Genomic DNA, 288,358 nt, shown 5'->3' with positions numbered 1-288,358 from the left:
TGCCAGCTACATCTTGATCCTGGTATTCAAGAAATGTTAAGGATGTTGATTTTAGTCTTTCTTTCGGGTCTATAATGTTAGCGACCCCAGGAGAGGAAATGTTTTTTTTTATATTGTTTTTTTATATAGAATAAAATGTACAATTTCAGCATTAATATAGGAACAGATGAGAATGAATGTACTCATTAAGACCATATTTTCCATGGGTTTATCTGTATTTTATAAAGGCCATGTGCAGAGACCCCCTGAGAAGCTGGTGTAGAGGATGGGAGTGGTAGTGGCCCTGATGAGGTGTAGTGTCACAGTGTACCCTCTCAGGCCTTTCTCCCTGGGGATTGGTGCAGTGGAAATTTAGTAATGGAGAATAAGGCCAGTGTTAACTGTAACAAAGTATTTTTACTAAGTGCAACGTAGAAATACATACAGTAGCAGCAGGCTTTAGTGCAATTCTTCTCTGGCACCAGTAAGGATATGGAGGCAGGTTGGTTGGTGGCAATTCCACATTAGTGGTAGTTTGGTGATGGGTGGCTTGGCTTTAATCCCTCACCTAGGGAGAGCCACTGTGATAGCCAGAGCCACTACCACTCCCATCCTCTTCTCTAGCTCCTCAGGGGCTTGCTGCACCAGCATAGTCTATATGTGACGTGTGTCCATTGGGAATTTGGCTGCTCTTTCGAGAACCCTTCTACGATGATAAGTTGGGCAACACATGACTGCGACTTACCCCACGCTCATGCAACAACATACCTATACATAAAATACACACATACATAAAACTGTAAATGCACATCAAGGACTTAATGCAGTTACTTACGAGATGAGGAGCACTGAACCTCCGGTTGAAGTAGAGGACTGAGTCTTTTCTGTGCCTGTGGGGTCACGCCTTTTCTTCTTCTCTGGTTATTTGCTAGTTACACAAACAGCTTCTGTTCAGGTAAATTTAGTTTATCCCAGTGCTGCTATCACTACACAATGGGACCCTCATTTCCTGTTAATTGTGAGATGACAGCTCCATAATAGATGCATCCGGAGCGCCGTCTTAACTTAGATTGGGTTGAAAAAAACCACAAGAGTAATTTGAGATAGTAGGTAATGGACCATAAATGAGATACACATGGAAGCCCGAGACAAAGACAATTCAATTACTAGCAGTACTTATACATGATAAAGTTACGCAGATAAGAAGTTATTTCAGGAGCACGCCAACTTCCCACCAACTATTCAGCAAATGTGCCCATTCACTGACAGCAAGGACATAAATTATTGTGGAATATTTCTAGATCATCCTATAGATTGTATTTTTTATGTTACTGTTTTACCCCAGTGAATCGTAATGACCTGAATGTCCTGAAAACTTCACTTGTCAAACACATGACTAACCATCTGGTAGTGTGGTACATGGATAATGGGATTTCACAGCAAAGGTAAAAATTAGGCCCTAACCACCCATGTCAGGAGATATTAGTGCCCTGTTCTCATCAAGACTAAAAACCTGTTCCAAAGGCATAATTGTTAGCATATACTTCGGGAAAAGCTTTTGGCGAATATGCCAAATTTATCCATAGTGCTCCATTTCCCGGATGAAAGCTAAAAGAGTGCCCTTTGACCTCTGTCAGGCCTTTTAGAAGCTGGGGAACCCCCATATTCTAGGTAAGGACCCCCTTAAACTTATTTTGGGGAAGGACCCTATAATCCAGTCAGGAGTACAGATCTTTCATCTTCCAGCTATATGTTTTTGAGAGATCATGCCAGATCATGCCTGACTTTTTATTGCCTTCCTGGCCTCTAGCAGTGAGATATTCTACTTTCCTTCACTAATGGGTCTAGGATTGAGGTCTGTATTCGAGATTTATACAAATGCTCATTCCCAATAATTACCCCTCTGTATGATGCTCATTCTTCGGGTGATCACCAGACACACGCCCCCTGGCTCTTTCTGCCACGGTCTCTTGTTCTTCTCCTCCTTAGCGCTGCCATTTTCCTCTCATTCTATGTTGTGATCTACCATCACTCCTCCACCTCCACTGTCACTGTGTCCGCAGGGTATGGCATGCAACATACTAGTTGGCCCCACTGCTCCTCTAATGTCTAAGTGGTCTGTTCACACATTGGGAGATGCCTCTATTTACTCCAGTGCCCTGCTCCTCTTCCCCATATGCCCAGTCAGCCATTCCACCCCCTTCCCAGTAGCATGAATGCCTGATGAAGGCTACAGAGACTGGGGACCCACAGTAGATCCATAATTTAATGCTGACCTGTACAGTAAGTAGCATACATCAGATCCTTCTGCTGGAGGTAAACATTGGGCAATGTTTCAGATGTAACATGGTGTGGACAGTTCCTAACCTGGATTGGGACAAGACCAACAAGGGAGCCTGTAGAAGATGCATAGGTTGCCTCAAAGTCATAATATGAAGCTCTTCCTCAGGAGGCATTCAAGCCTTCGGGGCCCCTAAGGCATCAGGGCTTGGCTATGACTGCTACTTCTGCATCTCCCTGGACTTTCTCAATGGATATACCCTTACCATCTGGCCTCTATGATAAAATTTTGCAACAACTACCATAACACAACCCCTGTGGGACCTGTAATGGTGTCACCATCCAGTAGTAGTAGTGTGTGTTTTTTTTTTAAAGCCTATGCCCATAGATACTCCAGAGGTCTGCAGTTTCTGTACAATACATCAATCAACCATGACTTTAATTAACAGAACCGTGTGAAGGACAATGTTTATTTTTGGAGGTTTTAGCTTTCAAACAGCAAAGTCACCTCTCAGATCCATCGGAGAAAAAACAGATCAGGTAGCCCGCCTCTGCCCTTTAGGTCATTCATTAACTTTTACATTTACTTTTTCTCTCCACTGTATTTATTTGAAAGTAGGGGGTCATTAGAACTTCTTGACGTTTTACGGGGTGTACAGGTCAAGAGTGCATTGTGTGTAAAAAAAACTTACAGACTGATATCAGATGGTCAGTGTGTTAGAAGTGTCATCACCTCCACCACCAAACACATGCAGAGGGATTAATGCATGGTATTATCAGAGGCGATGGTACTATATAGATAATCTAGGCCATTAACCTGCTGGGAGCATCAAACACTTTTCCCCGAATAATTGTTCTCCATGGAAAAGTAAACTAAAGCCCCAGTGTTTGTTCAACCTGTTGTGTAAATCGAGATTGCGGGACTAGGGTCTGTCTATCATGACCTCAATCTGCTACAGGTCTACATGTAAAGTCCCAGAAGAAGTGGAATCAGCCAATTTAGCCATTATTGACCATGCCATGATGAACGTTCCTAAAGAAGTCAATCTGGCCATAGACCTGTAATAGCTGAATGGTAAACTGGAGGTCCTGGGCCCCAATACACAATCTGTTGCAGACATTCTCCATCTATCATGTGTCATTTATAATAATATACTATATGTAATAATACTACTGTCTTGTTTTTTTTTGTTGAAGAGTTGCCTTCAGACTCCAAGACCAAGATGTGACTGGTACTGTCCTTCTGCACTCCCATTAAGAAAAATGTTGGACATATGTGACTATACTTATCTCACATAAAAAGAAAGGATCAGGGCGGTTGAAATCCAGCTGCTGGGATCCTTTTGCCTCTATTTCATAGACTTTAGATGGTTGGATGATTGAAGTATGTTCTTCTTGACATACAAATGTATCCACCCTTACCTTATCTCGAATTCGGTTAAGGACTCCGATTTCTAATGGAACAAAAAATTCAATACTAGAAAAATGATTGACAGGTTGCAATACACATCACAACCTCTAGGTGGTCACACATAGACACCTAGAGGATAGACATCTCGTCACAGAGTATCACAAAATCATATTTTTTCTCAAAGCTGCTCAAAATCTTTGGATATGTTGAGCCAAATAGAAAGTTAAGGAAGGACATATTATATGGTTGTTGCTTCTGCCAAAATTGTTGGGTTAAGCTGATATTCTTCTAATATTTGTGACCACCTTTAGTGCTGTAAAGGTGTTATAAATCCCTATGTGGGGGAGATCCAAGGGTATTTGCTCCCTTTACCTATGCTATGATCTGATTCATGACAAACATCATCATCTCTATGCATGCGTTGCCCTGGTTAGATTTTTCCCATGACCATAGTGATGCATGGAAAATGTTCATACTACTGATGATGATGGGAGTTGGAGTGAGAATATGACTGCCTAGTACTGTATAGAGACTTCTCATAGACAAGAGGGGCTCCAAGCTTATTAGACCGTGGTTATGATTCCAGATGTGAATATCCAGAGTTAAACTATAGATGTCATTGTTCCAGGCTCCCCATCACCTAACGTCTGCTGGCTTCATGAAGTTCTACTTGTCACAGAGAAACCAATATTTTTTTCTTCCACAAAAAGGATTTTCCAAAAAAGTGTTTTATGACTCGTCAACAGGATGTCATAAACAATGATCACTCGGGATTTATTAAAATGGTAGCACTGACTTATCTGCCCCCATGGTTAGCTGTTTTCTCTTACATGGCTGGACCTGTAGCTTTGTTAAACATAGTCTTTCTGGTTCATGAATAGAATACCAGGGCTACAGTGAAGACTGACACACAATTATACGAAAGATAATTCAGAGAAGTGAGTGTTACTGGGGATAAAATATAGGGTTATTTGTTGTATTTCTAAAGATTTTTACTGGAAATTGCCCCAGGCCAAATGTATACTATATATTTTGAAACCCCCCATTAAATTCTGGTTGTATGCAGCCACCACTAGGTGGAGCTCACTGCATACGGATTTATACAGTTAGTATCTAACTCAGTGTGTTTATCAGTATGCACTGAGCCCACTACTGGATGCAGGCTCCCATCACAGGCCCCATAAAAGTCACATAGTCTGTCTCTATGGAAAGTGCTCCACTTGATTAAGGGTATGGCTGCTATACTTATACAACTAAGCGCCATCTGCTGGTATAAATAAAAATCTATAAATATTTCCGATTTATTTGCTACTAATATTTAAAACCCCTTTTTGTTTTTTGTTTTTTTTTACTCCCTGCCTTCCTTTGTTTTTTGTGGGCAAGTTGTTCTTTCTAATGGCATCATTTATGATTGCATACAATGTAGTGAGAAGGTGGAAAAAATTCCGAATAGGGTGGAACTGGAAAAAAACACAATTCTGCCACAGTTTTAAGGGTTTTGTTTTTATGGCATTCCCTATGCGGTAACACTGACCTGTTACCTTCATTCTCCAGGTCTGTACGATAACAGTTATACCACATTTATATAGTTTTCTTCTGTTTAATACTGAAAAAAAAAAAAACGTTGAACAAAAATAAAAAAAAATTCCTTTCATCGCCATATTCTGACTCCCATAACTTTTTATAGTTATGTATACGGAGCTGTGAGAGAGATCATTTTTTGCGGGATGATCTGTTGTTTTTATTAATACTATTTTGGAGTGTGTGTGTCTTTTTGATCACTTTTTATTCTTTTTTTTGGGATGGGGAAGGTGAAGTGATGAAAAAATGGCGAATCAGCCATTTCGATTTATTTTTTCTTCTATTTATCCCATGTGGAGAATATTCTCCTCATGGGATAAATATTATTATTTGCTAATAGTGCGGGCATTTTTGGAAGTGCCGATGCCCATGATGTTTACTTTTTTTTTTATTATTATCTTTTTTTTTATTCTAGAGAAAGGGTGATGATTTGAATTTTTATATTTTTTTACTTTTATTTTTAAAAACTTTTTTTTACTTAAGCTTTTGCTTTACCTTTAAAGGGGTTTTCTCATCTCAGACAATGGGGGCATATTGCTAGGATATGCCCCCATTGTCTTATAGGTGCGGGTCCCACCGCTGGGACCGGCACCTATATCAAGAACGGAGCCCCGAAAGTGAAGGAGAGCACACTGCGCATGCGCAGCCACCCTCCATTCATTTCTATGGAGCTGCCGAAAAGAGCCAAGCGCTGGCTCTGCTATTGCCGTCTGCCCCATAGAAATGAATGGGAGCATGGGCCGCGCAAGCACGGCGCGCTCCCATTCACTTCTATGGGAGAGGCGGGGATTAGCGCTTGGTGGTGGACGGACCCCAGGAAATCTGGGGTCCTCCAGCCACAGCGCTCCCCGCTCCGTTCTTAATATAGGTGCGGGTCCCAGCGGTGGGACCCGCACCTATCAGAAAATGGGGGCATATCACACTTGTGTTAAACTTTTCCGGTATTGAGTTCCATCCTAGGGGCTCAATACCGGAAAAAAAAAGATCAGTTTTATCCTAATGCATTCTGAATGGAGAGTAATCCGTTCAGGATGCATCAGTTCAGTCCCTCTTACGTTTTTTGGCCGGAGAAAATACTGCAGCATGCTACAGTTTTCTCTCATGCCAAAAACCCTGAACACTTGCCGGAATGCCGGATCCGGCATTAATTTCCATTGAAATGTATTAATGCCCAAGTGTTCCGGCAAAACGGATCCGGTTTTGCGGTCACCTTTAAAAATGTGAAAAAAATAAATACCGGATCCGTTTTTCCAGATGACAACCGGAAAGATAGATCCGGTATTGCAATGCATTTGCAGAAACCCAGCGGTTATGGTGCCTGCTGTGCTTGTGAGCTTGGAATTCCGGATAGGTCCAGAAAGGGTTAAAAATCTGTTTAATAAAAAAAAATAATAATAAAATTCCAGAAGGTAAGAGCTATGTTACTGGTAATGTGGATTCGTCCAGACAGAAAAGTGAAGTAGCGAGTGCTAAATGTAAAAAGGGATTAGTGGGATGTAAACATGGATGGGTGGGGGGTGACACCAGGAATGTACATATGTTATCTGTAGCATTTTGTCTTATGCCTCACGCCTCCCACTGTGAGGCGGCAGATAAAAACAACCTCTCTTCACCATCAGCGGTGAGACCTGACACTTCCCACCAAGGACACAGAGACCTCTGACTCCTCCATTAAACCCCCATTAATTGCTAAATGAATCATAGCTTAACCCCTTGCTGACCAAAGCCTTCAACTATATAGAAACCGATGGGGTCATTTATCAAACTGGTGTAAAGTAGAACTGGCTTAGTTGCCCATAGCAGCCAATCAGATTCCACCTTTCATTTTTCACAGCTCCTTTGGAAAACGAAAGGTGGAATCTGATTGGTTGCTATGGGCAACTAAGCCGGTTCTACTTTACACCAGTTTGATAAATGACCCCACGAGTCCTTCTCTTATGTGATACCCTATACTAAGTTATATCTATTTCTGGGAAAGCTGGGTGACAAGGATGGGAGGAGTGGTAGTGGCCAGGGTCGGACTCTTCCACCAGAGGGCCCAAACTCTGACAATAATGGACTCCTAGTAAAACAGGACCCTTAAGGTCCTATATACACAGAGGGTGGATCCTCAACATTAGGGACTTCAGTCCGATGCTTGTAATGGCTATGATGATGGTAGTAGTACTCACAGTTCACGGTGGCAATCTTCACCTTGGCTCTCCCCGGGCAGTGCACAGTGAATGGAGGACACGTCCCTTTCTTCCCTCAGGGGACTCCATGACTTTTTGGGGCTTCTGCCGGCAGACGGATGATGGGGTCAACGACCAGGCCTGTTGGTTGTAATAAATAAAGTCTTGCTTTACTTGATCGATGATGGGGGTAGTAGTACACATAGCAGCAGAAGGAACAGTTCCAAAGTATATAATAGTATGGTCTCCTCTCATAGGCAGCAACAATGATGGTAGTAGTAGTAGTAGTAGTCCCTGAGTCTTTCTAAGATAACCACAGGCGTGCTATACTGTTCTTGTTAACCCTTTCTGCAGTTCCTAATGCGGGGTGCAGAATTAAGATGCGGATGGCCAGTCCGTGTCAAAGCGCGGTGGCCGCCATGTTGTCACAGTATGTTTTGCTATGTATCATGTAGTATACCATAAATTGTGCTGGGCAGGGGAAGCCTAACGTACATTATGGCAGAGACTATAGCGTAGTAGGCCTCAACCTGAAACTCTGGCGGGAGCGCCCACAGAATGTGACTCCGCCACCCCGCTGTGCCCTGCAACCACCTTCTGATGAGAGGACTGTGAGACGCTCCGTGACAAGCACTTCTGGAGTATAGACTGCTCTGTTACCATTGGCAACCACCAGTGGGGTTATTTAGCAAACTGCGCCGTTGCTATTAGTAACTGCCAATCCAAGCGTCTCACAGTTCTGTGTGTAACCGCCAGGCTCTGTGCCACAATTTAGGGTGTAACCAATAAGATTCTGTTCCCTATGAGAGAACGGAAACGGTATTGTCGTTGCCTCAGTTTGAGTAACCCTCTATTTAAGGGCTCATGCACATGGCCGTAAGTGTTTTGCTGTCCGCAAATTGTGGCTCCACAAAACACGGCATGCCGCCATTTTTTTTTCTAGTCCAACAGAAATTTCCTCTCCTTGTCCGCAAAACGGACAAGAATAGGACATGTTCTATTTTTCCAGCGGGGCCGCGGAACTGACTTTGAGGCACCGTTGAGATGAACGAGTCTGCCTCCGATCCGCAAGAAACGCGGATCCGATGCGGAACGAAACCACGGCTGTGTACATGAGCCCTTAGAGAAACATTGCTCTGCGCCATCCTCGAGCGGGGTACCACGTGACGGTCAGAGGACACAACCATACATTTCTGACCCTTTTACAAGGGCCTAATAGGCATACACAGGGGCCTTCTTTAGGCATCCCCCCCCAGCTGCCATGGAAACTGCGTTGCGAGGGTGCTGATTGGGTGACAGAGGAAGCCCCATCCCTCTACCGCTGGGGGTTAAATGATCACAATCGCCTGTAATATGTGTTGGGTCTTGGAAGAGTTAAGAATCATTTTTTTTCCTGAGCGTCCCTTTAAAAGATGTCATGATGCCATGAAAGGCAGGCATTCCCTTTAAGGCAAATTCATAATATGATATTGTTTCTGCATGTCACCTTCGTTTTCTTCATATCCGTTCCCTTTTTTTCCAGCTTTCTTTCTGGAAGGCTTTTCCTGTGAGACGTACGTAATCCGAAGACAGGTCCAGCGCAGATTCTCCGCTTCCTCCCGGCCTTGGCTTGGGTTTCGGCTCTGCAGAATCGCGCTCAGGAACACATGTAACATAAACAAGGGTGAGACTTTATAGCCGGCCATATAATATCTAATTGAGAAATGTTCCAACATCTGTTATTGTTTGCTGCCTTCCCCGTGTCGGTGGGATACACTTGTTCTCAATCATCGCTACTCTTAGGCTGGATAGGAACTCCGCTGGATGGATCGGGCCTCCGCTCCATAAGTATTTCCAGCAAGTAGACTTTAGGAAATCTGCCTGCTTTTCTAAAAGCTTCTATTATTCTCTCCTGCTATCAGCGTTCCTCTGCGTTGAGATTTGGATTTCCGCAAACAAAAGGGTACTGTTTAAAGGGAACTCTCCCTTCAAACTGGGTTCCATACCCATTGTAGGCTGTGGATAAGCAGGGGTGGGACTTAGGTACAGGGGTGGGGTTTAAACCCTTAAGGATGCAGCTCTTTTGGGACTTAAAAGGCACCTGTCTGTAGGATCAACCCTAATAAACCATCAATACTGCCTGATCAGGATGATCCTGCTGATTATGATACTTGTCTTGTTAAAAATGCATGTCAACTCTTAGCTTAGCGGAGCGGGCAGAAGCAGGAGCCCGCTCCACTCAGCTAATCCTGGCATAGTACATGGGTACAGGGTATCCATGTGCTATGCCAGGAGTTAGTAATCCTCCGGGGGGCAAACGCAGGAGCAGCAATATGCTCCACGCACTGCGGCCCCATTGATAAAAATACTCAGTACACTGCCGAGCAGTCGGCGGTGTACAAAGAAGTAGATTTTAAAGCACTTTAGGTAGGGAAAAGTGTAATAAAAATACAAAAAACATTAATAAACTATATTGCAAAAGGTGTTATTAGGGCATTAGGGACAGGTTAACAAAAATGTATATCAAAGTTTAGTTACTCTTTAAATCCCACTAGAGAACTTCACCCTGCAATGTATTATTCCTTCCAGTAAACGATAAGGACTCGTTCACATCTGGGTGGGAGGCTCTGTTGCAGATTCTGTCAAAAAACACCAGACTCCCATTCCTTAAAGGAGTTGTCCTTTCATTTAAACAAGGGTCCGCTTTCTTGCACAAACAGCGCCTCTCTTATCCATGGGCTTTGTCCGGTACTGCACCTCAGCCTCTTTCAAGTGAATATTGCAATACCAGACGTGGCCAACAGCAAGTGTGGCGCTGTTTCGGGAAGATAGCCATGTTTTTAATGCATCTGTGACGCGTAGCCAGCCTTCTCGTTGTCTCTTCCTCTAAGTAATTTGGGGATTTATACAAGAATTCATCTTTTATGAATCACGTAGATTGGCCGGCTTTACGGGCGGCGATGTTATCAATGATTTATCAGAGGAGTCTTCGCAATTACAGTAAATGTGGACGCCCGGTCTGGTTCATTTCACTAACAATCTGACACTGAGTGGGTTCAGTATTATCTTTCGTGCTAGTGGTAACACAGGAAAATTCATAGAAAAACACTAAATCACTGCAAGAAAAGACTTTGTGGCCCCTGAGACGGCAAAAAAACAACTCAGGAGCCTAGGTCTAGGTCATTAATATCAGGTCAGTGGGGGTCCAACTCTAGGCACCCCTGTCGGTCAGCTGGCACGGTGCTGTTACGAGTGCTGCAGCCACTTATTATTCCTACTAGAAGATCTGAATGAATTGCTAGCAGTTTACAGCGAAGGTCCAGCTGGGTGTTAGCAGTTGGGGAGGTCTCCCTGCACAGTCTGACCCTGGCAGCACTGATTGGATAGTATCAGACAAGCCCCCAGCTGGTAACAGACAGTTGCACCTTCATTGCAAACTGCTTGAAATTCATTCATAACTTCTAGCAGGAATAACAGAGGAATGGCACAACATAGAGTCATAGCAATAGATCCTCCAGAATTGATATTACATGGGGAATGTGACTATACACCACAACTGACATGTCAGGAGAGCCGGCGGGTCCCCTTTAAAGGGCTTGTCCAGGACTTAAAAACACATGGCATCTTTCTTCCAAAAACAGCTCCACTCTTGTCCGTGGTTTGCCATGGAATTACAGCTCAGCTCGACTGAAGTGCACAAGCTGCAATACCGCACTCAACCTCTAGTCACATGACCAGGTCATTTTTGTCATTTTCTTGGACATAAAAATATTTTTGACATACGCAGCTGCCTGTATTTTTTTCTTATTTTTTGATAATTAAAGTGATTTTTTTTGTGACAAATAGGGGTTAACTTTTCTTAACAGTTTTCTGCTAAAAACATGTTTCTTATTTTAGCAACGCTGGGCATTTCATGTCTAAAAACAAAAAAAAATATATATGTTGCAATTCCGTATCCGGGCCGCACATCGTGCGACCCTATAGAAATGAATGGGTCCGCAATTTTTTGCGGAACAAAATTGTGGACGTGTGAATGGGGCCTTAAAGGGGTTGACCCATCTGGTACATTGATAGCATATTCCTAGGATAGGCCATCAATATCAATTACATCTTTAGAGCACAGGGCCCCCGAAGTGAAGGACAGCGCACGGCCCACGCACGGCCACCTCTCCATTCATTGCTATGGGAGTCCCGAAAATGAGCATGCTCGGCTCTTTTTGGAAATCCCCTAGCGGTGAATGTAGAGCCTAGTGCACATGCATGCCCACCTCTCCATTAATTGCTATGCAAGCTGGCAATTGGCTACTTTTGGAACTCCCGTAGCGGAGGGTGGTGGTGCATAAGCAGCTGCTCTACCTTTATTTTGGGGGCCCCTTTTTGGAGGTAGGAGCAGATTCCTGAGACTCCTTTATGTACTAGTTGAGTTGTCTTAGAAATTCCATTTTCATCGTTCCTCTGTTCCGACATCATGATCTTCATCTCTTGGCCAGAGTGGAGAGTGGTATTAAAGAGCGTCTCTTGCTCGTGAGGACCTGTCCTGTCCCGCATTACACCGACATCCCACTGATGTGAATGAGAATTGTGTAATACTCATTTTCCCCTGTGGTGGCGCTGCAGGGATGTTGAACACTTAGCGATCGCTGGGGATCCCAGCAGGTGGATGCTTTATGATCAACTTCTTGTCAAGATACCTTCTAACAAGTAGGGATTGTTCAAAGTTTAGATCGATCCCCTTTAAGAACAAAAATCAAAGGGTGTTCTCCTCCAGGATTGAGGTACAAGAGAATACAGAGAACATGTAAGATCCGAAATAATATAAATCAATGTCCATGTTTCCATTTAAGATTCCAATATGGACCTGTCAAAAAATCTCCTTCCATCCATCATTACTTCATTCCAGCAAACGTGTTTTCTTAATTTTTGTAAAAAAAAAAAACCTTAAGAAATGTAACATGAATAATCCGCCCTCAATGTCGTCTTTATGTTCTTCATCCGCCTGGACAGTTTTAAAGGAAATCTTTGTTTTCTTTGGCAGAAGCCATCATTGCCAATTACTACTCTGCAATGACTTCTTGATTTGTGCCCCACATCACACAATAGTATCTTTTTCCTACGCCATAAATGACATCCGGTAAGTCGGCCACCGGCCAGAAATCTATTTTATTGCACTGAAATTTCCCAAATAAGTCGGCTCCTGGCTACAAGAATTACGAAGTCAGCACTCTCTTTCCATGAGCCGCGCTATTCCACATTTTACACCTCAGTTTCTCACGATTGGAAATATGAAAGAAAAATATTTATGATGAGGAACCTCAACCTCCCGTTAACCTCTCCGCCACTCAGACATGGTCTTCATCCAGGGCCGTTTGAAGGAATTTGGGGGCCCCAAGCAAAATAGACATGGAGGCCCCCACAGTATAGCCATACAGTTTAAGTTCACCCACACTTTTTGCCGCCCTAGGCAAGATAAAAATTGACGCCCACGCCACCCCTTTCTCAGCTTTTAAATTAAAAGAACTGCTATGTTTCCCTTAGGGTTAATCCAGCTTCTTGTAGCTGTCTCTTTTTGTGGAACGGAATTGCGGACCCATACATTTCTATGGGGCCGCACATCCGCAATTCCGATCCTGAAAAAAATATAACATGTCCTATTCTTGTCCGCAATAGCGGACAAGAATAGGCATATTCTTAGTGCTGGCAATGTGCGGTCCGCAAAATGCGGAACGCACATTGCCGCTGTCCGTGTTTTGTAGATCCGCAAAACACACACGGATGTGTGAATGGACCCTAAATGTGAGGCAAATTAGTTTCCAATGTAGTATTAATAACTAAACAATTACATAATAAACATATTGCATTGTCTACTTACCACCAGGACAATAAGATGATCTGGTCTCTGGCTGCAGTCTGGCTCTTGGTCTGGCTCTGCGGACTCCCTTGTCACTCTCATTCCCCCCCCCTCGCTTGTCACTCTCATTATCCCCCCCCCTCCCTTGTCACTCTCATTCCCCCCCTCCCTTGTCACTCTCATATCCCCCCCTCCCTTGTCACTCTCATTCCCCCCCTCCCTTGTCACTCTCATATCCCCCCCCTCCCTTGTCACTCTCATTATCCCCCCTCCCTTGTCCCCCTCATTATTCCCCCCTCCCTTGTCACTCTCATTATCCCCCCCCTTGTCACTTTCATTACCCCCCTCCCTTGTCACTCTCATTATCCCCCCCTCTCCCTTGTCACTCTCATTATCCCCCCTTGTCACTCTCATTCCCCCCTCCCTTGTCACTCTCATTATCCCCCCCTCTCCCTTGTCACTCTCATTATCCCCCCCTCCCTTGTCACTCTCATTATCCCCCCCTCCCTTGTCACTATCATCCCCCCCCCTCCCTTGTCACTCTCATTCCCCCCCCCTTGTCACTCTCATTTCCCCTCCTCCCTTGTCCCCCTCATTATTCCCCCCTTCCTTGTCACTCTCATTATCCCCCCCCTTGTCACTCTCATTACCCCCCTCCCTTGTCACTCTCATTATCCCCCCCCCTCTCCCTTGTCACTCTCATTACCCCCCTCCCTTGTCACTCTCATTATCCCCCTCCCTTGTCACTCTCATTATCTCATTATCCCCCCTCTCCCTTGTCACTCTCATTATCCCCCTCCCTTGTCACTCTCATTATCTCATTATCCCCCCTCTCCCTTGTCACTCTCATTATCCCCCCCCCCTCTCCCTTGTCACTCTCATTATCCCCCCCTCTCCCTTGTCACTCTCATTATCCCCCCCTCCCTTGTCACTCTCATTATCCCCCCCTCCCTTGTCACTCTCATTATCCCCCTCCCTTGTCACTCTCATTATCCCCCTCCCTTGTCACTCTCATTATTCCCCCCCCCCCTTGTCACTCTCATTATTCCCCCCCTTGTCACTCTCATTACCCCCCCTTGTCACTCTCATTACCCCCCCTTGTCACTCTCATTATTCCCCCCCCCCTTGTCACTCTCATTATCCCCCCCCCTCTCCCTTGTCACTCATTATTCCCCTCTCCCTTGTCACTCTCATTATTCCCCCCTCCCTTGTCACTCTCATTATCCCCCCCCTTGTCACTCTCATTATTCCTCCCTCCCTTGTCACTCTCATTATCCCCCCTCCCTTATCACTCTCATTATCCCCCCCTCCCTTGTCACTCTCATTTCCCCCCAATCTTGTCACTCTCATTATTCCCCCCCTCCCTTGTCACTCTCTTCTCCCCCTACTTTGTCACTATCTCCCCCCCTCCCTCCTTTGTCACTGTGTCCCCCCCCTCCTTTGTCACTGTCTCCCCCCCCCTCCTTTGTCACTCTCTCTCATTTCCTCCCCCCCTCCCTTGTCACCTCTAGTGTAGCGTGGCCAAGCTCTGTTCGATCCGCGGTACAGGAGCATTTGTTTCCTGTACCCGGCCGGACTGAAAGGAAGTGCACACTAAGTGAGCACTTCCTGTCAGTCCGGCCGGGTACAGGAAACAAAAGCTCCTGTACCGCGGACCGAACAGAGCTCGGCCACGCTACATTAACAACACCATAGAGGCAGAGCAGACACAGCAGGCAGGATTCTTTAGAGCGGCGCCGGCAAGCGCTCAGCCTCAGCCGCTCAGGCAAAACAAGCACCGGCTCTGTTTGGGGCCCCGGGCCAGCTCGGGGCCCCAAGCAATTGCTTGTTTTGCCTGTGTGTTAGCGACGGGCCTGTCTTCATCACCTACCGACATCAGCGTATGACCGCACCAGGACTGGGTAAATGTAGTAGGGTTAGGGCCTCCTGGTAACCTTCTTAACCTATAGTAAAAGTAACAAGGGTAATTAGATAGATAGATTGAATCTGGGCGTCACCGACAGAGGTCCATGCCCAGGGAGAGCAGACTGTGCCCGCAGTGCCACCAGGAGGCCATGGAGGATGAGGCTCATTTCCTGCTGCGGTGCCCCAAATACTCAGCAGTGAGGGAGACTCACTTCAGGAGACTGTCTGATCTCTGCCGAGACTTCACCTCCATGGAGGAGGAAGAGAGACTCCCCATACTGCTGGGGGAAGAGGAGAACACAGCGGCCATAGCAGCACAATATATTACTGCCTCCATAGACTGAGAGGAGCCTGATATACCATGGACTCCTATATCCCCACCCTGTATATTTCCCCATCCCCAACCCTACCCAATTATTTCCCACTTGCTTTGGCAATGCTAAAATGTATTTAGTCCTGCCAATAAAGCTGATTTGATTTGATTTGATTTGATAGATAGATGTATAGATGATAGATAGATAGATAGATAGATAGATAGATAGGAGATAGATAGATAGGAGATAGATAGATAGATAGGAGATAGATAGATAGATAGGATAGATAGATAGATAGATAGATAGATAGATAGATAATGAGATAGATAATAGATAGATAGATATGAGATAGATAGATAATAGATATGAGATAGATAGATATGAGTGAGATAGATAGATAGATAGATAATAGATAGATAGATAGATAGATATTAGATAGATCGATAATGAGATACACAGATAGATATTAAATAGATATAAAATAGATAAAGATAGAAATAATAGATAGATATGAAATAGATAGATAGATGATAAATAGATATGAGATAGATAGATATATAATAGATAGATAGATTAATAGATAGATGGATTAATAGATAGATGGATTAATAGATAAATAGATGATAGATCATAAATAAATAGATAGATAATAAATAGATAGATAATAGATAGATAGATAATAGATGTATAGATAGATAGTAAGGTTGAGCGAAGTGATCCGGACGACGTGGAATTCGATAGACTGTCTATCATATCTATTATTCTAGATGGGATGCACTTCTTTACTAGGTGTATGGACTGCGGTGCTTAGGCTCAGTGCTCATCTGCGGCAGAGGTTCTGGCAAAAAGAAGACGAAATACCACTGCATATGGCGGTATGTTGTTTAGCGTAATCTGGTATTCACACCGGAAACCCGATGGACGACATTACAATGAATGGGATCCGCTGGGTGGCGGCATATGCCAGAACAGAACACCAGAATCATACCGCTAATGGGCACCTAGTACATTGAACCCACGGCGTACCGGTGGCACAGATAGGAGTAGTAGTGGTTCATGGTAGCTGTCCTCAATCTGGGGCTCCCTGGGGCCCTGTAGTGAATAAAGGGCGCACCCTTTCTTCCCTCAGGGAACACCCTGGGACTTTTAGGGACTTCCGCCTGGTGGTAGTTGGGATGCCCTCGATGATGGAACGATTGGCAGGGTGCAAGTCAGGAGTGCAGGTGCAGGGCCAGGAAATGGAGGCAGTGCAACGGAGGTGCAAAGCAGTAATCAGGCCAGTGTAGGGGTAACAAATCCTGTGTTCTTCCCCGAGGTAGGTTAGGCAGTTCATATCTGTGCGGAAAAACCACCCGTAATCCACAGCGTGGGCAGGAAGCCATGATGGATGTGAAAAGTAAAAAATCATACACCATATAGTACATGACAACCTATTCCTAGCAAAGCTAGAACCAGCCCTGTACCTCACATGGGGGGTGTCCTTTCTGCTGCAGCTCTCTCCCTGTAACTGCCACAGAACATATGGCCGGTGGCCGTTGAAGATTTAAACTTGAGCGCATTTCACCAGCTCAATGAGATGGACAAAAAGTAAGGAAGAGAACAAACAGCAGGTTGCGCTGTACAGATACATTTTATTGAATAACTCAGTGGCTGTAATACATTTTTAATTACATGCAATTACAAAAGTATTCAGATCCAGGGGCTGGTTTAAAAAATGTAGACTATGTTTTGTGACACAACCCCTTTTAAAATAAATAAATAAATAACTAAATAACTAAATAAAAATAATAATATATATATATAGAGGTTTTTTTTGTTTTGTTTTAAGTTACATTACTTTTATGCTGCCACTTTCTTGACATCTTATTTAAGTGCCCTGCGTAACCTGAGCAAAATGCAGTTCCCTGCCGGGTGTGTACTTTCAGCGGTCCCGCTGTTTAATATTGTAGTCATGCACCTCGGCATGCATTTATTTTACTACTAAACATGTCCTCAATCATGAAAGGTCTGTAACTAAGTCCCGGACTACAGGAAATGATATAAATCACGGCACCAGCAGCCTCACTTAGCAGTAGCGCTAGTACAATACACAAGTCTATAGCGCCAGTGACCCATATCACCACCACTGGGAAACCACTAAGAGCTTTCCGGGGCTGTACAGTCCGGGCAAAGCAGAAACAGACCCACATGTGTTTTTGTAACAAGAAACCAATTCACAACATTTTGCTACATTAAAGAAACGTTTAAGAAATTTATTGTCCTTCGTCAGGCCTCACGGAAAGAGACGAGGACCTGCAACTGGTCTAAAGAGCGGGGGAATTATAGTTTACTTAGTATGTGCGCACCTGGGTGACTGTAAATCGGAACATTTTCAATATACTTTGCATTCAAATGATGAACACAGAATCCTCATTATTGTGATCAGTGGGGGTCTCCCAGTGGTTGGACCACCACCGATCCATCTAGTATCCCTATCCTGTAGATAGGGACAACTTGTTATTACCGGTATACCGCTTGAAATACTGTACAAATCTGATCTTACAACTGAGGGTTTGCTACAATTGAATCCAGTCTAGTTTGCTACAATGTATCAGTGCAGGTAAATGTTAATCTGCCTCATCAATCCACCTGTGTGTACTGGGGCTAGTATTCAGTGAAACTTCTCGGTAGTACTGCGAAGGCTAACCGTCCCTCTTGTTGTCTGTTCAGCTGCTGACTAAGGTGCGATCAACCCCTTTTTATTCTGGGGTGTTTGTTTTACCCTTCAAGGTATTCCAGTGTTTGCTAGTCCTAGTGAAAGCGTGCTTATTCTGTCTGTCTGCCTGTGTACCAACTCTACCTGTTTACTGACTCCGCTCCTATTTCACGGATATGCACGAACTCTGCCTTTCCTGGCCTGTTTCCTGACTATGAGCTGCCATCTACACCGGGACTATTCCAAGAGGTAGCGGCCTGGTGGGTCCTCTGCAGCGAAGACCAGATCCCTGTATAGGGGTTAAAGGGTGAAAACCAGGGGATCGCCATGACAACACCCTTAGGACCAGCCTAAGGTCAAACTGGTTAGTTGGTACAGTGGGTTCACACCCTCAGACCGGAATCAATGCAGATGAATTCACAAGAAGGATTCTGATGGGACAACAAAAGGTTAATACAAATAAAAAAAAGAGTAAGTTGTAAATGTACGTACCTACATGTAATTCACTTTACACCATTTCTGAGCAATGATCCCTGCTGTATGTAATGAGGCTACATCTCTGTGACATCATGAAAAGTGACTGCAACCACCAACCATGATGTCATCATGGACAAGACATCTCCGCAGTGGTTCTAATGTAAAATTGACTTAACCACTTCCCATCTGGGCCATTTGCCCCCTTCCTGACCAGGCCTAATTTTGCAAAACTGACATATCTCACTTTATGTGGTAATAACTTTGGAACGCCTTTATTTATCCAAGTCATTCAGAGATTGTTTTCTCGTGACACATTGTACTTCATGATAGTCATAAATTTGAGTCAAAATATTTCACCTTTATTTATGAAAAAATCCCAAATTTACCCAAAAATTTGAAAAATTTGCAATTTTCAAAATATAAATTTCTCTGCTTTTAAAACAGAAAGTGATACCTCATAAAATATTTATTACTTAACATTCCCCATATGTCTACTTTATGTTGGCATAATTTTGGAAATGTCATTTTATTTTTTTAGGACGTTAGAAGGCTTAGAAGTTTAGAAGCAATTCTTAAAATTTTTAAGAAAATTGCCAAAACCCACTTTTTAAGGACCAGTTCAGGTCTAAAGTCACTTTGTGGGGCGTACATAGTGGATACCCCCATAAATGACCCCATTGTAGAAACTACACCCCTCAAGGTATTCAAAACCGATTTTACAAACTTTGTTAACCCTTTAGGCGTTCCACAAGAATTAAAGGAAAATGGAGATCAAATTTTTAAATTTCACTTTTTTGGCAGATTTTCCATTTTAATCAAATTTTTTCTTTAACACATCGATGGTTAACAGCCAAACAAAACTCAATATTTATTACCCAGATTCTGCGGTTTACAGAAACACCCCACATGTGGTCATAAACTGCTGTATGGGCACACGGCAGGGCGCAGAAGAAAAGGAGCGCCACATGGTTTTTAGATGCCATGTCCCATTTGAAGCCCCCTGATGCACCCTTACAGTAGAAACTCCCAAGAAGTGACCCCATTTTGGAAACTAGGGGATAAGGTGCCAGTTTTATTAGTACTATTTTTGGGTATATATGATTTTTTGATCATTCATTATAACACTTTATGGGGCAAGGTGACCAAAAAATTGGTTGTTTTAGCACAGTTTCTATTTATTTATTTTTACAGCGTTCACCTGAGGGGTTCAGTCAAGTGACATTTTTATAGAGCAGATTGTTACGGACGTGGCGATACCTAATATGTATACTTTTTCTCATTTATTAAAGTTTTACACAATAATAGCATTTTTGAAACAAAAAAATTATGTTTTAATGTGTCCATGTTCTGAGAGCTATAGTTTTTTTTATTCTTTGAGAGATTTTCTTATGTAGGGGCTCATTTTTTGTGGGATGAGGTGACTGTTTTATTGGTACCATTTTGTGGGACATACGTGTTTTTGATCACTTGGTGTTTAACCTTTTGTGATGTAAGGTGACAAAAATAGCTTGTTTTGACACAGTCTTTTTTTTTTTTTTTTTACGGTGTTCACCTGAGGGGTTAGCTCATGTGATATTTTTATAGAGCTGGTTTTTACGGACGCGGAAATACCCAATATGTATACTTTTTTTTATTTGTTTCATTTTAACACAATAATAGCATTTTTGAAACCAAAAAAATGATGTTTTAGTGTCTCCATGTTCTAAGAGCTATAGTTTTTTTATTTTTTGAGAGATTTTCTTATGTAGGGGCTCATTTTTTGCGGGATGAGGTGACGGTTTTATTGGTACCATTTTGTGGGACATACGCGTTTTTGATCACTTGGTGTTGCACCTTTTGTGATGTAAGGTGACAAAAATTGCTTGTTTTGACACAGTGTTTTTTTTTGTTTTTTTTTTACGGTGTTCACATGACCGCCGGGCCGGAACAGGAAGCGCATAGTGCTTCCTGCTCTGCATACACAGCGCTCGGTGAGCGCTGTGTATGCAGCGATCCAGAAGGCAGGGACACCTGGGCACTGTCCCTGCCTTCTCTCTGGGTTGCCCTGCTGTCACTGACAGCGGGCAACCCGATCAGCAGCTGCACGATTAGCGTGCAGCTGCAGTTTCTGAACGGACGTTTTAAAACGTCCATTCAGAAATAGAGATCCACCCATAGGACGTTTATATCCTATGGGCGGACGGAAAGTGGTTAAAGCACATGTCAAAAAAGACTTTACTAGTATGCTGTAATTACATGATAACTGATGTGTCCAAGGGCAGACTGATCATCTGTGTATTATGGCAGTGCCGAAGGACCCATGGCAATATAGGAAATGTCATATTAAAACAAGACAAGTAGATGCTTTCCTATGTAATTCCTCTCTCTTCGTGATCCACTTAACCATAGGAAAACTATAGGCCCCACCCAGTGCACGTCAGTCAATCACTCCCAGGTAACAGAATGCAAATCACCTACACACAGATTTATAGTTTTTTTTGTAAGCGGAAGAAATTTCTATAAAAAAAATACTTGGAACAAATTAAAGTAGCCCTTGGCCTCACCCACTTTATCCGAATTCTGACCACCATATTTCCCAATGTATTAATATCAGACAACTGGTATAACTGGTAACTGGTATAACTATGTCTATAAATCTCTAAATCACTGCTTCACTTCCGATAATAAATTACTAAACTGATTGCAGGCAGGCACCACTAGGGGGAGTTCAGTGCATAGGAATTTATACAGTTACCACTGACTGCAATGGAAGCTTTAATAATCTATTTGAGCTAAGCACCACCTAGTGGCGGCTGTGTAGTGCCCTAGAGCAAGGGTACTTTGGACTATGGACATTTCTGGACATTTGCCCTTATTGCTACTATGCAAAAACGTCAACTCACTACTTTTTTGCACTTTGAAGGGTTATCTTGCGCGGTGATTTATGCTGTTTACTGTTTTATATTTTTTAACTGCATTTGTATGTTTATTGTAACATATCCTGTTCATTTGCGCTATTATTACACTATGGCTGCACTGCACTGTGGAAAGGGTTAATGCACAGCCAACGAATATAAAAAAAAACAGACACACTGACCTTTTGACTGTCTGGTTTAGCTTTGTTGTTTATGTCTGAAGACTTGTTTATGCTTTATTCAATCCCACAGACTTGCATTGAAACTCTATACAAGTCTATGACAGACTAAAATTGTAACATTGTTTCGGTTTAGGCTGTGATTCTACACTTCACCCCTCCCACTAGAAGGTTGTAGTTCAGCTAAAGACTGTATATAAGGAGAGCAGTCAGAGCCTCTAATTGTCTGCAGATAGGGACCAGTGCTTAGTAGAAGAGACTCTGCTAGACTGCCAGAAGAAGACACTGAGATGGGAAGGATAGTCTGCCACAAACCACGTTTTACCAGCCCATTGACTAGGGGCCCAGCCGGACAGCTGAGCCACAAACCCTTGGCCACCACCCTTTGGCCTTCTGAGAGAGAGAGAGAGGGATAGCTAGCTCCTTACCATGAACCCTTCTTCTGCCCAGGAGGAAGCTAGAGAAGCCAGCTCAGTGCATTGCTTGTATTACTTTTCACTGGAGTTCCTCCAGTAAAGAAGCACACTGGTTTACTGCAGACCCTGACTCTCTGAACATATTTCCCATTGGGGTGCACCATGCATTACCAACAAGTGGTGGCACCTCTATGGTGCAACTGCATGAAAAAGCAGTAATTTTGTGTAGGCAAGAGAAGACGGAGTTCATCGCCAGCACCTCTCCCCCCCCCCTGGGCCCAGTGGCAGCCGCATGGCCGGCCAACGTTAACTGTGTTGACTGCTGATGTGTTTCGCTTGAAGTGTTGTTTAGAAGGGACGCATTTCTTCTAGGGTTTGGTACAATTCCATGCCCTGTGTTTGCTATGAACAGAATGAAGGAGCCAAAGAAAAATTCAGCTCCTTCATTTGTGATAAATATCCTCTGAATGATGAGGTAGAAGGCAGCAGAGGCAGCCAGCAAGAGCTGTTTGCTTACATCTGGGAATGCCGGCCAGTCTGTCAATTTGCAGATGGGGCTGATCTAAGGATCAAAGAGGCCTTAGGATGTGTAGAATGATTGCTTGGCTTAATCAGCTCTTTTCGGCAAAATTCTGTACAAAAGCCTGTTCCCTCGCATGGGGTGGTCCGTCGTGGTGACTGCATTTCATGAAGCTATTTTGATTTAACATGTCTATGTGTTGGCGTGATGCAGTAGACATCATGCTGTCTCAAAGGGCACTGTTACCTTAAAGGGGTTGTCTCACTTCAGCAAATGGCATTTATCATGTAGAGGAAGTTAATACAAGGCACTTACTAATGTATTGTGATTGTCCATGTTGCTTCCTTTGCTGGCTGGATTGATTTTTCCATCACATTATATACCACTTATTGTCAGGAGTTACGACCACCCTTCAATCCTGCAGCGGTGGTCATGCTACAGGAAAAAGCACCGGCCTATGGGGATCCTGTGCTTTTAACAACTATTTTGCATTTAGCAAGAATTTCGTGATAGATGAGAAACATCCACTCAAAGGAGTGTGAATGGGACACAGGTAACCAAACATGAGCAGGAGATGCTCGTGGTCACCACATGAACTTCTCCCAACCTTCTGATTACCACTGCTGGACAAGATTGTGGAAGGAAAAGTTAAAAGTTCTACAACTTTGTGATATATGTTTTGTTCCAACACTTCAATATTTTCAAGAGCTCTGCTTGCTGTCAGTGGATGATAGACTGCTTGTTTACATGCAAACACAAGAAATCAGTACAGACCTAATGCTTCTCTTAGCTGAGGGCTTGCTACAATTTTGTACAGTGTAGACAATCCTCTTGTCAGTCTGATACATTGGAGCAAACGATCAGGGCAGGAGAGAGGATTGTGCTGCTGATGTATATAGGTCACAGCATTGTCTAGACTGAATCCAGTTGTAGCAAAGTCTCTGCGCCAAGAGGGTCTACCAGCTGCACCTTTGTATAGGTGGGGCACTTCTTTAAATGATATCGGTTCTAATTCATAACTCTGTGGTGCACAGGGAGATGGGCCATTGACTCTACAGGGAGAAATCCCACTGGGGCCGCTCAGTAGTGTTGATCAAGCATGCTCAGCCAAACACCAGTTCGGCTCGATCATCTCGATGCTCAGCACATGGCAGTATTTGGGCGAATACTGCATGTGCTCAAGTCTTCTCCCCGCTAGTTTCTTGGCTGCCAATAAACATGCGGGTAAGTACTGCCCTCACTGTAATGCAGTAGCCATGTTGGTTACTGGCATTACAGTGATTGGCTGGCCGGAACGCGTCATCGGGTGATATATAGCACCCAATGACGCGTGTTCGCCTCAGTCTTAGTCAAGGAGAGCTGTGCTGAGGAAGGGACAGACAGTGTACGGAGTGATATAGGAATAATTTTATTAGAAAAACTTTTCAGAGACCCAAAAGTCTTGTGGCAGCAGCAATATATATTTTTAGTGAACCTGCACTAAATAGCTAAAACTTTACAGACTCAAAAGTCCTTTTGAGGACTGTTGTGTGTGGCAGCAATATCTATTTTTAGCGAATCCGGCACTAAATAGCGTACAATAGTTAGGCCGTGTGCTCATCCCAAAAATATCTGTGACATCCAGTGTACTTTTTCCGTAGACGGTGTCCGCTGCGGACAGTGACATTAGCTGCGCCACATCTGCAGTGTAACGTGTGCGCTGAAAAAATGTATCTGTGACATACAGTGCACTTTTTTCGTAGAGGCTGCGGACAGTGACATTACCGGTGGTACCTCTCTTGTATAACGTTTCCTTATCCCAAATACCTGTGACATTCCCTGTAATTTTTTTATTAGCCGCTGGTGACAGCATTGACATTATCTGCCGTATTTCTCCTGTGTGACGTTTCCACATCCCAAATACCTTTTTAAATTTGTTTGCGCATACACACCCAAATCCTGCACTACTGTACGTGTGACAGACGTTTTTAAGCATATATGACGATTAATATGAAGAAGGCGAGCAGTAAGGGACGGGGCAGTGGCCGTGATGCTGATGGTGCACGCAGAGGCCTTGGCCCTGGGCGCGTTGAATCTGTGCCTGCTGCCAGAGCACAAGAAAAACAATCATCCACAATACCTAGCTTCATGTCCCAGTTTGCAGGGCGGCGCAGGACACCACTCTTGCAGTCAGACCAGTGCGACCAGGTGGTCGGTTTTATTGCAGCGGATAATGCTTCCAGTCGGTTAAGCACCACCCTGTCTTCCACCAAGTCCAGTCTCAGTAGCCAAGAGTCTGGTCAACACAATCCTCACATGATCCTCCTTCCTCCCACCATGGAGAGTCTGCGCGGGAGTGATCCCACACTCAGATATTCAGAGGAGCTCTTTTCAGCTCCATTCCTTGATTTGGCCCTCTTGCGAAGCACGCTTGAAGAGGTACAGATCTTGTGCCCTGATTGCCAAACTCTTGAGCCTTCACAGTCACAAGAAAATGATGGTGGGGAACAGCAATTACTGTTTAATGAGTTGGATGATGGTGATGAGACACAGTTGCCAATAACTCAACGGCAATTACTGTCTCAAGAGGTTGATGAAGAGGATGAGACACAGTTGTCAATCAATGAGGTTGTGGTTAGGTCAAAAAGTCAGGAGGATGAGTAGAGTGAGGAAGTGGAAGAGGAGGTGGTGGACGATGAAGTCACTGACCCAACCTGGGAAGGTGGAAAACTGAGCGAGGACAGCAGTACAGAGAGAGAGGGATCTGCTGTACCGCAACAGGCTGGAAGAGGCAGTGGGGTGGCAAAAGGGAGAAGGCGGGCCACACCAAACAGGCCCGCAAATCTCTCTTGCCCTGGGGTAGGTGTTCCGCAGTATGGCGCTTTTTGAGGAAAGTGTGGACGACAAAAAAATTGTAGTTTGCAACCTGTGCCCTACAAAAATGAGCCGAGTGTGAACACTAGCAACCTCACCACCACCAGCATGATCCGCCACATGGCATCCAAGCACCGTAATAAGTGGGCCGAATGCCTGGGTCCACAATCTGTGTCTGCAGGTCACTCCACTGCCTCCTCTTCCCCTGTGTTACATGCTGGCCAATCCCCTGTCGATGGCGCAGACCCGGATGCCTCCCGCCCTGCACCTGGACCTTCGCAAGCACCATCAGCGACCACATCCACTTCCGTGTCCCAGCGCAGCATACAAATGTCCTTACCCAGGAATTTGAACACAAGCGCAAATTCCCAGTCACCCGCCCACCCAGCACTAAATGCGCAACTTTCCAAATTGATGGCCCAGGAAATGTTGCAATTTAGGCTTGTAGACACTGAGGCCTTCCGCAGCCTGATGTCGGCGGCCGTCCCGCGTTACACAGTCCCAGCCGCCACTATTTTTCAAGGTGTGCCATGCCCACCTTACACCAACATGTGTCCCGGAACATTACACGTGCCCTGACCAACGCAGTTACTGGGAAGGTCCACTTAACCTCGGACACATGGACAAGTGCATTCGGCCAGGGATGCTACCTTTTCACTGACGGTACACTGTGTGAACGTTGTGGAGCCCGGGAGTGAGTCATACCCTGGGATGGCACAGGTGCTACCGATGCCAAGGATTGCTGGCCCTACGTCGATCAGAGTTTCCACCAGCACCTAAGTTAGTAGCTCTAACCCCCACTTCTCCTCCTCCTACTCCTCCTCCACTTCCACCTCCGAATTATCTGTGTCCAGCACCAGTCAGCCATCAGTCGGTAGCTGGAAGCAGTGCAGCACTACAGTGGGGAAAGGGCAACAGGCTGTGCTGAAGCTGATATGCTTAGCGGACAAACAGCACACCGCCGCAGAGCTGTGGCAGGGGATAAGAGACCAGACTGAGCTGTGGCTCTTGCCACTCAACCTAGAACCAGGCATGGTTGTGTCTGATAATGGCCGTAACTTGGTGGCGGAGTTGGAGCTCGGCAAGCTCACACACATCCCATGCCTAGCCCACGTCTTAAACCTAGTGGTTCAGCAGTTCTCTCAAAACCTACCCCAATTTGCCTGAGCTACTGGTGAAGGTTCGCGGTGTGTGTGCACATTTCTGCAAGTAATCGACAGCTTCAGCTGGTCTGTCCATGCTGCAACAGCGCTGGAAATTGCCAGCTCACCGGATGTTGTGCGACGTGAGCACATGCTGGAACTCGACGTTCCACATGTTGGCCAGGCTTTGTGAATGGCAAAGCCTGGGACAGTTTCATGACACCCTGCCATCACCCTCACCCTGATGCGCGGCCTACTGTCTTAAGGAGGTAAAAATTTGGGAAGATGGTGAAGGAGTACATAGCAGACTGTGTCAGCGTCCTCAATGATCCCTCAGTGCCTTCCAACTATTGGGTGTCCAAGCTGGACATGTGGCACAAACTGGCAGTCTACGCCTTGGAGGTGCTGGCCTGCCTTGCTGCCAGCATTTTATCTGAGCGGGTATTTAGGGCTGCTGGTGGCATTATAACAGATAAGCGTATCCGCCTGCCAACTGAAAATGCTGTCAGGTGGACTCTTATAAAAATGAACAAGGCCTGTATTGACCAGAGGAAAGCTGATGAACATGAAGACACTTTAAATGTGTTGTTTATAATGTACTGAATACACTGTATTCCCATGCACCCCTTCCATCACAAACAAGGGCATATGGTTGAATCTTCCTTTTCTCATCCTCCTCTTCCATCATATCAACATGCTTATTCGTCGCATATAATGCCCTTGCATATATGCCCTCGCATATAATGTTTTATAGGGTCAGCTCACCTGCAGGCCCTCGCTTATAATGTTTTACAGGGTCAGCTCACCTGCAGGATAACAATAACTTTTACAAAGACAGGTGCACTCTGCGGTCTTATTAAACCCTCATACTGATGTAAAATTGAGAGATTAGTCAACACATCCTACTGTAGAGGACATGTCTGAGCCCGAGCACCGTGCCAAGGTTTCTCAAGTAGCTCAGGACCTAATGCTAAACCTACCTGTGCCGTATGGGCAATACCAGGAGCCAGTGGGCAAATTACAGGCCTGCAAGGTTCGACTCCCAGCAAACTCCCAGTTACCTTCAGCATGCACCCATGCTTACAATGGGAGGAGGGAGAGAGCTCTGAGCCCCACCCAAGACTGGCTGATATAGCCCAGGCCTCACATGTGCACCAGAATGCTGCCTGCAGATGGAAATAAAGGCACATTCAGACTAGGAGTTTTTTCACCTCCAAACAATTCTATATATAAACTACAAATTAGCGTGGTAATGAAAAGCAGGAAGTGCTCAACCTCATAAGCAGTGGTGAATCTATACCGGGGGGGCAGATCCTGCACTTGTGGTCTGCTGCTAATGGCAATCCCCAGCAAAAATGCATACAATGGAGGATGCCCGCAGCAGGGTCAGCTCACCTGCAGGCCCTCGCATATAATTATTTAGAGGGTCAGCTCACCTGCAGGCCCTCGCATATAATGTTTTACAGGGTCAGCTCACCTGCAGGCCCTCGCATATAATTTTTTAGAGGGTCAGATCACCAGCAGGCCTTCACCTACAATCTTTTACAGGGTCAGCTCAACTGCAGGCCCTCGCATATAATTTTTTAGAGGGTCAGCTCACCTGCAGGCCCTCACCTACAATCTTTTACAGGGTCAGCTCACCTGCAGGACCTCGCATATAATTTTTTAGAGGGTCAGCTCACCAGCAGGCCATCAATCATACTATTTTAAGGGTGTATGATGTCCTCCTTTATGTGTAATAAAGGGTGTATTGGAGTGCCGGTTCCTTGTAATTTTGGCAGCCCTTTCACTTTATATACAAGTAAATATACAGGAAAGAATGTTTCCTAACAATTTTTCTTCTAAAATCGATTTTATCTTTGGTTTTGTGCATATTATTGTCAGTCTGTAAAAGTGGCGCACTACTCGGACAACATCATTTCCAGCAGCGACCTGGGAGTCCAAAATGCATCCAGACATCCTCCCCATGCTGTTCCGGAACCATTTCGGTGGTGTTTCCATCAATTTCTGACCTTTTCATGTGAACCAGACACCCTACCTCTTCAGAGCGGGGGGTGCCTGGTTTAATGCTCGGGTTCTCCTATTGACTTCCATTGTGCTCGGGTGCTCGATAGAGCACCCGAGCATCCCGAGGTGTTCGGCCCGAGCACCCAAGCACTTTGGTGCTCAATCAACACTACTGCTCAGGTTATGATGTCATATAGGGTGCTAATGACTACTATAGGGCTGTATGTGTAATAATAGTGTTCCATATATCACTATAGGGCAGTATATATATTTCTGGTGCTCCATAAATCACTATAGGGCTGTATATATATTTCTGAAGCTTCATATATCACCATAGGGTTGTATATATAATTCTGTTGTCCATATATCACTATAGTGCTGTATATATACTTCTGGTGCTCCAGATATTACTATAGGGCTGTATATATACTTCTGGTGTCCATATATCACTGTAGGGCTGTATATATATTTCTGGTGTCCATATATCACTATAGGGTGGTATATACACTTCTGGTGCTCCATATATCACTATATGGCTGTATATATACTTTCCGTGCTCCATATATCACTATAGGGCTGTATATATAATTCTGGTGCTCGATATATCACTATAGAGCTGTATATATACTTCTGGTGCTCCATATATCACTATAGGGCTGTATATAGATATCTGGTGCTCCAGATATCACCACAATGCTGTATATATAATTCTGGTTCTCCATTTATCACTGTAGGGCTGTATACATATTTCTGGTGCTCCATAACACTATAGGGCTGTGTATATACTTCTATATATCACTATAGGGCTGTAAATATAATTATGATGCCCCATATATCACTATAGGGTTGTATATAACCTTCTAGTGCTCCATATATCACTATAGGGCTGTACATATACACGTACCTTTGATGCTCCATATATCACTATAGGGTCCTGTCTTAAAGGTGTATTCCATTGTATTTTAACATTGGCCCCACTTCCCACCAATGTGACCACAACTGATGGTATGCTGACCCCATCTACTTGTGTTACCTCTGCCTTCCGACAATTTAGACCCACCTACAATATATGAGGCCACTTTTAGATTTTTTCCACTTTAAGTTCCCGATCGGCCCAAGGTGTGGTACATCTATTAAATCCTGTCCCCATTCACAGCATAAGATCCAGTTCCTATAAACTACATGAAGCATAAATCTGGTTCATAGGATGATTAGAAGGTTCTCCTACAGAAAGTCTACATGTACTGTGTGGGGGTAATAGGATCATCTAGATGCCCCAACATGCAACCAATGTAATGTTCTCATGATGAATGGACAATATGGATAGAAGAGTATGAGTTGATGCTATAGATCAAGGGTTTGCACAGCAATAGGTGCTCCCATGTCTCTGATAGCTTTCATGTAGTGGAGCATGTGGGACGACCATTACCACTCCGCACAAAGCCACATTCCCTGTCGATGGGGCAGAACGCTCTTGAAGTCACGCTTCTCCTACTACTTCCTTTGATACATGGTTTCTCCATGGAATACAAAGCATAAAAGCCTTCCTGTAATAACCTGGGAGGTATTGTGTCTGTATAGTATGTCATCCATGCAGGCACACATCTGGGGAAGAGGAGCTTGTTATGAGCAATATGGAAGCTTAACCCTTTTCCGTTCAACCTTCTGCATGGAAATGGAAAAAGGACTACTTCTTTTAAAGACATTGCAACACTTAACATCAACAAATACATTTAAGAATGGATACATTGTAGCAAACTCTCAGCTGTGAGAAGCAGGGTTGGATGAGAATATCCTCCAGAAGACCCAGACTGGCACCTTAATGGGTCCCAAAGGTCCAACAGAAGACCCCATTTGTAGGTGATGTTGGAGCCAATCACTGGTCACTAGACCTATTAGAGCTTATTGATGATCTGTCCTGTATGTACAATGGTAACAGCATAGGTTACGACTCTGGGCCGAAGTATTAATATCGGTCGACCATCTAATGTGTATGGCAACTTCCCCACCCTCCCCCAACTCTTCATGTCAGGGGAGAGAAGGATCGGGCTGTTGGTTTCCAACCTATCTGATTCTTTTGCTCTCAGGGGAGGGAAGAAGTGTCTGGCAGTTGCTAACTCATGCTATCCCCATTGAGAACACATTCACGCTCAGATAAACTAGTGAAGCATGCCTGGGAGAGAGGATAGGAGTGGTTTTAGCAACAATGGGGGTAGGAGTTGCTCACAGTAGCAGTCCTCTCACTATGTCATTCTGAACTTTTCAGTCCCACCCTTACGCATCCGTAAAAATGGTGTGCAACACTACTCATTTTCTCTATGCAATGCAACCATGGGGTGCCCCCTCTATATGATAGACTAAGTTCTGTTCCTTTTCCAGGTTGTTGTACTCACAGTAAACAACTCCACAATGTCCTCAGCAGGATGTAGGCCTTAGTGACTTCCACAGTCTTCCCGTCCTTAAGACAGAATATCTCCGCAGAGCTTCTGCACGCACCTCCTCTAAACACTGCTATGCTCCACAAGTATATCTTTTTTGCTCTCTCTTTGCTTCTCTCTGGCTGTTTCTGTCCCAGGGTTGTTCCCAGTTTTTGTCTGCTCTCCTCAATGTCTAGACACTGTTTGCTAACACTGAGTTCTAACCGCTCTCTATGGGGAGGGTGACAACAGCTCCATCTAGTTATGCTTCCTAAGGCCTATTAACCCCTTATGCAGGTTACTTATGGCAAATGCACATATCACATATAAAATCACATTTTTAACTCTTTTTGCAATTAAGCACTGGCTTGCAGTGGGACACTGCACTAGCATGTGTATGGAGGAGGAAGATAACTATCTAATGTGAATGGTCAGCCTTAAGTCTGCCCAGAGTTTCTGCTTCTGGATGTAAACCAAGAGTGTTTCTAGCCTCTGATGGCAAACAGAGGATTTGAAAATTGTGTGGAACTGAATCTCAAAATATGTTAGAAGGACAAAAGTATTGGGACAACTTCACATTACACCTACAGGAGCTTTTATGACTTCCCATTCTAAATTGATAGGCATGAATATAGAGTTGGTCCCCTTTGCTCTTCTGGTAAGGCTTCCTACAAGATTTTGGAGCCTGTCTTGGTGAATTTTTGCCCATTCATCCAAAAGATAATGTGTGAGGTCAGACCCGGATGTTGGAATAGTGGACCTTGCAGTCTTCGTTCTAATTCATTGCAAAGGTGTTAGATGGGGTTGAGGTTCTTCCACACCTAACTTACCCAACCACCATGCTTTAATGGACCTTGCTTTGTGCACTGGGGCACATTCATGCTGGAACAGAAAAGGGCCTTTTCCGAATTGTTGCCACAAGGTTGGAAGTATACAGTTCTCCAAAATGTCTTAGTATGCTGAAGGATTAAGATTCCCTTTCACTGGAATCAAGGGTCCTAGTCCAATCCCTGAAAAACACTCCTATAGCATTATCACTCCCACACCAAACTTTACAGGTGCCACAATGCCGTCCAGCAGATAATGTTCTCCTGGCACTCACCAAACCCAGACTCGTCCATTAGACTGCCAGATGGAGAAGTGTGATTCCTTCCTCCACAGAAGATGTTTCCTTTGCTCCAGAGTCTAGTGGGGTCATGCTTTACACCACTCCATCCCACGCTTGGCATTCTACTTGGTGATGTAAGGTTTGTTTGCAGCTGCTCGGCCATGGAAACCCATGTCATGAAGGTCCCAATGCGCAGTTTTTGTGCTGGTGTTAATACCAGAGAAGGTTTGGACTCTGCAGCTATGGAGTCAGCAGAGCGTTGGTGACTTTTAACTTTACGTGGTCTCCACTTGGCTGTTTCATTTTCTTTTGCCCTATAAAATGCACTTTTTCCCCCTAAAAGTGGGGGGGGGGGGAAATTTCAGTGTGTCTTAAGCTACTTTCACACTAGCGTTTTTGCTGGATCCGTCATGGTTCAGCAAAAACACTTCCGTTACTGATAATACAACCATCTGCATCCGTTATGAATGGATCCGGTTGTATTATCTTTAACAGGACGGATCCGTCATGAACTCCATTGAAAGTCAATGGGGGATGGATCTGTTTTCTATTGTGGCAGATTGTGGCAGAGAAAACGGATCCATCCCCATTGACTTTCATTGTGGGTCATGACAGATCGGTCTTGCTGCGCATCCCAGGACAGAAAGCAAACCGTAGCATGCTGCAGTTTGCTTTCCGGTATGAGAACGGAATGGAATGCATTTTGGAGCATTCCGTTCTGTTCAGTTGCGTTTTGTCCCCATTGACAACAAAAGCTTTTTTTTCCATTTTTTTTCCGGAATTGAAACCCTATGATGGAAAGTATTAACGCTAGTGAGAAAGTAGCCTTATAGAATGAATACTAATAGTGCTTCCATTATGGAAGATCTGAGATCTGATTAACATTGGGGGTCTGATCTGAGGTCTGATTGGGGCTCTGAGCGGAGGTCAAATTAACATTGGGGGTTTGAGCTGGAATCTAATTAAAATTGGGGGTTTGATCTGAGGTCTGATTGGGGCTCTGAGCGGAGATCTAATTAACATTGGGGGTCTGAGCTGGGATCTAATTAAAATTGGGGGTCTAATCTGAGGTCTGATTGGGGGTCTGAGATGAGGTCTGATGAAGATTTGGAGTCTGAGCTGAGGTCTGATGAAGAATATCTTTTATCTTATTTTCCTCCACTAAAACCTAACGGCGTCTTATGGGCAGGTGCTTACTATAGGGCAAAAAATACAGTACTTGCAGTATGCTTATTGTCAGTAAAAAAAAATATATAAAATGTTATTGGGGCAAGAAATAAAAAAATAAGGATAAATAAATGCAAAAAATACACATAAAACACACCATTTTATTTTAGTAAAATAAGTTTTATTTTATAAAATACATATAAAAGACAACATATTTGATATCCCCATAAGTTAGACAACATGGAGGAAGTGTTTTTTTTTTAACTTGTACTAAATTAATGAAAATAAAACAGTAACAAATGCATACAATGAAATAGCAAGAACATCGTGGGAGATTTATCAAAACTGGTGCAAAGGTGGAATCTGATTGGTTGTTATTAGAGATGAGCGAATCGAAGTTGACAAAGTGGAATTTGATCCGAATTTCAGGAAAAATTTGATTTGCACCAAATCCAATTTCCTCACGCTTCGCGGTAACGAATTGCATTTTTTCCTAAAATGGCTGCTGCACGTGTTAGGACATGAAGAAAGGAACTCTGGGAATGAGGGATCACCCACAATGCCATGCATGCAGCCAATCAGCACTGGGATGTCACAGCCCTATAAATAGCCTCAGCCATCTTGGATTCTACCATTTTCCAGTGTACTTAGTGCAGGGAGAGACGTCAGCAGGCGCTAGGGACAGTGCTAGGAAAGACTTGAAAACTTATATTTTGCTCAATAGAAGTTCAGGGAAAGAGCATTAGAAGTGATTAGGGAAAGGATAGGGAAAGGATAGGAAGGAATTATTCCACAGTATTGAAGCGGAACAAGGTTCAGTAGGGGAGGTTACAGCCTGTGTAATAGGAACAATCCTGACTGCGGATCCAAATTGCCATTATACAGCTCTGTAATTCCAGCAAACCATTCTTGTTACTGGGGTGCAAGTGCTGTTTGATACAGCCATTAACAGGGTTTATTACAAGGAAATATTTATATGTCTTATTTGCCCTTGTGCGGTGCAGTTATATGTTCTAAAGCATTTTTTGGCTTGTATTGGTAAAAAAAGGGCTTATTAGCCGTTGTGTGGTGAAGTCAGAAAATTACAGCCCTTTTTGGCATGTATTAGTGGGAAAAAATATATACGGTATTTTTCGCCCTATAAGACGCACCGGCCCATAAGACGCACCTAGGTTTTTAAGGAGGAAAATACAATTTTAAAAAAATTGAACCAAAAGGTGTGCTTTTGGTGGGTTTTGAACTAATGGTGGTCTGCGGATGACACTATTATGGGGCATCTGTGGATGGCACTGTTATGGGGGCATCTGTGGATGGCACTGTTATGGGGGCATCTGTGGATGGCACTGTTATGGGGGCATATGTGGATGGCACTGTTATGGGGGCATATGTGGATGACACATATATAGCATCTTATCTTATGTGTCATCCACAGATCCTCCATAACAGTGTCCCTGTGTAGTGAATGGGGGCCGGAATCTGTTTCTGTAATGGCAGTGGGGCCTGGTGCAGTCACTGTATTCTACTACACCGGACCCCGCTCACTGTAGTATACGGTAATCATATCTAACTTGTGGGTATTGTTAAAGTATTCCAATCATCTTAAATCTATTGCTGTACTACTTACTACTAACTTCTTGGCAGTCAGGAGTCAGTCATTCATAAAGTGGGCGGAGCAGGCGCGTGACGTAGTGAGAGGTATGAGCTCCTGCACGGCCTCCTGACTGCCAAGAAGTTAGTAGTAAGTAGTACAGCGCTAGATTTAAGATGATTGGAATACTTTTCATAAGACGCACTGCTATTTTCCCCCCAATTTTGGGGGGGGGGGGGGTGGGGAATTGCATCTTATAGGGCGAAAAATACGGTATATTATTTGCTGTTCAGCGGTGCAGTTATATGTTCTAAAGCCTTTGTGGAGTGTCTAAATGGAAAAAAGCAAGGGCCTATTTGCCATTCAGCAGTGCAGTTATATGTTCTAAAGCCCTTTTTGGCGTGTATTAGTGGAAAAAAATATCTATTATTTGCCATTCAGCGGTGCAGTTATATGTTCTAAATCCCTTTTTGCTGTGTATTAGTGGCACAAAAAAAGTATTTACAGCCATTTTTGACGTGTATTAGTGGCAAAAAAATATATATTTGCCGTTCAGCGGTGCAGTTATATGTTCTAAAGCCCTTTTTCGCGTGTATTAGTGGCAAAAAAAATTATATTATTTGCCGTTCAGTTGGTCCTGCAACAATGTCCGTCTCTGCCTCCTTATCCTCCACCGTGTCCTCAGCCTCCACTGCAGGGACAATTCACAGTGCCCCTCCAGCATACCACATGTGCACGACACGGCGGTGTCGCGCTGTTCTGCACCTCGTTCACCAGGGCGAACGGAGTCACACAGGGGAGGAACTGCTCTTTGTCCTTCATCATGAAATCGAATCCTGGCTTTCTCCGCGACTAGTGTTGAGCGAGCATGCTCAGCCGAAAACCAGTTCGGGTCAAGCATCGCGATGCTCGGCACATCTCAGTGTTTGCCCGAATACCTCGTGTGCTCGAGCGAGATGCTCGAGTCAGTGTATTTAAATCCAATTTAGCCTCTATTTCTAAAAAGTTTCTGCTGGGATTTGAACTTACAACATTTTACATTAGAAGCAAGGGCTTTAACCACTCAGCTATAAAGCTGAATGGAAAACCTCACAGTAGTTTGTCATGTAGTAAGTATTCCTATACAGCAGAAGTATCATTTCATATTTCACTGCAGGGTAACATGTAGTTGTATAGTATACATATATTATTACATATTTAGAATATATTATATATTATAATATTTGTTAATATATTATGGCTATAAATATCAGTAGTAGTTTCCCACATATGCATTCATGTATATCAGAAGTATGATTTTATATATATATATATATATATATATATATTTATTTTTATTCATTTTAGTAATTACACATTTATTTTGTGCCATACATTTTTTACAATTACAAAAAAAATTATAAAATAGACATATTTAATTTAGCCTCTATTTCTGAAACATTTGAACTCACAACCTTCTACATTAGAGCTAAGAACTTTAACCACTACGCTATACAGCTACATGTTAAACTGCACTGAAATATGAAATGATACCTCTGCTGTATAGGAATACTTACTACATGACAAACTACTATGAGGTTTTTCTAACATAGTTTATAATTCAGCTTTATAGCTGTGTGGTTAAAGTCCTTGTCTCTAATGTAGAAGGTTGTGAGTTCAAATCCCAGCAGAAATTGTTCACAAATAGAGGCTAAATTAGATTTAAATACACTAGGTGTCCCCAAGCACTGGAGTCAGAACAGGGACTCCTAAGCCGAAGACTCACACTGGGGGATTCCCTCACTGTACAGCGATCTTCTGCATAGACCTCAGTGGGACCCATCACCCTCCACTCTTCAGAGCAGGCGGTGCCTGGTTTAATGCTCGGTTTCTCCCATTGACTTCTATTGTGCTCGGGTGCTCTGTAGAACGCCCAAGCATTGCAAAGTGTTCTACCCAAGCACTTTGGTGCTAGATCAACACTATCTGTGACAACTCAAAATTGGAACCATGACCGTCAACGGGAAGAACATGATGTCGGCACTGCATCAAGGAGGGCTGAGCCATGCGCCCTGCATGGCACAAGTGTTCAATCTGGTTGTCAAGTGGATCCTGAAGTCTTCCACCGATCTGCAAGACATCCTAAAAATGGCCAGGAAACTTTGCATGTACTTCAGCCACTCGTACACTGCAAAGCACACCCTCCTTGAGCTGCAGCAGCAGAACGGCATCCCCCAACATAGGCTGATATGAGACGTTTCCACCCGTTGGAATGCCACCCTCCATATGTTGGACCGACTATATGAACAGAGAAAGACCATAAACGATTTCTTGATGATCCAAGAGGACAGGAGTACTCCCCTGTGTAACTTCGATGTCAGCCACTGGCAACTCATGCTTGACACATGCCCTTTCAGGAGGTCCACGTTATTTCTCAGTCGCCAGGACTACGGGATGAACGATGTCATTCCACTGCTTCATGTCCTGGAACAGATGCTGGTAAATCTGGCTGGTGAGGGGACTGGAGACGTGGCGCCTAGATCTCACGGCCACATGAGACTTGTGGAGGCTGAACTGGAGGAGGAGGAGGACATTGGAGCACAAGCAATGTGTAGCAAAATGGGAGGTTTTTCTACTCAGGTGACAGGAGAGGAGGAGCATGAGCAGCCAAAGGAGCTACAGGGCGATGAGGAAGACAAGACAGAGGACCCAGACACACCATGGCAGTATGCAGTGGAGATGGAGGCAGGGAGTCCCTCCGAGTCACTTGCACAAATAACCCGATGCAGGCTTACTTACTTGTGTAGTGACAGCCGAATTGTCACCATTCAGCAGAAGGGACGACTTTTGGCTCTCCACCTTGTTGGACCCTCCTTACTGGTCCAAATTTTTACACCCGTTGACAGGGAGGACAAACTGAACTACTATAGAGACATCCTCTCGCAGGTCTGACCAGGGGCCCTCTGCGCTCATGTTCCTCTGCAATGGCTGCTGTGGCAGGGTGGGGGGGGGTAGGAGCAGTTCCAGCACCATCAGCAGCAACTTGAGTCTAGAGTCACTGATGGGTAGCTTTCTTCACCTGCCTAGTGAAGAAACTACTCACCAGCAGCAGCAGCAGCAAGACCTGGACCAGCAGGTGGTGGCATACTTGGACAGCACCCTGCTACCCCACATTGAAGATCCACTAGACTACTGAGCAGCCAAACTTGATTTGTGGCCGCAACTGGCAGAGTTTGCCCTGGAAAAACTGTCCTGCCCGGGCAGTAGTGTGGCATCAGATCAGGTGTTTAGTGCGGCTGGGGCCATAGTTACCCCTAGAAGAACTTACCTGTCCACCAAAATTGTGGAGAGACTGACCTTTGTCAAGATGAATCAGGAGTGGATCAGTCGGGATTTCCACCCACCAATGCCTGATGCATCAGACTAGATCATCCATGGTGCCACACCAACACTTTGACAAGAGACCAGTTTCCTCTGGCTACCTTCCGTAGCTACTATTCTGATGCTGCCACCCGCCTGATACCACACATCTGATGCCAAGTGCTCCTTCTTTCACCCACCATCTTCAGCTGGTACTGCCACCCACTCTGTGGTCTCCTGATGCTGATGCCACCTCCACACTATGTCACCTTGCCACTCTGTGGTCTCCTGATGCTACTGCCACCTCCACATAATGTCACCTTGCCACTCTGTGGTCTTCTGATGCTGCTGCCACCTCCACACAATGTCACTTTGTCGCTCTGTGGTCTCCTGATGCTGCTGCCACCTTCACACTATGTCACCTTGCCACTCTGTGGTCTCCTGATGCTGCTGCCACCTCCACACTATGTCACCTTGCCACTCTGTGGCCTCCTGATGCTGCTGCCACCTCCACACTGTCATTGTGCCACCCTGTGGCCTCCTCTTGCTGCTGCTGATGCCAACTCCCCACTCTGTCATGGTGCCACTCTGTGGCCTTCTTATTCTGCTACTGCCACCTCCACACTGTCATTGTGCCACTCTGTGGTCTCCTCATGCTGCTGCTGCCACCTCCACACTGTCATTGTGCCACCCTGTGGCCTCCTACTGATGCTGCTGCTACGGCCACCTCCACACTGTCATTGTGCCACTCTGTGGCCTACTGATGCCGCCGCCACCTCCACACTGTCATTGTGCCACCCTGTGGCCTCCTCCTAATGCTGCTGCTGCCACCACCTTCACAGTCTGTCATTCTGCCACTCTGTGGCCTCATGATGCTGCTGCTGCCACCTCCACACTGTCATTGTGCCACTCTGTGGCCTCCTCCTGATGCTGCTGTCACCTCCAGACTCTGTCATTGGGCCACTCTGTGGTCTCCTCATGCTTCTTCCACCTCACCACTATGTCATAAGGCCACTCTGTGGACATCTCATGATGTTCCCACCCTCCCCATTTCATGACTGGGCCACTATTTTGCCTTTCGGCCTGGCTGACATCATCATTTATTTGACCCTTCTTCTGACCTGTCAGAAGGAAGGAAAAATGAGACGCACAACGGATCCTGTCTATGTAGAATCAGAATTGGCTTATGATAGCCAAAAGCAGGAGTGGGTACAAAACACAGAAGACATGCAAATATTCCATTCACGTGTCATCTTTGTTTTGGATCCACTCCTGCTTTTTTTGGCTTTAGCAATACTGATGGATTACTGACCAAATACTGACTGAGCGAAGGTGGATTCTCCACAGACAGGATCCGTTTTTTGGAGGCTATTGTTCTGACGGATCAGAGGAAGGGCAAAATAATCAGTGACGTCAACACAAACTTATTGCTGACACCCTCTCCACTCTGTCAGGGGGCTCTACTTGTATAAGCGTTTAATAGAACAGGTTCTGTAGATATCTATGTGGAATCAGCTGACGACGGTGTATAAGAAGTGCACTTCTTCTTGACGCTAACATTGACCTGTAAGGCTGAGTTCACACTTGAGTTATTTGGTCAGTTTTGGCCCCGTAACTTGCCAAATAAGTGAAGTGTGCAGTGTTTCTAAGAGCGACGCCTGTCATCTGCATGTCTTTCTGACTCACAGTATTGTTTTACTACCACAGCAGACTCCCCATGCGTGTTACTGGAAGGCAATTTTCTACACCACTTTAAAGGCTCTCTACAGCCAGGAAATAGCTGTTTTTTAACGCTATTCACCGCAAATAAATTCAGATCGAAAACAATTTTTTTTAAAAAATTCGGTAAACCGTCCGAATCGAATTTTTTTGAAATTCGCTCATCTCTAGTTGTTATGTACAACTAAAGCAGTTTTCCTTTGCACCAGTTTTTATAAATCACCCCCATTATGTCTTGGAAAAAAACCAAGGCCCAAGTCAATAAAATTAAAAATTTTCTATTATCTGTGCCTGGTTCTTGGGCCCAAATATGACCTGATTTATGTGTTTTGAGTCATGTTACACTCTTCTACCAGAAATCACAAGTAGTCATGAAAACTTTACCTTTAAGAATGCAGACATTATTAGCCCTGAACAATCCCTTTTTAGTTCAACTGTTGACAATTGCTGAGATCCGAGTCAATCTGTGGGGAATCGGAGAGCAAGTGTTCACTTTTTCTACAGCACTGCCACAGAAATGGAGTATTACATGGTAATAATTGAAATCAGTGGACTTTGTATCTAATGCAGGTTCTCCAGAGAAAGATGCACTCTTTATTTCCACTCTCTGCTCTGGTTAGTTGATGGAGGTCCTAAACTAATAATTCCCTAGTAGGATATTTGGAAATAGATTTTTTGGACATTAAAAAAAAGAAAAGAAAAGAGAATAGTGCAGTGTTAGGCTGTTTTCTTTATACCTGCTGTATTAAATGTGACAAAGCGACTGTGACAGCAGCAGCAGTGATCCACCAAGGGACAGGATGTCTGCTGAGGACGCACAAGAACAATAGTACAAGGGCTGAAAATACCAACAGGGTTCCTGAAAAGACGCAGCAGACAATGAAAAGAGCCCATTGTATCAGGATGTAATGCCCGGCATTAGTATTCAAACATTCAGATGTATCGCATGGAGAGAACGGACGGTTCAATTGTGGCAGAAGAATGTATTTAACCTTGAATGAAAGATCCATCAATTCAAATAGGTCAACTTAAAACCAGCGCGGCGTATCGCATGATGGGGAATGTGCCGCGTCTGCTCGCCTCTGTCAGGTCTCTATTGTCCAGTGGAACAAAGTTAGTTTTGTCTCCTCTCTTTAGGACCTGACGGTCTGAGAAAGGGTCATGACACGGGGCTGTCACAAAGGCAATGCCGCGCTTTACCAGTCCCATTAAACCCTATTATCTTCCCCTGACCTATTTTATGGAAGGAGAAAAGTCGCTGGTGGCGAAACTCCAGGGAGATGAAATTTAGGATTAAAATATGTTGTTTTGTTCTTCCTAGGGATACTGCTAATGCTGGACCACGAGGAAGAAACTTAGACCTGAAAGGGGTTGTTTACCCCTGGGGACTTTTCCTATAGGCCCCACAGTCTTACCTGATCCCCGCTGCAGGGTTCCAGCTCCATCGCTACCCCACGGACACTGCAGGTCCTGGGTCTCCCTGCATCAGCATAGAAACATAGAATGTGTCGGCAGATAAGAACCATTTGGCCCATCTAGTCTGCCCAATATACTGAATACTATGGATAGTCCCTGGCCCTATCTTATATGAAGGATGGCCTTATGCCTATCCCATGCATGCTTAAACTCCTTCACTGTATTTGCAGCTACCACTTCTGCAGGAAGGCTATTCCATGCATCCACTACTCTCTCAGTAAAGTAATACTTCCTGATGTTACTTTTAAACCTTTGCCCCTCTAATTTAAAACTATGTCCTCTTGTAGCAGTTTTTCTTCTTTTAAATATTCTCTCCTCTTTTACCTTGTTGATTCCCTTTATGTATTTAGCAGTTTCTATCATATCCCCTCTGTCTCGTCTTTCTTCCAAGCTATACATGTTAAGGTCCTTCAGTCTTTCCTGGTAAGTTTTATCCTGCAATCCATATACTAGTTTAGTAGCTCTTCTCTGAACTCTCTCCAAAGTATCATTATCCTTCTGGAGATATGGTCTCCAGTACTGAGCATAATACTCCAAATGAGGTCTCACTAGTGCTCTGTAGAGCGGCATGAGCACCTCCCTCTTTCTACTGGTAATTCCTCTTGCTATACACCCAAGCATTCTGCTAGCATTTCCTGCTGCTCTGTGACATTGTCTGCCTACCTTTAAGTCTTCTGAAATAATGATCCCTAAATCCCTTTCCTCAGATACTGAGGTTAGGACTGTAGCACTGATTTTATATTCTGCTCTTGGGTTTTTACGCCCCAGGTGCATTATCTCTCACTTATCAACATAAAATTTTAGTTGCCAGATTTTTGACCATTTCTCTAGTTTTCCTAAATCCTTTTCCATTTGGTGCATCCCTCCAGGAACATCAACCCTGTTACAAATCTTTGTGTCATCAGCAAAAAGACACACCTTACCATCGAGGCCTTCTGCAATTTCGCTGATAAAGATATTAAACAATATGGGTCCCAGAACAGATCCCTGAGGTACCCCACTGGTAACAAGACCATGGTCTGAATATACTCCATTGACTATTGATAAGCCTTCTATGCGGGATAGTATCAAAAGCCTTACTAAAGTCCAGATAAGCGATGTCTACTGCACCTCCTCCATCTATTATTTTAGTCACCCAATCAAAAAAATCAATAAGATTAGTTTGACATGATCTCCCTGAAGTAAACCCATGCTGTTTTTCATCTTTCGTCCATGGGATTTTAGATGTTCCACAATTCTCTACTTAAGTATGGTTTCCATTAATTTCCCCACTATTGATGTCAGGCTTACTGGCCTATAGTTGCCAGATTCCTCCCTACTACCTTTCTTGTGAATGGGCACAACATTTGCCAATTTCCAATCTTCTGGGATGACTCCTGTTGCCAGTAATTGGTTAAATAAATCTGTTAATGGTTTTGCTAGTTCGCCGCTGAGCTCTTTTAATAGCTTAGGTGTATCCCATCAGGCCCCTGTGACTTATATGTATTAATTTTAGACAGTTGACTTAGAACCTCTTCCTCTGTAAAGACACATGCATCAAAAGATTCATTAGTCTTCTTTCCTAACTGAGGTCCTTTTCCTTCATTTTCCTTTGTAAAAACTGAACAGAAGTATTCATTGAGGTAGTCAGCTAGTTCTTTATCTTCTTCCATATACCTTCCTCCTTTTGTTTTTAATTTGGTAATTCCTTGTTTTAGTTTCCTTTTTTCATTAATTTATCTGAAGAATGTCTTATCGCCTTTTTTCCCTGACTGAGCTAATTTCTCTTCTGCCTGTGCTTTAGAAGCTCTTATAACTTGTTTGGCCTCTCTCTGCCTAATCTTAAAAATTTGCCTGTCATCCTCGTTTATTTTTATTTTTTTTATAATTACTAAATGCTATCTTTTAGTTTTTAATGATTTTGGCCACTTCTGCTGAGTACCACAGTGGTCTCTTCCTTTTTTTGCTTTTACTGACAAGCCTAATGCAATTTTCTGTTGCTTTCAATAGTGCCACTTTTAAGTAGTCCCATTTCTCCTGCACTCCATTGAAACTGTTCCAATCTGATAGGGACTCAGATACCACTAATCTAATTTTAGAAAAGACAGTTTTTCTAAAATCTAAAACTTTTGTTTTTGTGGGGTATGACTCAGTCACTGTACTTATAGTAAACCACACTGACTGGTGATCACTAGATCCCAAGCTTTCCCCTACAGTAATATCAAATACCAAATTTCTATTTGTGAATATTAAATCTAAAATGGCCTCCTTCCAGATTGGCTCCTCAACTACTTGCGGTAGAGATAATCCCAGTAGGGAATTTAGAATATCTGTACTCCTGGCAGAACTAGCTATTTTGTGTAATGACCAGCGTCACGCACAGGGAGGGAAAAGGGAAAGCCCTGCCCAAGGGAGAGGGAAAGGTGGTGACCCCTGACTCACCTTGCGGCTGGCACCTGACTGCCCTGACGTCCCTAGACGGGTTCCTCACCCGTGCGGCGATCACGTGCCTAAACCATGGCTTTCCCTAAAATGAGCCCTAGATAGTGAACGGGCCGGTGGGATCGCTAGTCCGCACCACTGACACTAAGAGGAAAAACACCAGGGAGAGGACAGACAATACAGACAAACACATAAACCCAGGTGGGCGACCACAGCAGACCACAAAGGTCCAACAGGGATCCGGAGGGAAACGTTCTGGACCAACAACCAGAGAACGCAGCAACACAGCTCCAGTGGGTCAGTATAGAAGTCCAGGCAGGAAGCTCTATATCTGGCAACCAGAGAAGTGCGAGAGGGGAATATAAGTAGGTTGGGAGTGCTGGACAAAGAACAGCTGAGGAGAAGGAGCTACGGATTCCTGAGTGAGCCAAAAAGGGCTGCAAAGCAAACCCAGAAAGCTACCATAAGGAAACAGCCCTATCTTACTACATAGAGCGCGCAGCCAACCGCTGCGACCTCCTGACCCCGGGTATAACGGAGTCAGGCGTGGTTCTTGACACCCTCGTGACATTTTGGTTTTCCAGTTTACATCAGGAAGATTAAAGTCTCCCATAATGATAACTTCCCCCTTCAATGTCATCTGGGTCATGTAAGGCATGGGTAATACTTGACCACTGCAGCCAATTATTGGCTGCAGTGATCACGTAACTCAGTGCCAAACCAGATGTTGACACAGGGAGAACCAGGACCTTTAGAGCCGACGGGGCATCGATGGAGATGGAATCCAGCAGTGGGGATCAGGTAAGTATGATTAACATCGCAGGTCAGCCACACTATGGGGTCTGTAGAAAAGGACTGCAGGGGTGAAAAACCCCTTGAGGCCGATCAACCTCTTGAGGACGGGCCAATTTATGTCATGGTTCCTCTTTGCATTCCGACTGTCATCATTTTTTCAGGAATTTTTTGTTTCACGTAGCTATTTGTGGCATTTGTTTGTGGGACAAGTTGTAATTTATGTAGGTGCCATTTTCAAGAATATATATATATATATATGTTAGCACTTAATCCATATTTATTTCTTTTTATTTTGGCAAAAAAAGCTATTCTGCTGCTTTATTTATTCACATGTATATTAAGTGCATGTATGGAACAGACTCACAAGCTGGTGGGTATTGGCTGTGTACAAGAGCTGACGAGAGCTGTCCTCCATTCAATTATACACCTTGTAAAGGCCACCAGACCTGCCCTAGCAATCTGCATGTTATGCCCTGCCTGTGTCAGGGCTTAATAAAAAGGCAAGAAAAAATCCCATAGACTGCAATAGTATACTAATTCAGTCTAAGCAATCAGAGGATTGAATGTTCAACTCCCCTAAGGGGCTAAAATTACAGTGGTAAAATAAGAAAAATATTTTAAAAATATAAAAAACAGAAACATACTAAAACTTCAAATCACCCCCTTTCTCAATATTACATATTAAAATAAGTAATAAAAAAATAAACATAATAGGTATCACCACATCCAAAAATATTTAAACTATTAAAATATAAAACATATGGTCAATATGCAGGGTCACTGCACAGTGAATGCCACAACAGAAAAATAATAAAAATGCTCAATTTGCAATTTTTCATTTTTGCTGCTGAATATATTGAGTAAAAAGTGATTAATAGTGATAGAAATGGTACCAAAAAAATAATAAAACTCACACCAAAAATAAGTTTTTCACAGCTCTGTAGATGAAAATACAAAACAATTTTGGTTGTCAGACTAGGGAGATTCAAAGAAAATTTATATTTTTTCAAAGGTTCTATTTGTTTACAAGTAATAAAACATAATAAAGACTATATAAATGTGGTATGGCTGGAATCGTACTGACCTGCAGAATAAGGTCACCATGCTATTTTTTGAGCACAGTTAACAATCTAAAAATAAAACCCCAAGACACCATGGTGGAACTTGTCCCGACAAAAATAAGAACTTATATGGCTGTGTGAATGGAAAATTAAAAAAGTCATGGCCATTGGAAGGCAAGGAGTAAAAAACGAAAACAAAACATTTTTTAATTGGCCCATCCTAAAATACCTATATGCCAGTCCTCTAACCTAAAGGAATTATAAAAAATTATTCATATTTTTAATTTAAAGGGGTTGTCTCATGACAAACGATGGGGGCATATAGCTAGGATACCTACACTCACCTAAAGAATTATTAGGAACACCTGTTCTATTTCTCATTAATGCTATTATCTAGTCAACCAATCACATGGCAGTTGCTTCAATGCATGTAGGATTATGGTCCTGGTCAAGACAATCTCCTGAACTCCAAACTGAATGTCAGAATGGGAAAGAAAGGGGATTTAAGCAATTTTGAGCGTGGCATGGTTGTTGGTGCCAGACGGGCCGGTCTGAGTATTTCACAATCTGCTCAGTTACTGGGATTTTCTAGCACAACAATTTCTAGGGTTTACAAAGAATGGTGTGAAAAGGGAAAAACATCCAGTATGCGGCAGTCCTGTGGGCGAAAATGCCTTGTTGATGCTAGAGGTCAGAGGAGAATGGGCCGACTGATTCAAGCTGATAGAAGAGCAACGTTGACTGAAATAACCACTCGTTACAACCGAGGTATGCAGCAAAGCATTTGTGAAGCCACAACACGCACAACCTTGAGGCGGATGGGCTACAACAGCAGAAGACCCCACCGGGTACCACTCATCTCCACTACAAATAAGAAAAAGAGGCTACAATTTGCACGAGCTCACCAAAATTGGACTGTTGAAGACTGAAAAAATGTTGCCTGGTCTGATGAGTCTCGATTTCTGTTGAGACATTCAAATGGTAGAGTCCGAATTTGGCGTAAACAGAATAAGAACATGTATCCATCATGCCTTGTTACCACTGTAATGGTGTGGGGGATGTTTTCTGGGCACACTTTAGGCCCCTTAGTGCCAATTGGCCATCGTTTAAATGCCACGGGCTACCTGAGCATTGTTTCTGACCATGTCCATCCCTTCATAACCACCATGTACCCATCCTCTGATGGCTACTTCCAGCAGGATAATGCACCATGTCACAAAGCTCGAATCATTTCAAATTGGTTTCTTGAACATGACAATGAGTTCACTGTACTAAAATGGCCCCCACAGTCACCAGATCTCAACCCAATAGAGCATCTTTGGGATGTGGTGAAACGGGAGCTTCGTGCCCTGGATGTGCATCCCTCAAATCTCCATCAACTGCAAGATGCTATCCTATCAATATGGGCCAACATTTCTAAAGAATGCTATCAGCACCTTGTTGAATCAATGCCACGAAGAATTTAGGCAGTTCTGAAGGCAAAAGCATTAGTATGGTGTTCCTAATAATTCTTTAGCCGTATTAGTATGGTGTTCCTAATAATTCTTTAGGTGAGTGTATATCGAGAATGGAGCCTCGAAAGTAAAGGAGGGGACACTGCGCATGCGAAGCCGCCCTCCATTCATTTTCTATATGGCCGCTGCAAATAGCCGAGCACTGGCTCGGCTATTTCTGTCAGGCCCATAGAAGTGGATGGGAGCGGTGGCCAGTCATACCCGATGCGCTCCCATTAGCTTCTATGGGGAGCCGGCTTTGTGGTGGCCAGACCAGAGTCCTCCAGCCACCACCTTGCGGGGCTCCTAGCGATATTCCCCCATTGTCTATGATGAGACAACCCCTTTAAAGCAGAATTTTCAAAAATGTGGCCGAGTAGGTAATGTGATAAAAAAACAAAACAAAACTAATAATCACCCATTCAAACCCCCACTGCTCCATTGTCTCCCCTCAGGTGGTGCACCATTCTGGAGGGATGGTTTAATCTATATTGTTCACATGATTAAAAATTGAATTTTAAAAAATCCCAGACAATCAAATAATAAAAAAAACTAAAATCTTAAGGTGTTTTTTTGATTGAGTTGATTTTTGATTAATTGGTTGTTATGGCAACAGGGAGTGTCATAGGGTGTCGGGAAAATTACCATACACTGCAATACTTCTGCACACGCTATCGCAGGTTCAAGTCTCCTGGGTTAACCAAAAAAACAAGTAAGAATGGTGTTCATAAAGTCTTTAAAATATAAAAAAGTGATTAAAAATGCATCTTACCTCCCAAAAAAAGTTATAAAAATTTTGCAAAAAGTCGTATGCACCCAAATTATACCAATAAAAACTACAGCGCACCTCACACAACTCCATCAACAGAAAAATGAAAAATTATGGTTGTCAAAATATGGCAACACAAAGCAATTTGGTTTTCTAATGATAATCTCTATTTATATAGTGCCAACATTTTCCGCAGTTGTTTACCATCAGGTTGTTCATGTACAGGGTCATAAATAACATAGCAACAGTCAAGTCAACAATTAAAACAAGAGAAGTGAAGGCCCTGCTCCCAAGAGCTTACAGTCTATAAGGCTACTTTCACACTAGTGTTTTTCTTTTCCGGCACTGAGTTCCGTCCTAGGGGCTCTATACTGGAAAAGAACTGATCAGGCATATCCCCATGCATTCTGAATGGAGAGAAGTCCGTTCAGGATGCATCAGGATGTCTTCAGTTCAGTCATTTTGACTGATCAGGCAAAAGATAAAACCGCAGCATGCTACGGGTTTATCTCCGGTGAAAAAAACGAAAGACTTGCCTGAATGCCGGATCCAGCATTTTCCCCATAGGAATGTATAAGTGCCGGAATGCACTAATACCGGAATGCCAGATCCGGTAAAAATGTGAAAAAAGATACAAGACAGATCCGTCTGCCCGCATGACAAGCGGAGAGACGGATCCATTCTTGCAATGCATTTGTGAGACGGATCTGCATCCGGATGCGTCTCACAAATGCTTTAAGTTACATCCAGATCGGCGGAACTGCTTGCCGGATAACACTGCCGCAAGTGTGAAAATAGCCTAAGGAGATAGGAGTAGCACAAAAAGTAACAAGTGCTAGATTGGACAGTGTTCCGGCCATCTTAACACAATGGGGCAGTAGATATAAAGCTGCATGAGCCGTCGCCAGCCGATATCTGTATAGTTTCTGAGTGCATGGAGTGTGGTGGATACCGATGTATGACGGAGCAGGAGGAGGTTAAGAATGGAGATGAGTTAGATTAGGGGATAGGCCAGCCTAAGAAGATGTGTTTTTAGGGAGCGCCTAAAACTGTGGATGCTATGAATTACCGTAACTTAATTACTTGGGGTAGAGCAATTAAAGAACTGGTGCAGCTTAGGAGAAGTCTTGAAGATGAGAGCACGGGTGCACCTAGCCTTTCTGCTGTCTGAGTCAAAAATTTAAATGCCTCCCTCCCCCGTGCCAAATTTTCAATCCAACCCCTCCCCCCAGGCCTACTGTAATAGTGTGGATGGACATTTCATACAGTGGTAAAAACATACAGGAGAATAAAGCTCCGCATACCTCTTACATCCAGTGGCATTTCCTCTGATGTAGACGTTCTCTTTCCTCATCTTCTTCATTCTGACCAGACCGCCATGACAACTTCTTTCCGCTGTGTCTTATCTCTGCAGCGTTTGACACACAGACATTTTAGGTTCCTTACTTTTTCTTCATTCACCTCTCCTGGTGCCCCAACAGTGTCATCGTGCTGTGCTCCCCAACCCCCAAACACTTTACTGCAAAAATAATATTGCCATACAGATAGTCCCTCTTAAGTACAGTAATAGTGCTCCCAGACTGCTCTCAATAGTATTCATGCCCTATACAGTACCACCACTAGCGATAATGCTCCCCAAGTATGCCTTCATTAGTATCAATATCCTCCTTATTGTGTCCAATAATAATACCCTCCAGTATCCCCAGTAGTAATAATGCCCCCATAGGGCACCTAACCGAAATAAAGCAGACCTATAGTTCCCCTAGCAATAATAAGGCCCCTCTATATGGCATCCCTATAGAACCCCTAGAAGTAATAAGGCCCCCTATAGTACCCCAGTAGTTATAATATCCCATATAATGGTCCCAGTATTTATAATGCCCCCTGTATTAGCCCCAGTAGGTTTAATGCCTAACTGTAGTGCCCCCAGTATTTATAATGCCTCTTGCAGTGCCCCCTGTATTTATAATGCCTCCTATAGCATCCTCAGTATTTATAATGGCCACTTGCAGTTATAACCCCTGTAGTAGTGCAAATAGTTAAAATGCCCCCTGTAGTAACCCCTGTATTTATAAAGCTTCCCTGTAGTGCCCCTAGTATTTATAATGCCTCTAGTAGCATCCTCAGTATTTATAATGGCCACTTGTAGTTATAACCCCCTTTTGTGCCCCGTGTATTATAATACCCCTTGTGGTGGATCCTGCAATGCCACCTTTAGTCCTCCAGCCTGTAATGCCCCCTGTAGTGCTTCAGCCTGTAATGTGCCACTTTAGTTCTCCAGCCTGTAATGCTCCCCTGTAGTTCTCCAGCCTGTAATGCTCCCCCTGTAGTTCTCCAGCCTGTAATGCTCCCCTGTAGTTCTCCAGCCTGCAATGCTCCCCTGTAGTTCTTCAGCCTGTAATGCTCCCCCTGTAGTTCTCCAGCCTGTAATGCTCCCCTGTAGTTCTCCAGCCTGCAATGCTCCCCTGTAGTTCTCCAGCCTGCAATGCTCCCCCTGTAGTTCTCCAGCCAGTAATGCTCCCCTGTAGTTCTCCAGCCTGTAATGCTCCCCCTGTAGTTCTCCAGCCTGTAATGCTCCCCTTGTAGTTCTCCAGCCTGTAATGCTCCCCCTGTAGTTCTCCAGCCAGTAATGCTCCCCTGTAGTTCTCCAGCCAGTAATGCTCCCCTTGTAGTTCTCCAGCCAGTAATGCTCCCCTGTAGTTCTCCAGCCAGTAATGCTCCCCTTGTAGTTCTCCAACCTGTAATGCTCCCCCTGTAGTTCTCCAGCCAGTAATGCTCCCCTGTAGTTCTCCAGCCAGTAATGCTCCCCCTGTAGTTCTCCAGCCTGTAATGCTCCCCTTGTAGTTCTCCAGCCAGTAATGCTCCCCCTGTAATTCTCCAGCCTGTAATGCTCCCCCTGTAGTTCTCCAGCCTGTAATGCTCCCCCTGTAGTTCTCCAGCCTGTAATGCTCCCCTTGTAGTTCTCCAGCCTGTAATGCTCCCCCTGTAGTTCTCCAGCCTGTAATGCTCCCCCTGTAGTTCTCCAGCCTGTAATGCTCCCCTTGTAGTTCTCCAGCCAGTAATGCTCCCCCTGTAGTTCTCCAGCCTGTAATGCTCCCCCTGTAGTTCTCCAGCCTGTAATGCTCCCCTTGTAGTTCTCCAGCCAGTAATGCTCCCCCTGTAGTTCTCCAGCCTGTAATGCTCCCCTTGTAGTTCTCCAGCCTGTAATGCTCCCCTTGTAGTTCTCCAGCCTGTAATGCTCCCCCTGTAGTTCTCCAGCCTGTAATGCTCCCCTTGCAGTTCTCCAGCCTGTAATGCTCCCCTGTAGTTCTCCAGCCAGTAATGCTCCCCTGTAGTTCTCCAGCCAGTAATGCTCCCCTGTAGTTCTCCAGCCAGTAATGCTCCCCTTGCAGTTCTCCAGCCTGTAATGCTCCCCCTGTAGTTCTCCAGCCAGTAATGCTCCCCTGTAGTTCTCCAGCCTGTAATGCTCCCCCTGTAGTTCTCCAGCCTGTAATGCTCCCCCTGTAGTTCTCCAGCCTGTAATGCTCCCCTTGTAGTTCTCCAGCCAGTAATGCTCCCCCTGTAGTTCTCCAGCCTGTAATGCTCCCCCTGTAGTTCTCCAGCCTGTAATGCTCCCCTTGTAGTTCTCCAGCCAGTAATGCTCCCCCTGTAGTTCTCCAGCCTGTAATGCTCCCCTTGTAGTTCTCCAGCCTGTAATGCTCCCCTTGTAGTTCTCCAGCCTGTAATGCTCCCCCTGTAGTTCTCCAGCCTGTAATGCTCCCCTTGCAGTTCTCCAGCCTGTAATGCTCCCCTGTAGTTCTCCAGCCAGTAATGCTCCCCTGTAGTTCTCCAGCCAGTAATGCTCCCCTGTAGTTCTCCAGCCAGTAATGCTCCCCTGTAGTTCTCCAGCCTGTAATGCTCCCCTTGTAGTTCTCCAGCCTGTAATCCTCCCCCTGTAGTTCTCCAGCCAATAATGCTCCCCTGTAGTTCTCCAGCCAGTAAGGCTCCCCTTGTAGTTCTCCAGCCTGTAATGCTCCCCCTGTAGTTCTCCAGCCAGTAATGCTCCCCCTGTAGTTCTCCAGCCAGTAATGCTCCCCCTGTAGTTCTCCAGCCAGTAATGCTCCCCTTGTAGTTCTCCAGCCTGTAATGCTCCCCTTGTAGTTCTCCAGCCAGTAATGCTCCCCCTGTAGTTCTCGAATCTCCAGCCTGTAATGCTCCCCCTGTAGTTCTCCAGCCTGTAATGCTCCCCTTGTAGTTCTCCAGCCTGTAATGCTCCCCCTGTAGTTCTCCAGCCTGTAATGCTCCCCCTGTAGTTCTCCAGCCTGTAATGCTCCCCTTGTAGTTCTCCAGCCAGTAATGCTCCCCCTGTAGTTCTCGAATCTCCAGCCTGTAATGCTCCCCCTGTAGTTCTCCAGCCTGTAATGCTCCCCTTGTAGTTCTCCAGCCAGTAATGCTCCCCCTGTAGTTCTCCAGCCTGTAATGCTCCCCCTGTAGTTCTCCAGCCAGTAATGCTCCCCCTGTAGTTCTCCAGCCAGTAATGCTCCCCTGTAGTTCTCCAGCCAGTAATGCACACCACGATGTAGCAATGTAACAAAATAATAGTAAAGACAGGTGCACTCTGTGGTCTTACTAAACCCTCAAACTGATTTTAAAATTGAGAGATTAGCCAACATGTCCTACGGTGTAGGACATGTCTGAGCCCGAGCACCGCGCCAAGGTTTCTCAAGTAGCTCGGGGACCTAACACTCACCTCCCTGTGCCATGTGGGCAATACCAGGAGCCAGTGGGCAAATTACAGGAGCGTGAGGCCGACTCACAAACAGCTCACCAGTTACCTCCAGCATGTAGCCATGCTTGCAATGGGAGATGGGAGGAGTCTGCAAGTCCCACTCAAGACTGGCTGATATGGCCCAGGCCTCGCAGGTGCACCTAAATGTGGCCTGTAGATGGAAAGCAGGCACATTTAAATTGGAGTTTATACACCTCCAGGCATCTCTATATATACAAACTGAAAAGAATGGCGTGGTATTAGCAGGAGGTGCTCAAACCCACATGCAGTTGTGCATATATATATAGGGGAGCAAATCCTGCACTTGTGGCCCGTTGCTAATGACAATCCCCAGCAAAAATGCATACAGTGGAGGATGCCCGCAGCGAACCACAACTACCACAATAGACATCCTACACAAGGTAGCAATTATGTGGATGTGATAATCAATATAGCAATATAACAAACTAATAGCAAAGACAGGTGCACTCTGCGGTCTTACTAAACCCTCAAACTGATTTTAAAATTGAGAGATTAGCCAACATGTCCCACGTCCACGATGTAGGCCACAAGCCTTTTCTGGCCTCCTCAGGTCATAGACGTTTGTAACCATGCAATTGCACCCCCTGAGACGCAAGAGGTCATGATTATTTACTTTAGTAAGGAAAGACTTTATCTATTGCAACCAAATGGACCTGGTCATTGACCCCCCACCATCATCCGCTAGCCCCTACCCTCCGGCCTTGCACTCTGCCAACTATCCACCATCAAGGACACCCCAAGTCCACCAGGCGGGAGTCCACAAATAGCCCAAGGAGTGAGCTGAGGAAAGAAAGAGTGTGTCCTCCATCCACTGCATGGCCCTAAGGAGTGCCGGACTGAGGACAGCCACTGTGAATCACTACAACCCCTCTCACTGCCACAGCTTCCACTCCCATCCTCCTCCCCTCTGGGTCGCTGCAGCTGCATAGTTCCCACCCAGATGAAGCTGAGCCAGGCCTTTGTTTTCCAGGTGGGGGATGATATGAACCATTAGTAGTAGGAAGAGGGGATACATTTTCTTTTATGTGATAGGGCCACCGTTCTAAAAAACATTGTGATAATCTTTAGCTTTTTTTTTTCTAAAAAGTATAGTGTATACTGAGAAAAAGGAATCTCAGCCTCGTACTGTCCAACAACAATGACACAAATGATATTTCATGCTTTGCATCCAGATCTGGAATTGTTACAAGTGGTCATGTCATGTGAATGCAGTTTGTGGTTTTTTTTCGGTGGCGGCAAGAGACTGTTGCGAGTGATGACACATTTAAGAGGATGACATAAGGAGTTCTGGAATTTCATGGATCATCTTCACTAGTCTGATGGCAAAAAAAGGCAAACATTATCCACAAGAGGGCGCCACTAACCATTTTTCATGGAATGCTATTTGCAGGAGCAGGAGTGGATGTTCCCTAGAAATATTTATTAAAAACCTAAAAGAAAAAAAAAATCAAAACTCGCGGATGCAGTGAAAAAGTATTCAAACCCACACCCAGTTCATGCAACTTCAACTTACAAATAGTAAGGTAGTTCATATGGTTGAGGTTGAGAAAAGGAAAAAAAAAATCCTTCAACCTATTGTCCTACGGTGTCAAAGAGTTCTGCAACCTTCTAATATACTTTGCATTTCTATTCTTCAATATTTTCAAGATCTGTGCTTGCTGCCAGTGAATAGGAATTATTTTACAATCATAGACTGAACATGGAGATCTGATACAGGCTTTGCTATAATTGTATTCAGTCTAGAGAGTCGTCTGTGAGATAAACACATGAGCAGGAGCTGATGGTTTGTTACAGCGTCTCAGCGCAGTATAGGAGCGGTTCACATTTGATTACTTGAATACATCCGGTAAGAAATGAATGAATATATTCTCGATCCATTGGGAGTGTCCTTTTGGCATATTCCACTTGTTTGTCACCTTATGGGAGAGTGTAGTCTGCTGTACAGAGAGATTCAGCAAAAAATGGACATGGACTTTGAAGAGATTTAGAATATTAGCGGTTGATGAAAATGGAACAAATTTTTCCAATTTATTGTGGCGCAATGGGAGAGATCTACTAAGCAATTGCACACTACAGCAAGAGAAGTAAAAAAGAAGAGCACCATCACTGGGTCTAAAGTCTGGAGCCTGAATTATTACTGTCATCTGAGGGTCTGAATTGATTTTGGGGTCTGAAGTCAGAGGGCTGAATTAATTCTGGGGCCTAAATTATTTTTGTGGTCTGAATTTTGGAGTATAAATCAATTTTGAGGTTTGAAGTCAGGGATTTCAATGGGATCTGAATTATGGTAATTGCAGGCACTATGCATATGTATCGGTAATTACGGTATACGTTACCTCTTTATCCCCAACCTACTGCTCTCTAATCATTCATAGTGTATATGATTCCTTCATCAATTCACCAAGACTTCAGACCTAGACCCCCAAAGTAATTCAGATCTGACTTTAAACCCCAAGAATTAATTCAGATTGCTGACATCAAACCCTCCAAAGTAACCCAGATCCCAGACTTCAAACCCACTAAGATAATTCACACCCCTGACTTTAAATCGGCCCAATTAATTTAGGTCCCCGTCTTCAAATCCGCCAAAGTAATTCAGATCCCTGATTACAAACCCTCCAAAGTAACTCAGATCCCTGTCTTCAAACACCCCAAAGTAATTCAGATCCCTGACTTCAAATCCTCCTAAGTTATTCTTCTAACCTACCAAAATAATTCAGACCCCTGACTTCATATCCATCAACGTAATTCAGATCCCTGTCTTCAAAGCCTCCAAAGTAATTCAGATCCCTGACTTTAAACCCACCAAAATAATTCAGATCCCTATCTTCAAACACTCCAAAATAATTCAGATCCCTGACTTTAAACCCACCAAAATAATTCAGATCCCTGTCTTCAAACACTCCAAAACAATTCAGATCCCTGTCTTTAAATCCACCAAAGTTATTCTTCAAACTTGCCAAAATAATTCAGACCCCTGACTTCAAATTCATCAATGTAATTCAGATCCCTGTCTTGAAAGCCTCCAAAGTAATTCAGATACCTGACTTCGAACCCTCCAAAGTAATTCAGATCTCTGACTTCAAACCCTAACTCTTCAAACCCGACAAAATAATTCAGACCTCTGACTTCAAACCAGGGACGGACTGGGAACTTAAAGTGGCCCTGGAAAAAATACTAAAAGTGGCCCGTTTTGTAGTCGGATCCAAATCGATGAAAGCCAGGGCCAGCAATACCATATTGTGGCACATTATACCACCCCAACAGTGCCAAATACCATAGTCCATCACAAAATACTGCTGCCAACAGCACAAAATACATCACCAAAAACTTCCACTGGCCGGCCTTGAGGAGGGCATCGGCCCGCCGGGAAATTTCCCTGTAATGTCTATGGCCCCTGCTTCAAACCCGTCATAGTAATTCAGATCCCTGACTTTAAACCCTCCAAAGTAATTCAGATCCCCAACTTCAAATGCGCCAAAGTAATTCAGACTTTAAGCTTGCTTAAATATTTCAGATCCATGACTTCAAACTCGCCAAATTCAGATCCCTGACTTCAAACTCACCAAAGTAATATAGATCCCAGACTTCAAACGTGTAAATGGAGTCAGACCCTGGACTTCAAATTCAGATCCCTGACTTCAATCCCGCCAAAGTTACTCAGATCCCTGTCTTCGAACCCTCCAAAGTAATCTAGATCCCCAACTTCAAATCCGCCAAAGTATCTTAACTGGGACCTGTCAACCGATGCCTGTAGAGACAGCAGCCATGACTTGCTGCAATGTAGAAACCATACTGTAACAGGAGGCACAAAGCCTTTACAAAGTCAGCTGACCCCATGTAAACACACCAGTCATCATCCAACCATGCTGCTAGTGCATATGACGTGAGATTACTTCTATTTAATGGCTGTCCACCTGCTAATTAGATTTTGCTTTCCATTAACCGCCCCTGGTGATAATTTTGCCGTACCATTTACTAAGCTACACCCACGTGGAACCACTGAGGCTATCTATGGAACACAAGTATTATTTAGATCTAATGGAGCTTCTGTCAAATAAAGGATTCCCCCGGAGTCTTATATTAAGACCAGATATGTGTTCAGAGCACACGACTTCGTATTAAAGGGACCTCTAAAGACTGATAGAATTACCATGAGTCACTTTATATTTATTTTATGTTCCTGCTCGCGCTGTTTAGGATATCTGGACAGCTCCATCTGTTCCGCTCTGACTCACTTATCATAATTGGTCCCCCAGAATGAAGAGTTCTCTTTACGTCGCTGGATGAGCAGTATGTGACACTGAACACATTACATCAAGTGGAAAACTGGGGTTGGGTCCCACCATGGAATATGTAAGCCTCGTGCTGAGCGCTGGAATGGCACAGCCTCTATTTTATCCTTGGAATAAACTGTGAGAAGTGATCTCACTCCATGGGTTCTCCCAGCTGCTAAGAGGACACTGATCGTCAGCTCCTAATGGGCAATGACATAATGTTATCATCTACTCTAATCTATAAGGCCTAGTAGATAACACATAATAAATAAATCTGAAAAAATTCCTCCACCAATTATCTGCTTGTAGCTCTGCTCCGTTAGGACAAAGTTATGATCAGTGACTCCAGCTTAGCTGCATTGTCCTACGGGAACCTACGGTAGTCAGAAATCCACCTCTTGTCTCGTCAGAGGCTTAGGCTGATTTTTCTTTCTTTATGCTTTACCATGATGTCCTGGTCACTGCTGTTTACCTCCCTATCCAAGGAGGTCTGCAGCCCTCTCTGATGAGCCTTGTCCACGGCTCTTCTTCTTTGGCTTGTGGTGCTCACACTTTCTGACACTACTTGAGTCAACTTCAATGTTCATATTGTGGGTAGGCTGCTCCCTCAGACATGAAGCAGCCTCCTAGCATACCATGCGGTATATGCCTCTCTAACTGTCCAAGTTGTCGGGTGGTTATAACTGGGCCTCTCTTCCTCATCTTCTGAGCATTGATGCACTAGGATCTCCACTAACAACATGGTCTGACACCATTCCTACACATATTCCCATCAACGTTAGCCATGTCCCTGGTTGGTCATTGGGGGTCAACATAATCACTCTGCAGTGGCACATGGCTTGTTAAAGTGGCTGTGCTGCCCACCTGCATGAGAACCAGGGGCAGATTAAGTGTATCATAGGCCTGGGGCTGTTTACCCATCTTGGGCCCCCTCCCTCTATTTGCCCCTTTTGCTCCATAGTTATTTTTATCTGGTAAACATTAAAGAAAACTACACCACATATATAGTATAACACCCCAACCCTACACAGTATATAGTATAATACCCCAGCCCTACACAGTATATAGTATAATACCCCAGCCCTACACAGTATATAGTATAACACCCCAACCCTACACAGTATATAGTATAATACCCCAGCCCTACACAGTATATAGTATAATACCCCAGCCCTACACAGTATATAGTATAATACCCCAGCCCTACACAGTATATAGTATAATACCCCCAGCCCACACAGTATATAGTATAGCACCTCAGCCCCACACAGTATATAGTATAACACCTCAGCCCCGCACAGTATATAGTATAATACCCCAACCCTACACAGTATATAGTATAACACCCCCAGCCCACACAGTATATAGTATAGCACCTCAGCCCCACACAGTATATACAGGGAGTGCAGAATTATTAGGCAAGTTGTATTTTTGAGGATTAATTTTATTATTGAACAACAACCATGTTCTCAATGAACCCAAAAAACTCATTAATATCAAAGCTGAATATTTTTGGAAGTCGTTTTTAGTTTGTTTTTAGTTTTAGCTATTTTAGGGGGATATCTGTGTGTGCAGGTGACTATTACTGTGCATAATTATTAGGCAACTTAACAAAAAACAAATATATACCCATTTCAATTATTTATTTTTACCAGTGAAACCAATATAACATCTCAACATTCACAAATATAAATTTCTGACATTCAAAAACAAAACAAAAACAAATCAGTGACCAATATAGCCACCTTTCTTTGCAAGGACACTCAAAAGCCTGCCATCCATGGATTCTGTCAGTGTTTTGATCTGTTCACCATCAACATTGCGTGCAGCAGCAACCACAGCCTCCCAGACACTGTTCAGAGAGGTGTACTGTTTTCCCTCCTTGTAAATCTCACATTTGATGATGGACCACAGGTTCTCAATGGGGTTCAGATCAGGTGAACAAGGAGGCCATGTCATTAGATTTTCTTCTTTTATACCCTTTCTTGCCAGCCACGCTGTAGAGTACTTGGACGCGTGTGATGGAGCATTGTCCTGCATGAAAATCATGTTTTTCTTGAAGGATGCAGACTTCTTCCTGTACCACTGCTCGAAGAAGGTGTCTTCCAGAAACTGGCAGTAGGACTGGGAGTTGAGCTTGACTCCATCCTCAACCCGAAAAGGCCCCACAAGCTCATCTTTGATGATACCAGCCCAAACCAGTACTCCACCTCCACCTTGCTGGCGTCTGAGTCGGACTGGAGCTCTCTGCCCTTTACCAATCCAGCCACGGGCCCATCCATCTGGCCCATCAAGACTCACTCTCATTTTATCAGTCCATAAAACCTTAGAAAAATCAGTCTTGAGATATTTCTTGGCCCAGTCTTGACGTTTCAGCTTGTGTGTCTTGTTCAGTGGTGGTCATCTTTCAGCCTTTCTTACCTTGGCCATGTCTCTGAGTATTGCACACCTTGTGCTTTTGGGCACTCCACTGATGTTGCAGCTCTGAAATATGGCCAAACTGGTGGCAAGTGGCATCTTGGCAACTGCACGCTTGACTTTTCTCAGTTCATGGGCAGTTATTTTGCGCCTTGGTTTTTCCACACGCTTCTTGCGACCCTGTTGACTATTTTGAATGAAACGCTTGATTGTTCGATGATCACGCTTCAGAAGCTTTGCAATTTTAGCACAGAGCCTCACACAGTATATAGTATAATGCCCCAGCCCCACACAGTATATAGTATAATACCACCATCCCACACAGTATATAGTAAAAAGCACAGAGCCTCACACAGTATATAGTATAACGCCCCAGCTCCTCAAAGTATATAGTATAATACCCCCAGCCCACACAGTATATAGTATAAAGCACAGAGCCTCACACAGTATATAGTATAACGCCCCAGCCCCACACAGTATATAGTATAATACCCCCAGCCCACACAGTATATAGTATAACACCCCCAGCGCCTCATAATATATAGTACACAACACCCCACAGTATACAGTATGACCCTGAGGTGGGCTCTGCTCCCATAATACAGGTTCCTCACACTGGAGATCTGTATTTGCTGTTCCTATATCTGCCGCTGACACAGAGAGAACACTGTGACTAGTAATTCTCCTTCCCAAACTAACAAAAATATCATCTCTCGGGGTCGATAAAGTCTCTTTTGACTCTTGATCCTGTCGAGCTGACCACAGTGTGCCTTTGGGTGGGCACAGGAGACAGCTAAAGGATCTGTCTGGTTGAAGCCCCGCAAACAGAAGCTCATATCTCAGCTTCTGGAACTGGGACAACTTCAAACATTGGCTTGTTGCTGTAATGCAGGTAAAAATGAACAATGTTAACTTGTAATCTATAAACGTGAGAAGGAACTTTCAGTCTTGATATCACAGTTTACTTTGGCTCACGCTCTTCTATATAAATCAGGGTCTACTACTACTGTTGAACTACTCCGCTGTTCTCTGCTGGATCATGTTGCCCTTTTACCTTACAGTATATGCGGCTAGTAAATTTCACTACCAGCCTTTATACTGCGGATATGAAGCTCTACCCTCCTTATTGTTCTAGAGTAGAGGTGCACACTAAATTAAAAGTCATATAAGTAATATACACCTTAGCAAACACATTTTTGCAATAGGTCTTCACTAGAACTTTGCTAGGATTTTGTTTCTACAGCTCCGATGTAGACTATGTGTCTCCAGGGTAAATGGCAATTTGAAATTTATTACTGAGGAACAACAGAGAATCAACTCAAGCAAGACAACTACATTTTTGATTCCCCAAAAATTTGATGGACCATTTTTTGGGCAGGAAATTTGAATATTTCTGCCATCAAAAAAAATTCTGGTTGGAGGGAGGTTTTAGCATATAAGAGAATTATGTAACTTTTTCCCCCAATTCCTTGATATGAAGAATTAAACAATGGTTGGCCCCAAAAAAATCGATGCAGAAAATTCCAGGAGTGTGTTCGCCTTTTGTCCCGTGGCTTTAGAGTAGATGTCAATCTGTTTCCAGCCTATTTTTCAAAGGGAGATTTCAATGGATCCTTGAAATGTTTGCGTTGACCTCTGAGGTTTGTCTGGTAGAGGAACAGCTGTTTTAGGTCTTAGGGCTTCTGACAAACCTTTGTTGAGGGCCATGCCAGAGCCGCCTGATCCCAGAACAAGATTAGTACAAATAGGAAATCTATGAATGTCTCTGTGTCACTGACATTGATTAAGAAGTTGCATTCAATATGGTGCAGTGCGAATTACACAGACAAATATTTGCCTTGGCCCATCCTGGAGGTATTTGCTCCATGATCGGCAAATAGCATCTTCCTCCATTTTATCTAAATGAGAACAAAGCTGTGACAACAGAGGAGGAGGTAAGGTAATACACTTGTATATATTTACCTCCTTATGTACTAAGTAATTGACTAAAGCATTTATCTAGAGACTTCCACATTAAGGGGGATGTTTAACCTCTTTTCAAATGCCCTTTTTGGGCATTTGGAGTTAATAGAAGATACATTTTAGACCCATCTTTCATTTCATATGACCGATCTAAGGAGTATGCGACCAGTGTGGTCTAACAGGGTGGATCGATGGCATTTCATTGCCGCATGTTAGTATCATTTGAGCGCTTGTTACGGACAATGGTTGTAGAACCACTGTGCCGTTGGGGTTGGGCTAGTTCTGAGAGCATTGTCCTGGCGGTCACCTAGTTTTCACCCTTTAGCCCCTATACAGGGCCCTGGTCTTCACTGCAGGGAAACCACCTGGCTGCTACCTCTTGGAATAGTACTGGTGTAGTTGGCAGCTAATCCATGGAGGTAAGAGGCACCAGTGCAAACACCAGAGAAACAGGTAATGCACACAGAAAGAACAAGACAGAGGTCAGACAGGCAGAGTACATGCAATTCCAAGACAAACACAGAATACAGGCATAAAGCAGAACTAGGAGCACAGGCAGACAGACAGATTTCAGGAACCAAGGCAGACAGACATCAGAAACCCAGGCACATAGACTTCAGGATCCCAGGCAGACAGATTTCAGGAACCCAGCCATACAGATAGTAGCCGGCACACAGGCAAACAAAACCCGGGAAACAGAACAGAAGCTGTGACGCAGACAAATAGAACCCGGGAAACAGAGCAGAAGACGGCACGCAGACAAACAGAAACCAGGAAACAGAGGAAGAAGCCAGCACATAGACAGACATACAGAACCCGGACAATAGAGCAGAAGCCGGCACACACACACAGCCTAAAGCTCTTTACTGACTCTAGCAAGCTATAGGACCTGGCATGCTCTGTGGAGACAGAGCAAGATCTTAATTGCACAGGTAGAAAGGAGGAACAGGAACATAAAATATATCACAGGCGGATAACTAATTAGTCAACCAGACACATTGCAGATTAACCCATTCAGTACTGCAGTTGAGGAGAGATACAAGCACAACAGCCCAAATCACACACAGGCATCCAACACTGTATCAGCACTGCATGGTGGTATTATTTATAGATGTAAAAGATTATTGTTAACAAAAAATAATAAATTCAGACAAATGAAAATCTGCCCCACTGGTTGGACCACTTGCCTATCATGATTTAACATTGTCCTTGGAGTTTTAAAAGTACACGTAGAATCCACATTTTAGTTTTGTGTCAATCGGGGCTTGTTGTAAGTTGCTTTATAAAGGATGTAGAATCCCTTTAAACATGTACGACGCTAGTGGACGTAACTTAAGGACCAGCGCCGTACATGTATGGCAGGCTGATAGGGCGAGTGCAGGAGCTACAACGGCACGGACCCGGCAGTCACTGACAGCCCCCCCCCCATATTAACCCCTTGTATGCCACGATCAAAGCAGAGGGTTCGCGGAGGGTACAGGTGCCCTCCGCTTCCCCGCGCTGCAGTGACGGGGACCAAATGGCAGAGAAGGCAGCCTGATGCCTTGCATAGGCATCGGGGCTTGACTTCTACGGATGCCTGTGAGATCCAGCCCTTAGGCTGGGTCTCACAGGCAGGTTGTCAGCCTAAAAGCTGACAGCCAATGCATTACAATACAAGTTTTATTGTAATGCATTGCAGAGGGGATCAGACCCCAGAAGTTGAAGTCCCAGAGTGGGACAAAAAGAAAAAGTAAAAAAAAAAGAAAAAAATATTAAATTTCAAGTAAAAAAATAAAGAAAAAAATTTCCCAAAATAAAACACATAAAATTGTAAAAAAAAAGAAAGAAAGAAAACCAGACATATTGGGTATTTGCCACGTCAGTAATGACAGGCTCTGGCTCAAATATCACATGATCAACCACCTCACCTGAACGCCGTAGAAAAAAATAAAATAAAAACTGTGCTAAAACAACCATTTTTTTGTCACCTTATATCACAAAAAGTGCAACACCAAGCGTTTAAAAAGGTCTATGCCCCCCAAAATAGTACCAATCAAACAGTCACCTCATCCTGCAGAAATTGAGCCTCTACATAAAACAATCGGGCAAAAAACAAAACAAAAAACTATGGCTCTCAGAATATGGAGACACTAAAACATGATTTTTTTTGTTTCAAAAATGCTTTTATTGTATAAAACTTAAATAAATAAAAAAAAGTATACATACTAGGTATTTCCACATCCGTAACAACCTGCTGTATAAAAATATCACATGACCTAACCCCTCAGATAAACACCGTAAAAAAAATAAAAATAAAAAACTGTGTCAAAAAAGCCATTTTTTGTCACCTTACATCACAAAAAGTGTAATACCAAGCGATCAAAAAGTCATATGTACCCTAAAATAGTACCAATCAAACTCATCTCATGACAAAAAAAATTAGCCCCTACATAAGACAGTCGGACAAAAAAAAAAACTATGGCTTTCAGAATATGGAGACACTAAAATATCATTTTTTTCAAAAATGCTTTATTAAGTAAAACTGAAACAAACAACCAAATAAGTTGTCATATTTGGTATTGTCGCCTCCATAACAACCTGCTCTATAAAAATAGCACATGATCTAACCTGTCAGATGAACATTGTAAAAAACTAAAAATAGTGCCAAAACGGCTATTTTTTTTTACCTTGCCTCACAAAAAGTGTAATATAGAGCAACCAAAAATCATATGTACCCTAAAATAGTACCAACAAAACTGCCACCTTATCCCGTAGTTTCCAAAATGGGGTCACTTTTTTGGAGTTTCTATGCATCTTCAAATGTTACATGGCAACTTAAAATTATCCCAGTGAAATCTGCCTTCCAAAAACCATATGGCGTTCCTTTCCTTCTGCGCCCTGCCGTGTGCCCGTACAGCATTTTTCAACCACATATGAGGTGTTTCTGTAAATTACAGAATCAGGGTAATAAAAATTGAGTTTTGTTCGGCTGTTAACCCTTGATGTGTTACAGGAAAAATTTATTAAAATTGAAAATCTGCCAAAAAAGTAAAATTCTTAAATTTTATCTACATTTTCCTTTAATTCTTGTGGAACATGTAAAGGGTTAATAAAGTTTGTAAAATCACTTTTGAATACCTTGAGGGGTTTAGTTTTTTGGAATATCTTTCCTGACAGCAGTGCAACTTCCATTATGGTCCAACAGCCCTGCAATTGTCATTATGGTCTGACAGCCCTGCAAATTCCATTCTGGTCTGACAGCCCTGTAATTTCCATTCTGGTCTGACAGCCCTGAAACTATCATTATGGTCAAAACTATCATTATGGTCAAACAGCTATGCAACTGACAGTTTGATTCTGTGGTTAATGTCCAGCATAAATAGAACCAGTATATAATAGTGAAGGTAATTCTACGAGCTGGTGATATGGGGTAAGTCCATGTAGTCTGCTGTGGTCGATAACAGAGGTCAGACATAAAAGACGATACTGTGGAAAAGAAAGGAATGTAGTCTTGTCCGGTATAAAGATAGCATGGAGTAGACAGAGACTTAGTCAAACAAGCTAGGGATCAGACTATAGGAAACCACATTCTGACACTGATGTCCTCTTAAAAAGCTTAGGGACCTTTGGGCCTCAACTGCCAAGAGGGCTTAGATGGGACTTCAACTATCGGAAGGTATATTTCGTTTGGTACTACTAAGTTAGGTTAACCTGCTAAGAACCTGAGAGATGGTTAGGAAGAACTTAGATCAGTATTAGGGTCTAATAATTAACAATTACTCTGGAGTTTCCACGATGAGACGCAGCCACCAATATAGTGTATAGAGAAAACAAAGAATAAGGAAGACCTCAATTGATGGGGAAAGAGATGCTATCTTGAGATTTCACACTACTGAGGAACATTTGTGAGGGACCATAAACACCTCAGACGTAATTAGGGCCATTTACTAAGTATAGTTTAAGTCGATTGGAGTTCAATTAATGTAATTGCTTGCAAACTAGCAATTATGGTCACTTACTAAGAGTGGATTGCAGCTGATATGATTGTGTCTGGGTTATGTCATTACAGCTATATTGCTAAATTAGTGTTGCACTAGCAGACAGGACAATATTTCCAATACAGATTTTGAGATATTATAGGCCAAGGCATAAAAAATTGACAAACTAGGCCATTGTCCAACATATACTCCATTATACAATAAAATTAAAGGAACACATATATCACATATCGGATCTTGATGAACAAAAGACACAAATTGAAAATCTTTTCTGATATAAATTGTGTACTTCGTTGAGAACAAAATGATGTTCAATAGAAACCAAAACTATCAACCAATTGGGGTCTGGATTCCAAATCACCCTGAAAATGAAATAACAATCAAGCTGCATGGTGTTGGACCTACAGGGCGTTGGACACTCATGCCATGCTCATGGAGTCTCTTTCTTACAATTTAGTCAGAAACATGCTGACTAGTAATGGACTAACATCGGCCAGGACGTTTCGCGAACGCGCGTTCGCGATCAAATGTTCACGAACAAATGTTTGCGAACCGCGCGTTCGTGGCGGGCCCCATTCACTATAATGGCAGGCGAACCTCAAAAACCTTCAGGTCATATTTGCAGCCACAAAATACTTACTAAAAGTGCACAAATAGTCCCACAACATTGGCAGTGACATACCAGAGGGGGATCAATGGCAAAAATTCCCATAAAAAATATGTATTTCAAGCAGGGGCCATTTTTATGCTTCTTAAAAGGAAACTCTCAAAAATGTGCCCTGCTGGAGCCTAGGATTTTTTTTATTTTAGGCCACGGGTGTACAGGTCCCATAAATTAGGCATTCACCGGACAGAAAACATCAAGTGATTATGTGGCTGGAGGTATATTAGGCGGTCAGTGGATAACAATTTTACTGCAGGCCAGTGGAGTACAGGCCCAAACATTAGGCATTCACCTGACAGAAAAGGACTTTTATGCCTCTGTATATACATAAGACCATTCTTTGTTCTGGGTGGTGGCAGATATGTGTTGAATTCCTCCAAGATCCAGTGCCTCATTCATTTTTAGAAATGTGAGGTAGTCCACACTGTCGTGAGCTAGGCGAGTGCGCTTATCGGTCACGATTCCCCCTGCTGCGCTGAGCGTCCTTTCGGACAGGACACTCGACGAGGTGCAAGCCAAGAGTTCCATAGAAAATTGTGCCAGCTCTGGCCACAGGTCAAGCCTGCACACCCAGTAGTTCCAGGGGTTCCTCACTTCTCAGAGCGTCCACATCGGCTGTTAACCCGATGTAGTCGGATACCTGTCGGTCTAGGCGTTCCCCGAGGCTGGATCCGAAGTTCTGACAGACGTTCTTCAGTACCTCCTGCATGATGTTCTTTTGTTTTGGTTTCGCTTTGACATCTCTTCTCCCTCTCCCAGCTGTCATCTATTAGCAGTGATTGCCTCCCTTTATATCTCCTCCCATACTGCCTCACTTTGCGGTTTATACTACTTCCTGGATTGTGTTCACTGCTTGAAGTTGCTATTGCTGGTTCCTCAGATAAGTCTCTTTCTGTATTTGTGTTTTCCTGTTGGCTTGATTCTAGGTGACCCTGACTCCCTCCGTGTTAAGTGCAGGGAGCCGGTGGTCGTGTCCCTTCACTATTATAGGGTTTGCAGGTGTCACTCAGTCTAGGTACGTGGACATGCAACTTTCTATCATTGAGATCTTTGCATGGGCTGAGCAGTAAGGGAGAGCTCTAGGGCTTTAATAGGGCTCACCCTTTTGTTCCTTAGTTTGGGATCAAGTCAGTCGGATCTTTATTTGTTACTTCTTGTTTTCTGCAACACCATCCGTGACAACCCCTCAATCAGTATTTTGTAGAAACAGGTATATAGCACCCCTCAATCAGTATTTGCCGGTGTATTACAGGCCTCAATCAATATTTGGTGGAAGCAGGTATATCAAACCCCTCAATCAGTATTTTGTAGAAGCAGGTATATTACACCCCTCAATCAGTATTTTGTGGAAACTGGTATATACAAGCCCTGAATCAATATTTGGTGGAAGCAGGCATATCGCACCCCTCAATTAATATTTTGTGGAATCAGGTATATTAAACCCCCTTAATCAGTATTTTGTGGAAGTAGGTATATCGCACCCCTCAATCGGTATTTTTTGGAAGCAGGTATATCAAACCCCTTAATCAGTATTTTTTGGAAGGAGGTACAGGGAGTGCAGAATTATTAGGCAAGTTGTATTTTTGAGGATTAATTTTATTATTGAACAACAACCATGTTCTCAATGAACCCAAAAAACTCATTAATATCAAAGCTGAATATTTTTGGAAGTAGTTTTTAGTTTGTTTTTAGTTTTAGCTATTTTAGGGGGATATCTGTGTGTGCAGGTGACTATTACTGTGCATAATTATTAGGCAACTTAACAAAAAACAAATATATACCCATTTCAATTATTTATTTTTACCAGTGAAACCAATATAACATCTCAACATTCACAAATATACATTTCTGACATTCAAAAACAAAACAAAAACAAATCAGTGACCAATATAGCCACCTTTCTTTGCAAAGACACTCAAAAGCCTGCCATCCATGGATTCTGTCAGTGTTTTGATCTGTTCACCATCAACATTGCGTGCAGCAGCAACCACAGCCTCCCAGACACTGTTCAGAGAGGTGTACTGTTTTCCCTCCTTGTAAATCTCACATTTGATGATGGACCACAGGTTCTCAATGGGGTTCAGATCAGGTGAACAAGGAGGCCATGTCATTAGATTTTCTTCTTTTATACCCTTTCTTGCCAGCCACGCTGTGGAGTACTTGGACGCGTGTGATGGAGCATTGTCCTGCATGAAAATCATGTTTTTCTTGAAGGATGCAGACTTCTTCCTGTACCACTGCTTGAAGAAGGTGTCTTCCAGAAACTGGCAGTAGGACTGGGAGTTGAGCTTGACTCCATCCTCAACCCGAAAAGGCCCCACAAGCTCATCTTTGATGATACCAGCCCAAACCAGTACTCCACCTCCACCTTGCTGGCGTCTGAGTCGGACTGGAGCTCTCTGCCCTTTACCAATCCAGCCACGGGCCCATCCATCTGGCCCATCAAGACTCACTCTCATTTCATCAGTCCATAAAACCTTAGAAAAATCAGTCTTGAGATATTTCTTGGCCCAGTCTTGACGTTTCAGCTTGTGTGTCTTGTTCAGTGGTGGTCGTCTTTCAGCCTTTCTTACCTTGGCCATGTCTCTGAGTATTGCACACCTTGTGCTTTTGGGCACTCCAGTGATGTTGCAGCTCTGAAATATGGCCAAACTGGTGGCAAGTGGCATCTTGGCAGCTGCACGCTTGACTTTTCTCAGTTCATGGGCAGTTATTTTGTGCCTTGGTTTTTCCACACGCTTCTTGCGACCCTGTTGACTATTTTGAATGAAACGCTTGATTGTTCGATGATCACGCTTCAGAAGCTTTGCAATTTTAAGAGTGCTGCATCCCTCTGCAAGATATCTCACTATTTTTGACTTTTCTGAGCCTGTCAAGTCCTTCTTTTGACCCATTTTGCCAAAGGAAAGGAAGTTGCCTAATAATTATGCACACCTGATATAGGGTGTTGATGTCATTAGACCACACCCCTTCTCATTACAGAGATGCACATCACCTAATATGCTTAATTGGTAGTAGGCTTTCGAGCCTATACAGCTTGGAGTAAGACAACATGCATAAAGAGGATGATGTGGTCAAAATACTAATTTGCCTAATAATTCTGCACTCCCTGTATATCGCACCCCTCAATCAGTATTTTGTGGAAACAGGTATATAGAACCCTTTAATCAATATTTGGTGGAAGCAGGTATATCGCACCCCTGAATCAGTATTTTGTGGAAGCAGGTAAGTAGAACCCCTTAATTAGTATTTTGTAGAAGCAGGTATATCCCACCCCTCAATCAGTATTTTGTGGAAACAGGTATATAGAACACCTGAATCAATATTTGGTGGAAGCAGGTATATCGCACCCCTCAATCAGTATTTTGTAGAAGCAGGTATATCAAACTTCTTAATCAGTATTTTGTGGAAGCAGATATATCGTACCGCTCAATCAGCATCTTGTGGAAGCAGGTATAACAAACCCCTTAATCAGTATTTTGTAGAAGCAGTTATATCGCACCCCTCAATCAGTATTTTGTGGAAGCAGGTATATCGAACCCCCTTAATCAGTATTTTGTGGAAATAATTATATCGCACCCCTCAATCTGTATTTTGTGGAAGCAGGTATATCAAACCCTTTAAACAGTATTTTGTGGAAACAGGTATATAGAACCCGTCAATCAATATTTTGTGGAAGCAGGTATATCGCACCACTCAATCTGTATTTTGTGGAAGCCGGTGTATCGCAGGTCTCAATCAATATTTGGTGGAAGCAGGTATATCACACCCCTCAATCAATATTTGGTGGAAGCAGATATATAGAACTCATTAATCAGTATTTTGTAGAAGCAGGTATATCGCACCACTCAATCAGTATTTTGTGGAAACAGGTATATAGAACCCCTGAATCAATATTTGGTGGAAGCAGGTATATCACACCTCTCAATCAGTATTTTGTGGAAGCAGAAAGGAAATTAGAAGGTCCAGAATCTGCAAGTCCGCATATTGGAGTCAGACAGCAAGGTTTTGTGCACATTTGCTGCTGTGAGTGGGAACATTGTTAACTTACCCTTCCACCCTTTTTCTGCAATTGCCAGACCAGCGTATACCTTGATCCTATGCAAAGCCATAGAAAAATGGGGTGCTGTAGGTGAAATATGTTGTCTGGTAACTTGTTGCGCCAGGTATCATATGCACCAAACCAAAGTGAAAATCCTGAATGAGCATGGTCTTGCTGGCCTAACAGTGAATATCCTGCTGGGGCCAGCTTTGATAGCAGTGCCTCTGAGGTCCAACTAATGATATATAGAGGTTCACCTACTCAAGGAACGTTATGGGAGGGTTGGCCATCATAAACATTTTCAGCAATAGACTTTGGGTAACCCCATCCACCATTAAGCTAAGCATTTTCATTTCTGCTATAGGATTCCCCAACAATACATGCCTCTGGTTCTTGGCTTTCATATTGACCTCAATAGACTGTGAAAGTTGCTTCTTGCACAAGTGCTCTAAAAATGTTGGCACGTTAACCCAAGGAAGTCTTCACGCTGTATGGATGCATTGCCCTATTTGTAGTTGAGGGTCAAGCTGGGTAAACAACTGTCCTGACAAAGGAATCATTCCCTGTGTAGTACTGCTGCCTGCCGACCCTTTCTTGGTCGCCACGACAGGCGGCACGACCATCGAATGCCATCTTCTCCATGTAACATTATATCACTGAACCAATAAGAAACGGTGGAATTTTATAAGTGCTTTCAGAAAAAAAAATCTCCATGAAACCATGTTCTTTTTTTAAGTGGGAAATAATTAGCAGGACACAAGTGACAGTCTATCCCAGTGTAAAGCCCACTGCCAGCTGCTGTGAGAAGGGGCTTCAAAGCTTCCCCCGGAATGTATGGCGCAGATACAGAGCGCTGGTGGCAGCTGTACTGTGCGGAGTTGGTTTTCAGTCCACCACCATGTAATGGTAAACAGCAGTTCAATTTGTTTCATATCACTCAGGACAAGACACTGCTGATAAAAGGGGAACTGAAGAGGGGCTGGGACATCTCAGATATTATCATGTGAGGGACCCAAACGTAGACCTGTAAGACCAAGGAAAGGTCTCAATAGGAAAAATGTTCTACGCTATGAGGAGGCTTCAAAACAGGAATTTACTACTATGAGGCACACCCCTGGGGGCCTTTTGGGCAGACCCCTCCAGTGTGGCCAGACCTGTGGAGGGAATCATGCTTACCTGATCCCTGCTGGTAGGTTCCAGCTCCTTCACAGCTCTCAAGTCTCCCCTTGTCAACATCCAGTTTGAGGCAGGTTACATGACAATAACTGGCTGCAGCGGTCATGTGTCTCCTATGTGACACGTGACCCAATGATGCATGGGGGACAAGCCACCGCTGCAGACAGTCATTTGCTGGACAGCCCGCAGATGTTGACATGGGAAGACCTGAGAGCTGCAGAGGAGCGGAGTGTGTGTCAGGAGCCAGAAAACTGCAGTGGGGATCGGGTAGGTATGATTACCTCTACAGGTCTGCCCTAGAGGCCCCCAGGGTGAACAACCCATTTAAAGCTTGGAGGTTCACATCAGAAGTACAAAAAGCACAGCAGTCTGTTTCACCACTGTCTTTGGCAGCATAATATCAAAGTCCAATGCAACTGAATGAGGTTCTCCCAAGGAACAGTTGATCCACTGTCACACCCTCTGGCCCAGTATATGCCTTGGCCCATGGTGTTTTTAATCGGCGCTCTAAAAATCAGCAGAAACTTTCAAGCTCCCATTAGGGAAGGAAATTGCACTATGTACAAGAATATAACTACTATAATACTGCTCATATGTACAATAATATAACTACTATAATACTGCTCCTACGTACAAGAATATAACTACTTATAAAACTGCCTCCTATGAACAAGTATATAACTACTATAATACTGCCTCCTATGTACAAGAATATAACTACTATAATACTGCTCCTATGTACAAGAATATAACTACTATAATACTGCTTCCTATGTACAAGAATATATCTACTATAATACTGCTCCTATGTACAAGAATATAACTACTTATAAAACTGCCTCCTATGAACAAGTATATAACTACTATAATACTGCTCCTTTGTACAAGAATATAACTACTATAATACTGCTCCTATTTACAAGAATATAACTACTATAATACTACCCCCTATGTACAAGAATAAAACTACTATAATAGTTCCCTCTATGTACAAGAATATACATACTATAATATTGCTCCTATGTACAAGAATATAACTTCTATAATATTCCCCCTATGTAAAAGAATATAACTACTATAATACTGCCTCCTATGTTCAAGAATATAACTACTATAATACTGCTCCTATGTACAAGAAGATAACTACTATAATACTTCTCCTATGTAAAAGAATATAACTACTATAATACTGCCTCCTATGTTCAAGAATATAACTACTATAATACTGCTCCTATGTACAAGAATATAACTACTATAACACTGCCTCCTATGTACAAGAATATAACTACTATAATACTGCCTCCTATGTACAAGAATATAACTACTATAATACTGCTCCTTTGTACAAGAATATAACTACTATAATACTGCCTCCTATGTACAAGAATATAACTACTATAATACTGCCTCCTATGTACAAGAATATAACTACTATAATACTGCTCCTATGTACAAGAAAATAACTTCTATAATGCTTCTCCTATATACAAGAATATAACTACTATAATACTGCCTCCTATGTACAGGAATATGTACTCCCCTGTCCTGGGAGCCTCGGCGCCGCTCTCTCACATACCCGCATGTCGCATCCTGGCCCCGCCTCCCGCACTGGTCGCCAGGCAGCACCGAAGCCGAGTCCCCAGCGCTCCCCCCTACTTCGCATATTCGCAACCTGGCCCCACCTCCCGGCTGGTCTCCAGGCAGCACTGACGCAAATATATATTGGTTTGCTCAGCTTGCTAACCCGACAGCTGAGGCCTCCCGACAGCTGGGGCCTCAGCAAAATAGTACATGCCGGGGCGATGAGCTGGCTTGGGGCACCAGCAACACCAAAACAGGTTTCCAAACAGTGGAAGCCCATGCACGCCGCCCATAGTCAGGCATTAGATACTTCACCAAAGTCCCACACATGCCGGAGCCAGGCCCCAACCAAAAAAAATAAAAAATAAAAAATAAACTCTCATTTTCCGGGTACACACATAAGTTGTAAATTTCATTCCACGCCATTGTCTGCCACAGCAGAGAATTGTCAAATGTTTTCCTTCTTTAAGTTTCATCCACGTTATTGTCTGCCACGCAGCAGAGTCATGTCAATTTCCTCAGGTTCGCTCACGCTATTGTCTGCCACGCAGCAGATTCATGTCAATTTCATCAGGTTCGCTCACGCTATTGTCTGCCACGCAGCAGATTCATGTCAATTTTCTCAGGTTCGCTCACGCTATTGTCTGCCACGCAGCAGATTCATGTCAATTTCATCAGGTTCGCTCACGCTATTGTCTGCCACGCAGCAGATTCATGTCAATTTTCTCAGGTTCGCTCACGCTATTGTCTGCCACGCAGCAGATTCATGTCAATTTTCTCAGGTTCACTCACGCTATTGTCTGCCACGCAGCAGATTCATGTCAATTCCACGCTATTGTCTGCCACGCAGCAGATTCATGTCAATTTCCTCAGGTTCGCTCACGCTATTGTCTGCCACGCAGCAGATTCATGTCAATTTTCCTCAGGTTCGCTCACGCTATTGTCTGCCACGCAGCAGATTCATGTCAAATTTCTTCCTTAAGTTTCATCCACGCTATTGTCTACCACGCAGCCGAACACGTCAGTTTTTTCGGATATGCTTCAGGTTTCATCCACCGCCCTGACACGTATCAGGCACAGGTTCTCACGCCTCATGCGCTACTCACTCGCCCCGTCCTAACCCAGGTGCTTCAACGCGCCTCACGAGCTTCACTTCTAGCCGCACAGCTAGCTCACGGGTTCGGCCGCCTGCAAGGCATCAGACCATTCAGGGGCACCTCACAGGTGCCAGGCACGGTCAAGCTCGACCCAGCCTTCGCTCCCTGATTCACGCCAGGTCTTACCTTCTCCCGCTTATCTCAAACCTCACCCCATGTTTCTAGGGTCACTCCGGAGGCCTGCTCGTTTCAAAATTCGCTAGGCGAATTCCCCAAGGTACCAGTCCTAGGTCACCTTTTCATCCAGGTCGTTTTTCGTTTACAATTTCATCAGCCGAGTCCAGGTAAGTTGGTTTCACTACTTCATTCCTTAGGGTCAGGCCACCATCCGCATGTCCTTCTTTCGGTGAGCTGAGGCCAGCGCATCAGCATAATGTCCCACGCATCGGATATCGCCGAGACTCGCTCCATTCCAGAATCACCCGGCTCAGCCCACGGAAGCAACTTTTCAGGCAGGCAATGGACCATCCCTAAACTCATGGCCGAATTAACCAGGAGAGGCATCCGCTATCCTGCCACAGCCCGCAAAGCTGACTTGTACAGGCTGCTGACGGCAAGGCCTATCCCAGCGGCTGCAGAGCAGGTGTCTCTGTCCACGGTCCAGACAGCGCTGACCCAGCTTCATTCGGCGATCAACACTCTCACCAGCTCAGTGTCCGACATGCAGACCAGGTTGCTAGCGGTGGAAACCAGGCCATCAAGTCCAGGCACTCCCATCTCTCCGGCTCCAGGCCCGTCTGCCATCCATGCCCCAACTCCGAGCCAAGCCCCCAGCTCCTTCACCATTTCCCCATCACATTTTGTTCCCGACAATGTCCGAAAGGATATTTTGGCAGGTGATGCCAGACGCCGATCCATCAGGGGTTCCTCCACCCGCCATCGAGACACTGATGATGGATTGAGCAAGCACGTCAGAACTGCCAAGTCACTCATCCATAACTCCCTATCCCTCAATACAGCCAGGAACTACAAGACCGGATGGGAAACCTTCTCTCGATTCTCCATCAAACACCCACAAGGACATCTGGATCAAATAACTCATCTCATGGCATTCCTGGCTTATTGTCACACAGACCTTCACCTATCTTTAAGCACCATCAAATTGTACCTGGCAGGGGTACAGCATTTCCTCACTTTAGATTTTCCAGGCAGCCAGTCCCTATTTTCTTCCCAGGCCATCAAATCCACGAGCCGAGATCGCCAAGGCTTTCACCAACTTAGCCCTATGAGTTCTACCCTCACATTTCCTACCCGTTGACTTTTGCCCCTCATTTAGCTCGCACCCGGCCATGGCTTCCCGCACACCCCAGCCATCTGTAGCAGACAGCCTGTCATCCCCCCCCCCCCCTGTCCTCAGCCACGGTCTCTCACCGTAGCCAGGACCACAAGTAGTAAGGCTGAAGCTCAGCCTGCGTTTGTGGGACGGGCGGAGGAGGCCTATTTAGCGCCACCTCACGCTCCCATCATGGACGCCGCGCTCTCACCCCTCCCACCCTTCCCCTTTCTTCACCTTTCTCACCATCAGGCATGCCCCTCATTTAGCTCGCACCCGGCCATGGCTTCCCGCACACCCCAGCCATCTGACGCAGACAGCCTGTCATCCCCCCCCCCCCCCCCCCCTGTCCTCAGCCACGGTCTCTCACCGTAGCCAGGACCACAACTACTATAATACTTCTCCTATGTACAAGAATATAACTACTATAATACTGCCTCCTATGTACAAGAATATAACTACTATAATACTGCTCATATGTACAAGAATATAACTACTATAACACTGCTCCTATGTACAGGAATATAACTACTATAATACTGCCTCCTATGTACAAGAATATAACTACTATAATACTGCTCCTATGTATAAGAATATAAATACTATAATACTGCTCCTATGTATAAGACTATAACTACTATAATACTGCTCCTATGTACAAGACTATAACTACTATAATACTGCTCCTATGTGCAAGAATATAACTACTATAATACTGCTCCTATATACAAGAATATAACTACTATAATACTGCTCCTATGTACAAGAATATAACTACTATAACACTGCTCCTATGTATAAGAATATAAATACTATAATACTGCTCCTATGTATAAGAATATAAATACTATAATACTGCTCCTATGTACAAGAATATAACTACTATAATACTGCTCCTATGTACAAGAATATAACTACTATAATACTGCTCCTATGTATAAGAATATAAATACTATAATACTGCTCCTATGTACAAGAATATAACTACTATAATACTGCTCCTATGTACAAGAATATAAATACTATAATACTGCTCCTATCTACAAGGTAGAGTTACCACTGATAATTACATCCAAGTCAATACATTCAGTTCTACAAAGAGAAATGATGTACAGAGGAAATAAAATGTATATCGAATGCTCTGAACTGATAGACGAGTAAACCAGAACTCCCAAGAATAAGTGAGTTTTAGAAAAACGTCAAAACAACAAATATATGCTAAAAGCAGCCACAGAAGGTGAAATTTTCTGTGGGAACAGAGTGACAGAAAACATCAAAATCGGCGGAGAGATCAAGGGGGATTAGAGAGGAAAGTGACCTTTTCTGTCAGCCATGTAAAGGTTATTTGCAGTATGAAAAAGTCCCATTATAACGAACACAGAAAGCAGTAGAAATCACCGCAGTCACATGTAGCCGTAGTACTATAACTATATTCACACCTGAGCACTTCATACATTTAAAGGAGAACTCCCAAGATGTCCCTATGTAATGTGTATGGAGATGTTCTGACTCTTCCCCTTTGGAAAGGATAGCACATGTGCCCCTGGTCCCCATAGGAGATAGGCCGGTGTCAGAGAATTCTGGCACCAGCTTATTACCCTCATCTAATTGTAAACATGCATCCTTGGTCGAGCCCAGTGTGCATGTGTAGAAGGAAGGATGGGGGGTGCAGGAAGAATATCTACCAAGCAAGTTAGCTATTTATACTACTGCTATTAAAGGGTTTTTCTGAGACTTTTACACCATCTTTATATCCTCTGGATAGGTCATCTGAGTGGTGGGGGTCACTAATCAGCTGTTTGATTAGGCACCGGTACGCACAGTAGCGCCAAGGTCTTCTCTCGGCTCACCAAGCACAGCGCCGTACATTGTATAGCAGCTGTGCTTGATATTGCGCTCAGCCCCATTCACTTCGAGTGTCTTTTTAAACGTTTGATCGTCGGTGGTCCGAGGTTTTAGGCCCTCACCAATCATATACTGATGAGCTGTCTAGAGGACAGGGCCAAATTATTTTAACCAGGCAGCTCAGGCATGTCCTTTCTCAGGGTCGTGTCCCTTTTCCTGCAGCTGTCTCCCTATCAAAGCTCAAAAGGTGTGTCCTTTCTAGTGCAGCTCTCTCCCTATCACAGCTCAGGGGACATGTCCTTTCCGCTGCAACGCTCTCCCTATCACAACTCAGGGTGTATGTCCTTTCTGCTGAAGCTCTCTCCCTGTAACAGTCACAGCGTCTAACAGTAGGAAGGATGGAACTCGTTGATATGGACGGAGAAATAAGGAAAAGATCAAGCAGTAGGTGGCGCTATACAGGTGCATTTTATTAAATAATTTGGCGGCTATACTAAATTTTCAATCACATGCAACTGCAAATCCAGCAGATCCTTCAGATCCAGGAGATGGTTTGAAAAATGTTGAATATTTTTCATGGAACAAACCTTTTATCATTATATTTTTTTATCCCACTAGGGGACTTAAAGCTATAGTATAATGGTTTGGAATACTCCATTCAAGAGCATTGCTGTCACCATTATTGACCGGTAATCTAGATGCGACCAGAAAACATTGGATTGTTCCTCATTTGAAGGTACAATGTGGAGTTGTTTTAACAGTGACCAAAGTACGCGACCACATTCCTATGTCTTCCTGATGTCTCAAAAGGAGTTTCTTGGAGTAGCATAACACGGCTCCTTTCTTCCTGAAACAGCGTCACACCTGTCCACAGGTTTTATGTACTTTTGTAGCTCAACCCCATTTACTTGAGTAGAACTGAACATCATCTCAGTATATGAAATCATCTAGCAGGCTAGTCCTAAAGCCAGAGTGATAGGAAACTGCTAGTCGGTCTTGTAGTTTTAGGGTCTGATGTGAAAAAATGTGTGAAACTAGGTGTTTATTGCGGTAGGATACCTCCTGGAGAAGACCTGTGACTTGGTCAGGGTTTTCTAGATCTTGGAGCTTTTGGAAACCAGACCAATAAGATACCTGTTAAAGGGGTTTTCTGAGATTTTCATATTGATGGCCAATCTTCAGAATAGTTCATCAACTCCGCAACCCCCACTGATCGCCTGTTTGAAGAGGCTGTGGTGCTCGGATGAGCGTTACGGCCTCTTCCCAGGCAAGTGACACCACATTTATCAGTCACATGACCTAGACACAGCTCAGTCTGCTTCAAGTAAAGCTGCAATACCAAATATATCTGCTATCTAATGGACGAAGCTGTGCTTGATAAACTGCAAGGAGGCTGCCGTGCTCATCGGATCGCCCTCCTCAAACAGCTGATTGGGTGTCAGATACCCGCCGATCTGATATTGATGACCTATTCTGAGGATAGGTCTTCAATATTAAACACCCATGAAACCATTTTAAGGAAAGATGGTCTAGTCTGTGTAGACCATGGTTCGTGGTACCATCTCAAAACCTTGTTCGAACCTGTCCCAACCAAAGACTGTGAACTATCCACCCTCAAAGTACCCAACTCTGCCCACAGAGGACTATTCTTTAACATAGGTGTGTCTTCACATAAGTGATCTCTTCCTTGATGAGACATCAAGACCACGACTAGGCCACTCCCGACCAAGCACAGTATCAACCATTGCTGTACATTCCGATACAGCATTGAAATGGGAGCGGTCCTGTCTGCAGACCCTTCATTCCAGCAGTTAGAAGTTAGACCCCCACAGATCAAACATTATATCTAACATGATATCAGTTCATTTTTTGGACGATAATGCCCCAGCCATGTGTCCATGAATGGGGAAATAGTGAACCCACCAGGATAGGGAGAGGTGTGATGCTGTGCTAACCCCACTGCCACATCTTTAAGGAGCATAAGATTTTTTTCTTTACTTTTATATCAATGTAGCTGGATAAGCGTCCTCTTAGCGTCGATAGATAATGTACAAGTAGATCAGCACTCGTTTGTAGAGCCTCTCACACAGCCCAATGCAAAGTGAAAGAGGAACGAATGATCATTACTGTGATCATTCATCCCCCGTTAAGTTTGCATATTGTTAGTTGGACATCTCCTGCTTACACCGGGTGATGTGTTGGCGATAAGTAATGTTTTTAGGTGGCGCAGGTAAGATATGATCACTCAACAAACTTGTGTGTTGCTTGTTTGTTGGGTGATCGGTGGCACTTTTACATGGGCCAATTGGCCCTATCCTTGGCCCATGTAAAGCAGCCCTAAGGCCTATTTTTTTTTTATTGTACTGTTACCTGTGTAGGTTTTATCACGTGAGGTTTTATTTTAATGACTTTTTTAAACCTTTTCTGTTTTTATCATTATTTTAACCCTATTAATGGAATTTGAAATGTTTATTTTTACGCTACAAAGCACTGACATATGGTTAACTCTACATAAACAAAAAGGCAAAGTGGGCTGAGAGTCCGAGGGACAAACTTTTCCCATACACTTGAGTTTGTCATCACAAATTGCCAGGACCTGCCCAGAAATATCTAATGTCTATGGCCAAGCTAAGGTCACTGTGCCCCGAGTGGGTAATGATCACCTGGGGAGTGTAAAATAAATTCTGCTTCGTCCTGTGTTGCATCTAACAATACCCAGTAGTATTGTATTCCAGATTCCTCCATCCTGAAGAAATGTGTGAGCTCAGCTGAGCCCCTGACACGGCCAGTGGTGGGATTCACACCTTCTCCTCCTCCACGAGACACCAGCATGCCGTTCTCATCAAACAATGACATATGCAGATGTTTATCTGACCCCCAGCATTAGACATGGTGGGAATCTGGTGGGCTTTATCTATTTACGTATACTTAGTAGTGACACACAGCAGGGTATAGAGGAAAAAGTTCTCCAGAAATGTAAGAGAAGCATGAACATTACATCATTATGTTGTAGCTTAGGTCTCAATATTGTGGAAGCAGTGAGAAGATTAACATTAGGATAGTCATCATTATAACCAGGATATCTTTATGTAGCTGCATCAACTCTTGGCCAAAGTAAACTACTGCTGTGCTTCTCAGCTTGCCCAGGGCCATCAAGTTAGGCTTGAAGAGGACAATGCCCAAGGAAAGGCCAACATGATAGGACTTGGAGGGGTTGTATTAGGAGTGAGGGAATACTGGGCTAAAGCGGCTGTCTCACTGCATGAACCCCTAAATATATCCTCTGTTATGGGTCCCCTCTATGTACAAGTATTGAAAGCCACTTTCTAAGGCATCATGCACATGACCGTATGTGTTTTGAGGTCCACAAACCGTGGATCCACAAAATATTCATACCAGCCGCGCGCATCCGGAATTTTCCGCAGGTCCCATTGTCAAAATGCCTTTTCTTGTCCGCCAAACAGACAAGAATTGGACATGTTCTATTTTTGGGCAGGACAGATGTGCGGACATACTGACAATACTTGGTGTGCTGTCCACATTTTTGCAGCCCCCCTGAAAAAATGTGGATCGGATGAGGATAAAAATACAGTCCTGTGCATGAGTCCTAAATCCTGTCAGATTCAGCAGCACAACTAGCTATGTGAAGGAGTTACTCAGACTCTACGGCAGCAAAATAGTATGAAATTTAGAAAGTTACTTAAAGGGTTTGTTTTGAGCTTTTTTAACTGATCGGAGGGGGTCCAACACCCAGGACTCCCGCTGATCAGCTATTTGAGAAGGCAGTAGCGACACAGCCTTGTTGCAGCTTTTCTTTGGCCATGTGACATCACATTCATTGGTCACAGGGCCTAGGCGCAGCTCTGCCCCATTGAAGTGAAGGGGGCTGAGCGCGATACCAAGCACATCCGCTATACAATGTACGGCGCTGTTCTTGTTAAGCCCAGAGAAGGCCAAGGTGCTACTGTGAATGTCAGTGTCTTCTCAAACATCTGATCAGCGGGTGTCCTGGGTGTTAGACCCCCACCATCAGATGCTGGTCATCAGTATAGTCGGAAAACCCCTTTAAAGGAACAGCGATACACTGTGTTATGCCAAGTGCATGGACTGAGAGGGCAGAGCATGACACAAGAAGAGAGTATTCCTGTGTCATCCAGCTTCTCAGATACAACGTCCATCAGCTTTGCCTGAAGTTTGCCTGCAACTACTTATTGCATCTTGGCCTAAATGTTCATCGAGATCTTGATCAGCGATTATAGGTACCTTTACATGAGGCGATTATAGTGTAAATTATCATTAAATTGACCGAATCTGCAACATTATCGAGCAGTGGAAAAGCAATGAACGATAGAGCGACGACCGACAATTGGTAGATTTTTAGTTGGTTCGATCGTTTGGGCACAAAAATCATGGTTGGACGCTAACGATTTTTATACGTGTAAACAGAAATCGTTCACTGCTCGTACAATTACAATTACATTTTTTGCAACAGTCTGCTTTACAGATGATGGAATATGCAATCGAAATGATGATTTTGTGAATGATAATTGGCGCCGATCATTGCCTCTCATGAAGGTGTCAGGTGGACACCATTGTGATAAGGCAACTACCGGTATCGAAGAAAACTCCAAATCCTGGCCGCTAACCTGTGCAACGCCACCAGGAAACTTGATACTTCCCTTATCATCCGGGGGAACACTATGGAGAAATACTGTAAGTATGCTGATATATGGTAATTTAAAAAAATGAAGTCTTCTTTGGACAAAAAAAATTCATATAACATGTCTGTTTTAATAAAATAAATTGTATTCCGCATGAACTGACATTACTGGATCATCTATTCTTATAAATGTATGTTGTGCCGTTCCTATATTAGCCCTACTGGAAGTTTATGAACAAATTGACAACTGGTTGTTACCAGTTACACGGTCTGACATTCTCCACTCAGGGCTGCCAATGTCAGACTGTGAAAGGACACACTCCCTTTAACAAGAGGAACAGTAACACCCAGTTGGCAATTTACTCCCAGTTGGAATAACAGAGGAACAGCGCAACATTGAGTTATATGAAAAGATGCTCCAGGTTTGTTAGCACATGGGGAATGCAAGTAGTTACTGAACCAGACATTTCCAGAGAGGTGAAAGGTCCTTTTTAAAGAGCACCTTTCATTAGTACCTACCCTCTTTAACCAGCCATACTGCCTGGTAGAGTTGATTCTACTGATTAAAATGATACCTATCTCGTGAAAATCGGTTGCGGCATTCCCGAGAAAAAATATTTTTTCTTTATACAAATGAGGGCTTCGGTGCACCGAGGGGCGTGGCCAGCTCTGGAAAGCTGATGAATTAGACCCCGCCTCTTGGTTTACTAAAGCTCTCATTTGAGTAAAGAATGAAAGTTTTTTTTCTCAGGAACGCTACAATCGGTTTTTCACAAGAGCGGTATCATTTTAATCAGCAAGATAAGCCCTACTATGCTTTATACCTGGTTTAATAAGTTTTATCCTGGTGACAGAGTTCCTTTAAATATATGCTCTTATTTTAAAGAGTTTCTGTCACCAGAATTAACCCTCTTTAGACATTAGCGCTAATGTCATCAGAATCTAACTCTGCACAATTCTTAATTTTTTTATATGCAAATTAGCCTCTAGGAGCAGGGGTGTCGCTGCTCCTGCTCCTAGAGGCTCCGTTCTTCCACCTCATTCCGCACCCTGGCGTCCTTGATTGACAGGCCAGCGTTCATCTTCTCCTGCCGGCCCTGTGTGCTGGGTAAATCTCGCGCCTGCGCCGTGCCGTTTACCCAGCACTAATTTGCATATTACAAAAGTAAGAATTGTGCAGTAAGGGGGGCATCAATAAGCGTAGGAGTAGCTTCTGCTGACATTAGCACATCGCTAATGTCAGCCAGTTTAAGAGGGTTCATTCTGGTGACAGAAACTCTTTAAGTTAGCGGTGAACACTGTATAAAAAAAAATATTTAAATAGGGCAATGGTGTCTGCATCAAAAATATCTCATAACGCGCATAATATAACTGTGAGCTGTCCCCATCCGTGCGTCCGTTCCACAGCCCTGCAAAAAAATAGATCATGTCCTATTCTTGTCCGGTTTACGGCCAAGGATGGGACAGTTCTATAGTGGGCAGGGTGTTCCATTCCCCAGAATGCGGAACACACATGGCCGGTATCCGTGTTTTGCGGATCCGCAATTTGCTGACAGCAAAAACAGCAACGGTCGTGTGCATGAGCCATAAGGGTCAATGGAAGAGTACTCTTACTCATGCAACATTCACACGAATGGCGCCACTTATCATTAACCACTACAGAGGGCGACAATGAATTGTAGGTAACTCAATGCATTCTTGTGAAATACCGTAGCACTAACCATAAACCGCTATTGCAGAGCTTCCCATGCCCATGACTACGAGCAGCTTCATTCATGCAGTAAACACTCCGCATGGTGCAATGAGGAGTTTGGATTCAGAATCATATGATCTTTAGTGAAGGTCAGATCAAGAAAATGTGCCTGCCAGGTAAACAGTGCGCAAGAAAGTCAAACACTAAAGTCCAACAGGCAGAAAGATAAGAAGACAGGAGGTTATTACCCTTGTGTGCTGTTCCACGGTTACTTGTTCTATAGGGCTGAAAGTCAGAAGGACATTTCTAGCAGTGCTAAAATGGTACATAACTACATAAAAGGGTTCCTCTTGCCTTTAAATGAAGCCCTCCTCCTGTTAGAACCTGGAGATGAAGAGTGGAATGTATGACTACCAAACCCATGGATGGTGCACCCCATATGTATTCTTTTAACTGACCGGGATTATCCTTGGCATCGAGGACAGTAGACCATGGCTCCTCTCAGAGGCTTACAATGTGGAGGGAGAGAACATAGCAAATTCAAAAGTGGACCCTCCGTTCCTTGTGTAGGCTTCAAACTCCCCACACCAATACAATGCCTCTCTTGGATCACCCAAGCACTACTGATTATATTCCTTCTGACCACGTCTCCCTTTTCTTCATGGGATTATCCCTCAGAGCGAACCTCAGAGGAGGTACGGTTTATGCAAATGTACATAAAGTGGGCATTTCTGGGGTGTTTTGTGGGCGTTCCTATATGAATCAGGGGTGTACATTAAATGTCCCGTGAATAGGGTCCAAATGTTGGGCGGTACAATTTGAAGTCAGTTGATGAAAATCAGATCCACCAGAAACAAGTGTATCCCTTTAATTAAGTACATCTTAATAGCCAAGGAGTTGTGTAACCTTATGCAGTGCCCTGGAGCAAGGGTACTTTAAAGCATGGACATTTGTGGACCCTATTTCAGCCATGCAAAGCCATCAAGTCCCTACTTTATGGCACTTTGAATGGTTAACTTGCTCTATGATATATGCCGTTGTTTCACATTGTTGAACTGCATGGTATTTTTTTTTTGTAATATAGCCAGTTTATTTGCACTGTTATTGCACTGTATTTGCACTGCACTGTGGAAAGGGTTAATGCACAGTCAACTAATATTGATAGAGTTTAGGACTTTCCATACTTTGCACCCAGAAGCTAATAATTTAACACACTTACCAAAAGGGACTATGAAGAGCTAAGTTTTGTAGGGAAAAAAACCAGACTGTAAACTTTTGACTGTCTAGTTTAGCTCTGTCGGATGGTTGTTTATGTTTGACAGAGCAAAACCATGGGAATGACTGCTTAGTCATTCCCATTGACTTGTATTGCGACACAATACAAGTCTATGGCAGCTGTGATCTACAATGTTGTTTCTGTTACGCTGTGCTTCTCCAGCTTCCCCTCTCCTACTAGAAGGTTCTGGATCAGTTAGAATCTGTAGAGCAGTCAAAGCCCCTAGAGTTCTTCAGATAGGGACTAGTGATTAGTAGGAGAGACTCTGTCAGACTGTACGAGTGACCAGAAGAAGACGTTGAGACTGTCAACCAGCCCTTTGGCCAGGGTATCAGCCTTCTGAGAGAAGAGAGGGACAGCTAGCTAACGCCTTTCTTCAGAACCATCTTCTGCCCAGGAGAAGACTGGAGAACCTGTCCCTGTCAATCAAGAAGGAGAGGGAGGGGCTGGCAGAGGAAGCAGGAGGAGCAGTGGGTGCACAGGGTGGCTTGGTCCTGCCCTCAGGGCACTTAACTGCTCATTTGCATATGGATTAAAGGTACTTTTTCTCTAGAATAAAACAATGGATCGCTAAGTAAAAGCTATCATTACATTCAGCTGAGCTACACCTACAAGACATTGTGCCAGGTTTAACAGGGAAATTCCTGGTGGCACACTCCCATCAATCAGTGAGTAAATACAAAATTCAGCAACTTTCTAATATACTTTATGTCTCAGTTGCGCACCATTTCCAAGATATATGTTTGCTTTCTACGAATGTGAACACTCTTTCTTCAGGTGTCCGTGTGACCGGCGCAACACATGTACAATTTTGAATACAGGGAAGTCCGTATGTCCATGTCAGACATGGACCTGGCGACAGTTGTCTCCAATGGTCTCCAGGTCTGTAGGACATGGATCAGAATAGTGTCTGCTATGAGTTTCTCGATGGTCCATGTAGGGGTGTGCGATATGGCCTAAAATCTATATTGCGATATAATTTTAAGCATGTGTGATATCGCTTTCTATATTGGGGGGGGGTTAAACTTTTTTTTTTTTTTACTTTTTATTCAGAGCTCTATTAGGGTGAATAGGACTTTACACTCTCCCTGCTGCCCTGTGCTTTGTGCACACAACAGCAGGGAGCTGACCATGGCAGCCAGCCTCTGATCAGCCCCCCAGCCTCATGTGCCCCCCAGCCTTGCTCCGCCCCCCAGCCTCTGATGTAGGCCCCCAGCCTCTGATGTAGGCCCCCCCAGCCTCTGATGTAGGCCCCCCCAGCCTCTGATGTAGCCCCCCCAGCCTCTGATGTGCCCCCCAGCCTCTCCCTCTTATCAGCCCCCTCTGCTAACTCAAACCCTCCCCCCCTCCCCAGTATTGATCATTGGTGGCAGGGGCCCCCTTCCCCCCCCCCCCACATCATTGGTGGCAGCAGCAGTTCTGATCGGAGTCCCAGCAGTGTAATGCTGGGGCTCCGATCGGGTACCATGGCAGCCAGGGCGCTACTGAAGTCCTAGCTGCCATGGTATGTCAGTGAGCAGCATTATACTCACGTGTGCGGTGGCCGCCGGGCGCTCCTTCTTCTGTCTGTGCGGCGCTATAGCATTAGCAATGCGCCGCACAGACCTATGAAAAGAAGGAGCGCCCGGCAGCCACGGCGCACGTGAGCTATAAGCATTAGCAATGCGCCGCACAGACAGAAGAAGGAGCGCCCGGCGGCCACCGCGCACGTGAGTATAATGCTGCTCACTGACATACCGTGGTCGCTCCGTGGTCATATCGCAGTCCTGCGATATAGGCGATATGCACAAAATCCATATCGTGGCACAAATTTATATTGCATATCGCCTATACCGCCCACCCCTAGGTCCATGTGGAATAATGGAGGTTTGGAGCAATGATAGCAGTCATATAGGCTTCCAGCCAGTACCAAATCCAGATATGTGTGGACCCTTAGGGTGCCTTCCAACGTACCGCAATTTTTCATCACGGGCAAATCTGCTGCAAAATTGATGTCTTGTTACATGGGGACTTCAGTGTGGATGGGCTGCGGAAATGCTGCAGATTTCACAGTTAGGGCTCATGCACATCACCGTATGTATTTTGCAGTCTGCAAAACACGGATCCGCAAAAAAAAAGAATGACATCTGTGTGACATCCGTGTTGCATCCCAAAACGGACAAGAATATAACATGTTCTATTTTTTGAGGAACGGACATGCAGACATAAGGAAACGGAATGCACACGGAGCCATTTCAGTTATTTTTGGGGACCCATTGAAATGAATGGTTCCGGATACGGACCTGTAAAAAATGAAACGGAAACGGGAAAAAAATACGTTTGTGTGCATGAGCCCTTATATTGCATTGCACAGCCGTTCCAGGGCCAATCCATATTAATATTTTCTGGCGGATTTGTCCACAATGCATGTGAAGACTAGTGAATCATATTGGGTCTCCGTGTCTACCTTACCCTTAGGGCTCATTCAGACGGCCGTATGCTGTCCGCAAAAATGCGGATCTGTTTTTTTGCGGATTAGATGCTGTCCCATTCACTTCTATGGGGCCCTTTTCTTCCATTGCACGGCTCAGCAAAAAAATGAAACATGTCCTATACTTGTCAGTGAAAATCAGGTCATGGCCCTATTGAAGTCTATGGATCAGCAATAAAACAGAATGCAATCCATTTTTTTGCGGACATGCTGAACTGTCCACAAAAAAACGGATCCGCATTTTTGCGGACAGCATACGGCCGTCTGAATGAGCCCTTAGGGCTCATGCACACAACCGTTGGCTGTCTTGCAAAATACAGATACCGAGTGCATTCCGCATTTTGAGAGACAGAACAGCTGGCCCATATAGAACTGTCCTATCCTTTTCCGTAATACGGACAATAATAAGACATTGTCTATTTTTTTGCAGAACGGCCATGTGGACAAATGGACACAGAATGCACACGGAGTAATTTACATTTTTTTGTTGTGGCCCTATTGAAGTGAACAGTTCCGCATACGCACCACAAAAAAAAAAAAAATGGAACGAACACAGGAAAAAAAATACGCTCGTGCGCATGAGCCCTTAGCTTGATAGCATAGAGCAGGTATGGCCAACCTGAGGCTCTCCAGCTGTTGTAAAACTACAACTCCCACCATGCCCTGCTGTAGGCTGATAGCTGTAGACTGTCCGGGCATGATGGGAATTGTAGTTTTGCAACAGCTGGAGAGCCTCAGGTTGGCCATCCCTGGCATAGAGCATGTTAACCTAGCTTGCCATGGGCTCCCCAAGTCTAAGGGCCCTAGCGCTTGCTCAGGTTTGCCTGACCAACTCTCCTGCCACCCATATCTCCTAGATGCATACAGTTGCAAGAAAAAGTTTGTGAACCCTTTGCAATGATATAGATTTTTCTACAAATTGGTCATAAAATGTGATCTGATCTTCATCTAAGTCACAACAATAGACAATCACAGTCGGCTTAAACTAATAACACACCAAAAATTTAATGTTACCATGTTTTTATTGAACACACCATGTAAACATTCACAGTGTAGGTGGAATAAGTATGTGAACCCCTAGACTAATGACATCTCCAAAAGCTAATTGGAGTGAGGTGTCAGCCAACTGGAGTCCAATCAATGAGATGAGATTGGAGGTGTTGGTTACAGCTGCCCTGCCCTATAAAAAACACACACCAGTTCTGGGTTTGCTTTTCACAAGAAGCATTGCCTGATGTGAATGATGCCTCGCACAAAAGAGCTCTCAGAAGACCTACGATTAAGAATTGTTGACTTGCATAAAGCTGGAAAGGGTTATAAAAGTATCTCCAAAAGCCTTGCTGTTCATCAGTTCACGGTAAGACAAATTGTCTATAAATGGAGAAAGTTCAGCACTGCTGCTACTCTCCCTAGGAGTGGCCGTCCTGTAAAGATGACTGCAAGAGCACAGCGCAGACTGCTCAATGAGGTGGAGAAGAATCCTAGAGTGTCAGCTAAAGACTTACAAAAGTCTCTGGCATATGCTAACATCCCTGTTAGCGGATCTACGATACGTAAAACACTAAACAAGAATGGATTTCATGGGAGGATACCACAGAGGAAGCCACTGTTGTCCAAAAAAAAAAACATTGCTGCACGTTTACAGTTTGCACAAGAGCACCTGGATGTTCCACAGCAGTACTGGCAAAATATTCTGTAGACAGATGAAACCAAAGTTGAGTTGTTTGGAAGAAACACACAACACTATATGTGGCGCAAAAGAGGCACAGCACACCAACATCAAAACCTCATCCCAACTGTGAAGTATGGTGGTGGGGGCATCATGGTTTGGTTCTGCTTTGCTGCGTCAGGGGCTGGACGGATTGCTATCATCGAAGGAAAAATGAATTCCCAAGTTTATCAAGACATTTTGCAGGAGAACTTAGGCCATCTGTCCACCAGGACAACGACTCAAAGCATAGAAGTAAATAAACAACAGAATGGCTTAAACAGAAGAAAAGACGCCTTCTGGAGTGGTCCAGTCAGAGTCCTGACCTCCACCCGATTGAGATGCTGTGGCATGACCTCAAGAAAGCGATTCACACCAGACATCCCAAGAATATTGCTGAACTGAAACAGTTCTGTAAAGAAGAATGGTCAAGAATTACTCCTGACCGTTGTGCACGTCTGATCTGCAACTACAGGAAACGTTTGGTTGAAGTTATTGCTGCAAAAGGAGGTTCAACCAGTTTTTAAATCCAAGGGTTCACATACTTTTTCCACCTGCACTGTGAATGTTTACATGGGGTGTTCAATAAAAACATGGTAACATTTAATTCTTTGTGTGTTATTAGTTTAAGCCGACTGTGATTGTCTATTGTTGTGACTTAGATGAAGATCAGATCACATTTTATGACCAATTTCTAACGAAATCCATATCATTCCAACGGGTTCACATACTTTTTATTGCAACTGTATATGACTAAGCAATGGCTAAAAAAGGATTTTCTTAAGAAAACTTTTGATATGTCATAGATACTGGTCAAACATTTTGATGGGTGGAGGTCTGAGCTCTGAGACTCCCCTCCACCACTACCACGATTGCTAGAACAAGGAGAGAGAAGTCCATATTGCACTCTCATTCCTCACTGCAGTAGAAAGTCTATGGGCCCGTCTCAATTCTCTCGTCTACAGCGAGGAGAGATTGCATGAAATGTAGGGGCTTCTCTCTCCTCCTTCTCTTCGCTCGAACCCCCACCGATCAAAACATTTTTTTGAAAACTCACTGACCCTTTATTTTTATGTTTTATATATATTTTTTATATTTTATATTTTTTTCTCAGGTGCATAAGGACCGCTATCGCCATAAGAACTCCGCCCATCCAGGGGTGCACCAAGCCTTTCTGCTGCCTGAGGCGAAAACTGAAACTCTCCCCCCCCCCAATGCTAATTTCTTAACCTAACCGCTTTACCACTGCCCATGTCCCTTCCACTGCCCTCCTCTTGCCCCTACCTGGTGTTGCCTGAGGCGATCGCCTCACCCGACCTCATTGGTGGTGCACACCTGTGCCCATCTTCCAGCTGGTCCCATCACCCATGCCATTCCTTCTATATCCCCACCCATCCTGAAAATAGCCTTATTTTTGGGAACAAAAGCAAAAAGAGGCAAAGACCTTGGACCAAGTCTGTTTGCTGTTCTGTAATATTTGGCTGCTACATCCAGAGCTGAACAGCTGTGTACATGAAACGACCCAACGAAATGTTTTTTTTTCGAGCGTTTAACCCTTCCATGACCCTTTCACTGGCTGCATTGCTCCAGACTAGACGCATATGAACCACCTGTGCGCACAACCGTGATGAATGAAACTTCAATACGGCGTGAGACGTTGAGAGGGGCTTCACCCTCGAGTCCCTCTCCGTCAGTCAAGAAGCATATTCCATGTGGCGAGTCTGTCTGTGCTTGTCTCCCGGGCCATTGTGTTATTGACTAAGGGGTTGAAAGATTTAACGACTGCAGTCTAAGTTGAGACATGCTTTAATGCAGTGAGTATGCAGCCTCTTGTTTTATTGTGTCCCGGCCTCCCCGCCCCATGCGCTATAAAAGTTTTTATCCCTTGGCTCTACGACTGATTAAAATCCTCCCGGCTTCTGGATACGACGACCCAATTAAGAGACGATACTTTAAAAATGATTGCAAGTCGAGCAGGAATCCTGGTGGCATCGAGTTACCATTGTGAACTCTGGCAGCCCATGACTTCATTATAGAATTGGCAAAGTTCTGCAAGAGTTCTAGGAATAGACTGGAAGTCGATGTGGGCCTGGCCTGTCCAACATTACACACCCTTAATAAAATTTGTCACACTGCACCTAATTTACCAGTGTCGGGAAATAAATAATATATACGAACCAGTTACGAAAATAGAAAAGGCGTTCTGGAAAGCTAAACTCAGTTTTTTTTTTGTGATAGACCACGATGCAGAGCCTAAAACCATCAAATCTGACAACACATCGCAACGCACTCATTTATAGATGAAATGTCACACACTCTATGCGTTGCAAGATGTGACTATTTAAAGGGTTGTATTATAAGGAGGACACACATGGTCTCCAACTCCTTAGGGACCTAGAAGGCCTCTAAAAACTCTTGCTTCTGCCCAGGTTGGCTCCTCCATCCACGTTGGAGAGATTTTGATGTCTAGCAGATGCGAGGCTCTCTTTCCCACTATTTACTTTGTAGGTGGAAACTAAACTTATCACCCCTTTCTATACATACCTGGAAGTTACTATTTGTCAGGATAATGTTTGCACTGCTTATCTCTGGGACCCCCAACTCTCAGGAAAAGGAAGGTATCTTGATGGCCATTAAGTTATCTTATCTGGCCCAGAAGAGGTGGTCAGCATGTGGCTCTCTCCATTGAAATACAGTTGTCTGGATTAACTCTCATGGACAGCAGTAGAAAGGACCACACTTCTGCAGCCAGATAGTGGGTCTGGTAGGCAGGGGCAGACTCGCCATAGACTCTACAGGGAAACATCCCAGTGGGCTGATGTCCAGGGGTCGCCTGGGTCCTCCTCATGGCTGCCAGGCAGGTATATAGCAACCTGACACTCCTAGCATTAATTACAGCTGGGAAAGTCCAGTAGTTATATACCTGGTTGGCAGCCGCAAGTGTTCTTAGATAGCTTCCTGCCCCACCACAAAGGGGTAGCTTTTGAGGGTTATTTGGTTATGCTTGGGCGGTATTGTGTGCTGCTCTATGGTATTGTTGACCCCACCTGCTCAAGTTGTCCCAGATGCAATCTATCTATAGCCATTGGCAAGACACACATGTCCTAAGGTTTCTTCTTGATCCAAGCATGGGCAGATGACACATGTTCAAAACACAATATTCTACCATTTTGTAATATTAAAAATGTTCTTGGTCACTACAGGTTAAAGGGGTTCTCTGGGATTTACATATTGATGACGTAGAAGTCACCAGAAATCCAGCAAGTATGTGTAGTTCCAGCCTAAAAGAGGCCATGCACATTAGACAGACGGATGGTAATGGTTCAAAAACTGTTGGAGGAGCATTACTCGGATGCAGCCATACACAATTTAGGCCGTATTGGCCATGCACCAGATGATGGAAGAACAATCTTTTTGGAAATGTTCTTTTATCGAAAGATTGTTCATGAACTAGCGACTATCGGACTGTCGGCTTCTTTCCAGACGACGATGGTCTGTCATCTCGCAGCTTAGACAATCTTTAATTCTGAAAAATAATAATTTAGTTTGAAATTGTCTCCTTTTATATACTTTAGACTTATGTGTATGGGTTACCTTAACAGGGTTTTACAAGATTCCCAAAAAGTTTATGTAATACCAAGGAATGCTATAAAATATGACCATTGGTGCCAATGATTAAGTTTTTTTTTTGTATAGTACCTCCTGCCCAATGTTTGAGGGTCTCGGTAAAGCCCACTAAAAGTGCATTCAGTTTATAACTTCATAACAGAACTGACAAAGTTCCAAAATTCAAGATTTCTAGGAAAAAACTGTGTCACTGTGGACCAGCCTGCTGAACGTGGCGCCCTTAAATACATTACAAAAATAGCAAAAGTGTTCTAGAAAACAAAACCAGAGGGGTCATCTTATGAACGCCTGTTCAAAGGTTTTAGGCAGGGGCTATATTTTAATGTTAACTGCCGTGGCCCAGACCACACCATTGAATGCCAAAGCAGAGAAGTTTTTGATTTGGTGCAGGACTGTGTTGGTCATCGGAAGGGTTTGGAGTGTGGTTTTGGTTGCCTACCATGGAGGACGGAGTGGAGGCAGCACTGCTCCTGAGGTCTGTATTAGAGTATAGACCTCCTTGATTGTGGCTGACGTGTAATTTTTGGTTGAGAAGCCTGAAAATTATTGCACCCCTAAAAGTACTAGATGTTTTTGACCCACTATCTTCTTTTACTGCATCCCATTATGTGGTCCTTTTGAATTAACTATGGTAGATTCCTCACATGATGTGAAAAGACAGAAAGTTCAAACTATTTTAAGGAACAGCTTGACATTACATGGTCATCGACATAGATATGTCACCGCCTCTCCAAGATTACAAGTCGCCGCCTGCACAACTCTGGACTCTAACAGGGACCAAGTTACATCTAATTTTGAACCCTACAAATACCTACTGGAGCTCTCTGATCAGAGTATTTGAATTACTGATCTTGAGCCTGTATTATAGTCCAGAACTGCCTTCACAATTCTGCTGGCTTCAGAGCTGAAATCTCCCAGCTTTTCTTATAATGCTAGATACTTGCTCCTCTGCTTCCATAATTCCTATGGAGCACCTTTAAAGCTCATGAGCCCCTTTCAGATAAGACAGGGAAAAGATATGACTTTTACCCTTAAAGTCACATTGCTCCTAATGTCCACTTCCAGCAGTGGCAAAATGATCACAGACACCGGGGGACGGGGCGTAAACCACTTTTAACTGCTAAGCACCCAGTTTTACTTTCATTGCTGCATAGGGGGCATTATTAATAGTAGGCATTATTACCATCTAGGGCACTATATCACCTTACAGTTGGGAAAAAGGTAGGGAGGGTGCTGGTAAAGAAAGGTGCCAAAAAATGTCCTCATGTTAAAGGGGACTTCTAGGACTCACTTGATGACATTAAAATTTTAACATAGCATGGGGCACATATAATTTCAGCACTTGGTGCCCCCCAAGCCATGGATCTTCCTGCTTCACTGCCCGCTCTGCTTTCATCTACAATGGCCGCCAGATTCTCAGACTACCCTAAACACACTGTGCATCAGTAGTCTGAGACACTCCCCCCACTCTCGGATTGGCCAGAGCTGTTGGCGTCAGCAGCCAATCTAAAAGCAAGGGGGAGTGGCTCAAACTACTGAAGCACAGTGTGTTTAGGGTAGTCTGGTGTCCACTGTAGAAGAATGCAGAGGGAATCGATGGAGGGAGCCAGGTGCTTTAGCTATAGGTTCCTCGTAACATTTTATGGAGAAGCGGATGGTCACTTTAAAGGGGATTTCCAGGATTTCTTTGGTTTTTAACAGATATACAATTGTAGTTGCTTACCTCATGTACATCTTCCCTGTGATTTTTTTTCAATTTGGATCCTTTTTTACATGTAAACCAATCCCTCTGGTTTGTGTCCATCCTGTATGTAGCACTTCCTGTTCCTGTATCCAACCAAACCCATGATGCACTTCTGTTTCCTCTACCATAGCTTCAGCCCCACCCCTAACAACACCCAGTTTATAGCCCCACCAACCAAGCTACTTACATAGACACTCCCCTATCACCACCCCTAACAACACCCAGCTAGTTTATAGCTCCTCCCCCAGCTACTTACATAGACACTCCCCTATCGCTGCCCCACCCATGGATATAACATCACAGAAAATAAGAAGGAGATACATGGACATGGTCATGTGATCACAGCCCAGAATGGAAGATAGGAGCAATAAAGAAGCACAATACAAAATTACAGTGACCTTCATAAATGACTATTTTAAAGGGTGTTGGAAAAAACTGGAAAATCCCTTTAAGCATCTAATCCATATTGGGCTTCCAGAGCACCTCTCTGGAAGACCATCTCTGTAAATTTGGGTGGTCTGCTCATAGAGTTTTACTGCCCTAGAGGTATAGGCTTTGGTGTTTGAGGATTAACACGAGGCTTTTAATCAAGAAATAATCTGTTTATATACATAAGGCGGAACAAATCGAGTCTCATGTAACAATTCACATCCCCGTCTTCTCCCACACCAAAAAAAACGCAATTATCCCGAAAACGGGAAACGGAGATCTAAAACCGAAATCACATTGTTCTTGTGGCAATTAAAATCTCACAGTGAAGAGTGAGGAGAACAAAGCCGGTGGTTACGTGTGATGTCAGCCAATAAACAAGTCATTTTCTACATTTCCATAAACTCGTCTCAATGTTTAATGCTGCGCACGAATCACCGCGCCAAACAGGACTGCGCCGATTCGATTTTCATCCCTCAGACTGGAGCAGCCGCCAAATGAAACGGCGAGAGATTGAGATCGTCACTGTCACCCAACATGTCCTGGGTGCCCAAAAAATTCTTAAAGGGAATGTCCAGTTTAGAAAATGTTGATCTTATTTCTTTTGAGGGAGTTGACAAAGGAGAGGTTCTCAGCTCAGGGTCCTCATCTCTTAGCCAGAGTGGAGAACGGTCACAAAGAGAGTCTCATTCTGAAAGGACACTGTGTAATACTTCATTTTGCCTGTGGTGGCGCTGCAGGAAAAGCCAACATTTACTGACAGCAGAAGTGCATGCATGTCAATTTATGCTGCAGATTTATTTCCAGCCTGGATTTCAGCCTTTGCAATGTAGATGGTGAAATCTGCAGCAACTCCGCAGCTGAATCTGCAAATTCTATATAACTTAGAGAGTTGTTTCACATTTTCCAGCAGATCCGTAGAAAAATCTTTGGTGGAATTTCAGCACCAAAATACGTCTCATTTGCATGAACCCTTAAAGAAATAAGAAAATCAAATGCAAAAGTACGATGTGGGGCTTAGTCTGTGGTGTCCATAGTGGTCAACATAGTGCCCACGCCGTAGGGGCCACATATCCCTATAGAACCCACCTAGCTCACTATACCAATGTGTGGTGACACTATACCACGAGGTCCTGTCCCAGGCACCTAGGACACCAGTGCCCACGTAGTGATGGATAACCAGGTGACAAATTCTAGAGACATAAGGTGACATTTATCAAATCAGATACGTCTGTTTTTTTGGTGCAAAAATGGTGCATGACATGGAGATTGCTGCATTTTCTGCGACATTTAGGAGATGGCGGTTTTAAAAGTGGTCTATGTTTAAGACTGAAAAGTGAGATTACATCTACTGACTATGACACTTGGAAATGTCACAAAAATGTATGTATTTTATAAGACTAAGGCCTCATGCACAAGACTGTATGTATTTTGTGGTCAGCAAAAAAACGGATGACGTCCGTGTGCATTATGTATTTTGCGGAACAGAACAGCCGGCCCTTCATAGAACAGTACTGTCCTTGTCTGTAATGCGGACAATAATAGGACGTGTGCTATTTATTTTTTTGCGGAACGGAAATATAGACATACGGAAACGGAATGCACACGGAGTAACTTCCGTTTTATTTGCGGACCCATTGAAGTGAAGGTTGAAGGTTAACGGACACGGAAAGAAAATACGTTTATGTGCATGAGCCCTTAGTCATACAACACAATGCAGTTGCACCCAATACGCGAAAACTGTGCACCTTTTCATAAAGGTGGTGCAACCAAACAATGCAAAACCTAAATAGATATGAGATAGATAGACAGATAGATAGATAGATAGATAGATAGATAATAGATAGATAGATAGGAGATAAATGGATAGATAGATAGATAGATAGATAGATAGATAGGAGATAGACAGGAGATAGATAGATAGATAAATAGATAGATAGATAGATAGATAGATAGATAATAGATAGATAGATAGATATGAGATAGATAGATAGATAGATAGATAAATGGATAGATAGATGGATAGATAGATAGATAATAGATAGATAGATAGATAGATAGATAGATAGATAATAGATAGATATGAGATAGATAGATAGATAGATAGATAGATAGATAGATAGATAGATAGATAATAGATAGATATGAGATAGATAGATAGATAGATAGATAGATAGATAGATATGAGATAAATGGATAGATAGATAGATAGATAGATAGACTGATAGATAATAGATAGATATAAGATAGATAGATAGATAATAGATAATAGATAGATAGATAATGGATAGATAAATAGATGATAAATAGATAGATAAATAGATAGATAGATAATAGATAGATAGATAGATAGATAGATAGATAGATACATAGATCGATAGATAGATAATAGATAATAGATAGATAGATAATAGATAGATAGATAGATGATAAATGGATAGATAAATAGATAGATAAATAGATAGATAAATAGATAGATAGATAATAGATAGATAAATAGATAGATAGATAGATACATAGATCGATAGATAGATAGATAGATAGATCGATAGATAGATAGATATTAGAATCTGGTGGTTTCGCTCCTCACTGCACTCTTTCCTCAGTACACTACATAATACACACTCCATATACTGTACTGCGCGCTGACTCATTGGGACGTTCATAGAACATAAAAAGGCAAGGATTGGAGATAAAGATATTGTTCAAAGAATTACAGTTTACTATAGATATGTGCAGGATATGAGCTATAACTATATCACACCTGTGTTTGGAGTGTCATAATCCAGTGCAGAGGTCATCCGCACCTGCGGTTTTATTACATATCTACAAAATACACAGCTCTGTTTACTGCGTGTAATGGGTGGTATTTTATCCAGTATTAGGTATGAGAGAAATACTGTAGATATGAGATAGATTAGATAGACAGATAGTTTTTGGTGTGGAGTAACCCTTTACATCAGGAATATATGGTGGTCCTCCACTTGGTTTCTTCTCCCCCCTGGGCTGACATCCGTGGAGAAGGTGTGACACGCTGTGTCCGGGGGCAGATGATAATCACCGAGCGGGGATTAAATTGTTCTGCTAATCGCATGTCGTCTTAAATCGCCTGGTAACTTGTTCCAATAGATTTTCCACTTGAGATGTTTACATTTAGTGATTTATAAGAAAGCAATAAGACACGACAGGCGACGCATTAAGGGTTTATGATGCACACCCTGGGTGTGGTCCCTCGCCCTCAGCGATCGGGGCGTGCGTCTGAATCCTTGAGCACGCCCCCCACAATGTCATGGCTCCTCACCAGACCTGAAAGTAAGAACATTGTTACATGAAGGAAATGGGGAATTAGAGGGGAAGCAATTAGGAAAGTGGAATCCCTGACATGTAAACAGATACCACTAGACGGCTTCTGACTGTATCAGGTACAACCGCGGCCGCGTGTACTGTCACCCTGTGTGACCAGAATAAGGCCCCTTTCACACGAGCGAGTTTTCCGTACGGGCGCAATGCGGTCTGTGCACATGAGCATTGTTTTTCACGCATAATTTCTGCGTTGCGTGAGAATCGCAGCATGTTCTATATTCTGCGTTTTTCACGCAGCCCTGGTCCCATAGGAATGAATGGGGCTTCAGTGAAAAACGGAAGGCACCCGGATATAATGTGTTTTTCACTGATGGTTGCTAAGAGATGTCATTTGTAAATCTTCATTTTTTTTCACACACGTAAAAAACACATTAAAACGCATTGCACCCGCGCAGAAAACACTGAACGCAAATGCTGACAAAACTGAAGGAACTTGCATGCGGAGGATGCACATGCTCAGTTCCATCCTTCAACAGACTCCATCTGCAGCAGAAAGGACTCGCCCCCTGAGAAAGGACATGCCCCCTGAGAAAGGACGCGCCCCCTGAGAAAGGACACGCCCCCTGAGAAAGGACACGCCCCCTGAGCTGTCAGCTGGATATAAATCTAGCAGAGCAATGTATGGGGAGACCTCTGGATCCATGTGAGGTACAGGGCTGGTTCTAGCTTTGTTAGAAAGAGATTGTCATGTACTATATCAGGGGTGCTCAACCTGCGGCCCTCCAGCTGTTGCAAAACTGCCAGCATGCCCGAACTGCCTACTGCAGAGCATTGTGGGAGTTGTAGTTCTACAACAGCTGGAGGGCTGCAGGTTGAGCATGCCTGTACTATATGATTTTCATCATGGGAGAACCCTATTAAGGTATGCGGATTGTTCACATAGATTTTTGTGCGATTTTCATAGCGTTTTCGCGCCCAAATCCAATGACTTGAGGATTTTCTCGCAGATTTTGAGGTGGATACTTCTCATATCTCATCACTTACTGTGGATTTACAAATGCAGATTTCCATACAGGAAGTTTTTGCACCATGTAGATGACATTTCGAATATATCATCTACTTTTTAGTCGAAAATATGTAAATCTAATTTGTGCATAATAGGCAGCGAGTCCATACAGTACCATAGAAAATCCTAGCATATCTGTCCTGTGTGAACAACCCCTTTAGGAGGACCTACTGATTGCATCTGCACCCACTGCACAAGACCTCCCTCGCCAATTAGGACGCCTTCACATGAGGCAGATTTTGTTGCAGAAATTTATGACTGAGAAGGAGTTCCATTTACCTGAATAGAGCTTGCAGAAACCCATCGTCTTTACCCCTCCATACAAAGCAAAGTCTCTTCACAACACATCATGGAGTTTGTATGTTCTCCCCGTGTTTGTGTGGGGTTTCCTCCGGGTTCTCGGGTTTCCTCCCACACTCCAAAGACAGACTGATAGGGAACGCAGATTGTGAGCCCCATTGGGGACAGCGAGTGTGATAATGTCTGTAAAGCGCTGCGGAATATAGTAGCGCTATATAAGTGCATAAAATAAATAAACATCAAGCACAGCGCCGTCCATTGTATAGTGGCCGTGCTTAGTATTGCAGCACAGGCACATTCACTTGAACAGGACTGAGCTGCACATAGGCCACGTGATCGGCGAACGTGACATCACATGACCTAGGAAGAGGCTGCAGCGCTCACTGTATGTAATAACTAACATCTGCCTACTGTCTATCTAAGATCTATATATTATCTATCTATCTATCTATCTATATCTTCTATCTATCTATCTATCTAATATCTAGCTATTATCCATCTATCTCATATCTATATATATATCTTTTATCTATCTATCTATCTATCTATCTATCTGTCTATCTATCTATCTATCTACCTATCTGTCTATCTATCTTATTATCTATCAATCATCTATCTATCTATCTATCTATCTATCTATCTATCTATCTATCTATCTCATATCTATCTATCTATCTATCTATCTATTATCTATCTATCTATCTATCTCGTATCTATCTATCTATCTATCTATCTATCTATCTATCTCATATCTATCTATCTATCTATCTATCTATTATCTATCTATCTATCTATCTCGTATCTATCTATCTATCTATCTATCTATCTATCTATCTTATTATCTATCAATCATCTATCTATCTATCTATCTATCTCCTATCTATCTATCTATTATCTATCTATCTATCTATCTATCTCCTATCTATCATCTATCTATCTATCTCATATCTATCTATCTATTATCTATCTATCTATCTATTATCTATCTATCTATCTATTATCTATCTATCTATCTATTATCTATCTATCTATCTATCTATCTATCTATCTATCTCCTATCTATCTATACATCCATCCTTCTATCTTATATTTATCATCAGGGGTAAATAAGATTATGTCATGATCACAGCCCCTTTCCATACCCCCTGAGCAGGGAGCCCTCTGTCCGGTGGACCATGGATTATATGTCATCCCTGTGAATGGACGCCATGTAATAGCACGTTTTTATTTTCTTCTTCATTGTCTTTGATGATGTCATCTTACTTTTCTGACTCTTCCCCGGTTGTACATCGCTGCGGTATATGACAGCGATAGATTTAAAAAAAAAAAGACATTCTTATTAGTTGCTGTCATAAAACGATTCTATTCTGTTTTGTCACTTTAGGGGGTCATTCACACGACCATATCAGTTTTGTGGTATGCGAATAGCGGTACTGCAAAACACGGACACCGGCCGTGTGCGTTATGCTTTTTGCAGATCAACATATCCTGTCCTTTCATAGAAATGCCTAATCGGTAATGTGAATGACCCCCTAAGACAAGCCCAGTACGCAGGGACGACCTACCTGTATACTGTATGTACTGGGGGAGCTGGTCTATTACTTTATATGTACAGGGTTGTAGGTAGCAGTCCTGGTCCTGGAGCGCCATTCTACCACCTGATATAGGCCACAAGGTAGGTAAGTGGCCCTAATGCAGATTCTGCATCTATGTACAAAGCTCAGTGCAAATATTAGGCAGGTAAGTGTGACTCCAACCCCCTGTGTTCTCAGACCCTGCACCTGTGCTGTCCCTATTATATGGAAACGAGATCGTCTTCCTGAGCAAACCGCTGTGTTAATAGTTAACCCGGGCGATCATCTGCGGCCCACCACCATCTTATAGGCAGCCTCTGAACGTGAGGGAGAGTCCTGATAAAGGGGAACTGAAGCAGTCTGTGATCTTAGGCCACCTCCAGGACGGATGTTCTCTGTAGAGACCCTTTGACATGGCTCAGAGATTCCTCTTACTAGAAACCTTAAAGGGGTTCTCCCATGATTAATGTAAATAATGAATATCATACATCATATAGTACATGACAGTCTCTCTTTCTAGCAAAGCTAGAACCAGTCCTGTACCTCACATGGATCCAGAGATCTCCCCATTCATTGCTCTGCTAGATTTATATCAAGCTGGCAGCTCAGGGGGCGTGTCCTTTCTGCTGCAGCTCAGGGGGCGTGTCCATGCTCTCCCTATCACAGCTCAGGAGGTGTGCCCATGCTCTCCCTATCACAGCTCAGGGGCGTGTCTTTTCTGCTGCAGCTAAGGAGGGCGTGTCCATGCTCTCCCTATCACAGCTCAGGAGGTGGGCCCATGCTCTCCCTATCACAGCTCAGGGGCGTGTCCTTTCTGCTGCAGTTCTCTCTCTGTTACAGCTCAGGAGGCAGCTGGAGGATGGAACTGAGCCATGAAATCAGATAAAAAACAAACAGCAGGTGGCGCTATAAAGATGCATTTTATTGAGCAATTCAGTGGCTATACTACATTTTTAATTATATGCAATTACAAAAGTATTCAGATCCGGGTGATGGTTTGAAAAATTGAGAATATTTTTGTGGGACAACCCTGTTTTAAGGGGTCTTCCCATGAACATTACTCATCCATTTGGCATAGGAGGAGTCCTACCACTGGGACCTTCAGCAATCACAAAATCAAAGGTCCCTATGAGAATGGATTCGTGTTAGGGCTCATGCACACAAACGTATTTTTTGTCCGTGTCCCATATGAAGAACCATTCACTTCAATGGGTCCGCAAAAAAAAAACGGAAATGGCTCAGTTCCGCAAAAAATAGAACACGTCCTATTCTTGTCCGTTTTTTCGGATATGGACAGGCATTGTTACAATGGATTTGCAAAAAAATAAATGGATGCAACATGGATGTCACACGGACGTATTTTTTGCAGATCCGTGCTTTATGGACCGCAAAATGCATACGGTTGTGTGAATGAGCCCCTTCCCCCAATTTCATTTCTATGGGACTGACAAGGACAATGCTCTATACGGTTTCAGGAGTCCCAAAGACGTGAATGCGGACCGTGACTCCATTCTCATGGGCAAACCCGGGACCTCCAGTTTCGTAGAGGTAAGACCCCCATCAATCAGACACATGTCCCCTATTGGATGGATACGGGATAAATAGTGTTAGTGGTAAAACCCCTTTTAAACTTTTTGGGTGAAATCAGTTATTTCGTAGACGCATGTGATGCCACTCGGAAACCATCATCAAGCTGCTGTTGACAGACTCTGTTATTCAAACTCTGGTTTGCATGAATAATAAGGAAAGCGCAACTCAATGATACTTGTGTCCCTGTAGCAGCGGCAGTCACGGTGCCCCCATGAAGTGCACAAACGCTTGTCGCCACTCTGAAACTATCATCAAGCTGCTGTTGACAGATCCCGTTATTGTTTTGCTTTCTTATTATGGGTTGTATGTGGCCGGACTCAATGCCTCTTTATGTATGCGATCAGTTAGGCCGCTTCCAGACAGGTGTAATGCGGCCACATATTAGGGAGCGCTTTATAATGGCAGCCCTCGGAACCTAAACCAAACTTCCATGGCATGAAAGTAGTGCTGGGACCCCATCAATCCTACCACAGTGGGATCCGATTATTAACTCATTCACAGCAGGGCATGCACTTAAATAAATATTAAATATAGACACAGGAAAAGATGATCGGATCCATCAACAGCAGCTTGCTGACAGTTTCCTTCATTCTTTTTTCCTATTTCTGCACTGCACGGTGTAGGGAAGTCATCCTGAGAACCACACATCATAGATATGTCCAAGAGTAAAGCCGGTTAATCCCAAACACGTCTTGAAAATGAAAAGGGGGCGGTGGGGGGCACTGCGGCCCCCCGTCATCGTTCAGGCTTCTATTTCACTCATTTTCATCGCAGGATCATATGATGAAAGGGGAGGCCCGCCGTGTGCCGCTCTCCGCACCCTAGCATAAACAGTATAGACATCAAAGCCTGGAAAATAATCCCGGGCAATACATATTTGTGTCTAGCATGGCATGTCCGATGTACGTGTGCTATGCCGCACTGCGGAGGGGGTCCGCACAGGGGGCGGCAGGGGGCTGTGTGCACCTGCACATTCTACGGAGGGACACACCATCAATTCCATTAATTTATTTCCAAGTATTGTAGAAGGGATAAGAAAAACATGGCTGCCTTCTTCCCAACACAGCACCACACCCGCCCACAGGTTGTGCGTGGTATTGCAGCTCATCGCCTTTTACTTTAATGGCTGCAATACCAGACACAACCTGTGGACAGGGGGGTGCTGTTTTAGTAGTAGGACAGCAGCCATGTTTTTTTGTTTTTTTTCCCTGGATCCATCAGCTCAGTTCCGTTGCAATTTTAAAGGGCTGGTTTAGAATGAGAAAAACTCGTAATAGCGCCACACCTGCGCATGGGGGTTGCAGCCCCGTTCTATTAAAGCGAATGGGTTCAAGCTGCAATACCACACACAACCTGTGGACAGCAGAGGTGCTGTTTTGGGGAGAAATCAGGCAGCTCTCACTCTGGTGGACCGAGTCTCAGTGATGTCAAAAATATATATGCCAAATTTCAAGAAGATTGGATAATATTTAGAGGTTGCCCACTTTGATCAGTTTCGTAAAAGTAGGCAAAAAAATAAGATTTTTCAATGTTAATTACTTTTATTCGGAAAACTAGAAATCACTAACTTAAAATAATAATAAAACTAGACACTAAGATTAATAGGTCGTATGATAGGCAAAACATGTGTTATATTAATCAAGTTTGAACGATGCAATCCCTTCTTTTGTTAGCTCGGTGACGACTTTTCTGTGACGCTCGACTACCCTCAACAAGAATTGTTTTTGTTGTCCGTCCCTGACCAAAAGGGTTTTCTGTCACTAGATTTAACCCTACTAAGCTAGCTGACATTAGCGATGTGCTAGTGTCAGCTAAACCTAACTAGCCTATTCCTACTTTTATCCATGCCCCCGTTACACCAGAAATCTAACTTTTAGAATAAAAGCGGGGGGGGGGGGGGGGGGACGACGACGACGACGACGACGTTGTTCCTGCTCCTAGAGGCTCCGTTCTCCCACCTTTGTCGCCTCCCTCCAAGTCCTGATTGACAGGGCCAGGCAGCGCTCACATCTGTCTGCCAGCCCTGTGCGCTGGTGAAATATCGCGCTGTTCAGTATTCGGCACAGACGCGGTGAGGAAGCTGGCAGCCTGCAAGCGTCTTTCCTTCACCGCGCCTACGCCGAATGGCACGAGATTTCACCAGCGCACAGGGCTGGCAGACGGATGCGAGCGCTGCCTGACCCTGTCAATCAGGACTTGGAGGGAGGCGACAAAGGTGGGAGAACGGAGCCTCTAGGAGCAGGAACAACGCTCCCCCCCCCCCGCTCCTAGAGGCTAATTAGCATATTATAAAAGTTAGATTTCTGGCCTAACCGGGGCATAGATAAAACTAGGAATAGGCTAGTTAGGTTTAGCTGACATTAGCACATCGCTAATGTCAGCTAGCTTAATAGGGTTAAATCTGGTGACAGAATCCCTTTAAACTTTTTTTATCAGAGCAATTCCTCTTTCTGCGGTATCATTGACCACCTTAACACTGGGTTCACACCTGAGCGTTCCGAAAGGAGCGCTCTGTATGCGCGATTGTACCGGCGTTTACAATCGCGCATACAGAGACAAGCGAACGCTCATTGTCGCGCGTTCCCGAATGTCTATGTACGGGAACGCGTGACAAAACGCCCCAAAGAAGCTCATGTACTTTTTTGAGCGTAGGGCGTTTGACAGCGCGATCGTACGCGCTGTAAAACGCCCAGGTGTGAACCATTCCCATAGGGAATCATTGGTTTCTCCTTGTTGAGCGTTTTACAGCGCGTAGGAACGCGCTGTAAAACGCTCAGGTGTGAACCCAGCCTAAGAGCGTTCACATGGCTTCTTAGGCCCCTTTCAGACGGGCGTTGCAGGAAAATGTGGGGGTGTGTTGCGGGAACACCCGCGATTTTTCCGCACGAGTGCAAAACATTCTAATGCGTTTTGCACTCGCGTGAGAAAAATCGCGCGTGTTTGGGATCGGTGTTCTGTAGATTGTATTATTTTCCCTATAACATGGTATAAGGGGAATAATAGCATTCTGAATACAGAATGCATAGTAAAATAGTGCTGGAAGGGTTAAAAAAAATAAAAATTAAATTTAACTCACCTTAGTTCACTTGCTCGCGTAGCCGGCATCTCCTTCTGTCTTCATCTTAGCTTTTTGTAGCAACAAGGACCTGTGGTGGCGTCACTCCGGTCATCACATGATCCATCACCATGGTAAAAGATCATGTGATGGATCATGTGATGACTGTGACGTCACCAAAGGTCCTTGTTGCTACACAAAGCTAAGATGAAGACAGAAGGAGATGCCGGGCAGCGCGAGCAAGTGGACTAAGGTGAGTTAAATTATTATTATTTTTTTTAACCCTTCCAGCCCTATTGTACTATGCATTCTGTATTCACAATGCTATTATTTCCCCTTATAACCATGTTATAAGGGAAAATAATAATGATCGGGTCTCCATCCCGATCGTCTCCTAGCAACCGTGCGTGAAAATTGCACCGCATCCGCACTTGCTTGCGGATGCTTGCGATTTTCACACAACCCCATTCACTTCTATGGGGCCTGCGTTGCGAGGATTATCGCACCGCAACGCACAAAGAGGAGCATGCTGCGATTTTCACGCAACGCATAAGTGATGCGTGAAAATTACCGCTCATGTGAACAGCCCCATAGAAATGAATGGGTCGGTATTCAGTGCGGGTGCAATGCGTTCAACTCGCGCATCGCATCCGCGCGGAATACTCGCCCGTGTGAAAGGGGCCTTATAGATGAGCTGCAGTATTCTGTCACGTCGCGGATCCCAAACAATTCACAGAACGTCTTTGTTTGATTAGTAACAGAATGGCTCAGGTCTTTTTCTTCAAAAACTAGGTTTTTACCCTCTAATCGTTTCATTTCCTTTTTCTTTGCAGGTTTCATTTCTACATTTTTTGTCTTATTTTGAGTTATACGTTCGTCCAAAAAAGCCCATCCTACGTTGTTTCTGACAGATACCAAAGGTCTCTCTTAGAAACTGTGAGAGCACTTTTTTTACGTCTGCATCTGGGTAAGTGCTCAGAGGCTGGAGCATATCCAAATCATTCTTTGGAGCCCATCGACTTACAATTGCCTCGTGCCAAAAGCGAACATATATGAGGCTGACAAAATGTGCAACCCGTTTCATTCCATTCAATTCTCGTTGAGGAATATTCAACTGTTTAGTGAAGAGGACAATTGTAAGTGCATATCTTGCCTTTGCCATCCACCTTGCTTGATGCAGAGCCCCCGGGATCCTGAAACTGAAGTCGTTTTTAGACCAACCTCCTAGGTACAGAGTAATAATAAAAGTGATCAATGTGTGCAACCCCCAAATATTATCCAATCTTCTCGAAATTTGGCATATATATCTGTTACATCACTGAGACTCGGGGCGTAAGCAAAGTCATAAGAAAATCACATCTTTGGAAAAATGAATTCATCATCTAATATTTCCCTGTATGGTCAATGTGGCCCCCCATAGGGACAGCAGTCGATCACCGGAGGTTAGAGAAGCCTGAACTGCGGCAACAGCTGAATGTCTCTTCATAAAGGGGATGTTGTCATAAGACCGTCCCTTTAACACTCATATAAGTCATTGTGCTACATTTAGGGCACAGCCATGATCAGTGACTACAGCTTAGATGCCCTGTCTAAGGCCTCCTGCCCACGAACGTGTGCGCCCCGTGGCCGGTGCTGCGGGCCGCAATGCACGAACACCCACCGTGGGGCAGCCGCAGCGGATCGCGGACCCATTCACTTTTAATGGGTCGGCGATCAGGCCGTTCCACAAAAAGATAGGACATGTTCTATCTTTTTGCGGAACGGAAGTACAGGACGGAAGCACTCCGTTGTGCTTCCGTTGCGCACCATTCCGCATCTCCAGATTTGCGGACCCATTGAAGTGAATGGGTCCGCATCCGTGATGCGGAATGCACACCAAACTGCGCCCGTGTATTGCCACGGAGCACTACAGAGTGCTTTCTGGGGTTCCGTTCCGTGCCTCCGCACCGCAAAAAGATAGAACATGCGCTATCTTTTTGCGGAACGGACGGATCGCGTGAATGGTTCCGCGATCCACATGCGGCTGGCCCACGGTCGGTGCACGTGCATTGCGGACCGCAATTTGCGGTCCACAGTAAGGGCTGCACATGGTCGTGTGAACGAGCCCTAAAACATATAGTAGCAGCTTGAACCCTCAGTGCTGGTTGCATTGGCTAAGGGTCCATTCACACGTCCGTGGTGTATTGCGGATCCGCAATACACCCGGCCGGCACCCCACAGAACTGCCTATTCTTGTCGGCAATAGCGGACAAGAATAGGACATGTTCTATTTTTTTCCGGAGCTGCGCTATTGAGAATGAATGGGTCCTGCACCCGTTCCGGATATTGCGGACCCATTCCACGGACGTGTGAATGGATCCTAAATGATTAGGTGATGGTTAATGCAGATGTAGCAGAGCCGAGGTCTTAGTCCTATCATGTGATCCTACACAGGATTGCAGGCACATTGACTGCCTTCTTCACAGACAGTTGAATGACACACTTAACTCTGCTACATCTGAAACCAAAACCTTTCTCCCCGCTCAATGAAAAAATTGGGCTCTGCTATGTTGGCATAGAGACTTTCTAAATCGAGCCTTTTTTCGTCCCATTTCAGCTTCTCTTCTATAAGGGGTAAGTGTCTGACCTGCTGGGGCCCCACCGATCATGAGAAGGGGGGTGGGCGGCGTTCCCCTTTTGAATGGAGCTCCTGCGCCTCCACTCCATTCAACTCTATGGGGCTGCCAGAGATAGGTGAGTGCAAGCGCTCAGCCCCACGGAGCAGTGACATTTCTGCAATGACTGCTGTTTGTTAAAATCGCCGTCTGCACGCTCTCTGCTTCCGTCCGCGCTCGGCTTTGTGTGCGCTGCAGTGAGTCTCCCTCGCACAAGCCCCATCTTGTGTGCATCCCGGTGTTAGCGTAGTGTTATACAGATGTAGCAGAGCTGAACGGCAGGCTGTTAACCCTTCAGGGCTCTCTGTCCCCAGTGAGACTCCCACTACAGTCTCTGTATCTCTATCTGTATTCAACTTTCTACAGTATTGTCCATCTCATTCACTGACAGCAAGCACATCTGAGGCGATCTACGTGGAGTCTTCATCAAATCTGACCGCTGTGGAGCTTTCGCCATCCTGTTCACGTACATGGCAGATTTTTGGTGTCGCCATGGAAATAAGGACACATGCACACTAACGTATTTTCTTTCCGTGTCCGTTCTGTTTTTTTTTTTGCAGACCGTATGCGGAACCATTCACTTCAATATGTATGTCCGTATTTCCGTTCCGCAAAAGAATAGAACATGTCCTATTATTGTCCCCTTTACGGACAAGGATATAGTACTGTTCTACTAGGGGTCAGCTGCACACGGACGTCATCCGTATTTTTAACGGATCCGTTAAACCATATTTTCTTTCCATTTCCGTTCAGTTTTTTATAGGTCCGTATGCGAAACCATTCACTTTAATGTGTCAGGAAAAAAAAACGGAAATGACTCAGTTTGCATTCCAATCCGCAAAAAATATAGAGCATGTCCTATTCTTGTCCGTTTTGCGGACAAGGACAGGCATTGTTTCAATGAATCCACAAAAAAAAATACAGATGTCACACGGACGTCATCCGTATTTTTTGTGGATCTGTGTTTTGCGGACCGCGTGCACGAGGCCTTAGTGTTCTAAAAAAAAAATCGGATGACATGTGACGTCCGTGTTCCATAGTTTTTTTTTTTGCGGGTCCATTGTAACAATGCCTGTCCTTGTCTGCAAAACGGACAAGAACGGGACATGTCCTATCTTATTTGCGGACACAGAATGCATACGGAGTCATTTCCGTTTTTTTTCAAGCCCCATTGAAATGAACGGACTTTTAAAAAACCCGGAACGGAAACGGAAGAAAAATACGTTCATGTGCACGAGCCCTCAGTTGCTTCACACATTGCTTTTTTAAGCTTTTAAAAACTGCGCCGTGGAAAAGGGAGGCGTTCTGCCCCACTAAAAATGGTCAGGGATAAAATTTCCGCCAAATCTGCGCCAAAAGCTGTCAAAAACGCATGTGGATTCCGCATCAGGTTTTTTTCAGCACTAAAAATACTCAGTGTGAACAGGTCCTAATTTTACGCGTGATCATACGGTAATATTTCGCACAGCTGAGGGTTTGTAACAATTGGATAAAGGATTGTCAGCAAACCCTCAGCTGTTACAAGCTCTGCCCAAATTGTTCCCATTCAAAAACAGCAAGCAGAGATCTTGAAAACGCTGAAGAATAGAATCACTGCTTTTTCTCTACGTGACATCACAGAAGTCATACCGCACGCTACACATGTTCACGGTGACTTAGCCCTTAGTCTCCCCCGCTCCTCGGTGTCCGCCGCGGTCGCTCTTCCCCCGGGGTCGTTATACCTGGCGCTCACACACACACACACACACACACACAGCTAGAATCCCAGGGTAACCGCTGCAGCGCGCTAAGGGTTAAGATTCCGGGCGCCACTATTGGCTGAGGATGAGAGTCTCGCCCGCTGATTGGATGAAAGTTTTGAAGTGGGAGGGGCTTGTGTTCTTGCTCTGCGGTCCCTGGAATCACAAAGCCTGCGGGGAGCGCATAGCACGGAGACTGGCAGAGCGGGGATCCCGGGGCTCTCCGTGTCCCGGGGCAGCAGCACAGCGCAGCGGGGGAGCCGAGGAGGAGCCGGGCGGCATCTCAGCGCCGCGGGATATAGGAGCTGTATTGTATGCGGGAGACACCGGAGAGGAGCCGCACGGACTGCCCGGAGGTGGGTGATCGGCGGAGCGCACTGCATCCCTCATACACCTCACCATGTGCTCCCGGCATCACTGATGGACGCTGCACAAAGCCCGGACTGCGGCACTGCCCTATAGTGTCCCGTACACTGCCCTATAGTGTGCCGTACACTGTCCTATAGTGTCCCGTACACTGCCCTATAGTGTGCCCTACACTGCCCTATAGTGTGCCCTACGCTGCCCTATAGTGTGCCCTACGCTGCCCTATAGTGTGCCCTACGCTGCCCTATAGTGTGCCGTACGCTGCCCTATAGTGTGCCGTACGCTGCCCTATGGTGTCCCGTACGCTGCCCTATAGTGTGCCCTACGCTGCCCTATAGTGTGCCCTACGCTGCCCTATAGTGTGCCCTACGCTGCCCTATAGTGTGCCCTACGCTGCCCTATAGTGTGCCCTACGCTGCCCTATAGTGTCCCGTACGCTGCCCTATAGTGTGCCCTACGCTGCCCTATAGTGTGCCGTACGCTGCCCTATGGTGTCCCGTACGCTGCCCTATGGTGTGCCGTACGCTGCCCTATGGTGTGCCGTACGCTGCCCTATGGTGTGCCGTACGCTGCCCTATAACCGCAGACTGCGCCATACTGTCCCTATGCAAAACAAAATAACACATAAGAATAACCACAAACCTATAAAATGCCATATACCCCATAAGAACCTATACAGTGCCAGGTAACCTATATATTATCCTATATAGTGCCCCATATCCCATAAAATACCCACATATTGCCATGTAAATCATATAATATCCCATAAACACAGCAACTCACCCATATATTGCCATATCACCTATAACATACCCTACACGAAGAGCATATAATGCCATATACTGTACATCGTATAATATGCAATAAGAACTATTAACCCCTACAGTGCCATATAACTCATATATCATCTCACAAAAGTAACCGCTAACTATGCATTGCTATATAACCTATAGATCATCCGTCCAGTCCCATAAATCATATAGTATTCCATAATCATGTACAGCGCCATATGGATATAACCTACCATAACACCCCACAAGTCGCCCATACACTGCCATATGCTGCAAATGACTACTAACCTGCACCTTTCTGTGCAAGAACAGCTACTAATCCACAAAATGCCTTGTATGAACTGCGTCCAACCTATCCAGATAGAGCGGCAGCTATAACAGCTGCTAACCCACACAATGCCATACAAGAACGGCTGATGCCAGAGCATACAGGGCACTGTCACCAACCTATAGGACAGCAATTAACCATACGCTGCCCCCAGAAAATCCTAAATCCTAAAATACAGAAAGCGTTCAATATCCTATCGGAAACTCTTGTAACTATAGAGTACCCTATGGGAATCGACTATAACCCACGAATGGCGCGCAGGAACAGCACCTGAGCCATCGGCTCCTAGTCATCGGACATCATGGTACACGTGAGCGTTTCTTCTACAGACGCCACATGGTTACAATGTGCTGGCTTTATATATCCGACTATATACAAGTAAGGCCTCTTGCACACGAACATATTTTCTGTCCGTGTCCGTTCCGTTTTATTTGCGGACCGTATGCGGAAGCATTCATTTCAATGGGTCTGCAAAAAAAAAAAAAAAAACGAAGTTACTCTGCGTGCATTCCGTTTCCGTATGTCCGTATTTCCTTTCCGCAAAAAAATAGAACATGTCCTACTATTGTCCGCATTACGGACAAGGATAGGACTGTTCTATTAGGGGCCAGCTGTTCCGTTCCGCAAAATACGGAATGCACATGGACGTCATCCGTATTTTTTGCGGGTCCGTTTTTGCGGACCGCAAAATACATATGGTCGTGTACATGAGCCCTAAGGCTGAGTTCACACTTCAGTTATTTAGTCAGTTATTTCCATCAGTTTTCTCCCTGTCGGATCCGTCCTTCTGCTGTTTCGCCGAGCCGCCGGACCGCTGCTCCGTCCCCATTGACTATAATGGGGACGGTGGCTGAGCTCCGGCGCAGCACGGCGAAAGCCGCCGGACTAAAAAGTCGAACATGCAGGACTTTTTAGTCCGGCGGCTTTCGCCGTGCTGCGCCGGAGCTCAGCCACCGTCCCCATTATAGTCAATGGAGACGGAGCGGCGGCTCGGCGAAACAGCGGAAGGACGGAAGTGTGAAAGAGCCCTTAGAGATAAGGTATAATGGAAAGAGCTGCACCTGTTCTGTGGTTTTGACCCGTACCTATATACAGTGCCCTATACAGACAGTCCATAATAGTCACAGTGCCCTATACAGACAGCCCATAATAGTCACAGTGCCCTATACAGACAGTCCATAATAGTCACAGGGCCCCATACAGACAGTCCATAATAGTCACAGTGCCCTATACAGACAGTCCATAATAGTCACAGTGCCCTATACAGACAGCCCATAATAGTCACAGTGCCCTATACAGACAGCCCATAATAGTCACAGTGCCCCATACAGACAGTCCATAATAGTCACAGTGCCCTATACAGACAGTCCTTAATAGTCACAGTGCCCTATACAGACAGCCCATAATAGTCACAGTGCCCTATACAGACAGTCCATAATAGTCACAGTGCCCTATACAGACAGCCCATAATAGTCACAGTGCCCCATACAGACAGTCCATAATAGTCACAGTGCCCTATACAGACAGTCCTTAATAGTCACAGTGCCCTATACAGACAGTCCTTAATAGTCACAGTGCCCTATACAGACAGCCCATAATAGTCACAGTGCCCTATACAGACAGTCCATAATAGTCACAGTGCCCTATACAGACAGCCCATAATAGTCACAGTGCCCCATACAGACAGTCCATAATAGTCACAGTGCCCTATACAGACAGCCCATAATAGTCACAGTGCCCCATACAGACAGTCCATAATAGACACAGGGCCCTATACAGACAGTCCATAATAGTCACAGTGCCCTATACAGACAGTCCATAATAGACACAGTGCCCTATACAGACAGTCCATAATAGTCACAGTGCCCTATACAGACAGTCCTTAATAGTCACCGTGCCCTATACAGACAGCCCATAATAGTCACAGTGCCCTATACAGACAGTCCATAATAGTCACAGGGCCCCATACAGACAGTCCATAATAGTCACAGTGCCCTATACAGACAGCCCATAATAGTCACAGTGCCCTATACAGACAGTCCATAATAGTCACCGTGCCCTATACAGACAGCCCATAATAGTCACAGTGCCCTATACAGACAGTCCATAATAGTCACAGGGCCCCATACAGACAGTCCATAATAGTCACAGTGCCCTATACAGACAGCCCATAATAGTCACAGTGCCCTATACAGACAGTCCATAATAGTCACCGTGCCCTATACAGACAGCCCATAATAGTCACCGTGCCCTATACAGACAGTCCATAATAGTCACAGGGCCCCATACAGACAGTCCATAATAGTCACAGGGCCCCATACAGACAGTCCATAATAGTCACCGTGCCCTATACAGACAGTCCATAATAGTCACAGTGCCCTATACAGACAGTCCATAATAGTCACAGTGCCCTATACAGACAGCCCATAATAGTCACAGTGCCCTATACAGACAGCCCATAATAGTCACAGTGCCCTATACAGACAGTCCATAATAGTCACAGTGCCCTATACAGACAGTCCATAATAGTCACAGTGCCCTATACAGACAGTCCATAATAGTCACAGTGCCCTATACAGACAGCCCATAATAGTCACAGTGCCCTATACAGACAGTCCATAATAGTCACAGTGCCCTATACAGACAGTCCATAATAGTCACAGTGCCCTATACAGACAGCCCATAATAGTCACAGTGCCCGATACAGACAGTCCATAATAGTCACAGTGCCCTATACAGACAGTCCATAATAGTCACAGTGCCCTATACAGACAGTCCATAATAGTCACAGTGCCCTATACAGACAGTCCATAATAGTCACAGTGCCCTATACAGACAGTCCATAATAGTCACAGTGCCCTATACAGACAGCCCATAATAGTCACAGTGCCCGATACAGACAGCCCATAATAGTCACAGTGCCCTATACAGACTGCCCATAATAGTCACAGTGCCCTATACAGACAGCCCATAATAGTCACAGTGCCCTATACAGACAGCCCATAATAGTCACAGTGCCCTATACAGACAGTCCATAATAGTCACAGTGCCCTATACAGACAGCCCATAATAGTCACAGTGCCCTATACAGACAGTCCATAATAGTCACAGTGCCCTATACAGACAGTCCATAATAGTCACAGTGCCCTATACAGACAGTCCATAATAGACACAGTGCCCTATACAGACAGTCCATAATAGTCACAGTGCCCTATACAGACAGTCCATAATAGTCACAGTGCCCTATACAGACTGTCCATAATAGACACAGTGCCCCATACAGACAGTCCATAATAGTCACAGTGCCCTATACAGACAGCCCATAATAGTCACAGTGCCCGATACAGACAGTCCATAATAGTCACAGTGCCCGATACAGACAGTCCATAATAGACACAGTGCCCTATACAGACTGTCCATAATAGACACAGTGCCCCATACAGACAGTCCATAATAGTCACAGTGCCCGATACAGACAGTCCATAATAGACACAGTGCCCCATACAGACAGTCCATAATAGTCACAGTGCCCTATACAGACAGTCCATAATAGTCACCGTGCCCCATACAGACAGTCCATAATAGACACAGTGCCCTATACAGACAGTCCATAATAGACACAGTGCCCCATACAGACAGTCCATAATAGACACAGTGCCCTATACAGACTGTCCATAATAGACACAGTGCCCTATACAGACAGCCCATAATAGTCACAGTGCCCTATACAGACAGTCCATAATAGACACAGTGCCCCATACAGACAGTCCATAATAGTCACAGTGCCCCATACAGACAGTCCATAATAGTCACAGGGCCCCATACAGACAGTCCATAATAGTCACAGTGCCCCATACAGACAGTCCATAATAGTCACAGTGCCCTATACAGACAGCCCATAATAGTCACAGTGCCCCATACAGACAGTCCATAATAGTCACAGGGCCCCATACAGACAGTCCATAATAGTCACAGGGCCCCATACAGACAGTCCATAATAGTCACAGTGCCCTATACAGACAGTCCATAATAGTCACAGTGCCCTATACAGACAGTCCATAATAGTCACCGTGCCCTATACAGACAGCCCATAATAGTCACAGTGCCCGATACAGACAGTCCATAATAGTCACAGTGCCCGATACAGACAGTCCATAATAGTCACAGTGCCCTATACAGACAGTCCATAATAGTCACCGTGCCCTATACAGACAGCCCATAATAGTCACAGTGCCCTATACAGACAGTCCATAATAGTCACAGGGCCCCATACAGACAGTCCATAATAGTCACCGTGCCCTATACAGACAGTCCATAATAGTCACAGGGCCCCATACAGACAGTCCATAATAGTCACAGTGCCCTATACAGACTGTCCATAATAGTCACCGTGCCCTATACAGACAGTCCATAATAGTCACAGGGCCCCATACAGACAGTCCATAATAGTCACAGGGCCCCATACAGACAGTCCATAATAGTCACAGTGCCCTATACAGACAGCCCATAATAGTCACAGTGCCCTATACAGACAGCCCATAATAGTCACAGTGCCCTATACAGACAGCCCATAATAGTCACAGTGCCCCATACAGACAGCCCATAATAGTCACAGTGCCCCATACAGACAGCCCATAATAGTCACAGTGCCCTATACAGACAGTCCATAATAGTCACAGTGCCCTATACAGACAGTCCATAATAGTCACAGTGCCCCATACAGACAGCCCATAATAGTCACCGTGCCCTATACAGACAGTCCATAATAGTCACAGTGCCCGATACAGACAGTCCATAATAGTCACAGTGCCCGATACAGACAGCCCATAATAGTCACAGTGCCCTATACAGACAGCCCATAATAGTCACAGTGCCCTATACAGACAGTCCATAATAGTCACAGTGCCCTATACAGACAGCCCATAATAGTCACAGTGCCCTATACAGACAGTCCATAATAGTCACAGTGCCCTATACAGACAGTCCATAATAGTCACAGTGCCCTATACAGACAGTCCATAATAGTCACAGTGCCCTATACAGACAGTCCATAATAGTCACCGTGCCCTATACAGACAGCCCATAATAGTCACAGTGCCCCATACAGACAGTCCATAATAGTCACAGTGCCCTATACAGACTGTCCATAATAGTCACAGTGCCCTATACAGACAGTCCATAATAGTCACAGTGCCCGATACAGACAGCCCATAATAGTCACAGTGCCCTATACAGACAGTCCATAATAGTCACAGTGCCCTATACAGACAGCCCATAATAGTCACCGTGCCCCATACAGACAGTCCATAATAGACACAGTGCCCTATACAGACAGTCCATAATAGACACAGTGCCCCATACAGACAGTCCATAATAGTCACAGTGCCCTATACAGACAGTCCATAATAGTCACAGTGCCCTATACAGACAGCCCATAATAGTCACAGTGCCCGATACAGACAGTCCATAATAGTCACAGTGCCCTATACAGACAGTCCATAATAGTCACAGTGCCCTATACAGACAGTCCATAATAGTCACAGTGCCCGATACAGACAGTCCATAATAGTCACAGTGCCCGATACAGACAGTCCATAATAGTCACAGTGCCCTATACAGACAGCCCATAATAGTCACCGTGCCCTATACAGACAGTCCATAATAGTCACAGTGCCCGATACAGACAGTCCATAATAGTCACAGTGCCCGATACAGACAGTCCTAGTCTAGGATGTCCCCCCCGTGGCCCCGACCACTGTACATCGGCTGCTCCTTCTAGCATCATGCATGTTACAGGGATGGATTGATGTATTTAAAGGGACACGTGTTACGTTCCCTGAACCTCGCTCGCTTTCCTAAAATAGGTCCTTCTTGGCCTATAAATTGCTTTTATTTACTTTAGCCCTCCCCGAATTTGATATTTTGACAGAGGAACGCTTCGGGCGCAGTATACAAGTGCCCTGTGTGTCCGCTGAATGCAGCTCTTCATGATGGTCTGTCAATGGGACTGTATAGGAAGCGGAGACGTATAGAGCACGTGGATATGGCCCGGGGCCGATATAGACCACAGGATTAACCCCTTATGTACCATTTCGTTTTTCGTGGCTGACAAGGGGTTAAGGTCCCCCCTTGCTAAATTTGTCTTCCAGATTGTAGGTGTAATTATGGAGCGTGTTGGAATCAATACGAGGATTGTTGTGTGTCCCCGGGGTGGGAAGCGCTTACACCGGCCAGGAATGCTGACACTGGAGAGTGAGAGTGGAGCCCCGGGCGTCTGCAGGTCGTGACGCCCTCTGACACCCGCGTCGGGCCATTAATTGGGAGCGATGTCGCGTTGTCACACCGCTGTCATATACACATGGTTGGGGGGGGGGGGGGGGTAGGGAACGCATACTGTAACATATCTGACCAATATCTGTCCAATCAGACCAATAGTCGGTGCATATGACAAAAGATCTTTGTAACAGGCCATCTGACCAATGATAATCTGCTGGGGACTGGAAGTGAGCGGCAGACGTTATCTTCAGGCATTTAGATTGTAAGCTTTTGTGGCCAGGACTGTGTCATTACCAACAGCGATCAGAGTCATAGTGAAGACACTAATAAGGTGGGAGGCCCCTGAAGTTATGTCATGTAGAGTGCAAGCTCTTGTGTTCACCGATATCTATCTAGTAATTAATAAACTATGATCTTCTATCTATTTCATATCTATCTGTCTATCTATCTATCTATTGTATTCTATCCATCCTATCTATCTAATATCTATCTATCTATTATCTATCTATTATCTATCTATTATCTATCTATCTATCTATCTATCTATCTATCTATCTATCTCATATCTATCTGTCTATCTATCTATCTATCTATCTATCTATCTATCTATCTATCTCCTATCTATCTATCTATCTATCTATCTATCTATCTATCTATCTATCTATCTCCTATCTATCTATCTATCTATCTATCTATCTATCTATCTATCTATCTATCTATCTCCTCTATCTATCTATCTATCTCCTCTATCTATCTATCTCTATCTATCTATCTATCTATCTATCTATCTATCTATCTATCTATCTATCTATCTATCTATCTATCTATCTATCTATCTATCTATTATCTATCTATCTATCTATCTATCTATCTATCTATCTATTATCTATCTATCTATCTATCTATCTATCTATCTATCTATCTATCTATCTCATATCTATCCAGTAGAAGAAAAAAGGCAGCATTCCAAAGAGTTGTGATGAAAAAAATGCTGCCTTTTTTCTTCTATATATGCATTTGGGACCTTTGTCTCAGGCCCCTGAAAGGATTTGCACCCGCGTTTAATGTGTGCTGCTTTTTTCTCTATCTATCTATCTATCTATCTATCTATCTATCTATCTATCTATCTATCTATCTATCTATCTCATATCTATCTATCTATCTCATATCTATCTATCTATCTCATATCTATCTATCTATCTCATATCTATCTATCTCATATCTATCTATCTATCTCCTACCTACCACCTACCAGTCTGTCTTCCTGTTTCTATTCTATGTTTCAGGTCTTCTAAGGCCTCTTTCACACTTGCGTTGTCCGATCCGGCGTGTACTCCACTTGCCGGAATTACACGCCGGATCCGGAAAAACGCAAGTGTACTGAAAGCATTTGAAGACGGATCCGTCTTCAAAATGCTTTCAGTGTTACTATGGCAGCCAGGACGCTATTTGCCATAGTAGGAGCGGGGGAGCGGTATACTTACAGTCCGCGCGGCTCCCGGGGCGCTCTAGAGTGACGTCAGAGCGCCCCATGCGCATGGATGACGTGCCATGCGATCACGTCATCCATGCGCGTGGGGCGCCCTGACGTCACTCTGGAGCGCCCCGGGAGCCGCACGGACGGTAAGTATACCGCTCCCCGCTACACTTTACCATGGCTGCCAGGACTTTAGCGTCCCGGCAGCCATGGTAACCATTCAGAAAAAGCTAAACGTCGTATCCGGCAATGTGCTGAAACGACGTTTAGCTTAAGACCGGATCCGGATCAATGCCTTTCAATGGGCATTCATTCCGGATCCGGCCTTGCGGCAAGTCTTCAGGATTTTTGGCCGGAGCAAAAAGCGCAGCATGCTGCAGTATTTTCTCCGGCCAAAAAACGTTCCGGTCCGGAACTGAAGACATCCTGATGCATCCTGAACGGATTTCTCTCCATTCAGAATGCATTAGGATAAAACTGATCAGGATTCTTCCGGCATAGAGCCCCGACGACGGAACTCTATGCCGGAAGAAAAGAACGCAGGTGTGAAAGAGCCCTTAGGGTATTATGTTGTATAATAATCCTTCATGCCCGGACACTTTCTGCACGGCTCAGGTTGTGATCAGATGTTTATTGTACTTTTTATCTTGTATTTTAGGTATTTGTTAGGCTCTGAGGAGCGCCCACCATGGAATTCCAGTTTGCCTTCCTTCTCGTTGGACTTATTGCATTTTGCGACTCTGCACGAGGTAAGACTGATCGCTATAAGTAGGCGGGGCCTAATGTATAAAAACGGGAGGTGTTATCCATAGCAGCCAATCAGATTCCAGCTTTTCTTTTATTTTTTTCCAGTTTCTGGTTAAGAATATAAAAGCTGTATGACGAGCTCCAGCGGCGCAGTCTGTCAGCGGGTTATAAAAGCTGTGATCTGATTGGTTGCTGTAGGCAGTCACCTACATCATTGTCTGCCAGAGCAACCAATGAGTTTCCAGATTCTAGACAGGTGTGGACTGTCACCGGTTGCTATAGTAACAAGCCATGGACGCTTTCATATGGTTTCCTTGTGAGACTTTTCTTTGCTTTTGTGACTTGGCAGACGAGTCTTGTTTTTTGCTGCCAGTTTAAGCTCTGGTGGGGTTACTTTTGGCGTGTGCGGCATTTGGAATGGGGATGAGTTGTCTTCATGGAACACTCCTTTAAGGGTCCATTCACACATCCGTGTGTGTTTTGCGGATCCACAAAACACGGACAGCGGCATTGTGCGTTCCGTGGACCGCACATTGCCAGCACTAATAGAATGTCTATTCTTGTCCGCAATTGTGGACAAGAATAGGACATGTTCTATTTTTTTCGGGAACGGAATTGCGGACCCAGAAGTGCGGGTCCGCAATTCCGTATCTGGGCAGCACATCATGCTGCCCCATAAAAATGAGAGGGTCCGCAATTCCGCGGAACGAAATTGCGGACGTGTGAATGGACCCTAAAGGGTACCCCTTGGGATGCATTCTTGCCAACTGTCCCGAATTTGAAGGGATTGTGCCTTATTTTCAGAGACAGTCCCGGCAAATTTGCGCTATTCTGGGCAGGAAATTTGCGGGGTTTGTGGTAGCTTGGTGTTCCCAGGGGCTGCACTTATGTGCCCCAATTTTATCAACTGAAACGTTATTGTATGGGGACAAACGTCTCTCCCGATTCCCCCCCACCCCCACCAACCTCAATGCACATGCATGCTTGGCCGAGCATGCATTTATACTATCTTCCTAAGAACAAAATAACCAGGGAGTTGAAATCCAAGTGCCCGGTTCTTCTCTCCCTCGACATCACCCGTCGGTGGTACAGTCATGAGGCCGCCTATTATGGCGGCAACCATTTCTGAGGGTACCCTTTAAAGGAATGTAGAATTTAAAGTGTTGTGTGGCCTCGTTGATGATTGGTTTTGTTTCTGGTCATGTCGTTACCAGTTCTCATTTTGTGTCCGTCCCTTTAAAAGGGTCTGTAAGCCGTGAAGGGCGGCAGAGACAACGAGGCCGCCCCGCTAATGGAGGTATCAGAAGAAGCTTCAGTCCCCTTGTTGTTTTTCCTGTCATTCCTTCAAGTGTCACTTATGACGGGCCCTTGAGGTGTGGCCCCTCTGTTATCTCCATTAGAGGGTAATGGCAGCTGCTTAAGTCATCACTGGGTTATCTGGGAGGAAGCTGACCCTAAATGCTTTACGACCCTTGGGTGCAGATTGTAGTTTCAGTCATGTGTAATGGTCGCTCCTGTGTAATGGTCGCTCCTGTGTGGACATTTCATCAATTCTGTGGTTTTATGAGGGACATTTACCTCAGAGATTGTCTCAGCCGTGCGATAAAATGTCTCACAATCTGAGGGCCCTTAATTCATAAATCGGGCCTAGTTGCCCATAGCTCGGTTTTCGATTCGGCTGTGGTTGCTATGGGCAACAAGGCCCGTTCTACTGTGAAATAAAATGGCAGGGAATTCTGGGAGATAAGTGTTGCGTTGGCGCCTCCAACCAAGTGAATTTTTTAGAAAATCAGATACAAAGGTCATCTACCAATGAAAATTCTGCAGTTGCTCCTTAGCCCCCACCACATGTGCTCCTCAGTTCTATTGGAAAGTTGTGTTTTTACGCAGCGAGATTCCTTTTATGCGCCATGCACACGACCGTATCCGGTTTACGGACTGCACATCGTGGATCCGCAAAATACAGATGCGGCGCGCCCATTTTTTGCAGACCCATTGACTTAATTTTGGCGACATATGAATGCTTTCCGCGTCCTGCATGTCTGTTCCGTAAATTGAAACCAATGGATCCAGAAAGCATCCGTATTTTGCGGACCTCAAAACTGATACGGTCGTGTGCATAGCGCCTTTTTCAGCTTGAGTTTATTTTTTTTTCTCTACTATTCTTTTGGAAGACAGTCTGGTTATCCAAAACGTCTGCTAATCCGGCATGGATGTGTTTATTGTATCTTGTTTTGTGGCGCAAAACCGTGTCCTAAACCTGCAAAACTGTGGTAAAATCCTTTACGCCGGCTACTCTGGATTATCGGACCGTCTGGAAAGTATATCCTGTCGATTATATAGGAGTAAATTTACAGTTTTTGTGAAATTAGACCGCAATTTTCTGAATTTCTGGATTATCGGTTGCCGGATTCAAGGATTTTCTTCTGCACCCCCTCGCCTTCCCCTCCCCCACCCCTCCGTTGGCCGCCTCACAACCTGTCCTTGTGTGCGGTTCACTTAGTGAAGCGTAAAAAAAGTGTGAAACTGCACAGACCGCTGCGAGAACAAAGCCGAGGAAGGAGGGGGGGGCCCAAAAAAACACGAGGCACATCTGGCCTAATTTTCGTGTTATGTCTTAGTGCTACAAATTTCTCCATAATTTGTAATTCATTTCCTGATCTGCGAGTTCTCACGGAGGGCGTCCGCGCCGGAATCCGCAGGAAACCGCCTTGTTTTAAGTTCGTCCTCGTCTGTGGACTTTTTATGTAACAGGTGCCGGTAGCCCCAGGCGCAGCCTCCGCTGGCGCACTACATCTCCCGTAGCGGTTCTCACCCCGCAGCCAGGGCGTCCTGCATCACGGTCGTGCTGGCGGTACCTGGTACGGTAGTAACGTGACTTCAGCTTAGGACGGCGCTCACAAAGGAGCTTTTGTTGGGTCGGTGTAACCTAGAATTTATTCCCAGAGCTCCTGTTTTCATTTTTTTTTTGAGTCGGAATATTTTTGAAGCCTGGGTGAGATGTTTGGCTGGCACCAGGTTTACTATATAAAGGGGGGCTCCGCAGCAGCTGTCGGTTTGCAGCAGATGGTATGCACTGCGTGTGTTCTGCAGCTTCCAGCATGGATCATATCACAGATGTAGCAGAGCTGGATTTGTTACTGAGAGTGATAGATTCTACTATAGCTGTAGCAGTGCCGAATTTGTCTTTGGAGCACAGCAGAGGTAGATTTGTAACGGAATTTTAATGCAGATGTAGCAGTGCTGAATTTGTCATTGAAGCATACGGATGGATACATTTGTAAATGTATTCTAACACAGATGTAGCAGCGCTGAATTTGTCATTGAAGCGTAGAGATAGGTTTGTAAAATCATTCTAGTACAGATGTAGTAGCGATGACTTTGTTATTGAATCATAGAAATACAATTTATAAAATCATTCTAGTACAGATGTAGTAGTGCTGAATTTGTCTTCTGGGCATAAAGATACATTTCTAAAGGGATTATACTACAGATGTAGCAGTGATGAATTTGTTACTGGCGCATAGGTAGATTTGCAAAGGGATTCTGATAGTGTTGAGTTTGCCATTGGAGCACAGAGATGCATTTTTAAAGGGATTCTACTATAGACGTAGCAGTGCTGAATTTGTCATTTGCGCATAGGGATAGATTTGTCTTTGCGGCAGTGCTAATTTAGTTTTTTGGGGCACAACAGAGAGAGATTTGTAAAGGAACGCCTAATACAGACGTAGCAGTGCTCCGTGCGTTATAAAATATCTCACGCGCACGTAGCTCATGCATTTGTAAAGGGATTCTATTTGTCATTTGAGCATAGAGATGGGTTTGCAAAGGAACTCTGGAACAGACGTAGCAGAGCTGACTTGGTCATTTGAGCATAGAGATGGGTTTGTAAAGGGATTCTGCAATACATGTAGCAGTGCTGAATTTATCATTGGGGCGTAGAGACACATTTGTAAAGGAATTCTAATACAGATGTAGTATAGCTGAATTTGTCATTGGAGCATGGAGACACACTTGCAAATGGATTCAGATACATGTGTAGCAGAGCTGGATTTGTTTTCATGCTGGATTTTTTGACACGTTTTTGATATGCGATTCTGGTGCGTTTCTGTAAGTCTGTGGTAAAAACTGAATGTTCAAATGTGTGAGCAAAAACACCATAAAATAAAATACATTTTTACTGGCAAACCCTCCCCCCCCCAAAAAAAAGGGGAGCCTTTTAAAGAGATCCTAGCAAGGATATAGCAGAGCTGTGTTTTAGAAAGTAAAATTATTTTGTGTGTAATATATTTGGTTCAGTTGTGCACCATGATATCTCCTATAGGAGCCCTGTGACCCTGAGTAATGGCAAAAGACAAACTCAGTTCTGCTGCTGTGTGTCTTCAGTATGTGTCCAAAATAGAGATCTAGAGGGACCAGAAAGCAGAGGTAGTAGAGCTGAGTGTGTCATTTAGCTCTTACCTTTGTGCATTGTGAGCTATAGTTTTACCTGTAGTCCTACTGAAAACCACACTGGAGGGCCATACTGAGGTCTACTGACTGATCCACCATAATACAGATGTAGCAGAGCTTAATGTGTCTTTCAGAATGAGCCAATATTTTACAGCAGAGCTGAGGGCGCCATTGTTTTTTTTCCTTTGGCAAAGTCGTATCGTAGGTTTACCGGTGGTAAAATCACCGCGGCTCTACTTCTCCCATCATTTTCACCAACTGTAAGGCCTCTTTCGCACGAGCGTGACGGATTAGGTCAGTTTTGTCTGCGATTGCGTTCAGTTGTTTTTTCCGCGCGGGTGCAATGCACTTTGATGCGTTTTTCACGCGCGTGATAAAAAACTGACGGTTTACAAACAACATCTAGCAACCATCAGTGGAAAAACGTATCACATCCGCACTTGCTTCCGGACGCAATGCGTTTTTCACTGAAGCCCCATTCACTTCTATGGGGCCAGGGCTGCGTGAAGAAGGCAGAATATAGAACATGCTGCGTTTTTCATGCAACGCAGAACTGATGCGTGAAAAAAACACCGCTCAGGTACACAGACCCATTGAAATGAATGGGTCCGGATTCAGTGCGGGTGCTGTGCGCTCACGTCACGCATTGCACCCGCGCGGAAAACTCGCTCGTGTGAAAGGGGCCTAACAGTCTCAGCTCTGCTACATCTGAATTTCTAACAACAATAAATATATCATTTAATTTCGAACATTGTTATTCTTCATTATGAGCATGTTATCATAATTAATATTTTTTTAATTAGTATGAGTATTATTTGTTATTAAATAAGTATTTATTAGTTTATTTCTTCCATTATTATTTTTAGAGATGAGCGAATTTCATGTTATGAAATTCGTTCACGCTTTGTTTGCTGGTATAAGCTGAATTGCGTTTTGTATTCCGTTTCCCCGGACCATAACGCAATTCCTTTAGAGGCATTCCGTTATTCATTTCGTCATAACAAAAGTCTATGGGCTGCAAAACGGATCCGTCCTGTTATGTAGGAGAGGACTCCCCTGCATAATGGAAACGGGACGGATCCGTTTTGCAGCCCATAGACTTCTATTTTGACGGAATGAAGAACGGAATGCCTCTAAAGGCATTCCGTTATAGAATTGCGTTATGGTCCGTAGTAAGGGAATCCATAACGCAATTCAGATTAGGCTACTTTCACACTAGCGGCAGCCTTCTCCATATCGTAGTCGTAGTTTTATTCCGGCCGCCTCTGTTTGCCATGCTGCCGCAGGAACTCGATGGAGCCAGAGCGGACCTCCGGCGGCACACGTGCACTAGCGGCAGCACGGATCCGGCAGGCTGTTCCGGCGGGTGAAGGCTGCCGCTAGTGTGAAAGTAGCCTTATACCAGTAAACGAAGCGTGAACGAATTTTAAAATATGAAATTCGCTCATTTCTAATTATTTTATTACTATTTATATTTTTAATAATACCGGTATTTAAATTTGTTTTATTTTGTATTGTTGCTGCCATTATTATATTATTCATTTTTATTGGTTTAATTTTTAATCTTTTGCAATTTTTATTTTTTTTTTACATTTTTTTATTATGATTAATATTTGTATTATTGTAATTATTTTTCTCCTTTTTATTGCTTTATTCACTTTTTATTTTTGTTCTTAAATTTTTTTTACATTTATTATTAAACATTTTATTATTATTAATAATAATTAATAATTTTTATTCACCTTAACTTTTTATTTACTTTTTTATTGTTTTTGTTAATTTTTTATTTTTGTCCTTTTGTCATTTTTAAGTTTTTACATTTTTTATTATTAAACACTTTATAATTAATTAATAGTATTATTATAATGTTTCTCATTGCTGGTATTATTTTATTTATTATTCACCTTTTTATTGCTTTATTCAGTTTTTATTTTTGTCATTTTTAATTTTGTTTTATTTTTTACGTTAAAAAAAACTACTTTTATTATAATTAATATTTGTGGTATTATAATTACAATATTTTTCTTATTGCTCGTATTATATATTTGTTGCTCTACCTATAGGCATAGAAGGTGACGTTTCCAGTCCGATCATATTGTAATGATCGTCCGGTAACCAGGTTTATGGAGATTATTATTTTTAGACTTTTCCAAAGTGAATTTATATTTTATTAATAGGAATCAGTTTGGTGTTTTCTGTCATTAATGTCTTTTGCTCTGGATTCGAAAATATAGATCCGGCGACCATAATTACAGGCGGCTGACACCTGTTGTTTTTGCTGTGCACTGTTTATTCTGGACCCAAACCTTGCGCCCATGATTTGCCCTGTACTTGAAACAAAGGGGATATTTTTTATTTTTATTTTTTTATTTTTGACATTACATTTCCTAAGTAAAAAAATAAATAAATAAAAAATATTCACTTTAACCATTTCTTTGCCAGTAGCCATGTTTGTCCTGCTCAATACCAATAGATTCATTCTGGATCTGGATGTTTTCTTTTATTTACTATAATGGACATATGGGGTCTGCTTCTGTCCGTGTGTCATCCGTGTTTCACTGACGCTGTGTTTCAGTTTCCATAGCATCTCCTCCTAATGATCCTTGAAACACAGATAGCATCCGTGTTACGGCTGTGTTTTTTCAGACCCATAGTCTATAATGGGCGTGATGGAGCTGTGAACACAGACAAAATAGAGCATGCTTCCGTGCTAAAACCACGGATCCACGGACCGTGCTAAAACACAGATGTGTGAATAGTCACATTAAAATGAATGGGTACGTGTGCTGTCCGTGGACAAATGAGCTGAGCATAGGGAGAGACGTGGCAAGCGCTTATGTGTTGAAAACGAATAATAGAAGAATATTGGAGAGGGAGAGGGCAGGGGCAGTGCGGGGAGACTGCAGGGAGAGGGCAGGGGCAGTGCGGGGAGACTGCAGGGAGACTTATACTGCATCAGTTTTATTTATTTATTCCTACATCAGCCGTAAGTTAAGATATGTAATTCAATACCAATAAGATGGAAGCCAGTGCCAGCGTTCCAACCAATACCATCCAGTCAGTCTGCACCCCTTAGGGAGGCCAGGTCTTAATGATGTATTGCTGGCTTTACTTCTTCCAAATCATCTTTCAAAGTGTCGTAGAAAAGTCAGCGAGATGCAGAGAGAGGAGGAGCTGGATGTTACTGATGACGTATTCTCATCGATATTAGATGATGTGGAAAAGGATGAAAAGCAGATGGCAGAAGAAGGGCTCCCACCTGTAGGGCAGGAGAGTGCTGGGGTTGGAGAAGTGGGTATGCCAGAGCTGATTGATAGGGATGAGCGAATCGACTTCGGATGAAACACAGGAGCTCCGTTCAGTATTAGAATGTATTGGCTCCGATGAGCCGAAGTTATTGCTTCACGCAATAACTTCATAAATTCATTTGTACTGTAAAAAAACATTTCCCGAACTCGGGTTCGGCTCATCGGAGCCAATACATTATAATACTGTACAGAGCTCCTGCTCCGTACACTATTAGAACCAAATTTTATGCGAATCAACTTCGGATGTTTCAAACGCCTGTTTGTGCTGTGTTTAATATTTTCCATACACTTCCCTGTAACATCTGGAGCTGGTGTTTTTTGTGTAAAAACAAGAATAGAAATTGGCAGTAAATATAAATGGCAAAAATCCAAAATGGCCAAAAAAAAAAAAGACCCTTAAAGGGTTTGTTTGCCCCTCAGGGACCTTTTTTGGGCAGACTTTTCAGTGTGGCCGGACCTGCGAAAGGAATCATTCTTACCTGTTCCTGTCTGCTCGGTCCCGGCTTCTATGCTCACCTGCCATCTCTGCAGATTGCCGGTCTTCCCATATCAACATCGGGGTGGTTGCTGCAGTCAATGACTGGCTGCAGCGGTGATGTGTCCGCCGTGGCTCACATGTCACCACTGTGGCCAGTTATTGGCTGCAGTGGCCATGTGACCTGCATAAAACCGGATGTGTATGCGAGTTGACCCGAGATCTGCATAGTTGGCAGCGGGGATCAGGTAAGTACGATTCCCTCTGCAGGTCCGGCCACTCGGGGGGGGTCTGCCCGAAATGCCTCTGGGGGTGAACGACCCCTTTAATATGTTAACATGAGAGTCTGCATGGTGATCGACTGATCTAGCTCTCGAGAAATTTTTCCAGGGTGGAGATGACTATTAATTTTCCCTGCAGAGGCCACTACAGGTGACCTAGAGTATTGCATGCGGACATTAAGATGAATAGCAGTTCTTGTAATATGGGGATAAATAGATCCTTAAAGGGATCATTGAGGGGGCACTGGAGAAGATAACTCTAATTCACTCAGAATCAGTACAAGAGAAGTACATCGAAGGGTTAATAGATGCGGTGTGGGCAGAACATTAATCGAGCTCTGTGCCATGGAGCTTGCGCTCTATAGTAGTACTACACATGTGAGAGATGTGTTGTGACACATCAGCCATAATTACAGCTTTCTCAGTGGGTGGCGTGAAATCACCCTCATTGTTGTATAAGTTGAGTTTCTCAGAACGGTGGCGTACCTTGTAAGCAGGGCTGATCTGTTAGATTAGCGGGGCTCTTGTTGGTACAGGTGGATCACGCGGTGGGGGTGCTGGTATCAGTTGTAGCCAGGGGTTCAGGTACAGGTTGTAGATTTGGGTCTGTTTATATCCATGTGTGCATAGGCGGCAGAGCCGGTGACATCGGATATATAACACGATCTGTTCCGAAGCCTCCATAATCTGTTATACCTGGCTTCCAACATTCATTTCAGCGGCCGCCCACTACCACGTGGTCACCCCGAGCTTCTCCAGTTCTGTAATTAGTGTCAACCAAGCGATAAGATGGAAAGCAGATATTTTACTCCGAGATTAGAAACTGGAAATGTTTTCATTTTTAGTGAGAAGGAAATGTTTAACTATCTATATGTCTGTCTATCTATCTATCTATCTATCTATCTATCTATCTATCTATCTATCTATCTCCTATCTATCTATCCCTCTCTCTCATATCTATCTACTATCTATCTATCTAATCCCTCTCTCTCATATCTATCTATTATCTATCTACTATCTATCTATTGTGGGGTTTGGCTCTGGTAGATAGGGTAAACGATCCCAAAAACAGAGACATCTCTGCTGAGCCCAGCTGCCTATTTAAGGACAGCCAGGTGCTGCCAAAACCCGGACCGACACTTAAACTCCGGTCCGGTATTTGACCTCACCTGGCTGGAAACCAGCCCAGCCGCACATGCTGGGAGGAAAATACCTGCCTTGCCAGACACAACCCCTCACTGTGTCACACTATTATCTATCTATCTATCTATCTATCTATCTATCTCATATATATAGTGTGAAACTCCAAAAATTAAAATATTGTGCAAAGTTCATTTATTTCAGTAATGCAACTTAAAGAGGACCTTTCACCAGGATGCATGTATTGAAATAGTTATATTACCTTACAGTGCAGCCCCCAGTGATGTCTTTCCGCATTTTTTTTTTCAAAGGACCCCTTTTTCAAAGGACCCCTTCTTTCGTCCGCTGTGGTCCCTGTTTGTTTTGGCGCCTCCTCATATGCTAATGAGGCGATTTGGTTCAACTCGGTGGGGACTTGAATTTGTCCTGGGCGCAGTTATCTTCTCCCTGACTGCGAGCGCATCCAATCATCGCCCCGCTCTTAGCCAGGGAGAAGGAGCTCAAGTTCTCACGAGAACTTGAGCTTTTACACATCCTGAGCCGTGCGCCATCTTGGAGTCCCCGTCGGAGAGCATCGTAGCGGCGGCGGCATCGGCGGCAGCAGCATCCTGTGGGTAAGTATGAAAAACAACCCTAGAAAACGAGCAACTTGTTCAAACTTTACTAATACTCCCCCTAGGCAAACGAGCATGATGTTAGTTTTGCAAATTTACCTCCCACCACCCCCTAAAGGGACTCCAAGATGACGCTCGGGATGTGTAAAAGCTCAAGTTCTTGCGAGAACTTGAGCTCCTTCGCCCTGGCTAAGAGCGGGGCACTCTGATTGGATGCGCTCACAGCCAGGGAGAAGATAACCGCGCCCAGGACAAATTCAAGTCACCGCCTAGTTGAACTGAATCGCCTCATTAGCATATGAGGCGCCAAAACAAACGGGGACCACAGCGGATGAAAGGGGGGGTCCTTTGAAAAAAACCAAAAAAAAACGGAAAGACATCACTGGGGGCCGCACTGTAAGGGAATATAACTATTTCAATACATGTATCCTGGTGAAAGGTCCTCTTTAAAAGGTAAAACTAACATATGAGATAGACTCGTTACAGGCAAAGCGAGATATTTCAAGCCTTTATTTGGTATAATTTGGATGATTATGGCTTACAGCTTATGAAACCCCAAAGTCACAATTTTGAGGTCCCCTTTGCTCAGGGGGTATGGATTAATTAGCTGACCAGAGTGTGACACTTTGAGCCAAGAATATTGAACCTTTTTTCACAATATTCTAATTTGAAGCTGCATTAATGCAATTCCTTTTCATTTGCATTACTGAAATAAATGGACTTTTGCAGGATATTATAATTTTTTAAGTTTTACCTCTAGCTATCTGTCCCATATCTATCAGTCTGTCTTTCTGTCTGTCCATCTATGTGCATCTGTCTGTCTGTCTGTCTATATATCTATCTATTTTTATATTTTTCATGTCTATCTATCTGTCACATATCTATCAGCCTATCTTTCTGTCTGTCCATCTGTCTGCCTCGGTCTATCTTTCTGTCTATTTTTCTCATATCTATCTATCTATCTATCTATCTATCTATCTATCTATCTCTTTCCCATGTCGGTCTGTCTATCATCTTTCAGTCTGATTTTCTGTCCATCCATCTATCTATCTGCAGCATACATGCCAACAGCCCCAAGTTTGCTGGGACAGTCCCATGAACTGGAGTTTATGCAAATTTTCTCCCAATGTGGTCATTTTGGGGGCATTCCCAGGGGCAGAACTTAGCATAGATGTTGATGTATCGCTTCGATATCTTAGCGGTAGCTCCACTAAGGTCATTGGAGATGTAAGGCTATCTTCTGATTTTCTCATTGATCTTGTGAAAGTGGAGGTATTCTTCAAACAATGTGTCTGGTGGTCGCATGTCTACGTCCACCTCACTAAATAAGCGTGAACTTCATCTAAGTATATATCTAAGGCTACCCTAATGCATGAGGGAGCCATGTTATCAAGTCAGCCAAGGTTCAGGAAGATACAGCCTTCAGTCTTCTAGATTAAAGTTGGACAAATCTCTGGAGCCAAGAAGCTGACGGGCCAAGAACTTTTTGGAATGTTTTGTATGTTCTTATTAGCAGATCGCTGAGAAGGACAAACTTGCTCTTGGAGAAGTCTAGTTGACTTCTTAAGCGTACTCTTATTTGTCTTCTTTGTGTCTACAAAGCGCGGCTGTACACACGACAAGAAGTTCTGAAAAAGTTCCTTCTTTCAAATCTTACAACAATGCGGTTATGTTTTATAAATCTATATTTCATTACATGGTGAGACGCCGGTTGTAACCACGTAGGCCTTCAGACCTGTCGAAAGGAATAAAAACACGTCTGGGTTTCTTAATTTGGAAAAGTCTGCCATCTTTCCCCCAGTGTTTATGAAGAGTGAATTTTAAAGGAGATGTTTAGTTTTCCAGAGAGAAGAAAAACCTGTGACCACATTATATGGAGGCTGTAAAGAGATTATAAATGGGGGGGGGGCGCAGCGGATAAATACAGACGTTAATTAGCCAGTAATTTGGGGCGAGACATTTCGTATGAGGCCGTTACTGAAAGCGCCATTTAAAATAATAATGTAATATTCATTATTATTTCTGGAAATACGTTCAGGAAAACTGTCAGATTATATTCTGTTCCACTAATGAATTTATAAAAATGCTGTAATTTTCTTAAATTTTGTAATTAATCTTTTTGGCTAATTTTTGTTTTTTAAATGAAAGATAGATTTTTTTGTCCATATTCTAGATATTCTACAGTGCCAGTTAGTGCCTATGCTGTAGGTAAAGCAACAGTTTTTTTAGTAAGTTGGGGGTTGGAGTGTTTGGTTGTTATAGTGTCAGTTTCTGTAGGGCACAGTCAGGTATTAAAAAGGACCAATCGCAAGCCTAGGTTTGGGGCTGTCATAATATATGTTGAAAAAGTGAGAGTGCGTGGTAAAATAAGTGGTAAAATAAAATTTGTTCCACCTACCTGGGTAGATTGTTACTACACTTGATGCAGTACCACTTTCTGCCACTATATGATGCGATGTAGAGGTCATTCATTCCATAAATGGACCTGCACTGTAAGTCTCTCCGTCAGTGAAGGAAAGAAGAGATGGCTGTTCTAGACTAGACTCTGGTGGCCAATCTCAAGGTCTTCAGGATTAGTTCCTAAGATCCTCGAACAGTGCAGATTTTCCGCATTTCCAAGATGGTTGAGAGTAAATTATGTAAAGCAACCGCTATGCTGATCTCCCTTGTGAATCTGTGAAGAAGAAAATGCACTGTTGACAGATCTAGAAGACCACATTAGCCCACCACTGGCAAATAAATCCTCTAGTCTAAAGCTGGCCATACATTTGAGATGTGGCCAGTCAGTTCATCAATGGGATCGTTCATATGAACGATCCCACCAACTAAACTGGTCGATTCACAGGTACTTGAGTACAGTGGCAAGTGATCGGCTGAATTCAGCCAATCTTGCCATCAATGTTACATTTTGGCTGATGAACGGCCAAATTGTTAGAGTATGGTGAATTACATTTTCGGCAGACAAGAGTCTGCCATCATGAACGATCGATCACGCTCAGTTTTTCAAATGACAGTCGGACAGAATGGCGAGACGTGAAGATCAAACATTGGATCTTTCCAAAAGTTATTTATCCACTAAGAACAAAAATGTCACCACTGCTTTGACATATGTATCGGAGGATTCGAAAATTGGCTCCACCACTGCTTTGACATATGTATCGGAGGATCAGAAAAGTTTCCCCCACCACTGCTTTCACATATTTATTGGAGGGTCAGAAAAGTGGCTCCAACAATGCTTTGACATATGTTTTCGAGAATCAGAAAAGTGGCTTCACGACTGCTTTGACATTTGTATCAGAGGATCAGAAAAGTGGCTCCACCACTGCTTTAACATATGTATCTGAGGATCAGATTTGCGGCTTCACCACTGCTTTGACATATGTATCGGAGGATCAGAAAAGTGGCTCCAACACTGCTTTGACATATTCATTGCAGGATCAGAAAGTGGCTTCACCGCTACTTTGACATATATATCAGAGGATCAGAAAAGTGGCTGTACCACTGCTTTGACATATGGATCAGAGAAGTGGCTCCACCACTGCTTTGACATATTCATCGGAGGATCAGAAAGTGGCTTCACCTCTGCTTTGACATATGGATCAGAGAAGTGGCTCCACCACTGTTTTGACATATTCATCGGAGGATCAGAAAGTGGCTTCACCACTGCTTTGACATATGGATCAGAGAAGTGGCTCCACCACTGCTTTGACATATTCATCGGAGGATCAGAAAGTGGCTTCACCACTGCTTTGACATATGTATCGGAGGATCAGATAAGTGGCTCTACCCTCTCCCGACCTCTACGTGGTTCTTATCAGAGGTTTTGAAATAAATGGTGAACTGAATGCTGGTATCCAAAAATATCTCCTCCATGACATCAGCTACATTTCCACCCAGTCAAAAAAAAACTGACTACATTACTTGTGACATCAAGTAACCTTAACACATGTTCTCCATCAAGTGAAAATCGACTACTGCCACTTTAAACGGTTCACTTCATCGGATGCTTGTGGATAACCTGATTTGGCTTACATCCTATGGCAGGAGTTGACTTTTTGGAATATATGTTGTGCCAGTTTAATATCGTGTTTCCAAGCCCCCCTAGTATCGAACCTCAGTCTTAAAAGTATGACCTGGAGCTTAGAGAGTGCGACTCACTGGAGCGGGATCAGACTTTAACAAGTTAATAGATGCCGCCTGACATTGTGTTCATTCACTTTTTTTTTTTTTTCTCGTTTAGTTTTCTTTCCCACTTTTCCTAGTCAAATAAACATAGTCTGTACGGTGCTGCCTGATTACACAGTCGTCTCATTGTATCCCAACAGAAACATATTATTCCTCCGTGCCGTCAATAACCTAGAATTTTCATTTCATCAAAGACTCTTCAATTATCGGGAGGAAATCTGGCCAAGCTAAGTCTTCCATCCAGTGCATGAACTTTTTTTTTTTCATCCCTTCATTTTTTATTTTATTTTTTCCAAAATTTGGAAAAAAGCCTTATTCTGTTTTCTGTTCCTGCAGAGATTTTTTCTTTCCTCTGCGTAACTCAAGAAGTCAAAGTGGTTTTCGTCTTGGCAGCCTTCTTAGTTATTTTCCCCCCTTTCTAGTCCTTCCCCTCCCCAACCTTTCTTTCGTCTCATCTGGTAAATTTACTTCACTAGTGTTTGATGGAATTTGAGGCGTCACATCACTAAAGGGTACACAGCAAAAAGTGCTGCCCCCCCCCCCCCCTTGTCTCAAACGGCAGTGACTTCTGGTGTTGGTTTTATGTCTTGGAGCCGATACTTGAGAATGAAAAGGCACTGTTTGTAGAATAGTTTCCCGTTACCCACAAAAATGACTCTACTCATATATTCTGGACATTCTTTATGATGCCAGTAAAATTGCAAAGGGAATTTTGGCAAGCGTCAAGTCCTTACATGCCGAATCTATTTTTACTATTTTTCTTTTTCCCCCCGGCTGGTCAGGTAATAATGTTGGTTTCTGCCGTCCATGAATTGTGGTTGGAGTGTATGGAGCAAAGGATGTCTACTGTACAGTACTTGTGTGTTGTGGATAGTAACATAGTAAAGGAGATCGCCAAGATTTTATAAATTACTTGAAATGAGCCTGACAGAGTCAGGGAGGATGGGGTTGTGTGTGATGATCATATCCAATGCCGTATAGCCATTAAGAGTATGGATTTGATGACCGCAGAAGGAGAGGAGTGTGTTGATCTTGTGGAGGTCAGTGGCCTGTCCTTTAGGTTGTTATGTTATTGAGTACAGGGCTGTCTATGATAAGGACTGGTCAGGAAAAAATGTTTTGCAACTAGGGAGAGTATTACATTAATGATTGCTGCAGGAGAGTAGTGTATTGATTTTGAAGGGGGAAGTGACCCGTCTGCCATAATGAATATTTTAATAAGCAAAGTGATGAATGGGGCAGGATTGTATGTCATTAACAGGTAGGTATTCATGGAAACGATAACAGCAGTCGAAGAGGTGTGTGATAATATTTTGGGAGGCAGTGACCTGTTCTCTCATGTGATTATGTTAGTGAAGACGGTTTAATAGGGAAATATCCTATTTTGTGAGTTGGTGCAGAACTAGAACCTTCTGTAGATAATCCGATTGTGGGAAAGACTGCAGCAGCAGAAGCGGAGTGTGATGGCCTTGTATGAGGCAGTCACCTGCCCTTGCACGTGTTTGTTAGTGAGTAAAATACTGTATATAATGGGCCAGTATCCTGAAATGGTATGGATAAATAATACCCCGTAAGCATAGGAAAATTAGAATTTGGACAGCAGCAGAAGAGGAGTGTGGTGACCTTGTAGGAGACAGTCACCTGCCCTTATATTTGATTATGTTATTGAGGAAAGTTACTGTATTATAGTGAGCCAATATCACGAAATGGTATGGACAAATAATACCCTGAAAGCATAGGAAAATGAGAATTTTGACAGCAGCAGAAGAGGAGTGTGGTGACCTTGTAGGAGACAGTCACCTGCCCTTATAATTGATTATGTTAGTGAGGAAAGTACTGTAATATAATGGGCCAATATCACGAAATGGTATGGACAAATTATACCCCGTAAGCATAGGAAAATGAGAATTTTGACAGCAGCAGAAGAGGAGTGTGGTGACCTTGTAGGAGACAGTCACCTGCCCTTATAATTGATTATGTTAGTGAGGAAAGTACTGTAATATAATGGGCCAGTATCACGAAATGGTGTGGACAAATTATACCCTGAAGGCATAGGAAATGAGAATTTTGAGAGCAGCGGAAGAGGAGTGTAGTGATCTTGTTGGGGTAAAGTGACCTGCAAGTCTGTGTGATTTTCTTAAAAAGCTCAGGGCTATAGCCTGCAGGAGAGGGTTTGCTGTCTAGCTATAACGACCACGCGGAACAGAGCAGCCGTACGACAAGCTATCACTACAGTCTAATAAAACACGACCGCGGCGTGTAATTAAACCCATATTATGCCCACGCTTCTATTTTGTACATTAATTAGTGTTGGTATTACGGCCCAGCGTGAGTTTTATAAGATGTTTGTTTTTCTAACCAGTTTTGATTGAAGGAGACACAGTAGCTATAAACCAGTTGTGAGTGAATGACCGGCTACTGTATGTGTGAATTACTGAACGCTATCTCAGGGGCCTAATGGCTGTATTCATCGCTTGCCAGCCCCTGTCATTTCACTGACTCTCTCCTTTCTGCAGTGTGAATGCCTGAATGGATTTTTCTTTGGCAATTAAGCAACCCCTATTGTCCTGCCAGTCTCTGCCCTTTCCAAGGCATGATGGATTTATATGTTTGCCACTTTATCATTCAAAACATGCGGCTCTCCTGCTTATTTTAGCTGTTTTTCATAAATCCAAGTCACACTTGATCTAATTTTGCCATTTTAAAAAAACAAAACAAATGTTTATACAGCAAGAAGACTGGAACCTGAACGTTTACCCTTACTATAGATTTTTAAGGGTTGTCACCCAGCTTTCCAAGATTCCTGGCGCACTAGTTGATGAGTCATATATCCTCTGCCACTTTCTATCTGTCTCTGTATTATACTTTATGTGTATGTTGTTCATGTCCTTACAGTTTGTCCGCTTCTAAGCAGTACAATTTACTCAAACAATGTATATTCTACGGAGCCTGAATTTCCTCCTGTATTACACTCCAGAGCTGCATTCACAGTTCTGCTGGTTGATAATGGAAACAGCCGACAAACTGATTGAGAGACCCATAATTAGCTGAGCTACTATAATGCAAGGCAGTTAGTTTTTCCTATGTCACATTACTGTATGGTGCCTGGTGTTAAAGGAACACTTCACCAGAAGAAGCAATGTGCAGACATTGAACCAGCAAGGAATAGTGATTGCAGCTCTGGAGTATTATACAGGATGTAACTCAGGATCAGTACAGGATAAGTAATGTAATGTATGTACACAGTGACTGCACCAGCAGAATAGTGAGTGCAGCTCTGGAGTATAATACAGGATGTAACTCAGCATCATATAGAATAATTAATATATGTACACAGTGACTCCACCAACAGAATAGTGAGTGCAGCTCTGAAGTATAATACAGGATGTAACTCAGCATCAGTATAGGAAAAGTAATGTATGTACACAGTGACTCCACCAGCAGAATAGTGAGTGCAGCTCTGGAGTATAATACAGGATGTAACTCAGGATCAGTACAGGATAAGTAGTGTATGTACACAGTGACTGTACCAGCAGAATAGTGAGTGCAGCTCTGGAGTATAACACAGGATGTAACTCAGGATCAGTACAGGATAAGTAATATATGTACACAGTGACTCCACCAGCAGAATAGTGAGTGCAGCTCTGAAGTATAATACAGGATGTAACTCAGCATCAGTATAGGAAAAGTAATGTATGTACACAGTGACTCCACCAGCAGAATAGTGAGTGCAGCTCTGGAGTATAATACAGGATGTAACTCAGGATCAGTAAAGGATAAGTAATGTATGTAAACAGTGACTCCACCAGCAGAATAGTGAGTGCAGCTCTAGAGTATCGTACAGGATGTAACTCAGAATCAATAGAGGGTATGTAACATAATATATTTACAAAATTACCGTACTGAATGACTTATGTGTCATGGCCTCATGGAATATGCAAGTGTTTATATTGCTCTATGGCCCTTGACTTCCTCATTGTGGCCCCTCTATTATGTGGTTAGGACCTGTCTGTTTAGTACACATCTAATTGATATTTCACTATAACCAAATAAAGTAGTCAGGCTGTGCCCTGTACACCAGTAAGAGACCTGCATGGGTCAGAATATAATGTAAAGGTCCTTTATAAAGAGGAGGGAAACAGAGGCATTTGTTAGGCTCTCCCAGTGGCCATGTAATTGAGTCTTGTTTATCCTGTCCGCCCTTGCTCTCCTTAGGTTTACTACCCCTGTTTGGCCAGAGGAAATGAATTAACATAATTTACTGTTTTTAAAACAAGACACATAGTGAGCCCCCCTCCCCCACCAGCTCCGAGCGTGTTTACAGAGTCTGGGTCCATTTACAGAGAACAATAACATGATTATGAGACATAGACTTTCTCCAAAAACTTGCCCAGGAATTTTGTGACCTCTGCCGCAATGGTAAAATCAGCCGCCGTCATCATCAGGTTGTTAAAATCTCTATTCAAACTATTTTTAGGGATATCTGTACCTGCAAAAAGATTTTTAAAAAATGTACTCCATATGCTCATCCTGCTCTCGCTGGTTTAAGAAGAAAAATGTCAAAACTGTGCAAGTCTCAGGACTAATCTGACACACAGGCTGAGCATGAGGACTTCATGGGGTCTCTATTGAGGGTGATACCCTGCAGTTATTTATAGGCCGAGTCAAAGAGAGTCCACGGGCCAAGTTCATAAGTCAACTGCTGTGTACCCTCCAGCTGGGTGTCTGGGATTTCTGGAGCTCCTGGATAAAGGAATAAATATTAGCGTAGGCCAGAAGATCTTTCCTGAGTCACCTCGGAGGATTTGTGAGCCTAGAGGGTAATTACATGGTGAACAGAAAGGGAGTGAGCGATTTAAGGTCAAGGGTAGATGACTTAACAACCTTCCTTAGAGCAAGTTTTGTAAAACAGGGCAGGTCTCCGGTGTGTGGTGGGGGTATGTATGATCTTTTAGTCTTCTATGAACATGGCTTTTGACGGAAACCACATCGCTGGCCCCCCAGCTGTTCCTCTTGTCATTTAACAAATGGAATGCTGAAAAGTAGTTGTTAGACCTCAAGAAGTCTCTGTCTTTAGGAAACAAAAACTTTGTGGCGCTTTTGTAATATTCTTCCAGATCCTGTATGGATTGTCCGTTTTTCTTGGTTTCCATGTCTTCGGAACTCAGTTTTAATGTAAAGCTCCAGAGCCATATATGGATCCAACACCTACTACATCCTCGTTGTTACTTTGTATATGGCAAGTAAACCATGGGTTCATGAAGAAAATTAGTGCCACTTGAAAGTCAAATCTTGCTAACATTTAGGAAAGTCACTTTCGAATGTTCTTGAGTTGTTGGCAAGATCCTAGAGTAGGAGTAAAAATACTCCTCTGACCATTTTTGAGGAGTATTTTTTACCCGAGGAGGAGTACGAAAGCTGCAGTAATACAAATACATAATACGCAGGCCTGCGCTTGTTCACATCTACGTTGGAGGCTGCGTTTGGAACCTCTGTTGCAGATTCTGTCAAAAGACCAGACAAAAAAGCCTTGTATGCAGCACTTTTTTGTCTGGTAAAGAGAGGCTGGTGAACGGAAACTGAACAGACTCCTTTATAGTCGGCGGAGTCTGTTCAGCTTCTTCCCTGTCAGTCAGGCTGGGATTGCATCATATTTCTGTCATAAATTTAATGTACACAAAAAACTTATATATGTTACCAGATGCCACATATGTTTTTCCTCCTCGGGTAAAAATACTCCTCAAAAAATGGTCAGAGGAGTATTTTTACTCTTCTGGAAAAAACGTAGTGTGACCTCTGGATCCATGTATGGCTCAAGAACTCCATGTTAAAAATGAGTTCTGAAGACATGGAAACCAAGGAGAACAGACAATCCATAAGGGGTAGGGAGGGATATTAGAACTAATGTTAAGAGCCAAAAAGTTTTAAAGTTTTGGTTTCTCAAGGACAATGAAACAAGCTTTAAAGCTACCCTAGGATCTTGTCTTAGACTTTTTCCAGGGAGTAAAATGGCCTGAACAGGCATCAATGACGCTTGTACAGGCGTTATTGCAACCTCTGCATGGATCCACCACCTACTACTTCATGTCGTGGTCGTGTTCACTCTCATTGTATATGGCAATGAAACTGTGGATTCATGAAGGAAGTTGGGCATTTGAAGGTCAAATCTTAATAGCATTCAAAAAATCAACTTTCTTTTTTGTGGAGTTATTGCCAAGATCCTAGGGTAGCTTTAAAGTTTGATTGTATGTACATGACAGTTCCACAGAAGCAAAATTGTATTGTAATGCAAAATTTTGAGACATTTCTAAGGAGTCACGCACATAAGAGACATAAACACTCAGTATACCGCCATATGGTGCCACATATATCATTATATGTCACAGTTTCTCTGTATCTGGAGTAATATGGAGATATTTTAGGGTCTCGTACACTTCTAAAAGAGTGGTATTACTGCCACATACATCTTGGAGGTTGTACAGAGCCATAATGGTCATGTGTGTGAACCTATAGGCCTGCTTAGTCTTCTAATGTCCTTGAGAAGTTCCACATTATTGTGCAGTTCTATGCTGGATTATAGCACCTTCTGGATTATCAAGTGCCAGGTTAAGGGAATTTAACTGTAATATTAAAAACATTTGTTTCCTCCTGGCGAAGTGTGAATCAGAAATGGGAAATCTGTTAAAGAAGGGAAAAAATCAATAGATATTTTTGTATTTCTTGTTCAAGGTTCTGCAATTTTTTTTTTTTTTATTGATCCTGGTAGATATTACCCAGGATAACATCAGGTTCGTGGTATGAAGTAAAATAAGTTTTCTTTTTAAAATAGGTGAACTTCAGAGTCCCACATTTATTGACAATTTAGGTGGAAACACAATCAGATCTTTGTCCAACTCCTTCTGAAGCTTCCTTGCAGGTCAACCCCGGAACTAGCTAACTATGTTTATAAAAGGGAAAGCGAGGGAAAGCTCAATGCTGACTGAGTTACTCAATATATTCCCCCTAACGTCATTTTATTACCCCTTTACAAATCTGGGATTAACTCAGTGGTCTCTCCACCACAAATGGTAATGAACGAACACCACCGCCAGGTTCAAGTTAATTGTTCACACCTGTAACTTGCGGCCTGGACGTGATGGGTAAGGTATGACAAGTAAATTAAGACCAGATATTACATAGGGGCGGCACACTTTCATGTTCCATTCGAGAACACTGGATGTACTGTTTGCCTTCTGTAATGGGAGTTGGCACAGAGACTTATTCAGGTAGTGACTGAACACTAATAGGATTTCCTGTTGTACCTCTCATTTGATTGAACCGGTAACATTGGGACCTCTGATGAGGCGCAGCATAGAGGTCTGTGGTGTACGGTTTCACATGGACTGGAAAGAGTGTGAAAATGTCATGAAAATAATATTCCCCCACCATTAAAATTGCTTCAGCTGCTCCACAATCTTCAAGCCATTGTGTATTTTTAATTTACATCCTAATTCGAACCAAACGGTGAAGTGGTTTTCAAAAATATTTGGATGGGAGATCCATGAAGACGATATGTGCTGGGTAATTGTAGGGCTTTTGTGAAATGACCTTGCCATAATTAGTATAAAATGCCTTTTTTGTTCCCTGAGAATTAATTTGGCTTTAGCAGTGAGGTTTATAATATGTATAAAATTTCTCATGGTATGGTCCAGATGCTGGTGGGATTGAAAAGTCCTTTGTTTGGTATAGGCCACGTCTAGAATCTAACGTTCGAATTTTGTTGGGTTATTAGCAGTATTATACAGTATCTTTAGAATTTGACTCCATGGACGACGGTCTCATGGTATCTGTATGTTCAACACATAGAGAATATAAAAAAATATTTTGTTTTTGTAGGTCCAGCATGAGGTCGGACTAGCAGATCTTTTGCAACTGTTTTCTTAACATTGCTTTTTGGTGTCACAACCTCTTAAAAAGTCCAAAGGCTTCTCCAAAAATAGTTCTTAAGGGCCATACACATGCAATAAAAGTTGTTCAAGCTGACCTATTTCTGCAGGATCTTAAGGGTATGGGGGTCTTCCAACTCTTGACTGCAGATGTTGTGAAATGAGGGATCCAATATGGCCAATTATTTGTTGTTCTGTCTGGCAATGGCTTATTCCCCTCTCAACAATAATCATGTTTGTGGAGTCAGGAGAACTGGTCAACTAAGAATTCATTGTTTCTGGTCATCCTTCTAAAACTTCACTACAGTGACCAAACCCAAGGATGGATGCGTGAGTGTTTTGCAGCTTTTTGAGGTGGAGGTTGACCTCACAACCTGTCCCCATTCGTAGCTCAAACTTGGACTTCCTCTTTACAGTGTCATCACACAAGGGTGGGTGGTCAAACGAACTTGAGGGTCACATCTACCTTAGGAGGTTGATGTTAGGTCATGAACCGCCAACTACCGTATATAGAAGTTTTTTTTTTTTCTATAAGGATGTTTTTTAGTTCTGTATAGGTCCAGACCATTGGCCAGTCTTGGATTAAAATGGTGTGGACCATTTTTGGACCATCATAGCTGGATGCTGGTATTGTATTATGTATCATAAATGTTTTTATGTTTCTTTATAATGTTACCATGATATTAACGTTTTATAAACACCAAATACAGTGCTTTTGGTGACTGTTCTTCAGCCTTAATTTTCTCAGTTTTTTTGTTGATTAGGTAGCACAAAGGAACAGTATATATGCGATTTTATTATCGGCCTGGCACAATGTTTAATTTTTAGCTAGTATTAACATAGGTAAAAATGGCAGCACCTGATCTTAATTACAAGCAGCCCTCCAATTAGAGCCATGGTAGTCGCACAAGTCTTCATTTATAAAGCTGTGTTTCTTTCCAATACAGGAAGGTGATTTTGGCAGTTTGCTGCGGACTGTACTTCACAATACAAAGCCTTACTGTGTCATTAACATTTGTAGTCAATTAAACGTACGGGTTAGAGGGTGTCAGCTATATGGGACGATGTGCAGAGCGGATTAGACTTGCAGTGGCTTCATTAGTGCTTAGCTAAGTAAATTTTGGGGTTATGTTTGACTGCGTATCCTAGAAAACCCTGAATCATACTAATCAAAAAGATAGGTGTGAAAGGGTAATTTCTATCTCAGACATTGATGACATGTCGCTAGGATATTCCATCAATGTTAGATAGGTGTGGACACCACCTCTGGGATCCGCTCCTATCTGTAGAACTTAAGTGAAAGAGAGCGCACCACGCAAGTGCAGCCACCCTCCATTCACCCCTATAGGAGATCCAAAAATAGTCAGGTTCTGGCAATGGAGAGGTGGCAGTGCATGCGTGATGTGCTCTCCATTCACCACTATGGATCTTTCAAAAATACCTGAGCACGCTTGCTCGGCTGTTTTTAGAACTTCCAAAGAAGGGAAAGGATAGCACACTGCGCATGCATACAGTTTCCTTCACTTCGGGGGGCTCGTTCTGGAGATAGGAGGTGGGACCTGCAGCTATCTGACATTGATGGCATATCCTAGCCATATATCACCAATGTCTGAGATGGGTATAACTTTTTAAGTATAGGTATACGGCACATGGTTTATGTGTTTGTCTTGTTCTGATTGGTACACTTTGATATTGAGATATTCTGACTTGATCAAAGTAAGTAGCCTATAAAGAATAAGAACCACACACAAACTGAAGTCAAGTGGGTACTGTTTTTAAAAGAAGTAAGTTCATCTAGTCCTGAAATGATAAATGGTCTGCTATGTTCATTGGCTTTTTCCATATTTTGTCTTTTTCTGCTGGGCTCTGGGAAAACCTAAAATTCTAAGGTGCTATTACTTGAGATGTCTATTTAGTAGCCAACGCCATGAGTTTTGATGGACACGGTCGGCAGTTTAGGTTACAAAATATTGGAGAATTTAGTCACTAGACAACATCAACAACCCCTTCGATAGACTGACCTTTATATAGTTTTTATGGCCATAGACATGAAAATGTCTCACTGATACCACAGATATCAAACCCCATGAGGGACGAACACTAGCCTTCAAAAGTAAAACTGTCTTCACCGGATGGAGGTTTCCTATGTGTGATTCTGATGTGGTCGGTTTGTCAACCCAGTTCTTGGCCAGATTATGAGGTTTTAGACTATCTATAAATCTGACTAGGGCCACATTACATGTACTGTAGCCAGTGAGAAGTCTCCACCAGAAGTGTCTGGCTGTGGCTTTCTGCCATTCACAGCACATAGAGCTTGACCAAGCTGAGCATGCATGTGTATGGAGGGATTGGGAGAGATATCTGTAAGTTGACAGTTATCAAATGTGTATAGCTGATTTAATAATTTTACCTTTTTCTTTACTTTAAGATGCCTCTAAAAACTTGGGATGGCTTTTTTCATGAAGTTAGGGTTTTGACTCTCTTGCCCTTTTTGAGAATTCTTTAAAGGAACTTTAGCATCTGATACTAGCCATAGTCCAGCTGCCACTTGTCATGTAGGGGTTGTTATGTTGTGTTTGTCCTGGGGAGTGTAGCCCTCTTTGTAGCACTTGATAACTTTTTAGTGCTCCAAACACAACCCCCACCAGCCTTTATTTTTTGAAGCTGCGGTTACATAAAACAACATTATGGAAGGGGCCGTTGTACATGTGAGATTTTAGAAAAACACTGGTCTCTGTCACGTGGGGCTACCCACAAATCTTTTCTTAATTAAAGTCTTAATTTTTTATTTATTTTTGCCAAATTAATTCTGTGGTTTACTATTACAATAATCACAGATATTCTGAGTTGGTAGAGTTATGTGAACTTCTCGGTTAAAAGTTCATTCTTCTGGTGGTCCTCCTGCTTATATCAGTAAGACAGAAGCATATTTTTTTGTTTGCAGATTTTTATTTTCTTCCTCCAACTTCTACCTGAGCACACCTTCTTATTCTTTAGGTGACAATGGCGTGCAACTAATCAAATTCTTATATTGGTTAACTTCAAATAGACACTAGCTTTTGACTTCAGGTCTCTCAAACGAATGCACTATGATATGGCTAGTGCATGGCTAAAGTGGGTCGAACATGACACACAAGTTCTGTTTTTGGGACTCTTTGAACCTCTGTTATTCTCCACCCCATATACTCTGCACGGTGTATGAATTTTAACAAAACTGTTAATTTAAGTGGCTTTTGTACATCACTTCCATAACTTATGAAAGATAATTTTTCCAATGTGTCAGACTTTTCTATTGAATGAAATTTAAACTATTTTTGACTACATATTATTAGCTGAGGAAAACGTGATGTCAATGTCCTTCAGGGAGATTAGTTGGTAAGAAGCTAATACGGGTCTAGAGATGAAATCTAGAGTCATTTGTGGTCCAGATCAACATTTTATGTCACTTTCCTTAGGTTTTGGTTGTTTTGATCTTCATGATTAATACTGGCAGGTGAAACTGGCGGGGTTCAGATATGCAGGTAAAATTATTTTTCCTGTGTGGGCACATTGTTGGTGTGATATGTTTGTCCCAAAAACAGGAGCTAATTTTATCAGAAGAAAGTGGTAAAGCTCCTAAAGATACAGCTGGTTTACCTGTTGTTCTTGAAAGGTTCCTCATCTGATATGTGCCTTGACCTCGTAAGGACTGTATGAGAAATGTGCAATATTTCATGGCCAAAAAGGACATTTGAAAGACTATATTTTTAGTGTCATTTTTTTTTTAGAACCCTTGGGGTTTTTGTTTTTCTTTTGGATAGGATTTTGTTTTTATATTTGACTAGGGCTGAAACGATTACTCGAATTAATTGATTAACTTGACACAAAAATCTCCTTGAATCGATGATTTGTTTGTGCCATGTGACCACAGAGTGTGAGTGAAGAGCTTGCTATTACTCATGATCGGTGGTCACCCGCCTGCTCGCACAACACTGCACTGGATCCTGATGTACACACATCGTCAGGACATTTTAGTTCACTGGCGCTGCGGCTAGGCACTGATGGCTAGTAGAGGGAGTGGGAGAACTGATGGCAGTGGGGGGGGAGTTGGTGGCATTGGGGGAGGAGCTGATGGCTCTGGGAGGGGGAGCAACTGATGACATGGGGAGCTGATGGCACTGGGTGGGGGAGAGCTGATGGCACTGGGGTGGAGGAGAGCTGATGGCACTGGGGTGGGGGAGAGCAGATGGCACTGGGGTGGTGGAGAGCTGATGGCACTGGGGTGGGGGAGAGCTGATGGCACTGGGGTGGGGGAGAGCTGATGGCACTGGGGTGGGGGAGAGCTGATGGCACTGGGGTGGGGGAGAGCTGATGGCACTGGGGGATAGTGGGGCTGATGGCACTGGGGGATAGTGGAGCTGATGGTACTGGGGGATAGTGGAGCTGATGGCACTGGGGGATAGTGGAGCTGATGGCACTGGGGAAACTGATGCACTTGGGTGGATCGCACAGGGGGGAACGAAGGGTGTTGGGGACTGATGGCAGGGGGTCTGATTAATTTTTATAAAAGAAAACAGTCTATTAATTCATTTTTTCTTATTAGATTACTCGATTGATCGTAAAAATAATCGGTAGAATACTCGATTACTAAAATAATCGTTAAATGCAGCCCTATATTTGACTCCTTAGCACAAACTTTTGGCTTCTTTCGCACATTTTTTAGAAGGTATTAGAATCTAAAAATGCGCTCGTTTTCCAACAGTGTAGCTTAGTAACCATGTGGGAGTTTGTCCAGGGGCTCCTAACTAGTTAATGAGATACGTGATGACAAGAAACTCCCGGCCATATCGTTTTTTGCAGACGCTGTGTTCTTTTATTTTAAAAGCGCTGATTGGGATGATCAGACACATTCTCATACTTCTTACATGACCTTCCTCCTTCTTTTTGAAGTTGGAGTTTAATAAGCTTGGGGTGTGAAGAGTCTAGAAGTAGCCAGTAAAAGGATCTGCCATTGTTTCATCCTTGCCATTCTAAGCCTCTCGGAATGACTTGGCTCTTAGAGGATAGACCCGACGTTATATTTAGAGAAATGAAACTCTTATGTCAGAAGTTCTCAAGTGGTGGTGAATCACTTATATCGTCTAGAGTTTAGGACTTTATTAGTAATGTACCTCCCATTTATATATTTACATGATTTTTATTCATTTATGTGGTGCCAACATTTCCCAAGAGCTGGACAGAGATTGTTCTCATTCACATTGGCCCCTATTCCCATTGTGGCTCACAATCTAATTTCCAAATAAACATCTCTTTATGTTTTGGAGTGTGGGAGGATGACCACACAAACACGGGAAGAATATACAAACTCCATGCAGATGCTGCTCTTAGTTGGATTGGCAAAGCAATGGTGGTAACCACTGAGCCACTATGCTTGTTTAATGGGATTTAGAATGCCTTGGATGTTCATGGTGAAGATCTAACCCCAGAGAAAAACTAAAATAGGTCCTTTTTGCTGGTGTTGGTTCAACCCCAACACCCTATTATTTCAGGACTCTCATCTCATTTCTTGTAAGACAGATCAGGGCCATGACCCTATGGTCATTTCACCGTTTTCTCCACACTGACTAGGATAAGATTAGCCTAACTAGTGGGTGACTATACTGGTCTACACAGGAGCATGGAGATCTTCCATAGTCAACCTTTCACTTCTGAAGTCATTGCTAGGTACCAGCTAAACACATTAAGATTCTTCCTAGGAAAGAAAGCTCAGGGTAGTATTCATTATACTTTACGAGTATTAGGGTACAACCACATAAAATACATTATTTTTGATTTATTATAAATATTTTTTTTATTTGAAGTTTATTTTAATTCTAAAAGTATTAAATATAACATAAACGTAATATAATTAAAATGAACAATGATTAAAGGGGTTTTCTGGGGTCTTCAGTGTTGGTGGCCTTTCCTCAGGATAAGTCATCAGTATCTGACCTCCCGGCGCCTCTGCCGATCAACTCTATGAAGAGGCCTGTGACTGCGGCCTTCTCACAGCATGCCGTACATTGTATAGTAGTGGCTATGCTTGGTATTGCAACCTAGTTTTATTCACTTTAATGGGATTGAGCTGTGTCTAGACCATGTGACTGATAAACATGACCTCACTGGCCTAGAAAGAGACCTGGGCAGTGCGGATTGCCAGGTGTCGGACCTATCGTGAGGTTAGGTCATCAGTGTGAGAAAACCAAGATGACCCTTTAATTATTAAACATTCAATATTATTGAATATTGATCTAAATATTTATATTCTTTATATATTTTTTGTAACTTTTTTTTAGTTTTTACTTTATCTTAATTTCTGTTCTTTATTTCCCCTCCTATTTTTTTTCCCACTCCCAGTGTATTTTCTTTATGCTTCTTGAGGATCCTCTGATCCATTATTCATTCCAGGATTCGCCGTGTTGGCTTTTGTCCTGTTTATTTGATATACCTGAACACCTGGTGCATGTAGGAGTCCTAGCAAGTTTGCACGCCTCCAGGTTCCTCTCTTCAGTGTCCCAGCGTCTTTCATCTTCCAGAGCTTTTGTTCCTTATTTCCTTTGCCCCTAAAAAGGGTATTTTCAACAAGGTGTATTAATCCCCTATGACTGGCCCCCATGAGTGGTAGTCTGGAAATGAAAACCCTACCTTGCTAAAATAACATGATTGCTGGGCTCTCCTATCCATCTGCATTCCCTGACTTAAGTATTCATTGCAAATCTCCCATGGTTTAAACTCCTTCCTTTGTTTTGTTCTGCTCTGAAGGCTTGATGGAAAGTGACTGTGGCAGCAGTAATGCCTGGCTGACTCTGCAGAAAACAAGTCCTGGCCTCATTTGCACACTGGAGATGAAAGAAGCTTCCATTATCTGTGCTCATGTCGGCCAATGAAATGAGCCATATTGCGCCTGTCGAGAGATTCCCATTTTAGGGATAACTCAGGTGAAATTCTTCCAGACTGTGAGAACGCTGACGTTACTGCCGCTACAAATAGGACCCATCATCTGGGGGAATGTGAGATCACAGATTCTTCAGTCTCAGGGGTTACAACCGGTTAACGAAGGAATTATCTTAGTAAAGAAAACAGGGGGAAACTGCTGAATTCCTGGCCAGCTGATGGCATGCTGATGTAATAATAATTAAAAAAATATATATGTAGCACCAACATATTCCGCAGCGCTTTACAATCAGGGGGTTCATGTACAAACAAAGTCCTAAATAACATAGCAACATATCTATCTTCAGGCATTTAGATTGTAAGCTTTTGTGGCCAGGACTGTGTCATTATCAACAGCTATCAGAGTCATATTGAAGACTCTAATAAGGGTGGAGGCCCCTGAAGTTATGTCACGTAGAGTGCAAGCTCTTGTGTTCACCGATATCTATCTAGTAATGATTAAACTATGATTATCTATCTATCTATCTATCTATCTATCTATCTATCTATCTATCTCTATCTATCTCATATCTATCTATCTATCTATCTATCTATCTATCTCTCTATCTATCTCATATCTATCTCATATCTATCTTTCTATCTAATATCTATCTATCTCATATCTATCTCATATCTATCTATCTATCTATCTATCTATCTCATATCTATTTTCTTTATGTCTCTCATTTTATTTTTTGTTTATCTTCGGCCTCATGCACACGCCCGTATGTATTCTCTGGTCCGCAAAAAATACGGATGACATCCGTGTGCATTCCGTATTTTACGGAACAGCTGGCCCTTCATAGAACAGTACTATACTTGTCCGTAATGCAGACAATAATAGGACATGTTCTATTTTTTTTGCGGAACGGAAATACGGACATATGGAAACGGAATGCACACGGAGTAACTTCCGGAAAGAAAATACGTTTGTGTGCATGAGCCCTTACTCTTATCTGTTCTTACTTCCTTCCATTCTTTTTTTTTTCCTTTTTCACTGTTTTCTTTTTTCTTTCTTTTCCACTTTTCCATCGTTCAGTCAGTGTACACCGACATACACCGATCTGCTTTGTTTTCTTTCCATGGAGAGGTCTAATTTATCATGCCCTATTTAATGGAGCCGTCTACAAGTACGTTGCGTGCATTTACATACAGTATAATTGGTTAATACTTTTTTCCTTTCCGCCTGCGTATATAACATGATATATAGTTGTTCTGAGTTTAAAGAGACACTTTGTGTCTGGATTAGGTCTTTTCAGGGCTGACATTAGCCCATTCATGAAATAATCCTCTGACCATGAAATTACTTTGTCTTGCATTAAATGTGTAAAACATTTTATTTCTGCATAATGCTCCACACGGCTGCATATTTCTAGAAGCATAGACTTGGCTAGTGTCATTCTCCAGCTGCAGGCTCAGTTCTGCCTTCCCCGGGCAGTGTGTTGTCCTGCTGAGAGACAGACAGGTTTAATCTCCCCGGTTGCACCAGCTGGAGAACTCCCTGTAGGTTCCTCTTCCAGCCAGAACCCATTGGGTCACCTGTGCCCTCTCGTCGATAGGACTTTGAAGCCAGACACATCACAGGACCCTGGCATGAGTTGCGTCAGCTATTGAAGACTGTCTCGTTTTGTGAACCTATGTCTGGAGAAGTCTATAGCATAGGGAGAATGAGCTGTCTCCTAAATGAATTATGCAGATTCATACATCTTGAAAGACTCTTATTATCGCAGCAGGGGTCACTTTCTAATAGACTGCTAAATCACGGTGTGAATTTATATTTAGAGCGCTGCATATTGTATGTGTTCCCTTCTAATTTCTTTGTTACTTTAAAAGGGTAAATTCAAAGGTGTTCTTTTATTTGGGCAACCTGTACTTTTAGACCATAAACCAATCACAAAGTCTTGGGATCACCGCCAGTTATTTTTATCTCCTGCCAGTAAGCGTTCAATTTTCCTGCAGCGCCACCACCGGGGAAATTCAGCATTACACAGTGTCCATTCAAATCAAAAGGTTGTAGGACAGGGCTGGTCCTCCAAAGTGAGGGACACTCTTTATAACCCCTCTTGCCCCAGGACCTCTATCTAGTGTTATAAAATTAAGTCATGAATGTCAGGGTTTCATTTGCCAAAAAAATTTCTGTCTTTATGTTAAATATGGACACGCCAATGTTCTTTACCAGACTGTAGACAGACAGTTTTGCTCTGCATCACTTCTTGTAGAAACTCCTTGAACTGTCTGGGAATAATTTATAAATTTGCAGCCTCAATTTGTCCTTGTGTCTTTAACCTCCCCTCCCCCTATCTCTGTGCTTTCCATTTATTGAGATAAGGAGCCTAGTGAAAGACAGTGCAAAGCACCATGTCCATTCACTAACTATATGGAGTGGGAAACTTGATACAGCGCAATGGGAGACTGGTTCCGCAGGCATGAATGTACAGGATGCAGGAGATAATCTGTATCGGCAGGATCAAGTGAATCATGGTGGTTGCGTAGGTTACGCTACTGCTTTCAGCTTCTGCAACGATATCATCTTGATGGAGGTTATGCAGGTTGTATCATTCCTTGTCTGCAGAAAAATGTCCACCTCCCATTTCCCATGGGAATGGAAAGGTTCCATGATATGTGATGCTTAGTCTGGCTGGTCTTGACTATTACAGTGACAAAACCCTACCAGATGTTGGGTCACTGAATAGATGGTCTTCTATGGAAATATAGGACAACAGTAATGCAGGAAACACTTTGCGCCGCCACCAATACTCCTCAAACTTCTGTGTTTTTTGTGTTTCAACCATTACATTTTCAGACCTTTGAGTCAAACTTGAAAGTAATCGAGTCTGGGACTATTTTTGAAGAGGTTCAGACCAGAAGAACTTCCAGTACATTGTGTTTGGGTTTAAAAGAAATTGGCAGTCTTTTTTTGTGCAGTTAACCACCAGAATTTCTGTAAGTTCGATTTGGGTCTGTTTCGACCAAGTCGACAACTTGATTCAGTTGGAACCTGAATCGAAAGTGCTTCAATTAATCTTAAAACCTGTGGATGACTCTCTCCTCTCTCCAAAAATCCTCCCAAATTGAATCGCCTAAAATTTTGATTCTGTAGATCTCGAATTATGATTCTATAGAATTGATTCGCTCATCTGTACACATCAGTTTTAAGTAATTACAAAAAGTTTAACAATAACATCATAAATACATTTCTTCCCATTCCTATCTACCCCAAGAAACCCGCCCTAGCTATGTGTCTCAATATTTCTAGAAAAAAAATAACCTTAAAAAAAAAACAACTAAGGATGGAAAGGAGAGGAGGGAAGAAAAATAAGGGGTTAGAATAAAAATTCCGACCATTTCCATTTTACCCATTTACTAAACCATTTTTCTGTGCATGTACACATCATGCTTAGACCTACACATCTTGCTCATCTGTGGAACCACTGGTACCATAAACCACACCACACAAGTTCTGACCTCCTGAAGAGGATCTGGGTCGTGGTGGTGGGTATAAGAAGATCCCAAATGGATCTAAAATAAGATGTCTGGTTCCAAACTTTTTTCTCACAAAAAAAAAATATACTTCAACTTTAAAGGGCATTGGATCTACGATAAGATATGTATGTATATTGTTTGCACCCTAGATCTACTAAAAAGTTGAAAGTGCTGCACCTGGCCCATGGACCACAGGTTGGGTTGATCTAGGCTTACATAGCAAGTCATTTCATAAGGAGAATTTTTCAGCTTGCTCCAGTCTCTCTGGCTTACTCCGTATCTAATTATTCAGCGCCCTGTGAAATTTTTCTGTGCTCCTGAGACACAAATGTCTCGTGCTTTTTGTCATTAGATAACAGTACTTTCCCCGACACAAGCAAGGTCACTAGACATGTCAGACACACAGACTACAAAAAAATCACTCTGTGCACAGATTACGGGTCCTCAGCTGACATCCTCTGACTCTCTCTCCAAATTATGTTCCAAAGTCAGAACATTTTAATGGTAGATTAGACAAATTACTTACATGACTTGGAATGTAGATCCACCACAAGTGACATGGTTATTTTTGTTAGGCTGTAGATAGTATAGTTGTATAGTATCTTCACATCTCACAAAGCTACTTTTAGTGTATGGGCCGTCCAAATCTGTAGCTTAAACCATATTGAAAAATCTTTTTTTCTCTATGGCCATGTTCCACGTAACATATCTCTCACTGCAGCTGTCCATGAGGTCAGCTCTTAAGGACTCAACGAAATCCCAACAGTCCCCTTTTACAATCTTATATTGGTCCCAAAGTAACAGTACTATTGTCCTCCGTGTACAGAGTAGTGTCTGAATCAGTAGGGTCTTTGATCCAAGAGGTTCGATTACTTTTGACTCCTTCAAAGCCTGATTTTGTGGACAGAAATGGGCCAAATATAATGGTCAGTGATAGTTGCAGTGGAATCTCATCCATTACTGATGTCCTTCTTGGCTTATTTGGTTTAGAAGGGAAGTTTATGATTGAGATACAGTAGGCAGTGATATGATTTCGAGTACCTGTGTCATGTGACCAGTGTTTGAGTGTGAACCTTTAATAATAGCGCTAGGTGATGGTATAGACAACATGGTTCTGGTTTGTGCTACATACAGATGTTGAAGGAGCATTGACCCTTCTCAGACATTTCCTGTGTGTCAAACCAGGACCAGGAAGTGGAGAGTAATGGGGTAAGTTTCCAAACGGCAGCTAAAGGGATTGGCGAGTTGAGTATTAATTATTATTATTATTTTTTACTTTTTCTGCTCCATATATAAAAAATTTCATCCTCCTGGTCAACCATTTTAAATCCAGATTGCCTGGTTGTTTGGTTTAACTATCGAAACTCTCGTAGCCGCACGATTAGCTTCGCTGTAAACAGAGCTTAATATCACATGCTATTTCAAAACACCCAAAAGCCGGGCAAGTGTTCCAACCTGAAATAAAGGAAAAGGGAGGGGGAGGTAAACTATCCAGACCTCAGGCTGCCATATCCTTTCCTTTTCTGCAAGAGCCAAGTTCTGGATGGTACCGTTTAGTGGCCTTCAGTTCACAATAGCCACATAAAAGACTGTAAAGGGGAAAAAAACCTTCTCTAGAGGTAATTCCGGTTCTTGAATAGAATTATACCTGAATTATTGGCTTTAAAAAGGGTTTTTTTTTCAATCAAGCAGATAAATGGATACTTAATGGATGCTAGGGGGGGAAGAAAATTGGCAGTCGAGACAGAGAAGGCCCTTGTTTGACTTTTAACTACCGAGCCAAAGCCCCTGACCTTGTGTGATTGTCGGTAAAAGAAGCTGCTTAGGAAGATTGAACTGGCTGCCTGCTTCTCTCGGAGGTGGGAACCAGTGTGTAATGACAGGTACAACAGGGGAGCAATGACAGATTCATTCAAACAATATTCGGAGACTGAATATGGCCTTTAGACCGTCAGCGAGCATTTGGCAGGCCCCGCTTGCTGCATAGACGAGGTTTAATGGGGAGGGGGGATAAGACATCAGTTTGGTCTGTGCCAACTCTGATGTAAGGCAGGTGACTTAGGGTGATTTATTGCCACAACTGAATGCAACACAAAGCATAATGCTGTGTATTCACTATTATTCCCTAAGTTGTGTCGCCAAGCTGCTGCCATACGTAATTGCCGTCCGTTCAGGGCCACTTACCAACTAGAGGGTGGCGTTGAAAATCTTAGAAGGAGCTAAAGTTATTTAAATCATTTTTTCTAACCAGATGTGTTTTGTCTGCATTGTATTCCACTGTAGAAAAAAAGTTCATATACAAGAAAAAAATAGTTCAGACACTATATAGTATATGTGAGAAAAAATAAATAAATTCAATGGCATCGTAAATTGAACTTTGGTATTGCAACTAAACCTCATAAAGGTGATGGCTGCAATATCAATCATGGCCTGCAGACAAGAGTGGCGTTGTTTTTTTAAGAAAGCCGACACCATGTAATCTCTTTCATATCTACGGCATCCATTAATATAAATTATATCAAAAAAGGCAAAAAAAAAAGTTTATCATGTACTATAATATTCAGGTATGTTAGATGACACATAATATGGCCCTAAAGGGATTGTCCAACCCCAAAAATGCCCGGGCCCGTCACACAGATTGTACTTACATCTCTCCCCGGCACCCGTGTCTCTTCGCTGCTGCATCTCCCTTTCACGCAGATCGAAACATACGGGGAAAGTTGGGGATGGTCAGCCAATAGCAAGTTGCGACAAGAACGAGCCTCCCTAGCATCACGGGTGACTCTAGGGAGGCTTGTTCCCGTCATGGCCTGCTATTGGCTGCCTCCCCGTCGCTGGCTCAAGTCCGCGACGGGGAGATGCAACAGCAGTTGTGCGGGGATCAGAAGCAATGTGGGTGCCGGGGAGTGAGGTAAGTCCAATCTGTGTGAGGGGCCCAGGCATTTGGGGGGTTGGATAACCCCTTTTAAAGGAGTTTTCCAGGAGTTAAATATTGATTACCTATCCTCAGGGTAAGTTATCAATATCAGATCAGAATTTTGACATCCCTGATGATTAGCTTATTTAAAGGGCCTGTGACATGGTGGCACAGGAGGCCACACTGATCGTATAAGCGGCACAACCCTTTCCAACAGCTAATTGGCGACGGCACCAGGAGGACCCCCAGAAGTTAGATATTAATAATTTATAGTCTATAATTTTTTTGGAGTGGTTGTCACCTCATACAATCAAGCTCCTCCCAGGATTGGGATGGATAAGAAAAATGGTTGGAAATGATGTATCATGGGAGCTGAAAATAAAGAGTTTATGGGAAGTACAGGTCATACAATCATTGTCTTTGTACAAGTATGTCGTCTGCATAAAGCTATTAGATGGTTGGAGTTGTCCAGGATCAGAAAAATATGGCTACTTTTTTTTTTCCAAAAAACAGCACCACACCTGTCCACAGGATGTGTGTGGTATTGCAGCTTAGACCCATTCTCTTAGGGTGAAGCTGAGCAGTAATACCAGACACAACCCATGGACAGGTGTGGTGTTTTTTCTGGAAAAAAGTTGCCATGTTTTTCTAATCCAGTACAACCCCTTTAAGTATTTGTAAGTAATGATAGGGAGAAATGGAGGACACTCAAATTCTAGTCCATACACATCTCCCATTCCTTCTTAGTGCCTTAATAGACAGTAGACTGTATACTCATGTGAAGATGTTGGGGCCTTCCTTCTCAGCTGTTTAGTTGCAGAATCCATTTTGTCTTTCATGAAATTGGTAGCGTGAGATTAAGTAAAATCACTTGTAGCCACCAGAGAAGGTCTCTAGTATAATGAGAGAATAATGTCAACATGTGGGATGCTATCTCCTTCACATTACTGCACAGTAATGAAGGGCCATGATTGAGCAGGACCTCCAGGGTCACAGCTCAGTTCTTAGGAGGTCTTCCTGTGGAGGAGTTGAGAGGAACCCAGCTGTTGAAACAGCGCAGACTGGGGGCTTTGTCTTTTACAACACATTCCATTAGTTCAGCTTTTCTCCTATATGTTTTTGTATGGTTGAAACCTGTACACAAAACGATGAATCACTGTATACTCCCAACACTCCTCCATCATGTGAAAAGAGTTCTGATTACTTAGTGGAACAAGAAAGCGTATATTTTATGCTTTACATTTATTTCCGTATCACTTAGCCTTGTCATAATCCACTTCTGTACCCAGGTGCCATCACCATCTAAAAGTCGCCTCCCTGACCATCTGTAGCCACAATCCTGTACAACTATGCCACCGCCATTTCAAAATGACCTCATTAACTATCTATTGCACAGTACTATACAACAGTGCCATCATAATCTCAAAGCAGTCTCCTTAGCCATCTATATCCACAGGCCTATACACAGGGGCCATCTACGTCTTAGATTGGTCACCTTAACCATCTTTTGCCACAGTCCTGTACACAGGTGCCACCATCTCAGTTTGGCCTCATCAACCTTCTGAAGCCACAGTGTTGTACACAGGTGCCACCATCAGCTCATGATAGCATTCCAACCGTCTCTAGGCGATAGATGTACATTAAGGAGCTTGTGAATTCTTCATGTTCCTTTCTGTTTATGTAATTCAAGATGATCTCCAAGCAGGTTCCTCTCTTCAAGACAGAAATGACTAAACAATTCAACTTGAGCAGCTAACTTTGTCTTTCGGGATGTGCCTGGTCTTGGTTATACTTGTACATGTGAGCTTTACATGTTCAGGAAGGAGGGGGAACCGCATGTCATTCAGCCAGGTCGCTGTAGTTGGACGGGTCTATTGCTTTGTACATAGGGTAGGATATACTACCCCTTTTTAACCTATAGGCGCTTTTCTCTTTCTGTGTTTTCACAGCTGAGGTATGACCACCCTCATACCAATGAAAGAGGGTCACAATTGCTGAATGTTTAGCTGTCTTTCACACCTGTTCACTACAAGTGCAGCTGGTCCTATCTCTCAACTCCAGGAACAAAATCTAAACAAAAAAGTCTCATGAAAGCAAATTCCAAAAATGCAGAGAAAAACAGGGAAAACCTCGAAAGCAAAAGTTTTTGAAGAAGGATTTGTAGAAAAACGGATAATATCAATGATTGTCATTTTAAATCTTTGATCCTATTAGATATACAAGATTTAAGGAGCACCTCTATGTAGATACTGAATGCATTCTACTTAGATTCCTAATGTGGTCTATATTGGGGCAAATTTACAACTTCTTGTAGGACAACAAGGTGAACTTGGGAAGTTATAACCAACTCCAGCTCCAAACTTATTAATATTGTATAATGAATTTAATAAATGTTTAGCTTGTTGCCTATAATATTCCATAGAACTTTAGAAATTTGAATAATATAAAAATATGTTATGTTCAATCACTCTTAAGCCTCTATTTATAAAAAAAAAACTGTGATAACTAGCATGGAGTTGTAGTCGTAGTCAGAGTATGGAAATATAAAGGGATTTTAAAATGCTCTACTCTATAGATTTTTCAATCATTAGTGACTGGAATTTTTCTTTAACGGTCATTCTTTGCGGTGTCTTAATTATTACTGAACAGTTATGGGTTGTGCCTGTTGAGGTGTTAGAATGCCATAGGATGTAGAGTGTAGTGTAGCTACCAAATTTTTGAGATTCCACTAGCCTTAGCTGTCCATGTGTAATCTCCAGCTCCTTTCGATATCGCTTCCCCTGCATGTGAACTGTGAGTTCCCAGTACTTCTGCCTCCTTGCTCATAATATCTTCTTGCTGCTGGAATGCATGCCCTGTCTGAGCTCATAGCACTCTTATCAGCTAAAATATAAAGATAAATCTGAGTACTGCAGAGCGCTTTCCTGGGTGACGTCCATATGTAAATATTATTCGCTTTCATTTTATCTTTAGAAACGCACAAATAATTGGCAAATTTGCATTACCATCACTAAAACGAGTTCAAAATAATCTAGTAATGTAAAAGGGAAAACAAAGCTAATAAGTCTCCCTTTTTTTTTTCAAAAAAATTTTCAAGAATTTTTTACTTTCTATATAATATTTTTTTTTATAAATTGAGTGTTTATATCCCAGGTAATGCAGTACATAAATTAAATATGTGAATAATAGATTAATAATAGATGCAAATTCTAAAATTAGATTAAAAAATATAAGATTATATATTAAATTATTATACATTTTATTAACTATATATTATAAATTAATCTTTTAAAATTTTTTGAAGGTTGACTCATTCCTGAGAATAGTCTTTGGAGTGAAAAAAAAAAAAACGTATTAGAAAATTTGATAAAGCAATTCTCAGAATTGTTTTCCACGCTTTGAGAACCCTTCCAAAAGATTAGTTTTGTGTTTTTGCCAGGCCTACATTTATTTTCGTGTAGTGCGCCTGAGAATCAAGCAACATGAGGGACAATAATGGCGTCTGCCATATTGTTCAACGCTCAAATGGAAGCTTCACAGGAATCTGAAACCTGACTCTATACTGCCGCCCTAGGGGTAGCATTGCTATATAAACCAGACTGGAAAATCTATAATAAGTAATAGGAAAAGAAAATTACTGAAAGGGATAATACAGAAAATGTTTTTGTATATAAAAAAAAAGGATTCTAAAGTACTTGTAGTGAACCTAATGTTTATTTTTTTTGTTGGAGCCCACAGATGCACATATAACCCTTCTTCAGGATTAAGGGCCCCCTCTAATCTTACAAGTGTTAACTTGTGAGTTCGGAGATTGGCGCCGCTTTTCGCTTAGTCTCTGCACGCAAACGTTGAGATTAACAGAATCTGCTCTGTTGTTTTATGGGTTTGATTGGGGAATTTTATAGACGAGCGAGGAAAAGTGCATGGAAAGCCGGAGAGATTAGAGAGACAGCGCTGCAGCTCATGTTTCCTGTTTGGGACGAGGATGCGTCTCTGTACAAGTAAGCTTGTGAAAATACCCACATGTACTCGACATATAGGAAGACTTTTTCTCCAGTCTCAGATGGCATGTTGATAGACTGTTATCATTAGTCTGTGGCTTTAGAGGGCATGACCCCATGGTCTCCTTCCGAACCATCATAACTACTGTTGATTTCACACTAATCCGTGGAATTCTCCAATGTGAAGTGGAGACAGAAAATGAAGTCCCACACAGCAGAAGAACTTGAAGATGTTGGGAACTTGGAGACTTGATTTCTGCCTTGAAGAGCTTAAAGAGTTTTTCCTGAGTAATCATGGATTAAAAATAATCATTACCCACCTCAAGTTAGAAACCTTGGATACCCAGCACTTTTACATTTGCTGAGTGCCATATATCAATCGCTGAGAGAGGTCAATGGTGTCTTCTTTGAGTGGAATCACATCCCTTGGCACCCATAGCCTCATCCAGTATTTGATGACTGTACTGAAATTGAGCCTCACACTATACCGATTCATTGTCTAACACCTTCAAACCCTTTCAGGAACCTTCTTTGCTCCTTACACTTTCATGAGTTCAGTAACATGTTTTGGTAGCAGATTCTGTTGTCCGTAAATTTTAACAGGATACATTTATCAGATGGCAAGTATTCATTTGTTTTGTGTCCTGGATCCAAGTTGCGGTCTGTTATCACCTCTAACATATTGTTAAAATGTACTCTGCTGAAATCTGGCGTTTACCTTCACCTCCGGCATCAGATGTCTTATTATAACATTGTCTATATAACAGTACTGGTGCCAGGTAATTTATCACAGAGTAAAGACACTATGTGTACCTGCCTACTTTTCTGGTGTTCATGTGTCTATGTATATATCTTATCTATATATGGGCAGAACGGTATTTAGTTCTGGTGCTTTGCAGCGCTGGGGGCCTAGGTTCAAATCTGACCAAGGACAACATCTGCATGGAGTTTGTATGTTCTCCCCGTGTTTGTGTGGGGTTTTCTCCGGGTTCTCTGGTTTCCTCCCACACTCCAAAGACATACTGATAGGGACCTTAGATTGTGAGCCCCATTGGGGACAGTTGGATGCTAATGTCTGTAAAGTGCTGCGGAATATAGTAGTGCTATATAAGTGCATAAAGTAAATAAAATCTATATATTCATTTATCTCCTTCTTGTCCATCTATCCATCTGTCAGTCATATCTCTCCCTTTCTCTCCCTCTTCCATTATCTCCTATCTATCTATCTATCTATTACAGCTGTAGGTGTGGACCCACTGTGCCATGTCACTGGTATGGATGGCTGCTGACCCACAGGGGTCAGAGGCACTGAGAGGACAAGGAATACTCATAATCAGGAAACAGGGAGAGGTCAGGGCAGGACAAGTTTTAGCAAATTCATAATATAGTCCACAGGTCAGGGCAGGCGACACAGGGACAGAACATTGAACAGGTAGAGGTGGGTACGCAGGCAGACAAATGGTTTATATGTATTTTGCACGGTTTAACAGAACCTGTTGATCAGGCAGGAGGTGGACACTCAGCAGAGAATATACAGCTGAGTAATCAGCACCAGTGATGGCCAGTTCGCATTGTTCGCCTGCGAACACATCCTGGCTGCCATCTTTTCTCACAAGTCTGGCGAGGCACAGGTAAGTCCTTTCCTGTGCTGCGAGCTGGTCTGAAACAAATGTGGTCAGCGGGAGCAGGCAGTTCCGAGAACAACCCGATGAAGGCCCCCGTCGGCTGTTCTCGGAATTGCCTGCTCCCGCTGACCGCATTTGATTTCAGACTGGCTCGCGCACAGGTAAGGGCTTACCTGTGCATCGCCGGACTTGTGAGAAAAGTTGGCAGCCCGCATGTGTTCGCGGGAGAACAGTGCAAACTGGCCATCACTGATCAGCACCACATTGCCAGTACCTGCACACAGCAAAGGAGTCTATCTATCTATCTGTAATACTATCATCCTCACATCTCTCCCTTTCTCTTTCTCTCCCATTTTCTCTCTCTCTCTTCCCACTTTGTTAGTTCGTTATTTTCTCTCTACTGACACCTAGTAGACCAGTCGATTGATGGTGTCAGGTCAGGCTTTTGTTTCTTTTCTTTAAACTAATGTTTAGCGTGACGGAGCACATGGATTTTCTACTGGAACAAATACATTAAACATTTTCAGCTCCCCATTGTTTGTACTTCTCTGTTTTTACAATTGTACTTCGCTAAAGAACCTCAACCACTGAAGCCTATTTTTATTAATGACCTGTTTATACATACTTCAACCCCATGGGAATTTCAGAATCCAAATATTTGTCTTCAGAGCCTTCTTCTTCGAGCACTTATTTGCCCCATTTCTTCTGTTGGCAAAGTTTAAATGATGGCTAGAGATTTTACTAGCTAATGAAACTGTATTGTCTAGATGAGACATGCCAACAGTAAAGCACTCGGCTTAGACGGCCGGAGGAAGGCGAAGGTGGCGCTAGCGTGTTCTGATAACAGTGGCTTCAACTTCCCCACTTATCGGTGTGATACAGCAACTCTGTATAAATTGCTCTTACCGAAGAAGGAGAGTTTCCTGTATTTGCTAAAAGGATTCTGATAAAATTATTTGCTCATTATAGTTCCAAGATAATGTTTGTCAGTTTTCTCCTCCATGTAAAGATTAGCGCTGTGCCAAATGTCCTGCGTATCAGCCTGTTACACTGTAAATTGTTTTGGGTGCAATGATCCATGATGGAGATTTTGGCCACTTCAAATTCCATGAGGGATAAGGAAGCCACAAGTCATAACAGAGTTGCAGTGGGTAAAGCTTTGAGGATTTGTTGAAGAAATTGTAAGTGGTGGATATTTTTGCCGTTTCTTGACGTAGTTGGGGCGGCCATGGAAGTGGTGGATGTATCACTAACACCTTTAATCATTGCGGTATCTACCTGGCATGCGATCTCTTAAAAGCAAAATACGTTTTCCGTCAGACATTTTTCCGCGCTCAATGTACAGTTCGTTAGCTCATTAGAGACGCTTATTTTCTACTCTATTTGACCGTTTTGCGACATAATTGTATCCCACACAAGACAAACTCACCGTTGAAGCCTACTCTGTCCTAAGTTTCATACTAACCTCCATGGATTTCTTTTCAATATATGGTGAAACTTCTGCAAACTCTTTTAGAAGAGCTCCCCATTTTGACCAGTCATAGAGCAGTCATCGTGTATAAAGTTTCAAGACTTTTTTTGCGCCATCATTCTGTCCAGGTGTGACTAGCTTTGGGCAGAATTCAGAAGGCCTATTTTGTCATAATGGTTCTAAAGTATTATCAAGTAGTAGCCCCAAGGTTTTGTTTCCGATGTTAAACCTCTGTAAATTACTACCTCTTTTAAGGTATCCAAAGACCATCCATTAGATTATTGTTGGCTGATCCACCCATTAAAGCAGGTCCACTATCTGATGTACAAGACCTTCCCATCTCTAAACTGATGGCAGATTATAGGGGAAGAAGGGTCATACATGTTTGAATTCAACATAACCAGTCCTTTTGTTCTCACGGAAGTCAGGCAGCGGCATGTTCTCCTCAAGCCAAGGATGCATGGTGCATTTTTAATACTTTTTGTCCACTGAGAGGTCTTACCAACCTCAACAATCAGTAAGGCATCTATCAACAGCGTCATTATTTTTTTATATATATATGCTCACTTTGCCCCCCTATGTGGGGACTCATCATTTTGGGCCATCAATTTTAAATACCTGGTATCACTAACACTACTCACAAATATCCGATACATAACTGGTAGTCTGTTCCGGCATAGGAACCGCTGCACACCGCCAGGCACTACCGGATCCCCATTGAATATAATGGGATCCAACTGGGATACAGCGGCTTTCTGACAAAAATGCCCACTTGTGGCCTGACAAATACAGCTGCAATGAGCAGTATTTGACCGGTCCAGTTGAAAGCCGACATTTGTGCTGGAAAGCTGCCAGATCCCTGTAGGATCCCATTATAGTCAATGGGGATCCTGTGGTGTGCAGCACTATCTGGCTATGCTGGATACTGTAACAGTGGTAGCCTGTTCCTCTGCCAGACAAATTACCAGAGCTATGTTCTGGAGATATGAACCTAGTAATAGTCCATCCTAACTGTGGGTCCAAAATGTTGGCATGTTTCAACTCTATGTTTTACTTTTTAAGGTACTAGGAACCTATTTAGAAGACCAGATCTAGACAATAATGTTCTGTGGATTATAACCTCTGTATTTTGGCTCTGTTCTTTGAGAGGACTACCCTTCTAAAAGACCATTGTCCTATGTGGTTTGTTTCAAAGAGGCAATCTGTTGAAAATGTGAATGCTCAGTTGAGTACATGGGAGAACATTTTACCATCCCGCTTTCTTCTGGGTAATTATTTTACATAATAGCTTAGGCGTCTTATATAGATGGCAGCAAATTAGGTTTTGGAGGACTATTATTTTTTTATTTTCCTTTCGCAATCAGTGATAATTTTATTTAATTGTGGGACTGCTCAGAGGAGGGAGCAGGGAAAACACCAAAGCTCAAAGATGCTACTGGCAAGAAGTTAAATAAATAGGGGCTTTTAAGAAGAAACCGGAGAAGTCGAGGATTACAATCACACAGGATGGTTATTTGTTTAAGGCTAGGCTATGTTATTCCGTCTCAGTGGTGCACTGAGGTGTTTATGAATCTCCTCTGTGATTGCAGCTAAAGTAAGCAAGGGTTTCAATTTTTACACTAAATCAATGAAGTCAGGATCCTGGAGTTAGTTTGAAGGCCTCCAGAATGGTCTGTCTATGGGTCTTTGTTCCATACCACAACATGATGAAGGCCATTTGAAGGACCATGGTTGTGTGGTGGCATTCATAACACTTTGAAGGTAAATGACCCTTACAAAACGCTCCAGCATATATACTCCTTAACGTAAGATTGATCGTTTTCAAGGAGAAATGTACCAAGCCAAGTCAGCTACTATTGTTGTGTTAATCTTGTGTGCTCCGTGATCCTTAGAGGCCTGGATAACAGTGTCTCCATGTGGTGTATGAGACCAGTCTGCTTCTGCGTTTGTGATATCGGACAGGCTGTTTGTGTTGTTTCCTTTTACAGTTTTTCTGATAAGTAGAGTATAGGTTTATCTACATAGCGCCGTAGCTCTTGAGGCTCATGCATCCTACTCTATTTAGCCGACGTTTTATGTCCACACGCAACGGATACATGTAGCATACAGAAATGCTCCACTTTCAACTCCGTTTCTAAACACAGCGAAGTTTTGCAAGCATTTAATTCCTCCAATACATTTAAAATAAAGCAACTTTGCAAATTGTCTTTGTTATAAGACAAATTGTCTTTTGTGTTCACAGTTCCTATGCAGACCTGTGTGTCTCCGTACTACAAATCCTGTTGGCTGCCCCATAGAAATAAATGGAGGGCTGCTGTGCATGCACAGTGCGCCCTCCGACCACCTTCCCCGCTCCATTCTCGGTGTAGGTGTGGGATGAACAGACTTGTATCTATAGGGTCAGGATAAAACGAAGAGTAGTGGTTCATTCATGTCTTTGCTGTATGGTATGGAGCTTCTCACCGCTGATCACCGCAGGTGGTGCTACTATGGTATACCTAAAAATATAAATAGTCCAGTGAAAACAAATAGGCCCTCTAAAGGCAAATAGGTCAGGAAAAAACTGTTCCTATACTAGGATGCTACCCCTACCTAAAAGAGCATCTGTGTCGAAATGAGCTACCCCCTTATCAGTGGCTGTCCCTGAGGTCTGTATTAGGCTAGGTCTACACGACGACATTTGTTGCGCGACAAAAAGTCGCAACATTTGTCGCGCAACATTTTGTTGCACTAATGTCGCGCGACAATTTTTATAATGGCAGTCTATGGTGAAATAAGGTTCTTCATTGGATACAAATACCAAAACTAAGTCTCAAGATGGCAGATATTAAAACCCCAAGAAATATATGGTAACACGCAGACAGCATGATGGCACTGGTGTATCTGGGTTTTCCATGATGAGCATAAAAAAAAATAAAAAAAATGAGAAAAGGCCACCAACACCAATCTCCTGACAGTTTCCGCTTCTTTGCTTGTCTCTGCCTCCTGATCCCTCTGGACAAGGCGGGTCACGATTGCAGCCAGTGGGGATCGGTGGAGGTGAATATGACTTCTTTAAGTAAACAAATCCAAATAATCAGCTTCGACTGTTCAGATTACCTTCGGGTGGATGAATCACGTGTCTTGGAAAAATGCTGGGACTTTACATAACAGCAGAAGAAGCTTAATTACCAGCACAGCGATAATCCTTTGAAAACCGTAGTCTTTATGCCATGTTAAAAATGCACATGGAACTTTGACACATTTCAAGCTTGCAGCGATATTTGCCCGGCTGAAATCAGACATTTATGCTGGAAAAGTGCTAGATCCCCATCAAATCCCATTATAGTCTGCTGGAACAGACTACTGGATTAAGGTCTCTGAGATGTGAACCTACCTACCCTAAGTCAACGAATGTGTTTTTCACACACTACATCTGAAATGACCACCCCTTTAAAAAGTAAAAGTCGCCTATTTTGGTGTGACTCTGTAAGTTATGAAAATAAATTTAAATTGTGTTCCCTCCCCCTGCACCCCTTTTAAAGCTAATGCTAGGAAATTATGTTTTTGAGCAGTACAGATCTTTTCTCTTTCTTTTGGATAAGTAAGTAAAGACAGAAATTGGAGCCTTTCTACGTTGTTGACCATTACCATTTGAATTGGTTTGAATCCTGATGGGTATCGTGATATAATCTCATGGACCATCCTAAAAAAGTCAATGAAGTGGTTCTTTTTACTTGCAGCCATTGTGACTGGCCAGGATCATGTTCTTCAAAGGATGCCTGTCTATTTCAAGACACAAAGTCCATATCACAGCTGAACATTAGAGTCACCTGATAGGCCTTGCGTCCAGCTCCATGCGCTCCTTTCCAGTTTTTTTTTTTTAGACTTGAAGCTGAGGGTAAGAAATAAGAAATAAAGACTCTTTGTACATTCTTGGAGTCCGTTCTCCCTAATCAATTATGAAGGCTGGATTGGTTACCTTTTCTTGATAACCTGTTTAGTTTGTCCTGGGACCTCTCAGAATGTTCAGTATCTTCTTGGTTCTTATTCCGAGAGAGTGATGGAATCTGCAGGACTCTGAAATACAACTCCTTTGGGAGAAGACGAATGACTCAAAAAATTGGAGCTATTAGGTTTCTCTTCTGTGCAGTGGACAATACTAATGGTTCATCATTGCATTATCTGGTTCATTTGAGAATGCACGTTAAATTATTTGATTCATGGATAGTGCAGTCTTCTCCTTCAATGCATCTCGAAAAATACATTCTTCATTGACATAATGTAGACAACATACAAGCAGTGTGTTACTGTTCACACCAGACAATTGGTCTCTAACTGAAGTTTGTTTGATGCTAGCTAAACGTAAGAGATTAGTCTAAAGAATCTACCCATTCTAAATACTACAACCCCTTTTCCCGTAAAATTCCTAGATAGTGGTCCTCAGAAGTCACCAGTGGCAGCTGTGCTGTAGGAATGTCTGGATTGGCGCAGAACCAAAACGAAGTCAAGGATGGTCACCAGGAGGTTAAACCAGTGGAGGAGAGGAAGATATAACCAGTACATGGGCCAGGGTTCAAAACTTAGAGGTTTGACAACAAGTCTCATGCGACAGATCCAAAGAAGCAAGATGTAGGCAAGGTCCAATGGCAAGTATGGTCAAGGTCAGAGTATGATTGAGGGCAAAATAGAAATAACTCGAAGGATGACCATGTTGCTTTGTTTTCTGTTTTAACACTTATGAAGAAACGTTTCAGCATCAATTACAGGTTCCACGTTGCTTTTTTTCCCCTCTGGCTCAGAAGGAAAGTCTTTTAATGGCTAAGTCTACTTTCACACTAGCGTTTTTGTTAGATCCGGCAGGGTTCAGCAAAAACGCTTCTGTTACTGATAATACAACAATCTGCAAACATTATGAACGGATACCGTTGTATTATCTTTAACATTGCCAAGACGGATCAGTCATGAACTCCATTGAAAGTCATTGGAGGACAGATCCGTTTTCTATTGTAGCAGAGAAAACGGATCCATCCCCATTGACTTACATTGGGGGTCATGCCGGATCCGTCTTGCTCCGCATCCCAGGACTGAAAATAAAACTACAACATGTTGCGGTTTGCCCTCCGGTATGGGAACGCAACTAAACGGAACGGAATACATTTTGGAGCATTTAGTTCAGTTTTGTCCCCATTGACAATGAATGGGGACAAAACTGAAGCGTTTTTTTCCCGGTATTGAGCACCTACGACGGAACTCAATACCGGAAAACTAAAACCCTAGTGTGAAAGTAGCCCAACTTGTACCCAACCTGACCTGCCATTAGATTATATCCTATATGAGGATAGAAATAATATAGACATTTTTACACAGTTGTATTTTGTAGTGAGCAGTCACTTGGCGTAAGGATTTGCTTTTAGTCTTAGTCCTCATGCACACGACAGTGAAAAAAAATGTCTGTTAAAAACGGACACACTGTCAGTTTCTAATGGCCATTTTGCATCAGTGTGTGCATCCCTTTTCTGGCCGTGTGTCCGTTTTTAATATCCGTTTTGCATCAGTTTTTCATGTCCATTAAAAACGGACATGAAAAATTGATGAATTTGCACCACCCTTCTGAGAACACCCACAGGATGGTAGGCCCCCAGCTAAAATAATGTCCCCCATACTGTAGGAATTATTATATTTTTTGCTGCCCCCAGCTTTAATAATGTCCCATGTAGGCCCTCAGCTAAATAAATGTCCCCCACAGTGTATATAATTTTTTTTAACCGCCCTAGCTTTAAAGGGGTATTCCCATGGTGCCTTTTCATACTTACCTGCTGCTAGTGCGCCGTTCACTTCTGGATTCTGGCTGAGGGCGGGCTTCATCTTGATTGACATCTTCTCCCGGCCGGGCCGCGCGCTGGACTGAATGTGCACGCCACCGCGCATGCGCCATAGTGACTTATCCCTGGCCAGTATAGTACAGAGCTGGCGTGTGCGTTCGCGACTCTGTACTATTTTGGCCAGGAAGAAGTCACCATGGTGCATGCGCGGCGGCGTGCACGTTCAGGACAGCGAGCGGCCCGGCTGGGAGAAAAGGAGTCTTCTGCGCAAGTGCGGCCACAGGGATTCTGAAGAAGAACAGTGGCCGTAACCAGGGGAGACCGTATGACAACAATAAGGTAAGCGGGGATGAATTTTCTCCTAAAGGGTGGGAATTGGTTAATCAAATATTTACAAAAATTATAACTGTCAAATGATTAACAGATTTAACAGTGATCATTATGATGGGAATACCCCTTTAATAATGCCCCCAATGTAGGGCCCCATCTTAAATAATGTCCCACCCATAGTGTCTTTCTTCTTTTTTTTTTTTTTAGGGCCCCCAAGTTTATAATATCCCCCATGGTTTATATAATGCCCCCATAGAGTCCCACAGCCCCAAAAAAACAACAACAAACAACCCTCACATTTTCCACTTGCTCGCGCTGCAGCAGTCTCTACTCTCTTCACAGAACGGGACCTGCCGAAGGTGCGCGAGGACGTCACTGCGCGCTTCCACGTGGTTACTTCACCACGCAGATCGCAGGTCCTGCTCAATGAAGAGAGAAGAGACTGCCTCTCCACGAGCAAGTGGATGAGGTGAGTTTATTTTTTTTAACCCCTTTAACCCCTAAATGGCCTGTTTATCCATTTTTAACGGCCGTTAGACGGGTGCACTCCTGTCAATTGGCCGTTAAAAACGGTCCCGTTGATTTCAATGGGGTCCGTCCGGCCGTGAAAATGGCCAAAAATGTCCTATTTTTGGACGGACGCTATTCACTGGCCATGTGAATAGCCCCATAGACTTTCACTGGTGCTAAAAATAGCCGCGTGACGGCCGTTACTTAGACGGCCGTCACACGGCCATTTTTCACTGTCGTGTGCATGTAGCCTTAGTAATGTAAAATTTATTTATTTTTTTATTTTTTTACACTTTTAGGATCTACTACTACTACCGAGAACCTAGTTTTAAGAGTTGCCTCATTCAAACTCATTACTGCTCATTCTAAGGAGACTATCTACCTTGGCGCCAACAGTTTTATAGCTGGCACCAAACATAGAACTAATGACTAATGAAAAAAAATTTTTTTTAGCACTTTATTACTCATCTGCATATCATGCAAACAGCTTTAACCACATTTATCTCATTGGGATTCGTGTCATCTCCAGACTGTATCTGCTTTCTTTTAGACTTAGTGAGAACATTGCAAAATGTCAAGGCAGTATAAGTTTAAGGGCAAACTGCATCATGTGAGGTGTTAGTTATGGGATACCTATTTAGGATAATGTACTCTCAAAGAGTGACTTCTGAAGCAGAAATCTTTGTTTTCAAGATGGGGCTGCCATTGTTGTCATTGACGGGCTATCCATTGGTCTTTGTGAATATGCTTATGTTTTTGGACATGTCATTTTGCAGAACTTCATAAAATTTTTGCTACAATGGAAGCAATACATGTTCTCAAGAATACAGTACATCAAGACGCAGATAACAAATACCATGAAAGACATCAAGAAGACCACATGATAGAGAAGGTTTTACTGTCTGAACTGAGCTAACATGGCATTCACAATACCCAAATCCCGCTCTTGTTTCATAGCTCTGTTCTAGTGCCAGACTTCGCCCTCCAGTTAAAACTATATTGGTTTTGTTCCTTGTGTTTCGAGTCTTTTCAGTGTCTTGCAGATGTGAATCTTGTTCTTTCTTGCCTCGAACATGTACCAATAGCTTAATCAATTCACATTTATGTTGAAACCTCTGCCATAAAAATACACATCTTATTTCAAGAAGGTAAGGAGCCACCAACAATGGCTACACCTAATCATTGTCGGCTTCTTATCGTTGTCCACTAATACTGGCCTAATCTTTAAAGTCCGGTTGTATTATCTGTGGTCACTGTGCAGTCAATCCGCAGTTAGCATTTATCTTCCATGGTGTAAAGATGGTAATAGAAGAAAATATTGCATTGGATTTTTTGTAGTTCGTACCCACTGTGTAAAAACATGTAGATGACCACTCAGAAATTTATGTCAAGTTATTTACCATGCAGTCTTCAGCCTCTGATATATTTGGGCAGATAACATGATAGATCATCGGTGGCCAAAATGTAGCTTGTGATCTTGTAGACTAGAGTTAGGGCTAGTAGATGTTGACTGAAACCAAAAATTTTAGCATGATCAGCCAAAAATCATGTGCTTGGGGGCCACTTCTCTTCCATGATGTTTCTGGAGAGAAGGATCAGGCATGTTAGTTTTCATCATACAGTATCGTTTGTTTCTGTTCACACTTGAAACATGTCTTGAAGAATTAACTAACTTTAGTTGCTATAATAATCATGGTGGCATCAGGACATCTGAAGAAGAGGGCCTATCCTTGGCAGAGTGGAGGCATACCTACCTTATTGAATATGTTTGGTTAATATTTTAGAAAATTAGGTTTGTTGGCGTATCCATAAGTGGAATCTACAATATACTTGTCAGAAGCCTACAGGCAAGGTCTTAGACTATGCTGCCCCAAATACTTATTGAAGAGCCATGTACCATATCGGAAAAAAAAGAAAGCATGGCCAATCAGTGGGTTGGCAGAGCATGACTTGTAATGACTAGGTTGTGGCTTGTGAGGCTTAACAGAGACATTGGGAAGCAGACGGGAGAACAATCTGTTTTGAAAGGTGTTGAATTTAGGAAAAGCCTGGCAGGCAGACAGATTGTCTCAATAGCTTACGTTGGCTGAGTACATTGATCCCTCTTCCTGGACTCCTAATGTAATTGTGATTTAGGTAGGCTTGTTAGTCATCTCTTGGCAGACGTATTCTCAGCGCAAGAGGGAAAGCAATGAAATTCTTTTGTCTTCTGCAATCTGCCGTGGAAAAAAAAATCAAACCTCGTCTATTATGTGTGTTACTTCTCAAAACTAAGGGACCATATCGGCTTTTGTTTCCTTGACTTTTGCGTCACATTTCCCTGTACAATTTTGAAACACCAAATTAGTCCAGACTTAACCGGGATGTGGGTATTTTTTACATTCTTTAGGGATTTAAGGGAAAGCGTGAGTCAGTTATGAGACCATGGTACAGGATCTGAAACGTACTTAGGTCACGTCGTTGAACTACGTCATCTTTATAACATGAAGAAGCTCGGGGTATGATAACCAATTATTGCTCACTTCTTCAGATTTTGCATTTTGTTAAAGGGGTCTCCAGGATTTTGATATTGATGACCTGTCCTAAGGATAGGTCATCAATATCTGAGTGCTGGAGTCTGCACGCCCACTGGTTACTGCAGCGCTGCTTCCGCTGATCGTCTGTCCAATGGATGGTGCTCTGCTTGCTAAGCTGCAAGGAGGCCACGGTGCTCACCAGAGTATCCACGAGTGCTGTGGCTTTTCTTTAAACAGCTGATCGGTGGTGATTGTTGGAGATGTCGGGAGTCGGACCTTGCCGATCTGATATTGATGACCTATCCTGAAGGCCTATGTGTCTCCATGGGTACAGACTACCAAACAAACCATGTGTGTAGTGTGACAATGTAGTCTTCTCCATCTGTCATCTACATCTTGCTATCCTACTACCAGGGAGGCAGGATCCGATTACACACAGGTTTTGTTAATAATCTGTAACCATGGAAGCACGTAGATCTAGATAGGAGTTGTATACTTAAAGGTTACCCAATTTTTTTTTTATCAAGGCTATTAAGTTTATCTTTAATTTCAGAGTCATTGGAAAGATAGAGAACATAAAGAGTCGTTTGCAGATGAAAGTGCTATTTTCTTTTCCATTGTGGTGTTTTTTGGTTTTATCTAGTTGGAGGTAGAGTTGTCAGTAAAGAGGTGCCGTTTTGTTGTGGGCATTGCGTTTCCTCTAGGTCATGTTAACATTGTTTGGTTTCATATCTTTTGCCTTGTTTAAAGATGGGGGTGCTTATTTAGTCCATGTGTTGCTAAAACAGAATGATAAAACCCTTTGGTGGTTATCACACATTTTAGTTTTTCATTCCTGTATTGTGCCAGGCAGTGTGCTAGCATGCTTCTTTTAAAAACAACTCGCAATGCAGCCTACAAGAGAATAGATAAAAGAAATTCTACTACCCATAGTGGTCTCCACCTTATATAAGCAGTATTATAGAAGTTCTATTCTTGTACATAGGAGGCAGTATTATAGTAGTTATATTCTTGTACATAAGGGGCAGTATTATAGTAGTTATATTCTTGTACATAGGAGGCAGTATTATAGTAGTTATATTCTTGGACATACAGTACAGACCAAAAGTTTGGACACACCTTCTCATTCAAAGAGTTTTCTTTATTTTCATGACTATGAAAATTGTAGAGTCACACTGAAGGCATCAAAACTATGAATTAACACATGTGGAATTATATACATAACAAAAAAGTGTGAAACAACTGCAAATATGTAATATTCTAGGTTCTTCAAAGTAGCCACCTTTTGCTTTGATTACTGCTTTGCACACTCTTGGCATTCTCTTGATGAGCTTCAAGAGGTAGTCACCTGAAATGGTCTTCCAACAGTCTTGAAGGAGTTCCCAGAGATGCTTAGCACTTGTTGGCCCTTTTGCCTTCACTCTGCGGTCCAGCTCACCCCAAACCATCTCGACTGGGTTCAGGTCCGGTGACTGTGGAGGCCAGGTCATCTGGCGCAGCACCCCATCACTCTCCTTCATGGTCACATAGCCCTTACACAACCTGGAGCTATGTTTGGGGTCATTGTCCTGTTGAAAAATAAATGATGGTCCAACTAAACGCAAACCGGATGGAATAGCATGCCGCTGCAAGATGCTGTGGTAGCCATGCTGGTTCAGTATGCCTTCAATTTTGAATAAATCCCCAACAGTGTCATCAGAAAAGCACCCCCACACCATCACACCTCCTCCTCCATGCTTCACGGTGGGAACCAGGCATGTAGAGTCCATCCGTTCACCTTTTCTGCGTCGCACAAAGACACGGTGGTTGGAACCAAAGATCTCAAATTTGGACTCATCAGACCAAAGTACAGATTTCCACTGGTCTAATGTCCATTCCTTGTGTTCTTTAGCCCAAACAAGTCTCTTCTGCTTGTTGCCTGTCCTTAGCAGTGGTTTCCTAGCAGATATTCTACCATGAAGGCCTGATTCACACAGTCTCCTCTTAACAGTTGTTCTAGAGATGTGTCTGCTGCTAGAACTCTGTGTGGCATTGACCTGGTCTCTAATCTGAGCTGCTGTTAACCTGCGATTTCTGAGGCTGGTGACTCGGATGAACTTATCCTCCGCAGCAGAGGTGACTCTTGGTCTTCCTTTCCTGGGGCGGTCCGCATGTGAGCCAGTTTCTTTGTAGCGCTTGATGGTTTTTGTGACTGCACTTGGGGACACTTTCAAAGTTTTCCCAATTTTTCGGACCGACTGACCTTCATTTCTTAAAGTAATGATGGCCACTCGTTTTTCTTTACTTAGCTGCTTTTTTCTTGCCATAATACAAATTCTAACAGTCTATTCAGTAGGACTATCAGCTGTGTATCCACTTTACTTCTCCACAACGCAACTGATGGTCCCAACCCCATTTATAAGGCAAGAAATCCCACTTATTAAACCTGACAGGGCACACCTGTGAAGTGAAGACCATTTCAGGTGACTACCTCTTGAAGCTCATCAAGAGAATGCCAAGAGTGTGCAAAGCAGTAATCAAAGCAAAAGGTGGCTACTTTGAAGAACCTAGAATATGACATATTTTCAGTTGTTTCACACTTTTTTGTTATGTATATAATTCCACATGTGTTAATTCATAGTTTTGATGCCTTCAGTGTGAATCTACAATTTTCATAGTCATGAAAATAAAGAAAACTCTTTGAATGAGAAGGTGTGTCCAAACTTTTGGTCTGTACTGTAGGAGCAGTATTATAGTAGTTATATTCTTGTACATAGGGGGCAATATTATAGTAGTTATATTCTTGTACATAGGAGCAGTATTATAGTAGTTTTCTTGTACATAGGAGGCAGTATTATAGTAGTTATATTATTGTACATAGGAGCAGTTTTATAGTAGTTATATTCTTGTACATAGGAAGCAGTATTATAGTAGTTATAGTCTTGTACATAGGAGCAGTATTATAGTAGTTATATTATTGTACATAGGAGCAGTTTTATAGTAGTTATATTATTGTACATAGGAGCAGTTTTATAGTAGTTATATTCTTGTACATAGGAAGCAGTATTATAGTAGTTATATTATTGTACATAGGAGCAGTTTTATAGTAGTTACATTGTTGTACATAGAGAACAGTGTTATAGTAGTTATATTCTTGTTCATAGGAGCAGTATTATAGTAGTTATGTTTTTGCATATATCAGAGGCAGTATTATAGTGGTTATATTCTTGTACATAGGAGGCAGTATTATAGTAGTTATATTCCTGTCCACACAAGACTATACTTACTACTATAGTGATAGTATTTACTTGTGTTCTTGATAGACTTTAAAGGTAACATTCTTTTCTTCTGAGCCAGAATTGTGCTTTCTGTAGTTATTTCCTTTGCCCCGCTCCCTTGACTGCTCATATAAAGTGCACATCTCAGCACTTGACATATAATTTCAAAGCAAAAAAAAAATGTGTTCAACTTTTATTTAATACTGTGCAGTTTTGATTTTAATATAATGTTTGCATCCTATGCTCTGCACATACAGTATTTCCACCTATGCTTGGAAAACATCATGCAGGGAAACGCCCAGATGAACAGCCAGGGCTTTGAGTAAACATAATGTAATTGTGACAAGAGATTTCATGCTCTGTCTCGTGTAATACAATAAGAGGTGTTTTCTTGTCTGTGCTTTGCAGGCCTGTTCTTTTGGCTCCGTGTGTGGCATCTCCTTGTAATTAACCTGAAGAGTGAATTTGCTTTACTAATTTGTAGGAAGCAGTTTGTGACATCTGCTGGCGCCCCGAGGCTCTTCTGGATGAAGTCTTGTTCTAGTTTTCTTTCACTCCTGAACAAATATGAGCAGTTTTAATTGTAATTTTCCTTGGGCCATTGTGAATGTTTTCAAAATGTTGGCAGCTGTTTTAGGGTACTTTCACACTTACGTTGTTGGATTCCTAAATCTACCTAAGATTTCTACATAAAAAGATGTCTGTCTCAGCCGTTTTGGCGGCTCGGATGCGGACCCATTCACTTTAAGATTCGGACAGCACTACGTGTGCTGTCCGCAACCGTGGCTCCATTCCGCGGCCCCGCTAAAAAAATATAACGTGTCCTATTCTTGTCCGCGCTTTGCGGACAAGAATAGGCATTTATATTGCCGGCGCCTGTTCCGTTCAGCAAATTGCGGAAGGCAACACGGGCGGCTTCCGTTTTGTGCAGATCCGCGGTTTGCAGACCGCAAAAAAAATGGACTTGGCTTCCTCTGGTATCTGTGATTGTAAATGTTGGCCAGGAGGGCGATTGCATAGATGACTATGGCTGTTCTCCATGTGAAGATGACCTCATGGTTGTCTATTTTTAGAACTCTTGCAACAGTAGCTACCTTTCCAACATCAGCAATGGTCAACCTACAATAGAGTTTCCTATTTAAAAAAAAAAAAAATCTGAAAGAACCCACTTCAAGTAAAAAAAAAAAAGTTTTTTATCAAATTGGAATAGTTTCCTAGAAAATGTTGGTCTTGATATATTTCTGGGATACCTCATAACTCACCAGTGGTGGTTGTTCAACTGTTGGGACTACAGTCGTCTACTAGGTTGAGGAGACTGATGGGCTTCGGAACTTTAACACGGCTTCTCTTCTGGCCTGGGACATTGCAGGTACTGCTGTTCAGCCCCATAATCCTACTCCCCAGGGATAAGTGAGGGGACGGACAACATCATTAACTTATGGCATATGCTATAACTTATTCATGTAGTCAAAAACAGAATTGGGTTGACAGCTCAAGCGATAAAACAAGACATAACTTTCTCTTCTTGCGTGAGAAATGCTTTATACTATAGGTTTTTACAGGTTTAGAAAGAAAATTCTGTCTCAAAAAATAAAAATAAAAGCTAAACTTTTGGCCGTACCATATGGAATAACTGTGACTGGTTGTCATTGGCTTTGCAAAACACCAGTGTCATCTCTTAACTTTCCTATGGCACCATTAACAGCTTGTAAGTGGGTGAGGTAATGTGTTAGACTTGTGTTATTCTTTTCAACACATGATTATGTATTGCCATCTCATTTACCATGTTTGCACGAGACATTACTGCTAGAGTTGTGCTCAGCCAACTTTTTAGTTTTTGGAATAGGACGTGTGCTGGTTGACACTGTTGCGGTGACATTGTCAAATCATTATGCCATTTGAAGTTGTTTCCTGTATTTGCAATGGGAGCGAGGACTGTGGACAAGGCCTACCACTTACTGCATCAATAATTCTAAAACCATGGTGGAACCTCTAAATGTTCTTGCATGTTGAATATCATTAAAATTAGTAATTTTCCAGTTAATCAACCAACGAACACCATTGGATCCTACCAAAACCCACCTACAAAGTAATCCATCCAGCTACATAAATCTCATTGCTCAAGTATTTATGCTTATTCACTCATCTTGGGTGGAGAACCTGTGCTAATAACTAGTTAGAATTTATTGAGGGATTTTAAAGCTTTTATCTTAGGGGCAGGTCAATGCAGAAGCTTCAAGTCAGTTAAGAGTTTGACTTTGTGTTGCTGAGGACCATCTAATAAAGTTTACTCAAAATGTTGTGTAGTAAATAACCTAACTGAGCACTTATCTGAAGTCTCTAGACTTGTAGATCTCCAAAATCTCACAAATGTCAAATATTCTTATCCAGGGTCCATTACAATATGAAGGAGTTGAGACTGTATACAAATAGAAATAGATGATATCATTATTTAGAATCTCTTCAAGGGTCTCCAGTTGCTATTTTGCTGGCTTCACAGGGTCCCACAATGACTACTGTGGTGAACAGTTCTACAATAACTTTGGTAGTAGTTCTAATTTTCTCTTTTTAGATGGAAAGTTGTGGAGATAACCTCTGTAAATTGAATCCAAAAATTGGACTAGTCTGCAGTCTGAGTGGTACACAGCACCCAGGTCTGAAGTTTGGCATCTATCATATAGATGAAGGAAGTGATCTTCGTCATAGAAATTTTAGTCACAGTTGCATTACTCTGATCTTTTACTCAACACTCTTCTCATAGAAAGCTGTATTTTGGCTGCAGCATTAGGAGTGATTCCCAGTCCCCACCCAATCCCCTTCCCCAAAATACATGCATATAACTTGCTCGGCCAAAGTACTGGTGTTGGAGTGATACTTGTACTCCTTTTCATTGGAAGGTCTACATATCGTACTCCAGGTGTTCCATGAGGGGAGGTCAAGTGTTCAAGAAGAGAACAGGAAAGGGAACCCTGGGGCCAAATACTAAAAATAAAGAGTAGTCTGTAGTTGACCTGAGACAGCTCAGCCAGTTAAAGCTGTGACCTGACCAAGTGCATCTATGTTCACGCTGGGCTGTTATTCTGTCACATCAGGCAAACTGTTGAGGTCTTCAGAGGAGAATAGACAGCCAGATATAGAGTCTGAATGTTTCTGTCTGCACTTCATTATATTTTATCTGGCAGGAACAAACAGATTGACAAAATTCTATCTGACATGATGTCACAGGTGCGGCTCAGCAAGCACTACCGTTCCTCGGTTCCGACAATTTCCCTGTTAATTGTTGGTACATATGGTTCCCTTTTTGGATCTTGGATTCAATAATTTTTTTTATACTTCTCTCTCTTCAGGACTAAATATACTAGTCATAAGTGATTCATATACCTGCAAACTTTTTTTTAAATGCAAAACTAATTTCTGACCATAACACATACTTTTATGCAACTTTTTGGTAAACTTCTAAAGTTCATTTCTGGTAAGTGTCCTTCTCTTTGTTTTTCCTAAATTGAAGCACCTTGTACACCAATGAATGTAATTTTAGTTCCAAATTTTTTGGGGTGTGCTTGGGAACATGTGTCCCTAATGTCTAATGTCTCGGCAAACCGAAGTGCTAACTCTATTGATGTCAGGAGGATGCTTAATAATAATAATAATAAAACTGTTCAAACAAGGGACAATGTTATATCTGTTCAGATGTTCCAATATAGTTCATTATTGTAAGCTTGAGTTTGAAAGGGTAATGATACGATTTCCCACAATTTAAAATTTTCAATATTTGCCTTGTATTGCAAATTTTTGGAAGATTGATGTATAAATGCTTTAATAGTAGCAGTCATCAGTGCGGTCCAACCATTGGGACCCCCTTTTCTTTTTTTTGCTTCACTCTGAAACACTTCTCAAAGTTTTTGTTCCACCACGTGAAGATTCCTTTTGAGCCGTTAGTGTCTTGCTGAGCTTTAATTGGCTTTTCTTGCATTCTTATTTTCATGTTTGATTTAATGATCTAATTTTTTGAAAAGTTGGTTTTATTCAATGACTCTCGAGAAGCATGTGGTTCTTATGAGCTATTAAAACTACGTTGGACAGGACAGTCTGCCAAGAAGCCGGGTCAATTCCTCTTGGAAAATAAAAAGAAAAGCAATCTTTATTTTAACAGTGTCTTAGGTTTCACTCTAGGTTCCATAAATATTTGTTGGTGTTCCTTCTCCTAAGACCCTAACGAGGCCCTTGGCAGTGGCGTATGCTATCTACTGAACAGTGAATGTAAATATATTCATTGGAGATAACCAGAAATTGCAAGGTGCCAAAGGGCTGCCGCCAAGGAAATGGATCCCAGTTAAGATTTGAAGAATGTTCTTTTTTTCATACAATGAGAGCTGCCAAGCAGTTATGGTCTAGGAGGTCTCCACATTAGAAACACAGGTCGTAAATTTTCTAAAATTTGTTATAAACCAAATAATAGAAATCTGTCTGTGTAGTGGGAAAGCAAATTCTCCACCATCAGCAGTGATGGCATCTAATATTAGAAAAACAAACGTTCAAGTGCCATCGTGGATGGATTCATAATGGTTGACTTTTTACCCATGTGGATTTTGGAGTCTACTTGAAAGCCTTGGATATATTAATAGATTAGGTTTCCTGAAACGTCTACCAGTGGTGTTGGCTTAAGTTTAGGCGTATAATATTATATCGCTGTAATTGGCAGGATATAGGTCCAATACTAAATACTAGGGCTGCAGTAAACGATTATTTTAGTAATTGAGTATTCTACCGATTAATTTTACGACTAATCGAGTAATCTAATAAGAAAAAAATTAATTAATAGACTGTTTTCCTTTATAAAAACACATCAGACCCCCTGCCATCAGTCCCCAACACCCTTCATTCCTCCCTGTGCGATCAGCCCAAGAGCATCAGTTTCCCCCCGTGCCATCAGCTCCGTTCCCCCAGTTCCTTCAGCTCTCCCCACCTCAGTGCCATCAGCTCTCCCCCACCCCAGTGCCATCAGCTCTCCCCCACCCCAGTGCCATCAGCTCTCCCCCACCCCAGTGCCATCAGCTCTCCCCCACCCCAGTGCCATCAGCTCTCCCCCACTCCAGTGCCATCATCTCTCCCCCCACCCCAGTGCCATCAGCTCTCCCCCCACCCCAGTGCCATCAGCTCTCCCCCCACCCCAGTGCCATTAGCTCTCCCCCTCCCCAGTCCCATCAGCTACACTCTCCCAGTGCCTTCAGCTCTCCCCCACCCAGTGCCATCAGCTCCCCCCCCCTAATGCCACCAGCTCCCCCATGTCATCAGTTGCTCCCCCTCTGACTGCCATCAGCTCCTCCCCTAATGCCACCAGCTTCTCCCACTCCCCCTCCTAGCCACCAGTGCCCAGCCGCAGCACCAGTGAACTAAAATGTCCTGACGATGTGTGTACGTCAGGATCCAAAGCAGCGTTGTGCGAGCAGGCGGGTGACCACGGAGCGTGAGTAATAGCAAGCTCTTCACTCACACTCTGTGGTCACATGGCACAAACGAATAATCGATTCAAGGATTTTGTTGTCGAGTTAATCGATTAATTCGAGTAATCATTCCAGCCCCACTATATACTGAAAAGGTCGTAAAAATTGTTGTCTGTGGCAACCAATCTGATTTATAAGAAGAATTATAACTGCATATGGACGATGGGTTTATTTTTTATTTCATAATTTTAAGTTCTTTTTTATCTGGCCGCTCTTTTAGACAAATAATCCTTCTCGACTCTCCATCCTTTAATACCAAAAGCTATTAAAAAATGTTCTGTATGTGATGGACACAAATATATTTTTATTAGAATTTTCGAATAGTAAGAAATACTCTCTAAATCTTAAAGGCATTCAGATAGGCAATATGAGATCGGCGTAAGGTCCAACACTTGGCACCCCCACCAATCAGCCAAACAGCTTACCAAGCACAGCGCCATCGAATTTATAGTGACTATTCTTGGTTTCATAGCTCAGCCCTGTTCACTTGAATGAGACTGAGCTGCTCCTAGGCCAGGTGACACTAGGAAGGCCTAAGCGCTTGCCACAACCTCTTCATACAGCTGATTAGCGGGGGTTTCGGGGAATCAGTAACCCCACCTCCTTGATCCTGAGAATATACTATCAATATAAATCTCAGAGAACCTCTTTAAAGGCTATGGACACCCTTGGAGCATTTTTTTTATTGAATTTGATGTATTTCAGGCTAGAAGTGTTGCAGCTTCTGTATCTCACAGTACATAGCAAACTGCTAAATGCAGTTGTGTGATAAATCCGTCAGGCTTGCTGTCTTCTCCTGAAGCATAGTCTGAGCCGATTCATGACCAAATCAAAGCTCATAAATCGCTAAGAAGATTGTTCAAGAGAGGTCAGAGAGGGAATAAATGATTGATGATTGTACCATCACCCAAACAGTCTGAAGGATTTCAGTGGGAACAGCTATCTGCAGCTGCTGTGTACTGTGAAACTTAGACGCTGCAGAAGCCAAATGGTATAACAGTTTTTAATATAAACCTATTACATATATGGCCTGCTTTTGTAGAATTCTTTCTACCTTTTGCCTGGGGATAAAAAAAATTATCCACACCCCCACCACATCTTTTCCAAAAAAAGCACACTAAGTGCTGCCAAGCAGAAGCTATTCACAACACCAGAATTCTACATAAACAGACCGCAAGTTATGTACTCATCTTAAATGAGACATACTGCTTTTATGTTGGATGTCTTTCTATCTGGCGGAAGGCCAGATTATCAAACGTACAATTTCGACACTGTTCTACGCGGGGGTCTTCTTTGACCTTGTTAACTGGACCCCATAAATAGTTAGTCTGAATGCCGATTGGCTGCATGGACTCCGTCCGCCTCTCTCAGCTGTTCTATAGCATTAACCATGCAGACCGGTTTCATCCTAGTAGACACCTTCCTAGCGTGCATAGACATTGAGACCCTGGTCTTCTCTGAATGTCTTTCCATCCTTGGACTTTGTTGTACGGTGATGACATTGTTATGATTATTGTATATGTGTCCGGCTTCTGCATATACTGCAAATATAGAACAAAGCTGATCTGTAGACGTTCCCTGGGGATGACGCGTATCAACCCTGCTGGACTGGAATGTTATATGATCCTAAATTTAGAAAACCTTACCACTGCCATTATTATCCTACCTTGCTTTAAAAGGGAAATTTAGTATCCCTACAGTTCCTAAATAGTCCTACATTGAGATGGAGGAACTGAGGACTTCATAAGAAGTTGTTGATGATGCCCAAGATTTAGTTCACTGCTTCATGCCCTCAGTAAATGCCCTGAGGTTTGTTAGCATAGTCCTTGTAACCAGCGCCCTGCCAACCCTTCAGCACAGGAATTTTCAGCCAGGTTGTCATGGGTGAATATAGTACAGAACGGTAATAACAGCAATGGGTCTCAGGAACGTACTGGTCCCTTCTTAAGAGAAGTGTTTTTGACTAATTAATATAAGTCCTTCAGTAGTCCTATGCATCTCCTATCTATCTATCTATCTATCTATCTAATATCTATCTATTTCATATCTATCTATTATTTCTATCTTTATCTATTTTATATCTATCATTTTCATATCTATCTATTTTCTATCTGTCTATCTCTCATTATCTATCTATCTATCTATCTATTATCTATCTATCTATCTATCTAATATCTATCTATTTATCTGTCTATCTCATTATCGATCTATCTAATATCTATCTATCTATCTATTTATCTATCGTTATCTATTTCATATCTATCTCTTTATCTGTCTATCTCGGTCTGCACACCCATTCATGGGATCTCCACTGTAATTATATTTAATGTGTTACTTACTACCCTTTGAACTGTATTACAGCTGAGTCTCCTAGGAGCCATTTATATGACATGTATGGAGGCCATATGTGAATTTTCCTTGCTAAACTCTCCTTCAAGTGCAGGAATGATCTCAGGACTGTTACTCCCTCCCCAGGAACCATTGAAAGTGGTTCACAGAAAGTTAGGAATGTGGAGAGGGATTTTTGTCAGTGCCTTGAGGTGCAAAACACTTCCCACAGAGCAGACGATGCTGCTGTTTCTATGCAGGGAGTACACACACGTCAGCCATGCCTATGGCATATGGTAAACTGAGGTTCTGGGTATATTTTAGCGACATCTCAAAATGTATTCAACTCCCAGAACAGCTGCCTCTTTAAAGGAATAGAAAAACCTGGCGTGTTCCAGAAACAGCGCCACACCTGTCCACAGCTCATGTACGGTATTGCAGCTCAGTCCCATTCACCTTAATGCAACTGAGCTGCAATACCAAATACAACCCGTGGACAGGTAAAGCAGCCATGTATTTTGCACCTGAACAACCCCTTTAAATAATATGAACACAATGTCGTCATTTGTAACTATCCAAAGCTGCTTGTTATAATCAGCACCTAAGTTATTTTATGCACTTATATAGCGCTTCTATAGTGGAAAGATATCATCAGACTTAAAACTAAGAAAAAAAAAGGTTCAAAAACTTAGCATGGTTCACACGACCGTATGAATGAGTCTGCATCCATTCCGCATTCCCATTCATTTCAATGGGAATTTCCGTGTGCTGTCTGCATCCGTAGTTCCGTTCCGCGGCTCTGCAAAAAAATAGAACATGATAGTGGTGGCATGTGCAGTCCGGAAATTGCGGAACACGGATGAACTGGTATCCGTGTTTTGCGTATCCGCAAAACACCACGGTCGTGTGAATGTAGCCCTAGAGAGATAGGCCGTCTCCCTGTCCAAAAGACGGTAAGAACTTTTTTTTTTTTTTTATATTATTATTATTATTATATAATCATTTTCTAATCAATTCATTTTTTATGCAACATTTTTGGGCAAGCAGTTAATTTTCCGAACGTGAAAAAAAATGCATTTTAAAGTGAAAGGAGAGCACAACTCGCAAGCACCGCCGCCGCCTCTCCATCCGCCTCCATGGATGTTCTATAGCTAGCAGAGCCGGCGCTCGGTTATTTTCGGCACTCCCATAGAAGTGAATGGAGGGTGGACGCTCTTGGGCCCCGTTATAGAGATAGAGATGGGAAAAAATAAATAAAAATCCTGTTGCTCATGACCGTGGCTGTGCTTTGATAAGAGGCTCGTCCTTCGTCTGCCAGTACGGCATCAGGCGGCCTTTTCTATGAGTTCAGGGTTTGTGTTTGTATTGGCCGGGATTCCAATTCTGGACGGGACCCTTTATAATCCGCAGTAGAATATACATTGAACGTTGCCCAGCTGTTCCCGAAGACAGGTGGACTACTCATCTCTTCTTCACAGAATTCACCCCGCAGTTGCTTATCCTTTATTGACACCAGGACATTGCCACTTTTGTCTCGGGAGGAGGAGAGCTGGAAGAAAAATGATATAGATTTTCGGAGCCTTGATATCGCATTGCCAGAAATCGGCTATGGGATGCACGTGTAGTAACAATGCTGCTAATTGTAGATTTCAAGGCCGTTGCGGGAGCCCAAAAATATGGTCAATTTCGAAAAAGTTTGCAAACAGTAATTCGAGATCATGCCAGGAAATAAAAGTTATAACAACTAAATATTACATCAAATTAGAAAAAGGTTTTTTTGACATTACTTTGCCTTTTCTTTTCATCAATTTTAATTGAAAAAATCCAAGAAATGCAAAAAAATATAAATTATTTCTAGTGATGAGCGAAGTATTAAAAAATTTGATTTGGCTAATTCACCAAAAAAATAAATAAATCGCTTTGTCACGAAGCGCATTTCTTTGTAAGTAGTGGGTGCGCCCCCTCAGATGCCGCGTTCATAGCCGAGCGCGGCATTTGACAGCAGTAATACAATGTAAAAAAATGTATAAAACCATACTTACCTACTCCATTTGAGCGCGAAGAGCCGGCCGCGGCCATCTGGAGTGAAGATCTAGCACGAAATCTTGCACGCCCTGTGGTGACGTCGTGGGTTTTGGTGATGTCATACGTCACCGCGCACAGGATTTCGTGCGAGATCTTCAATCAAGATGATGGCGGCCAGCTATTCGCACTCAAACGGATGAGGTAAGTCTGATTTAAAAAATAATAATAATTAACGCCATTCAAGGAAAAATGTATTCGCTACCACGAAGCACGAGGAGATCCAGCTTTGGGGCGAAACTAATTTTCCTTGAATTTCGTATCGAATTCCACTTTGTGGAGTTCGATTCGCTCAGCACTAATTATTTCAGTTCCCTTAAAGAACCAGCAGAAAAAAATGTTGTTAATAAAGTTTGCCCTCTGAATTGTAACGATTTTTTTTTACTTTTTTTTTGTTTTTCATTTTTGTGTTATTTATGAATTATTTGATTCTTTTTTTGCTTTCATTTTTATTTTTTTAAAGTCATTTAGCTGCTTCTCAACATTAAAACCACAATTAACGCGCCCTCGTCATATAGCCAAGTGTTATGCCCAGTGACAAGTCCACCTCTTCACTGTCTAATCAGCTGAGCTCTGCTACATCTGGTTAAATAAGAAAAATGGGTAGGACGAATTCTCGATATAGTCCACCGCATGAGTCAAATAAATTTTGTTCTTCTCCAGCCGTCTGTCATCAGACAGGGGCGAAAAATTCTGTGTGGCTACGGGTACATGTGGGTATATCATTAAACATACCAGAGCTCGGTGGAGGGTGCGTTACTGTGCGTGGGGCTAAGCAGCTGATGTATTAAATATATACTGTGATAAGCCTCCGCATTAAAAGGCAAATTTTACAGGGTAATTATGTTGACTTATCGGCGACCCAAATGTCCGATTTACTAATCTTCTTATCTCTTTAACACCATTAGTGTAAAATAATATTTTCAAAATTTTGATGTGCGCCTGGGCCTGTATGAATTTTTAGCACTTACACATGTACTGTACTATTACATCAATGGGTAGAATTTTTTTAGATTTACGCGGCTTGGTCGTAATTTTTTTATTTGTTTTATTTGCCAAAAAAATAACCTTTATCTTAGGCTACTTTCACACTGGCGTTTTGGCTTTCCGCTTGTGAGATCCGTTCAGAGCTCTCACAAGCAGTCCAAAACGGATCAGTTTTGCCCTAATGCATTCTGAATGGAAAAGGATCCGCTCAGAATGCGTCAGTTTGCCTCCGTTCTGTCTCCATTCCGCTCTGGAGGCGGACACCAAAACGCTGCCTGCAGGGTTTTACTGTCCGCTTGACGAAACTGAGCCAAGCGGATCCGTCCTGGCACACAATGTAAGTCAATAGGGAGGGATCCGTTTTATCTGACACAATCTGGCACAATAGAAAATGGATCCGTCTCCCAGCCAACTGCCATTTACCGCCAGACCCATTGACTATAATAGGATCCGGCCGCATTCCGGCAAAATGTTGACTTTTGACTGGACAAAAACTGTTGCACGCAAAGGTATTAATCTGTGAGAAAACCGGCAATTATATCCAGAGGCTGGATCCCATTATAGTCAATGTGGTCCAGCGGTGAATGGTAGTATCTGGCTAAGCCGGATCTGGTGAACTTCACAAGGCCTGCCTTATCCAGTGAACGGAGGTGTGAGCCTACCGTAAGGGCCACAGATCCAGCCAACAGTTCAGTTCTTTGAGGGATTCAGTGTCAAGCAGAGAGCAAGAGCCGGTAGATGAAGTAAAAAAGAAAGCTGTAGAAGCAAAACTATTGAAAAATATTAATAAAGACCAATTCAAAAATGTTTTAGCCCACAATTAATAACATTTAAATAATACAAAAATTTCCCCCAAAAGGTATCCATAGCTTTTAAATTTATAAACTTGGGGTGACTGTGAGCACCCTAGTCTATATCTGGTGGTGCCCACCTGTCTTACTATTGGACATAGCCTTTAAAGTTTTTAATTTTTTGGAATGTGACCTATCTCCTCTGTTGTTATGGTTATTTTGGGTATAATAATACATTTTAGACATATTGAATATAGAGCAAGCTGTTGGCTGAACCCCTGCAATGGCTGACGTCCAGTTTTCCCACTTGCTAAGGACTTAACGTAAACTTTTTTTTAAAGAAGTCTTGCAGAAAAGTAACCAGCCGCTGACCTTGTGTTTTTGAGACTGGCACTACTTTTGTATTAAGGCCGGGTCCACATCACGTTTTTCCCATCGTATACAAAAAACGTGTACATTAAATGGATGCCTCGGACTGATGCCATACAGCGGCATCTATCATCATAAAAAAAAAGTACAGTATTTTTCGTCCTATAAGATGCACCAGTCCATAAGACGCACCCAGGTTTAAGAGGAGGACAATAAGAAAACAAATATTTTTCATTAGACCTCAGATCAGATCACCAATCAGACTCCCGGTGTTAATCACACCTCAGCTCACAGCCCCAGTCAGACCACCAATGTTAATAAGACCCCCAATCAGACCTCAGATCAGACCGCTGATGTTAATAAGACCTCAGATCGGACCCACAATCAGACCTCAGCTCAGAACCCAATGTGTGTGACCCTCAATCAGACCTCAGATAAAATGAGACCCCCATGCCTCAGATCAGACCCCCATGCCTTAGATCAGCCCCCAGGCTCAGAGCAAATAAAAAAAAATATATATATCAACTTACCTCTCCTGCTCCAGATGCAGCGGGCTCCCAGGATCCAGCTCTCTTCTTCATGCTGTCGGCTGTGCTGTGAACCCCGCGCACACCGTGAGGTCACAGAGCGCCCTCACGCTGTGCACAGTCACAGCACAGCCGACAGCAGAGGACCAGGAAGTGGTGAGCTCTGCATTCACTGCTTCCCGGTCCTCCGGTACTAATTCGCCCCATGAAACGTAGTGACATTTTCCCCAAAGTTGGGGGGGGGGGGGGGGGGGGCTTAGTGCGTCTTATAAGCCCAAAAATACGGTATACTTTTTTTTTTTTTTCACAGGACTCTGCAGTATACAAAACTGCGCTTTTGTATCCTTTTTTTTTTCCAATGCATGTGTCAAAAGGGATGGGAAAAACATGATGTGAACCCAACCAAATTTATTTTATGTTTGCAGCTTTGGCTGGGGGAACTTGTGCCAGTGGGCATCTGAACGTGAAAAATAGTTAGCAGCGATTTAGCAAGCACACGTGGAATTGAAATGTATCACATTGCCATAAAGTGCAGCGTAGACGCATCGCAGTAGAAAACCACATGAAGATTCCATAATCGCCTTTATGCACTGTGCTGGCTCAGCGCTGACAAATGTAACTTTTTCTTTATAACAGAGAACCTGAAAAAATTGTCATTTAAAGATGTTTTAAAATTTTTGCTAAATTTTTGCCCAAATATTGCAATCCAAGATAAAAAAAACAACAACTTTTTTTCAACCGTGCTGGATCTGAAGAGACCCTGGAAGGACTCCAGTGTCTCCTTCTCTTGTCACAGGAGAACTGTCCAAAAGGACAAAAACTAAAGGTCAATGCCATGGAAGTGGTCCTAGGCCTGGCAGGAGCAAGCCTGAATGGTGGAGTCCAGCTCTCAAATTCTTGAGAATCCATTCTTGTTTAGTGTGTCTTCAACTATTCCATGTCACTGGAGGAAGACCAAGTAACTCTTGGACTCCCGTTCAATTTTTTTTGTAAATTTTGGGAATTTAAAAAAATTGTTGTACATTTTAAAATTTTTGTAAACTTGCGATCTCCTAGGTCCCAGCTGAAACCCAAATCACTTGCATACAATGTTATGGGATTTAAAAAAAATGTAAAATTTTAATCAAATGAATTTACCTTTTTATGTATTGTTTTCTCTATAGGTCCTCCACGCATTTCAGACAAAGTGATCCACCGGCAAACAGTGAGGTTAGGAAGAACCATCAAACTGCTGTGTCCAGTGGAAGGTGATCCTCCACCTCTTACAATGTGGATGAAAGATGGACGTTCAATCCATAGTGGTTGGACCAGGTTCAGGACTTATACTCAAGGACTGAAAATCAAAGACGTGGAAAGCGAGGACGCGGGAGGCTACCTTTGCAAGGCCACCAATGGATTTGGAAGCATCAATGTGAATTACACGCTCATCGTCATTGGTAGGTGCACCCCTTTTTTTTTTCATAACAGCATCATGTTTACAGTAGTAAAATTTCAGTAAGCTTGTATATGAATTGCAGTCCGTAGCTGCATTAACAATTTTTCAGGCTTCAGTGCTGAAATCTCCCAGCTTTCCTTTCTGCCTCAAAATCTGTTTAGAGCTTTCTCTGGGAAGTGTCGTGTGAAATGTAAGAAAAGAATGAGCATGCTTGTTGCTATAAGGAGAAGGGGATAAGCCGTTAGAGTGTGTTTATCAGCCAGCATGCTGACTGTTTCCAATTGATCTAATTGGCTCAACAGTTTGGCATTTGGTTCCAGCACAGATCTCCAGTATAATGTAACAAGACAGGGAAGCATAAAGTCTCATCAGACAGATTTATTGTACGCCTTAAAGGGGTATTCCCATCTGAGTCAGTGGGAGCTTATCGCTAGGATATGCCCTTATTGTCTGATAGGGGCGGGTCCCGAGAATGGAGGCAGGAAGGTGGTGGCGCTATCCCCGTAGTATTGATTGAGAGCGCACCGCTCTATGGGGCTGACGGAAATCCAGCGCTCGGATATTCTCGGCGGCCCCATAGAAATGAATGGAGGGCAGCTGCGCATGCACAGTGTGCCCTCCATAACTTTCCGGGCACCGTACTCTGTGTAGGTGCAGGTTCCAGAGGTGGGCCCCACACCTATCAGACAATAGGGGAACATCCTAGCGATATACCCCCATTGTCTGAGATGGGAAAACCCCTTTAACTTTTCACATTCCGGACCCGTAACCACTTTTGGCTCTTTACAGCACCGTAGGGACAAATATGGTTGGGCGCTACATCGCTGTCCGTTCACATTGAAGTGTTAGCAGCTTATTTTGTGTTAGCCCTTCGTGTTGCTCTTTCTTCTGCCTTGCAGTTAAGTTTCATGTCATTTCTATGAGTATCTAATAATCCAGAACGTTCCATACTCTAGCACTAGGTCCCGTTGATGACTGAGTACAGGAATTTGACTTTCTTATGCACCTGTGACAGTGACGGATGGTAGCTGTAGGTGCCTTGTCTTTTTCGGTGTTGGTGACTCAACCCTTAGCTCGGGCTTCTTATCTGCAGTGAATAATGCTGTAGGGTTAGTCGTTATGACGGTTTCCCTTAAATGAATAATATCTGGCTACTGTTTTGACCGGCTGCGTCATGGGATGAATCCGAGGTGAATCGGTTAAATCTAGGTCATCTTCTCGGTGTCTGCTCCGAGGAGAACCTTAGTAAAGAAGGCTATAACTTGTGGTGTCTGCACTTGGCAGAGTCCTCTATGACTCTGAGAAAATATTAAATTTTCACTGACACGTTCAGGGTGGGAGCAGCCATCTGGATTTTTTGTTTTTGTATTTTTTTTTAAATAAAATTTTGACCACAATGTCTATTTGCGGAAAATTTATAACTAGAGGTGAATTTATTAAAGGGGTTGTGCAGCCATATAAAAAACGACAGACATAATTAGGTTTCCCTAAAAGAATTCACTTACTAATAGTAAAGTAGTTCCAGTTTTGGCTCCAACTCCCATTTCTGACCCCAGTGATCCAGAATACACACATGTGGCGTGTTGTTGCATCTGCCGATCATGTGACTTCCTCCTTGGCCCCTTGTCAGCCAGTATGGTTCACTTTTTAGCCGAAAGAGTAATGTGGAGAGCAGAGCAATGTGGAGGTGTTTTCTGATTGATTTCTTATGTACATCTTCCGTTGCATCTCAGAGCTATTCTCACAAAATGGGGATTGTCCCGCCAGAAGAGGTATATGTACATGAGGCCTAATGGCCTGAATGAGCAGCAGAGATAGATTGACCAGTCAGTAATTCGGGAAGTGGCCAAAGGTGCCTACAGCCGCTTACCTCACCTCCTCTTTCCACAAGACATACTCAAAACGGTCTGTGTACAAAAGACCTAATAGTCTAAATGAAACAGCAGTATTAGTGGACTGATCAGTTGGGCATTAGGGCAGTGCCTGAGGGCCCATGGTCAAAAGCTGCCTACAGCCTCTTACCTAACCTCCTCTTTCCACAAGACATACTCAAAACGGTCTGTGTACAAAAGACCTTATAGTCTAAATGAGACAGCAGTATTAGTGGACTGGTAAGTTGGGCATTAGGGCAGTGCCTGAGGGCCCATGGTCAAAAGCTGCCTACAGCTTCTTACCTAACCTCCATTGCGATGTTTTATTAAGTGTTATTAGAAGGTTTCCTATTCAATTAGGTTTCTCTTTCTATTTTATCTTCTCATTTGTATGCTTTTTATTACACTGTGTTCACATTATGCGTTTTTTTTCTAGGCAAAACTGCACATGATCAAGGTTCCGATCTGGAATGTATGAAGTGATCTTATGATGTGACCTTGTCCTAGATAGGTGTTTTTGTATTTTGTACCTCATATTTCGCATTTTTGTGGGATTTATAGGTGTTGTTTTTTAATATGATGTCAAATGTAGATAATGGGTGTAGCACAGGACAGAGTAAGTGCTTTGCCTCGCCCTGGGGATGTGGTTCCCCTCCCCCTCCTTTTCAGGAGGAATGGATCTATTTAAACCTGAGGGTCAGACAGTGCACACAGTTACGACTAAGAACGGTGTAGTTCGAAACGCGTCCATGTGCGGGGGTGTGAGATGGTGTTCACATGATGTAATTTGTTATCGAAAATAAAGACAAAACAACAGAATCTTCAATAGTGCTGGAACTTTTTTCTGCTGTTTATATCTTGAGAACTTACCTGGTTTAGTTCCGTGCACGGAGGATAAAGGATACATGGTGGGCTGGACATTTTGTTATTACCTAACCTCCCCTTTCCATAAAAAATATTTGGGATGTCTATGTACAAAAGACCTAATAGTCTGAATGAGACAGCAGCAATGGTGGATTAGTTGGGCATTAGGACCTAAGGACTCATGATCAAGACGTTCCCACAAACTCTTACATAACAGTGGTGGGCTTACCAGGTGTACCTTAGGGAAGTACCTAAGGGTCCATGGACAAACAGTGCCTACAGCCTCTTGCCTATCCTCCCCTTTTCTTAAAAAAATACTTGAGGTCTATGTACAAAAGACATAATAGTCTGAATGAGCAGCAGTCATGGAGTAGTTGGCCATTAGGGCCAAAGGCCTCATGACCAAGAAGTTCCCACATCCTCTCACCTAGGGGTGGGCGATATAGACGATATGCGATATAAACGATATAAATTTTCCAATGATAGAGATTTTCTTTATATCGCCATATTGCGGTAAAACATGGCATGCGCCGCTCTCGCCACGCACCATATTCTCCTGAGCTGGCACAGTGGAAAAGGAGGGAGTCCCTCCCTCCCCTCTGTGTGCGGCTGCCGCTGACCACCAATGAGAACAGTGTAGGAGGAGGAGGGACTGTGGCCAGTGCGCCACCAATGAGAACAGAGAGTAGGAGGAGGAGGGGCTGTGGCCACTGCGCCACCAATTAATATAGTTAATATGCCTGAATACAAATGTAGCCTGCATATGCCGGCCATATCCCATACCTGGCCTCTATGACTGCACGCCGTGATCCACCGAAATTAACCCCTCAGGTCCTGAGGGGTTAATTATGGCGGATCACGGTGCGCAGTAATAGAGGCCAGGTATGGGATATGGACGGCACATGCAGGCTATGTTTGCATTCAGGCATGTTAACTATATTCATTAGTGGCGCAGTGGCCACAGCCCCTCCCTTCTACTCCCCCTCTTCTAAGTATTATATTAATTGCACCCCCCCTTCACACGATTAAATCATTGCTGGCAGTGGCCCCAGGGTGGCAGCTTCTGATCGGAGCCCCTCTTTTTTTTCTTTTCAAACCTGTCATCATCCAAGATGTGTTTTACGGAGTATCTTTTTTTTTTTTTTTTGCCCTCAGGGCCCTTGACTACAAATTATCTTGTCATTCTGACCTGAGATAATGATTGTTGTGCCTAGTGGTTCAGCCTTTGCTTGTCAGTCTTTATTAAGAGGTAAAATCGAGGATAATTCTAGAACATGCAGGCCGTACGACATCACACTGGGTAATTAGGAAATGCTTACAGAACTGACTAATGGAATTTATGGATGACATAATACCGCAGCCGATGTAGTAATTACCTTCTGGAAGCTTGTCTTCAATTGGCCGCCGTGGGTTTCCTTTGCATGTGTTCTCCTCGGGCTAGTAAATAAAATGTCTTCCAGATTAAATTAGACTCCAGGACACTATTTATAGTTTATCAGTATCAGAAACATATTCTCCTAATGCTGGAAATGACTTCCCCTTTAATGTTTTCAGATGTTTTTGAAAAGTCATAAAAATGAAAGTTCTTCTGTTCGCCCACATACGGCATCCATGCCGTCTCCAGATGCCGGGGCTTAATGCACAGTGGATATAGGATAAGCTGGAAGGATTATGTATATATGCATGGAAATGAATAAACATCCACTTTTTAGCTTCCAAAAATGTCCTTTGCAGAGATTTCTCAGCTAAGCTGCCTGTGTGTACTGCATTTTGTACAAATAAATGTCAGGGATGGGAATAATCCAGCCCTACAATGTCTGCAGATGTGCAACTTATCAGGCTTCAGTCATCAGTTCATAGCAGGGTGCAAAAAAGAAAAGTGCATAGTCTGGGGATTGAGGAGTATTTTCATTTTCCCCAAAAAAATTTAAAGGGGTTATCCGATTTCAGAAACAGCCCCCCCCCCCCATGTGCCGGGCCCCTCACAGGTAATATACACACGCCGCTCCTGCTGCTTTTCCCTGCACATAGATGAAAGGATCAGCACGGGGAGCGGGGTAAGTATATTACCTAAGGGGGGGCTGGCACATGGGGGTGATGTTTCTGAAGTTGGATAACCCCTTTAATATTTCTGCTAGAAGTTATGAATAAATTACTTGCAGTGAAGGTCGATGGACAGTCTGACACTATCCAATCAGTGCTGCCAGTTTCAGACTGTGCAAGGGAACACCTCCAACTGGTAACACCCATCTGGACCTTCATTGCAAACTGCTACTCAGTATATTCATAACTTCTAGAAGGAATAATAAAGGAATAGAACAAGAATAAGAATAGACGCTCCAGAATTGTTATAACATGGGGAATACAAGTAGTTACTAAAACAGACATATCAGGAGAGGGGACATCTTTAGAATGTGCACTTGTCCTCTCTTTTGTAAAACCGATCCTTTTCTTTATATAAGTAGACAATTCTGACAAATTAACCAATTGAACTAGTAATCTATGACAGCACTTCCCAATCTTTTTACCATGGACAAGGCCTACACATGTTTTCCTCATCCTTGGGAACACCTACAAATATTTCATGCCTTCTACACACGTGATGGCCTTGATTTTGCTGTCTCCTAGGGGGACCCTTAACCAGGTACCATGGAATCCTGGTTAGGAAACCCTTTATGATGACAACTTTTTGTGTTTGTGTGCAGCCAAGATTCTTCTGTTGGACTAGAGTTTCTTAACATTATGTATGGGTTTAAAATTATCCAATTACTTGAATTATTTCCTAAAAGAAAAAAATGTAAGTGAATTGTCTTAAATTTGACATCCAGCAATAGCAAAGGTTTTCCAATCTAGCATTTGTGGAATTCTAGAAAACTGGAAGCAAATAATCATTCAACCATCTTGGCGAAACCCAACATTTGGATTTTGAAGTCCTCTGTAACTTTCTACCACTGATCCAACATCCCTATTATCTTCCATAGAGCTTTTCTCCATGTCCCATCCATGTGTCGGGCCGCGTTTCATGTCTAAAAACTTCTATGTTGCATCATTTCGTTAACCTCCTCACTTTTATCTTGTTTCTTTGAAGTCAAGAGAATAGGAGAATTTGGACCATCTGATTTCACTAGAGGGATTTAAATTAGACACTTAATGACATGTTGAATTGATTCTGCTCCAAATTCCTCGGTGAACACACCTTTCAGCAATTAGCAAGTTTTTGATGAATCCATACCAAGTGATGCTAGGGGGGGCTTATTTTTTTGGGAAATTAGCTTATGGCTATTGCGATATAATACAGACTCTGCTGGCCATCCTACCCTACATCTGTAGGGTAGCATCTCCTTCAGTCATACCAGAGGCAGCTACATGCTCTGCCTTACCTTCATACCAGCCCTGGTCAGGGTGGTGGTCACCTATTCTGATAATCTGTAGAGTGCCACCAAGTGGAAGACATTGCTCCCACTAAATCATTGTTGATAATGACTCTTACAGATGCCCAAATGTCAAAGGATCCTGATAAGTTCTCTTTCAAACGTTCAAAAATTCTAATAAACATTTATGAAAAAGTTTATAAAAATATGTTAAATTCTCTTTGGGGATCGTCTCAATAAGCTAGGCCCTCGTTGTAAATTGTCTTGAGTATGTTTTTCTTTTTAATTTCGAGTCATTTGCAGAATATTATGGTTTGTAGAACTTTATGAATGGCATATTCTTCTCAGTTCCTTTTTATAGCCCCCGAGGAATCGTTGCGGAGGCTGCGGCACACACACAAAATGTCTTATGAAGTTGTCTAGTCAGACCTAAGTCTCCACGCTCTTATTTTCCTTGGTAGTGCTGCAAGCAATTTTTTTTGATGGTTTGATGCATCTGTAGGTTTCTTCCTAGACTAATAAGAGAAGCTTGAACTCCCTTTCATTGGGTATGTGTCAGATTTCTTCCTTGCTTATTGTATCCCAATATGTAGATGTTTGCTAATTTAATGAAGAAATGGGACAGCCGAGAACAGAGCGTATAAAGTCGAGTTAAATAGGCTTTGTGGCTTACCACAAGATTTGGAATGCCAATTACTGTACAAGAACAAAAATTACAAGTTCGGTGAGAGGAATCCATTTCTAAACTGATGCTATTGAGAGTAAAGAAAAAAGAAAAGAAAGCATCAAAAAGTTCAGCTTACGAAAGTACTAAAGATAAAAATATATGGAAAATCTGCCAAACAATAATAAGCAGCTAGGGTTGAATTGAAGAGTGAACCATGTAACACTGTCCGTCCTTTCCTTGAACGTCTGATAAATATGATTTCCCTTAGGGATTTAGAGGAAGCAAGTGTTGTTGTTTTTTTATTTTTTTATTAATTTGCGTGTTCCGGGTTAAACCAATTATGTAAACAGTAATAATTTATTGAAATAAATGTTCTTCACTTGATTTGGAAAAATAGACATAGTAAAAGGAATAACGTGCTGTGTCTTTAGTTTTGTTGGCGAGCACAATATACTTGATGAATGTGGTCTCATCCATGATATGACTAAGTGAACCTTGAAATATTGTTCCATATTGTTCTCGATAGGGAAGATAATTATAGGTAAGGCCCACCACAAGATTCAGTAGGTTATTGCCATTAGGCTCAGTCATGTAATATGGCCAGATAGTCTTGTTTGTTGAAATGAGCAAGGAACCAGGCAACATTAGATTGGGTTGTTTTGGTCAGTGGGTAGACACCAGAATTAGATTCTAGAGAGCACAATGTACTTGTGTATTTAGATGAGTTAAGTCTCATCCATAATTGACCTTTAGTTGTTGTTCCGGGTGCCATGATAGGGAATACAATTAAATGAGAAAAGTCTTTTAGTACTTTTTCCATTTTTTTTGTACTTTTCCCACCTAATATTGGTAAGGCCCATAAAACTGACACCACGAAAAGTGCCAGTGGCGTCGGTCAAGTAATATCGCCAGATAGTCTTGTTTGCTGAAATTAGCATGAAACTAGGCAACATTGGATTGGGTTGTTGTGGTCTGTGGATAGACACCTGAATTGGGTGGACAGCAACATAAATTCTAAATAGGAATTTAGGATTTTTCTTGATTATATTTTTTTGTGATGTCAGAATATTTAGAAGAGTATCACCGGTGGGGGAATAATGGCTTGATCTTTCACCTCTGTTAATGGTTTTTGTGCATAGCAGTCCGCTCGTGCCTGGCCGGTTTCTTAATCTTTGATTTTGAACATGGCTGATTGACATGTAACATAAGTCAGTGCCTAGAAACCCTTTTTATGACCTTTGAATAATTGAATTTGCCATGGAGTCTCCTGTGATGCTGCTATCTCTTGACCTTAAAGATTGGCCCTATCCTTCCAACTCTTTGTTCAAAACCATCAGAAGTCTAACATTGCCCATGTTTTCCAGGTGCTAACTATTTTGGATTTCATTGATGCCATGTGCTGTGACTGGTGCTTACATTTTGTTTTCCTCCTTCTGATGGCAACTTGCAGATCAAAGGCCATACAGATGTTTTACGTTGTCTTATCTTTACAGTCTTCAGTCTCTTGAGTTTTTGCTTGTAATCAAAGCCAAAGCGTATTCTCCATCACCTCTTGGCATCGTCGTTTGGATAACCCGGTTCATACTCTTTCAGTTCAGGGGCAATTGGGAACCATGACATTTTCTAAAGAGTAAGACTGTAGAAGAATAAAGATGGTGAGTAGAATCTGGCACCTGGAGAGTTGCTACTCCATCACAGGAATGGAGGCTTGTTTCTCCTCAAAGAAATTGAGTGAGAGAACTGTTGAGTTCTGTGACTAAGGTTCAGCAGGCTTTCAACAGAGTTGGATTGTGGAAAAAAAAAATCGAACTTACGTGGCTGATCTTGTAGAGTGCACCATTTTGTGATGGATCCTGCGCTACCCCTGTCTTAACGGGGTTGTCCAGCTTGTTGGTAATTTTTAACTATCGATAGTAGAGTGAACAATCAGTTTAAAAAATATTGACCTGCTCCCGGACGCTCCATTCCGTGTCCCTGGTTCTCTTCAGTGGTCTTCTGGTCTCCATCCTGTAAAGTTTCAGACAGACCTGGTCATGTGTGCCACTGCCGCCAATGATTGTCCGCAACGGTGATTTGTCTCCAAGTGGCACATCACTGCTGAGTCATATCCCACTTGGGGACAAGTCTCCTCTGAGGCCCATCATGGACAAAAGCGGCCCTTGTGACCCCGTCTGTCCAGAAGACCACTGAAGGAAGCCAGGCAGCTTATTTGGATTGGTGAGGAGAACGTCAGTGTGATTACATTATTTTTTCCAACAGGTAGAGCACTTTGCTTTTAATAGTATGTCCAAAAAGATGGGCAACCTTTTTAAGGGTGTGACCATCTGAAATCACATACAGGATGAGGACCATACTTCGAAATAGTCTGTCACACAGTTTTTGTCTTTGGGATACAAAATTTTGATGTTTGAACTCCTCTTCTCCTTTGGTTTAGTGTGCAGATGTCCTCCTCCACAAAATACAGCAGGTGCTCTTTAAAAAGGATATGGCTACTACATTTTTAACTAATGAGTTATATTTTTGCTGAATTTCCCATTATTGGACCTCTTCCACGAGATTTATGATATTTTACTACCTAAGAAAATGTTGGCAGATCGCTTGCTAATTTATTTCACTTCACGTTTCTCAATTATATAAAATGTCCCTTTGAATAAAATCTTTGTTCCCCCAAAGTGAATTCTGCATATGTACACTCGTCATCGAGAAGAGCCATTTCACAGTTGCAATGGGGGCCTGAAAGAATTTTTCTGGCAAAACGCTTGGAAAAGAAGACTCGAGACTTAAAGTCCCGAGAGCTCTGAAAAACTAGACTCTGCTTTCACTGAGGGCCTGCTAAAGACATTAAGTTCCCTGCAAACATCCATCTATCAGCAGTAAAGTATTTGTAAAAGGCCTACTTTGTTCTGAACTCACAGGCCCACTGATTATTCACAGTGCCTTTATTGTGGAAATTGGTTGATGACCCTTTACCCTCAGTAACGATGAGAGATTTATGTATTTTAACACCCAAGGATGATGTATTTGTTAACTGCGGGCCAGCCGGAGCCACCGCTGCCAATATCTATTTTTATGATCGGTCTTTTTTTAAGGTGCCCTGTGTGTATGAGGAACAAACATGGATTAGTTTAGCAAAAATAGCCATATATGCCTTCATGACCCACCGGATACACATCATTTTGCAGAGTGGTCCATTGCTGTAAGTTCAACAAGTAGCAGAAGCCAACATGTAGGTCTAAGTCTACAGCCAGGACTTTACATCATCGTAGTGAGATAGTGAGATGTTCTAATTTTAGTATAAATGACCATGTAAAGGGTCATCACGATGACTAGTCAATGCTGTACAACTTTATTCGATCTTAGCACCTTTAGATCTCAATGTCAATGTGTCGCTCTTGCCTAAAGTCATGGGCTCCAAAAATCACAGCCTGCCTTGTTCTCCAAGTTACCCCAGTCTTGATATCAGGGGCAAAAACGAATTCACAGACAATACCAATGCAAAGCCAAGGGTAGGAATAGTTTTAGGATCAAAGTCGTTGTGTGGTGACGAGGCATCTTGGATGGTGACTGTTGCCCAAACCTCCAATAGGTATGATAGAGAGGGTCTAATTTTTTAAGTGCATGTCTCTTGGGATCTTGGCATCTGTTTCCTACTTATAGGGGTTCTCCAACTTAGACAACCCCATCTCACATTGTAGATCTTCCTCTTTTAGGCTAATCCAAGAGTGACCGACTCTTTCCTTTTTGAGGCTTCCCTAGTTGAAGACACCCAAACTTCTCAAAACGTAACAGAAACTGCCCATCCCTTTAAAAAAGTGTGTTCTTATCGTTGTGATATATTTGATCCAACCCCGAGTTAAGCTTATGCTACTGCTGACTGGTGTATTTTTGTTATGAAGGGGTTAACTCCAGGATTATATAGGGCTGTGTAAGGAACGGAGAATGAAGCTTCATACCAGGTCCCTAGCACTTCATTTCTATTAGCCATATTTTTTCCATTTTCATTTGTCCAGAAAAACAAGGAAATGTAATTAAATAGACTGCATAACGATGCATCCAGAAACCTCAAAATATACGGACAAAAAGAAACTTGGCAGTGAAGGAACACAAAAGTCTCTCTCTACATTCCCATTACAGCTTATAAGCCGTGAGTTGTGTTTATCTAGATATTATATTTTAGGCTTTCTTCCTGAAGATGAGCTCCCCTTACAAGTAGTTTTGAAGTTCACAAGCATCCAATAATCCAATATATCTGACAATCAGGCACCTATCAGATCCTATCCAGGCTGGTTTGAGAGGATTATCTCCTGAAGACAACTCAACTCATTAAACCGGTTGTCCAAGATTTTGATGTTGATGGGAGCAGGCCTCAAGCCGTTTAGAAGGTCTCTGTCCATATCTTAGTGGCCACAAGGGGGCGCTTCAGACGTTACTACACATTATTTCCAACACGTGATTTGCGTTATTTACACTTTCGCCCTTGATAGGACACTACCAGCCTTGAGACGTGATCTGTAGATGGTGGGTTTCAAGTCTACACTGGATGAAGCATCTTCCTGCTCTCAAGGATGAATCATAATTGTGAAATTTTCTGCAATGGATTCTACAACACATTAAGAAAATGTGAATTAAAGGACCTGTACCTCTATCTCATATCTATCTATATATCGACCTATCTAATATCTATCTATATCTTATCTAGTTATGTATCCATCTATCTATCTATCTCTTCTTTTTGTGTGCATCTTCCTCCTGTCTGTTCTTTCTTTCTTTCATTTTCCTAGATATTCTGGATTATCAATCATATGTTTAATTAGAACAGTTTCCTAGATTTTTTTTTCTCTTCTCAGTCATCTGCTTCTATAAAATTTCACATTTCCTACAGTTCTGAACTGGAAATAATTGCCGGATTATCAGACTTTCTAGATTCTCAGTTGCTGCATTAAAGGAGTCTCCCTGTACATCCAAAGCTGAATATGGATGGAAACATAGCCCCTGACCAGGAAAGCTGGGTGACAACCAACATGGCCACCATTACAGCTCCCAAGTGAACTGTCCTCCAGCTTTACCATCAGTCTGGTTGCACAGCAGTATATGAGCAGGCTGTGTATAACCGGATAACCAGACCCATGGCTCCAGTTGACAGGCAGTATATAATTACTCCATCTGTCCACTGCACAGAAATCCGAGGAATCTCGCAGAAGAGTGAGATGGCGCCTCGTGACTGTGTAACATAATTCCAATATTTGTGCATCATGATCTGTGTTTTTAGGCTACTGTTTGCTATGAGTCTCCATTTTGTCCTTTTGTACTTTGTGCTGAGCAGGATCCAGAGATCCCCCCCCCTTTATTGCTAGAATTGTTCTGCTAGATATTTTTAAAGCTAGTAGGTATCTCAGGGGACGTGCCCTTTCTGCTGCAGCTAGTGGCAGTTGAAGGATGGAACTGAGCATGTGCTTCCATCTCATTACTCAGGACAGAAATTTTTTAAAAAGAGCAAACAGCAGGTGACGCTATACAGATAGATGTAGCGATCCCAAGTTACATCCTGTATTATACTCCAGAGCTGCACTCACTATTCTGCTGGTGGAGTCACTGTGTACATACATTACATTATTTATCCTGTACTAATCCTAAGTTACATCCTGTATTATACTCCAGAGCTTCACTCACTATTCTGCTGGTGCAGTTACTGTGTACATACATGACTTATCCTGTACTGATCCTGAGTAACATCCTGTATTATACTCCAGAGCTGCACTCGCTGTTCTGCTGGTGCAGTCACTGTGTACATACATTACATTACTTATCCTGTACTGATGCTGAGTTACATCCTGTATTATACTCCAGAGCTGCACTCGCTGTTCTGCTGGTGCAGTCACTGTGTACATACATTACATTACTTATCCTGTACTAATCCTGAGTTACATCCTGTATTATACTCCAGAGCTGCACTCATTTCTATACTGGGAAAAAATATATACGGTATTGGGTTTGGTGTAATAACTCTGAACAAACTCTGTTCAGACACTAAGCAAGCAGAACTGTGAATCGTTCCAGCAGAACTGTGAATCGTTCCAGCAGAACTGTGAGTGCAGCTCTAAAGGAGCAGTGCAAGATACTTATATTATAAGTAAAATAATGTGCTTACAGAGTGACTCAGATTTTTATGTACCGTAGATGAATTCTTTACCTCATATTATAATGCTCAAAAGTGGACCTGCCCTTTAACTTTATTCACCACCTTACAGTTTCTGGCCGGGCACGCTCCCAGCACCTGGCACTTCGGTGGTCTTTTCCTCCCTGTATATCCCAGTCCGTCTTATCTCGATCCTCATCAGGCAGGATGACACTAGTTAAGCATTGGTAGCTGAAGGAAATCCAGCGAGGAGGAAGTGGCCGGCCATTCAGTGTTTGCGTAGGATCACTTCCACCGATCACTTCCAGATGTTGGCTCTCATGGTCGCACTTTGCTGTGTCAGAGCAGTAATAGTTGGAGAGGCCGGTTAATAAATCAATCCTCCGGACTCATCTCTGGTCGAAGCTGCCAGAATTTTATTATTTTTTACTCCTGGTTTCCAAAGCGACTGTGAATCTCGGAGAAATTCTAGCAAACAATGGCGTGGACGTCCCTCCTGTTATTCCTCTTCATTAACATGTGATCGACAGCTGTAAAACAGGAGAACGGCACAACAAGGGGGGGGGGAGGGGGATTTATCAAAACTGGCGTCAAGGAAAACCCATAGCAACCAATCAGAATCTACCTTTCATTTCTGACAGCTCCTTTGGAAAGCGAAAGGTGGAATCTGATTGGTTGCTAGGGGCAACTAAGCCAGTTCTACTTTACACCAGTTTTGATAAGTCTCCCTCATGGAGGCACATCTCACCTTCCCCAAAAACATCAAAAACTTAATATATAATAAATAAGACACTACAATCTGGGTTGGATGAATAATGGCCGCAATGCTTTATTATGGGTTACCTTAAACAACACCAGAATCAATTATCATAAATAATTAAATAAATATAAATAATTCCACAACAAATAAATAAATAAATAAACAAACCCATAAGCATAATCTATTACTGAGAACTACATCCACTCGTTAAGGCGGGGCCCCCCGCCAGCATTGCAGCCATCTCTCGATTGCAGATTTAAAATTGTAAATATCTAGTCCAATCTCTGAAAGATGGACATTGTCAGACCTAAATAGACCAGGTAATGATCCCTCTAAGTCTGAGTGCCTGTATGAAAAACCACCTACTAAAGGAAGAAACTTTTCCATTGCCCTATTGATCCTTTTCCAAATCTTTTCAATAAATAACTGGTCCCTGGTTGACCAAACCAGGCGAGGCACAATTTCAGATATAATCAGATTAATCTTTGGCAACATACCTTTTATTAACGCCAAATCTCTCTTCATTTTCCAAAATAATTCACAGGTTTTTACCTTACCTAAATCATTACCACCTAAATGAATAATTAAAACATTAGGCAACGGCCACCTTGAACAAAGTTTATGAATTTCAATGACCAGCTTCTTCCAACACAGGCCTCTAACCCCTAACAAAAAAATATTAAACGCTGAAGAATCAAGACAAATTTTCAGAATAAACTCTCTTTTCTGCGCCCAAAAAACATAAGAATTGCCTACAATCCATATAATCACTTGGTTTCCTGCAAAAAGAAGATTAATTAGTCTGAAAAAAGTAGCTCAGGCCTGATATATAATCTAAATCTGCTAGAATACCAACGACCAATATTTTTAACTACCGACTCCGTAGCTGCCCCAATTCTAAAGGAATGAGAGGATATATTAAAGGAACTAAGCCCCAAAGCATTTTTTAAGGACCGAACAGAATTTAAACTTAGTCAAAGGTGAACCATCTTTATGGATCAAAAGTGGGCCAGGCCCAGCTAGCCGAACATCAAACCATAATCTAATAGTATTAACCGGGCATAATTTAGACCCTACCCAAGAATTTAGACGAATTACTCGGCCCCTACCAAACTGGTCAGTTTTGGAACGACCCAGGAAGATCTCAACAATTTTACCCCTCAAAGATACCTCAGAAAATTCCAACCCATTACTAGAAGTCCGACTATGAGCAACCAACTCACTAATACGCAATGCCGCAAAAAAAATGCTAAAATGAAGGCTGTACGAAACAATAAGACCTCAAAATTGTCAAAATAAACGCTAGGTAAGATCCCATGCAACTTCTCCAACAACCCAATAAAGATAGGTCTCCTATTATCCACTCTACTACCACTTTTCCGATATCCTTTCAATAACTGTTTAATAGGGAAATAAGCAGATAATGGTTTGTCTCCAAACAATTTTTGAAAAAAACAAAACTCCAGCTACTGACCTAGAAATAGAAGAATAAGGCAATTTTTTTTCCATTAAACTTGCAACAAATAATAAACCGCAACTCGCAACATCTAAACTACCATTACCAAAAAGTGAATTACAAAAAGGTATCCAATCACGCCATGCGGCTGAGTATGCAGCCCATGTTTTAGGAGCAACAGAGCGTATGATGCCTTAGGAAATTAATCCCATAACAGATCCCAAAGGTGAGGAGGACAAGATATCCCTTCCTCTTCTGCTTGTGGCGCTAACTCCCAAAACTTCAAAAACTGAAAACGAGATAGAGAATCAGCTATGATATTATTTTTACCTTGCTTTAATCCATATATTCAGCTTCATACAACATAGAACCAAGTGTCTTACCAGCTTAACTACCATCTCACATTTGGACGATAAGGTGTTAATTGCAAACAGAACCCCTTTATTGTCTGTCCTTAATAATATTCTCTTATTACTAAATTCAGCACCCCGAATCACTATAGATACTACAACCGGAAACAGTTCCAATAAAACAATATTTTTTGTCACACCAGTAGCTACCCAAGAACTTGGCCAAGCTTCAGCAGACCATTTCCCAGCCCAAAACGCACCGTAGCCACAACTTCCCGCAGCATCAGTAAATAAACCAAGAGAATCTGACTCTAAGAATTCCTCCTGCCAACAACTTGATCCATTAAAGTTTTCTAAAAATTCCAACCAGATTGCCATATGATCCTTCAAACCTTTTGTCAACCTAATATGTGAAGCAGGCGACTTAAGTCCCCTCATAGAAAAATATAGGCGCGTTGAAAAAATGTGGCCTACCGGAATAATTCTACAGGTAAAATTTAAAGAACCCAACAATGATTGCATTTTCCGCAACGTACATTTCTTCTTTCTCAACAAAGAAACTAATAGCCGTCTCATTTTGTTTAATTTCTCAACCGGTAAACGAGACTCCATACTAACTAGAAGCAAGATAACGAGAAACCCATTGGGAGGCATTTGTCAAAATAGAAACTGCCCTCAAACTGAAAGCCCAAAGAGTCAAAACCTGAAGGAGTGACTTAATGTCAGCCTTGGCAAGCAGAGCTCCTGTACCAAAACGCCTCAGTAAAGACAATGCGTTATCAAACAAAGAGTATTCTACTGAAGCATTAGACTTATCCACGACATCATTTAGCGAACTTTTCTCAGGGAATTACAAATGGTGAATAAGTCTAAATTCTCCTGGTTTCTTCTTTGGAACAATCCCCAATGGTGACAATCTAAAATTTAAAAATTTAAGAAAGGTGGGTTAGAAAATGGACCAAGTTGGCAATTCTACCAAGTTCCAATTCTTTCTGTAATTTAACTCTAACTACCTCCTTAAAACGACTTACAGATTTTAAATTATCCACCCAGCAACAACCTTCTCCCAGGAATTCCGGAACTTCAAATCCAATATGAAGACCATCAAATATTAATTTAGCTTTTGCCTGATCTGGGTACTGACTTAGCCAAGGAAGCATTTCTGAAAGCCTCACTGGCGTCCACGCTTTTAGAAAACTGATCCCTGGTACTTGGCTGTTGCTGGTTGACTTGAGAGTTCCTTTTAAAACAATGCACCCGATTGGATGCGTACCACCACAGAAAGAACATTCATGCTTATATCTACAATTAGATAACCATTTCCATGAAGACTCATTAAATGCAAAACATACACCTTTTCTGAAATTGGATTGTGGGTTACCCTGTGATTTCGCTGGCAACGATTTTTGTGGTAACATCAGATTAACCCACAATCCAATATCTTTCACTCCCCATTTCAGTTACGGATGTATCGCCAATTTTTTGGCAAAACATTTTGTGATATTGAAACCAAGCCGGTAGGCCTCCAAAATAATATCTAAATGTTGAAACAGACCACTACAATATTCTGGGTGCTTTTCACCAAGGACTGCTGCATAAATGCTTGAATCCAATTATTCATTGACCTAGGAGAGAAACGTCTCCTATCATCTTCACTTTTTTCATCTTTCTTTTCCATCCACATTACATTCCTTTGCTGAAGGCAGCAATGACAATACCTCAATAAATACCAAACGCTGTTTTTTTTCTTTTAATACTATTACTTAAATGAAAACCAAGTGGCGATATTTCACATACCATCACACAGATCTCATTAACACCAATACCTTTCTCCAACACTGGCACGTTTTTTTCCACTGCTGCACTATTAGTATTAACTTTCTCACCATTAGAAATCCAGACATCGGATGCTGGATGAACCAATCGCCTACCAGCCACCTCAGCCAGCAGCTTAACCAAACCTGACAGTAACAGGGACTCAGACGAAGACGACACATGAAGGTTCTCACCATCAGTAACTCCCTCATGGACCAGTCCAGAGGATGTTACTTGCCTAGCTCTCCTATGGGGGCCAGGAGGTGACTCAACCACAACCTGTGGGATCCCCTCAACTGGCTGCCCCATCGACTCTTCCGTTACTCCTCCCCCTGTAGTAAAATCCTGGATGTCCTCCTCCTCCACTGGTTGTGTGCGCCGGCGTTGTTCTCTGTAGAGGCCAGCGCTCTTCCTGCTGCCAGGCCGGCCGCTCTGTGTCCCCGGCTCGTTGATCCTGGAGGACCTGCTTCTTAGTCTTCCTCCAGCAGGTGGAGCTGCTTCATGACCAGATGTGTCGGCTCTGTTCCGCCAGCGCCCTGCCTCGGGAGGAGGAGTATAAGCGCTCATAGCTCTTTTGGCTCTTTTGCAACGGAGCGCATCCAACTCCTCCCGCCTCTGCTGACAGGCAGCCGGATCTTCACTGCCCGCCTCTGGTGCAGCGCTGCTTTCTTCTGGCTCCATCCTCGATGTCGGCTGCTGTTCAAGGCATCTCTGCAGCCAGTCTTCTCCACCGGCAGCTTCCGCCTTCTCAATCAGCTGGCGCTTCAGGACGTCCATAGCGTAGGTCCAGTGATGCTCCTCTTCTTCAAACTGGCCCCGAACCACTGGAACACCTGTAATATAAAGGGGACAAGCTTCCCGCCGTATGTATAATAACAAATCACAATGCTGGATTTCTCCCCCAGCAACTGCTAGCACCAATCAGCGTTGATTCTTCAGCCACCAACAACATCAAAAACCAGAAAAAAGAGGGGGGGGGGGATGAGAAGAAGGAGATTCTATAGAAATATATGAGGTGCCTGTGTCCCCCAAGCTAAACGCTCTGGTGGACTATTCATTATGTAAGTTCTGGGCCTTGCTACGTCTAGTATGACTCCACTCACTCAGCTTTTCTAGGCTCCTTCATGTGGCGGTTTGGCTGTCAGGTCAGGGAAATAAAGAGTTAAAATCATTTTCAGCCGTCCGGAAATATCATGTGCACGCTTATGCACATACACATATAATAGACAACGACATGCATACGTACAAGCGCGCACACCCTCATACACACAGAGACACGATACATGTGCATATACACACACTTTACAGACAGTAATGCACGTATACGTTCCCACAATGCACGCAGACCTATACCGTATAGACATACACACACATAATGCACATACACTATATATCCTAGATTGTATATGTATATACACACACACACGTCTATATACTGACTTGCATATGGACAGCTAAAAATACACACTCATACACACATCACACACTTTTCAAACATACATGCACATACACACGCACCTAACGCAAATATACTATATATTCAAGACTGTATATACAGTATAAACACCTAAGCCAGCAGATAAACAGCTTATACATACATGTAAACACTTATCGTGTGCATAGATGTACATACACATGTACAAGCACGCTCTTCGCATTAGCCTATATATAAAGCTTACAACATGGAGCCATACGTACTTCCATATGAACGGTATACAGATGTTCATACATATACAAAGCTGCGCACACGAACTTAAAGAACACTTAGGGCTCATACATACAAACTTTTATTTAATTTTTCCATTTTCCGTTCCGTTTTTTTTTTTTTACAGGTCTGTATGCAAAAAAAAAAAACGGAATTGACTCCGTGTGCATTCTGTATGTTCGCATATCCGTTCCGCAAAAAATTAGGACATGCAGACAAGGACAGGCATTGTTACAATGGATCCGCAAGAAAAACGGATGCAATAAGGATGTCACACGGATGTCATCCGTCTTTTATTAATTTTTTCGCAGATCCGTGTTTTGTGGACCGCAAAATACATACGGTATGTATAGGGTAAATGCACGCATTCAGGATATATATGCAGAGAATCAGTACTGAAATCTGCAGGTGTTCGCAGGGAAATCCGTGCGGACAATCCGCATCAGTTGGTGCGGATTTTCATTCCGTTTTGTATACGGGTTTGGTGCGGATGTTATTACGTGAATGTACATGAGAATTTCTAATTCTCATAGAATACAATGTGCATGCACAGTATAGGTACAAATACCTAGGCAAACATTATACATGCACATGTTCACACTGAAGTACGCACACAAACATACACGTCCACATTTATACATGTGTATGGTCATACTCCTACGTATGCAGCTGTGCTCATACGTGTGCCGTACAGTTGCAAGCATACACCCACAATTACCTATACAGACTTCATACACTCGCCCATCTGGACTGCTGCAGCTCCCGCTCGGACTATGGGGCCGCACTACATTTCAGAAGAAGCGCACCATTGTGCGAGGAAGTAACTGGCTAGAAAATGCCGAGAATTTTTAGGCCACAATGTGTTTGCACTAGGAAGCGAGGGACTTACTGGAATGCAGAGCACGCTTCCAAAAATATTCCCTGCAAATAGCCCTCACGGTCTATAACGGTTATTTTTATTGGACCACCGGTCCCATGAATCCCGGTGATGTCATACTCCCTCATGGCGGAGATGAAAGTACAAAGAATGTTCTGTGGTTTTTCACAGATTGAGCCAACAGCTGAAACCGCTCACGTGTTGTCTTTTTTTTTTTTTTTAACCCCTTTGCTGCCGGTGGGGCTTACTCATGGAGGATGGGCGGTGTCTACCCAGATCCGGCACACAAAGGGCTCAGCGAACATTGTTCTTCCTACTTTGCACTATAGCGGACATCAAGGAAATACCTGCGGTTTCTGCTGCAATCTGTCGGCTTTATTTATTTATTTTTTTATTTTATTTTTCTTATATTTATTTTTTTACCTAATCTTACATAGCTGCATAAAGTCGTAACGTAGGCCATACATGGTGTTTCGGCTGAACGCTGTCCCTCCGGACCCCCTCCTGTACACAGGAATAAGCCACAGCCAGGATTTGTTAGATGATTTCAGCTCTGAAGCTGGCAGAATTGTGAATGCAGCTCTAGATGTTGTATCGCTGACAACATTTAGTGTTGATTCCTTTCGTATGCATTACGGGATGTTCCTAGGTGGACATACCTAGAAAGGAACCTATATGCCCCCTACCCCTTGTACCCAGATCTGTCAAACTTAAAGGGAACCTGTCACCGGGATTTTGTGTATAGAGATGAGAACATGGGTTGCTAGATGGCTGCTAGCACATCCGCAATATCCAGTCCCCATAGCTCTGTGTGCTTTTATTGTGTCAAAAAACCCTATTTGATACATATGCAAATTAACCTGAGATGAGTCCTGTCCCTGACTCCTCTCACGCACAGGACTCATCTCAGGTTAATTTGCATATGTATCAAATCGTTTTTTTTTACACAATAAAAGCACACAGAGCTATGGGGACTGGGTATTGCGGATGTGCTAGCGGCCATCTAGCAACCCATGTCCTCAGGTCTATACCCAAAATCCAGGTGACAGGTTCCCTTTAATACTTTTTATGGAATTCTCCAATTTCCTGCAAGAGCGAAAATGTCAGCGTTAACAGTGTCTTGATTTATAGGCAGGGCAGTCAGGCTCATACGCTTTTAACGGGTCCCCCCAGGAATCCCACCGCCATAAGCGAAGTGCAGAGCTGTGTTCATACATGCAGCCTGATGAAGAGCCCGCTCCGCTGACAGATATACAGTGGCAGGAAGTTGTAAAGAGTGTCAGGGTTTCCATTGTAATTCGGCACCCCACAGTGAGGGGGGATGATTTATGGGATGGAGTCTGTTTGGGTTCTGGAGAGTCTGTCGTGGCTACATAAAATATATTATATTTTTCTTATAATGGTCGCCCCTGCAGGGAGCCGAGGCTTCCCCATGGTAGCCTCATGCCCGGTCATTTCATCAAAGCCCAGCCATCCCCCCACAGGGTTAAATGAGATCATAAAATGTCATGGCTGGATTGAATAACCGCCTGGTGCTATGGATTTTTCAAGAAGTTGGGTTGTTGCTTTTGACTTTTATGGTGTTTTTTTATTTATTTTCTTTTTAATTTTTTTTAGTCTAGATTTAGTTTGTCTGACCATATCTCTTCAGCCGTCAACCTATAAATACTTGTGTCCCCCATAAAATAACAATTCTTAGAATTGTGCATTGTGCTTTCCCTTTACTATTCCTCCTGGAAACTTAATCCTCCATAGCCTGGTGCTAGGATTTATCAAGAGGTTGGTCATTGCTTTTGCATTTTATGGTATTTTTTTAGGTTACGTTTGGTTAGTCTGTGCGTATCTTATCAGCTCGCCTGACAAATCTGTCTTAGTAAATACCTGTATGCCCTATAAAGGCACAATTCTTCGAACTGTGTATTGTGTTGTCCCTCTGTTATTCTTACAGGAAATATAAGAAGAAAATGTTCAACTTTTTTGTCGTTAGAGTGTGTCCCTACCCTGACAGATGTCCGATTGTGCAGGAAAACCCCCAATCAAGGCTACTTTTACACTTGCGTTGTTAATTCCGGTATTCAGATTTGCCAGAGGACCTCAATACGGATCCGTTTTGATTTTACACATCAGGATGCATCCGTCCCTTTAGGATGCGGCTGTGTCAAATCAAAATGGAAAAAAACGGATCCGTCACTAAATACATTGAAAGTCAATAGGTGATGGCTCTGGTTTTTTAGGCTTCATAAAAAACAGATTTGTCACCATTGACTTACTTACATTTTTCTTGTTTTTTTTCTCTGTTTTTTGACCGGTCACAAAACGGAATGTAAGACATCCTGATGCATCTTGAACGGATCTCTTTCCATTCAGAATGTATGAGGACCAAACGAAAATAAAAATTCAGGTATTGAGATCCTCTGCCGGATCTCGGGAAAACAACAACGCAAGTGTAAAAGTAGGAATAACAGAGGAACAACAAGGCTCCGTTCTAAGAAAAGATGATCCAGAAATGTTATTTCAATGGGAATACAAGTATTTACTAAAACTGGCATGTCAGGAGAGCAGACAGGTTCTTTGTAAAGGGGCTGTCTGGCCAAGCAAGCTGTGCGTCAGGCTCCTGAAAACCTCAAATATTAGATGTTGTCGCCAGGAAAAGTTTGGATGTCGGACCATGTGAGGACATACCCCACTGACAAGGGGAATGGTAACGCCCAGTTGTTAATTTCATTTCTAGATTTTCAGGAGGAATAACAGAGGAACTAAAAAGTTCTATAACTTTTTTTTATCATTATTTTGGCTTAGCGGCCCTTCCGATCAGGTAGGAAAATTAGATCCACCTGCTTGTCCATAGGGGGCGGTATGACAACATAAACGAAAACAACTTTTTAGAATCAGAAACGTGCTCCTAGCAATTGTCACTTCCCTTTCCCCACTCCTTATGTATCTCCACCAATGTCATACAGTGGGGGCAAGAAAACGCTCAGGGGTGCATTATGCCAGAAGTTGGATAGAACAAAACAAGTCGAAAGTTTTTATCAAAATTTTTGTTGTAAATCTTATTGGTAGCGGTTATGTTCCAGCCTATGAAACGAGCTGATGTGAAGATAACCAGCTCGCATCTGCAGACCAAGACCCCAGGTCTAGTCTTAATTTAACATATGGTTTTGGAAGTGATTCTTAACGCACCCTGTAAAATAAATCCTGAATTTCATCAAATCCTATAGTGTGAGCCCCCGTTTCTGGCAGGCGCTCCCTATTTCTGTTGGCTGGTATCTGTCTCTCCCCAGATAAATATCATTATTCACATACCATGCTTATTACAGACGGACGCTTTTTCTGGGAAAATCTTCCATCTGGGCATATTTCATCTCCTTTTTTTTTTTGTTCTCCGGAATAACAGGCTCTAGCGGACGGTCCAGCTACCGGTTTCTCTGGGAGATTGTTATTTTTGGCAGGAGCGGGGACGTTGCTGAGGAGCACGGCTAGATTGGTTACGTATCGATTAAACAGGCTCTCATGGGATAAAAGGCCGTGCACTCAATGACATATCTTAGGAGTCGGGGGCCCGACGGGTGTGAGGCTTCAGAGAGCGGAGAGTAATTCGATAGTTCTCTGGGGAGGGTCAACGAGAGTTGGGCGCGGAGATAAATGGTTGGGTGTGAAAAGAAGTAATTAATAAGAGTTCAAGAGTTTAAGTGAATGTATAGGGCTGATTATTTAATGGCACAGATTCACGAAAAGGACTGACATCGATACCGAATACGTCCACTAGTTGCCTATCTACTCCTCTAGAACCGTAGACAGCCAAGCTAGGCATTACAGTAGGTTACCTCAGTAGGTCTTCTTCTCAGATGGGCTCTGTCATGGTGGAACATGCAAAATATGTGACAGGGGCCCCCCACCTATCTGGGGTTCAAGAGTTTAAGTGAATGTGAATTGCTGATTATTTTATGGCACACATTTACGAAAAAGACTGACGCCGATACAGAAGACGTCCACTAGTCTCCTATCTACTTTCCTAGTGCCATAAACAGCCAAACTAGGCATTAGAATAGGTTACCCCAGTAAGTCTTCTTCTCAGATGGGATCTGTCATGGTGGGACGTGCAAAATATGTGACAGAGGCCCCCACCTATCTTGGGTTTAAGAGTTTAAGTGAATCTATAGGGCTGATTATGTAATGGCACAGACTCATGAAAAGGACTGAGGCCAATACCGAAGACATCCACTAGTTGCCTATCTACTCCCCTAGTACTGTAGACAGCCAAGCTAGGCATTACAGTAGGTTACCTCAGTAAGTCATCTTCTCAGATGGGATCTGCCATAGTGGAACATGCAAAATATGTGGCAGGGGCCCCCCACCTATCTGGTGTTCAAGAGTTTAAGTGAATGCATAAGTTTGATTATTCAGTGGCACAGACTAACAAAAATGCCTAAGGCCGATACTGGAGACGTCCACTAGTTACCTATCTACTCCCTTAGTACCATAGACAGTCAAGCTAGGCATTACAGTAGGTTACCCCAGTAGATCTTCTTCTCAGATAGTATCTGTCATGGTGGGAGCTGTAAAATATGTCACAGGGCTGTGGCACCTACCTGAGATTCAAGAGTTTAAATGAATGAATACTTTTATTTTTTTTATGGTACAGACTCCTGGAAATGACTCAGGCCGATACCGGAGAAGTCCACTAGTTGCCTACTTCCCTACTACTGTAGACAGTCGAGCTATGCATTAGACTGTGTTACCCCAGTAATTTTTCTTCTCAAATGGGATCTGTCATGGTGGCACATGCAAAATATGTGACAGAGGCCCCCCACCTATTTTGGGGTTCCTGAGGTTCAAGAGTTTAGTATATGTGCTGCCAAAGCAAGCACATGGGGTTCAAGAGTTTAAGTGAATGCATACGGCTGATTATTTAATGGCACAGATTCACAAAAATGCCTGAGGCCGATACCAGAGATGTCCACTAGTTGCCTATCTACTTCGCTAGTACTGTAGACAGCCAAGCTTGGCATTAGAGTAGGTTACCTCATTATGTCTTCTTCTCAAATGGGATCTATCATGGTGGGATATCAATTTGTTCATGATGTTTACCTCAGGAGTTCTTGGTTCCACAAAGTCCTGAGCTTTACATGCTCTATAAACCAACCTGTGGGCGCCCCTAACACTAGGTTCTAGGTAGGACTGCTGCCTCTAAATGTTTTATGGCTACTGCTCTGTTTAGAAAAACTGATGTGTGTCTGACGCCCCCCCCCCCCCCCCAAACTTCTAGACCTCTACCTACACCGCAGTACCAATAACCCAGCTTGGAGACCACCAGTATGACCTCCAATACAACTCTTATAGGGGTTTGTCACCCTTCTTCCCTGCATGACAACTTGCCTATGTATGCAGTGATAATCCCTTAATCCCATTGTACCATATCACGGGGCAATTTGTTCTTCAGGAAAATAATTTAATTATCTTTTTGGGTGGGTGTGTTTTATCTACATATATACTGCCCTCTAAATATTCCCAGCTAGTGTGGGCCCTTCCTATATGGCTGGTTGTCTTTATTTTCTGTTCACCTTAGAGGTGACCCCAGTTGTTTTTAAGTAAGAGGCCTAGACTTTCCCTGTAATCTCTTGTCTCGCTGGAGAAATTGCGTTTTTCCGCTTAATTGAAAAGGAAGATGATGCTGACGTCCGAGGGCAGAAGATTAAAGGCACAGACGTTTATTCTAATAAAGAAAAAGACCTTCATCATGAGGCATGTGCTTTTATATGATGGAAGCGCATTTCCTTTTGTGCGTGGACGATTCCTCTGTTATTTATCATGACGTCTCTTATTTTTAGACGAGTCTGTCTTTCATAGTGGTCAGCTATAGATATTTTATAGGTACTATGACTTGTAGAAGGGAACCTGGCCCATGCCTTGTAGAAGAACCCTTAATTGGTGGATTCTGTTGATCTCCTGACCATCTTATTTCTGTTGAGACAACCAGGGTATCTTTCACAGATAAGCGATTCAAGGTAGGCATGGGAGTTGCTTATCTGGTTTGCAGTCGCTAAACCTTAAAGGGGTTGTCATATCAGGGATCCGTGGTAGGGGGTCCCATCCCTCCTAACAAACAGCTGATTTTGGCAACCAAACATTTTCTCTACAGGAGAGATGTAGTATTGCATGGCAGCCACGTAGATGAAAAGCTGCCCATGTAATACAAGTATAGTATGAATCCACAGGGGAGAGACTCGTACGGAGCAGTTTTTTTGTTCTGGCTCATCGGTGTGGGTCCTGAATCGTAGACCCCCTCTGTGATGTGCATGGAAACATCCTAACGGTTTGTCCACGTAGTGGAAATACACGTTAACATCAGCACATTTGCAAGGTATGAAATGAGCCAATGATTCCCATTAAGTGTCCTATTTAAAAGGGTCATTAACTTTTCAACAAACTTTTGATTATTCATAGAGACATATCAAAAGTTTAGATCAGTGGTGTTATGAGCGCTGAGACCCCCACGATCCCTAGAACGAGGGGAGAGAAGAGCGTGCATTGCGCACTCTCTCTTCTCGCTGCTGAGAACAGACCCATGGACTTCTATGGAGACCATCTTGTTCAGCGTGGAGAGAGAGCGCTCAGACCAATCTAAACTTATGATATCTCTCTATGACTTATCAAAAAGTTGTTGACCCTTTAAGCGTTTATAACATGGTTTCCAGTGCAGAAAAACATCAAAATCTGTGTCAAAAACACAGTGTGAACATACCCAAAGACTGAAAACCCATCATGGAACTAACACTTAGCCCAGTTCTCCAAGGGGGCCACATCTTGACTTCCTCTATGGTACTTGCACCCTTCCACTGTTCCCTTGTTCTCCTTGGGTTTCACTATGTGTAGCAATGCACCTGATGAAATATTATTTACACACCTGTAAAAACTTACCACCTGATTCTCAAAATATACTCAAGCCCACCCCCACCCCATAAGCTGTCATAATTGTAAACAGTCTGTTTGGTTCCAAAGGTTGTTCTCCAGCAGATGTTTTCCATCCCAGGAAACATTCCCATCATGGAGGACCATTATCTGTAGTAGTTCCATGGCCCCATAATATGATGGTCTCCCCCCACAGCAGGGTCACCTGTAAGTCAATTTATAGCAGGGCCCTTCTCAGAAGGGGCGAGGGAGCGAGGACTTGCAGGAACAGCCTTATTTTTAGCAGCAGATGTGTTCACTTTTTTTTCTCACTTTTTCGAAGGAAGGCATTTTCTTAGGCTGCGATCTGGACACCACCTGCTTCCCAGGCTGAAAGCATGCCAGAATTGGATCTTTTGGACCCCAGAAAGCTTTTCATGTGCTAAATAAGACATTGTGCTTCTCAGCTTGGTAAATGTGTCTTTACTTGTCCTTCAGTGGCCCTCAATAGGCATGTGTCTGCAGACGGGCTGATGAGAGCACAAATGTTATGCATTAATTGGCCTACCCGGGGGAGGAGGAGGAGGGGTGCCATCGGGAAAGACTGGACAATATGATAGAGAATGGGGGGGGGGGGATCCTGGTTATTGTTGAGCAATGGTGAGGAGTGGGGAGAGCATGACTTGTGAAAATACCATGTGGGATCGGATTTCTTGCATGCAGAAAATCTGCATATTTCCTATAGGGAACTAGATGTAGCAGAGCTTTGCCTGTCAGGCGTAGTAGGTGACTTTGGTGTTGTTTTATATCATGTTGCATTTTGCTAAAGAAGAACTCAGATTACTTTAGAATTGCATCCTGTGACTTGTTATACAGGGTAGGGGTGTAGTTTAAAGAAGATTACTGGTGAGTCCGCCATCATATGACACATTATACTGGGTAGGGGTGTAGTTAAAGGGGATTACTGGTGGGGTACCGCCATCATACGACACGTTATACAGGTTAGCAGTGTAGGTAAATGGTGTGACTGGTGGGGTACCGCCATTATATGACACGTTATACAGGTTAGCGGTGTAGTTAAAGGGTTTACTGTGGGTTACCGCCATCATTGGACACGTTATACAGGTTAGCGGTGTAGTTAAAGGGGGTGACTGGTGGGGTACTGCAATCATGGGACACGTTATACAGGCTAGGGGTGTAGTTACAGGGGTTACTGGTGGGGGACTGCCATCATTTAATGAAGGGTAGGGGGGTAGTTAAAAGTCATTACTGGTGGGGTACCGCCATCATGTGACACATTATAAAATTGATTGACCTCCTTCCATCTGATACTTATGTGGATGGTAGATTTAAGTGACGACTTTTTCCCGTCCAGTTCCCAGCTTACATTCATTTGCCATAAGCACTTGTTCACACAGGCCTGGTTGTTAGCCCTGACATTTGCATTATGATGACTGCACAAACACTACCCTGGCCAGTTTTCCAGAAGTACAAGCTCCTGACTTCCATGTACAGTAAATAGATTAATCATGTAAGTCGACCATAATCCATCCTTTTAACCTCGTCTTCAGCTCATTTACATCTCTGAAACTTTCCTTAAAGGTCAGAAACAAAATATTCATCATTTTCCATAAAATTGTGCCAAGCGCTTGCGCTGACTGCATGAGGTGACTATTCCCAGAAGCGTAGGGGAAAGGAGTTCTTCATCCTCTCGCCTGTAAACCCTGGCACGCTGCGGGCAACATTGCCCAGGCCCATGGATTTATAGACTACTGTGCCACCGGCTTACACACAGCAAGTTATTCCATCAGACGCAGGAGACAAACAACAGGCCTCCTTCCAGGGCTGCGGGGCACAGATCTAGAACAGGGTAGAACGTATGCTGTGAAGATGGACAAGGGGTCCACTAGATAATCCCAAAAAATTACAAAAACTAGGCCACACTCCAAGGTCAGGCGAACAGGGTCGCGGCCTAGTTTTTGTTATTTTTTTATAGATAGATAGATAGAGAGATAAAGTAATAGATATGAGAGAGATAGATAGATAGATAGATAGGAGATATGGGATAGATATAGATAGATATTAGATAGATAGATAGATATTCCATATTAAATATGTGATGAAGATAGAAATCTGATTCAGCATATACAGTCACCACTTCCCATGTGGATACGGCCATACTACTTTAAAGTAATGCCTGCCTCTGTCTCGCTGACCCCTATCTCGGGGTCCTGTCCCCTACCACTCTCAGCTTGTCCTCCTCCCCATCATTAATCAGGATGCGTGTGGAATGTGCAGAAGTGACAAGTGTCAGCCGTCTTCGTAAATCACAGATATAAATAAGGTGACAGGGGCAGGGCGGCTGCTAATTAGAGCAACTGTGGCCCCTTGAAGATGAATGGCTCGGTATGTTTACCATCCACTTATCTGCACACAACTCTATTTCCTCCACATTACCAGATACTGGTGTCCCACTGCAGAGATGGATGATGGACGCCGCTCTGCTGTCTTTCTTTATACTTGTCTTTTAGCAATCTTGTCTCCATGCAGACTACTCAAGTGCTTCAATTAACTGACTGCATGGAGACAGCTGAGAAGAACCCGGAATCCGGCTTTGAGTCGTCCACCTCAAGTTTTTAAAAATTATATTGCAATGTTATCTTCTTCTGGGTAAGTTGGGTGTCAACCAGTATAGTGGTGGTATCACCATGTCTTCCCAGTAGGTCTAATTACATAATGACACATACCCTGCTGTCATATGTATGCTTAACTAGGGAAAATAAAGGACTACAGGAGGAATAATTTTTATGAAAAATGTGGTTGGTGTGGGTTAAAATAATGAACCATCATTACTCACCTCACTCATCTATATAAGAAGACCAGCCCACATAAATAGGGAAGAAGACTAACCTACATAAGTAGGTAGGAAGACTTGCCTCATATAAGTAGGATAGAAAAAACACCCAAATAAGTATGGATGAATACTGCCCACATAAATCAGGAAGAAGACTGCCCACATACTGTAGATGGAAAAGAAGACTTCCCAAATTAGTAGGAAAGAAGACCTGCCCAAATAAGTAGGGAAGAAGACCCACCTACGTAAGTAGGAAAGACCTGCCCAAATACTGTAAGTAGGGAAAACGTTCAAGGTACATAAGTAGGGAAGACCTGCACAAATAAGTAGGAAGAAGACCGCCTACATAAGTAGGGAAGACCCACCCACTTAGATATGGAACAAAACTCCCGAAATAAGTAGGGAAGAAGTGCTGTCCAAATAATTAGAGAAGAAGACTCGCCCACATAAGTATGGAAAAAATCTCCCCAAATAAGTAGGGAAGAAGACCCACCTACATAAGTAGGGAAGACCTGCCCAAACAAGTAGGGAAGAAGACCCGCCTACATAAGTAGGGAAGACCTGCCCCAACAAGTAGGGAAGAAGACCCACCTACATAAGTAGGGAAGACCTGCCCAAACAAATAGGGAAGAAGACCCGTCTACATAAGTAGGGAAGACCTGCCCAAACAAATAGGGAAGAAGACCCGCCTACATAAGTAGGGAAGACCTGCCCAAACAAGTAGGGAAGAAGACCCACCTACATAAGTAGGGAAGACCTGCCCAAACAAGTAGGGAAGAAGACCTAAAGTAGGGATGTAAAATAAAAGGCCCTTCTCACCTTTCATAAATACTTATTAATTACCTATTTATTAGAAGGCGGTATATGAAAGTAAAAAAAAAAACATAGCTGCTTTCTTCCAGAAACAGTGCCACCTTTGGTCAGTATTTGGTATTGCATAAAAGTGGACATGTTTTGTTTTTCTTTACTCTTGTCTTATTGGAATTTTTTGGGGATTTTTTTTGACTGGTTATAGGCCATTTGTTTGCATTCATTGCACAGAACCTACCTGCCAGTTGCTTCAAGGCTCCTTTGGGTTAAAAATTTATCAAGAGTCAATGAAACGATGTAAAGAAAACAAGACAAGTAGTGGGTGCTATCCAGGCGTCCGGGTGGGCATTGCCCTATTTGTCACTGATTACTAGAAATCACTGAGTACAGGCCCGTCGGCTGACAGCACATCAGACGCCATATGGGAGAGTAGAGACTTGCAAATACGAGATTGGATTTCACGCTTCGCTGTTTGTTAATATGAGTTTGGAGTATCAATTTCATAGGGACCGACGGGGCCGGACCCCGAAGCAGACGTTCCACATGGATTCAGATGTGAAAACACTCGTGTGACACATTTGTTGTTTCCACTTATGTGATAATGAAGTAACCCGATAGGCGGCCATTCATGGCTTGGTTTTTGATCGAGCTATTTTCCGTAGTCACCTTCCCAGTGGAAGACTGCTATCCCTACATGGATCAGACTGAGACGCCCGGGACTTTGAAAATTATACATCTGATTAGTTTACCGCTAAATGGTCGGCTCCTTGTCACATTCCAGACATTGTGATATATCCGTATTAATGACACCACACAACAACGTTAGTAAACCAGTAGGTGTATGTGTAAAGACCCCCATACACATTAGTGTGATGTCTGCCGAAACCGCCATGATATGTATGGGGAGCTCCCGGCTCATTATTTATCGGTGGGGTAGAAGGATCCGGCAAAGTGAATATTTTCACCCTATCCTTTTGTTCTTCCTGGTCATAATCCACCATCAAAAATGTTTGGCTGTGACTTTCTCCATTGAATGCACATCCTCAAGGCAGGTCATCAACAGGGGAGGATTGGCCAAAGACCTTACAGGGAAATTTCCCGGTGGGCCGCTGCCTAGGGGGCCATCTGAGCCCTCCACACGGTGAACGTTTTAGGGGATGTATTTTGTGCTGCTGGGGCAGTATTTTGTGATGGACTGTGGTTTTTGCCTATGTTGGGGTGGTATAATGTGCCTCAATATGGTAATGTTGGCCCTGCTATCCATCAATTTGGACCCAATTACAAAACGGGGCCACTTTTTGTATTTTTTTCCAGGGCTACTTTAAGTTCCCAGTCTGCCCCTGGTCATCAATATCAAATTGGTGGGGGGTTTGACTTCCAGCACCCCTACAATCAGCTGTTTGAAGAGGCCACGGCACTCTGGTGTGCACCATGGCCTTTTCCTAGGCAAGTGCTGTCACGTTAATTGATCACATGGACCTGGCCTGATGGCTGTGACGGCACTTCAGCTATGGTGAAACTACCACTCCCAACATGCTCCATTCATTTCTCTTGAGTTCTGAAATCAGCCAAGCAAGTGCACATCTTGGGAGTCGTAGTTTTAGCACAGCTGGAGTGCCGGTGGTTAGCCATCACTGGACTAGGTGCTGCTTAATCCCATTTAAATGACGGGCCTTGGCTGCAGTACCAGGTACAGCCACTATACAATGCACGGCGCTGTGATTGGTAAGCTGCAAGGAGGCTGCAGTGCTCACCAGAGTGCCGTGACCACCTTAAACAGATAATCGATGGGGTCCCTCGTGTTGGTCATCAATATCAGAATTTAGGAAAACCCCTTTAATATTTGTGTGTGTTATACTGTATGAGTTACTATATGTGTGTGCTCTCATTAACATTTGTGTGTTGTAGCTGTACAGGGTAATGTGTGTGTGTGTGTGTGTGTGTGTGTCAGATTGTATACAGTATGTGCACAGGTTTATAGAGACATAAATGTCAGCCATTTTGGTGTGTATATCAGATAGTGTAAAGTAGGTGTACGGGTTAATATGTATATGTCAGATTGTATAATTGTGCAGGTTTATGTATGTGTTTGCCAGCCTTTGTGGCATGTGTATATCAGTGTAGTTGTGTGGGTTACTGGGTTATTGTATGAGTGTATGTCAGATTGTGTAAGTGTATAGGTTTATGTATGTGTTTGCCAGCCTTTGTGGCGTGTGTATATCAGACAGTGTAGTTGTGTGGGTTATTGTATGAGTATATGTCAGATTGTGTAAGTGTATAGGTTTATGTATGTGTTTGCCAGCCTTTGTGGCGTGTGTATATCAGACAGTGTAGTTGTGTGGGTTATTGTATGAGTGTATGTCAGATTGTGTAAGTGTATAGGTTTAGGTATGCGTTTGTCAGCTTTGTGGTGTGTATGACACTGTAGGTGTATGGGTTCATGTGTTTATAAGTTTCAGTCCTTGTGTAGGCGTGCGGGTGAACGTGTATGTGTGTGGTACGACATCTTTGCTAGCACAAGCCCTGTTTACACAGTAATTTCCCAGCTTTTGCACACTTGTGCTTGACATGGAGAGGCCGAAACATGACGAATGTCTCTGGAAACAATGCAAAGTGATTTCACTCTGACACTTCTAATAAACGAGCGGCCACAAGTGTAGAGCGTACAATATTTACCTCCGATAACCTCCCTGTGATCAGACAGCTGGAGCTTTGTCCTGGGCCCAGGCCTTTTCTTTGCCGCCTTGTAGTTGAGATGTTGCGTAGAAAAGACAGATTTGCAGGTAAAAGTAAGGAGATCGGTCTTCTAAAGCCTGGCTGTCCACCGTGCATGTGGGAACAGTCATTAGGTTTTACCAGAGCTTTTGAAGGTGAAGAGAGCAAAGCATAAGGTAATGGGAACTTGACAGACACCTCGCCCCATTCTTTCTACACAATGGTCACATACAGTATGTAATTTGCTTTTTCTTTCAAGGGGATTTGTTTTTTTTTTATGTGAGAAATCTTTGATGTTGAAAACATATAATCTTATAGTCAAGCTCATGTTTTCTGCTTGCTGCAAAGTACAATTAAGCCTATCCCACAAGCGTTAGGGGAACAAAAAGTTAAAATAATTTCATTGTCCCTTGTCATCTCGATGGTGTACCTCACTGGACTCCACACCTATGGATCACCAACTATTGCGAAACAACAGCTCAACATACTGAGAGAGCCACAGGATGGAGACCACCGGTGTACCCATAGTTGCCAACCGTCCCAAATTCGATGAGACTGTCCCTTTTTTCAGAGACAAATTCAGGCTGTCCAAGGTCGAAAATTGTTTGTGTTTATGTAATTCCCACCCATATGTGGGTGTTCCTGGTAGTTTGGGATGTTTCCTGGGTGTGTCTTACATTTGCTGAATAACAGTATTGGCAAATAGGGGTCTACCTGTTGGGAAATTGTCAAACACGTTAGTAATAGCTGGTAATAATTGCTTCCCGGTCTTTTGGCTAAGATCAAGTGTAGTAATAGCTGGTGATGTCCTACACAGAATTAGAGTGTTTAGTAATTTATTATATTCCTAATTATAAATTAAAAGTATTCTCCATTTTAGTTTATTTTTCGAAAAAAATTGCTGTAAGAAACAGGAAAACCAAGAGTTGAAGACCTGGCTTGTCCTCTTGTCTCTTCTCTGCCCTCACTTCTCCAGCAATTCTGCCATGATCTACCTGAGTAATGTGAGTGACTAGGAAAATAGACTGGTGGGGTTGGCAACCAGCTCTTCCCTAGTTACCAGTCTATCTCAGGGCTGGATAATTGGGAGGATATGTACCCTGTGTTCTCCACAAACTGCAGGACCTAAGAGGCCACCACCATTCAGTTTTCCCTGGCTGGTTCCTAAAATTCAGCATGGATTGTCTATCCACTACTTTCCTCTGAAACCTGCAAGTTTTAGGGAAACAGGGTCCTTGTTGGTCCCTGCATGGATTGTCTATCCACTACTTTCCTCTAGGAACCAAAACATTTAGGGAAATAGGGTCCTTGTTGGCTTTTTAACAGTCCCGAATATTTGGTCACATCTGCTGTTGGCTCTATCATTTGAGTCTACTTCCATAGACTTAGAGGATAGGCCCATGCACATGCACAGCTACCTCTCCTTTTTCTGCAGTAACATGTCAAATGGGGTCTGGATTCCCAGATATAGGACCAAACTCTTAGCCAGTGGGCCTCCATCAACCTTAGTCCTTGCTGTATAGCTCAGGGCAGAATTACCAAAGAACTTGGGGTAGAGAATGAACAAGATGCTCAGAGTTCTGTCAGCTGCTTCTTAGCAACAGACTATAAACTGATGCCTACCTGTAAGTTTGTAGTCTGTTGCTAAGGAGCAGGTGATAGATTGTTGACTGGCAAGCAGTAAATTTCTGTGAGACTAACCCCACATGTTTTGTTTTTGAGGGAGAGGAGATTCTGATTAAATGGATGAACATTTTGACACGTGACAATATCTTAAAGTAAATATGGTAATTTATTGTGGTAAAAATTATAACAAAATAAGAAATCATCAAAAAGTTTATTGTAAACTAGACCACATCTGTCATTGTCTAGATCCTTCCACAATTCCTAAGTTTCGCCGTCCTGGGGTTAAATATGCTTGTACATTTTTCTTGGCTAATTGTCCCATTGTGGCCCGTGAAGCTGTATCTTTGTGCATCACAGCAGGTATCGGGAAGTCATGCAGGGCTCTTAGCTGAATCATATATGCCAGGTCTGAAAAGCCGCCCCTTTGTTTCCCAGCAGTGGACGGCCCTTGTAAGCTGATTAACAGTCATTTTGACACCTTTGTACTTCGTGCTCGGTTCTTAATAAACTGGTTCTCTTAAACACTAGGCCTCTGGGGAGAAGTGTGAGTGCTGCCGAATGGCTTCCTGTAGAAGAGGCCTAGTAAAAAGTGGTATTTTTTTTGTGGAGAGAACGTTACTCTGGCATCCCAGGGTCAAAGTCTTCATAACCAAGATAACAGAACAGCTTAAGCTTAATATAAAAAAAAAGTAACAAGTATGTGCAGTTTTTATAATATTTTGCAAAAAAAAGATATAACAATTTAGATTTAAACATCACTTAAATTGCCAAAATCAAGATATTTAGGACCCGTCCATGGGGACTCCCGGTAATGTCCCAAAAAGGGCTAATTTTAGGTAGGATTTGTGGTTCACAAGATTGTCCCTCCAAAATCAGAACTGTTAGCAAGTATGGCTCAAGAACAAGTTGAGTTTTTAATATTCACATTTGCCCAATAGATCATACATGTTATGAACTGTGATCTGTTGTCCATATTGCCCCAGGCTGAATTTGTAAAAACGCATTGCACCCGCACTGAATCCGGACCCATTCATTTCTATGGGGCTGTGCACATGAGCGGTGATTTTCACGCATCACTTGATGCGTTGCGTGAAAATTGCAGCATGCTCTATTTTGTGCATTTTTCACGCAACGCAGGCCCCATAGAAGCGGGGCTGTAGTGAAAATCGCAAGCATCCGCAAGCAAGTGCAGATGCGGTGCGAATTTTTACACATTGTTGCTAGGAGATGATCGGGATGGGGACCCGATCATTATTATTTTCCATTATAACATAGGTTATAAGGGAAAATAATAGCATTCTTAATACAGAATGCTAAGTAAAATAGGTATTGAGGGGTTACATTTTAAAAAAAAATAATTTAACTCACCTTAATCCACTTGTTCGCGCAGCCCGGCTTCTCTTCTTTCTTCTTTCTTCAGGACCTGGGTAAAGGACCTTTCATGACATCACTGCGCTCATCACATGGTCCATCACCATGGTGATGAATCAGTGTGACAGACCATGTGATGAGCGCAGTGACGTCACCACAGGTCCTTTTCCTCCTGCACAGCAAAGAAGAAGAAAGAAGAGAAGCCGGCCTGCGTGAACAAGTGGATTAAGGTGAGTTAAATTTATTTTATTTTTTTAACCCCTCCAGCCCTATTTTACTAAGCATTCTGTATTAAGAATGCTATTCGTTTCCCTTATAACCATGTTATAAGGGAAAATAATAAAATCTACACAACACCTAAAGGTTTGGGTACCAAACATGCTGATTTTTCTCACACGTGTGCAAAACGCATTAACATGTTTTGCACTCGCGCAGAAAAATCACGTATTTTCCGACGCACCTGCATCTTATCTGGCCCAAATCCATGACGCCTGTGTGAAAGAGGCCTTAAGAGGACCAAGGTCTTTTGGCTAGAGATGAGGATCCGCATAGTCCGAATCGACCTTGAGATTCGATTTGGGTGTGAATCCATTCTACCAGAATTGAAAGTATTCTCTCTCTCTCTCTCTCGTCTGTCTCTCGTCTGTCTCTCGTCTGTCTCTCGTCTGTCTCTGGTCTGTCTCGGAAAAACTCACCTGAATCGACTCTTAAGAAATTCTAAAGAATCTGAAAAAGTTGGGTTGAATTTTGATTCTAATCGATCTGCTCACCTCTACTTTTGGCCTTAATGGAAGGGACAGTGGCATAGATATGATGTCCCTGAAGAAGAGACCCAGACTAGGTTGGAGCCACATTTTATTTTAATGGGTGGTAAAAACTTATGCAAGGCTCTTCTCCCCACTGGCCCTACAGATAAGGATTTGGGGAATCAAAAAAGGATCATGAAAAAGATTTGAGTGGCATACAAGTACCATGCCCTCCTTCCCCAGGTGATTAATGGTTCTCCAGGTAACCTCTATAGGAGCTATGAATAAATGTGACCATATTATTGTCACCATGATTTCCCAGAAACAGTTTACTCCTTCTTTTGTTTTGTTTTTAATATATTTTTGAGGGGTAATGCTCATTAGGCAATTCCCCATTTCACATACCTGATCAGGCAACAACATAAAACCGTTTCACACATGCATAAAACATCACTGGGAGCACAAAACTGTTAAAAAAAACAGATGCCTTCAAGAATTTTTTTTCCTGTCCCACTTCTGTCTCATCAGAGCAAAAGATCTTATGTGAAGGGTTGCCTTTCTTGACGAAAACACTCCCAACACCCCCCCCCCCTCCTTCCCAAAGCTCCATGTATTAGAATGGGGAATGGGATTTTAACAGATACCATGGAGGGTACCATTTGTCCTTGATTAGACTCAAGAATGAAAAGAAAGCTTGTAGTTCATTAAGCGGCGGAGGGATTAGCGATGTCGGAAGGCTGCTTTGAAAAGGCACTTGGGATGGTACTCAAAGAGGCCTGGTACCTTCAAGAATCTTCGAGCCTGTGGATTCCTAATGGTCTCCCTTTTGTGTGACACGTTGTAGGAACAAGAATCCTTTCTCCTAATAGAACTTTCTTACAACCGGCTCCCTTTTGTCTTCCTCCTGGTTAATTATGGACTTGAATAAGGCTAACCAGGCAGGTCTGACCCATACATAGCCGTGGAAAGATGAAAAAGAGATGAACCAATTAATTGAAACATGCCCCTTCCCCCCCTTCCCCCATCTTTCTAGCCCTAACCCTTTCTGGGGCGATTCCAAGCACAAATAACGGAATTGTCTGCCCGAGCTAATGCGGGTGTGGGAGAATGTCTGTATACAGATAGACTTGTTGCATTATTACCTATTCCGATTCTTTATCATTTATTGGCAATATCTCTCATTATCTCGCTGTGAGAACTTTTCAGGGACTCTTCCTAGACATTGCATTCATTCTGCTTTATCCAGAGACGTCCTGTCCTTAGTAACTACCATAGCAGGTCATCAGTAATTCATAGCACTGTATGATTTACGTAGGCTAGTTTCACACTAGCGCTAAGCCATTCCAGTAGTGGAACAGCCTGCTGGAGTTCATCACATCCGGCACAGCTGGAAACTGCTGCTGCACCTCCAGACCGGCATTGACTATAGTGGGATTCCGGCCTGTTTCCGGCATTAGTGGCAAGATTCAGCTGGACAAATACCACTGCAAGCAGCAGTTTTTGTCTGGCCGAATCCCGTCACTAATGCCGGAAACAGGCAGATTCCCTGCCGGGTCCCATTATAGTCAGCGGGCTACAGCGGGGAAAGATAGTATCCAGCTGCGCCAGATTTGATGAACTCCGGTACAGTTTAGCGCTAGTGTGAAACTAGCCTTACAGTATGATGTAAGCATAAAGGCGTGGAAACTAAGCTCCTCCCACTCACCTTTTTAATTTTTTTACCTTATTTAAAGGGGTTATCCAACCCTTATAATAACCTCCCCAATGCCTGGGCACCTCATATACATTATACTTACCCCGCATTGCTCCTGATCCCTGCACGGCCACTGCTGCATCTCAAAACTTGCGGGGGGGGGGAAGGGGGCAGGCCATGCTGGGACAGGCCCCCCTTGCATCGCGGGTAATGCTGGGGAGGCTCATCCCAGTCGTGGCCTGCTATTGGCTGCTCCCCCCGTCGGATGTTTTGATCCACGCAACGTGGAGATGCAGCGGCGGCCGTGGGGGTGTCAGGAGCGATGCAGATGCCGGGGAGCTGGGCAAGTATAGCCTATATGAGGGGCCCCGACATTAGGGGGGTCATTACAGGGCTTGGATAACCCCTTTAAGATTTGTGCTTGCTATCAGTGAATGGAAATATTACTGTGACAGAGGTGCATTTATCATTATAACAGAGCCCTGATACACTGTAACAAGCTGTGCACCAGTGTGAACAGCACATCGGCCGGAGAGGTTTTCAACCTTTGCCCTTCACACTCCAACATCTACGAGCTTACTTTTGTATGAAACCCCTATTTGTGATGTATCGTATGCGCAACAGATGGGAAACCAATGGGGTGGAGGCACCTTATCTTCTGGAGAACATATAAGGATTGGACATGTTGAAATCCAGCTGCCTGATCACTATCTTCAACAACATCTGCCAGGATGATAGACCGTTAAGCAGACATTAATCTAATTTGCTTGGCCAGCTTAAGAACGAGGTCAGAAGTCAGGAACCACCATCTTTCAAGATGGAGCACGCATGGATTAAACTATTAAACAGTTGGGCACAACTGATTGGCTGACTGTCTTCCACTCAGTGCACCATAGCCTTGTATGGGGCACAGCGCCAATGCACTGTTTTTTGATCCAGGGCGGCCATGCTGGATAACTAGACATATGTGTATAAATAAAAAATCTATAAAAAAAAATACATCGATAGATACGTATAGTCTACATCAGTTATCAGGACACACAAGTACATACATCTGGCACTCTCTGGTATGCCTACAATGAAGAGCATTACAAATATGACAGCTGGTACAATATAAGTATACGGCTTAGACTATTCTCTACGGGTTGCAAGATGAATATAGACGCCTGTAACGTGAATATGTATGTATGGAACCACAAACTATTATTTGTGAAGAAACAACTCCCTACCATTATGCCTGAGTTGGTTTTTAAGTCATCTGTGATGGTGGAAAAGTCTCCTACCAAAACCACTTCTGCTGGTCCTCCTCAGGAGACCCTCCCCCCCCCCCCCCCCCCATGGGTTGATGTTATTATAAGGCACTAGTAAAGTTATTTTGTCGTTTGCACTTGCAAGTGAGAAGTTATTGGATATTACGATGCGGCTCTACTGTAAAACAATGTGTTTCCCTCTGAACTTTTTTGGGCTGTGGTATGGAAAGACTGCAGCGGTCTCCATGTAGTGAGATCCGAGGCCGGGTATTAGTTTCAAAGGGAACGATGAGCAGTCAGTATTTAAAAAATTTTAATTCGCTAAAGCCTCCTGTTCTCCTTGATGTTTGCTAGAGTTACGTTAAGCAGCTGTAGTGTAGTATGTGCACATGGAGAAGGAAGGGTCCGTTGTGTGTCCTTCCCTCGTGCTATCAATACATCTCGCCGCTCCGAAGGCCTTTTTACCCATTCACGAGCCATGCCCATGTTTGACAGGAACGTGCTTCGGGTGTTGAAAGCTTTGATGTCAGATGAGGGTTTAGCAGCTGGCAGAGGTGTCCTCTACAGAGAGAAATGTCACCCGAAAATCCCTGGCCATACTGGAAAATCCCACCCCCTTTGTAGATTAATCTTCACGGATTGACTTGTCCTGTTGATCAGGCGAGACCTGTGAGTGAACAGATTCCAGGAGAACGGGAAAAGACCTCTGGTGGAGGCACTGGAATGTCTCATGTCCCATGAGTGACCTTGAATATCTCTTGCTAGCTATTACGTAAAGTCTCCACAATCATTTACGAAGGTTCAAATTTGCTCCACTTATCTCACGTTGCCTGGTTAAAATCATTATGCCGAAATTAACCGCTTGTGATTGAAGTCAGGCTTCGGCCTACCACCACCTCTTAAAAACAATATCCTTCGAAGCCTGGGTACCTGGGTTCAAATCCATATGTTCTCTTTGAATTTATGGGTTTTTCTATGACTTTATTTGATTGGGGCTCTCTCCTAATTGTTCTGTCTTCATAGAAAATTGGCACCAAAATGGGTAATTTGTAGCAAATTTGTAAAAGAATAAATTCAGAATGCCACCAGCAGAGGCAGCGCCTAACTGTTGTCAACTTCATGTTCTCCTTGTATTGTTGATGGAAGCTGGAAAGGTCCCCAAACTATCAACCTTGTGGCCCTTTTCAAGAATGCCAAGTAAAGCAAAAAGTTAGCTAGTACTGCATGCTCCAGGCTGGAGACCAGACTCCATCTTCCTGTCTTGTGTTGTAGATGTGGGCCAGCAGTCCTTCACTAGTAGGGCCATTTCTCCACTGGAATGTAGAGGTCTGGCCATGTCATCCAGGAGCATTCGGTTCAGCAACATGCGAGGAACAAGAATGACAAAAAAACTATTCCTAACACTAGGTAGACAACCTTGAACAATAGGCAAGCACTCCATTAAATTATACTTTTAACTTTTAGCATGTGCAATAGACTATTGAATTTAACTTTTGGTAGCTCTCTACTCTGGTGAGTTCATGACCTAAACTAACTGACTCACCGAGGTTTTCACAGTCTGGTGGTCCTGGCTCTTCGACTCCATTGTATGCAACGCCTTTTTATCAGAACACATTTTCTTACAAAGTTTATACAGACGTGACTGATTTAGTCCGAAATTAGGTCAACACTATACATCACTTGATTCCAGGGTGTCATGAACCGTTCTGTCATGTCCTACACCCTACTTTCCTGGCAGGTTGATCTCTGGAGATTTTTTTTCTTCTTTGTGTTTTGGAAAGACGTAATCCCGAAGGTGTAGACTTCTGTAGAATTGTAATGCTAGAAATAGGACAGTAAAATATTACGGTTCAGAACGGCATAAGAAACATAAGTTATTGGCCACATTTCATAGTCGTGAAGAACCAGGAAGTAGAGATCGGTGGAGGCCCTGGGAGTGCTATGATGTGTATAAGTAAAAAATATATTAAACAATTATAAAAAAAGGGGGGGGGGGGGATTTGGATTCCCCAGTAGTTGCTACCTTTTAATGGCTAACTGAAAAGAAGATGACACAATTGCAAGCGTTCAAGGCTACTTGGGCCTCTTCGTCAAGCGTCTTTTGAGACAGTATCTGAAGATTCACATATTTATACACCAAAGTACATAGGAATAATGAGGTAGATGAGACAAGTCATGTTAGGCAGATCAATATGAGTGGAGGAGTAAGGCTGAGTTCACACTTCAGTTATTTGGTCAGTTATTTCCATCAGTAATTGTGAGCCAAAACCAGTAGTGAAGCCTTCTTAGAGATCAGGAGTAATAGAAACTATTAGAAAGATCTGTACCTGTTTTGTGTTTTTGACCCGCACCTGGTTTTGGCTCACAATTACTGAAGTGTGAACTCAGCCAAAACAAACAGTTGTAGCAGTAAATGTCTGGAGCACCTATAAGATGAGGATTATACATAGGCATTTTTTTTTAGTTTTTTTTTTATTATTATTATTATTATGTGTATAACTTTTTTTATGCCATTCTGACCTGACCTAACCTGACAAACCCTTTAAAAATTTTTATTTATTTATGAGTCCACTAGAAAGTTACTTTGGCTTGCCATATATTTAGGCTACATGCACACGTTCAGGATTCATGTGCGGAGAATCCGCACTGAAATCCGCAGGTGTTCACAGGCAAATCCGTGCGGTCAATTCGCATTAATTGGTGCGGATTTGCATGCGGATTTGCGTGCAGATTTGGTGCGGATTCGGTGCGGATTTTCTGCATGCGGATTTCACTAAGTGACTTAAGAAAATCCGGTCAGGAAAAAAAAAATTAATTGACATGTCGCGGATTTTAAAATCCGCACCGCAGGTCAAAATCCGCACGGAAAAAATCCGCATCGTGTGCATTGAGAATTTCAAATTCTCATAGAATACAATGTACATGACCTACGGTGCGGATTTTCCGCACGCAAATCCGCGCGGAAAATCCGCACGCAATCCTGATCGTGTGCAGGGGGCCTTAGACTTCACAGTTGCAGGAATGTTACACATTAGTCTTCTATCTCTCCCGACGACTCCATGCACATGCACGCTCGGCTCAGCTGAACATGCATGTGGCCTGAATGTGAAGACGGGAGAAAGCCGCCTTCTAATGTGAATGATCAGATTACTATTTGCTCTTATCTGTGCAATCCAATTTGTAAAAGCCTCAATTTTAAAGGTTTGTGGCAAACAAGAACATGTTTAGTAATATTTTAATTTTTTAAATATTTTAAAATTTCTTTAACATTTTGAGTGTTTTTTATTTGTCTTTTCTGGCATATAATTTTTTTTCTTGCAAACTGACCATTTACCTGTTATGCAAATCAGAAAATGTACTCCCAAAAGCCCCTTTGTCCCCATATATAGGAGTAAAGTTCCCTTGCAGATTTAGCCATTGACCAGAGATAAGCGGCCGCCCTCGTTACCCCCTTTTACATCGGCCCGCTGGTTTTCCATGGCTCCTGATTTTTTAGACCTGTCATTCAAATCCCACCTTTGACTTCCTAGTTCTTTATCCTTCTGGGAAAGCTGGGTGACAACTATTATGGCTGCCGTTCTAGCATCTACATAGGTTGTCACCCAGCTTTCCCAAATTTCTTGAATGATAATTTAGTTGAGTCTGCGATGGGAATTTTTTTATTTTTTTTATTTTAAGGAACCTTTTGACCCACCCACAGCAGCTTAAGGATACCAGTCCACAAGTGTTTGTCGTCTTTGTCCCACAGTGAAAAAGGTGGAGTGGTCTTAACGAGGCCCCGGCTTTTCTTCTGAAGAAGTTCCCTCATTCCGCTTCATCTAAGGCTGACGGGATTACATCACTTTCCCCTTCAATTCACTCCCCCCCCCCCTTTTCCTTGGCTTTTATTCCGTGTTCACCCCCTTGTCCTTCCCCAAGTGTGGAGCTGGGGGCAGCCTTAATGGTGCGTGCGTACTGACTGCCCCCCCCAGCCTCTTCTCTTTGATGTGGGCTCTGGTCGCAGGATTGAGTTCAGGGGTCGCCTACTTGTTTAATGCAAAGCTGGATCTCCTGTGAAATTGGACTTTTCGAGGTGACTGTCAGGTCGGAGCAGTAGCCAGCATCCACAAGGACATCAGTAGTCCCATGTACAGTCCATTAGGTGGTGGTAATTACTGGCTGGTGCAAATTCTCAAATTTAGAATTTATAGGCATAAACTTTATACAGATGTAGCAGAGCCGACATCGTTATTAAAGGGGTTTTCTTCTGTGTATGTCAATAAAGTATTATGATTATATCTATATCATATACTTTGTGGCTCAATCTCTCTACTATTTTCAAGATGGCTGTCAGTGAATGGAAACATTTCTGTTTACATAGGCTGAAAAGCTAATACGTCCTGGCACACTGTAACGAATTTTAAGCTATCAGTAATTAAAATTTCACTGCCATGGAACATGTACAGGGAGCAATTAATACTTTATTATGGGGTAGGAATTATTAATTTTTTGCAAAATTGTAAACCTAGAATAGATATGTTGCAGTCCTATGTAAATCTGCAGGTATCTACATTAGCAAACGTAGCCCTGCTATATCTGACAAACTGAACCCTGCTTCATCTGTCTCCGCGGTGTAGTGTGCATCTGCTAAACTGAACAAAGTCAGCTCTCCTACATCCAGCCAACTCTTCTTAGCAGGGATGCTCAATCTGCAGCCCTCCAGCTGTTGCAAAACTACAACTCCCATCATGCACTGCTGTAGGCTGTCCGGGCATGCTGGGATGTGTAGTTTTGCAACAGCTGGAGGGCCGCAGGTTGGGCATCCCTGCTTCATAGGATATAAACCCCTTTAAAGACTGTTGTTGTGCGTGCCCCTTTAAGGAGCGGTATACCTATAGCCCATGTTCGACACAATCCAGGTAAAAAGTGCTTCGACACAATCCAGGTAAAAAGTGCCTTTCTGAATATCAGAAATCTGCATCCAGAGCCCTCTGGTCAGCGGGCATGGTCATGTTGGTGAGTGGCGGTAGTACGCAGCTGGCACGGGCATCAGTCGAGCTGTTTGGAGAGTGGGCACAGCGTAGCTCCATGCCGCTGCTCGGTTAACGGCGTGGTGGTGGGGGGGGAGGGGGCAACGTCTTCAAAGGATGAAATAGATTTCAAGCCTTACGGCTCACATCAAAGGCTTGGCGGGAGCTCAAGTGGCAGCGGGGAATGCCAGTCACATGCTGTAAGTGTATGTCAATGGTGGGTACTCTTGTAACACAAGTGAGAGGGGGGCGGTAAACTACAAGTGACCCCCTCTTCTCCACATCCCCCCTTCACCTGGTATAATGAGGACACGGGCCTCGAAGGGCTTCATCAGCTTCGCTCTTACATTACAAGCGGTTATCATTCCTTTCAGTTTCAAATTCATTGCCCCAAGAACGATCCATAAACTGCTGCTACGTTTTTCAAGAAAACTAATGCCTTAGATTCCTTTCGTGACACCTTGTGAGACGCCTTCCATTCCGTCTGAACACAAAAAATGCGTTTTAAGAGTCTTTCTGATTCATGAATTGAATGCGAGAACGTCAGTGAAGACTGACACCGATAAAAGGGAATAGTGGGCAGTGTGACTGTGCATAAACGTGGAAATGGGTGATTAGTGCGTGAAGAGTACCTACATTCCTGAGAAGTATAAAACATATACAGAAAAATAAATCTGATTTAAAGGGAAACTCCGCTTTTGAACAGCAAGTTGACGTTACAATCTACCGAAAAATTGAGAATTTTGTAAATCTATTGCCATACTTGTCTATATGATGCCATCTGCTCTGTTCAGGTCTAAAGCTAGCTAATTCTGCTGGTTTGCAGTGCGTTGTGGATGCTGAAGTAACAGGTCACATGACAGACAGGGGCGGAGCTAAGCCCAGTCTGTTTCCATCAGTTAGGAAATACAAATAGAGGAGAAGGCACAAAAGTTAGGTGTGAATGACGTTAATAAAATGGAATATTTTTAGAAGTGAAATTCATGATTGACGCTTATGTTTTGCAGACGACTCCAGCGCAGGAAAAGCCAACCAACCCCCTGGCGGGCACAGTCCGGATTTAGAGGAAGTCTCCAACAAGCAATGGGGTGAGTTAGAGAAATTTTACTTTTTTGGATATACAATAAAATCATTTTAATCCAGAAATCAATGGACCCGATGGACTCTGGATTATCAGATATTCTGCATTATCGGACTGAAAAGCCTTAAAAAAAAATTGTTTCTTCCTCGGTTTTGTGAAACCAAAGCAGATTTAAATCTCTTTTCTCAGACATCATATAGTACATGACAATCTCTTTCTAACAAAGCTAGAACCAGCCCTGTACCTCACATGGATCCAGAGAACTCCCCATTCATTGCTGCAATGGTTCTGCCAGATTTATTTCAAGCTGGCATCTCAGGGGGCGTGTCCTTTTTCAGGGGGCACGTCCTTTCTGCTGCAGTTGAAGGATGGAACTGAACATGTATGTCAACCTCAGTGAGCTGGACAGAGAATTTAGAGAAAGGGCAGAGAGCAGGTGGCGCCATACAAAAAGATTTCAGTAAATAAAACTGAATACAATTAAAAATATACTAATAGGCTCATTCATTAAGACCGGCCAATTAGATGCCGGTCTTAATACCCCAGTTCCGGCGGTGGATGCGCTGAAGTTATGTAGATGAGGCGGCGGCCTCTACATAACTTTGGTGCATGATCGGCCGGGTACACCAAGACTTAAGTAATTTTCTACGCCAAAAACTGGCGTAGAAAATGATAAATTAGAAGTGCCCGTCCTCTTACACGCCCACGCCCCGCCCCTTGCAGCGATCAAAAAGTGCCATATATCTAATCATAAACCCGTAAACCCTTTCCGATTGAAAAGTGATAAAACTTTATTCAAAAGTTGTCCATTCATACGTGTAGAGATTTCAGGCCCCACTATCACAGTCGAGACCTCCGTCCTTTCGAGAGAGATCTGAGATATCTGCATCCAGTCTGGAACTGTAATAGGTTTCCATTACATATAAAATCACATTTCCTTCCTATAGTCCAGAAATTCTGATGTACGACACTTATTTCAAGCGCAGACCAAAATTCTGGTATTTCATTTAATCATTTGGAATTGACCAATTTTGAGGCGATTCAGTCATATAAAGTACATTTCTATGGCAATTTTTATTCAGGAATATCTGATCATCTGGCACTTTTTGTGTAAATTTTTTCATTTCTGTACTGCGCCTTGAATTGGTATTGACTCTGTTCAATAGTTCCAGTCTGTACCGTATGTGAATGTCCCTTTCAGTCTTCCCTCCTCTTGAAAGCCATCGGTTTTTCCCAAAAACATTTATTTTTCTGCTGCGAGGGTCTATTGGCCTCTGTACTGGTGGGGAAGTAAGAGGTGTAGTGTGTGGAGCGATGGCGTCACCTCCTCTGAATGTGCCCTTTCAGTGTATATGAAGGGATGTTTGGAGCGTATGTTCGGCGTTGACTTTGACAGATATTCGAGTACAAGTAACGGAAATCTGCAAAAAAATAAAAATACATGAAGAGCCAATTGACAAGTAAACAGCATAAGGGATGTTTCTGTAACTAATGTGCTGACAACGACATCTGATGTCCTGGCTCTAGAGCCTTATTTCTCCAAATTTAGCTTATTTGTATATGTTAGTATTCGCGGGTGGACATAAAATGTTATTCCTCATCTATAATCCATTTTTGACCCAATGAATTTTTGATTCTTTGAGACATCCTCTAAAAAAGCATATAGATTTCATTGGGGTTGGGGGGGGGGGGGTCCGAGCTCAGGATCCCACTCCATGCGCCGGAACATAGAGACTCTCTCTAAGACTTCAGCCGATCCTGTAGTACATGGACTGCAAGGAAAACTCCTGCCCGGTTGTGGCAGCAAAGTCAGCTGTTTGGTGTTGGTGTTGTGAACCAGACCTGATCGCCGCAATGGCTCCATTCTTAAAGGGGTGCCTTTAAAGAGGTTGTCTCACCTGGAACATTGGTGGTATATCTCTAGGATATGCCACAAATGTCAGATAAGTGAGGATTTCACCTTTGGCACCTACACCTATTTTTAGAATGGAGTGCCCAAAGTTCAGGAGAGTGCACAGCAAATGCATGAGCGTCCTCCGTTCATTTCTTTGGGAGCGACAAAAATAACAATGAATAGAGAGCACTCTGCTTGGCGATTTTCTGAATTCCCATAAAAATTTGTGGAAAGCGTACCACACAAGCGCAGCCACCACTCCGTTCACATCTATGGAACTGCTGGAAATGCATGCACAGTGCGATCTTGTTCTCTTTGGGAGCTTCCTTCTAGAGATAGTTGTGGGTACCAGAGGTGGAAACCACACCTATCTGACATTGGTGGCTTATCCTAGCAATTATGCCACCAATGTTCCAGGTGAGGCAACCCCTTTAGTGAGACAACCTCTTTCAAAGCCATTTCACCCCCCAAAAAATAAAATAATAATCTTTGAGTAGTTTTTTCCGCCCAGTAGCTTTTAACTTGGACATCAACCAACATGACCAACAGGTTCATCACCAGGCCACATACAGTGAAAGTTTGTTCCTCAGGAGACAACAGGAAACCCATGTGGGAGCTCTAATGGTAGTGCTATCTTGACAGAAGAAGATAACTGATGGACAGCTCAGTTTGGTGGTTATGGCTGTGGCTTTGATACTTACCGGGTACCAGTGGCACGTGCCCTGGATTTTTCAGTGATCACCACACTCAGCAGTATTGGTGTCCTAATCTTTTTCCAATAACCCATTATGCTGCAGGTATCATCAGACTCTACCCACGCCACAGGGGAGTAGAGTTTCTTGTATTATTTCTGATCATTATCATTTTAATTTGTTTTTTCAGTCCGACCCCGGTTTACCCAACCGGCAAAAATGAGGAAGAGAGTCATCGCCCGTCCGGTGGGTAGCTCTGTTCGTCTAAAATGCATTGCCAGTGGAAATCCCAGGCCGGAGATCACTTGGCTCAAGGACAACAAGCCTTTGACCACTCAGGAGATTGGCGAGAACAAAAAGAAGAAGTGGACGCTCAATCTGAAGAGCCTCAAGCCAGAAGACAGCGGCAAGTACACGTGTCAAGTGTTCAACAGAGTTGGGCAGATCAACGCAACGTACAAAGTAGAAGTTATCCGTAAGTACCACTCTTTCCATAGGGTTGATGTTATCGGTTGGATTTTCTTGGCACCTTTCTTCTTTCTTTTCCGTATCAGCAATGATTAGAAGCACATGAGCTGGCCAGCCTTGTGCTCTTAGAGAAGAAACCTGGGAGGAGACATTTGGTAGCAATCACCATTCAGCTGTGTAGAGACACTAAAAACATGTGTTTACATTAAAACCAGGAGCACAGACAAGAAAATGAATCAACCCTCGTCCCAATGTCAGATTTGGCATTTTTATTGTATCAGAGCCCAGTGCATAATAAGCTCTACCATACCAGGTCTACCTAACGACTTGGTTCTGCTCCTGGACACCTCCTGGCTGGGATACAGCAGGCTGCAATATAGTAATAGAAGATATAACAAAATAACAAAGAGCAGCTAGTAAAAATTGAAAACTTTTACGAGGTGGAAAACGTTTGGCCTTGGCCATTACAAAAAAAATCATATTTCTTAAGATGTGCAGTTTGTCAGCTTGGCTATGTCTGCATATTAGTGAACTGGCTTTGAAAAATTTAATAAAAAAAGTCCATAAAATATCCTTTAAATAAAAATAAGTAAAAAAAAAACTTTTAATAAAAAAAAATCCCTGTAAACACAATTCCGTCAAGAAACCTTTAATAAAGAGTATTTCCCCTTTAAATCAAAGAACCACCCCATTAAAAATCTTCTGTACATAGAAACATCCTCCTTAAAAAGCATTTCTTTTAGATAAAGCATTTTTACTAATAAAAAAAATTCCCCTTTGATCAGTAAGTACCCAGTTAAATAAAATATAAAAAATCCCCAAGGTCAAAGAATTCTGTTTCAAAGTCATATATATAATTTTGGGAACAGCTAGTGACAGCTAATATGGCCTCCCACAGGTACCCAGCTTTTTTAGAGTCCTGAATAACATTACACTGGTCTTACGTCTTATTTCTCCTTACTGCAAACCTCCTTTTTTGTAGGTGGGAGGAGGATGTTTCCAAGTTACGAATTATAAAATGTATTGCAGTTTTCCTCGTAGCCACTAGATGTCAGTATAACTCATACTCTCTAAAAGCCATCCCATTTTACAGCCTGCTGCAAAACTGATCTCACAATCCCTAATACTGACTACACTTCACAGTAATACCATGAAGATAGTAATTCCATTGATCTTTTCTTTCTTCATCAGAGAGAACAAAATCGAAGCCCATACTTACGGGCAACCACCCGGTCAACACCACCGTGGATTTCGGGGGCACAACGTCTTTCCAGTGTAAGGTCCGTAGTGACGTGAAGCCAGTGATCCAGTGGTTGAAGAGGGTGGAGTATGGCACGGAGAGCAAATACAATTCCACCATCGATTTCGGCGGCCAGAAATTTATCGTCCTACCCAACGGAGATGTTTGGTCTCGGCCTGATGGTTCCTACTTAAATAAACTCATCATAACACGGGCAAAAGAAGAGGATGCTGGGATGTATATTTGCCTTGGCGCCAATACAATGGGATACAGCTTCAAAATTGCATTTTTGACTGTACTGCCAGGTAAGCAAACACCATACTAACTGAAAAGTGTAGTACATTTTTAAGTGTTATCTTCATCTACACTGTAGTGGAGGTAGCCATGTTGAGGACTAGGACATTGAAAGGTACTCAGTCCACCCAAAAAGTGGCGAGAGTCTACAGTGGTACGTATTATACCTGTGTATGATAGCCCATAGCAACAAAACCCATTGGCATTATCCACTCTTATGGTAGCTGTACTGCTTTCTACATGTTTCTGGTTGGCTAAGATACAGGAAGGAGATGAGCTCCAACCCTGTCAGACATGTGACCTCCGCGAGACTCCACAGAATTCTAACGTTAGCGTTAGACATAGGTTGAGATGAGAAAACAGAGTATAAACTTGGGATTAGTACAATATGAGTAAAGCAAAGTATTTCCAGTGTTACTTAACATTAGAGGAAGATGTTATTAGTGTAATGGCAGACCAGTTTTCAGATCTCCTTTACTTATAATGAGTTCCATTCAAGTTTCCAATGAGATTCTACTATTAATGCTGTAAAAATACTTGAACACCTGATAAAAACATAGCCTAAGAGGTTACCATGGATTGCATAATCTTCTTAGTCTAAAGTAGAAAAAGAAAAATCTTTTTCTCCAGCACTTAAAAACATCTAAAAAAATTCACACATAGCGGTAAAAAGACGTATACGCGCTTTGAACAAATGGGGCTACGACTAAGAACGAGTCTTTGTTCATTTGAAACGCGTAGGAGTCTTTTTCTTGCAACATGGGAATTTTTGGATATGTTTTTAATGTTGTGCTGATTAAACTTTATGGTGTTCTTGATATTGATTCATTTTGATCACATCTAAGTCCATGAAAAAAAAATATGTTTAGCTCTATACATGACCAAGGCCTCATGCATATGGCAGAGGGTGTATGGCTCTGTATTGAGTCAGTGTACCACCACATGGTGCGCCTTAAAGCAGTAATGTGCCTAAATGAACATGGAGTACAGAGGTACAGTAGAACCAGTACATATCGAAGTTTGTAGGTGCTGTACAATTTGGAGGTGCCTGTGCATAAGACCAGTAATGGTACACTGTGTAATACAATAATCGGTCAGTTGACTGCTATTATATCTGAAAGACCTGGATGAACATCATGTTGCCTGGCACAGTGAAATCTGGCACAGGAAGCCGTGTGCAACCAGACCGCATAGTTGAAATGACTAGCTTGTTGACATTAGAGAACGGTATTAGTGACAATTAACCACATTTTGTTTCGAGCCTGCTCCAGGCAGCCAGACTCACTGCTAAGCAATGGTATTTTCGAAACCACATGTGGCCGGAGAAGGTTTATTCTGCTACATTGAGGCAAAGACAAAATAAAACAAAACCTCGGAGATCCGCGCCTAATAAAAGCAAACTGTTTGTTTGTCCTTTAAGACCTTAATGAGACACCTACAACAAAGCCTTATTTGCTGGCAGCGTACATCGTTACTTGGCAGATGTTGTGTTATCAGAAAGCTGTAGAGCACTAGTAGTCGTAGATCTGCCTGACATCTGTTTCTCATTCTCCTTTTCTGGTTTTAATCAGTTGCATCCATTTTTTATCAACTTTTTTTTCTTTTTCTCTTGCATCTACAGATCCGAAGCCTCCCATTGCACCTGTGAGCATGTCGCCCAGTAGTCTTCCGTGGCCTGTGATTATCGGGGTTCCAGCCGGGGCAGTTTTCATATTCGGAACTATTGTCCTATGGCTTTGCCAAACCAAGAAGAATCTATGTTCTCCTCCGAGCGCGGCCGTTGTTCACAGACCGCAGCCAAGGGTCTGTATACCACAAATGGTAGACAAAGAATGCATCTCCTCCATAAACTATGAGGAGTACGTTGCTCAACAGCAACATTTACTTCCCCAAGGACCTATTTTGGCCAATGGAATGGCGTCAAAAATGTACCCAAAGATTTACACGGACATCCATACCCATACGCACTCTCATGTCGAAGGCAAAGTTCATCAGCATCAACATATTCACTATCAGTGTTAAATGCTAGAGAAAAATAACTTTTTTATTCTGCGGTACCTCACACAGTCTGCCTGGTTTGGCCTACACTGCCAGTAGACATGAATATGTTATAATTAATGGATTCATGAAGGATGATAGAATCTCCGTGTAATTGGGGACATTGTTGCTGTTTTTTATTTTTTATTTTTATTAGAAGCACTGTGCTCCACCAACAAGGGGGTTACTTCTCATTTAGTGCTGTAACCCGCCCAAGGGTCACTCAAGCTCGCTAGTTCAGTTCACATTTGTGCCTTTTTGGTTGGCCAAGCTGAAGGTACTGGTCAAGGTTTGGACTTCCGAAAGGACCACTGAAGTATGGAAAGTCAACCATTGGACAAACCTGCATGAAGGCAGTATTTCTTAGCATTAGAGTTATGCTAGCATGTTCATCAGTGGAGAATAGTTTCTTCTTGAGTGATTTAATATTCCTCAAAGAACCTGTTTCTGTTTACCCTGAAAGACCCTCTTAGTCAAGTCAGACCATGTTCTCTACACCTTGTGTCTTCTTGATGGACACCATAGTTACCATAGAAGTTCAAGCACCCTCTTAGTCAAGCCACACCAGGTTCCCTACGCCTTGTGTCTTCCTGATGGACACCAGCGTTACCACAGAAGATCAAGCACCCTATTAGTCAAGTCACACCAGGCTCCCTATGCCTTGTGTCTTCTTCTCACCATTGTTACCATAAAAGAGTAGAAGATGGAAAGACTTGTAGTATCAGTTCCTTAAATCGAACCGTTTAGAATAAAATATGCATAAAACTCACTTAAAGAGTACTTTCGAGAAAAGCAATATGTTAAAGTTAATAAAAGCAATAACATTTCACCGTCTCAGAAAGATGCCTTATAATCATTGCTATAATGAGTACAGACTTTATAAAGCAACTTCGTGACTATAGAAAATGTGTAATTCTATATAGATTTTAAACTAAAGCCATGTATATTTAATTTATTTTGTTAAACAGAAAAAAATGTCTATGTAAAATATTATTTTCGACAAAATGTTAATTTTTATTTTTTTTGTATGCCTATTCTTCATGTGACTCCTAAATGTTCCTTATGTAGCAATATAAAATGACTATTTAAAGAGTATGGTACACGGCAGGGGGCACTTAAGTTTTTTTTTAATTGCAAAGAAACTTTTTAGCCGCCAGATCCCTTACACTGCCTTTATTGTTTTATAGTCCACGAAGTCGGAGTTATGTTTTTGTAGACTTTGCAAAATTATGTAATTGCAGTGCTCCCGTTGACAATCTTGTACAGAATATCCCCTCATTCCTAAGATTAAAGCTTTATAACACATTTGGTTAAATGTACAGTATTGGTTATGTGCGTGCCAGTCTTGTCTGTTCTCCTGCAGGCATTTTTAGGATCTCTTAGTCGAATTGAGTTAGAAAATGTACAATTTGAAAGAAATTTTTTGTAATTTATAGAATAAAACAATTGTCATGGTAATATCAAAGACTCATTCAGTAAGATATATAGGGAAATATTTTTTTTTCACAGAAATTATTTGTTTTCTCCACAAAAGTCAATCGGATTTACAATGGTGCCACCTAGTGGCAAAAATATCATAAAATATATATTTTTAATCTTTAAAGGGTTTCTCTGGGATTTACATATTGATGACCTATACTCAGAATAGGTTATCAATATGAGATCGGCGGGGGTCCGACACCTGGCATCCCTGCCAATCAGCTGTTTGAGGAGGCAGCGGCGGCTATGCTTGGTATTGCAGCTCAGCCCCATTCACTTAAATAGGGCTGAGCTGCACCTACGCCATGTGACTGATGAATTTGATATCACATGACCTAGGAAGAGGCCTAAGCGCTTACGGAAAGCCACAGCCTTTTCGTACAGCATATTTGCGGGGGTCCGAGGAAGTTGAACCCCACCAATCACTTATTGATGACCTATCATTAATATGTAAATCTTTAAGAACCCTTTTAAGGAAGCCAGATTTACTCAGCAATTAGCAATTTTATCTATTCAGTTTAGTTTCCCTGCAGTGCCTCCACAGGGTAAATAAAGCATTACATGGTGCTCATTGAAATCATTTTTTTCGGTCCTCCACAGTGGGAAACACTCCCCCAGCAGGATGTTTGACAATGGGTTTTGTAAACCGATTTTTTTTTAAAAATCTGAAAATTTTAATGGTATGATTTGTAAATGATGCAGATGCCTTGGCCATACCTTGTATATATCACATGCCTTATGCTGGTCCTCTCTGTTTCAACGAAATTACTGTTTTAGGCCTTATTCACATGTCAGTGAAGCATGGACGCGTGCTCTCTGTGTTCTCCATGAACAGGACACGTACCCGTTGATCCTAATGTGTGTTCACACATCCACAAATTTCCATTGAGTGGGTCCATGGTTGCTTCACAGAAGCATGTCCTATTTTTGTCCGTTTATGGATTCCTTATGTTCCTTTTGGTCTATGGGTCCATGTAAAAACACAGACACAACACAGATGGCATCAGTGTTTGGTCCGTCTTTCATGCATTGTCATTTTCAACTGAGCAGTGTCCGTTGAATACGTATGACACATGAGACAAAAAAATGGACACAAGGGTTAAAAACACTAAATCCTTCATGGATGAACCACTGACCACCTTGTCATGGATAGACATGTGAATGGGGCCTTAGATGTGTCACAATGGCAGCACAAGGATGGAAATGTAAAGCTTACAGGCTTTCACCTCTCTCATCTAATACAAAAATTTTTACATTTTTGTAATAGTAGTACACATAATTCCCAATCACTTTCTAATGCTGAATATGTAGTGATGCGCTATACCACTGTTACTTCGCCACATTAGTTTTTATACTGGTCAAGAACTTACCCAACCCATCCTAGAGAGTTCCACACCTACACACAGTCAAGCAGCCATTTTGTTAGGCTAGAAAATCTAAAAATAAATAAAATAAAATAGAATATAATGTATATTATACTGTACTACAAAAGTATTGACTTGTAATTACACAAAAATGGCCTAGTTTATCAAACCTAGTAAAACTGTCTTTGTTGTCCATAAAAACCTAGAGAGCAGCTTTCATTTTTCAGAAAATTTTAAGGAATGAAAGCTGAGCTCTGATTGGATGCATACAGTTTTACTATTATATCATTTTGTTGTATGGTGTGTTTTTTTTAAACCCAGGCCTGAGACTATGTTGGTTTTCCACATGTCTAGGCCAACTTGTCTTCAAAATGTCTCCTTCAACTGTAGGCAGTCGAAACAAACGTTATTTGTTCTCACCTCATTGTGGACATTAGGGTTACCAAAAACACATTATACAATTGGTCCATTAAAGTTCAGCTATGGACCTCTACGTGAGGTGACTCAATTTAGTTAGAAAAACCTACATGTTTATTATCACAGGGTGGTAAACCCAAAATATTCAAGCCATGAATGAGCAGGCCAAAAATGATAACTTCCTCCATCCAGACTACCCAATCCAAAAAGTTAATTAATGCAAACATTTTGCTATGTTTTTGTCCAAATATATAAAAAATATTTAAGGTAGGTCTTTAAGATCTGTGGCCAGCTTCAATTAGAAGCGCCCTGCGTGTTGATAATCGGTAGGTTAGTCAAGGCCAAACCATTACTACGGTTTATACCTGCTTCATTTACAAAACATATGGAAATCTTCATCTAATTTTGTTAGGTGTGTTTGTACAGTTAAAAGTAATAATCCCAACTTCTGGGCAAAATATCTTTTTATAAGATTTTATTTTTTGTTTTTTGTAAATGTTCCTGTTGTATCTAATGAAGCTCAATGCCTGATAATCTCTGTAATATCTCCTCCCTTTATGTTTGGTTTTATTGTTATATATTTTTTTTTCATCTAGACATGTAAAAGTGTATATTATACATTTTTGTATAGTAAGATGTGTATAAAATATGCCATATGTAGCTTTCATAAAATCTGCTTATGGTTCAGAACCCAATGTTTTTCTTCTTGTTTTTATTTCTTTTTCGATGTTGTCGATGAGGGGGTCAATCTGCCTTACTCGAGAGTCCGGTCTACATACCATTGTCTAGGCCAATCATTAAGCTTGGCAGTTTGATTTGCACTGTGTATAGTAATGTTAGGTGGATTGTGAACCAGTATAGTTTCTGATTATCTTTTGCAGTGCACCCATTTTTCATCTTCTTCATGCCAACATTTTGCTCTACTGATATGAAGCCCGATTACGTGGTATTTTTTTATTTATTTTTATGGAACTCACGTATGGCACATACATTTAGGCTACTTTCACACTAGCGTTCGGGTTTCCGTTCGTGAGCTCCGTTTGAAGGAGCTCACGAGCGGACCCGAACGCAGCCGTCCAGCCCTAATGCAGTCTGAATGGAGGCGGATCCGCTCAGACTGCATCAGTCTGGCGGCGTTCAGCCTCCGCTCCGCTCGCCTCCGCACGGACAGGCGGACAGCTGAACGCTGCTTGCAGCGTTCGGGTGTCCGCCTGGCCGTTCGGAGGCGTGCGGATCCGTCCAGACTTTCAATGTAAGTCAATGGGGACGGATCCGTTTGAAGATGCCACAATGTGGCTCAATCTTCAAGCGGATCCGTCCCCCATTGACTTTACATTGAAAGTCTGAACGGATCCGCGCAGGCTACTTTCGCACTTGCGCACTTGCGAATTTTTTTAAAGTTATTAATGCAGACGGATCCGTACTGAACGGAGCCTCCGTCTGCATTAATATGAGCGGATCCGTTCAGAACGGATCCGCCCGAACGCTAGTGTGAAAGTAGCCTTACTTCTACATTATGGAAAACAGAATCCAATAGATTAAAGTGGCTGTCTAGTAACCTTGCTCCCCCATCTGATGTTTATTCTGAGATATTGTTAGGATCCCCTAATTGTCTATTTATGGTGGGAACCCTGCAACGGAAAACAAGGCAAGTCAGGGTGTCCACCATAATCACTAGATGTTCTTCACAGACAAACTCTACTCACTGCCCTGGCAATCATCTGACCATCACTGGTCTAACTCTCAAGATCCCTTGCAAAGGCTTTTCAGACAGTGCGGCTGGTTACTACTTTCCTTTTCTAGAATTACATGGCCATTCAGATGAATGGTCATTAATTTAATACATAGATAGCTCAAGCAAGAGCTTCTGATTGTCAAAGGCTCTCCACTCTAGCTGATTGGGAAACTCCTATCTATGCTACTTCAATGTCACAAGTTACACTGCTTTAGTGGATCTTGACTAGTAAAGAGGGTCCTGGTCATGAGATTTCTTCAAAAAGTTATACCAGTATTCCCAACCTTTATATAATGAGAGATATCCTTAAAACAATGTTTTTCTACTGAAGAAACTCCTAAAGCTTCTCCATGCCTACTGCAAAAATAACTGCTAACAGGAGACTCCTGATCAATTTCCAATAAAGACTACTGAACCATATTTGTTGGGAAACAGTGAGTTAAATATACCCTAAAAGATCAGTTGACCCAAAGTAGGCAACCCAATGAATACATGTGGTTCAACATGATGGAAATGGGCCAAACCACTGTGTTAACTTCTCCATCTAAATGTAATCTTTATTGTGGGGAATTTATGTAAAAAAGAGCAGGATGAAGATTTATCATTTTTATCATAAATAATTTTTCTTAAGGACAAACTGTGATGGCAACCTTGCTCCTGGAACATGAATCGCATCCACCCACTGAATGCATGTCCTCTTTTCATCATCTGAATACAATGAAATACAGCAAAGACTATAATAAAAAATGTCATTCAAAATGACACGATAATCACATACTAGGAAGCCTATAATTAAAGTGTAAGTTCTTTAACATTAAACATTTTAAAGGTATTGTTTCACTGTAGGCATTGATATCATAACCTTAGATGTCATCAATGTCTGATCAGTAGGCTTAGACCCCTGCCAGTCAGTAGAACAAAGGGGCAGCAACACATTGCTCAACTTTTTTGAAAGTTCACATATGTGATGCTTCCCTCTCTCGGTGGGCAGGGCCACTGGAATACTCGGTCTTCTCATAGCGCACATCTGTCATGAGGTCATGTCCCAAGGGTACAGATGCCAGTGTAGCTGTCTGCATGCTCTCTCTGGCATTTAAAGGACAAGAATTTGGCCTAATAGTTCCCCATCCAATTGTGGCCTTCCCGGGGAAGGTGCCTGAGCAATAAGGTCCTAGCTTGTTTAGTCCTACGCTACAGTATAGTCCCAACTGCCTGTTTATTGCATTGTCTGCTTTCCCTGTCCTGACTTCTGTATCGATCCTGTGCAGCCTGCCCTGACCTTCTGCTTGTTTACCTGATTGAACAAACTCTGCCTGACATTGGCTTGTCCCCTGACCTTGCTCTCGACTGTCCCTTGGTGCTACACACATTGTCATTCAACCCACATGGGTCAACTATTATGTTACTTCAGAGGTAATGATCTGGTAGTTCCCCTGCTGGGGAGTCCAAATTCTGACACAGTGGTTAAATGGTGAAAGGGGGAGGGGCATTTAAGCAACGCCCTGAGGAGTAACCCTAGGTCAGATCTGTTTAGTGGCACTATTGGGCCAACTATATGGCCTTCGGCTCTTGATCCTAGTCATTTAACCCTTTAAGCATATAATGTGCAAGCATGGCTTATATAAAAATAATTTGCTAGTAATTTACACAAAAGCTACCAGAAGCTGGACGTTCTCTTCAGATGTTTTTACTCTATTTGCAAGCAACGGATATTTCATTCTTTCTAACCTGGCTATATACTGACTGTAGACAATCTCGCTGGTTCTCAGTCTCTTGACCCAACATATCAGACTATTGGCCTGGGGACACCTGATTGAATGAGCTTCTCCATAAAATATTGGTTAATTTATAAACTCTAAAACATGTTCATGTTCTTTATCACAAAACTTAAAGTGGTTTTCCAAGATTCTGACATCGATGACGTATACTAAGGATAGGCACCACCACATTAAGAAACGGTATTTACCCTCTTTTCTGTTGTGCTGCTACACTTTGTTTTTTCACATCCTAAGGATACGCCATCAATATCAGATCGGTGGGAGTCCGACATCTGGGACCCCGGCCGAACTTCTGTTTGAAGATGCCGTGGCACTCTGCTGAGTACTGCGGCCTCCTCTCAGTTTACTAAGCACAGTGCTGTCTATTGGATTGTGGCTGTGCTTGGTACTGCAGCCCACCTCGATTCACTCGAATGGGACTGAGCTGCGTCTAGGCCACATGACAGGTGAATGTGACATCACTGGACTAGGAAGATGACCAGAGCACCACCACTTATTCAAACAGCTGGTCGTTGGAGATGCTGGCAGTTGGACCCCCACAATCTGATATTGATGATCTATCCTGTGGATAGGTCTCTAGTATCAAAATATCGGACAACCCCTTCATGGCTGCCACACAGCTACATACGTGCTATCTGCACATACCCCGTGCAGCTAGCACGTATATAAACGTGATGGCACCTCTTTAATCAGCGCTTGGATTAAAGCTTCTGCCCCTGCACTGCCGCTGTCAGGGACAGTGCAGAGTCCAGTAATGCCAGCAAGGGACCAATCAGAGTGGTCCCTTGCTGACGATCGCGGCAGTGTTAAAATGCCGGTTTCATGCTCTGAAATCAGGCATTAGCTGATCTATCTGTGCCCCCTGATGTGTCCTCTTCCCCGATTTGTGCCCACTGATGTGTGCCCTAATACCTCCTGCCTGCCCAGTCTGTACCCTGTGCACAATCTCTGCGCAGTACCATTCATTTTGCCGGCCGTGCTCTGCATGCTCCGGCCCGTCTCCAACTGTGCCGCCTGTGTCCCTAACTGTGCTGGTCTGTGCTCCCTGCCCCCATATGAGCCCCCTGCCCCCATCTGTCACCCCTGTTGCGGTCCTCCTGAATGTGAAGGCGGCGGCTCAGGAACTGAGCCACCTCCATCAGCAGCGAGTGTCAGCTGTATGCTGACAAACTGTCATAACCCCTTAGATGCCGCAGCAGTGGCATCCATGGGGTTAATAGAGGGAGGGGCTCCCTCTCAACCATTGGGCTGCCGCGCTGCGATGGAAGCGCCCCGATGGTTGCCATCTACCAGGAAACCAGGAGCATTGCAAAGTACAATACAGCTATCAGCCCCACTGGATCTTCAAGATCCAAGTGGGACCTAATAAAAAAAAAAGTGTGAAAATAAAAAAATAAATGTAAAAAAAATTAAAAGGAAAAAGAAAACAAATAGCCTTTTCACATATCCACTCATTTATAAGAGATAAAAAATAAACTACTAAAAAAATATGGGTCTTAGATTTTGGTGATGCAAAAAAATAAATGTTTAATAAAAAGTGATTTTATGATATAAAAGTAGTAGAACATGAAATTGCTTATACAAATTTTGTGTTGCTATAACCGTATCAACCCACAGAATAAAATTATCTTATCAAATATACCACACTCAGAACCCCATAAAAAACACTGGCAGAAATGCAATTTTTGCCTGCTTCACCTCCTAAAAAATTGAATAAAAAGCGCCCAAAAAATCATATAGAATTGTATCAGTAAATATTACAGCCTGTCCTGCAAAAAAACAAGCTCTCAATCTGGTGATGCAAAAAAAATATATTTTTTATAAAAAGTGATTTTATGATATAAAAGTGGTAGAACATAAATGAAACAATATAAATTTGGTATTGCCTTAACCGTATCACCCACAGAATAAAATAATCTTATCAAATATACCACATGGAGAACCTCATAAAAAATGTAAATTAAAAAATACTGGTAGAATTGCAATATTAGCCCTCTTCACCTCACAATTTTTTTTTATAAAAAGCTATCAAAAAGTCATATGTACCCAAAAATGGTACCATTAAAAACTACAGCCCATCCCGCAAAAAATGTGTCCCCACACAGCTCAATCAGCAAAAAAATAAAAAAGATATGGCCCTTAAAATCTATCTCAGCAAATTCCACGTTAGAAAATGCAGATGCCGCTCTTTTCCTTTTGAATTCTGAGGTTTGCCCATACAGCAGTTTACGACCACGTATGGGGTGTTTCCGTATTCAGAAGAAAATGAGTAACACATTATGGGGTGCATTTTCTCCTGTTATCCTTGTTATCCCTGGTGAAAAATTTGGGCTTAAGCGACTTTTTCTTGTAAAAAATATAACTTTGAATTTTCACAGCCATGTGTTTCTAAATATTATGAAACACCTGTGACGTCACAGTGGTCAGTAAACCTCTCAATAAATTATTTAAGCGGTGTAGCTTCCAAAATGGAGTCACTTTAAGGGGGTTTCTTCTGTAGGGGTGCCTTGAAATATGACCTGACACTCAAAAGCTATTCTAGCAAAATCTGCTCTCCAAAAACCATATGTTGCTCCTTTCCTTCTGTCCCCTGCCGTGTGCCCATACAGCATTTTACGAAAAAAAATGGGGTGTTTGTGTAAACTGCAGAATCAGGGTAATAGATATTAAGGTTTGTTTTGCTGTTAACCCTTGCTGTGTTATAGGAAAAGAAGAATAGGTCATCAGTATCTGACTAGTAGAGGTTTGACACCTAGCACCCAGGCGATCAGTTGTTTGAAGCCTCCGGCCTTCTATCTGCTCACCGAGCACAGCGCTGTCCATTTAATAGCGGCTGTGCTCAGTATCGCATGCTCATCCCCATTCACTTCAATGGGGCCAAGCTTCTCCTAGGCCATATGACCGATAAATGTGACGTCACTGGTGAAGACTAAACTGAGAAAAGGCCGTGGCGCTACTGCGAGCACCGGTGACTTCTCAAACAGCTGATTGTCAGGAGTCCAGGACCATCACCGATCAGATACTGATGACCTATCCAGAGGAAAAGTCATGAGTAGAAAAGTCTCGGAAAACCACTTTAAAACCTGTATCCTGGAAAATTATTAATTTATCCACTAAATGCTGAGTAGATGGTCAACTCTATGCAGCTGCATACTTAATGCTTCATAGACCAAATACAAGGAGCAATTTTTAGAAAAAAAATAAATAAAAAGTTCTGTTGAACGTTAATAAACCAAATCTTTATTTCTCTACAAAAGGCCTTGTGCCAATCCATGCACAGCACAAACAACATCTTTCTTTGCACAGGTTTTCTTTAAATATTTTTGTGGCTAACCACAAGGATAATAAATAACATTTCTGTAAAGTTGAAGTCAAAAGGAAATTATTAGGCTGAATGTAACCAAAAATAGCCAAGGTTTGCAGTGAAAATGTTAAATAATCAATCAAGAGAACTTTTTTAGACCCATCTAGGTATAGATCACCCTCAAAAGTATAAAAATAGTAAAGATATAAAAAAAATAAGAATTCTGTCATGTCTTTGAGTGAGGTTCTGTGAAAAGTGAGACCTCCAAGGAGCGATAGAATAAAGGGGCCTCTGTTGTGCTTAATGAGTTAACTCTTCTAACTTTAACTTACTTAGGTCTGTATGATACTAAAAGGTTTTTTTCTGGGGTGACCATTACCTCCCCATCGCTGCCATTCTGATGCTGCATCGGTCTTCTTTGCTCTCCACTTCCTGGTCATAGCTCAACCCAGGGGAAATGGCAGTCGCTCATTGGCCGCAGTGGTGACCTGCCTCAGCCAGTGATTGGCTAAGAAGACATTCCAAGCCGTATCCTGTGTGTCAGGCTGGGACCATAAAATGGAGAGCAGAGGGGACAGGAGCACCACTAGAAAGGCACTGGCAGGGGATCCTGTGTAATGATTTTTTTTCTTCTTGTAAACCCTTTATTTTTATTTTTTTCATTTTTCCTCTCTGGAAAGCTCATTTTGTATTTAGGATATTCTATTAGTGTTGGATAAGTAGGGTCTAATCTCTGGGACCATTGCTGATCAGCACACCTTAAAGGGAGCCTGTCACCAGCATTTCACTTTTTTAACCCTTCCCACAGCTCCCTAGCATGCTTACAGTTAATCAAAACGTTACCTCTGGCATCTTTCCTGCTCTTATAAATCCATTAAAAACGATCTTTATAAGATATGCAAATGAGGGCTCGCAAGTGCCCAGGGGCGGCGTTACTCTCTTAGGTGCCCTGCTTGCTCAGCCTTTTCATTGCGTCCCCCCACCCCTTCCTACCCTCCGCCTGCCCATCCTTTCCCTCTGACCGCCTTTCTCATAGCTTGTTATTCCGCCGATATCCCGCGCCTGCGCACTCATTCCTTTGGCCGGCGCATGCACACTGCGATGCCCATTCCTTGTACGGCATCACAGTAATTAATGCGCATGCGCCGATGGACCGCCTCCTTTGTTGAGTTTTCGCGTCATTAGCCGGCGCATGCGCAATAGTTACTGTGATGCCGTACAAGGAATGGGCATCGCAGTGTGCATGCCCGGCCGACGGACGGAGTGCGCATGCGCGGGATCTCGGCGGAATAACAAGCTATGAGAAAGGCGGTCAGAGGGAAAGGATGGGCGGGCGGAGGGTAGGAAGGGGCGGGGGGGCGCAATGAAAAGGCTGAGCAAGCCCTCATTTGCATATCTTATAAAGACCGTTTTTGATGGATTTATAAGAGCAGGAAAGATGCCAGAGGTAACGTTTTGATTAACTGTAAGCATGCTAGGGAGCTGTGGGAAGGGTTAAAAAAGTGAAATGCTGGTGACAGACTCCCTTTAAAGAGCTGTGTCGCTGCTATCACGTCCCCTTCATTGTATACACAGGCATGTCTGTGCAGGTGGCAGTATATTGTCAGAAACACGGACAGCTTTCAAGGGAAGTGAAATCCAGTTGTCAAACCAATGGGCAGGCCTGTGTTGAGAGGGGTGGTATGCCTAGCAGTCAAGCCTCAGCTGATGGACCTGTCAATGTGACTGGAACCCGAGGCAGATTTCTGACTTTGTGTTCAATCCCAGAGATAGGTGGGGGAATGTAAGAGACAGTTGTTTCCTATCAACATTGCCTGTGATTGTGTTTGTTTTCTGGGCTTTTTAATGTGCAACTTACTACAGACTTTTATGGTTATCTGACTTATGGCTTGTTTTTAGATTATCCTTGTGGCCAGTGGCATTGCAAGGGGGGTGCGGCCCACACCAGGTGACACCAGTGACACCAGCAGGGCTGGCCGACAGTACCCTGCCTGTGTCACAACTTTCACACTTCTCATTTACGAATCCCAGGCATAGTCATCTGTATTTGCCATCCTCAGGAGAGGATGTGTCTGGGATTCAAATCCACAACCTTCTGTATCAAAGACAAAGCACTTACCCACACAGCCATAAGAGCTGCAATGCCACTGAGTGAAAAAATATGAGACTTCTACTGTTATAGCTGGCTAAGTGTACATCTATACACATGACAGCTGCCCCAACACCCCCAGCACTGCTATATCTCTATATGACAGCTGTTCCAGCACACTCAGCTCTGCTATATCTCTATATATGATAGCTGCCCCAGCACACCCAGCTCTGCTACATCTAATACACATGACAGCTGCACCAGCACACTCAGCTCTACTATATCTCTATATATGATAGTTGCCCCAGCAAACCCAGCTCTGCTACATCTTTACACATGACAGCTGCCCCAGCACATTCAGCTCTGCTATATCTCTATATATCTATCTACTGTATAGCAATACTTAGAGATATATAGATATAGCAGAGCTGAGTGTGCAGGGGCAGCTGTCATGTGCATAGATGTAGCAGAGCTGGGTGTGCTGGGGCAGCTGTCATATATAGAGATATAGTAGAGCTGAGTGTGCTGGTGCAGCTGTCATGTGCATTAGATGTAGCAGAGCTGGGTGTGCTGGGGCAGCTATCATATATAGAGATATAGCATAGCTGAGTGTGCTGGGACAGCTGTCATATAGAGATATAGCAGTGCTGGGTGTGTTAGGGCAGCTGTCATGTGTATAGATGTACACCTAGCCAGCTATAACAGTAGAAGTCTCATATTTTTTCAGTCAGAGGCATTGCAGCAATTATGGCTGTGTACTGAGTAAGTGCTTGCCACTGATACAGAAGGTCGTGGGTTTGAATCCCAGCAGAAACTTTTCTGAAATACAGGCTAAATTAGAATACACAAGCACTGACTCCATATATGGACATACAGGAAGAGGCTGCATCGCATCGCTGACATAGAGGTAAGTATAAGTGTTTTTTTATTTTTTTAATACCCGACTGTTACTGCCATGGGGGGAGCGGGAGGCACTTGATACTGGCACATGGGGGGAGGGGGGTTGGCACCTGATACTGGCACATGGAGGGGGGTTGGCACTATGATACTGGCACATGGGGGGAAGGAGAGAGGCACCTGATACTGGCACATGGGGGGGAGGAGGGGGGTTGACACCTGATACTGGCACATTGAGAGGGGGGTTGGCACTATGATACTGGCACATAGGGGGGAGGAGAGAGGCACTTGATACTGGCACTTTTAGGGGGGAAATGGCACTATGATACTGGGACATGGGGGGGTTTGGCACTTGATACTGGCACATGGGGGGTTTGGCACTATAATACTGGCACATGGGGGGTGGGAAGGAGAGAGGCACTTGATACTGGCACTTTTGGGGGGGAGATGGCACTATGATACTGGCACATGGGGGGAAAGAGGCACTTGATACTGGCACTTTTTTTGTGGGGGGGGGGAGATGGCACTATGATACTGGCAAATGGGGGTGGGAAGGAGAGAGGCACTTGATACTGGCACTTTTTTGGGGGGGGGGGTTGGCACTTGATACTGGCACATGGGGGGGTTTGGCACTATGATACTGGCACATGGGGGGTTGGAGAGAGGCACTTGATACTGGCACATGGGGGGGGGGAGATGGCACTATGATACTGGGACATGGGGGGGGAGAGGCACTTGATACTGGCACATGATGGGGGGCATCTATGAGGACACTTACTGGCACATTATTGGGGGGCATTATGGGGGACACTAGGCCGGCAGCCTATCAGAGGCCAGACACTGAGGGCATCTACTGGGGCTCTATATATATATAGGGCACTTTATACTGGTACATTATGGGGGGCACTAGCAGGAAGGGGGGAGAGGAGCACTATGGGGGAATTTACTGGGGGCACTATATAGGGGTATTTTATACTGGGACATTATGGGGGCACTATGGGGACATTAGCTCAACTGGGGGCATTACAAGGCGGTATTTTTTGCACTATCACATTATAAGTAGAATTATTTCTACTAGGGGGGGTGCATTATGGTGGGCTTTATTACTCCCCCATGGTATGACCCCCTAGTAGCAGCACCAGCCTCTCCCTGCTCTGCTATCCCCTCTGCCCCTTCTCCAAATCCTTATTCTGAAATCTTTCTCATTAGGATAAAACACAACATCAGCTCCGCCGAGCCCCCGGCCAAAGTGTGGAAGTGGCGTCCGAGATCCCCAAGGGCCAAGCCAAGTAATTGTAAGTTTTCATGTGGACTATGTTTATGTTATACACATATAGCATACACTGTGCCCCACAATATACAGTATACCGCTACACTGTGCCCCACAATATACAGTATACCGCTACACTGTACCCCACAATGTACAGTATACCGCTACACTGTGCCCCACAATGTACAGTATACCGCTACACTGTGCCCCACAATGTACAGTATACCGCTACACTGTGCCCCACAATGTACAGTATACCGCTACACTGTGCCACACAATATACAGTATACCGCTACACTGTGCCACACAATATACAGTATACCTCTATACTGTGCCACACAATATACAGTATACCGCTACACTGTGCCACACAATATACAGTATACCTCTACACTGTGCCACACAATGTACAGTATACCTCTATGCTGTGCCCCACAATATACAGTATACCTCTACACTGTGCCACACAATATACAGTATACCGCTACACTGTGCCACACAAAATACAGTATACCTCTACACTGTGCCACACAATATACAGTATACCGCTACACTGTGCCACACAATTTACAGTATACCTCTACACTGTGCCACACAATATACAGTATACAGCTACACTGTGCCACACAGTATACAGTATACCTCTACACTGTGCCCCACAATATACAGTATACCGCTACACTGTGCCACACAATATACAGTATACCTCTACACTGTGCCACACAATATACAGTATACCGCTACACTGTGCCACACAATATACAGTATACCTCTACACTGTGCCACACAATATACAGTATACCTCTACACTGTGCCACACAATATTCAGTATACCTCTAAACTGTGCCACACAATATACAGTATACCTCTACACTGTGTAGTCTGTTCTATAAGCACCATTGTTTCGTGGCGGCGGACAGAAAATAATCTGGAAGTGCCCCTCCCGAGACCAGGCTCTGACTGCTAGGGGGTTCTGCTGAACTAACGGATGCCCCCTATGGCAGTAGCACCACCATAGCCCCCACATATGGCTAAAGAATTATGGCTTCGGGGGGGGGATGACACCTTTTCTACCGCACTGGGTGACACCAGCCCTAGCAACGCCACTGCTTGTGGCTGCTGTTTCTGCTTCTGGTAACCAACCCTGGCTAGTCTCTGGATTAACCCTTCGTGTACTGCATCCAATGTGTGTGTGTTTGTGTGTGTGTGTGTGTCCTGGTTTTTGACCCTACTGCTTTCTCCTCTTTTTACCTCCCTAGTCATTCTGGAATTTCTGCTGCTAGTGTGCCCACACCAATATTCTGTTATTCAGGCCACAGACGTATCCTGGTTCCCTAGCAGACAAGTCCAGTCTGCCTTATGATGGGCTCTGATGAATACCTAGAGCTAGCCTTTGTTTCATACTATCCAGAGTGGTGTTGGTAGCAGTTTTTGGGGCTCCCTGGCTGTGGTCCAGAAAGCAACTTTAGTACTCCCTAATCCCTCATTCACACATCAGTGTTCAGTCAGTGATTTCCATCAGTGATTTTGAGCCAAAACTAGGTGCGGCTCTAAACACAGAACAGGTGCAGATCCTTCCTTTATACCTGATGTCTGTGGAGTCTCCACTCCTGGTTTTGGCTCACAGCTTAACAGCATTTATTGGTAGTTTTTTACAACGCTTTCAGGCAAGAGCAACGTTTCAGTCAATTGTAAGGTCCTTCTTCAGGCAGTAAAGTACTAATGGTGATGGTAGGAGACATCATTAAGAAGAAGGGGTCTATAACCACTTAAAAAACTTCGCTCTACAGTAGGGTACCCAAAGACACCATTTTACAAAAAATATTTAACGAATAGTCTGAGATTACAAAAAAGAATTACAATACGGAAATTGTCAAACCTATAGGATACAAGAAAAATATGTTCAGATTCAAGTAGATTAAAACATTGCTTGTGATACCATACTAAGGAGAAATAGAGTCCAAACATAATAAAGGAGCAGTAATATGGACGGTAGAAGGAGAAATGATCTTTTACTGATCCTTAAAGGGGAATCTTGCTTTGGACAATACCTTAGTGTTAGAAGGGTTCATTGACAATGAGCTGGGCACAAACCATCTGCTTGAACCTGCAATCTGGTGGGGAAAACTAGCAGTCTGTGTTTTTTTCCTGCAGGACCACCACAGGAGAAAAAAAAGCAATACACAGGGTCCATATATATTAGTCGGCCCTCTATGTCACACCAATAATTCGTTTTTTATGTTCTGTGGGTCTATTTAAAATTTGGAGAGAATCTTTATGGTCCAGGTATAAGTAATGATACTCATTTAAATTAGGTCCCTATTATGGGACATGGTTATGTCACCCGGACACAAGGACCTTATATTTGCTTTCCCCTGCATGTGCTTTCCCACATTGCTGGACCAATACTGCACCTGCATATTTGTTAAAATTTGGGTGAGTCCTGTACAGATTCTTGTTGTCACCCCTCTAGGTGGCCCATAGCAGTCACATGGACTACCCCTATGGTACAGACGCTCTTCGTACTACAGAAGGTTGGTTCCATTAACCTTTACCATGGGTGTGTCTATTGAATTATTCCTCTTCTCATTTATGGCAACATACTGTACATTAGGAAGAGTAACCAGTCAAGGGTCAAGGTGTCCATTTCTTTTACAAGTGATGAAGAAGGTGTGGAGCAAATGAGTTTTGGCTCTTGTCCCAGGGTAATCAGTGTGATGGCATGACCCATCACCAGGAGAAGTTGCATTTTGGCTCTTGTTGTACACTCTGGAAACAGTTATATATGTCTTGTGGACTGTGTTGTGGAATTAGCCTGGCTGATGTTTTCTGCATAGGTGTTGCCATCTCATTGCTTGGCTGTTGGCAGGACTCAACACTGGGAGTAGCTGCCATTTAGAATTTTACTATACACCCTTGAAGAGGTCATATACTAAGTGACTATGTGTTGTGGACTTGACCTGGTGGCCCTTTTCTAGATCGGTGGTGCCATTCTCATTGCTTGGCTGTTGGCAGAACCTGGCCCAGGAATAATATATGACATTTCTTGGTCTTCTTCAACAAGAATAGAAGGAATTCTGTTAGTAGTAATCAGTCATTCTGAAAGACCTTATATGTATTTTTATTGTTTCTGGCTTTTGTCCACACCAAGCAAAACGTGTAGCAATAGTGTCTTAGCCGGTCAGGATCAGCGTGAGGCTCTTGCTGGCCTTTGCTCGGCCTCGTTGTTTTGTTTGGTATTGGTTAAGGCATACCTTTTCCAAGTAACTCATATTTCATCTGTCTTTGTAAAGGAATATTGTGTGAAACGATAGAGGGATGTTGTGCCTAGTCAACATGGCTGTTCACCCAAGCCGAAGAGACAGTGACTGGAACATACTGAAGTATTTTAACAAACTGTCTCCTGGCATGAGATGGAGTATATTCTTCCAATATACCCCCCTTCCAATAATGCTTCTTAACAAAGTTTGAGGAACATAAAATGGCTGTGCTAGTAGATACGGCACAAAAGTCATCTCCAAAAACATTGAGAATTTATAGAATGTATTTTGTATAAGTTGTCCAACCTCTGCTTTTAGTAATAGGGCTTTGATAGGAAATGAGTCTTACTTGTTAATGTTGTATCCATTCGATTTTTATTAATATTCCTTCGGGATGGCCATATTGGAAACACATACTTTCTTCCTGTATTGTCTGGACGGTGCAGTAGGGTGTGTGTGCTTTATGGCAGCTATAGTGAATGGAAATCAATTATCAGAAATAGTGTCCATAGACTAATATAGCAACCCCAGTGTAAACTTAACGACTGACTTGTTATATCATCTACTAGTCCTCATTATGGTCCCACATTGGTCCATTGAAAAGGACCCTTACTTTCTTACATTATAAAGGTTTCTAGCAATACAAAAGAGACGTCGTCTGTCATTAAACCTCCCCCTCTAAAGATAATGAGATGTACTCTGCTCAGCCTGTCCTTGGCTACACAGCAAAGCTGAAAAGTGAATTATCACGAACAAGAAATGTCAAACTACTGTGTAGATTTCAATCGCCAATGTGAAAATAAATAATCATTTCTTCCTATGTATGTTTATATTTATGGATGGTACAATCCCTTTTATAGTAAAATGAACTCTTTTTAACCAGTTAAAATTATTATTGTGCTCTTATACAGCAGAGTTTGTCAATTGGTGCGGCTCATCATAATGTTTTTTTCTGGGATATTGCATAGGTCACCCTACAGCCTTATCTTGCCCAGACAATTCAGTGATGAATTCAACACTGCTACATCAATATCTGGAGTGTGTCGTGTACATCCTGCTATGACATTAATATGACAACACTTGAGGCTCTGAGGCTGCTGTTGTAAGCCCTCGATACTGTATACAGCTCTGTTATCTGTGTCTGGAGATAGCTATTAGCACTCTCGTCAATGTTGTGTGCTTTTTTTTTTCCATTTCTTGTTCAACTACTTATTTTTATACAATGGAAAAACTTACCAAATATGGAAGAGGCCAGAGACAAGACACCCAGTTTTTGAAGAAACCTCAGTTCTGTAAATTGTCAGGGTGAATCTGTGTTTATGTCACCGAATAGCCCAATGTTTGCATTTGCGATAAACAATAATTTATGATGGGAGCTTGGCTGATAACTTTCATAGTGGAGCTTAGTGGAGACCAGCAGACCACCCTTCCTAAAGACTATAATTCACAGCTTCAAAATATTTAACCCTCTCCAGTTATGGAGGAAACCAGTGTACTTAAAGAGGCCCATGTGAACATGCATAGAGGTATTACAGTTATATGAAGTCCACAGGATAGGGGAAAATTATTAGATTGGTGGGGGTCCTATTGCTTCAATCATGAGAGTGGGGGCCCCCTACACTATGGAGCCCCAAAAAATAAACAGAATGGCCGGTTTGGCATGCACATGGTTGTTCCATTCATTTCTAAGGGAGTTCTGGAGATAGCCAAGTACAGCGTTCCGCTATGTCCAGAACTCCCATAAAAAGAAAAAGGTGGAGGGGAGACTCCACGAGGTACTCTGTCCTCATGATCAGTGGGGGTAGATGCTGCCATGCTCGGATATGCAGTATAAGGAATCATATGAGAGGTGTAGATTGGTTGTCTTTGCCCCTAGTATACAGCTGAACCTGAATCGAATGACCGATGTCTTCATGTGTCACCATATCTAATGAATCTGGGGAAATAAAGTTTCTTCTTGTGGAGACTACCAAGTTGGGTTCTGGAGTCTCATAAGCCAGGCAGTGCTCCCAGAGAAAAAGGTATGCAAAGTAACTCTTCTCCAGAAGAAGATAAAACTGTCTCTGTAATGCCATTTATTGGGGTAGCTTCTTTATGAGTCAGTGTTGAACCATTTAACAGGCCTTGCAACATGACTAGGATATAAGCCAAGACAGAATCTTCTACATAAGGAAAAGACACCCATCCTAAGACAGCTGTTATGAACTTTTCGCCCCTAATTAGTGCAGAGCAGGGTACTGGTTAGCTGGATGAGAGGCCTTTGGCATGGGCTATATGACTAGTCTATAAGACTTACTACATCAATTCAGCCATCTCTACGGGGGGAAACTTTATTTCCCTGGAGCCACATACAAGTCCTCTCACCCAGCCAACCAGTACACTGATGAGGGGCAAAAACCCTGAAATATCTTTCTGTGGATAGGTGCCGTTTCCTCATGGAGAATATTCTAGTTTGGCTTATATCATCTTAAAAAGGTCAGACTCAAATGGAAGCTACCCCAGTATGTTGATACTAGAAATAAATTATTTCTTCTTCATTGAGAGTTTCGCTACTTTGCATATCTAATGAGGGCATGATATACTGACAAATATATAGAGGTTAGGCCTCATGCATATGGGTGTATCCGTGTTTCAGGCCGCAGATCTTCTCTGTGTGAACTCTGTATTTTTTGTTTTGTTTTGTTTCTGTTTTGCTCTGACAAAGGGGCCAGTCCACCCTCAAAACAGGTTACCTGTACCAATTTTAATCATACCAGTACATGTGTACTTTCATAGGTTGCACCACTGCTGCATCCCGTTCTCCTCTCTTCTTCTGTTCTTCCAGAAATGGCTCCACATCTTCCATTGGTTGTGCCTGGTATTGCAGTTCAGGAACATTGGAGTGAATGAGCAGATCTGCAATACCATACACAACATGCTGACAAGAGTAGCACAGTTTTTTGGCAGACTTCAGCCATGTTTTTCTAATCCTGTACAACCCTTTACAAGATCTTGGCTCTTTATGTAAATGCTATATCCAGGCCCATCATCTAACACTCAACTCATAGGACCTAAGTACAGTCAAGTATAACATGATGAAAACATTTTTCAACTGCAAAATGCCAACTAACATGAAACCTTTCCATAAGACCACCTCTTCAAGAAGACAGTGGAGATGACCATACAAACTGGCATCATATGTGGTTTTCTAGAGTGGTGGTCATCTAAATGAAGATGGCCAATATACAATGGATATAACTGTATTGAAAATTTGTCACAGCCAAGGCTCTAGATAAGGGGTGATCTTTTAGAGAGGTTTCACTGTATATTTCTGCTGTTTTTCATGTAACATATAGACTGTACCCAGGATGCTTGATTGTGACGACTTCTTCTGAACTCTATGCAGCCATCACTGGATTAATCAATGTGACTTGGCTACAAACCATGAAAAGTTACAGCAGGAAAGGTCTTCTGGCTTTAGTATAACAGGGCATTTAGCTTCAGAAGAAGATGGCCATAGTGTCACATGACGGGGGCCCAAGGCAGACATCCGGGACGTCTTGCAATCAGAAAACAGGCAGAAACAGACCAGGGACCAATAGAGTACTTTATTACACATGCAATAAAAGAACATGACAGTAATGATATGCAGGTTAGGCAATAGTGGTAGCACTACCACAGAACCAAATGCAGCTGCAGACCAGAGGCAAAACCCAGAGGGCAAGGAGCCAGTGAGCCCTGTTCTTCGTTTCTCCAGCAAGATGAGGGGGGCGACAACGGGTCAATTGCCCCCCCCCTTCCCCCGAGAATCTAGTGAGAGTCAGGCGCTCATCTCCGTAGTCATCTGTATCGCCATCCTCAGGACAGCGATACAGATGGAAATGCTGAGGCGGGGCAGGGGCGGGAGAGGCGTCTCCCTTCCTTGTTCCTCTGATAGGCTGCCGGCCACAAGGCCCACAGTCTATCAGGGGCCGGTGCAGGCAGCGCGATGACATCATCGCGCCGCCTGAGCCGTACAGCGTGGGACAGAGGCCGGAAGAGGCCTGCATCACATCGCTGCCATGGAGGTAAGTATAAGTGTTTTTTATTTTTATACGGGACAATATTTGTGGGACATGATGGGGGGGCATGGAGAGGCACTTGTTACTGGCACATGATTGGGGGGGGCATTGAGAGGCACTTGTTACTGGCACATGATTGGGGGGACATGGAGAGGAACTTGTTACTGGCACATGATTGGGGGGGCATGGAGAGGAACGTGTTACTGGCACATGATTGGGGGGGCATGGAGAGGAACTTGTTACTGGCACATGATTGGGGGTGGGCATGGAGAGGCACTTGTTACTGGCACATGATTGGGGGGTATGGAGAGGCACTTGTTACTGGCACATGATTGGGGGGGCTTTGAGAGGCACTTGTTACTGGCACATGATTGGGGGGCATGGAGAGGAACTTGTTACTGGCACATGATTGGGGGGGCATGGAGAGGAACTTGTTACTGGCACATGATTGGGGGGGCATGGAGAGTCACTTGTTACTGGCACATGATTGGGGGGGTATGGAGAGGCACTTGTTACTGGCACATGATTGGGGGGCATGGAGAGTCACTTGTTACTGGCACATGATTACGGGTGCATGGAGATGCACTTGTTACTGGCACATGATTGGGGGGGCATGGAGAGGCACTTGTTACTGGCACATGATTGGGGGGCATGGAGAGGCATTTGTTACTGGCACATGATGGGGGGCATGGAGAGGCACTTGTTACTGGAACATGATTTGGGGGGCATGGAGAGGCATTTGTTACTGGCACATGATGGGGGGCATGGAGAGGCACTTGTTACTGGAACATGATTTGGGGCATCTATGGGGGCACTTCTTACTGGCACATTATTGGGGGGCACTATGGGGGCACTTCTTACTGGCACATTATTGGGGGGCATCTACTGAGGCCACAAAGAATGGGTATTTTATATGGGGGAAGGGGGGAGAGGAACACTATAGGGGCTTCTTCTGAGGCCACAAATAAGGGGTATTTTATATGGGGGGCTCTGTGTGGTACTAGTATTATCAGTTTTTTTTTCTGTTTCTGCAGTATAATATTGGGGAGCACAGCGGCACAGTATTGGGGGTGGTAGGATGATTTGTCCAGAAGATGGGAGGATGATGGAAAAGTAGTAAACTAAGATTTTTTTTGTCACACTGCAAAAACGAAAAATGGCTGAAAAATGGTGGTCTGGTCTGAAGGTCTAAAAGGAGAAGATGAGGAAAGAGAACATCTATATCAAAGGAGACGTCACTGGAAGAGGTATGTGGGGCTCTGTAAGGCCTCATGCACACGACCGTTGTGTGTTTTGCAGTCTGCAAATTGCGGATCCGAAAAACATGGATGGCGTCTGTCTGCGTTCCGCAATTTGCGGAACGGCACGGACAGCCACTTATATAACTGCCTATTCTTGTCCGCAAAACGCGGACAAGAATAGGATAGGTTATATTTTTTGGGCGGACCACGGAACGTAGCAACGGATGCGGACTTGAAGTAAATGGGTCTGCATCCGAGCTGTCAAAACTGCGGCTCGGATGCGGACCAAAACAACGGCCGTGTGCATTAGGCCTAACAAGTACAGCAAAATGCAGTGTGGGGGGACTTAGAGAATTGGGCCATATTCATTGGGGCTTGGGCCCCGGATCTTTTTCGACCCTAGCAACGCCCCTGACCTCCACCCATTCCACTACGCCTCGCCCACGGCGAGGCTACTTCCTGCCAAGCTAAACCTGTCTGCAATGATCGGCCATGATGAGAAGGTCAAAATATCTGTGTGATGTCATCGTGTGCTGGGAAGGCTGTTACTGGAAATGCAGTGGTAGATTAAAAGGAAAATATTACTGATAGCAGTATGATACTGCCGGCGGAACCATTAGCTTATCATGTGTAATACTGATACATGATTAATGCAACTTACTGAAGTGAGACAACCCCTTTGGGGGGGGGGGGCGCTTTTTAATGTTTGCCCTGTTGGTAAAATTCCGTAGAAACAGCCCTGACAGAGCCTCTGGTGAAGTGGATGAACTGGGCCGAGGTTTCACTGGTCGCACCTCCAGGAAGGTCCCAGTACACTTGGCCACTACCTGCAGAGAACCACAGACACGGGACTGGAACCCAACCAAACACAGGACATGGATCAGACAACAAACGGGAACCAGCACAGAAGCAGATGTCTGGACCCCAAGCGGGATGGAAGCATGGCGGTCTGAGGAAGAGCTGCACACAGACTAGATGTCCTCCCTCCGGAGAACCCAGGGGCCCTCTCACAAAGGTAGGACAAACACAGGAACAGAAGCAGTAAGGCACTGCAGGACAGACGAGGCACAGACTAGATCAGGAAGCAGTAGGCACTGCCAGGCTCGACATAGGACAGGATCAGAAGCAGTAGGCAGTGCCAGGCTATCAGACAGCAGTCAGAGCACTGCTAGGCTAGACATGGAACAGAGTGGATCCAGTTGCGTAACTACCGGGGAAGCAGGGGAAGCGGCTGCTTCTGGGCCCGGACTGACAAGGGGCCCGGCGCCCGACAGCGTGTCAGTCAAGTTTAATCTTTTTTATTTATATGCAAATTACCTTCCTAACGTGCCAAAGAGGTTGTCCCTCCGGCCGCTTGTGCCCAGCCGCGCCCATTATCGGCAAGCCCATCACCGCCCCGCTGTTAATTATTCACTGCTGTCCTCGTCTTTTTTTTTTTCTAAGTGCCCCGTAGTCTTGCGCATGCGCTGATGTTACTCACATCCGAGCCCATGCGGTGTCCTGGCAGCAGCCTCAAGTAGTGTAATCACGCATGTGCCAGCTTTCTCCGCTTTCTGGCGCATGCGCGATTACATTACTTGAGGCTGCTGCCAGGACACCGCGCAGGCCCGCACGTGAGTAACATCGGCGCATGCGCGAGACTACGGCACACTTAGAAAGAAAAAAAAGATGAGGACAGCAGTGAATAATTAATAGCGGGACGGCGCTGGGCTTGGCGATAATGGACGCAGCTGGGCACAAACGGCCGGAGGGACAGCCCTTTGGGCACTTTAGGAAGGTAATTTGCTTATAAATAAAAAAGATTTTTATCAAAAATAAAAAGGACAGGTGGGGGTAAAAATAGTATGTAAAAAATTGGGCGGGGGGGCCCATACAACACCCACAGCCCCATGCAGCCAGCCTGCACGGCACCGGTGACAGGAACCACAGATGCAGACATAGAGGTCACAAACACACTGCAGCAAGCACACAGTCCCAAGCAACCAGCATACACAGGTGTCAGCCTGCAGCCAGTACGGGAGAGAGCATGCAGCCAGCCTACACGGCCACAACTGTCGCAATGAACAGCACCGTGACACATAGGAAGGTCCACAAGGAAGGAGCATTGACTACCTTGATGGTCCTTATCACTTTTTAACTATGTTACAGTGGCTCTTCCAATCTAGAAATAAGGTATAGGTGCACTCTCCGTGACATACGCACTGTCAATTTGGAAGAGAATTAGGAATATATAAATTGGAGGGCACTCGATTATCTGGTGTTGCATAGAATAGTCAGCTACATAGTTATAAAAATATCGATGTATTTTTATTAACAAGAGAATGTAAAAAAATATAAAAGATCCAGAAGTAATTAAAACATTAAATTAAAAACCTATATATAATCTCTACACAATTGATACTATATACAGTAACTACTATAGAAGACATAGGAGCCATCTTTGAGTATCAATCTGTCTATCAGTGGGATTGCAAATACTAGACTGGATATCTGTCATCTGCATGCCAGCTATATACCGTAAATAACAAAAGAAGAACTATATCGATATAGCATTTGCAAATACTAACATTACTTCATTTGGTGTCTGAAAATTATGGACAACTAATATCTTCTATATATATTTTTGCGCCCACATTATTGTCACTATGTTGAAGCTGGAGGAAAATTAAAAAGCTATTTGTTCTTCGCCTATCAATGATACTTACAGTATATGCCATCATAAGGATTGCTTTCTTCTTATCTGTTTGCCTATTATTGAATACATGTAAATTCACACCCTCACAGCGTGCCAATCACCACTGTTTAAGGCTAATGTACAGATTGGGTTTATTTCCTTTTTGAAGGTTTTTAATTTAATATTTTAATTACTTCTGGATCTTTTATATTTTTTTACATTCTCTTGTTAATAAATTTATATTTTTATAACTATGTATCTGACTACTCTATGCAACACCAGATAATCGAGTGCCCTCCAATTTATATATTCCCTATGACCTTTTGCCATATTATGACCTGAAAGTGTAAAGGGCCCTTTACATGGGCCGAGAATCTCAAAGATAATCGTTAACGAGGATTCATAAGCAGTGATGGCCAGTTCGCAATGTTCGCCAGTGAACACATGCGGGCTGCCATCTTGATTCACAAGTCCGGCGATGCATAGGTAAGCCCTTACCTGTGCCTGTGCCGGGAGCCGGTCTGAAACAAATGCAGTCACCGGGAGCAGGCAGTTCCGAGAACAGTCCGAAGAAGGCACCCGGCGGCTGTTCTCAGAACTGCCTCCTCCTGGTGACCGCATTTGATTTAAGACCGGCTCGTGGCACAGGCACAGGTAAGGGCTTACCTGTGCATCGCCGGACTTGTGAGTCAAGATGGCAGCCCGCGTGTGTTCGCTGGCGAACACTGCGAACTGGCCATCACTGTTCTTAAGAACGCTCGATAGTGATTATTTGGCGGTGTAAATGTACCGCACACATAGATTATCGTTTACAGGCAGCAGATCATGCTTTGTAAACACAATCTGCTGCCGGCAAACAATGAGTCAGTATGGGGAAGAGCGATCCCTCCTCCCGATACTCTGGAGGAGATGTAAATGCAGCAGTCCTCCACCAGCGAGTAGCAGATTGTCGGGAAGGAACACTTCCTTCTGGACAATCTGCTGTTCTGTTGTCTCATGTAAAGGGACCTTTAGACAACAAAAGGACAATATCAGGCCTACTAGTCCTAAAGTTAGTTTGGAACCTAAACTGTTTGGAACTAAACAGTTTTGAGAGTAGTGGATGCATGGAATAGCCTTCCTGCAGGAGTGGTTGCTGCAAATACAGTGAAGGAGTTTAAGCATGTATGGGATAGGCATAAGGCCATCCTTCATATAAGATAGGGCCAGGGGCTATCCATAGTATTTAGTATATTGGGCAGACTAGATGGGCCAAATGGTTCTTATCTGCCGACACATTCTATGTTTCTAAAGTTGGTCAATGATAAATGGTTAAAACTTTATGGAATTGTTCTCTTGAGGAGCTGTCACCTCTCCTGACATGCCTGTTTTAATAGCTTCATGCATTCCCCATGGAATAACAATTCTGGAGCATCTATTCTTATGGCTCTATGTTGTGCCATTCCTTTATTATTTCTACTATGAATTGCTAGCAGTCAGCAGTAAGGGTACAGAGGGGAGGTAACCAGTTGGGGGTGTGTCCCTGCACAGACTTACTCTATCCAATGAGTGCTGCCATTGTCAGTCTGTGCAGGGAGACACCTACAACTGGTTATCACCCCTCTGTACCCTTACTGCTGACTGCTAGCAATTCATTCATAACTTCTAGTAGGAATAATAAAGGAATGGCACATCACAGAGCCAAAAGAATAGATGCTCCAGAATTGTTATTACATGGGGAATGCATGAAGTTATTAAAACAGCCATGTCAGGAGTGGTGACAGGTCCTATTTAAGCCTTTATTAGACATCCTGTGGGGCAGACGATTGTCAGGAGGGAAGCATTCCCCCCTGGCATTCGCCTGTTTGCTAGCAGAGGAAAGTGCTACTATTACATGCGGCACCATGTAGAGGAGCAGTTGTTATGTCATTGCTTGTCCTGTTGCTATATAGTCGTTTGCCAACAACAGATCATTTTTAGACATCACGATCTGCCGTCCGCAAATGATAATTTTTTAACATGTCAAAAGATTTGGATTGCCAATGATCGAGTATTTTTGGACTTGAGGACTTCTAGTAAATGCTTCCTCATAAAATATTTGGGGGGAGTGCTATTTTTCCATATTTACAGAAGATGATCCTCTGGGAATAAGGTATGCAAATTATCTCTCTTTTCAAAAAGAAAGGAAAACTGAACCTCTGATGCTACTAGATGTAAGGTAGCAATCCTATAAGTCAATGCGCAATCTTTTAAACAGGCCTTGAGGCATAACTTGTGTAATAGCTGCTGATGAGGAACTGGCTTAACAATTCTCCAAGTTATGCCTAAAGGGCCTTTTTAAAAGGTATAGCATAGACTTTTAGGATAGCTGCCTTACGTTTGGTGGCACAAGAGGTTCAGCTTTCTTTTGTTTTTGAAAAAAGGGATAATTTGCATCCCCATAAAATAACAATTCTGAATCACCTTTTGTCAGAACTGTCTATTCCTCTGTTATTCGTCCTAGCAATGTATTACAAAAATTGCAACGGGGGTGTTATCATTCGCCTAGTTAAATGGGTGTGTCATATTTTGGCCGTAGGGGAAAGAAGTTGCATAAAGTGAGCCTCCCTCTGGATGATCTGTCCTGTACTGTCCTGCATTGCACAAACAACCCATTGATTTGTAGGCACTGTGTAATACTTCATTCCTCCTGTGGTGGTGCTGTAGGAAAATTGAACACTTACTAACTAGGTTTCATCACAAATTGCAGCTCATCACTGTGGTTCCTAGCATGTGGCTAATTCGTGATCAGATCATTGTCAAAAGGCCCTATGAACTGTTAACATAAAAGAAATTCTACAAACATTTTCCAAATATCCTTGTGACCATCTGTCTCTTATATAGAAAGAATCTCTCAGTAACAAGAGTTGTAAAACACTATATTCAACTCCCAACCTGCAAGACCATGAACAGGTGGTGGTGGTAATACGGCAATATAGCACATGAAGAGTGATGAAGTCCACAGAGAAGAAGATCTAAGAAGCCCACAAACTTCAAGGTTAGGAGGCGTCAACAGATAAAAGGTTTAGAACTTTATGGGATGAACTCTGAGAGGGACAAGGCGCCGTCACCAGGTGATTAAATGTTTCCATTAGTTCTGGCTCTTGTTTAAATAAGACGTCAAACTTGTTTATCGTTTCTGAAGGTTTAAGTACAATTCTGCATAACCTGAGATAAATCTACTGGCAGGTTTCTCAGAAGTGTGGTGAGGAGACATGGTCCACAGGCATTTAGGAGAACATAGTGAAGATGCTTTCTGCTTGTTTTCGTATCCATTTTTTTATTCTTACTTCTAAAACTCATGAAAACATTTCATGACACCAGCAGCACACTCCTCAGAGACTGGTTGACCTTAGCAAGTGATGTCATCGCACGTCATCGAGTCCTTAGGCTCTCAGGATGACGATCGTATGTGCATCAAAGAAAATCAAACATTAAACATAACACGAAGAATGTGTTTAGTTTCACTTACCTTCACTGTGTACATGGAGCATTAACAGGCTTGGAGAGTTAAGAATTTTTTAACCTTCGAAAAGTCTTTTGTACAGAAAACATTGTTTTCTAATAGCACTCTTATTCGTACTGTTTGATGTATACAAAAAATTCAAAATGTGAATGTGAGTGACCTTTCTCGTCTTAGTCTAGAAGATATCAGCATGTAAGATACAACTGGGGGAAACCATCATCATGGCCTACTAGTCTTTCGGTACTACTGAAAGGCATTTTGCAGCTTGTGGGGACAGCAAGCCCCTCCTGACAATGAATTGCCCCTCCTTGTAAACTATACACAGATTTGAAAACAAGTACTTATTTCATTGGCAAAATCTTTATTCATCATTTTTTGAAAATGTTTAACTTGGCATGCAGATCAATTTATAAGATTGCAAAAAACAAACCTATCCAAAACTATACCTCAGACGATGGGCCTAGATGTCACCACTCCTATGAAATATTTGCACTGGGAAGTTAAGCATCTGTTCTGGCATCTGCCTGGTGATAGTTGTAGTTATTATTTCTAGAGCTCCAGTTTGTAACTTCTGAACTTGGCTTGTCTTGACCATTCCCTGTCTAGCTGTCTGGTGCTGCATTTATTGAGCTGTTGCTGTTCTCCTGGCCAGTAACTCTACTTGGTCCTTTCTATCTCAGCACCCAAATACTTGACAATCTCCATATATGTCCCTCAAAATCTAGCCACTGACAATCACATGAGTGTTCCATTGCTTTTGTTCCTGCTACGTTTATCTAGACCGAACCCAGAGAACCAACTCACACTGAATTCTTAGGGCCAGCAGAAGACCAAAAACCAATCCAACTAACTCAGCTCATGGGAAAGCAGGTTCTGTACAAAAACTGAATGAGTCGGCACCTCCGATGGATTTCAATAAAGACTCCTCCATCAGTTCTTGGCCAGATAGAATTGCCAAATGGCCATTGACAGGAAAGCAGGTTCTGTAGGTAAAGTGAATGAGTCAGCACCTCTGATGGATTTCAGTGAAGACTCCTCCATCAGTTCTTGGTCGGATAGGATTGCCAAATGGCTATTGACAGCAAAGCAGGTTCTATAGGTAAAGTGAATGAGTCAGCACCTCCGATGGATTTCAGTGAAGACTCCTCCATCAGTTCTTGGTCGGATAGGATTGCCAAATGGCCATTGACAGCAAAGCAGGTTCTATAGGTAAAGTGAATGAGTCAGCACCTCCAATGGATTTAATCAATTCTTGGCCTGATAGGATTGCAAACAACCCCAGTTTTCCTGAGTTATGTGGGTCTCAGAGATGAGCAGTGTATACATTAACTATAAAAATGTAGCTTCCAGGCATGCATGGAAAGTGGATGCTAAGGTGACCCTACCAGATGACAGTGAATCTTTGCACCTGTTGGACAACTAAATCTCAGTTGTGATCTGGCAACTGGACTAGAGGAACAGCAAGGCAGAAGGGTGAGTTTCCAGGTACTCTAAGTACCCTAAGGTGTGCATTGTGCCCTAAACGATAGAGATACAAATTACATTCCATCCCATGTTGCATCCACTCCTTTTTTTTTTAAACAAAAATGTCTACTGCTAGTTGCTGCCTTTTCAGACTTAATCAGGAAGTCATAGACTTTCAGTGCCTTCAATATCTCTTTCCTTGCTTAGTGCACCTTTCAGTGCAGGATTTAAGATATGAATCTCTCTCAGTTTTTCGTACTTCTTCAGAGGCTCAAAGTGATAACAATTCTTTAGCCCTATTCATTTTTCCAGCCATTCCCGTGGAAGGAATGAAAGCGCTTATCAACGCCGATAAAGGGGAAAGTTTGAGGCTGAAACTGATCGCATAAATCTCCGAGCGCAAGTATTCAGCAGAGGCAGTGAGCCATCCTGCCAGATAACGGCTGCATGTCCGACTCTCTTACTCTTGTGTTTATATCAAAAAGGATAGAAACTTGGCTCAGAAAGCCAGAAACATGATCTGAAAAATAATTTCTGAGCTGAGTCAAACAGATAGCTCTCTCATGTGCTGATAGTGGCAGAGAATCCAGGGCCAAAATACTATTAGCAAGCAAATTCCCCTAGCCATGCTGTGTATATTACCTGAGTCTTTTTCAATTTCCAAGACTTTTTTCTTGTTTAAAAAGCTGCCAGTCCAACTGGATTTAATTAACCTCGTCATGGTATTTGTTCCACTTTCTGTTCTGAGCTAGACTGCCCTGAGTTTACTGGCCTGGTGACACTAGAGGGAAACTGAAGATGGATTTGGAATTGGGGAAAGTTTGAAAATAGAATTCAAAGGGGTTGTCCACTCCTTTACTATCAATATTTGACTGGCAAGACTTCCAACCTCCTGCACCACTATGGATTGGCTGTTCTACAGTAGCTCCGGTGCTGGAAGTCATCCTCGGAATGACAAAGTTCTGTCCATTGTATAGTGGACAGGACTGGTTACTGCAGCACTGGTCCCACAGAAGTAAATGGAATGAATCAGAAAATGCATATAATTAAATAATGTTTTACTATAAACCTATTTTTACCATTTGTAGTGCTGTTTCAGGTGACTATACATGTTAGAAAATCTTGAAATATTGAAGTTTTCATACTGGCCAATAGAGCAGACACAATAAGGCATCTTCCTGGTTTTTAGTAGCCTTTGCTGTGTATACTGGGACACGATGAGCAGAGTCACCTTGTTATCATTAGAAGATGGTCATGCTAATGGCAGCTCTTTTGCACTTCTAGAGGCCTAGGCAAAACAGGATATTAACATTATATACTATAAATACACTTAAGATTTTCGGTATGCAGATCTTCTGGCACTCCCTGCTTTGGATGAGGGGGGCTGCACTCAGTCACTTCCTAGAGTGTTATAATCTATGATATTTCTCTGTCGATTGGTTCCTATTCATTGCAGATGCCATAAAGCACACACAGCCTGCTGCAATATCTATACAGATAATACAGGAAAGGTGTGACTCTAATATGGCCAACTCAAGGGAAGTTTAAGAAGATATACAATTTTTTTTAAAAAGAACAAACATTATTTTTCTACTACAGGCTTACATCTAAGGAATGAAAATAAAATGACATGTATGAGACATTCCCTTAAAATCTAACCTGTGTAATCTATGGGGACCTGCTGTAATAGTTCTTTGACTTTAATGGAACCACCAACATCTGGGAGAGATGATGCGGGTCACAGGCAGAAAACTCCAAAAAATAGCCTTCTTTATTCTTCACTAGCTGAAGGACCTGGCTTTGCACGGGTATATTTAATCTATTTCATTTTATGTTTTTGTGTGTTGTTAAAAGATATCGACAGTATCCCCCTTAACACTGACCTCCCCCATCGTGCCCTGTCTCCTTAAAATGGGACCCCCACAGCAGCCTACCCCCTTAACTTTGACCTTTTACAGTTAATTCCACAGCACCACACCCCCTTGACAGTGACCTCTACAGTACCCGCCCCTTAACACTGACCATAGGTTACAGTCCCCTTTAACTGACCTCCCCCATTCCCGGCTCCCTTAATAGAGACCTCCAAAGCGACTGCCCCTTTAAGAGTGACTGCCACAGTACCCCGCTCCCTTAACAGTGACCTCACAGTACCCCGCTGCCTTAACAGTGACCTCACAGTACCCCGCTGCCCCTTTAATAGTGGCTTCCACCAGGGTCAGCTCCAGGTTCATGTGAGCCCTTGGGCGATAAAGTCTCAGTGGGACCCCTTGTGGCATTTTGCACGGCGCTTACAGCAATGAAACTGCATGTATTATAGATGAAATACCTTACACAGAGCATGCTACAGAGCGGATATATGTGAATCAGTCCTTATGTGCCTACTTTTATTTTCTACCCAGTGTTTCAGTCCCTCAGGTCTACTCACAGATATGTTCCCCTTCCCAGTAGATATGCCAAGATATGTGCCCCTTCACAGTAGATATGCCAAGATAGGCCCCCTTCATAGTAGAAATGCCAAGATATGTGCCCCCTCACAGTGCATATGCCAAGATATGTGCCCCCTTCACAGTAGATATCCCAAAATGTGCTCCCTCACAGTTGATATGCCAAGATATGTGGACCCTCACAGTAGATATGCCAAGATATGTGGCCCCTCACAGTAGATATGCCAAGATATGTGCCCCCTTCACAGTAGATATCCCAAAATATGTGCCCCCTCACAGTTGATGTGCCAAGATATGTGCCCTCTTACGATGGATATGCCAAGATATGTGCCCAGTGCACCCTTCACAGTGGTTATGCCCATATGTGCCCCCATCACAGAAAGTAAAAAAACAAACAAACAATAAATACTCCTCGCCTCAATCACCTGGCTCCTCCCATGATCTGCGCTCAGGGCTAGTGCAAGGTTTTTTGCCACCCTAGGCAAAAGCTAATTTTGCCGCCCCTTAACTCCGCCCATTGACCACACCCTTTTACCCGCCCCTTTTTCAGCCACCTATTGCATGCAACATTTAAGTGTGGTCGTGTACCCTGTGCCAGTCTGACTATGGTCATGTATATATAATATCCAGCCATTGTCTGCCACCTAGTACCATCCCAGCCAATCACTCTGCGCTGTTCAGCAGGTTGGCACACCAAACACGAGCAGTGCCACCTATTCACTGCCAGGCGCCATTCAGCTACTGTCTGAAATCCTGTGCCACCAGGCCAACATAAAACAGTATGCTGCCTTGTACCCTCTGCCAGTCTGGCACTGTCCTGCACCCTGTACCATTTATAGCCCTTTAGACAGTCTGTGCCACCTATTAGGCTCCATGTGCCACTGCTGGGCACCCTGTGCCAGTCAGAATCTATGTCCCCTAGTCAAGCAGCAGCCCTGAACCCTGTACACAAATGTGTGCCACCCTGCTGCCAGTCACTGTCCTGCAGCCTCTGACACCCTAGTGCAGGTTGTCAGAGTGCGGTTGCCAGGGGGTGCTCACCAGGTTCTGCTCCTCGCTGTGCTCCAGGTCCACATTGCCTTGGCTCTTGCCAAGATCATGTGTCTTCGGCGCGTGATCCCACGAGACCCACCTCTGGGATCAAGTGCCTCTCTCCTCCCCCCTCCATGTGCCAGTATCATGGCGCCAATAGCCCCCCCTCCCCCGTGGCAGTAAAGTAACAGTCCGGTATTTAAAAAAAAATAAAAAACTTTTATACCTACCTCCATGTCAGCCTCTTGTGTTGAAGATTTGGTGCTTGTGTTCTAATTTAGCCTGTCTTTCAGAAAAGTTTATGCTGGGATTCGAACCCATGACCTTCTGTATCAGAGAGCTGTATAGCTAGATTTATTAAAAATATATTTATAAGACTTCTACTGTAGATAACTTTGATACCTAGTGTACATCTATGTATGTTGTGTGTATGGATGTACACTAGGTATCAAAGTTATCTACAGTAGAAGTCTTATATTTTATTTTTATATATATATATTTTTTAAAAGTAACTGGCTATACAGCTCTCATAGCTGTGTGGGTAAATGCCTTGCTTCTTATCTGAAAGATCGTGAGTTCGAATCCCAGGAGAAACTTTTCTGAAATACAGACTAAATGAGATTTAAATACACCAGGGTCTTGTAGCTGTGTGTCAGCTGCATGCCGCTCGCTCTGCCCGAAGTGACTGAACAAACTCATGCTCGCACTCGCCGGCATCCAGCATACAGGAACAGAAGGAGTCAAGGAGATGATGTCAGAGGATTCACAAGTAGGGGGCGGGGCGCAGGCGGCGACCGGGTGCTACTGCTTGGGATCTGGAGTGACAGGACCCAGCATCCTGTGCTCCAGCAAGGAGCGCTTCCATCTGTATTGATGGAAGCGCTCATTGCTTCTGGCCTCTGGCAGCTGTGCTGTTGGCCCCCAGGAGCTGGGTACTTGCCCGGATATGCCGGGTGCTGACTCCGGCCTTGGCTTCCACAGTCCCCTCCTCCCTTAACAGTGACCTCCACAGCGGCCTGCCCCCTTAACAGTAACATCCACAGCGCCCTCCCCTTTATTGGTGACCTCCATAGTACCCCATCTCGTTAACATTGATTTCTACAATAACCCTCCCTTCTAACAGTGACCTCCACAGAGCTCCATTCCCTTACAATGTGACCTTTACAACTCCCCGCCCCCTTAACAGTGACCTCTACAGCACCCCGCCCCTTAACACTGACCTCCATAGTTGACCGTCCACTTAACTGTGATGTGCACAGTTCCTTGCCCCCTTAACAGAGACCTCCACAGTGCCTGCCCCTTTAACAGTGACCTCCACAGCATTCCGCCCCCTTAACAGTGACCTCCACAGCGGACGCCCCTTTATTAGGGACCTCCACAGTACCCCATCTCCTTAACCGTGATTTCCACATCACCCCGCCCCCTTAACAGTGGCCTCTACAGCAATCTGCCCTTAACACTGTGTGTGTGTGTGGAGACTAAGGACCTGTGAGCTTCTATTGGCTGATAAGGGACATGTGACCGTGTGTATGGCAGTTGGGATATGAATAGAAAGACCTGCAGGTTTCTATTGGCTAATGTAGGTCATGTGATGTCCTTATTTGCATTTTTTTTTTAGGAATATCTCAGAAACGGTACGTCCTAGAGAGCTGAGACCCGGTCTAAAACCTTCCCGGACACCTGATGTACCTGTGTGCCAAATTTTATGATTGTAAATGCGACGGTGCTGATCCCTTTAGCGGACATACACACACACAGCTTTGTATATTAGATGTAAAACATGTCCACCACTTACAGTGGATAACATATCATTTTTTTCCCAGCTATGAAATATAGATCCTGTAGGATTTGATACGTCAAAGTCAATTTAACGACACAGAGCTGGAGTGGACGCGGGACCTTAGCTGATGCGTTCGTACCGTCCAAACACATGGTCGTAATCAAGTCTTCACAATGTAGAGACCCGTGCCAACTTCCATCTCACCTTTCTTGTAATGCAGCAGAATTTTCCATTCCCATGTTACTTCTGATGGCCTCAGAGGAGTAGCAAAAAACATGATTTCAACAACTCATATATTAAAATGAGAACCCCAGCTCCTCTGCTTGCTGTCAGTGAATAGTACCATTCATTACTTACTTCTACTGTTTTGGTCATATGATGGACACACAGGTGCACAATTCTTTATAGGAAACATCTCTGAGTGATAACCAGGACGTCTTCATCTCCACCAGTAAACAATGAAGTTTTTATTTGCTGTAGTGTTCCCCGGGGGCATACACAAATTTCAAAGGGCCCTGTAGCAAATGTTACTAAGGGCCACTAGTGAATTTACTACAAATTTAAAGGGATTTTGTCACCAGATTTAACCCTATTAAGCTAGCTGACATGTGCTAGTGTCAGCTAAACCTAACTAGCCTATTCCTACTTTTCTCTATGCCCCCGTTATGCCAGAAATCTAACTTTTATAATATGCTAATTAGCCTCTAAGAGCAGGGGGAGGCATTGTTCCTGTTCCTAGAGGCTCCGTTCTCCCACCTTTGTCGCCTCCCTCCAAGTCCTGATTGACAGGGTCAGGCAGCGCTCACATCTGTCTGCCAGCGCTGTGCTCTGGTGAAATCTCGCGCCGTTCAGTATTCGGTGTAGGCGCGGTGAGGATGCTGGCAGCCAGCGAGCGTCTTTCCCTCACCGCGCCTGCGCCGAATGCTGAACGGCGCAAGATTTTACCAGAGCACAAGGCTGGCAGACAGATGCGAGCGCTTTGGGAGAAATTTGTATAATAAAAATAAATTTTCCACATTTTGCATTTGGGAACAGGAGCTTCAGGTTTACACCTCTGGCTATGGACACTGTACATGAACATCCACTATTCAGGGGGAAAACTATTCCTCCTTGTGGAGATTACCTAGTAGGCATGAAGAGTCTTACAGACCATGCAATGCTCCTCTGGGAAAAGATGTGTAAATTACCTCTATTTCCAAAAAGAAAACAAAGCTCTGTCTTTAGTGTCACCAAATATAAGGTAACTATCCTATAGGTCAATGGTTCACCTTTTAAACAAACCATTATAGCTAAGCCAGTATCTCATCTGCAGACAGCTGTTTTAGGGTGATTGCCTTCACACCTATTAGGTGCTCTCCACAAGGAGAAATAATATCCACCCAATTCGTTACAAAGGTCTGTCACCCAATTACATAAGTTCTCTCTGTTCTGCACTAATAAGGGGTACTCATAAATGAGGGGTGACAGAGGAAGGGGTAATCCTAAATTATGTTTTAAGGCCTGTTTTTAAAAGGTCGTAGTCTTGTCAAGTGGCTTCTGGATGGGAGGTCCTGTCCTGGATGTTTATGGGCAACATTGACCTCTGATAGTAAATGTTATGGAGTTGTCCGATTCATAGCTGAGTAAATGACCGGCATTGGTTGCCATCTTCTTAGACGTACATGTGTGGATTAGGTAATGAACGTCTGCAATGTGTGGTACACGTCTATGTTTAAGTTGATAACTATATTCCCCAGAATACAACAATTCCTGAGCATGTTTTATTCGAACTCAACATTGTGCGGTTCCTCTGTTATTCTTACTTGAAATGTACAGACCTGATCAAAAGTTTAAGACCACTTGAAAAATGGCAAAAAATCATATTTAGCATGGCTGGATCTTAACAAAGTTCCAAGCAGAGCTTCAACATGCAACAAGAAGAAATGGGAGTGAGACAAAAAAAAATTGAGAATTTAATTTAACAACGAATAAACTGAAACAGGCTGTTTTTCAGCTGATCAAAAGTTTACACCACACCTCCAAAAAAAAAAACGTGACCCCCCCAAAACAGAAATCCAACTTCCAAACATGAACTCAGTAATCAGTAGCTCCACTGTTATTGTTGATCACTTCTAAAACTCGTTTCGGCATGCTAGATGCAAGCGTTTCAATGAGGTGAGTGGGAACGTTTCTCCAAGTGGTGAAGACGGCCGCACGAAGGCCATCTACTGTCTGGAACTGTTGTCCATTTTTGTAAACTTCTCTTGCCATCCATCCCCAAAGGTTCTCAATTGGATTTAGATCAGGGGAACACGCAGGATGGGCCAAAAGAGTGATGTTATTCTCCTGGAAGAAGTCCCTTGTCCTGCAGGCATTGTGTACTGTAGCGTTGTCCTGTTGAAAAACCAAGTCGTTACCACACAGACGAGGGTCCTCAGTCATGAGGAATGCTCTCTGCAACATCTGGACATAGCCCCGGCCGTTTGACGCCCCTGCACTTCCTGAAGCTCCACTGTTCCACTGAAAGAAAAAGCACCCCAGACCATTATGGCACCCCCTTCACTGTGACGCGTGGAAAACATCTCAGGTGGGATCTGCTTGTCATGCCAGTAATGTTGGAAACCATCAGGACCATCAAGGTTAATTTTTTTCTCATCAGAAAATAAAACTTTCTTCCACCTTTGAATGTCCCATGTTTGGTGCAAAGTCCAAACGAGCAGTTCTGTGGAGTTCAAGGAGACAAGGTCTTTGAAGACGTTTTTTGTTTTTGAAGCCCTTCAGTCTCAGATGCCGTCTGATGGTTATGGGGCTGCAGTCTGCACCAGTAAGGGCCTTAATTTGGGTCGAGGATCGTCCAGTGTCTTGACGGACAGCCAATTGTGCTGGTGAATTTTTTTTGGGTCTTCCACTTGACTTTTTTGTTCCAAAACCCTCAGGATCATTTAAGAAATTCCAAATGTCTTACTGCGTCCCACCTCAGCAGCGATGGCGCGCTGTGAGAGACCCTGCCTATGCAGTTCAACAACCCGACCACGTTCAAAAAGGGAGAGTTTTTTTGCCTTTGCCATCACAACGTGTGACTACCTGACAGAAAATGACAATGAATCCACATCTTTGCACAGATTTGGCCTTTGAAAGGCATGTGGTCCTAAAATTTGGATCAGCTGAAAAACAACCTGTTTCAGTTTAATCGTTATTTTCAATTAATTGAATGCTCAAAAAATGTTTTGTCTCACTCTCATTTCTTCTTGTTGCATGTTGAAGCTCTACTTGGAACCTTGTTAAGATCCAACAATGCAAAATGTGATTTTTTTTTTGCCATTTTTCAAGTGGTCTTAAACTTTTGATCAGGACTATATGAATAAATTGACAACTGGTTGTTACCCCTTGACAAGTTTACTAGTAACAGCCTGTTGTCTACTCATATATTTAAAAGAAGAATAACAGAGGAGCAACACAAAACTGCTGGTAAAATAAAGATTCAGAATTATTTAATGGTGAATGTAAGTATTCACTAAAACAGATGCAGCAACCGGGAGGGAAGAGGCAGATAACAGGAGTGGTGGTGGTGGCGAGAATAGAAGGAGTCGTAGTCACAGTAGCAGTCCTCACTCTGGCGCTCCTTGGAACATGCAGTGATGGGAGAGGCACATCCTTTCTTCCCCTAGGGGTACACCATGGTTTTGTGCTCCTGCCTGATGTTAAGTGTAGTGCCCCCGGTGTAGGTTGGTTTCTGGGTGCAAGGCAGGACTCCCTTGGAGTACTGGGAAGGAATAATGATGCTGCCAGATTTGGGTGTAACCAGTCCACTGTACTGTACTGAAGACATTTAGACAGATGATACACACAGGTATTTGTAAGCTCAGTCTTTTAAGATCACATGGACATTTTTCCCAAGGCTGTATATGGGGATATAAGCCATACAATGACACGACAGGTGATAAGTGTCTGATTGATGGGGGTCTGACTGCTGGGACCCCCATGATCAAGGGAACGTGGTCTTAGGACCCTTGTGTACATAGATTGGCGGTAATGTAATTGAATGTCTCAGGACCCCTTTTTTCATGATCAGTGGGTGTTCCAGCAGTCAGACCCCAGCAATCTGATATTTATCACCGATCCTGTAGATAGGCGATAGGTCATTATGGTAGGACAACCCTTTTCATTATAATGTAGATTATGTACAATATGAGGAGGTTCCGATTTGGTAAATTACATGCCAGAGATTTATGCTTAAAGGGGATAAGGGGTTGTCTCACTTCAGTAAATGGCATTTATCATGCAGTTAATACAAGGCACTTACTAATGTATTGTGATTGTCCATACTGCCTCCTTTCCATCACATTATACACAGTGCGTATCCGTGGTTACGACCACCCTGCAATCCAGCAGCAGTGGCCGTACTTACACACTATAGGGAAAGGCGGGAAGTGCTCATAGTCCGACATCTTTACCTATCGTGTACAAGCACGGCCACCGCTGCTGGATTGCAGAGTGGTCAAAACCATGGATACGAGCAGTGTATAATGTGATGGAAAAGAGTTAATATGGACAATCACAATACATTAGAAAGTGCCTTGTATTAACTTTCTCTACACGATAAATGCCAATTGCTGAAGTGAGACGACCCCCTTTTATTCGTTTAAGTGTGCTACACTGAATAGGGTTAGGCATGAATGTCTTGGTGTGCGCATTGCGTGTTTCCTATGTGTGATTGCTGTGTGCTATATACAGGTGAAACTGGAAAAATTTTAACATTGTGCAAAGTTCATTTATTTCAGTAATGCAACTTAAAAGGTGAAACTAACATATGAGACTCATCACATGCAAAGCGAGATATTTCAAGCCTTTACTTGGTATAATTTGGATGATTATGGCTTACAGCCTATGAAACCCCAAAGTCACAATCTCAGGTTCCCTTTGCTCAGGGGATATGGATTAATTAGCTGACTAGAGGGTGACACTTTGAGCCAAGAATTTTGAACCTTTTCACAATATTATAATTTTAAGTCGCATTACTGAAATAAATGAACTTTTGCACGATATTCAATTTTTCCGAGTTTCCCCTGTATGTTCTATGTATCAGTGGTGTATGTGCAGTATGTGCATCAGTGGCATGTGAGCAATGTATAAGGGCCCTTTCACACGGGCGAGTATTCCGCGCGGGTGCAATGCGTGAGGTGAACGCATTGCACCCGCACTGATTCCGGACCGATTCATTTCTATGGGGCTGTGCAGATGAGCGATGTTTTTCACGCATCACTTGTGCGTTGTGTGAAAATCGCAGCATGTTCTATATTCGCAGGCCGCGTAGAAATAAATGGGACTGCGTGAAAATTGCATAGCATCCGCAAGCAAGTGCAGATGCAATACGATTTTCACGGATGGTTGCTAAGGAGACGAGTGATGAGCGACCCGGGACCCCATTTACTTTATTATTTTCCATCATAACATGGTTATAATGGTAATTAATAGCATTCTTTAATACAGAATGCAAAGTCAAATGTCAATTGAGGGTTAAAAAATAATAAAAATAATAAAAACGTGGTGAGCGCGATAAACAAAGAAGAGGATCCCAGCTGCGCGATCAAGTGGATGAGGTGAGTTATGTTTTTATTATTTTTTAACCCTCAATTGACATTTGACTTTGCATTCTGTATTAAAGAATGCTATTATTTTCCATTATAACCATGTTATAATTGAAACTAATAAAATCTACACAACACCAACCCCAAACCCGAACTTCAGTGAAGAAGTCCGGGTTCGGGTCTGGGTACCAAATGCATTGCACTCGCGCAGAAAAAACTGAAGAACGCAACGATTTTCCCTGAACGCACCCGCATCCTATCCGGCCCTCTCCCTCAACTCCCGTGTGAAAGAGGCCTAAGTGTCTTGTGTTCCACATGTGTCCAATGAGTGATTGGTGTGCGCTGCATGTGTCTTGGTTCTGACTGACTTAAGTGCAGGATATCCATATAGGTGTAAATTCTGCCACATGTATGTTTGTGCATTTTGCTGTGACTGTCTGCCATCATACTTCATCTTTAATATTTCTGTTACCACTGTAAGTGCTCATGTACACGACCGTTAGATGTTTTGCAGTCGTAAAAGAAACTGTAATGTGGGTGCTCACCACAGTGGGATTTGGTCCAACTTAACTGCAAAATGAAAAATTGAGGCAACACTCCAACTTAATGCAGTGATAATTGTGGGATTTATTCCAAATGCATATACACCAGATGCCCATGTATGTGCATTTGGAATAAATAACAAAATTCAGTGGCGTAGCTAGAAATGACTGGGCCCCACAGCAAATTTTTTAATGGGCCCCCCCCCCCCAGTAATTTTTCCGCAACCCCTTCCTTTCATGCTGCCCCCATTCCTGTGGCTAGTAAAGATCGCTCTCTCAGACCAGGGCCGGCAGCTGTTCCATCCGTTTTCTACACTGTCTATACTGTCTCTGTATATAATTTCATTGTGTAATACTGTTGAGGAGGCCCTGATAAAATCCTTTAGTCCTCCTCCTCCTGGATGGGCCCCTTCTGGGTCAGGGCCCCAAAGCAGCCGCTTCCCCTGCTTCCCCTATAGTTACACCCCTGCCACAATTATCACTGCATCAAGTTGAAGTGCTGTCTTAATTTTTGGTATTTGACTGATTTAGACCTTCTGTTGCTGCTGGTCAGTCCCTGGTCAGACCAGTTTTTTTCTGTTATTCCTTTTGTACATGCACGCCTGGAGGTGGGCAAATCCAGGTCTGAATGGGCCTTGATTTTATTTTTTGGGTAACATTCAGGTGCACCTGTGCGGTAGTCAGTGATAGGTAGGACTCCCTCTCTCCTCCCATTGTATGTGTAATTTCACGCTGGAGGTAACTGGGAGCTGTTCTCTGTGTGTCGGACTTTATGCCCCTATCTATAATTGCCCATACGGGGGGCGTGGCTAGCTAGGCATGTGAGCGGACGCACGCAGTGAGAGCTCCCGCATCTGCCCGGCTATTTATCCTGTATTCACCCGGAGTTTTATATTAATCAACGGCCCGAACAGTTGGGGAGCAGTGCGGAGACAGACCTTAGGGCGCTGGAGTGCAGAATCAGCCACCATGTAGAGGAAAAAAGAGGGCAGAGGCACAGATAAGGAGCTCCAAGATGGCGCCGGGATCAGCACGCCGAAGCGGCGGGAACGTGCTGCAGAGATGCAGAAGGAGACGGCAGTGAAGCTGAGCCAATTTGTGCGATCCTCGCAAGCCAGTAACAGCAGGCAGCGCAAGGAGATCCAAGACACTGGGTCAGTGGACCAGGGAGATGATTCGGACCCTGATGGTCCGGTAACTGGCATGAGCGCGCGCCAGAGCGCCAACAGATATGAAGCTCTGAGAGAGAATGGAGAGGAGCTGGAGCACGAGACTGGTGAATCAGACTCCGGGGAACCCACTCTCAAGGACGTACTGCAAGCCATTTCCAAATGTGGCAAGTCTTTGAGTGCACTAACGGTCCAGGTAGGCGCTATTAAAGAGGACATTTCTATTATTAGACATGACTTTAGAAAGTTGGCGGAGCGCACTACAGCGTTGGAAGATAGAGTGGGGGAGGTGGAGGATGAGGTACAGCCTCTGAAAAGAGATACCGCAGAGCATACCAGACTGCTGAGAGTGTTGGCGGCAAAACAAGACGATATGGAGAACCGCCTGCGCCGCAATAACGTACCGATTGTTGGAGTGCCTGAGAAAGTGGAGGGGAGGAATCCCACTGAATATTTTGAGGCATGGCTGAAAGAGCATGTGGGTCAGGATACTCTGACTCCGCTGTTCGCGGTGGAACGTGCACATAGGGTGCCGACTAGGCCTCTACCTCCCGGTGCACCTCCGAGAACAGTCTTGGCTAAGCTGCTACACTATAGAGATCGGGACATTCTACTGCGTAAAGCTAGAGAGCTGCAGGATTTATCCATTGACGGTCATCGGATCTCGCTATTCCCGGACTATTCTATGGAAGTCCAGAAGAAGAGGGCTCGCTTTTTGGACGTCAAGAAAAGGCTGAGGGGCCTGGAGGTTCCTTATTCTATGCTATACCCAGCTAGGTTGCGTGTTGTGGCTTTGAATACCACCAGCTTCTTTGAGGACCCCAGCGAGGCGACCAGATGGCTGGATAGAAATGAACGTCAAATCAGGTTGGATCTCCAGCCGCCTGCCTGAGGAGACTTTGCATTTGTCTGGCGGATATTGGCACCACTGCCTTAACTGCATACAGTTTTCTTTTACGGGTTATATGTTGATTTATTGTGCAGTATTATGTGCCCCAATTAAGAGAGTTGTGGGAATGGGGGAGAAACTGTGCTGGGTTATGGGCACTACGTAATCATAATGCACTGAATGTATGTGAAAATGTATTCATCACAGGTGTAGAAGGGGACGCTTTTAACTGTTTGCACTCCGATTGTGGGTCGGGATACAATGGGTGAATCAGTAGATTATCCTGAGTGTCACTGAGGGTTATATATGTCTGCTCTAAACGAAATGTTTACACCCGGGTGAGATGGGGGAAGCTAAAGGGAGATTAGCTATTTCTAGAAGTAAGTGACAGTTTCTAGGTTACCAGTGAAAAGTTAGGTAGCTAGTTTAGGCTACGTCCCTCCGGCGGATAGCTGGGGAATATTGCTGGACTTACCGTTTGGTGCAGTATACTCCCACGGGCCTAATAGCTAGGCGTGGTGTGGGGCCAATCGGTTAGCCCAGTGAACTGTAGGTTGCAGTTGAGTTGCTGCCACATGATGGCGGATTTACAGTTTGGGGAAGTTCTGGGGCGGGGTTCGGGACAAGACAAGTTGTGGTATGAGTGGATGCATAAAGGGATGTGTGGGGAATGGATGTGGAAGTGCCGTCCTCCAGAGCACAATGTCAGAAGTGTCGGAGTAAAGGGTGAGATCCTTATTGTGGATATGAGATTGTACTGTAATACTAATGGCTGATTGTGTTAAATTCTTTAGCTGGAACGTACGTGGGATCAAAGACAAGATTAAAAGAAGGGCGATTTTGGAAAGCGTTCATCCGCTACATCCTCTCATATGCTGCTTTCAGGAGACACACCTGTTGCCGGAACAGGTACACTTGCTTGGAATGGCATGGGTGGGGGCGGGATTTCACTCCACGTATTCTACGTACGCTAGAGGGGTCAGTATCTTGGTGCATAAGACTATACCGTTCTGTTGCCTTGCTAGCAAGGTGGATGCTGATGGGTGCTATGTATGTATTTACGGTACCCTATATAACCAGCCCTGTGTGATATGTGGAGTGTATATCCCCCCCCCCCCATACTCCCCACTGGTACTTAGGAAAGTGCTTACCTTTATGATGGTCTATCCAGGAGTGCCAACAATCGTGTTGGGAGATTTTAACAATGTGATAAATCCTGAGATGGATAGGATGGGGATACAGACACGGGATTCGGGAGACTGTACGGCATTTGGTAGACTCTTACGGGAGGTTTCTTTAGTGGATATTTGGAGGGAGCGGAATCCGCAGGTCAGGCAATATTCGTGCTGTTCTAGTACATTTCACTCGCTGTCTAGAATTGATCTGGCGTTAGTCAATGCAGAAATGGGAACAGTGGTACGTGACATCGAATACCTTCCTCAACAGCTGACAGATCACTCTCCTCTTTTAGTTTCTGCAGCTTTTCGGCCAGCTAGAATAGGTAAAGGTACGCTGTGGTCGTTTAACCCTTTCTGGTTGCCTATTTTGCCGGAGATAGGCATTATCAAAGGACAATTAGAGGAGTTTTTTAGGATTAATTTGCCTACCAATACGAGGTTAATAGTCTGGGACACCATGAAGGCCTTCTTGAGAGGGTTACTTATAGCACAGGTTAACAGGAAGAAGAGTGAGACTAGAGCTAAGGTGCAGGGGTTGGCGCGAGCAGTGGAGGAGGCGGAAGCTAACTATATAATGGAACCAGTAGATAGACACAGAGAATTGTGGAAGGGGGCACAGAAAGAATTGGACGATAGATTATTACTTAATGCTAGGAACAAGCAATTCTTCCAGAAACAACTGTATTACGAGGAGGGAGAAAAGACAGGGAGGTTGTTGGCTCTGATTTCCAGGGCCCAGCGTCCACCTAATTATATAGCAGCTCTTAGGGATTCAGATGGAGTTCTATGTACTGCTCAGGAGCGCATAATGGAGATTATGAGGGGATTTTACTCTGATTTATATGCATCTCGTTTGTCCGCTTCTGATGAGGACATGGACTCCTTCTTTGAGGGATTACATATGCCTATACTCACTTCTGAACAGTGTGGTAAGTTAGACTCCCCTATAACAATTACTGAGGTGGAATTGGCGCTGGCGAGTATGTCAAATAATAAGGCCCCGGGTGGAGATGGCTTGCCAGTGGAGATCTACAGACGTTTTGCCTCAGTCATGCTACCTCAACTAGTGGAAGTTTTTAAGGGGGCAAGGGAGCAGAAAAAACTGCCTTCTAGTATGACTGAGGCAACTATTGTGGTTCTTCCGAAGCCGGGTAAAGATGTTTTGGAGGCGGAGTCATATAGGCCAATCTCATTACTTCAGGTAGACATTAAATTACTGGCTAAGGTTCTGGCGAATCGTCTGAATTCGGTTATAGCTACTCTTATTCACCCGGATCAGGCTGGCTTTATGCCGAATATGGCTACTGCGGTTAATATTAGGCGCTTATACCTAAATATTCAAAGTAAGAGACTGACCTCGGAGGCGGCGGTCGCATCTCTAGATGCGGCCAAAGCCTTCGATAGTGTAG

General features: G+C 43.1%; 1 protein-coding gene across 1 annotated transcript; it reads left to right on the top strand.

Annotated features, from left to right (window-relative positions):
* The first annotated feature begins 110,227 nt into the window (after nucleotides 1-110,227).
* Nucleotides 110,228-243,540, top strand: FGFRL1 (fibroblast growth factor receptor like 1). The gene is made up of 7 exons (XM_044295006.1): nucleotides 110,228-110,412; nucleotides 119,953-120,043; nucleotides 189,038-189,310; nucleotides 235,154-235,234; nucleotides 238,004-238,288; nucleotides 239,473-239,826; nucleotides 241,437-243,540. Exons 2-7 carry the CDS (start codon nucleotides 119,983-119,985, stop codon nucleotides 241,835-241,837), a joined length of 1,455 nt encoding a protein of 484 aa, XP_044150941.1. The 5' UTR covers nucleotides 110,228-110,412; nucleotides 119,953-119,982; the 3' UTR covers nucleotides 241,838-243,540.
* Nucleotides 243,541-288,358: the final 44,818 nt, after the last annotated feature.

The sequence above is a fragment of the Bufo gargarizans genome, chromosome 1 (genome assembly GCF_014858855.1).
Source record: "Bufo gargarizans isolate SCDJY-AF-19 chromosome 1, ASM1485885v1, whole genome shotgun sequence".
Classification (NCBI taxonomy): Eukaryota; Metazoa; Chordata; class Amphibia; order Anura; family Bufonidae; genus Bufo; species Bufo gargarizans.
The sequence above is the reverse complement of the archived record's forward strand: the minus strand, read 5'-3'. Positions and strand labels throughout refer to the sequence as shown.

What these genes read in the sequence shown, in the direction of transcription:
- FGFRL1 (XM_044295006.1), top strand. Translation starts at nt 119,983, where the DNA reads ATGGAATTCCAGTTTGCCTTCCTTCTCGTTGGACTTATTGCATTTTGC. An exon ending in AGTCTCCAACAAGCAATGGG is followed by an intron (nt 235,235 to 238,003) that starts GTGAGTTAGAGA and finishes TTGTTTTTTCAG; the next exon opens with TCCGACCCCGGTTTACCCAA. An exon ending in ATTTTTGACTGTACTGCCAG is followed by an intron (nt 239,827 to 241,436) that starts GTAAGCAAACAC and finishes TTGCATCTACAG; the next exon opens with ATCCGAAGCCTCCCATTGCA.